Source organism: Zea mays, chromosome 8, assembly GCF_902167145.1.
Source record: "Zea mays cultivar B73 chromosome 8, Zm-B73-REFERENCE-NAM-5.0, whole genome shotgun sequence".
Classification (NCBI taxonomy): Eukaryota; Viridiplantae; Streptophyta; class Magnoliopsida; order Poales; family Poaceae; genus Zea; species Zea mays.
The window spans coordinates 177,925,853-178,209,565 of NC_050103.1; the positions used below are offsets into that span (position 1 = coordinate 177,925,853).

The following is a 283,713-nucleotide window of genomic DNA, read 5'->3' on the forward strand; positions in this document are numbered from 1 at the left end:
TACCAACTAAATACAAAAATATTAAGTAATAATTATAAAAAATTATTACCTTGTGAGCTAGAAGGCCGGAGGGAGAGCGGCAGGCGGAGGAGAGCAGGCGGCGGCCGGAGTCGAGCGAGCTCGGCGGCGAGCTCGGCGGGCTGCGGGCGGGCGGCGCGCTCGCCGGGCGCGCTCGGCGGGCTGCGGGCGGGCGGCGAGCTCGGCGGCGGCGGGCTGGCGGTGAGCTCGGCGGCGGCGGCGGTATGAGCGACGGCGGGCGTAGGAAAATGAAGACGCGAGCGAAACAGAGAAGAAACGAAGAGGAAAGGCGTTTCGGTTAAGTTTCCTAGCTCGGCGCCAAGATCTGTGGCGCCGAGCTAGGTGTGCCACGCGGGCTGCCACGTCACGAAGCTCGGCGCCATAGGCTGTGGCGCCGAGCTGTGTTAGCTCGGCGCCACGGCCTATGGCGCCGAGCAAAGGGTCCAAAACTGCATTTAAAATTTTTTTAGGTCTAAACGTAAATTTACTTCGGTTTAGGTGCTAAAATACAAAAAATTCGGAAAGGACACACGGCGTCGGCGGCGAGTGAGCTATAGCCGTGGCCCCCGTGGGTGCACGGTTACTAGATTGACTTGACGATGCGCCATCACTTGTTACTAAAGATATCAATGGAACCCAATACCCACTAACCCGTGGGAAATTCCCCTATTATGGTACGGGTATGGAGACAAAAATTGTCCTCATGGTTATGGATATATGACAAAATCTCCACCCATTGGGTAAACGGGTATAGATTTGTGAAGCAGTAATCCAAACTTGGTTACCCATGAGTATTTCATATGTGTACACTTATCCTATTTGTATAAATGAGTTGAGGCCGACAAGGCAACACGGCAAGGCAACTAGCAGACTAGCAAAAAAACAAAACCTTAAAATAACCATCCATACGCTACACCCTGTCCAGCCGGTCAACCGCTGGACGCCTAGAAAGTTACGCTGGCGCTCCATTTCTTCTAATGGTCCCGAAGTAACGATTTCTTTTCTCATGGATGGATGAATGGATCATGGTTCATGTATGACTATATACGAGTGTAATAGATCACAATTCAAATATTTCTTTATAATTTGTAAATTAATTTTAGCTAAACATGAGTAAAAATAGAGTCTGATTCTAATCTAATCCGATACTTAAAATTTTATATTGTAAAATTTAGAGCTTATCGTCACCGTCTAGTGTGGAGGACGGGGTTAGTCAGGGACAGGAGAGGGATCACTAATCATTTTTGACGGCTATGTCAGTGGCTGCCGAAAATAATGTTTTATTTTCGACGGTGAAACCATGGTCACGCGAAAATAATCTTGACCGCTCAAAATGGTGTATAGTGCTATTATGGATCGGTGGTTGGGTCCGCTCCGGTTTGATGAGACGGATGCATTATGTGGCCGTGAGGGTGAGGGCCACGAGAGGCGCTCCGAGGGCAAGGGCCCATGCTGCTGTTACGACTCCTACGTCCGTCGTGTGTCGGCCGGCCAATGTGCAGCAACAGTAAGCAAAGCAAGGCAATGTCCCGTTCCCGTCCACGATCCATCCAGCATGGTCTGGACGTGGACCCACTTTCTGGTTCTCCTCACCGGAACTTCAAAGTTGTTACAAAACAATGTAATATGATCAAGTCCCATCCAACCGTCCATTCTACAGTTATTTGATCCAAGGGTCAGATGCCCTTTGTACACATGTATATATAGGAAAATCTCTGCAATAAACAGACAGTCTCAATCATTTGTCTCTCTCTCTGTTCTCTCATTTACCACTGAGCATTGCAATAGATTTCAACACGTTATCAGCACTGCCTCAAGGGAAAATCAGAGAAGAAGAAGAACACGTTGTTCTTGACAAGAACAGCAAGATCGATCTACACATCAACAGCAAGGTATGGAGCATACCGTTTCCATGCGCATACGCCGTATGCGCGAAGTTCTTCACATTGTTGATGATGCGATGTTGGAAGCGTTCACCGTTGGGCAAGCCGCATCGCTTCCACCGGTGCACGCGATCCCTGAACGCCGTGTGCAAGTGCAAAATGTGCACTACTGCGTTCTCCATGGATGGACAGCGGTGGTTCCGCTGCCGGTGGTGGAGTGTGGACTCCCCACTGCATCCCCGTCGCCACCGGCGCCGGTGTTTGACGCAGGATCGTCTGCATCGGCCCCCATGGATGTCGATTTGGCAGCACCACCACCGCCTCCGCCCACTGCAGCGGCAGTTGCTCGTCGTTCGCCATCTCCACCAGTGCCTGTGGTCGTCGGGACCATCGCTGCCCATCGTGGGCAGCCTGCTCGCGCTGTTGATGCCCCGAGAGGCCGCATCATCTTCACCGGCCACCGCCCAAATGGGGTGGCCCTATCTTCCTCCTCCAATAGGAGGGCCTAATGGCCCTCTGTCCGGCCGGTGGCGGTTGCCGCCACGTCGGCCGTTTGGGGGGAGCGGAGTGGAGAGAGGCGCGGCATGGCCGATGGTTCGGACGCAGACACGCGGAAGCCCCTCGACGCTCTGTACGGCAAAGCCGGTGCTCTGCGAGGCGCGCCCCGGTGCGGGCGCGCTCAGCACGGCAAGGTCGGCGCTCGGCGCGGCAAGGCCTGTCCAGGGCGCGACCCTCCAAGGCGGCTCGGCGATGGGAGCCATGGCGCCCCTGGCGCGCCCCCCTGGCCTGCGCATGGCGGCTAGGCGCACGGCGCGGAGGCGCCGTTCGTCACGGCTCTCGACGCGTCGCACGGGCGCAGGAGATGGCTTCGGCGAGGGCGCGCGCCCGGCGCTCAGTGTGGCGCTCGGTGCGGCCTCCCAGAGGGCGCGGCCCACCGGCGGGCTCCCGGCAGCGCTCGGCGTGGCCGGCGGCTGTGCGCAGAGGCCCTGGCGCGAGCGCGCACCAGGCGCGGGCGCAGGGATGCCCTCGGCCAGGGCGGCGCGGGAGCTTCTGTGGCAGCGGCGGCTTCCTGGCCAAGCGCGCGCGCGGCCCCATGGCGAGGCAAGGCGGCGGCTGGGAGCTTTGGGCTCCTGGCGGCGGCTGGGATAGGCCCCTGGTGCTTGACGGCGGCTGGGGGCGGTTAGGGTTGGAAACCCTAGCCGCCCCAATATAAAATAGGCTTCATGGGCCTCTGTTGGGCCGCCTGGGCAGGCCAGCTGGGCTGGGCCGGCGTGCAGGCCTCTGGCCGCTGCCTGGCTCGCCTGGCAGGCCGCCTGGGCTACTTTCAGAGGCCTAATATAGCCTGTTTTACCATTTTAAATTCTGAATTCCTGTATAAGACTATGTTTTATATGCATTTTCAGTTCAAAGTTATCTTAGGCGTCTAAATTCGTGATTTAGACTGCATATATTGTAAAGACATATCTGTTTTATTGTATATATAGCAGATTTTAGTTCGTGAATTATTGTTTGTTTTACATTAATAATTCACATATCTCTACTTGCTATGATTTACGCATTCATTTATGTTTGCATATAAATATAGCATTTATTAAGTCCAGACTTAATAAAACTCATGCAAAAAATGAAATTACATTATTTTAGATTAAGAGCATAGGGAGATAGAGTCCTAAGCATTGGCTGCACTAAATTCTTTATAGAATTTAGTAGCCCAGAGACCGTGCTTGCGGCAGCATTTGGAATGCCTATCTCTATGAGGTCTACATCCCTCGGGATGATTACCTATACGTGCTATCCAAAATAACATGATATGGAGTTATTGAATTTTACTTTGATAATTAGTAGAGCATGGGTAGTGGAGACCTAAGCATTGGTTGCGGTTTGTTCATTTATGAACTTATCTGCCTAGAGACCGTGCTTTTAGGCAGCAAGTTTCTTGCCCACTACTAGATCTACCTCATTAATTTGAGGATTATCTATACTATGCTTACTAAAATTCACAGTATTTATTCAATTGGAAGGTTTGGAACCTTCAGGCAACTCATATCACATGTAAGAGTTAGTGAATTTTACTTTGATAATTAGTAGAGCATGGGTAGTGGAGACCTAAGCATTGGCTGCGGTTTGTTCCTCCGGGAACTTATCAGCCCAGAGACCGTGCTTTTAGGCAGCAAGTTTCTTGCCCACTACTAGATCTACCTCATTAATTTGAGGATTATCTATACTATGCTTACTAAAATTCAAAGTATTTATTCCATGGGAAGGTTTGGAACCTTCAAGAAACTCGTTACATATGTAATTTTTAAGAATTTTTGCATAATGAGCTTACAACATCACCATTGTGACTATTAATTTATGCGTAAATTAATGGATGTCCATGGTAATGACTGTAGGAACATGTCAACCAAAGAGTTCGAGGAACTCGCCCTTGATGGCCATAACTACCCAACTTGGGCTTCAGATATTGAAATAACTTTTGCTTCTCGTGGAATCATTGATGCAATTGCAGCACCCATCACTGGTACTGATCCAGTGAATGAGGTTAAAAAGAACACAGCACTTTTCCTTTTGAGGCTTTACATCCATAAGGACCTTAAGCAAGAGTACCTTATGGAGAGATGCCCTCATAACTTGTGGAAAGCTCTCAAAGAGCGCTATGAACAGCAGAAGGAGCTCATATGGCCGTCAGCCAACCATGAGTGGAACCACCTTCGTCTACAAGATTTTAAATCTGTTGCAGAATATAACCATGCTCTTCATAGCATTTGTTCTAAATTGAAATTTTGCGAGAAAGAGCCCTCTGAAGCAGACAAGATAGAGAAGACTCTATCTACCATGCTTCCAGAGGATAGGATATTGCATCAGCAGTATCGCTCTAGCAATTTCCAGAGATATTCTCAACTCATGCACACATTGACCCAAGCAGAAAAGCATCATGAGCTTCTTCTAAAGAATGCTCAGCAGCGCCCTCCTGGGTCTGCCCCTCTGCCTGAGGTACATTTCAATGTGCATAAGACTGAGAATAAGAAAGGATTCAAGAAAAACTTCAAGAATCCTCCTGGATCTCGCAAATTCAAGAAGAACAAATTCCACAAGAAAGGTAAAGGAAAAGGAAAAGGAAATGACAAGCCTCTACCATCTAAGGGCAACAGAGCTTGCCTTAAATGTGGTACTGAGGGCCATTTTGCTAGGGACTGCACTTGCCCTAAGCACCTTGTTCTTTTGTATCAACAATCCCTAAAGAAGCCAAAGTCTGATAAGCCTGGTTTTGAGGCTCATTTCAATTCTACTGAAGCACCAATTGAGGTTGGAAGTTCTTCACTGGCTTCTGGTGATCTGAAGAACACTCTTGCTAAAGAGCACCTCAATGTGGTTGACAACAAGCCTCCACTTCTGCAAGAAGATGAATCTGATGATATGATCATTGAGTATATGTCAAAGGATCCATTTGGAGATTTGGCATAAATCTCTCACGCTTGGAGATTTGATCATGATCACTGTGGCTTGTGTGGTTGTTCTATACTGTCTTTATAATGTTGTTGTAATAAGTAGAGGTATACAATCTCATGTGTTGAGATGTAACACACTCTACAAGACCAGTGTTGGGTCCTGTGTGTAGTGCGAACTCATTGGTTGAGTCGCCATACCATTATTGTAATATTGTTTCGACATTGTGATATTTAAATATCATGTTATGTATAGTACTAAGTTGCATCATAAAATTCTTATTCAGAATTTTTATTTATGTATAGATGCATAATGATGACAACTCGACGGAAGAGGAATTATGCCTTGTGGACAGTTGTACCACAAACTCTATACTTAGGGAGATCAAATACTTTCAGACTCTTAAGAAAAGAGATGGGAAAGTTTTGACCATCGCCGGACGCGATGCTGTGATAGTTGGCTCTGGTCGAGCAACTATTACCCTCCCCATGGGTACTGAAATTGTGATCGAGGATGCATTATTGTATCCTGATTCTACACTTACCCTCCTAAGTTTTAGAGATATCCGGCAAAATGGATTTCATATTGAAACCCATGATGAAAATCAAGAAGAGTTTCTCTTCTTGACCAAGCCGAATAAATATGGCAAGCGCATATGCGAGAAAATTCCATCACTCACGTCAGGGTTGTACTATACATACATTAAGAGCAATGCACATGTTGCATATAAGGTAATTTTCCAAGATGTTGATGCATTCCAGATTTGGCATGATCGACTTGGTCATCCTGGCGTAGGGATGATGAGGAAAATTACAGGCAATTCAATTGGTCATAATTTGCCTACAAAAAGTTTTCCCAAATCTAAGGATTTTGTTTGCACCGCATGTGCAACTGGGAAACTTATTTTGAGACCATCATATCTCAAAATTAAAGCTGAACCGCTTAAATTCCTTGAAAGGATTCAAGGAGATATTTGTGGGCCAATTATACCAACTTCTGGACCGTTCAGGTATTTCATGGTACTGATTGATGCATCTACTAGATGGTCACATGTGTGTTTACTATCAACACGCAACCATGCATTTGCCAAGATAATGTCTCAAATTATCAAGTTAAAGGCAAATTTTCCTGAACATCGGATTAGTTCAATCCGAATGGACAATGCTGCTGAATTCAAATCTCAGGCATTCAATGATTATTGTATGGCGCTGGGGATTCAAGTACAGCACTCGGTACCGTATGTCCACACCCAGAATGGTTTGGCTGAGTCACTAATCAAGAGGATTAAACTCATCGCAAGGCCATTATTGATGAATTACAAATTGCCTTCGTCGTGTTGGGGTCATGCAGTTCTGCACGCTGCTGACCTTATACAATTACGACCAACTGCATACCATTCAACATCCCCAATACAAATGGTACGTGGAAATCCTCCAAGTATTTCCCATTTGCGCAAATTTGGATGTTGTGTATACATTCCAATCTCACCACCTCAGAGAACAACTATGGGCCCACACAGGAAAGTGGGGATCTATGTGGGATTTCAATCTCCGTCGATCATTAAGTATTTAGAACCCTTAACAGGGGATCTATTTACAGCCCGTTTTGCTGACTCTATTTTTGATGAGGAACATTTCCCGACATTAGGGGGAGAATTTAAGTACCAAAAAGAATGCCAGGAAATAAATTGGAATACTCAATGTGTTCCAGGTTCTGATCCACGTACTTCAGAAACTGAACTGCAAGTTCAGAAAATTATACATTTGCAAAGACTTGCAAACGAACTGCCAGATGCATTCACTAATTACAAAGGTGTCACTAAATCATTCATTCCTGCTAGGAATGCACCAGAAAGAGTGGAAGTACCGAATAAGGCCACTCAACTCCTAGAGAGGAGAAGTATGGTGAATAAGCGTTGTTCTGTTGCTAAGAAGCAAAGAACAATAGTGAATGCAAAAGGACACCAATATGATACAATGTATCATGTGGATTGTGATGATCCACAACCCAGCTCGGATGTGCACATAACTAAGGCTGGGACATCGGAAAATCCTAGACACATCAATTTGGGAAATTCTGATGAGTCTCTAAGGAATGATGAAATTGCCATCAACTATGTTGAGACTGGTGAAACATATGATAGAAAAGCTACTAATGTCGACATATATTTCTCCGAGAAGATTGCTGAGGACCTTCAAAATGATCTAGATCCAAAGACCATGGCAGAGTGCACTAAGCGCTCGGATTGGATCAAATGGAAGGCAGCAATCGAAGCGGAGTTAGCCTCGCTTTACAAAAGAGAAGTTTTCTCTGCTGTAATACCTACACCACGTGATATCTTCCCTGTGGGATATAAGTGGGTTTTCATTCGGAAACGAAATGAAAATGGTGAGGTAGTGAGATACAAAGCAAGGCTAGTAGCACAAGGGTTTACGCAAAAACCCGGCGTTGATTTCAACGAAACTTATTCACCAGTCATGAGTGCAATAACATTCCGATATTTAATATCATTGGCAGTACAAAATCGTCTATCTATGCAGTTAATGGACGTAGTGACCGCATATCTTTATGGGTCACTGGATTCTGATATATACATGAAAGTTCCTGATGGAATAGATATACCAAATCCAAAGGCAACGCGCAACATGTATTGCGTGAAGTTACAGAAGTCATTATATGGCTTAAAACAATCGGGCAGAATGTGGTACAACCGATTGAGTGAATTCCTTTTGCGTAAGGGATACACGAAAAATGATGATTGCCCGTGCGTCTTCATCAAAAGATCCAAAGTGGGATTCTGTATCATATCAGTTTATGTTGATGACTTAAACATCATAGGAAATAAACTTGATATTGATGAAGCACGTCATCATTTATCGACGGAATTTGAGATGAAGGATTTGGGTAAAACCAAATTTTGCTTAGGTCTACAACTTGAGCATTTACCTTCTGGAATCCTTGTACATCAAAGTACATATACCCAAAAGGTATTGGAAAAATTCAATATGCATATGTCTTATCCTTCAAAGACTCCTATGGTGGTCAGATCTTTGGATTTAAAGAAAGATCCATTTAGACCACGGGATGATGAAGAACAGATATTGGGACCAGAGTTCCCATATCTCAGTGCTATTGGTGCATTGATGTATCTTGCTAATAATACCCGGCCGGATATTGCTTTTGTAGTAAATTTGTTAGCAAGGCACAGTTCTGCCCCAACGAAAAGACACTGGGTTGGCATTAAGAATATTTTCCGATACCTAAATGGCACAAAGGATCTAGGACTCTTTTACAAGAGAAGTAATGATCCTAGTTTGATTGGGTATACAGATGCTGGCTATTTATCTGATCCCCACAATGGCCGATCGCAAACAGGATTCGTATTCTTACAAGGTGGAACTGCCATATCGTGGAAATCATCTAAACAGACTTTGGTGACCACGTCCACCAACCATTCTGAAATAATTGCATTATTTGAAGCATCACGTGAATGTGTATGGCTTCGTAGAATGGTGAATCATGTACTCACAACTTGTGGTATTGGTTCTCTTGACTTACCAACAATTATCTATGAAGATAATTCAGCTTGTGTTGTTCAGATGGATACGGGTTATATCAAGAGCAATATCAATAAGCATATTTCTCCTAAACTTTTTTATCCCCATGAACTTCAGGAAAAAGGGGATATAAACATCTTGCAAACTAAGTCTTGTGATAATCTTGCAGATCTATTCACAAAATCTCTACCATACTCTACATTTCAGAAATGTGTTGAGGGGATTGGTATGAGGAGACTTAAGTGCTTGCAAGGTTCAGGGGGAGTAATTCCCCATGATATATAACCCGTATTGAACCATCATATTACACTCTTTTCTTTGTATGAGTTTTGCCTTGCTAAGGTTTTCTCATTCAAAGTTTTTAACGAGGTAATATCAACAAAGCTATATGCTTCATCATTGTTTTTCCCCACAGGGGTTTTTATACATGATGATTACAAGCATATTTTCTTTTGGAGACTATGTGAGATTATTCTCATTATCTAAAGGATATTGTATACTCCTTATTTTTCCCACAGGGTTTTTGAGGAGATAAGACAAATTGCAGATGATCAAACGGTTTTGGGTTGATCAAGGGGGAGTGTTACAAAACAATGTAATATGATCAAGTCCCATCCAACCGTCCATTCTACAGTTATTTGATCCAAGGGTCAGATGCCCTTTGTACACATGTATATATAGGAAAATCTCTGCAATAAACAGACAGTCTCAATCATTTGTCTCTCTCTCTGTTCTCTCATTTACCACTGAGCATTGCAATAGATTTCAACAAAAGTCATACGTATACTACCAAGGTTCGGTTTCGCTGAGGTGACCGGTCCGGATGAGTCATGATTTTGGCGCCGTCTCCACTGTGGAGCGATGGAGATGTGCCTTCCCATACACCAGACCCAGAGAGTGGCGCACGCGTCCACGCGTGGTACAACCCGGTTTCGGTGGCGGGCATCTTGATGAGGCTATTCGTATCGGTTTCTTCTAATTTTTGTCTCTTATATTACTTTTTGCGTCACATTATCAATATTTCACTCTCTATTTTTTCATCTCCCACAGCGGTTCCCTCTAAATACTCCCTCTATACCCTACTACAACTATAAAATATCATTTTCTATATTTATTATTAATTTTTTATCTACTAACAATTACTTGTGGCCCACAGCACAGTACCGTATGAGATGAACAGTAAATCGCTGGATTGAAGGGAAGAGAGAAGAGGGCCAAGGCGTAGAGTGGCGTATAGGACTATAAGGGGAACTACGGGGTTAGAGGAGGAAGCTGCAGGCAGCTTGAGTGGACGACTCCGGCGCAGCGGCGACGGCACAGACTCTTGTGGACATCACGTAGTACGTTCTTGGCTGCATATTTGCAACAACGCCAGCGCGTCGTTGATTTTACACTGCCACTGTAAAGCAGCTGACTGTCTGACTGCCTAAGCCTGAGTGCATGACTGCGATTGTGCAATCATGTTAGGGTCTCACAAACCTTTCTTTAGGAAATACTAAAATACTACTCCCAAGTTTAACTCTCGTTCGAGAGTAAACAAGCTACAGACAGACTTTGATGCCAAAGTGCCTAGGCATCAAGTATAACCACGTCGACGCTATGATTTGATCAGGTGATTAATTAAGTCCGGACAAAGAGGCCAAGAGGTAAGAGCGGATCTAGACAAAACAACCATTGATATCATCTCCATTAAATTATAAAATCATCAACTCATTTAAGTGCTAATAAACATACATTCTAATGGAGATTACTAAAATTTATTGGTGTCACAGGACATCTACTAGTGCACGGTTGTATGCGCCTTTCACCGTAAAAAAAGAACTCCAATGAGGGTTTTTGAAAGACTAAAGTATACTAGTGGTCCACAAACTTTAACACGCTATGCAATTTAGCTCCAAGCTCAAAAAAACTTGAAAAATATATCTTCAAACTTTGTCGGCTCATGCAAAACTATCTAAACCTAGTTTGCAAAATCGGATGTCCACGTCGTATGCCAACTTCATTGATGGCTAGTGCATTTCACCCCTTTAAATCCCAAAGTGTTGCATTGCACCAACTCGAAGCCCGTTTCGGTTCCGAGCCCACTTGCCACGGCCCGGGACAGCGGTCGGCACGGCGTGCCTCCGAACCCAACAAATCTCGACTGGGGCCAGAAAACAAGTCAAAGCACCCTCACTAAACAGAAGCTGCATCAACGCAACTGTCCACGTGGCCAACATCCCCCTCCGTCCGAGTCTGCAATAACCCCTCTGCGCAGACACCCCAAACCTCCCCGTCACCTACCTGCGCCCTCCCAGATCCGCCTCCTTCTGCCTCCCTGCTTTCCTTCCAGATCTCCGGCTCCTTCCCACTCGACAGTCGAGATCCACCGCGTCCGCGCCCCCTCACCGGAGCAGCGCGAGGAAGCGGGGGGCCAGAGGCCAGGCCATGGGCAAGGAAGGGGCCAGCGGCGGCGGCGGCGACGGCGGCATGTCGGCGTCGGTGATCCGCAAGGTCCTGGTCTCGTACATGTACGTGGCGGTGTGGATCTTCCTCTCCTTCTCCGTGATCGTCTACAACAAGTACATCCTGGACCCCAAGATGTACAACTGGCCCTTCCCCATCTCCCTGACCATGGTGCACATGGCCTTCTGCTCGTCCCTCGCCGTGGCGCTCGTCCGCGTCCTCCGCGTCGTGGACCTCCCGTCCTCGCCCGCCATGACGTCGCAGCTCTACCTCTCCTCCGTGGTGCCCATCGGCGCCCTCTACTCGCTCTCGCTCTGGTTCTCCAACTCCGCGTACATCTACCTCTCCGTCTCCTTCATCCAGATGCTCAAGGCGCTCATGCCCGTCGCCGTCTACTCCATCGGGGTGCTCTTCAAGAAGGAGACCTTCAGGTCCTCCGCCATGCTCAACATGCTCTCCATCTCGTTCGGCGTCGCCATCGCCGCGTACGGCGAGGCCCGCTTCGACGCGCGCGGCGTGGCCCTGCAGCTCGCCGCCGTCGCCTTCGAGGCCACGCGCCTCGTCCTCATCCAGATCCTCCTCACCTCCAAGGGCATCTCGCTCAACCCCATCACCTCGCTCTACTACGTCGCGCCCTGCTGCCTCGCCTTCCTCGTCGTGCCCTGGGTCTTCGTCGAGCTGCCCAGGCTGCGCGCCGTCGCCGGCGGCTTCCAGCCGGACCTCTTCGTCTTCGGCACCAACTCCCTCTGCGCCTTCGCGCTCAACCTCGCCGTCTTCCTGCTCGTCGGCAAGACGTCGGCCCTCACCATGAACGTCGCCGGCGTCGTCAAGGACTGGCTGCTCATCGCCTTCTCCTGGTCCGTCATCCGCGACACCGTCACCCCCGTCAACCTCTTCGGCTACGGGATCGCCTTCCTCGGGGTGGGATACTACAACCACGTCAAGCTGCAGGCGCTCAAGGCCAAGGAGGCGCAGAAGAAGGCGGCGCAGGCCGACGAGGAGGCCGGGTCGCTGCTGCAGGAGCGCGACTCGCACGGCGACCGCAAGACTGACGACCAGGCCTAGCGAGTGTGACGGATCTGACCGCCCGATCGGTCTGAACCCTGACAACCCGTACAAGTTCGATGCAACATTTGTTCATTCCTTGTGTCGAACATGTGGGGAAAAAAGGGAAATATATATGAGCCTTTTTTTGTATTTTTTGGCCAGTTGTAGCTGTTACTACCACATAAACAGTAAGCAAAATCGTTCGCATTATTATCTAAAGTTATTAGTGCAATTCGACCGAGCACTGACGAACAGGATCCAGTGTTTAAAGTTATATTGCTATGGTTGGTCCATTCTGCTACTAGCGAGCCCTCGGTTCTGTTGATTTCGTGGCTCCTCGTCACGGGCACGGCCGACGGCGCCTGCAAGGCTGCAATGTCGCCGCGACGGAAAGCGAGAGAACAGCGTGGGCGGTGTCGTGTCATCCTCGTCACGAGTCCCATATGGACATGTTGCCATCGCCAAAAAATCACCGCCAAAGCCGAAGGCGAGCCGCGGACGGGGACGGCTGGATTAAAAAATTCACCTCCCCATTCCACCCGCTCACCATCCGTCTCCGACCCTTAGGCTGTTCTGCAATTCTGCTGCCCGACCCCGAATAATGGCGGCAGAGGCCCAGGCCGAGGGACGCGCGCTGCCCCGAGCGCCTCCTCCGCCCCTGGCGCGCGGGGGCTCTTCCGCTTCCCCGGAGAAGCGCGGGCTCCCGATCCCGGGGTTCGACGGCGTGGCCGAGGAGGAGGAGGAGCGGGTGCCCGAGCCAAAGCGGCGCCGCGCGTGGGTCGCCGCGCTCGACAGTGCGGTGGCGGGCTGCGGCGGGGACGGGGATGGCGGGTCGTTCTCGTTCCAGCACGCGCCGGGCTGCTTCGTGGCGCCGGAGGCCACGCCCAAGTTCGGGTCCTTCAACCCGCCAGGGGACCAAGCCGAGCTAGCGGGCCTAGATCCGAAGCCCGTGGGGCGCGAAGCTGACGCGGAAGACTCGCCGGAGGCGGGCGACGAGGTCTCCGCTGCGTCGGCGCCTGGGGCGGAGGCCAAAGACGAGAGGTTGATGGCATGAACTGTGACCTCGATTTTGACCAGCCACGGAAGCTGCCTGTTAGATTGCTTGTGGTAGCATTACGTTTCTGCTCGGGTTGAGGCTTCCTAGTTTGCCAGTTCGCAATCACTTGTATTTACATTGTTAACAGTTGACAAGTGCAGTCCATTTGATGCTCACGCTGTCAAACCAAGAAACTTCACCTGGAGCTATTCGGCTCTTGTTGACAGAAACAAGTAACCGTCAGTAATGTTACGCAGAAATCATGGTTGCCATGCTTGAGAAAACAATAAGCCTTTCACGGGATCAGATTTTGTAATGAACAAAGCTGGATTTCTGTGAGACGTTTTACTCTTCCTTGATACACTGTAACGGAGGCTGCCGACAAGTAAAATATTAGTACTTTTACATTGTTTCTCTTCGCAAACGGTGGTGGCCTTGGATGAATTTGGCTTTCGCTCCTTCCTAGCAACTCCAGCACACCACTGCTTAAAAAACTCAGTGCAACAAAATATTTACTAGAGCTTTTAAATTTAAGGGGGTCTCAAATCTCTCATTCGGTCCTCGTTACTGGGAGCTCTAGGCCAAACCTAAAATTCTCGACAATGGGAGGTTGCGCGCGCTCGGTCCAGCTATTTGCCTTTGCCCCATCCGCTTCTTTCTCCTTCCAGTCCCAGCATGAGGCCACAGCTCATCAGCATGCATCGTCCATTACCATGCAAATATTTCTTCATAATTTATTTGATCATTTAATTAGAGTCTAAGATTTAAGATTAGGATCCTTAAGTTTTATAATGTAAATTTTATACCTTATTACAACTCTACCTCGCGTGTAAAAGAATCTAGATAGAAAAAAGGATGAGTAACTTATAAAAGTTATCCTAAAAAACTTACAAGAGCAACTAAAGCTAATATATGAATATGTAGAAGCTATAACTTGATCATGAATCTCCTAAAGAAATAAGCACAAAAAATCCCTTGTAAAAAATATTAATGCTTCGTTTGAATGTCAATATTGGAAGGTATGGATTTAGTTGGATTTAATACCAAATCAGCTATGATCTTGAAATGAGATGTAATTCAAATTATATTGTTTGGATGTCACTGAATTGGAGTTTCGAATTGTGTGGTCCAATTCCACGCAATACAAAGTGATGATGCTATGTATTGGAAGAGTGGGTTTTTAGTTATAGTCTAATTCCAGGGAATTGAGTCTGTGATTTTAAATATCAATTCTATATGCAACCAAACAATAGAATTCTGGAAAGCTGATTCTAATTTTTAATTATGTGCTTCAATAAGTACATCCAAACGGGGTATTAGAGCCAACTACAATATTGAATAGCCGCTCAACGATTCCGAGAATCTCTAGAGCGTCTAGGTGACCCATAAATTGCTACTTCATCAATAAGTCAAGTCAAAAGTGGAATCCTAATGCTGAATTAAATCATAATCTGTCTACTAACTTTGTGGCCACTGACCGCATCTTAAAGGGTGATAAGGTAAAGTTACTTGAATGTTGGAGGGAACGTAAGTACAATTTTCCAGTATTGTCTCATTTTGTTAGAGATATTCTTCTTGTTCCTGTTTCCACGGTTTCGTCTGAAGCAACATTCAGTACGGTGGGGAGAATAATTGAAGAAAGAAGGTGTGGGGACGGATATCCCCCGGGTCCACTGAAAGGATGAAAGACCTCACGAAAGGCCCGTGGGCCCAATAATTCGCAAGGTCATTCCTTCGTGGTCCTGAGGGAGAACGTCTAGTGAAGCAGTTTGACACAAGGTCGGATCGGCGCAGGCCCAGACGGTCCGACGAGTTTGAATTGCGATCACAACAGAGACCCGACCTTCCCGCGCAGGGGCCTCATACATCGGAACGGGGCAGGGGAAGGTCGGTTAGATTATAGGAAGATAAACTCAGTCGGTTTACTATTACTTAGGCTCGCATTGTTATCATATCCACATGTAACGCCCCACGGTCAAGTATATAAGGCCTAGGAGGCACCCCCTCGAAGGCATCTCACTACTTAGCCCTCCACCCGTTTCTCTACGTCCATAACACCAGAGAGCCTCCTTGTAACCCACCACCTAAAGTACTCACGCCAGGACGTAGGGTGTTACACATCTCAAAGCGGCCCGAACCTGTACAAAACTGTCTATTGCCTCTCGCGCATCCAGCGCGAACCATTGAGCTACAGTCGGTAACACCGTCCTACTCCAAAAAGCACCTCGAGGGGCAACCCCGGGTGCGCGATCGGACCCAAAACACCGACAGCTGGCGCGCCAGGTAGGGGGTGTGTCGCTGATCCAAGCTAGCTCAATGGCCGTCACTTTCCAGCACAAAGATTATCCTCCGCCCCAGGTCCGTGTTCTGCTTCGGAACCATTTCGTTCGTAGCAGATGAAGAAGGAACTCTACATCGCATCACGGATCCGCCGGAGAGAAAATTTTCCTCAAAAATCTCCGGGAAAGTCGGAACGAAACAGGAAAAAGCACAACCTCCAGGCTCCAGCGCTCTGAGCAAAGACCACCTTCAGCAAGCTAGGAGCCGAGGGCCCGTCTACCCGGAGAACTCTGTTGTCCACCTCTCCGACGGAAGCATGGACATGAATCACAAGGAAAAAGGAAGCGAATGAGGTAAAGGATTGTCAAACCGCTCTTTCAGTACCTCCGTCCTCAAAGGAGAACAGAAAGAGGCTCGTCACAACGATAATTCCATTCTACCCCGACGTCCTCTTCATCGGGGAGTGGAGTCACCCCTCGTCTCCGACGATGAACCAACCGTGCCCGGGGAAGAACCTCCTCAGCGGGAATCCCGCCGACGAAGGAACCGACGCCAAAATATTCAGCGACATCATGAGGCCAGAGAGCGGGACCCGGTGCAGCCCGTATTACGAGATGAGGTCTCAGAGATAGGAGAAACTCCAGAAGAATGGGTCTTCAGGGAAAGGAGAAATTCCCGACGACGTGACCGTCGGCAAGCTCAAGAGCAGGCTGAAGCGAGGCAACGTCGAGAAAATCCATTTTTCGGACGCAACCTGAACCTCGATTTCGCCCGAGCCATGAACACTTCGAGCGAAGTTGGTGGAGTATTGGCTCGGATAGCCGATGGCCTCCCCCGGACTCTAGACGCCGAGGGCTATCAGCGGCTGTTCACTCGAGCGGCCAACCACCTTCTACCTCTCGCTCATCTGCCGAGCGACCTACGACACGCCATCAACAGTCGGCGAGACACACGAAGCTCCATCAACGCCTCGCGCGAACGATGACATGAGAACGAGATCCGACGCCGGGAAGAATATGATCGGGATCATGGCATTCCTGCGCGGAGTCAGGCCACCAGAACTGAGTCGGCAACGGCTTCGACTAGTGGCATAGCCCAGGGACGGTCGAGGCACCACGACAACAACTCTCCTCCCCGGGACAGGCATCATCATCGACGACAGGAGGACACATGTGGAGTATCGGCACTCACTTCGTGCCTTAGGGCCATTCAATGGCCCCCAAACTTCAAAGTCTCCAACGTTGACAAGTACGAGCCTAAGCAGGATCCAGGAACTTGCTGGCCATCTACACCACCGCCGCTCGAGCTGCTGGGGCAACCGAAGACGTGATGACCGCGTACTTGCCTATCGTTCTCGGGCAGGATGCACTGCAATGGCTGTGACACCTACCTTGACACTGCATCGATGACTGGAGCGATTTCAGTCAGCGTTTCACCGCCAACTTCCAATCTCTCTCCGACAAACTGGCGCAGCCATGGGACCTCAAATCCATCAACCGCCGGGGGGATGAGACTCTCCGGTCATATCTCAAAAGATTTCAGACCATGAGGAATCGTATCCCCGAGGTCGTAGAAGCAGCAGTGATCGAAGACTTCTACCGGGGATCTAATGACTCGGCCTTCGTCCACACCATACTGCAGAAAGCGCCGACTACCTCCGAGCAGCTGTTCCGGGAAGCCGACCTCTACATCACCGCCGACGAACGAGCTCAGGACCTCATCGGAGGAACAAAGCCTACGCCGGCGGCACCGCGAGGCGACACGAACCAATAACCCGACAAACGTTGGGAAAAGAGGCCCCGTGAAGAAGTCCACGCCGCCGGACCACCCGCCTCTCGCGCCCGAGGAGGACCTCAAAGAGGCGAACGCACGCTAGACGACATCCTCGACGCTCAGTGCCCGTACCACAAGGACATGCGCCACACCCTCCAGAACTGCACAGACTTCAAGCATTCCGTGGGGAACGACCGACACTTCCAACCTCTGCCTCCTCCCCCACCACGAGGAGGACCTGGAGAACCTCGACAGCCCCAACAGCAGCAGGAGGGGGGAGGTGGAGCCTTCCCTCGTGTCGACAGAGAAGTCAACATCATTTTCGGTGGACATGGGTCGCAAGAAAGCAAAAGGCAACAAAAGCTCAACGACCGTCAGATATTGATAGCAACCACTGGTCCTCCCGCCCCATATCGATGGTCCGAACACCCGATCACCTTCACCCGGGTAGATTAATGGCTCAACTTCGACCACCCGGGCAAGTACCTGCTCCTCGTCGATCCGGTGATCCGAGAGAGCAGGGTAAAGAAGGTATTAGTGGACGGGGGAAGCAGCATCAACGTTACCTTCCCCCGGACGCTTCAAGGCTTGGGGGTTCCCCTCAAAGAGCTCCATGAGTCGGACACTCCTTTCTTCGGCATCGTGCCGACTGAAGAAGAATATCCACTGGGACATATCTACATGCCGGTCACCTTCGGAACTCCAGAAAACTACAGAACTGAGTTCCTGAGGTTCGAGGTGGCAAACTTCGATTGCGGTTACAACGCCATCATCGACAGGCCAGGGTTGGCAAAGTTCATGGCCATTCCACACTATACGTCCATGATATTGAAAATGCCAGAACCACAAGGAATCATAACTGTGCGCGCTGACTTCCAAGGCGCCGCAGAATGTTTCCGAGTGGCCATTCAGGCAGCTCTCACCACCAAACCATCAGCGACTTCTTCTGCGCAGGCGATCTCAAAGCCTGAGGAAGACCTCGCGGTACCCGCGAATGAAGCTCAAGCCGTGACCTCTATACGGCCGACTGAATAAACCAAGAGAATCAACCTCGGGTTCGCCGATGAATGCAAGACAGCCTGAAAGTCGCCTAGAGGGGGGGTGAATAGGGCGAAACTGAAATTCTCACAAATAATCACAACTACAAGCCGGGTTAGCGTTAGAAATATAATTGAGTCCGCGAGAGAGGGTGCAAAAACAAATTGCAAGTGAATAGAGAGGTGAGACAGGTGGATTTGTTTTACCGAGGTTCGGTTCTTTCAAACCTACTCCCCGTTGAGGAGGCCACAAAGGCCGGGTCTCTTTCAACCCTTCCCTCTCTCAAACGGTCCCACGGACCGAGTGAGCTTCTCTTTCTCAAATCACTTGGGAATCAAACTTCCCGCAAGGACCACCACACGATTGGTGTCTCTTGCCTCAATTACAAGTGAGTGTTTGACCACAAGAAAGAATGCCAAAGAAAAGGAAGCGATCCAAGCGCAAGAGCTCAAATGAACACTACAAATCACTCTCTCTAGTCACTAGGGCTTTGTGTGGAGTTGGGAGAGGATTTGATCTCTTTTGATGTGCTTTGCAATGAATGCTAGCTCTTGTATAGTAGTTGGAAGCTGGAAAACTTGGATGCAATGAATGGTGGGGTGGTTGGGGTATTTATAGCCCCAACCACCAAACTTGACCGTTGGTGGAGGCTGTCTGTCGTATGGTGCACCGGACAGTCCGGTGCACACCGGACATGTCCGGTGCGACAGCCACGTCACCAAAGTCGTTGCAATTTGACCGTTGGGGTTCTGTCTTCTGGGCCCGCCTTGATGTCCGGTGCACACCGGACATGTACTGTTCAATGTCCGGTGCGCCTGCTCCCGCGTGCCTGACGACTGCTCGCTTCTGGCGCGCATTAAATGCGCCTGCAGGTGACCGTTGGCGCGAAGTAGCCGTTGCCCCGAGGATGCACCGGACAGTCCGGTGCACACCGGACATGTCCGGTGAATTATAGCCAAGGGGTTGAAGTGAAAACCCGAGGCTGGCGAGTTCCTGAGGCCGCCCTTCCTTGGAGCACCGGACATGTTCGGTGCACACCGGACAGTCCGGTGAATTATAGCGGAGTGGCCTCTGGAAATTCCCGAGAGCGAAGACTTTGAGGTCGGAGTCCTCTGGTGCACCGGACATGTCCGATGGCACACCGGACAGTCCGGTGTGCCAGACCAGAGGAGCCTTCGGTTGACCCTTGCTCTTTTGTTGAACCCAACACTTGATCCTTTTATTGGCTAAGTGTGAACCTTTTGCACCTGTATAACTTATACACTAGAGCAAACTAGTTAGTCTAAAGGTTTGTGTTGGGCAATTCAACCACCAAAATTATTTAGGAACTAGGCGTAGGCCTAATTCCCTTTCAATCTCCCCCTTTTTGGTGATTGATGCCAACACAAACCAAAGCAAATATAAACGTGCATAATAGAACTAGTTTGCATAATGTAAGTGCAAAGGTTGCTTGGAATTGAGCCAATATTAATATTTACATGATGTGCATGGATTGCTTTCTTTGTTTTTGACATATTGGACCATATTTGCACCACATGTTTTGTTTTGCAAATCCTTTTGTAAATTCTTTTCTAAATCCTTTTGCAAATAGTCAAAGGAAAAAGAATAGGATTTTCGAAGCATTTTCAAGTTTTTGACATTTTCTCCCCTTGTTTGAAATGCTTATCCTTTGACTAAACAAAACTCCCCCTCAAATAAATTCTCCTCTTAGTGTTCAAGAGGGTTTTAAGATATCAATTTTGAAAATACTATGCTCCCCCTTTAGAACACAAAGAGATACCAATTTTGAAATTCACAAATTGAAAATCTCATCAAATTTTGATAAGTTTGGTGGTGCGGTCCTTTTGCTTTGGGCTCAGTTTGGTGGTGCGGTCCTTTTGCTTTGGGCTCATATTTTCTCCCCCTTTGGCATGAATTGCCAAAAACGGAATTATTAGAGCCCTTCGAAGTACTTTCTCCTCCTTTGGTCATAAGATAAATGAGTGAGGGTTATACCAACGTTGGAGAGATGCCCGGAGTGACGGCGAAGGATGAGTAGTGGAGTGGAAGCCTTTGTCTTCGCCGAAGACTCCAATTCCCTTTCAATATACTTATGACTTGGTTTGAAATATACTCGAAAACACATTAGTCATAGCATATAAAAGAGACATGATCAAAGGTATACTTGTGTGCTATGTGTGCAAATTAGCAAAAGAAGTTCCTAGAATCAAGAATATTGAGCTCATGCCTAAGTCTGGTAAAAGATTGTTCATCAAGAGGCTTGGTAAAAATATCGGCTAATTGATCTTTAGTGTTGATGTAAGAAATCTCGATATCCCCCTTTTGTTGGTGATCCCGAAGAAAATGATACCGAATGGCTATGTGTTTAGTGCGGCTATGCTCGACGGGATTGTCGGCCATTTTGATTGCACTCTCATTATCACATAGCAAAGGGACTTTGGTTAATTTGTAACCGTAGTCCCGCAGGGTTTGCCTCATCCAAAGCAATTGCGCGCAACAATGGCCTGCGGCAATGTACTCGGCTTCGGCGGTAGAAAGAGCGACCGAATTTTGCTTCTTTGAAGCCCATGACACCAAGGATCTTCCCAAGAACTGGCAAGTCCCCGATGTGCTCTTCCTATTAATCTTACACCCTGCCCAATCGGCATCCGAATAACCAATCAAATCAAATGTGGATCCCCGAGGGTACCAAAGCCCAAACTTAGGAGTATAAGCCAAATATCTCAAGATTCGTTTTACGACCGTAAGGTGTGATTCCTTAGGGTCGGCTTGGAATCTTGCACACATGCAAACGGAAAGCATAATGTCCGGTCGAGATGCACATAAATAAAGCAATGAACCAATCATCGACCGGTATACCTTTTGATCCACGGACTTACCTCCCGTGTCGAGGTCGAGATGCCCATTTGTTCCCATGGGGGTCTTGATGGGCTTGGCATCCTTCATTCCAAACTTGCTTAGAATGTCTTGAGTATAATTCGTTTGGCTAATGAAAGTGCCCTCTTGGAGTTGTTTGACTTGAAATCCTAGAAAATACTTCAACTCCCCCATCATAGACATCTCGAATTTCTGTGTCATGATCCTACTAAATTCTTCACATGTAGATTTGTTAGTAGACCCAAATATAATATCATCAACATAAATTTGGCATACAAACAAATCATTATCAAGTGTTTTGGTGAATAAAGTAGGATCGGCTTTGCCGACTTTGAAGCCATTAGCAATAAGGAAATCTCTAAGGCATTCATACCATGCTCTTGGGGCTTGCTTGAGCCCATAAAGCGCCTTAGAGAGCCTATAAACATGGTTAGGATACTCACTGTCTTCAAAGCCGGGAGGTTGCTCAACATAGACCTCTTCCTTGATTGGTCCATTTAGGAAGGCACTCTTCACGTCCATTTGATAAAGCTTGAAGCCATGGTAAGTAGCATAGGCTAATAATATGCGAATTGACTCAAGCCTAGCTACGGGTGCATAGGTTTCACCGAAATCCAAACCTTCGACTTGTGAATACCCTTTGGCCACGAGTCGAGCTTTGTTCCTTGTCACCACACCATGCTCGTCTTGCTTGTTGCGGAAGACCCACTTGGTTCCTACAACATTTTGGTTAGGACGTGGAACTAAGTGCCATACCTCGTTCCTTGTGAAATTGTTGAGCTCCTCTTGCATCGCCATCACCCAATCCGCATCTTGGAGTGCTTCCTCTACCCTGTGTGGCTCAATAGAGGAAACAAAAGAGTAATGTTCACAAAAATGTGCAACCCGAGATCGAGTAGTTACCCCCTTATGAATGTCGCCGAGGATGGTGTCGACAGGGTGATCTCGTTGGATTGCTTGGTGGACTCTTGGGTGTGGCGGCCTTGGTTCTTGTTCATCCTCCTTTTCTTGATCATTTGCATCTCCCCCTTGATCGTTGTCGTCAATTTGAGGTGGCTCATCTTCTCGATCTTCTTGTTCAACATCTTGAGCCTCATCCTCAATTTGAGTTGGTGGAGATGCTTGCAAGGAGGAGGATGGTTGATCTTGTGCATGTGGAGGCTCTTCGTATTCCTTAGGACACACATCCCCAATGGACATGTTCCTTAGCGCGATGCATGGAGCCTGTTCTTCACCTATCTCATCAAGATCAACTTGCTCTACTTGAGAGCCGTTAGTCTCATCAAACACAACGTCACAAGAAACTTCAACAAGTCCTGAGGACTTGTTAAAGACTCTATATGCCCTTGTGTTTGAGTCATATCCTAGTAAAAAGCCTTCTACAGTTTTAGGAGCAAATTTAGATTTTCTACCTCTTTTAACAAGTATAAAACATTTGCTACCAAAAACTCTAAAATATGAAATATTTGGCTTTTTACCGGTTAGGAGTTCATAGGATGTCTTCTTGAGGATTCGGTGAAGATATAATCGGTTGATGGCGTAGCACGCTGTGTTGACCGCTTCGGCCCAAAACCGATCCGGTGTCTTGTATTCATCAAGCATGGTTCTTGCCATGTCCAATAGAGTTCGATTCTTCCTCTCCACTACACCATTTTGTTGTGGAGTGTAGGGAGAAGAGAACTCATGCTTGATTCCCTCCTCCTTAAGGAAGCCTTCAATTTGAGAGTTCTTGAACTCCGTCCCATTGTCGCTTCTAATTTTCTTGATCCTTAAGCCGAACTCATTTTGAGCCCGTCTCAAGAATCCCTTTAAGGTTTCTTGGGTATGAGATTTGTCCTGCAAAAAGAACACCCAAGTGAAGCGAGAATAATCATCCACAATAACTAGACAGTACTTACTCCCGCCGATGCTTATGTAAGCGATCGAGCCGAATAGATCCATGTGAAGGAGCTCCAGTGGCCTGTCACTTGTCATAATGTTCTTGTGTGGATGATGAGTGCCAACTTGCTTCCCGGCCTGGCATGCACTACAAATCCTGTCTTTCTCAAAATGAACATTGGTTAGTCCTAAAATGTGTTCCCCCTTTAGAAGCTTATGAAGATTCTTCATTCCAACATGGGCTAGTCGGCGATGCCAGAGCCAACCCAAGTTAGTCTTAGCAACTAAGCAAGTGTCGAGTTCAGCTCTATCAAAATCTACCAAGTATAGCTGACCCTCTAACACTCCCTTAAATGCTATTGAATCATCACTTCTTCTAAAGACAGTAACACCTATATCAGTAAATAGACAGTTGTAGCCCATTTGACATAATTGGGATACGGAAAGCAAATTGTAATCTAATGAATCAACAAGAAAAACATTGGAAATAGTATGGTCAGGTGATATAGCAATTTTACCCAGTCCTTTGACCAAACCTTGATTTCCATCCCCGAATGTGATAGCTCGTTGGGGATCTTGGTTTTTCTCATATGAGGAGAACATCCTTTTCTCCCCTGTCATGTGGTTTGTGCACCCGCTGTCGAGTATCCAACTTGAGCCCCCGGATGCATAAACCTACAAAACAATTTTAGTTCTTGACTTTAGGTACCCAAACGGTTTTGGGTCCTTTGGCATTAGAAACAAGAACTTTGGGTACCCAAACACAAGTCTTGGAGCCCTTGTGTTTGCCCCCAACAAACTTGGCAACTACCTTGCCAGATTTGTTAGTAAGCACATATGATGCATCAAAAGTTTTGAATGAAATAGCATGATCATTTGATGCATTAGGAATCTTCTTTCCAGGCAACTTGACACGGGTTGGTTGCCTAGAGCTAGATGTCTCACCCTTATACATAAAAGCATGATTAGGGCCAGAGTGAGACTTCCTAGAATGAATTTTCCTAATCTTGCTCTCAGGATAACCGGCAGGGTATAAAATGTAACCCTCGTTATCTTGAGGCATGGGAGCCTTGCCCTTAACAAAGTTAGACAAGTTCTTAGGGGGGCATTAAGTTTGACATTGTCTCCCCTTTGGAAGCCAATGCCATCCTTGATGCCCGGGCGTCTCCCATTATAGAGCATACTTCTAGCAAATTTAAATTTTTCATTCTCTAAGTTATGCTCGGCAATTTTAGCATCTAATTTTGCTATATGATCATTTTGTTGCTTAATTAAAATCATGTGATCATGAATAGCATTGATATCAACATCTCTACATCTATCACAAATAGGTACATGCTCAATAGTAGATGTAGAGGGTTTGCAAGATTTTAATTCAACAACCTTAGCATGTAACATATCATTCTTAGTTCTAAGGTCGGAATTAATAGAATTGCAAACATCAAAATCTTTAGCCTTAGCAATCAAATTTTCATTTTCTACTCTAAGGCTAGCAAGAGAATCATTCAATTCCTTAATCTTAGCAAGCAAATCATCATCATTATTTCTAAGATTGGGAATTGAGGCATCACAAACATGAGAATCAACCTTAGCAATTAATCTAGCATTTTCATTTCTAAGGTTGTTAATGGTCTCATGGCAAGTGCTTAGCTCACTAGACAATTTTTCACATTTTTCTACCTCTAGAGCATAAGCATTTTTAACCTTAACATGTTTCTTGTTTTCTTTAATTAGAAAATCCTCTTGAGAATCCAAAAGGTCATCCTTTTCATGAATAGCACTAATCAATTCATTTAATTTTTCTTTTTGTTCCATGTTAAGATTTGCAAAAAGGGTAAGCAAGTTATCCTCCTCATCACTAGCATTATCATCACTAGAGGATTCATATTTTGTGGAGGATTTAGATTTAACCTTCTTCTTTTTGCCGTCCTTTGCCATGAGACACTTGTGGCCGACGTTTGGGAAGAGAAGCCCCTTGGTGACGGCGATGTTGGCGGCGTCCTCGTCGGAGGAGGACTCGGTGGAGCTCTCGTCGGAGTCCCACTCGCGGCACACGTGGGCATCGCCGCCCCTCTTCTTGTGGTACCTCTTCTTCTCTCTTCTCTTGCCCTTCTTGTCGTTGTCCCTGTCACTGTCACTTGATAAAGGACATTTAGCTATAAAGTGACCGGGCTTACCACACTTGTAGCAAACCTTCTTGGAACGGGATTTGTAATCCTTCCCCTTCCGTTGCTTGAGGATTTGGCGAAAGCTTTTGATGATTAAATCCATCTCCTCATTGTCGAGCTTGGAGGGGTCAATTGGTTGTCTACTTGGTGTAGACTCCTCCTTCTTCTCCTCCGTCGCCTTAAATGCCACTGGTTGCGCCTCAGATGTGGAGGGTTCGTCAAGCTCGTTGATCTTTCTTGAGCCCTTGATCATACATTCAAAGCTCACAAAATTCCCGATAACTTCCTCGGGGGTCATTTGTGGATATCTGGGATTACCACGAATTAATTGAACTTGAGTGGGGTTAAGGAAAATAAGAGCTCTTAAAATAACCTTAACCACCTCGTGGTCATCCCACTTTTTGCTCCCGAGGTTGCGCACTTGGTTCACCAAGGTTTTGAGCCGGTTGTACATATCTTGTGGCTCCTCCCCTGGGCGAAGACGAAAGCGACCGAGCTCCCCCTCGATCGTTTCCCTTTTGGTGATCTTGGTGAGTTCATCACCCTCATGCGCGGTCTTGAGTAGGTCCCAAATCTCCTTTGCATTCTTCAACCCTTGCACTTTGTTGTATTCCTCCTTGCTTAGAGAGGCGAGGAGAATGGTTGTGGCTTGGGAGTTGAAGTGCTCGATTTGGGCCACTTCATCCGTATCATAATCTTCATCCCCTACGGATGGTACCTGTACACCAAACTCAACAACATCCCATATACTTTTGTGGAGTGAGGTTAGATGAAATCGCATTAAATCACTCCACATAGCATAATCTTCACCATTAAAAGTTGGTGGTTTGCCTAATGGGACGGAAAGTAAGGGTGTATGTTTAGGAATGCGAGGGTAGCGTAGGGGAATCTTACTATATTTCTTACGCTCTTGGCGTTTAGAAGTGACGGACGCCGCGTCGGAGCCGGAGGTGGATGTCGATGAAGAATCGGTCTCGTAGTAGACCACTTTCCTCATCTTCTTCTTCTTGTCCCCGCTCCGATGTGGCTTGTGGGAAGAGGACTTTTCCTTCTTCTCTTTGTGATGTGAAGAAGATTTCTCCTTCCCTTTGGAGGAGTCCTTCTTCTTTTCTTCGTGGTGTGAAGAAGATCTTTTCTCCTTCCCTTTGGAGGAGACCTTCCTCTTCTCCTTCCTCTTGGTGCGGGATTCTTCCGATGAAGTGCTCCCTTGGCTTGTAGTGGGCTTGTCGCCGGTCTCCATCTCCCTCTTGGTGTGATCTCCCGTCATCACTTCGAGCGGTTAGGCTCTAATGAAGCACCGGGCTCTGATACCAATTGAAAGTCGCCTAGAGGGGGGGGGGGTGAATAGGGCGAAACTGAAATTCTCACAAATAATCACAACTACAAGCCGGGTTAGCGTTAGAAATATAATTGAGTCCGCGAGAGAGGGTGCAAAAACAAATTGCAAGCGAATAGAGAGGTGAGACACGTGGATTTGTTTTACCGAGGTTCGGTTCTTTCAAACCTACTCCCCGTTGAGGAGGCCACAAAGGCCGGGTCTCTTTCAACCCTTCCCTCTCTCAAACGGTCCCACGGACCGAGTGAGCTTCTCTTTCTCAAATCACTTGGGAATCAAACTTCCCGCAAGGACCACCACACGATTGGTGTCTCTTGCCTCAATTACAAGTGAGTGTTTGACCACAAGAAAGAATGCCAAAGAAAAGGAAGCGATCCAAGCGCAAGAGCTCAAATGAACACTACAAATCACTCTCTCTAGTCACTAGGGCTTTGTGTGGAGTTGGGAGAGGATTTGATCTCTTTTGATGTGCTTTGCAATGAATGCTAGCTCTTGTATAGTAGTTGGAAGCTAGAAAACTTGGATGCAATGAATGGTGGGGTGGTTGGGGTATTTATAGCCCCAACCACCAAACTTGACCGTTGGTGGAGGCTGTCTGTCGTATGGTGCACCGGACAGTCCGGTGCACACCGGACATGTCCGGTGCGACAGCCACGTCACCAAAGCCGTTGCAATTTGACCGTTGGGGTTCTGTCTTCTGGGCCCGCCTTGATGTCCGGTGCACACCGGACATGTACTGTTCAATGTCCGGTGCGCCTGCTCCCGCGTGCATGACGACTGCTCGCTTCTAGCGCGCATTAAATGCGCCTGCAGGTGACCGTTGGCGCGAAGTAGCCGTTGCCCCGAGGATGCACCGGACAGTCCGGTGCACACCGGACATGTCCGGTGAATTATAACCAAGGGGTTGAAGTGAAAACCCGAGGCTGGCGAGTTCCTGAGGCCGCCCTTCCTTGGAGCACCGGACATGTCCGGTGCACACCGGACAGTCCGGTGAATTATAGCGGAGTGGCCTCTGGAAATTCCCGAGAGCGAAGACTTTGAGGTCGGAGTCCTCTGGTGCACCGGACATGTCCGGTGGCACACCGGACAGTCCGGTGTGCCAGACCAGAGGAGCCTTCGGTTGACCCTTGCTCTTTTGTTGAACCCAACACTTGATCCTTTTATTGGCTAAGTGTGAACCTTTTGCACCTGTATAACTTATACACTAGAGCAAACTAGTTAGTCTAAAGGTTTGTGTTGGGCAATTCAACCACCAAAATTATTTAGGAACTAGGCGTAGGCCTAATTCCCTTTCACAGCCATCATCAGTTCCAACCTGAATGACAAATAGGAAGGCGCGCTCGTCCAGTTCCTGCAAGATAACCGAGACGTATTCGCATGGCAACCTGCGGATATGCCGGGAGTCCCAAGAGAACTGGCCAAGCACAAATTAAAGGTCTACCCCTAGGCGAGGCCGATCCGACAAAAATTACGTCGCTTTACGCCCGACAAGAGAGAAGCCATCCGAGCAGAGTTAGCTCGCTTGGTCGCGGCCGGATTCATTAGAGAAGTGTTACACCTTGAGTGGTTAGCAAATCCTGTTCTTGTACTCAAAAAGAATAAAGTGGATTGGCGCATGTGCGTCGACTATACGGATCTCAACAAGCACTGTCCGAAGGATCCCTTCGAACTTCCTAGAATAGACCAGGTGGTAGACTCGACCGCCGGACGTTCTATGCTGTCTTTCTTGGATTGCTACTCCGGGTATCATCAGATCAGCCTGGCGAAATAAGACGAAGAAAAAACAGCATTCATCACCCCGTTCGGAGCCTTCTTGAGAGCACCTAGAGGGGGGTGAATAGGTGATCCTGTAAAAACTTAAAACTTAATGCCACAAAACTTGATTAGGAGTTAGCACAATAATTCCAAGTGGATAGAGAGGAGTTTTAGCAAAACACAATAACCACAAGAAGATCAACACAGAGATGGCACAGTGGTTTATCCCGTGGTTCGGCCAAGTCCAACACTTGCCTACTCCACGTTGTGGCGTCCCAACGGACGAGAGTTGCAATCAACCCCTCTCAAGCGGTCCAACGACCCACTTGAATACCACGTTGTTTTGCTTTGCTTTACTATATCCCACTTGCGAGGAATCTCCACAACTTGGAGTCTCTCGCCCTTACAAAGATGTTCACAAAGAAGCACGGAAGTAAGGTTGGGATGAGCAACGCACACAAGACACAAAAATCACAGCAAATACGCACACACAAGACCCAGACTTGAGCTCAAAAGAATATCACGAGGTTCTCACTAGAACGGAGCTCAAATCACTAAGAATGTCGAACAAGTGCGCAGGAATGAAGTGTGAGTGATCAACAATGCTCAAAGGATGCTTGGTGTACTCCTCCATGCGCCTAGGGGTCCCTTTTATAGCCCCAAGGCAGCTGGGAGCCGTTGAGAGCATTCCAGGAAGGCAATTCTTGCCTTCTGTCGCCTGGCACACCGGACAGTCCGGTGCACCACCGGACACTGTCTGGTGCGGATTTCTTTCCTTATTTGGCGAAGCCGACTGTTGCAGATTCAGAGCCGTTGGCGCACCGGATACTGTCCGGTGCACACCGGACAGTCCGGTGCCCCCTTGTGACCGTTGGCTCGACCACGCGTCATGCGCGGAATCCTCGGCCGACCGTTGGCCCGGCTGACTATTGGCTCACCAGACAGTCCGGTGCATCACCGGACAGTCTGGTGAATTATAGCCGTACGCCGTTAATCACTTCCCGAGAGCGACGACTTCGCCTGTGAATGGCTCATCGGACAGTCCGGTGCACAACCGGACAGTCCGGTGATTTATAGCCGTACGCCGTTGATCGCTTCCCGAGAGCAGCCAGTTGACAGTCGCCAGCCTGGCGCACCGGACACTGTCCGGTGTACCACCGGACAGTCCGGTGCACCCAGACCGAGCTGTCTTTGGCTGAACAAAGTCATCTCTTTTCCAATTTGATTTCTCCTGTTTCCAGCACTTAGACACAATACATCAGTTCTTAAAATAATGTACCAAGTCTAGAAACATACCTTTAGACTTGATTTGCACTTTGTCCATCACTTTGCATAGATTACCATAAGTCCACTTGTGTTGGCACTCAATCACCAAAATACTTAGAAATGGCCCAAGGGCACATTTCCCTTTCAATCTCCCCCTTTTTGGTGATTTATGCCAACACAACAAAAAGCAACTAAAGGAAGTGCAACATCAATACAATTGAGAACTCAATATTGTTTTGATTCAAATTTGGCATATATGGATCATTCTTTGCCACCACTTGGTTTGTTTTTGCAAATCAAACTCAATTTCCTATCTCTAAGTTAAATTCACTTGTGGAGACATAAAGAGAGGTATTCCAAGAGAAATTGATCAAAGATTCAAAAACTCCCCCTTTTTCCCATAATCAACATTCTCCCCACAAGAGACCAACTTTTGACAAAGAGAGACAATAAGAGAATTTTGACAAAAAAAGCTCTATTCTACTGTTTTCAAAATTCTCAAGTGGACAATAAGAGGATTTTGACAAAACAAAAGCTCTATTCTACTGTTTTCAAAATTCTCAAGTGGTAGCTGATCCATTTCTTGCTTTGGCCTTATTTTCTCCCCCTTTGGTATTAAGCACCAAAACGGGATCAATCTTGGCCCTTAAACCTCATTGCCTCACCAAAATCTTCACATAAGAGTATAAAGGCAATAAGAAGATGGGGATGAACTTGGAGTGAGTTACCCTCTCATCGGAGTGCAGTGGAAGTCTTTCATGGTCCAAGTCCACCTTTCCCTTTCAATCCACCTTTGAGACTAAATCAAGCAAACTCAAGCACACGGTTAGTCTCAAAGGGTCAAGTTGTAGCACAGCTCCCCCTAAATATGTGCATCACTCACACATGGACTTTTGAGGTCCGGGAAGTGTTTGTACAACTTGAGCACCATAAATAAACAATAGAATGCATAAGGAACATGATCAAGGCATAATACACATGTATGCTATAAATCAATCCAAGTTCCGCGAATCTAAGACATTTAGCTCACTACGCAGCCTGCAAAAGGTCTTTTCATCTAAAGGCTTGGTAAAGATATCGGCTAGCTGGTTCTCGGTGCTAATATAGAACACTTCGATATCTCCCTTTTGCTGGTGGTCTCTCAAAAAGTGATGCCGGATGTCAATGTGCTTTGTGCGGCTGTGCTCGACAGGATTGTCCGCTATGCGGATAGCACTCTCATTGTCACATAGGAGTGGGACTTTGCTCAGATTGTAGCCAAAGTCCCGGAGGGTTTGCCTCATCCAAAGTAGTTGCGCGCAACACTGTCCTGCGGCAACATACTCGGCCTCAGCGGTGGATAGGGCAACGGAGGTTTGTTTCTTAGAGCTCCACGACACCAGGGACCTTCCTAAGAATTGGCACGTCCCTGATGTACTCTTCCTATCGACCTTACATCTAGCATAATCGGAGTCTGAATATCCAATTAAGTCAAAGGTAGACCCCTTTGGATACCAGATCCCGAAGCAAGGCGTAGCGACTAAATATCTAAGAATTCGCTTCACGACCACTAAGTGACACTCCCTTGGATCGGATTGAAATCTAGCACACATGCATACACTAAGCATAATATCCGGTCTACTAGCACATAAATAAAGCAAGGAACCTATCATAGACCGGTATGCTTTTTGATCAACGGACTTACCTCCTTTGTTGAGGTCGACGTGTCCGTCAGTTCCCATTGGAGTCTTTGCGGGCTTGGCGTCCTTCATCCCAAACCGCTTTAGCAAGTCTTGCGTGTACTTTGTTTGGGAGATGAAGGTGCCGTCCTTGAGTTTCTTCACTTGGAACCCAAGGAAGTAGTTCAACTCGCCCATCATCGACATCTCAAACTTTTGAGTCATCACCCTGCTAAACTCTTCACAAGACTTTTGGTTAGTAGAACCAAATATTATGTCATCGACATAAATTTGGCACACAAATAAGTCACCATCACAAGTCTTAGTGAATAAAGTTGGATCGGCTTTCCCAACCTTGAAAGCATTAGCAATTAAAAAGTTTCTAAGGCATTCATACCAGGCTCTTGGGGCTTGCTTAAGTCCATAGAGCGCCTTAGAGAGCTTACACACGTGGTCGGGGTACCGTTCATCCTCGAAGCCAGGGGGTTGCTCCACGTACACCTCCTCCTTGATTGGCCCATTGAGGAAAGCGCTCTTCACATCCATTTGGAACAACCTGAAAGAATGGTGAGCGACATATGCTAGCAAAATACGAATGGACTCTAGCCTAGCCACAGGAGCAAAAGTCTCCTCAAAGTCCAAACCTGCGACTTGGGCATAACCTTTTGCCACAAGTCGAGCCTTGTTCCTTGTCACCACCCCGTGCTCGTCTTGTTTGTTGCGGAACACCCACTTGGTTCCCACAACATTTTGCTTGGGACGAGGCACCAGTGTCCAAACTTCATTCCTTTTGAAATTATTGAGCTCCTTCTGCATGGCCAACACCCAGTCCGGATCTAGCAAGGCCTCTTCTACCCTGAAAGGCTCAATAGAAGAGACAAAGGAGTAATGCTCACAAAAATTAACTAATCTAGAACGAGTAGTTACTCCCTTGCTAATGTCACCCAAAATTTGGTCGACGGGATGATTCCTTTGAATCGTCGCTCGAACTTGGGTTGGAGGTGCCAGTTGTGCTTCTTCCTCCATCACATGATCATTTTGTGCTCCCCCTTGATCACACGCCTCTTCTTGATGAACCTGTTCATCGTCTTGAGTTGGGGGATGCACCATTGTTGAGGAGGAAGGTTGATCTTGCTCCTTTTGTTCCTGTGGTCGCACATCTCCAATCGCCATGGTACGAATCGCGTCCGTTGGAACGTCTTCTTCATCTACATCATCAAGATCAACAACTTGCTCTCTTGGAGAGCCATTAGTCTCATCAAATACAACGTCGCTAGAGACTTCAACCAAACCCGATGATTTGTTGAAGACCCTATACGCCTTTGTATTTGAGTCATAACCTAACAAAAACCCTTCTACAGCTTTGGGAGCAAACTTAGAATTTCTACCTTTCTTTACTAGAATATAACATTTGCTCCCAAAGACACGAAAGTAAGACACATTGGGTTTGTTACCGGTTAGAAGCTCATACGAAGTCTTCTTAAGGAGGCGGTGAAGGTAGACCCGGTTGATGGCGTGGCAAGCCGTGTTCATGGCTTCCGACCAAAACCGCTCGGGGGTCTTGAACTCTCCAAGCATCGTCCTCGCCATGTCTATGAGCGTCCTATTCTTCCTCTCTACCACACCATTTTGCTGTGGTGTGTAGGGAGCGGAGAACTCGTGCTTGATCCCTTCCTCCTCAAGGTACTCCTCCACTTGAAGGTTCTTGAACTCGGACCCGTTGTCGCTCCTAATTTTCTTCACCTTGAGCTCGAACTCATTTTGAGCTCTCCTTAGGAAGCGCTTGAGGGTCCCTTGGGTTTCAGATTTATCCTGCAAAAAGAATACCCAAGTGAAGCGGGAAAAATCATCAACTATAACAAGACCATACTTACTTCCTCCTATGCTTAGATAGGCGACGGGTCCGAAGAGGTCCATATGAAGCAGCTCCAAAGGTCTTGACGTGGTCATTACATTTTTGGTATGATGAGAGCTTCCCACCTGTTTACCTGCTTGACACGCTGCACAAGGTCTATCTTTTTCGAAAGTTACATTAGTTAGACCTATCACGTGTTCTCCCTTTAGAAGTTTGTGAAGGTTCTTCATCCCTACATGAGATAAACGGCGATGCCACAGCCAGCCCATGCTAGTCTTAGCAATTAAGCATGCATCTAGACCGGCCTCCTCTTTTGCAAAATCAACTAAATAGAGTTTGTCGTCTAATACACCCTTAAAAGCTAATGAACCATCACTTCTTCTAAAGACAGACATATCTACATTTGTGAATAAGCAGTTATATCCCATATTACAAAGCTGACTCACAGATAACAAGTTATATCCAAGCGACTCAACTAAAAACACATTGGAAATGGAGTGCTCGGATGAAATAGCAATCTTTCCTAACCCTTTCACCTTGCCTTGGTTCCCATCATCGAATATGATTGAATCTTGGGAATCCTTGTTCTTGACGTAGGAGGTGAACATCTTCTTCTCCCCCGTCATGTGGTTTGTGCATCCGCTGTCGATAATCCAGCTTGAACCCCCGGATGCATAAACCTGCAAGGCAAATTTAGGCTTGGGTTTTAGGTACCCAACTCTTGTTGGGTCCTGCAAGGTTAGTCACAATATCCTTAGGGACCCAAATGCAAGTTTTATCTCCCTTGCATTTTGCCCCTAATTTCCTAGCAATCACCTTTCTATCTGTCGGGGACCATAATTAGGGGTACCCTCAAGACTCCTAAATCTCAGCTGGTAACCCCCATCAGCACAAAGCTGCAAAGGCCTGATGGGTGCGATTAAGTCAAGGATCGGTCCATTCGAGGGACACGATCGCGCCTCGCCCGAGCCCAGCCTCGGGCAAGGGCAGCTGACCCCGGAGGATCTACGTCTCGCCCGAGGACCCCCTCCAGCCACGGACACACCTTCGGCTCGCCCGAGGCCCAGTCTTCACCAAGAAGCAACCTTGGCCAAATCGCCACGCCAACCGACCAAATCGCAGGGACATTTAATGCAAAGGTGGCCTGACACCTTTATCCTGACGCACACCCTCCAGTCGACAGAGCCGAAGTGACCGCAGTCACTTCGTCGCTCTACTGACCGGTCTGACAAGAGGACAGCGCCACCTGCGCCGCTCCGACTGCTGAGCCACTCGACAGAGTGAGGCTGACAGCAGCCAAGTCCGGCCTCGGGCGTCATAGGAAACTCCGCCTCGCCCGACCCCAGGGCTCGGACACGGGCTCAGCCCCAGAAGACGACGAACTCCGCTTCGCCCGACCCTAGGGCTCGGACTCGAGCTCAGTCCCGGAAGACGACGAACTCCGCTTCGCCCGACCCCAGGGCTCGGACACGGGCTCAGCCCCAGAAGACGACGAACTTCGCTTCGCCCAACCCCAGGGCTCGGACACGGGCTCAGCCCCGGAAGACGACGAACTCCGCTTCGCCCGACCCTAGGGCTCGGACATGGGCTCAGCCCCGGAAGACGACGAACTCCGCTTCGCCCGACCCCAGGGCTCGGACTCGGACTCAGCCCTGGCCTCAGCCGACGGTCTCCGCCTCGTCCGACCCGGGGACTCGGACTCGACCTCGACCTTGGAAGACAGACTCGACCTCGACCTCAGAGGAGCCTCCACCTCGCCCAACCTAGGGCACGGACCGACCACGTCGACAGGAAGCGCCATCATTACCCTACCCCAAGCTGACTCAGGCTACGAGGAACAAGACTGGCGTCCCATCCGGCTCGCTCCACTATACGAGTAATAATGGCGCCCCACATGCCCTGTGATGACGGCGGCTCTCACCCCCCTTACGGAAGCAAGAGGACGTCAGCAAGGACGCGACAGCCTCGACAGCTGTCCTTTCGCCAGGCTCCAGCGCTCCTCCGACGGCCACGACATCACACCAACTGGGTGCCAAAACCTCTCCGGCTGCCACGATGGCATGTACTTAGGGCGCTAGCTCTCCCCTGCTAGACACGTTAGCACACTGCTACACCCCTATTGTACACCTGGATCCTCTCCTTACGCCTATAAAAGGGAGGTCCAGGGCCCTCTTATAGAGGGTTGGCCGCGCGAGGAAGGACGGGACGGTGCTCGCGCAAGGCCGCTCGCTCCCTCCCGCGGGGACGCTTGTAACCCCCTACTGCAAGCGCACCCGACCTGGGCGCGGGGCTAACACAAAGGCCGCGGGTTCCACACTCCCACGCCTGTCTCCCTCCGCCCGCTTCTCCCCCCTTCGCGTTCCGCCTCTCGCCGACCCATCTGGGCTGGGGCACGCGGCGATGATTTACTTGTCGGTCCAGGAACCCCCCGGGTTTCGAAACACTGACAGTTGGCGTGCCAGGTAGGGGCCTGCTGCGTGTTGACGAACAACTTCCCGTCAAGCTCCAGATGGGCAGTCTCCAGCAACCTCTTCGGCCCGGGATGGTGCTCCGTTTTGGGAGTCTTGAGTTCATGTCCCTCGACGGCAGCTACGACATGATACTCCTTCCCCCGCCGCGCGACAGCGACAATGGCGGTCGACAACCCGCCCGCCGGCGGGGAAATCGACGACACCTTCCCCACGTGGTGGAAGGACGACATTCGGGCTTGTCCCGTCCCCTCCCCCGCCGACGGAGGAGGAGGCGGGGCAACCAAGGCCAAGCAGGAGGCGGCACCTCGTCGGCTGTCGAGCGAGTCGACGGCGTCGGCGCCCCAACGGAGAGCGCGTCGGGCATCGGCCTCACGTCTGAGATGAATACGAGCGTCGTCTCCCCGCAACACACCAACCTCAAGCAAACGGACGACGCCAGCACGCTCGCGAAGGACTTGCTGGGCGTCACCCTCGTACCTGAGACGACGGTGCAGTCAGTCCCCGACGCGACTTCGTCACCGCTCGTCGACCAAAAGGTACCGACCGATTCCCATCTCGCGCCTTTTGGATTCGGCCTCGACCCACCAAGCGACTCCGCTTCGGTGGACACTCTCATAGAGGCGAGTCCAAACCCTCTAGGGTATTGTGTGCGGTCACCCTGGGACCGGCTGACGGCCGTCTCGACCTACGGGCCCTCGGGGTCCAAGGAAGATGGCGAGCCCGACCTCTATTGGGATTTCTCCGGACTTGGTAACCCCAGTGCCGTGCGGGACTTCATGACCGCATGCGACTACTGCCTTTCCGACTGTTCCGACGGTAGCCGCAGCCTCGGCGACGAGGACTGCGGCCCAAGTCGCGAATGTTTCCACGTCGATCTAGGGGGTCCCAGCGAAGGCAACCATCTTGGTATGCCGGAGAACGGTGATCCCCCTAGGCCCGTGCCTCGCGTCGACATCCTTCGGGAGCTAGCTGTGGTCCCCGTCCTGGCGGGGGGTCCTGACCCACAGCTCGAGCAAATCCGCGAGATGCAGGCCAGGCTCGACGAGGGAGCAGGAACGCTTGTGCCGATCCGCTGGGACATCGGGCAGGAATGGGCGGGCCAACCTCCGGCCGGAGAAGCGCGTCATCTCCCCCAGGGCATCCAGCACCGCATCGCCGACGACGTCAGGGTAAGGCCGCCACCGGATTCCAGTGGAGTCGGCCAGAACCTGGCTGCAGCGGCGATGCGTCTCCGCGCGATGCCGGAGCCATCAACCACCGAGGGGCGGCGTATCTAGGGAGAGCTCAAGAATCTCCTGGAGGACGCCGCGGTCCGACGGGCCGAAAGCTCCGCCTCCCGAAGGCAGGGGTACCCCTCGGAACATCGCGCCGCGACTTCCCGATTCATGCGGGAAGCCTCAGTCCACACCGGGCGCACGCGCAACACAGCGCCTGCGGCCCCGGGTCGCCTCGGCAACGAGCACCATCACCACAGCCGTCGGGCCCACCTCGACGAGAGGGTGTGCCGAGGCTACCACCCCAGGCATGGGGGACGCTACGACAGCGGGGAGGATCAGAGTCCTTCGCCCGAACCATCCGATCCGCAGGCTTTCAGCCGCGCCATACGACGGGCACCGTTCCCGACCCGGTTCCGAACCCCGACTACTATCACAAAGTACTCGGGGGAGACGAGACCAGAACTATGGCTCGCGGACTATCGGCTGGCCTGCCAACTGGGTGGAACGGACGATGATAATCTCATCATCCGCAACCTCCCCCTGTTCCTCTCCGACACCGCTCGAGCCTGGCTGGAGCACCTGCCTCCAGGGCAGATCTCCAACTGGGACGACCTGGTCCAAGCCTTCGCCGGCAATTTCCAAGGCACGTACGTGCGCCCTGGAAACTCCTGGGATCTCCGAAGCTGCCGCCAGTAGCCAGGAGAGTCTCTCCGGGACTACATCCGGCGATTCTCGAAGCAGCGCACCGAGCTACCCAACGTCACCGATTCAGATGTCATCGGCGCGTTCCTCGCTGGCACCACCTGCCGCGACCTGGTGAGCAAGCTGGGTCGCAAGACCCCCACCAGGACGAGCGAGCTGATGGACATCGCCACCAAGTTCGCCTCTGGCCAGGAGGCGGTTGAGGCCATCTTCCGGAAGGACAAGCAGCCCCAGGGCCGCCCGCCGGAAGATGTTCCCGAGGCGTCAACTCAGCGCGGCACCAAGAAGAAGGGCAAGAAGAAGTCGCAAGCGAAACGCGACGCCGCCGACGCGGACCTTGTCGCCGCCGCCGAGTACAAGAACCCTCGGAAACCTCCCGGTGGTGCCAACCTTTTCGACAAGATGCTCAAGGAGTCGTGCCCCTATCATCAAGGGCCCGTCAAGCACACCCTTGAGGAGTGTGCCATGCTTCGACGACACTTTCACAAGGCCGGGCCACCCGCGGAGGGTGGCAAGGCTCTCGACGACGCTAAGAAGGAAGATCACAAGGCAGGAGAGTTCCTCGAGGTCCGCAACTGCTTCATGATCTACGGTGGGCAAGTGGCAAACGCCTCGGCTCAGCACCGCAAGCAAGAGCGTCGGGAGGTCTACTCGGTGAAGGTGGCAGTGCCAGTCTACCTAGACTGGTCCGATAAGCCCATCACCTTCGACCAGGCCGACCATCCCGACCATGTGCCGAGCCCGGGGAAATACCCGCTCGTTGTCGACCCCATCATCGGCAACGTCAGGCTCACCAAGGTCCTCATGGACGGAGGCAACAGCCTCAACATCATCTACGCCGAGACCCTCGGGCTCCTGCGGATTGATCTGTCCTCGGTCCGGACGGGCGCTGCGCCTTTCCACGGGATCATCCCCGGGAAGCGCGTCCAACCCCTCGGACAACTCGATCTACCCGTCTGCTTTGGGACGCCCTCCAACTTCCAAAGAGAGACCCTCACGTTCGAAGTGGTCGGGTTTCGAGGAACCTACCACGCAGTGTTGGGGAGGCCATGCTACGTCAAGTTCATGGCCATCCCCAACTACACCTACCTCAAGCTCAAGATGCCGGGCCCCAACGGGGTCATCACCGTCGGGCCCACGTACCGACACGCATACGAATGCGACGTGGAGTGCGTGGAGTACGCCGAGGCCCTCACCGAGTCCGAGGCCGTCATCGCCGACCTGGAGAACCTCTCTAGGGAGGCGCCAGACGTGAAGCGCCACGCCGGCAACTTCGAGCCAGCGGAGACGGTTAAGTCCGTCCCTCTCGACCCCTGCAACGACGCCTCCAAGCAGATCCAGATCGGCTCCGAGCTCGACCCCAAATAGGAAGCAGTGCTCGTCGACTTTCTCCGTGCAAACGCCGACGTTTTCGCGTGGAGTCCCTCGGACATGCCCGGCATACCGAGGGAAGTCGCCGAGCACTCGCTGGATATCCGAGCTGGAGCCCGACCCGTGAAGCAGCCTCTGCGCCGATTCGATGAAGAAAAGCGCAGAGCCATAGGCGAGGAGATCCACAAGCTAATGGCGGCAGGGTTCATCAAAGAGGTATTCCATCCCGAATGGCTTGCCAACCCTGTGCTTGTGAGAAAGAAAGGGGGGAAATGGCGGATGTGTGTAGACTACACTGGTCTAAACAAAGCATGTCCGAAAGTTCCCTACCCTCTGCCTCGCATCGATCAGATCGTGGATTCCACTACTGGGTGCGAAACCCTGTCTTTCCTCGATGCCTACTCTGGGTATCACCAGATTAGGATGAAAGAGTCCGATCAGCTCGCGACTTCTTTCATCACACCCTTCGGCATGTACTGCTACGTTACCATGCCGTTTGGTTTGAGGAATGCCGGTGCAACATACCAGCGATGCATGAACCATGTGTTCGGCGAACACATCGGCCGAACGGTCGAGGCCTACGTCGATGACATCGTAGTCAAGACGAGGAAAGCCTCCGACCTCCTTTCCGACCTTGAAGTGACATTCCGATGTCTCAAGGCGAAAGGCGTGGAGCTTAATCCCGAAAAGTGTGTCTTCGGGGTCCCCCGAGGCATGCTCTTGGGGTTCATCGTCTCCGAGAGAGGCATCGAGGCCAACCCGGAGAAGATCGCAGCCATCACCAGCATGGGGCCCATCAAGGACTTGAAAGGCGTATAGAGGGTCATGGGATGCCTCGCGGCTCTGAGTCGTTTCATCTCGCGCCTCGGCGAAAGAGGCCTGCCTCTGTACCGCCTCTTAAGGAAGGTCGAGTGCTTCGCTTGGACCCCTGAGGCCGAGGAAGCCCTCGGGAACCGGAAGGCGCTCCTCACAAACGCGCCCATCTTGGTGCCCCCCGCTGCCGGAGAAGCCCTCTTGATCTACGTCGCCGCTACCACTCAGGTGGTTAGCGCCGCGATCGTGGTTGAGAGACGAGAAGAGGGGCATGCATTGCCCGTCCAGAGGCCAGTCTACTTCATCAGTGAGGTACTGTCCGAGACCAAGATCCGCTACCCACAAATTCAGAAGCTGCTGTACGCGGTGATCCTAACGCGGCGGAAGTTGTGACACTACTTCGTGTCTCATCCGGTAATTGTGGTGTCATCCTTCCCCCTGGGGGAGATCATCCAGTCCAGAGAGGCCTCGGGTAGAATTGCAAAGTGGGCGGTGGAGATTATGGGCGAGACGATCTCGTTCGCCCCCGGAAGGCCATCAAGTCCCAGGTCTTGGCGGACTTCGTGGCTGAATGGGTCGACACCCAGCTCCCGACGGCTCCGATCCAACCGGAGCTCTGGACCATGTTTTTCGACGGGTCGCTGATGAAGACGGGGGCCGGCGTGGGCCTGCTCTTCATCTCGCCCCTCGGGAAGCACCTACGCTACGTGCTTCGCCTCCACTTCCCGGCGTCCAACAACGTGGCTGAGTACGAGGCTCTGGTAAACGGGTTGTGAATCGCCATCGAGCTAGGGGTCTGACGCCTCGACGCTCGCGGTGACTCGCAGCTCATCATCGACCAAGTCATGAAGAACTCCCACAGCAGCGACCCGAAGATGGAAGCCTACTGCGATGAGGTTCGGCGCCTGGAAGACAAGTTCTACGGGCTCGAGCTCAACCACGTCGCCCGACGCTACAACGAGACTGCGGATGAGCTGGCTAAAATAGCCTCGGGGCGAACAACGATTCCCCCGGACGTATTCTCCCGAGACCTGCATCAACCCTCCGTCAAGACCGACGACACGCCTGAGCCCGAGAAGGCCTCGGCCCAGCCCGAGGCACCCGAGGGTGAGGCACTACGCGTCGAGGGGGAGCAGAGCGAGGTCACGCCTAATCAAAACTGGCAGACCCCGTACCCGCAATATCTCCACCGAGGAGAGCTACCCCTCGACCAAGCCGAAGCTCGGCGGTTGGCGCGGCGTGCCAAGTCGTTCGTCTTGCTGGGAGATGGGAAGGAGCTCTACCACCGCAGCCCCTCGGGCATCCTCCAGCGATGCATTTCCATCGCCGAAGGCCAGGAGCTCTTACAAGAGATACACTCGGGGGCTTGCGACCATCACGCAGCACCTCGAACCCTTGTTGGGAACGCCTTCCGACAAGGTTTCTACTGGCCGACGTGGTGGCCGACGCCACTAGAATTATCTGCACCTGCGAAGGGTGTCAGTTCTACGCAAGGTAGACCCACCTGCCCGCTCAGGCTCTGCAGACCATACCCATCACCTGGCCGTTTGCTGTGTGGGGTCTGGACCTCGTCGGCCCCTTGCAGAAGGCACCCGGGGGCTACACGTACCTGCTGGTCGCCATCGACAAATTCTCCAAGTGGATCGAGGTCCGACCCCTAAACAACATCAGGTCCGAACAGGCGGTGGCCTTCTTCACCAACATCATCCATCGCTTTGGGGTCCCGAACTTCATCATCACCGACAACGGCACCCAGTTCACTGGCAGAAAGTTCCTGGACTTCTGCGAGGATCACCACATCCGGGTGGACTGGGCCGCCGTGGCTCACCCCATGACGAATGGGCAAGTGGAGCGGGCTAACGGCATGATCCTGCAAGGACTCAAGCCTCGGATCTACAACGACCTCAACAAGTTCGGCAAGCGATGGATGAAGGAACTCCCCTTGGTGGTCTGGAGTCTGAGGACAACGCCGAGCCGAGCCACGGGCTTCACACCGTTCTTTCTGGTCTATGGGGCCGAGGCCATCTTGCCCACAGACTTAGAATACGGTTCCCCGAGGACGAGGGCCTATGCCGACCAAAGCAATCGAGCTAATCGAGAAGACTCACTGGACCAGCTGGAAGAGGCTCGGGACATGGCCTTACTACACTCGGCGCGGTACCAGCAGTCCCTGCGACGCTACCACGCCCGAGGGGTTCGGTCCCGAGACCTCCAGGTGGGCAACCTGGTGCTTCGGCTAAGACAAGACGCTCGAGGGCGGCATAAGCTCACGCCTCCCTGGGAAGGGCCGTTCGTCATCGCCAAGGTTCTGAAGCCCGGAACATACAAGCTGGCCAACAGTCAAGGCGAGGTCTACAGCAACGCTTGGAACATCCAACAGCTATGTCGCTTCTACCCTTAAGATGCTTTCAAGTTGTTCGTATACCTCACACACAAAGTCTGGTCGTCAAGGAAGGGTCAGCCTTGCCTCGGCAAAGCTCGACCCTCCCTCGGGGGCTAGAAGGGGGGAACCCCCTCTGCGTCGAAATTTTCCTCGAAAAAAGAAAAAAAATCTTTTCTGCCAGAATGCCTTTCGTGCTTTTCGACTACTTCGAAAGTGGATCCTGAAAACGACGGAGTACACGTAAGCAACCAAGGCTAACCGAGCCGAGGGACTCCTATGCCTCCAGGATACGGATACCTCACTCATCACCTTCTGCGATAAGTAACTCACGCTCGGATAGGTGACTCCGCGGACCGAACAAGTCTTCACGCTCGAAAGCTCCTCTGCCGAAACGATTTTTCGGGCCTTCTCGACTGCGACGGTGGCAAAACCCTATGGGCGAGTAAGAGTACACGTAAGCGGCAAGGCCGACCGAGCCGAGGGATTCCTACGCCTCCGGGATACGGATACCTCACTCATCACCTTCCGTGAAAAGTAACTCTCTCTCGGACAAACAAGTTTGTTACCGGCAAGCAAGTCCAGACACTCGAAACAAGAGGAAAAGGGACGCAGCTTTACAACACGACGACAGTGTGTTTGGGCCTCGGCGGCCACAGAAAACATACACACACTACAAGACAACATGATCCTGCAGGCTCGGACGTCGACAGTTGAAGGGGGGACAGCAACACCCTCGGCATCAACGACACCTTCGGCGGGGTCTGACCTAGCCTCGAACGGCGACGCGGTCGGAGGATCTCCACTCTGAAGGACGACATTAGCACCACACCCTGGCCATCGCCGCCAGGGTCTTCTCCAGGAATCCGGCTCGAGTAGATGGCTCGGCCGGCCACCCCGAGGCCTCAGCCAGCTGTCCCCCGAAGACATCAGCTCGGCTTGTGGCCTCGGCAACTCAACTCCGGCGTCGGTCCCACAAGAGGACGACCCGGCCAGGCTCTGGCCAATCAGGTCTTCTTTTCTAGCCAGCTCTGCCTCTGTCTGTGCTGAAACCGCTACCTCCGACTTCGGCTCATCGAAGAGCGGCCGAGGGGTTCCTTTAACTGAGCGAGAGAAGCCTCGGACAGCAAGGCCGACCGAGCCGAGGGACTCCTACGCCTCCGGGATACGGATACCTCACTCGTCACCTTTGCATGAGGCGACTCACGCTCGGTGAAGCGGTTCAGATATTCGACAGACGAGTCTTAGTGCTCGAAATGAAGGAAAAACACGGCTCCGTGCCGAAAAATACATACATGTTCAGGCCCCGACAACCACAATGAACAAAACACCGGCACCCAAAGTGCCATTACAAACGGAACTCCGGTTCTGCCCCCGCGGGTGCAAACAACCCCCCACACATAGGAAGGCCTGTGGGACGACAAGCTCCGAGCGACACGCTAGCGACTTCTGCGGCAGCAACCATGATCCCAGGACGGACGCGGCCACCGGAAGGCTCTCGTTCGCGTTCCCACTCAAGGGACGCGAACCAGATATTAAAGCCAAAGAGCCGGGGGTCGGTCCGTAGGCAGCGCTGACGGCCTCGACGGTGGGGAAGCTTCCCCCAGCTCCCACCACGTCAGCACAGACGGCGGCGTCCGCCTCTCCACCAACGCCGACAGTTGGCAAGGCGCACCAGCAGGTCCTCACTCCCGTCCTCACCACGAAAGCGAGGAGAAGGATGGAATGTTGCATCCTAGCTGGACAGCAACAGTTCGCCTTCCTCGGCAGGGCTGGAGGACGCCCCCTCCGCAGGGCCAGAGGATGGTTTCCACTGCCAGAAGCTGGAAGAAGAGGTGACCAGCTGGCCCGCACGGTGGGAAGAGCTCCGGCTCAGCCCGGCCCCCGCCCCAGCTAGGATGACGAACATCCTTGAAGCTGAGGGCAGGACCAAGATCACAGCCCGGCTTGCTTCTCCCCACCCAGGGGCTGGTGGTCACCGTCTTGGGTGACCACCGGCGAAAGGATGCGGCCGGGCTGCCTGATGAAAATCCTTGAAGCCGAACGATGGCTGAAAGGTACCAACTTCCTCGAAGTTGCGTTCCTCCGATGACAAGGTGGAAGGATTGCGGGCGTCCCCCATCCGGGGGCTCAGAAGGTGGAAAGACACGGTGGATAAGGGAGCGCGAAGACATGGCCGCCTTTCAAGGGGGTCACCCTCCTTTTAAAGGCGACTCTCCCGACTCACGTCCCCAGCCGTCGCGGGCTGAGCCTTCTCCAACACGCTCCAAGGTCCTCCCCCTTACGGCGCGGGGGCTGGGTCCCATGCGTCATGCAAGCCGGTCCAGGGCAGAAGAAGCCAAACCGCCACGCGCAGGGCATGCAACTGCCCAGCGGTTACAAGCATTCCTCCACTTTCGCCCAGACCAGCGGGTGAAAGGGTGGACAGCCATGCAGTCGACATGCAACTGCGCCAAGTGGACGCGCCCCTTCGACTCCAACGCGCCCAGCATGGAGGCCCAGGCCCACACGTCATGCAACCGGCTCGCCGATTGCTACGTGCGAGCAACTGCACCGCCCCTCGCGCCACTACCGCGCCTCCTCGACTGCGGGACCAGTACCGCGACTCGAGGCAACCCTGCCTGTGACCCAGCAGCGCCAGCCAGGCGCGACGGTCAATGCGGCCACAAATGGGCCGGCAGTAATGGTGGTGGCAGGCGGGCAGGAGCAGCGGTCACGTCGTCAGCCAAGCTTACGTCCCATCCAGGGGCAGCGAGAGAACCCTCTCTCACGGCATGAAGACGACGCGCCCGTGATCCGTTCCTCAAATGGACCGCGCACGCGCAACGACCGCCTTGCGAACCACTCGCCCCGTCGCATTAACTCCGCGGCGGGACAGGCGGCGCCTCAGGCAGGAGAAGCAAGCGACGCTTCGCCTTCGCCATAATGACCGCGTCAAAAAAAGGTACGCCACATCATTCGATTTCATATCCTTTTCCTTTTCCTCTTTCTCTCTCTTACAACAGGGACCGAGAAAGGGGGACACCCCGAAAAGGATCCTTCTCCGTGAAGGAAATAGGCCCCGAGCCTCCCTACTGATCAGAGGTTCAAAGGCTGGCCCCTCGGAGGGGTTCAACGGTCGCCTCAGAGCGCTTGGGTTCTGCGCCCACTACTGGTCAGAGGTTCGATGGCCGGCCCCTCAGAAGGGTTCAACGGCCGCCTCAGGCCACTCGGGCTCCACGCCCACTACTGATCAGGGGTTCATAGGCTGGCCCACGAAGGGTTTACAGTCGCCTCAGACACAGAGTGAGGGATGACCCTGGGTACGTTCGATACATAACCAAGGCTCGGGCTACGCTCCCGAGGTACCCTAGGACATTTCCGAGACCAGCGGGAGTGAAAGTCGCCTAGAGGGGGGGTGAATAGGGCGAAACTGAAATTCTCAAAAATAATCACAACTACAAGCCGGGTTAGCGTTAGAAATATAATCCAGTCCGCGAGAGAGGGCGCAAAACAAATCGTGAGCAAATGCGAAGTGAGACACGATGATTTGTTTTACCGAGGTTCGGTTCTTGCAAACCTACTCCCCGTTGAGGAGGCCACAAAGGCCGGGTCTCTTTCAACCCTTCCCTCTCTCAAACGGTCCCTCGGACCGAGTGAGCTTCTCTTCTCAAATCACTTGGGAATCAAACTTCCCGCAAGGACCACCACACAATTGGTGTCTCTTGCCTCAATTACAAGTGAGTTTGATCGCAATGAAAGAATCAAGAAAGAAGAAAGCAATCCAAGCGCAAGAGCTCGAAAGAACACAAGCAAATCTCTCTCTCTAATCACTAGAGGGTTGTGTGGAATTTGGAGAGGATTTGATCTCTTTGGTGTGTCTAGAATTGAATGCTAGAGCTCTTGTAAATGGTTGGAAGTGTGAAAACTTGGATGCAATGAATGGTGGGTGGTTGGGGGTATTTATAGCCCCGACCACCAAACTAGCCGTTTGGTGAGACTGTCTGTTCGATGGCGCACCGGACAGTCCGGTGCACACCGGACATGTCCGGTGCGACAGTCACGTCACCAAAGCCGTTGGGATTCGACCGTTGGAGCTCTGTCTCTGGGCCCGCCTTGATGTCCGGTGGCGCACCGGACATGAACTGTAGATTGTCCGGTGCGCCTGCTCCCGCGTGCCTGACGACTGCGCGCTTCTGGCGCGCATTAAATGCGTCGCAGGTAGCCGTTGGCGCCGAAATAGCCGTTGCCCCGCTGTTACACCGGACAGTCCGGTGCACACCGGACAGTCCGGTGAATTATAGCGAAGTAGCCGAAGTGAATTCCCGAGGCTGGCGAGTTCCGGAGGCCGCTCTTCCTTGGAGCACCGGACATGTTCGATGTACACCGGACAGTCCGGTGAATTATAGCGGAGTTGCCTCTAGAATTTCCCGAAGGTGACGAGTTTGAGTTTGGAGTCCTCTGGTGCACCGGATAGGCCTGGGCAAAAAGAACCGGAACCGAGGAACCGAACCGAAATAACCGAGAACCGGAACCGAACTAACCGAACCGAAGGAACCGTTATGAAATTCGGTTCTGGTTTTTTGAGAACCGAAATAAATGAGATATTTTCGGTTCTGCACTCCAAAGAACCGAAAGAACCGAAAAACCCAAAAGTATTAGATTCAATTTGTTACATGTGTTTGTAACTTCGGATGTTGTGTTATCGACTTATGTTGAACCTCTAATCATCCATGTATTATCTATGAAATTATAGTCATTGTGCACTTGTCGTTGTTTGTGGGGAGATGTTGCTGAAATTTCTCACAAAAGTTGTCGTTATTCATAATTTAAGAGTAGCTGTTACAGTTCGGTTAGAACCGAGGAACCGAACCGAAGAACCGAGAACCGAACTAGTCGGTTCTGATTTCTTTATCTTGCTATTTCGGTTCTAGTTTTTGAAGAACCGAATTTCTACAAGAACCGAGGAACCGAACCGAACCGAACCGAAGAACCGAATGCCCAGGCCTAGCACCGGACATGTCCGGTGGCACACCGGACAGTCCGGTGCGCCAGACCAGAGGAGCCTTCGGTTGTCCCTTTGCTCTTTTGTCGAACCCAATACTTGGTCTTTTTATTGGCTAAGTGTGAACCTTTGGCACCTGTATAACTTATTCACTAGAGCAAACTAGTTAGTCCAATTATTTGTGTTGGACAATTCAACCACCAAAATTAATTAGGGACTAGGTGTAAGCCTAATTCCCTTTCAATCTCCCCCTTTTTGGTGATTGATGCCAACACAAACCAAAGTAAATATAGAAGTGCATAATTGAACTAGTTTGCGTAATGTAAGTGCAAAGGTTGCTTGGAATTGAGCCAATATAAATACTTACAAGATATGCATGGATTGTTTCTTTATTTTTAACATATTGGACCACATTTGCACCACATGTTTTGTTTTGCAAATTCTTTTGTAAATTCTTTTCAAAGTCCTTTTGCAAGATAGTCAAAGGTAAATGAATAAGATTTTGAGAAGCATTTTCAAGATTTGAAATTTTCTCCTTTTGTTTGAAATGCTTTTCCTTTGAGTAAACAAAACTCCCCCTCAAATAAATTCTCCTCTTAGTGTTCAAGAGGGTTTTAAGACATCAATTTTGAAAATACTACTTGCTCCCCTTTAGAACATAAAGAGATACCAATTTGAAATTTACCAATTGAAAATCATTAATTTGTAAAATTAGGGTGGTGGTGCGGTCCTTTTGCTTTAGGCTCATACTTTCTCCCCCTTTGGCATGAATCGCCAAAAACGGATACTTTGAGTGAGATGTAAGCCCTTTCCTAACTATTTTCTCCCCTTTGGCAAATAAAACATATGAGTGAAGATTATACCAAAGACGGAGAGTGAGGCGGAGCGACGGCGAAGGATGAGTAGTAGAGTGGAGTGGAAGCCTTTGTCTTCGCCGAAGACTCCAATTCCCTTTCAATATACCTATGACTTGGTTTGAAATACACTTGAAAACACATTAGTCATAGCATATATCAAAGAGACATGATCAAAGGTATACTCAAGAGCTATGTGTGCAAGTTAGCAAAAGAAATTCCTAGAATCAAGAATATTGAGCTCATGCCTAAGTTTGGTAAAAGTTTGTTCATCAAGAGGCTTGGTAAAGATATCGGCTAATTGATATTTAGTATTAATGTATGCAATCTCGATATCCCCCTTTTGTTGGTGATCCCTAAGAAAATGATACCGAATGGCTATGTGTTTAGTGCGGCTATGCTCAACGGGATTATCCGCCATGCGGATTGCACTCTCATTATCACATAGAAGAGGAACTTTGGTTAATTTGTAACCATAGTCCCGCAGGGTTTGCCTCATCCAAAGTAATTGCGCGCAACAATGGCCTGCGGCAATGTACTTGGCTTCGACGGTAGAAAGAGTGACCGAATTTTGCTTCTTTGAAGCCCAAGACACCAAGGATCTTCCCAAGAACTGGCAAGTCCCTGATGTGCTCTTTCTATTGATTTTGCACCCCGCCCAATCGGCATCCGAATAACCAATCAAATCAAATGTGGATCCCCGAGGGTACCAAAGCCCAAACTTAGGAGTATAAGCTAAATATCTCAAGATTCGTTTTACGGCCGTAAGGTGTGATTCCTTAGGGTCGGCTTGGAATCTTGCACACATGCAAACGGAAAGCATAACGTCCAGTCGAGATGCACATAAATAGAGTAATGAACCAATCATCGACCGGTATACCTTTTGATCGACGGATTTACCTCCCGTGTCGAGGTCGAGATGCCCATTGGTTCCCATGGGTGTCTTGATGGGCTTGGCATCCTTCATTCCAAACTTGGTTAGAATGTCTTGAGTGTACTTCGTTTGGCAAATGAAGGTGCCCTCTTGGAGTTGCTTGACTTGGAATCCTAGAAAATACTTCAACTCCCCCATCATAGACATCTCGAATTTTTGTGTCATGATCCTACTAAATTCTTCACATGTAGATTCGTTAGTAGACCCAAATATAATATCATCAACATAAATTTGGCATACAAACAAATCATTGTCAAGAGTTTTAGTGAACAAAGTAGGATCGGCCTTGCTGACTTTGAAGCCATTAGCAATAAGGAAATCTCTAAGGCATTCATACCATGCTCTTGGGGCTTGCTTGAGCCCATAAAGCGCCTTAGAGAGCCTATAGACATGGTTAGGGTACTCACTATCTTCAAAGCCGGGAGGTTGCTCAACATAGACCTCCTCCTTGATTGGTCCATTGAGGAATGCACTCTTCACGTCCATTTGATAAAGCTTGAAGCCATGGTAAGTAGCATAGGCCAATAATATGCGAATGGACTCAAGCCTAGCTATGGGTGCATAGGTTTCACCGAAATCCAAACCTTCGACTTGGGAGTATCCCTTGGCCACAAGTCGAGCTTTGTTCCTAGTCACCACACCATGCTCATCTTGCTTGTTGCGGAAGACCCACTTGGTTCCTACAACATTTTGGTTAGGACGTGGAACCAAATGCCATACCTCGTTCCTCGTGAAATTGTTGAGCTCCTCTTGCATCGCCATCACCCAATCCGAATCTTGGAGCGCTTCCTCTACCCTGTGTGGCTCAATAGAGGAAACAAAAGAGTAATGCTTACAAAAATGTGCAACACGAGACCGAGTAGTTACCCCCTTATGAATATCGCCGAGGATGGTGTCGACGGGGTGATCTCGTTGTATTGCTTGGTGGACTCTTGGGTGTGGCAGCCTTGGTTCTTCATCCTCCTTGTCTTGATCATTTGCATCTCCCCCTTGATCATTGCCGTCATCTTGAGGTGGCTCATCTCTTTGATCTTCTCCTTCATCAACTTGAGCCTCGTCCTCATTTTAGGTTGGTGGAGATGCTTGCGTGGAGGAGGATGGTTGATCTTGTGCATTTGGAGGCTCTTCGGATTCCTTAGGACACACATCCCCAATGGACATGTTCCTTAGCGCGATGCACGGAGCCTGTTCTTCACCTATCTCATCAAGATCAACTTGCTCTACTTGAGAGCCGTTAGTCTCATCAAACACAACGTCACAAGAAACTTCAACTAGTCCTGAGGACTTGTTAAAGACTCTATATGCCCTTGTGTTTGAGTCATATCCTAGTAAAAAGCCTTCTACAGTTTTAGGAGCAAATTTAGATTTTCTACCTCTTTTAACAAGAATAAAACATTTGCTACCAAAAACTCTAAAATATGAAATATTGGGCTTTTTACCGGTTAGGAGTTCATATGATGTCTTCTTGAGGATTCGGTGTAGATATAACCGGTTGATGGCGTAGCAGGCGGTGTTGACCGCCTCGGCCCAAAACCGATCCGGTGTCTTGTACTCATCAAGCATGGTTCTTGCCATGTCCAATAGAGTTCGATTCTTCCTCTCCACTACACCATTTTGTTGTGGGGTGTAGGGAGAAGAGAACTCATGCTTGATGCCCTCCTCCTCAAGGAAGCCTTCTATTTGTGAGTTCTTGAACTCCGACCCATTGTCGCTTCTAATTTTCTTGATCCTTAAGCCGAACTCATTTTGAGCCCGTCTCAAGAATCCCTTTAAGGTCTCTTGGGTATGAGATTTTTCCTGCAAAAAGAACACCCAAGTGAAGCGAGAATAATCATCCACAATAACTAGACAGTACTTACTCCCGCCGATGCTTATGTAAGCGATCGGGCCGAATAAATCCATGTGTAGGAGCTCCAGTGGCCTGTCACTTGTCATGATGTTCTTGTGTGGATGATGAGTGCCAACTTGCTTCCCGGCTTGGCATGCGCTACAAATCCTGTCTTTCTCAAAATGAACATTTGTTAGTCCTAAAATATGTTCTCCCTTTAGAAGCTTATGAAGATTCTTCATTCCAACATGGGCTAGTCGGCGGTGCCAGAGCCAACCCAAGTTAGTCTTAGCAACTAAGCAAGTGTCGAGTTCAGCTCTATCAAAATCTACCAAGTATAGCTGACCCTCTAACATTCCCTTAAATGCTATTGAATCATCACTTCTTCTAAAGACAGTGACACCTACATCAGTAAATAGACAGTTGTAGCCCATTTGACATAATTGAGATACGGAAAGCAAATTGTAATCTAAAGAATCTACAAGAAAAACATTGGAAATAATATGGTCGGGTGATATAGCAATTTTACCCAATCCTTTGACCAAACCTTGATTTCCATCCCCGAATGTGATAGCTCGTTGGGGATCTTGGTTTTTCTCATATGAGGAGAACATCTTCTTCTCCCCTGTCATGTGGTTTGTGCACCCGCTGTCGAGTATCCAACTTGAGCCCCCGGATGCATAAACCTACAAAACAATTTTAGTTCTTGACTTTAGGTACCCAAACGGTTTTGGGTCCTTTGGCATTAGAAACAAGAACTTTGGGGTACCCAAACACAAGTCTTGGAGCCCTTGTGTTTGCCCCCAACAAACTTGGCAACTACCTTGCCGGATTTGTTAGTAAGCACATATGATGCATCAAAAGTTTTGAATGAAATAGCATTATTATTTGATGCATTAGGAGTTTTCTTTCTAGGCAACTTGGCATGGGTTGGTTGCCTAGAGCTAGATGTCTCACCCTTATACATAAAAGCATAGTTAGGGCCAGAGTGAGACTTCCTAGAATGAGTTCTCCTAATTTTGCTCTCGAGATAACCGGCAGGGTACAAAATGTAACCCTCGTTATCCTGATGCATGGGAGCCTTGCCCTTTACAAAGTTAGACAAATTTTTAGGAGGGGCATTAAGTTTGACATTGTCTCCCCTTTGGAAGCCAATGCCATCCTTGATGCCAGGGCGTCTCCCATTATAGAGCATACTTCTAGCAAATTTAAACTTTTCATTTTCTAAGTTATGCTCGGCAATTTTAGCATCTAATATTGCTATATGATCATTTTGTTGTTTAATTAAGGCCATGTGATCATGAATAGCATTAATATCAACATCTCTACATCTAGTACAAATAGAAGTGTGCTCAACGGTAGATGTAGATGGTTTGCAAGATTTTAATTCTACAACCTTAGCATGCAACATATCATTCTTAGTTCTAAGGTCGGAAGTAGTAGTATTGCAAACATCAAAATCTTTAGCCTTAGCAATCAAATTTTCATTTTCTCTTCTAAGGCTAGCAAGAGAATCATTCAATTCCTTAATCTTAGCAAGCAAATCATCATTATCATTTCTAAGATTAGGAATTGAAATGCAAACATGAGAATCAACCTTAGCAATTAATTTGGCATTTTCATTTCTAAGGTTGGCAATAGTGTCATGGCATGTGCTTAGCTCACTAGATAATTTCTCACATTTTTCTACCTCTAGAGCATAAGCATTCTTAACCTTAACATGCTTTTTGTTTTCCTTGATTAGGAAGTCCTCTTGGGAGTCCAAGAGATCATCCTTTTCATGGATGACACCTCATTAAGTTTTTCCTTTTGTTGCATGTTTAGGTCGGCAAAAAGGGTACGTAAATTATTTTCCTCATCACTAGCATTATCATCACTAGAGGATTCATACTTAGTGGAGGATTTAGATTTAACCTTCTTCCTTTTGCCGTCTTTTGCCATGAGGCACTTGTGGCCGACGTTGGGGAAGAGGATTCCCTTGGTGACGGCGATGTTGGCGGCGTCCTCGTCGTCGGAGGAGGAGTCGGTGGAGCTCTCGTCGGAGTTCCACTCGCGGCACACGTGGGCATCGCCGCCCTTCTTCTTGTGGTACCTCTTCTTTTCTCTCCTCTTGCCCTTCTTGTCGTTATCCCTATCACTGTCACTTGATAATGGACATTTAGCAATAAAGTGACCGGGCTTACCACACTTGTAGCAAACCTTCTTGGAACGGAATTTGTAATCCTTCCCCTTCCGTTGCTTGAGGATTTGCCGAAAGCTTTTGATGATTAAGGCCATCTCCTCATTGTCGAGCTTGGAGGCGTCAATTGGTTGTCTACTCGGTGTAGACTCCTCCTTCTTCTCCTCCGTCGCCTTAAAGGCCACCGGTTGTGCCTCGGACGTGGAGGGTTCATCAAGCTCGTTGATCTTCTTTGAGCCTTTAATCATACATTCAAAGCTCACAAAATTCCCGATTACTTCCTCGGGAGTCATTAGTGTATATCTAGGATTACCACGAATTAATTGAACTTGAGTAGGGTTAAGGAAAATAAGTGATCTCAAAATAACCTTAACCACCTCGTGGTCGTCCCACTTCTTGCTCCCGAGGTTGCGCACTTGGTTCACCAAGGTTTTGAGCCGGTTGTACATATCTTGTGGCTCCTCCCCTTGGCGAAGACGAAAACGACCGAGCTCCCCCTCGATCGTTTCCCGCTTGGTGATCTTGGTGAGTTCATCACCCTCGTGCGCGATCTTGAGTAGGTCCCAAATTTCCTTTGCATTCTTCAACCCTTGCACTTTGTTGTATTCCTCCTTGCTTAGAGAGGCGAGGAGTATGGTTGTAGCTTGAGAGTTGAAGTGCTCGATTTGGGCCACTTCGTCCGTATCGTAGTCTTCATCCCCTACGGATGGTACCTGTGCTCCAAACTCAACAACATTCCATATACTTTTGTGGAGTGAGGTTAGATGAAATTTCATTAAATCACTCCACCTTGCATAATCTTCGCCATCAAAGGTTGGCGGTTTGCCTAATGGAACAGAAAGTAATGGAGTAGGTCTAGATGTGCGAGGATAGTGTAAGGGGGTCTTACTAAACTTCTTGCGCTCTTGGCGCTTAGAAGTTACGGACGGCGCATCGGAGTCGGAGGTGGATGTTGATGAAGTGTCGGTCTCGTAGTAGACCACCTTCCTCATCCTCTTGTGCTTGTCGCCTTTCCGATGTGACTTGTGGGAAGAAGATTTCTCCTTCTTCTCCTTGTGGTGAGAAGAAGAGGATCTTTTCTCCTTCCGTTTGGAGGAGTCCTTCTTCTTCTCCTTCCTCTTGGTGCGGGACTCTTCCGATGAAGTGCTCCCTTGGCTCGTAGTGGGCTTGTCGCCGGTCTCCATCTCCCTCTTGGTGTGATCTCCCGACATCACTTCGAGCGGTTAGGCTCTAATGAAGCACCAGGCTCTGATACCAATTGAAAGTCGCCTAGAGGGGGGTGAATAGGGCGAAACTGAAATTCTCAAAAATAATCACAACTACAAGCCGGGTTAGCGTTAGAAATATAATCCAGTCCGCGAGAGAGGGCGCAAAACAAATCGTGAGCAAATGCGAAGTGAGACACGATGATTTGTTTTACCGAGGTTCGGTTCTTGCAAACCTACTCCACGTTGACGAGGCCACAAAGGCCGGGTCTCTTTCAACCCTTCCCTCTCTCAAACGGTTCCTCGAACCGAGTCAGCTTCTCTTCTCAAATCACTTGGGAATCAAACTTCCCACAAGGACCACCACACAATTGGTGTCTCTTGCCTCAATTACAAGTGAGTTTGATCGCAATGAAAGAATCAAGAAAGAAGAAAGCAATCCAAGCGCAAGAGCTCGAAAGAACACAAGCAAATCTCTCTCTAATCACTAGGGTGTTGTGTGGAATTTGGAGAGGATTTGATCTCTTTGGTGTGTCTAGAATTGAATGCTAGAGCTCTTGTAAATGGTTGGAAGTGTGAAAACTTGGATGCAATGAATGGTGGGTGGTTGGGGGTATTTATAGCCCCAACCACCAAACTAGCCGTTTGGTGAGGCTGTCTGTTCGATGGCGCACCGGACAGTCCGGTGCACACCGGACATGTCCGGTGCGACAGCCATGTCACCAAAGTTGTTGGGATTCGACCGTTGGAGCTCTGTCTCTAGGCCCGCCTTGATGTCCGGTGGCGCACCGGACATGAACTGTAGATTGTCCGGTGCGCCTGCTCCCGCGTGCCTGACGACTGCGCGCTTCTGGCGCGCATTAAATGCGTCGCAGGTAGCCGTTGGCGCCGAAATAGCCGTTGCCCCGCTGTTACACCGGACAGTCCGGTGCACACCGGACAGTCCGGTGAATTATAGCGAAGCAGCCGAAGTGAATTCCTGAGGCTGGCGAGTTCCGGAGGCCGCTCTTCCTTGGAGCACCGGACATGTCCGGTGTACACCGGACAGTCCGGTGAATTATAGCGGAGTTGCCTCTGGAATTTCCCGAAGGTGATGAGTTTGAGTTTGGAGTCCTCTGGTGCACCGGACATGTCCGGTGGCACACCGGACAGTCCGGTGCGCCAGACCAGAGGAGCCTTTGGTTGTCCCTTTGCTCTTTTATCGAACCCAATACTTGGTCTTTTTATTGGCTAAGTGTGAACCTTTGGCACCTGTATAACTTATTCACTAGAGCAAACTAGTTAGTCCAATTATTTGTGTTGGACAATTCAACCACCAAAATTAATTAGGGACTAGGTGTAAGCCTAATTCCCTTTCAGGGAGCGATCTTGTAACGGAATCCCAACAGAGGGAGGCATCGAGCCCTCGGACCCCGTCAAAAGGGGACCGGGTCCGGCAGATCACCCGCAGGTACTTTTGGAGCGCGCCTCTGGGCCTCTAGCCGACCCCTAACAAATGGGGCACGGGCGTCCACTCGGATTACCCGCCAGCAACTCACCGGAGACACCATGTTCGGCGCCCTCCGAGGGCAACATGGCGCTTTCCCCCTCCTCCTTGCGGAAAGGCGACGCAGGGGCGTATGTAAAAAAGACGAGTCTGTCCTTGACCGTCCTCTCGCCCTGTACAGAGGCTCGGGGGCTGCTCTCGCAAACCCGGCTCCGGCCACACCGTTGACAGCGTCAACATACCAGCCCGAGAACTTGGGACCCGACTGTGCACCCGGGCTACGGCCAGCTCGCATGAGGGAACAACTAGACCAGCCGAAGTGTTGCAAAACGCACTAAGACCTCGAAGGAGTCAAATACTCCTCCGAGGCCTCGGGGGCTACACCCGGCGGGTGCGCTCGCGCGCACCCACCGGAACAAAATGCAAACAAAAAAGGCTGGTCCCCTTGCAAAAAAGTGCGGCAAAAGCCTCCAAGCGAGTATTAACACTCCCTTCGAGGCTCGGGGGCTACTGTCGGGGACCATAATTAGGGGTACCCTCAAGACTCCTAAATCTCAGCTGGTAACCCCCATCAGCACAAAGCTGCAAAGGCCTGATGGGTGCGATTAAGTCAAGGATCGGTCCATTCGAGGGACACGATCGTGCCTCGCCCGAGCCCAGCCTCGGGCAAGGGCAGCCGACCCCGGAGGATCTACGTCTCGCCCGAGGACCCCCTCCAGCCACGGACACACCTTCGGCTCGCCCGAGGCCCAGTCTTCACCAAGAAGCAACCTTGGCCAAATCGCCACGCCAACCGACCAAATCGCAGGGGCATTTAATGCAAAGGTGGCCTGACACCTTTATCCTGACGCACGCCCTCCAGTCGACAGAGCCGAAGTGACCGCAGTCACTTCGCCGCTCTACTGACCGGTCTGACAAGAGGACAGCGCCGCCTGCGCCGCTCCGACTGCTGAGCCACTCGACAGAGTGAGGCTGACAGCAGCCAAGTCCGGCCTCGGGCGTCATAGGAAACTCCGCCTCGCCCGACCCCAGGGCTCGGACTCGGGCTCAGCCCCGGAAGACGACGAACTCCGCCTCGCCCGACCCCAGGGCTCGAACACGGGCTCAGCCCCGGAAGACGACGAACTCCGCTTCGCCCGACCTCAGGGCTTGGACTCGGGCTCAGCCCGGAAGACGACGAACTCCGCTTCGCCCGACCCTAGGGCTCGGACACGGGCTCAGCCCCAAAAGACGACGAACTCCGCTTCGCCCAACCCCAGGGCTCGGACACGGGCTCAGCCCCGAAAGACGACGAACTCCGCTTCGCCCGACCCCAGGGCTCGGACACGGGCTCAGCCCCGGAAGACGACGAACTCCGCTTCGCCCGACCCCAGGGCTCGGACTCGAACTCAGCCCTGGCCTCAGCCAACGGTCTCCGCCTCGTCCGACCCAGGGGCTCGGACTCGACCTCGACCTTGGAAGACAGACTCGACCTCGACCTCGGAGGAGCCTCCACCTCGCCCAACCTAGGGCACGGACCGACCACGTCGACAGGAAGCGCCATCATTACCCTACCCCAAGCTGACTCAGGCTACGTGGAACAAGACCGGCGTCCCATCCGGCTCACTCCACTATACGAGTAATAATGGCGCCCCGCATGCCCTGTGACGACGGCGGCTCTCACCCACCTTACGGAAGCAAGAGGACGTCAGCAAGGACGCGATAGCCCCGACAGCTGTCCTTCTGCCAGGCTCCAGCGCTCCTCCGACGGCCACGACATCACACCAACTGGGTGCCAAAACCTCTCCGGCTGCCACGATGGCATGTACTTAGGGCGCCAGCTCTCCCCCGCTAGACACGTTAGCACACTGCTACACCCCCATTGTACACCTGGATCCTCTCCTTACGCCTATAAAAGGGAGGTCCAGGGCCCTCTTACAGAGGGTTGGCCGCGCGAGGAAGGACGGGATGGCGCTCGCGCAAGGCCGCTCGCTCTGTCCCGCGTGGACGCTTGTAACCCCCTACTGCAAGCGCACCCGACCTGGGCGCGGGGCTAACACGAAGGCCGTGGGTTCCACATTGTAACGCCCTGAATTTGGGGGTAGAATTTTTTCTTCTTTTCTCTCACCAAATTCGGGCGTTACTCTCTTTTCTCTTTCATGTTTCGCTCCTTCCTCCCAATTTCAAACCCGTATAGTGACGGTGTCCGTGTCATGTATAAACCAAAACCTAAGTGTCATGGGTGTTGCATCATGCTGAGGCGCATTTCTTTGTCTGATATCGCGTGTCCATCTCGCTCTGTCTCGGTTTTCGGTTTGCGATTGGAGCCCGTGTCGTGCGTCTCGGTTTGGGTTGTGCGCGTTGTGGGTTTCGATCCGTGAAGTGGCCTGGCCCAACCCAGCCCGGCCCGGTCCGGCCCTGCGCGCCCCTGGCGCACACCCCCCCCCCATGCGCCCCCCTCTCCTCTCTCTCTCATTTGGATCTCCCGCGCAACAACTTCCCTCTCCCTCTTCCACCTCTCTCTCCCCGTGGTGCCCTAGGAATTGGAGACGGCGATCACCGGAATTTGGACCCCGAGGTGAGCTCCCCTCCCCTCCCCTCCTCCTCTCTCTCTCCCTCTCCCTCCTCTTCTTCCTCCCCCGCGCGCGCCCTCCCTTTCCCCTGCTCGCGCGCGCTCCTGCCCTTCCCCGCTCGCCGGCGGCGCGGCCCGCCCTGCCCCTCCCCTGCGCGTGGCGGCGCTCGCTCGCCCCCCTCCTCCCCGTCCGGCGGCGCCCCCCGCCCCCACCCCGGCCCTCGGCGCGGCGGCCCCCGCCCCCCCCCCCCCTGCCCGCGGCGGCGCGCGGCCCCGCGGCGGCGCGCGGCCCCGCCGCTGCCTGCGCGGCGGCACCGCGGCCCCGCCCCCTGCTCGCCCGGCGCGGCTCGCCCGCGGCCTTGGCGCGGCGGCGCGGTTCGCCCGCCCGTGGCCCGGCGCGTGCGCGCGGCCTTCGGCCCCTGCGCGCGGCATCCCGGCCCCGTCGCGGCTCGCGTGGCCTTGTTGGCCCCTAGCGCATTCCCGCGCGCGCAAAACCCACGCGCGCGGTGATTTTTTCGGTTGTAGTTAATTCTCAAACTCCGTTAGTTAACGTGTTGCGTCGCGCGCTTCGTCGCGCGACGAATTTGTCTAATTTCAGATTCTATTAATGTGCTGCGTCGCGCGCTTCGTCGCGCGACGATTCTTTTAGTTTATATTTATTAAAGTGTTGTGTCGCGCGCTTCGTCGCGCGACGATCTATTTTAATTTCAGGTTGTTTAAGGTGCGACGTCGCGCGTCCAGACGCGCGACGTTCCACTTTAAACTCAGCTCTGTTGACGTATGCCGTCGTGCGCTTCATCGCGCGATGCTTAACGTCTCTTCATAATTAATGCAAAGCGTCTCGTTGTACGCTCGGTCACGCGACGAGTCATTGATTTCTTAATTCGATTTAAGGTGCTATGTCGTGCGTCTCGCCGCGCGACAGTCCTTTTAATTATATTCATCTGCTTATAATGATTAAACATGAAACATGACTTTACTTTATGCTGAGCGTAGAGTCCAAATTAATTCTCTTCTATTAAGCGAGTGGTTAATTCATAATGATGTAACGTGATCGTTTCTCGACTGTTTGTTTTTCTTTCCCTCTTAACCGTAATTGCGAGCCCGCGTGGGACGTCTGTTTACTTACTGCATTCTATTGTATGGTGTACTGTTCTTTTGTATTAAATATGTGGATGTATGTATGTTTGCGCTCGCATAGAGAACGATCTGGTCGAAGAGCCCAAGGAACTCGCAGGAGAAGCCCGTGAGCAGCAGTCGGTTGGTGGAGGCAAGTGTCCTTTGACCTATATCTGTCCTATTTATTCTTTAATTCACCTCCCGCATTACACATTTATACCTAAGGATTGACTAGCTTTTGTTATCCATGTCCTTGTTTACCTATTTGGGTTGGATTATTATTGTTTAGCTTTATGCTATTGCTCAACTATAATCAATGAACATGATGAGATTATCTATGATACGCTGTTTTTCTCTCTTCTTATTATGATGTTATACTTGTGGCCTTTAAGGGGGCTCGAGCGGTTTCTCGAGTGCCTCTCCGTAAGGACCTGTTCTATGGATGACCGCCCGGGAAAACAGTGCAACCATGAGGGTGGAGTGGGACGCTCTTAGCTGAGTAATTAGAGGAACCGGGGTGTAGTTCGCTTAGCCGTCGTGCCGTCAATGGGGCTCGGTGTATGCAGCTCGCTCTGCCAAGGTTGATTTGTCCCTTGGGGAGGAGTGCGGTACATTTAGGAAACCTAACGGGCGGCTACAGCCTCGGGGAATCTTTGTAAAGGCTACGTAGTGATGTCCTGCTGGACCACCTAGGTAGTGGTCAATGGGGAGTAGCTCTCTCCGGGCAGAAAGGGAATCACGGCTTGTGGGTAAAGTGCACAACCTCTGCAGAGTGTTTGAAAACTGATATATCAGCCGTGCTCGCGGTTATGAGCGGCCAAGGGAGCTCCAATGATTAGTGGTACTTGATCAGAGACATTTTGGGTTACAGGTGGCAATGAGACTGATGGTTTTGGTTATGTCTATGGTGCTGGTAAGTGGTATTCTTTCCGTTTGGAAAGGGTACATCGGGCTAATAACTTGGGTTAATGCTAAAACCTGGCTTTCTACTAGTAAATAATAATCTGACCAACTAAAAGCAACTGCTTGACTTATCCCCCACATAAAGCTAGTCCACTACAGCCAAACAGGATACTTGCTGAGTATGTTGATGTGTACTCACCCTTGCTCTACACACCAAACCCCCCCCCAGGTTGTTCGCATTGCAACCACTGCTCAGGCGAAGATGAAGCCGTGGAAGGAGACTTCCAGGAGTTCCAAGACTACGACGAGTTCTAGGCGTGGGTTAGCGGCAACCCCCAGTCGGCTGCCTGTGAAGGCCGTAGTTATCTACGTTTCGTTTTCGCACTTTGATTTATTGTAAGGACTATGTGGACGTCTCAGACGTATGATGTAATCGACTATTATTTCCCCTTTTAATACTATTTGAGCATTGTGTGATGATGTCCATGTTATGTAACTGCTGTGTACGTGAATTGCTGATCCTGGCACGTACATGGTTCGCATTCGGTTTGCCTTCTAAAAACCGGGTGTGACACACACTCCCACGCCTGTCTCCCTCCGGCCGCTTCTCCCCCCTTCGCGTTCCGCCTCGCGCCGACCCATCTGGGCTGGGGCACGAGGCGACGATTTACTCGTCGGTCCAGGGACCCCCCGGGTTTCAAAACACCGACACTATCCTTTCTACAAATTGCAAAGGAAGCATTGCCAGCATGATAAATTATAGAAGGTTCATTAATCTTCCTAGGAACATGAGTAACATTTCTCTTAGGCATATGATGAATGACATTTTTCCTAGTCAAATTTCTATCATGCATAATAGAAGAACTAGAAGCAGTCATGGCATGAGAATTAAAAGCATCATAACTTCTATAATTATTCCTAGAATGTCTCCTATCATGGTACATGAAAGCATGGTTCTTTTGAACACTACTAGACATAGGGGCCTTCCCTTTCTCCTTGGCGGAGATGGAAACCTTATGGCTTGTTAAGTTCTTGACTTCCCTCTTGAAGCCAAGACCATCCTTAATTGAGGGGTGTCTACCAATCGTGTAGGAATCCCTTGCAAATTTTATTTTATCAAATTCACTCTTGCTAGTCTTAAGTTGGGCATTAAGACTAGCCACTTCATCATTCAATTTAGAAATTGAAACTAGGTGTTCACTACAAGCATCAACATTAAAATCTTTACACCTATTGCAAATTGCAACATGTTCTACACAAGATGTTGATTTATTTGCTATTTCTAACTTAGCATTCAAATCATCATTTATGCTCTTTAAGCTAGAAATAGAGTCATGGCATGTAGACAATTCACAAGAAAGCATTTCATTTCTTTTAATTTCTAAAGCAAGGGATTTTTGTGCCTCTACAAACTTATCATGTTCTTCATACAAAAGATCCTCTTGCTTTTCTAATAATCTATTCTTATCATTCAAGGCATCAATCAACTCATTAATCTTATCAACCTTAGTTCTATCTAAGCCCTTGAATAAACATGAATAGTCTATTTCATCATCGCTAGATTCTTCATCACTTGAGGAAGCGTAAGTACTAGTATTACGAGTGCTTACCTTCTTTTCCCTTGCCACGAGGCAAGTGTGATGCTCGTTGGGGAAGAGGGATGACTTGTTGAAGGCGGTGGCGGCGAGTCCTTCATTGTCGGAGTCGAACAACAAACAATCCGAGTCCCACTCCTTGCCAAGGTGTGCCTCGCCCTTAGCCTTCTTGTACGCCTTTTTCTTTTCCCTCTTGTTCCCTTGTTCCTGGTCACTATCATTATCGGGACAATTAGCGATAAAATGACCAATCTTACCACATTTGAAGCATGAGTGCTTCCCCTTCGTCTTGTTCTTGTTAGGCTGCCCCTTGCGACCCTTTAGCGCCGCCTTGAAGCGCTTGATGATGAGGGCCATCTCTTCATCATTAAGCACGGCTGCCTCAACTTGCGCCACCTTGCTAGGTAGCGTCTCCTTGCTCCTCGTTGCCTTGAGAGCAATAGTTTGAGGCTCTTGGATTGGGCCATTTAATGCATCGTCGACGTATCTTGCCTCCTTGATCATCATCCGCCCGCTTACAAACTTTCTAAGTATCTCCTCAGGCATCATCTTGGTGTACCTAGGATTCTCACGAATATTGTTCACAAGATGTGGATCAAGGACGGTAAAAGACCTTAGCATTAGGCGGACGACGTCGTGGTCCGTCCATCGCGTGCTTCCATAGCTCCTTATTTTGTTGATGAGGGTCTTGAGCCGGTTGTACGTTTGGGTTGGCTCCTCGCCCCTGATCATTGCGAATCTCCCAAGTTCGCCCTCCACCAACTCCATCTTGGTGAGCATGGTGACGTCGTTCCCCTCATGTGAGATCTTGAGGGTGTCCCTAGAGGGGGGTGAATAGGTGAACCTGTAAAAACTTAAAACTTAATGCCACAAAACTTGATTAGGAGTTAGCACAATAATTCCAAGTGGCTAGAGAGGAGTTTTAGCAAAACACAATAACCACAAGAAGATCAACACAGAGATGGCACAGTGGTTTATCCCGTGGTTCGGCCAAGTCCAACACTTGCCTACTCCACGTTGTGGCGTCCCAACGGACGAGAGTTGCAATCAACCCCTCTCAAGCGGTCCAACGACCCACTTGAATACCACGTTGTTTTGCTTTGCTTTACTATATCCCGCTTGCGAGGAATCTCCACAACTTGGAGTCTCTCGCCCTTACAAAGATGTTCACAAAGAAGCACGGAAGTAAGGTTGGGATGAGCAACGCACACAAGACACAAAAATCACAGCAAATACGCACACACAAGACCCAGACTTGAGCTCAAAAGAATATCACGAGGTTCTCACTAGAACGGAGCTCAAATCACTAAGAATGTCGAACAAGTGCGCAGGAATGAAGTGTGAGTGATCAACAATGCTCAAAGGATGCTTGGTGTACTCCTCCATGCGCCTAGGGGTCCCTTTTATAGCCCCAAGGCAGCTGGGAGCCGTTGAGAGCATTCCAGGAAGGCAATTCTTGCCTTCTGTCGCCTGGCGCACCGGACAGTCCAGTGCACCACCGGACACTGTCCGGTGCGGATTTCTTTCCTTATTTGGCGAAGCCGACCGTTGCAGATTCAGAGCCGTTGGCGCACCGGACACTGTCCGGTGCCCCCATGTGACCGTTGGCTCGGACACGCGTCATGCGCGGAATCCTCGGCCGACCGTTGGCCCGACTGACTGTTGGCTTACCGGACAGCCCGGTGCCTCACCGGACAGTCCGGTGAATTATAGCCGTACGCCGTTAATCACTTCCCGAGAGCGACGACTTCGCCTGTGAATGGCTCACCGGACAGTCCGGTGCACCACTGGACAGTCCGGTGATTTATAGCCGTACGTCGTTGATCGCTTCCCGAGAGCAGCCAGTTGACAGTCGCCAGCCTGGCGCACCGGACACTGTCCGGTGCACCCAGACCGAGTTGTCTTTGGCTGAACAAAGCCATCTCTTTTCCAATTTGATTTCTCCTGTTTCCAGCACTTAGACACAATACATCAGTTCTTAAAATAATGTACCAAGTCTAGAAACATACCTTTAGACTTGATTTGCATTTTGTCCATCACTTTGCATAGATTACCATAAGTCCACTTGTGTTGGCACTCAATCACCAAAATACTTAGAAATGGCCCAAGGGCACATTTCCCTTTCACTTCTGCTATACCTCCATGTCGTTCGGCCTAAAAAACGTTGGAGCGACTTACCAGAGGGCTATCCAGACATGTTTAGCCGACCACTGGGCAAGCGTGTGGAAGCTTATGTGGATGTTGTGGTGATCAAGACAGAAAACTCAGAAAATTTCATTGAAGATTTACAACTGGTCTTCAACAGTCTACGGCGATATCGATGGAAACTTAATCACGAAAAATGCGTCTTCGGAGTACCAGCAGGAAAATTGCTTGGGTTTATTGTCAGCCACCGGGGAATTGAGGCCAACCCAGAAAAGATCGAGGCTATCATGAGAATGGAAGCACCACGATCACAGAAGAAAGTACAAAGACTTACGGGATGCATGGTAGCTCTAAGCAGATCCATATCAAGACTGGGAGAAAAAGGCCTACCGTTCTATAAGTTGCTCAAGAAGGTAGACAAATTCCAGTGGACTTCAGAGGCTCAGGAAGCTCTAGACACACTGAAAAAATTCCTGACAACACCACCAGTGCTAAAACCGCCGCGCCAAGCCACGCCAACTCAACCGGCTGAAGATCTGTTGTTATACATCTCTTGCACGACTCACGTGGTGAGCACCGCGTTAGTAGTCGAGCGAGCGGAAGAGGGACACGCATACCCAGTGCAACATCCTGTCTATATCATCAGTGAAGTCCTGGGTCCCTCAAAGAAGAAATACCCTCAAGTTCAGAAACTATTGTATGCAGTACTTCTAACTGCACGCAAGCTCCGTCACTACTTCGACGATCACAAAGTCATAGTAGTCACCGGATTTCCAATAGGGGATATTCTCCACAATAAAGAAGCCTTCGGAAGAATAGCCAAGTGGGTCTGTGAACTGGGAGCTCACGACATTGAGTTTCGACCTCACACCGCAATTAAGACTCAAGCACTAGTTGACTTTGTATCAGAGTGGACCGAGCAACAAGTGCCTGATAACCCGGAAACCATAGAAGTATGGTGAATGTATTTCGATGGCTCGTTGAAGCTACAGGGGCAGGTGCAGGGATCCTTTTCATTGCACCTGGAGGTGAACAACTCAAATATTCTCTTCAATTGCTATTCCCAATGTCCAACAATGCAGCAGAATACGAAGCTTTAATCCATGGACTGAACATTGCCATATCACTGGGCATCAAGAGACTGATGGTATATGGGGATTCTCTGGTGGTCATAAGTCAGATAAACAAAGAATGGGACTGCTCGAATGATTCCATGGGGAAATACTGCATGGCCGTCCGAAAGCTTGAAGACAAGTTTGAAGGTTTGGAATTTCATCATGTGGAAAGAGACCGCAACACAGCAACTGATGCATTGTCCAAACTAGGATCCAGTCGGACTTAGGTCCCGCCTGGAGTTTTTGTCCAAGAAGTACTGCACCAGAGCATTTCACTAGATCGGGTGGAAGAATGCAATATTCTGAGCCAATCAGAGTCAGATCCTGATGGCTGGAGGGAGCCAATCATCAGGTACATAAAGAATGAGGAAGAGCCAGATGACAGAAATGCAGCAGAGCGCATTGCTAGACAGTCAGCTCATTACACTCTCATTGGGGAAACACTATACAGAAGGGGCGCATCAGGAGTCCTCATGAAATGCATTCTTTCAGCTACAGGGAAGCAACTACTAGATGAGGTCCATGTTGGGCAATGCGGGATACATGCATCATCAAGGACTCTTGTTGGGAAGGTCTTCAGGTCTGGTTTCTATTGGCCGACGACGAAAAATGATGCAGCCGAGTTAGTCCAGAGGTGTGAAGCCTGTCAGTACTTATCAAAACAACAGCATCTACCAGCACAACAACTGCAAACCATACCTGTAACCTAGCCATTCGTGTGCTGGGGACTGGATATGATTGGACCTTTCAAGAAAGCTCAAGGAGGATACACTCATGTACTGGTTGCTATCGACAAATTCACTAAGTGGATAGAGTTCAAGCTCATTGCTTCTCTAACTTCAGCTAAGGCAGTGGAATTCATACAAGACATAATATTCAGGTTCGGGATGCCAAATAGTATCATAACCGACCTGGGATCCAATTTCACAAGTTCAGAGTTCTTCGATTTCTGCGAACGAAAAAGCATTCAGATCAAATATGCCTCGGTGGCACACCCAAGAGCCAACGGGCAAGTAGAAAGAGCCAACGGGATGATATTGGAAGCGCTCAGAAAGAAAGTCTTCGACAAGAATGAGAAGTTCGCAGGAAAGTGGATCAGAGAGTTGCTGTATGTGGTCTGGAGCCTAAGAACTCAATCCAGCCGAGCTTTGCATGGAAACACTCCCTTCTTCATGGTCTATGGTTCGGAGGCAGTGCTACCTGCTGATCTTAAGTTTGGGGCACCAAGATTGATCTTCGAAAACATAGCTGAAGCTGAAGCTACTAGGTTGGAGGATGTTGATATACTAGAAGAGGAACGATTGAATACGATGATTCAGTTAGCCCGGTATCAGCAAACTCTGAGGCGCTATCATGATAAGGCCATACGGCATCGATCCTTCGCAGTGGGAGATCTCGTCCTCCGCCGAATTCTAACGGGGGAGGGGCGGCACAAATTGTCACCACTATGGGAAGGGCCATTCATAATAGCGGAAGTCACTAGGCCTGGCTCATATCGTCTTACTCAAATGGACGGTACGGAAATTGGGAACTCATGGAATATAGAACATCTCAGGAAGTTTTACCCCTAGCTATATTTCAAAAGCTATGGGGACGGCCTTGTATTCTGTAAACTGGGAAGTATATCATCAATAAAAAAGACTTTGTTCTCAAAGGCACTCCAATTGTTTACTGCCAACCTGCATGCTTACTTAACTCAGGGTGACCACTATATCCTACTAACGAAGCAATCGACTTAAGTCGGCGACGACTTAAGGCGGTGTGACATGCTCACGCTTAACTCAGGGTGACCACCATACCGTACTAACGGAGCAATCGACTTAAGTCGGCGACGACTTAAGGCGGTGTGACATGCTCACGCCTACTTAACTCAGGGTGACCACTATACCCTACTAACGGAGCAATCGACTTAAGTCGGCGACGACTTAAGGCGGTGTGACATGCTCACGCCTACTTGACTCAGGGTGACCACTATACCCTACTAACAGAGCAATCGACTTAAGTCGGCGACGACTTAAGGCGGTGTGACATGCTCACGCTTAACTCAGGGTGACCACCATACCCTACTAACAGAGCAATCGACTTAAGTCAGTGACGACTTAAGGCGGTGTGACATGCTCACGTGTAACTCAGGGTGACCACTATACCCTACTAACTGAGCAGTCGGTTTAAGTCGGTAGCAACTTAAATCGGCATGGCATGCTCACGACTACTCGATCCAACACAAGCACGTTTACGATTACTCATCTTAGGGCGATCTCTATGCCTCGCGAAATAAGAAGAAATTTCAAAATCATCGCACTGCATTTACTTCTGCAATTGTAACTACTACTGAATTCTAACAACAGGAAAATAATAAGGGCATCCAGTACTGAAAACACTTTCTAACAGAACATTCGAGCACACTAACCATGAACACAAGGCATTCAGTGTTTCTACTTGGTAATGTTTTTCTCAGGAGCGACCGATGAAGAGGGACGATTTGAAGAATCAGGAGCAGCATTCACGTCTGCAACTATGTCGTTAGGAACAATCACACCGGGTCTCCTCATCAAGATTCGCCCCGTGCGAATGGCTTTGTCCATAGCCCTGTCGCGCTGGGCCCTCAAAATAGCGGAAGCATCTTCAGCAGCCTTAATAGCCAGCCGAGCAGCTTCTAGCTCCTGGACGACTGACCTCTTGGAAGCGCGCAGATCCTTGATGATAGAATCTTTGCTCGATACCAACTGCCTAAGACGAATCATATCATCCAGGGACTCTTGCAGCTTGTAACAATGATTATCCAAGTCCTCCATAGTGAAACGATGGCTCCTCTCCAAGATAGTCAAAGAGTTGCTGGCATCGCGATACAACCTATCAAGGTTGTCGCGAGAAGTTGCAAGGGCACGTTTTTCCTCCTGTAGACAAGAATCAGTTCTCCAACGTCAAGCAAGCATTAAGAACACAGCCGAGAAAGTCACGTAAAGCTTAATTCACTGGCCACCTTTTCAGAGCCAAGCTGAGCATTGAGAGTGGAATTCAGCATGTTGGCATCATTCAGAGAAGCAGAAACCCGAGCCAAGTCCGTCTGACCTTGAGAATATTTCTCTTCAAGATCAGAGTACTGTCGGGCCATATCTAGCAAGAAACGGTCAAACAAGGATATTCAGGCAAAAAACAGATCAATCAAGTAGCCAATGAGGAAACAAAGGGCACTAACCAGCATTCGCCATCTCCAACTCAGATACTCGCTGATGAAGCAGCACTGGATTCCAATGTGTTAGAGACAGAGCTCTTTCTGGGACAGAGACACCCTGCGATCTCAGCTGACCAGCCATCTCGTCAACCAACGCCTGACATTGAAAATAAACGAGTATAAGAACAATATTTCACCCGGAGTATAGTCAGGACAGGAAAAACCAAATTACCTGGAGATTGGAGAAGAACGAATGAACCCCCAAATCATGGGAATTCAGTTGATGACTTGATGAAGGATTACCAACCGAAGCAATCTGCAGAGCATCAGTGGGGACCAATTCAGCATCACCAGCAGAAATCAAAACTCTATCATCAGGTGCGCCGGCCTCTAAGGCGACCTCCTGACCCGAAGCTCGTGCTGCTGCCATGCAACCAGAATGTAGAGGAGAAGACCCGACATGAACATCCATGGAAATGTGAGAAGGAGAACCCGCTCGGACATCCTTGGGGGCTAGGTCATAGCTCGCGCTGCCCACCCGAGCCGGATCATCACCGGCAACACCCTCGGGGGCTGGGTAAACGCAAGCGCCATCCTTGGGGACCGAGTTATCTATATCAGCCACCTCTAAGGCTGAAGGATTTTCAACCACCTCCATGGGAACGGAGCAATCCAGATCAGCCGTTTGGCTCTTAAAACCACGCTCCAAGGTCGATGAGGCACGAGACGCTGCTTGGGATAACTCTAACCCGACAGCAGGCACATCAGCACAAACCTCCATCGTTCCACCATCTGCCGGCTTTGACAGCAGATCTTCAGGGACCATATCTTCGAGAGTCTGATCAAAATTTGCCAGAGACAATTCTTGCAGACCAACGAGAGCAGACAAAGCTAGAGAAGGAATACCACTACTCTCCCCACTGGCTATATAGCGCCGACTGTTCTTCCGAATTAAGGGGATTTCCTCCTCCTCCTCATCTTCATCAATATTACAGATAGTACACCCATTGGGGTCAGGATCATCAAGGTTACACCCATTGGGGTCAACATCATCAAGGTAACTGAAAGTCGCCTAGAGGGGGGTGAATAGGGCGAATCTGAAATTTATATACTCAAGCACAACTACAAGCCGGGTTATCGTTAGAAACATGAACGAGTCCGAGAGACAGGGCGAAAAACAAATCGTGAGCAAATAGGAAGTAAGACACGATGATTTGTTTTACCGAGGTTCGGTTCTTTCAAACCTACTCGCCGTTGAGGTGGTCACAAAGACCGGGTCTCTTTCAACCCTTTCCCTCTCTCAAACGGTCACTTAGACCGAGTGAGCTTCTCTTCTCAATCACACGGGACACAAAGTCCCCGCAAGGACCACCACACAATTGGTGTCTCTTGCCTCGGTTACAATTGAGTTGATCACAAGAAAGAATGAAGAAGAAAAGAAGCAATCCAAGCGCAAGAGCTCAAATGAACACAAGTCACTCTCTCACTAGTCACTATTTGATTGGGAATGATCTTTGGACTTGGGAGAGGATTTGATATCTTTGGTGTGTCTTGTATTGAATGATATAGCTCTTGTAAGGTGTAGGAAGTATGAAAAACTTGGATGCAATGAATGGTGGGTGGTTGGGGGTATTTATAGCCCCAACCACCAAAGTAGCCGTTGGTGGAGGCTGCTGTCGACGGGCGCACCAGACAGTCCGGTGCGCCACCGGACACTGTCCGGCGCGCCAGCCACGTCACCCGACCATTAGGGTTCGACCGTTGGAGCTTCTGTCTTCTGGGTCACCGGACAGTCCGGTGGTGCACCGGACAGTCACTGTGTACTGTCCGGTGAGCCTTTTGGTGCTGCTCTGACTCTATCGCGCACTGTAGCGCATTGAATGCGTTTTGCAGATGACCGTTGGCGCGAAGTAGCCATTGCTCCGCTGGCACACCGGACAGTCCGGTGGTGCATCGGACAGTCTGGTGAATTATAGCGGAGCGGCTTCCAGAATTCCCGAAGGTGAGCAGTTCGGAGTGGAGTTCCCTAGTGCACCGGACACTGTCCGGTGTGCACCGGACAGTCCGGTGCGCCACACCAGGGCACACTTCGGTTGTCTTTGGTTCTCTTTGTTTGAACCCTTTTTTGGTCTTTTTATTGGTCTATTGTGAACCTTTGGCACCTGTAAAACTTATAATCTAGAGCAAACTAGTTAGTCCAATTATTTGTGTTGGGCAATTCAACCACCAAAATCAATTAGGAAAAGGTGTAAGCTTATTTCCCTTTCAATCTCCCCCTTTTTGGTGATTGATGCCAACACAAACCAAAGCAAATATAAAAGTGTAGAATTTAACTAGTTTGCATAATGTAAGTGCAAATGTTGCTTGGATTTGAAACCAATATACTTATCTCAATAGATGTGCATGGATGATTTTCTTCTTACTTAAAATTTTGGACCACATTTGCACCGCGGGTTTTGTTTTTGCAAATTCTTTGTAAATTTCTTTTCAACATTATTTTGCAAATAGTCAAAGGTATAAGAATAAGATTGAAGAAAGCATTTTCAAGATTTGAAATTTTCTCCCCCTGTCTCAAATGCTTTTCCTTTGATTAAAACAAAACTCCCCCTAGATAAAATTCTCCTCTTAGTGTTCAAGAGGGTTTTGCAATTTTTGAAGATACTACTTTCTCCCCCTTTTGAACTCAATAAGATATCAAATTGAAAACTTCATTTTTAAATTTGGTGGTGGTGCGGTCCTTTTGCTTTGGGCTCATACTTTCTCCCCTTTGGCATGAATCGCCAAAAACGGATACTTGTGAGTGAGATATAAACCCTTTCAAACTTTCTCCTCCTTTGGCAAACACAAAGATATGAGTGAAGATTATACCAAGGTGGAGAACGATGCGGAGTACCGGCAAATATAATTGGAGTTGAGTGGAAGCGCCTTTGTTTGCCGAATACTCCATTTCCCTTTCAATATCTATGACTAAGCATAAGATGATACTTGAAAACACATTAGTCATAGACATAAAAAGAGATATGATCAAAGGTATAACAATGAGCTATGTGTGCAAGGAATTAATCAAAGTTCCTAGAATCAAGAATATTTAGCCCATTCCTAAGTTTGGTAAAGGATTGCTCATCTAAAGGCTTGGTAAAGATATCGGCCAATTGATCTTTGGTGTTTATATAGGCTATCTCGATATCCCCCTTTTGTTGGTGATCTCTCAGAAAGTGATACCGAATGGCTATGTGCTTAGTGCGGCTGTGTTCAACGGGATTATTCGCCATGCGGATAGCACTCTCATTGTCACATAGGAGAGGGACTTTGCTAAACTTGTACCCATAGTCCCTAAGGGTTTGCCTCATCTAAAGCAATTGCGTGCAACAATGGCCTGCGGCAATGTACTCGGCTTCGGCGGTAGAAAGAGCCACTGAGTTTTGTTTCTTTGAAGCCCAAGACACCAGGGATCTTCCCAGAAATTGACAAGTCCCTGATGTGCTCTTCCTATTAATCTTACACCCTGCCTAATCAGCATCGGAATATCCTAATAAATCAAATGAGGATCTCTTGGGGTACCAAAGACCAAACTTAGGTGTATGAACTAAATATCTCAAGATTCGCTTCACGGCCCTAAGATGAACTTCCTTAGGGTCGGCTTGGAACCTTGCACACATGCATACGGAAAGCATAATGTCCGGTCGAGATGCACATAAATAGAGTAAAGAACCTATCATCGACCGGTATACCTTTTGATCTACGGATTTACCTCCCGTGTCGAGGTCGAGATGCCCATTGGTTCCCATGGGTGTCTTGATGGGCTTGGCATCCTTCATTCCAAACTTAGTAAGAATATCTTGAATGTACTTCGTTTGGCTAATGAAGGTGCCCTCTTAGAGTTGCTTGACTTGAAATCCTAAGAAATACTTCAACTCCCCCATCATAGACATCTCGAATTTTTGAATCATGATCCTACTAAACTCTTCACAAATAGATTTGTTAGTAGACCCAAATATGATATCATCAACATAAATTTGGCATACAAACAAATCATTCTCAATGGTTTTAGTGAATAAAGTAGGATCGGCTTTTCTGACTTTGAAGCCATTAGTGATAAGAAAATCTCTTAGGCATTCATATCATGCTCTTGGGGCTTGCTTGAGCCCATAAAGCGCCTTAGAGAGTTTGTAAACATTGTTAGGATACTCACTATCTTCAAAGCCGGGAGGTTGCTCAACATAGACCTCTTCCGTAATAGGTCCGTTGAGGAAGGCACTCTTCACGTCCATTTGGTAAAGCTTAAAGTCATGGTGAGTAGCATAGGCAAGTAATATTTGAATTGATTCAAGCCTAGCTACGGGTGCATAGGTTTCACCGAAATCCAAACCCTCGACTTGTGAATACCCTTTGGCCACAAGTCGTGTCTTGTTCCTTGTCACCACACCATGCTCATCTTGTTTGTTGCGGAAGACCCACTTGGTTCCTACAACATTTTGGTTAGGACGTGGAACTAAATGTCATACCTCATTCCTTTTGAAATTGTTGAGCTCCTCTTGCATCGCTAGCACCCAATCCGAATCTTGAAGTGCTTCCTCTACCCTGTGTGGCTCAATAGAGGAAACAAAAGAGTAGTGTTCACAGAAATGAGCAACACGAGATCGAGTAGTTACCCCCTTTTGAATATCTCTTAAGATGGTGTTCACGGGGTGATCTCGTTGAATTGCTTGGTGGACTCTTGGGTGTGGCGGTCTTGGAACTTGCTCATCCTCCTTGTCTTGATCATTTGCATCTCCCCCTTGATCATTGACGTCTTCTTGAGGTGGCTCATCTTCTTGATCTTCTTCTTCATCATCTTGAGCCTCATCATCATCTTGAGTTGGTGGAGATGCTTGCATGGAGGAGGATGGTTGATCTTGTGCTTGAATGGGCTCTTCGGATTCCTTAGGACACACATCCCCAATGGACATGTTCCTTAGCGCGACGCACAGAGCCTCTTCATCATCTAATTCATCAAGATCAACTTGCTCCACTTGGGAGCCATTAGTCTCATCAAACACAATGTCACAAGAAACTTCAACAAGTCCAGTGGACTTGTTAAAGACTCTATATGCCCTTGTGTTTGAATCATATCCTAGTAAAAAGCCTTCTACAGCCTTAGGAGCAAATTTGGATTTTCTACCTCTTTTAACGAGAATAAAGCATTTGCTACCAAAGACTCTAAAATATGAAACATTTGGCTTTTTACCGGTGAGGAGTTCGTATGATGTCTTTTTGAGGATTCGGTGTAGATACAATCGGTTGATGGCGTAGCAAGCGGTGTTAACCGCCTCGGTCCAAAACTGATCCGAAGTCTTGTACTCATCAAGCATGGTCCTTGCCATGTTCAATAGAGTTCTATTCTTCATCTCCACTACACCATTTTGTTGTGGCATGTAGGGAGAAGAGAACTCATGCTTGATGCCCTCCTCCTCAAGGAAGCCTTCTATTTGTGAGTTCTTGAACTCCGTCCCATTGTCGCTTCTTATTTTCTTGATCCTCAAGCCGAACTCATTTTGAGCCCGTCTCAAGAATCCTTTTAAAGTCTCTTGGGTTTGAGCTTTTTCCTGTAAGAAGAATACCCAAGTGAAGCGAGAATAATCATCCACAATAACAAGACAGTACTTACTCCCGCCGATGCTTATGTAAGCTATCGAGCCGAATAAATCCATGTGGAGTAGTTCCAGTGGCCTGTCAGTCGTCATGATATTTTTGTGTGGATGATGAACACCAACCTGTTTCCCTGCTTGGCATGCGTTACAAATCCTGTCTTTCTCAAAATGCACATTTGTTAGTCCTAAAATGTGCTCTCCCTTTAGAAGCTTGTGAAGATTCTTCATTCCAACGTGGGCTAGTCGGCGATGCTAGAGCCAACTCATGTTAGTCTTAGCGATTAAGCAAGTATCGAGTTTAGCTCTATTGAAATCAACTAAGTATAGCTGACCCTCTAATACTCCCTTAAAAGCTACTGAATCATCACTTCTTCTAAAGACAGTAACACCTGTATCCGTAAAAAGACAGTTGTAGCCCATTTTACATAATTGAGAAACCGAAAGCAGGTTGTAATCTAATGAGTCTACAAGAAAAACATTAGAAATGGAATGGTCAGGTGATATAACAATTTTACCCAATCCTTTGACTAAACCTTGATTTCCGTCCCCGAATGTGATAGCTCGTTGGGGATCTTGGTTTTTCTCGTAGGAGGAGAACATCTTTTTCTCCCTAGTCATATGGTTTGTGCACCCGCTGTCGATGATCCAACTTGAGCCCCCGGATGCATAAACCTACAAAACAAATTTAGTTCTTGATTTTAGGTACCCAAACAGTTTTGGGTCCTTTGACATTAGATACAAGAACTTTGGGTAGCCAAACACAAGTCTTTGATCCCTTGTGTTTGCCCCCAACATATTTGGCAACTACCTTGCCAGATTTGTTAGTAAGCACATAAGAAGCATCAAAAGTTTTAAATGAAACATTATGATCATTTGATGCTTTAGGAGTTTTCTTCTTAGGCAATTTAGCATGGGTTGATTGCCTAGAACTAGATGCCTCACTCTTATACATAAAAGCATGATTAGGGCCAGAGTGAGACTTCCTAGAGTTAATTCTCCTAATTTTATGTTCGGGATAACCGGCAGGGTATAAAATGTAACCCTCGTTATCCTGAATCATGGGAGCCTTGCCCTTAACAAAATTAGACAATCTTTTAGGTGGGGCATTAAGCTTGACATTGTCTCCCTTTTGGAATCCAATGTCATCCTTAATACCAGGGCGTCTCCCACTATAGAGCATGCTTCTAGCAAATTTAAATTTCTCATTTTCTAAGTCATGCTCATTGATTTTAGCAGTTAATGTAGCTATGTGATCATTTTGTTGTTTAATTAAAGCAAGGTGATCATGAATAGCATCTACATTAACATCTCTACATCTAGTACAAATAGTAACATGCTCAATGGAAGATGTAGAGGGTTTGCAAGTATTAAATTCAACAATCTTAGCATGCAAAATATCATTCTCATCTCTAAGATTGGAAATAGAAGCATTGCAAACATCTAATTCTCTAGCCTTAACAATTAATTTTTCATTTTCATTCTTAAGGCTAGCAAGAGAAGCATTCAATTTGTCAATCTTAGCAATAAAATTAGCATTATCATTTCTAAGACTAACAATTGAATCATCACAAACATCAAGCTTCCCAACCTTAGCAATTAAATTGGCATTCTCATTTCTAAGGTTGGAAATAATATCATGGCAAGTGCTTAGCTCACTAGTTAATTTTTCACATTTTTCTACTTCTAGAGCATAAGCATTTTTCACTTTAACATGCTTTTTGTTTTCTTTAATTAGGAAGTCCTCTTGGCTATCCCAGAGTTCATCCTTATCATGAATAGCACTAATTAATTCATTTAATTTTTCCTTTTGTTGCATGTTTAAGTTGGCAAAAAGAGTAAACAAGTCATCCTCATTGTCACTAGAATTAGCCTCATCGCTAGATGTTGCATATTTAGTTGAGGATTTTAATTTCACCTTCTTCCTTTTGCCGTCCTTTGCCATGAGGCACTTGTGGCCGACGTTGAGGAAGAGGAGCCCTTTGTTGACGGCGATGTTGACGGTGTCCTCGTCGTCGGAGGAGTCGGTGGAGCTCTCGTTGGAGTCCCACTCCCGGCAAACATGGGCATCGCCGCCCTTCTTCTTGTAATACTTCTTCTTTTCTCTCCTCTTTCCCTTCTTGTCGTTGTCCCTGTCACTATCACTAGAAATTGGACATTTAACAATGAAATGACTGGGCTTACCACATTTGTAGCACACTTTCTTGGAACGGGGCTTGTAATCTTTCCCTTCCTTTGTTTGAGGATTTGACGGAAGCTCTTGATGATGAGCGTCATCTCCTCATTATCGAGCTTGGAGGCGTCGATGGGGATTCTACTTGGAGTAGAATCTTCTTTCTTCTCCTCCGTTGCTTTGAATGCAACGGGTTGTGCTTTGGGTACGGAGGAGGATGCACCTTGCTCGATGATCTTTTTGGAGCCTTTGATCATTAGTTCAAAGCTCACAAATTTACCTATCACTTCCTCGGGAGATATTAGCTTGTATCTAGGATCACCACGAATTAATTGTACTTGAGTAGGATTAAGAAAAACTAGTGATCTTAGAATAACCTTGACCATCTCATGGTCATCCCATTTGGTGCTCCCGAGGTTGCGCACTTGGTTCACCAAGATCTTGAGCCGGTTGTACATTGCTTGTGGCTCCTCCCCTTGGTGAAGCATGAATCGACCGAGCTCCCCCTCGATCGTCTCCCTCTTGGTGATCTTGGTCACGTCATCTCCCTCGTGCGCTGTTTTGAGTACGTCCCAAATCTCTTTGGCACTTTTCAATCCTTGCACCTTGTTATACTCCTCTCGACTTAGAGAGGCGAGGAGTATTGTGGTGGCTTGTGAGTTGAAGTACCGGATTTGGGCAACTTCGTCCGAATCGTAGTCCTCATCCCCTACGGATGGTACCTGTACACCAAACTCAACAACGTTCCAAATACTAGTGTGGAGTGAGGTTAGGTGATGCCTCATTTTGTCACTCCACATGTTATAATCTTCACCGTCAAAAACCGGTGGTTTGCCTAATGGAACAGAAAGTAATGGAGTATGTTTAGAAATGCGAGGGTAGTGTAGGGGAATCTTACTAAACTTCTTGCGCTCATGGCACTTAGAAGTTACGGACGGTGCGTCGGAGTCGGAGGTGGATGGCGATGACGAGTTGGTCTCGTAGTAGACCACCTTCCTCATCTTCTTTTTCTTTTCTCCACTCCGATGTGACTTGTGTGAAGGGGATTCCTTCTCCTTCCCCTTGTTGCGGGACTCTCCCGATGGAGCCTTCCTGTGGCTTGTAGCGGGCTTATTGCCGGTCACCATCTCCTTCTTGGCGTGATCTCCCGACATCACTTCGAGCGGTTAGGCTCTAATGAAGCACTAGGCTCCGATACCAATTGAAAGTCACCTAGAGGGGGTGAATAGGGCAAATCTGAAATTTATAAACTCAAGCACAACTACAAGCCGGGTTAGCGTTAGAAATATGAACGAGTCCGAGAGAGAGGGCGAAAAACAAATCGTGAGCAAATAGGAAGTAAGACATGATGATTTGTTTTACCGAGGTTCGGTTCTTTCAAACCTACTCCCCATTGAGGTGGTCACAAAGACCGGGTCTCTTTCAACCCTTTCCCTCTCTCAAATGGTCACTTAGACCGAGTGAGCTTCTCTTCTCAATCACACGGGACACAGTCCCCGCAAGGACCACCACACAATTGGTGTCTCTTGCCTCGGTTACAATTGAGTTGATCACAAGAAAGAATGAAGAAGAAAAGAAGCAATCCAAGTGCAAGAGCTCAAATGAACACAAGTCACTCTCTCACTAGTCACTATTTGATTGGGAATGATCTTTGGACTTGGGAGAGGATTTGATCTCTTTGGTGTGTCTTGTATTGAATGCTATAGCTCTTGTAAGGTGTAAGAAGTCTGAAAAACTTGGATGCAATGAATGGTGGGTGGTTGGGGTATTTATAGCCCAACCACCAAAGTAGTCGTTGGTGGAGGCTGCTGTCGACGGGCGCACAGGACAGTCCGGTGCGCCACCGGACACTGTCCGGTGCGCCAGCCACGTCACCCGACCGTTAGGGTTCGACCGTTTGAGCTTCTGTCTTCTGGGTCACCGGACAGTCACTGTGCACTGTCCGGTGAGCCTTCTGGCACTGCTCTGACTTTGTCGCGCACTATAGCGCATTGAATGCGTTTTGCAGACGACCGTTGGCGTGAAGTAGCCGTTGCTCCGCTGGCACACCGGACAGTCCGGTGGTGCACCGGACAGTCCAGTGAATTATAGCGGAGCGGCTCCTAGAATTCCCGAAGGTGAGCAGTTCGGAGTGGAGTTCCCTGGTGCACCGGACACTATCCGGTGGCACACCGGACAGTCCGGTGCGCCACACCAGGGCACACTTCGGTTGTCTTTGGTTCTCTTTATTTGAACCCTTTCTTGGTCTTTTTATTGGTCTATTGTGAACCTTTGGCACCTGTAAAACTTATAATCTAGAGCAAACTAGTTAGTCCAATTATTTGTGTTGGGCAATTCAACCACCAAAATCAATTAGGAAAAGGTGTAAGCCTATTTCCCTTTCAGTAACACCCATTGGGGTCAGCATCATTCGGGTCACACCCATTGGGTTCGGCTTTAGTAAAAGTCGGTACTGGCACTTCCTCAGCAGCAGGAGCAGAAGGGTCGGCATCCTGATCCAAGCATGACACTCACCGAAGCCGTCTCTTTTTCTTTTTCTTCCCCTCAGCAGGAGAAGTTGGATGATTGGTTCGGCGAGGACGCTTCGGACGAATACTATCATATCTTTGGATATCCAAAGTTTTTCCAGACTCCGGGATGGATGCTACAGCTAGTGTTTCAGCAGGGACCGAATCAGAGGAATCCTCAGCCAACATGTACAGCATGGCATTTATTTCTGCGTCGCTCGGATTTAAAGGCATCTCAAAATGAACCTGCCTCTCATCATCGGGGATTTCACCAAGAGAAGCAACCAAAGCCTCAACCTCTTCGGGAGAGGGTCGCACTCTAAGGCCCAAACCACTGTCACCAGCAGGAGGATTTGACACAAAACTGATGAAAGCCTTAAAAGGAGGCAGATTCCAGGCTGAATATGCAACAGGAGCATCGATATTCGACACCTTGCCTCTAAGAATCATCTCAAGCCGGCTTACCAGATGCACAGCAGGAATCCTTCTGTTGGTAACCCTGGTTGAGTCAATGATGCCACGATACAGATAAGCTGGGTATGCTCTATCTTTTAGTGGCTGAATGTTCTTAAAAACAAAATCGACGACCACAGCTTCGGCAGTCAGACCCTTCTCCTTCAACAATCCAACCTCGGTAAGCAGAACCCTGGCCTCAGCTATCTCCAAGTCTAAGTAGTATCGTCCAACCTCGGTAAGCAGAACCCTGCAAAATAATCCAAGCCTTCATCCGAAGACTCCTCCGTCCACGAAATCGAACTCCCAGAATCATCAGACTCAAAACACTTAGACACAGAGCCACACGAATTATCATCGGCAGGCACTACGGTTGAGGCCGCCACAAAATTAGTATCGTCAGTAGCAGTTGCGTGCGCAGGCCCAAACGTCGGAACCTGCGCAGCAACCGAGGTTCAGTATCACATAGACAAAATTTACACCTAAACTCCCCAACACCTATTCAGCCACCTGCGAAGGCCCGACCGCGGCCGCGGGGTCTTCGGCATCCTGTTCGACCACCACCTTCGAGGCGTCCTCGCCCGTCGGCGCATGGGCTGGCGCGGGGTCTTCGCCAGCTCCAGTCGACGCGGGGGTCACCGAGGGACCCTTGCCCACATCGGTCGAAGGCGCCAGCTCCACCCCCGGGGCCTCGGGCAGCATGCTGTCTAGGTCGCCAAGGTCTTCAACCTCTTCGTCATGCGCCATCTGCAGCAATAGCACATTCATTCAGCAAAACCACACATACCCACACATATAACCACACAAAATGAGCCCTTACCTGATCCATTGCCCGGCCGGACCTCTCCTGGACCGTCTCTCGGTCGTGCAGACCCCACATCCTGTCGAAGAGCGCCCCCGCCGACCGCTTAAGCACCGGGCCCTCGACATGGAAGATGTCGTGTTCGAAGCCTTCGTCCGACTGGTCGAAGACCTCGAAATGCCCGCACCCCTCGCGGGACAAAGCATTCATGGCCCCCTCGCAGGTGACGAGGGAGGGAAAGGACATGAGGCCCGTAACGATTGTTGGTAGGACCCCCCCAGCTCCTCCTGCAGCCACTCAAGAAAGCGGAGGCCCACTTCTTGGTCGGGCGCTTCGAAGGGGGCGGTCCGCGCACCCAGCTCCCGGTACGCATCCACGAGCTACGCATGCATCCGCTCAACCTCCACGCGCATCGAGGCCTCGGCTTTATCCACACGGTTGCGCAGGCCACCGGGCCACGCTTCTAGTTCCTCGGCGCGTTGGCGGGCGAGACTGGCCTCCGCCCGCGCAAGTTTAGCGTCGGCTTAAGCAGCCTGCACGTCGGCGATGGCCTTGTTCGCGTCCCTCCTCTCCTCCGCCAACTGGCGTCGGAGTTCCTCCTTCTCGGCCTCCGTAGCGACCAACCTCTCTGTCAGCCTGTGGCTTTTGTTTTCCGCGGCCGACTTCTCCCAAACAGCATCCGTATGCTGTGCCCGGAGACGCTCGACTTCGGCAGCAAACTCCGAAGTCAAGGCACCAGCCGCAACATGGTCGGCGAAGGCGGCCGCCTGCCATAAAAACCCATGAGATTCGCAACCACATAAAAACAATGAACTATCGAAGCCTAACACGACTTACATGCTTCAGCTACTGCGACGCAAGCCTTAGCTGCTGGGACACAGAGCCCGCCACATCTTTAGCGACAGCGGCCGACGAAATCTCGCCGCTCGCGCAGAAGGCGGACCACAGGTCCTGCGAAGCACCCTTCGCCCCACCCGCCGCCGTTGGCGAGGTGGCCGCCACCGTAGCCGGGGCGACAGCCAGCTGCCCCGCATCCGACCCTGCACCATGTTCTCATTTCAGACCTCGTCCTCGAAAAAAAACTTACCAACAAGATAATCCGCCACGCATATGTCCGTGTCAAAGTCGGCAACACATGCCACTGCCACCTTAGTGAGCGCCAGCGACGCCGGCCTTTGTTCCTTCGCGGCCTCGGCCGAGGGCTCCTTGCTCGCGCCGGAAGTAGCAGCCCTCGCACCCGCCGAACACTTGCTGGGCCCGGGGGCGGCCGGCTTCGCGGCCGGCGGTGGTTTGCTGTTGCCAGGGGCAGCAGACTTTGTGCCTCCCCGCGCCTTCTTCGCTTCGCGGAAAGGGTCCCCAATCCTAGTGACCGCCCGGCGCTTCTGCGCCGCATCCTGGCGATCCCTCTCCATCACTGTTGATACAACAGCAGCAATATTCCGCCCATAAGGAAAATATTCAACTCACGAGCCATACGAGACGTAAACATGTCTTCGCCGGCCGCACGGGGGGATCGGAACGTTCCTAGGCCATCGACCCCCGGTCACCCTCAGCATTCGCGCCGAAGACTCCCGGAGCTCGGGCGAAGACATCCTTCCTCTGAGGGTCATGCAAGTACCCATTAACTCCACAGCAAAACGATCGGAGACCCTCAACCCTTCAGCTATAGTACCTAATTTTCTCTTCTTCATGGCCGGCGCAGCCTCGCGCGACGAACCCTCCCCAGCCGCGGCCACCGGTTTCTTCCCGCGGCGATCGACGGCCACAGCAGCGTCATCCCCGGGATAGCAGCCGTATGGCAAACGATTCAACTCGAAGACCCTATTCAGGCGAACATTGGCCCCACGAATATCCCAACTCCGCAAAGCCTCCATCCTTGGCACATACCGCCCCACAATCCTCACTGCTCCGTCCTCCACTTCACGCACGAACGCGACTGGGTCCCGGCCACGCAGATCCAACGCGAAGGCCGGACTTCGCACTTGTTGCCCACCCAGGGAGGGCATCTGGCGAGGGCATACTTCGCCCAGCGCCCAACCATGCGCCAAGGGCCACACCCCATAACCGATGAATTCCTCAACCAAATCACGCTCGCTACTCATGCGGGCAGCACACCGAAGGGCCCCTTCGTCCCTATCATCCTCCGCCACCTCAAATGGCGGGAACGCCACATAACAGTGGGAGCACATCACGGCCGCCGGGAGCCCTGGGAGGTCTTCGACTTCGTCCCCGACACATAAAACCAATAATCATACCAATTGCCCCACTTGTTGCGGGCGCAGGGAACCAGCTCCACAACTTCCGCTGAAGTCTTCCCAGTCCTCGGTGTAAAGGTGCACGATCCAAACTGTGCAATCTTGTCTCCAATCTTCCTTTTTTGCCAATGCAGACAATAATTCTTGGCGAAGACCTCTACGGAGGGCTGTCCACCGTACGAAGTCGCTGCCCAGACATACTTCGCCAGGGCCACCACGGCGTTCAGCGTCAGCTGGTGGACCTAGACCTCAAATCTCTGCAGGACCTCCGCCACGAAACGATGCGCAGGTAGGCGAAGGCCGGCGGTGAAGAATGCCTCAAACACGACTAACTCGCCCTCGGGCTCGGGAACCTCTTCCGCCCCTGGGACACGCCCGACGCCGTTCCCAAAATACCCCAACTATTGCATATCCTGCACGCGAATCGAGGAAATTCTCGAGACACCGAACTCCACTGTGTGACCCGGCTGTAACTCCATCGCCGCCAAATCGCTCGAGGTATCTTCGAACAAATCAGCCAACGGCGTGTTTGCAGCAGATGAGGAAAAGGACGACATCGCTACGTACCGGCGGCGTGCGGTTTGCTTGACGCGGGCCAGATCTCCAACGCAGAAAGAACCAGGAGGGCAAGCGAGCGGGCGAACGGTTTCAAAATGTTAGGGTTTTGCGGCACACAAAAAGGTAAGAGAGCCCGAGCCGTGCCGCCCCCCTTTTTATACACAGGGTGTGACGCTTCGGGAAGCCCGCAGTCCAAGAGTACCACGTCCATCAACGGTCACATCAAAAACCCCCGCGGAACCACTTCGAGCGAGGGCAGCGTCTCCACCATCTAGCGACGTCTTCGGCACCAGGTGACTCAGTCGAACTGGTCCCTCGGAGGGCAAATGTTGGGGCGAAGGCGAAGACGCCACCCTTCGCTCCAGGTCTTCGTCACCTCGCTTCACCAATGGAAGCAAGATGACCGGCGCGGCCCTCCCTTCGACCTCCACACTGCAAGACAAAGGACCGACGACGAAGTCTCTCCATCCCACGTCCTCACCCGACCTGGAGGCCCACGTGTGATTCGGCCTACTGTAACAGGCCCCGCACGGAGAAGCGTGTTACGGGCTCGATTTGTAATAGCTTTTCTGTAATGACGGTCTATAACCCTCCCTTATGGGAATATTCTAGGGATAGTCCAGGTGCCCAAGGGCATAAACGTCCTTACATTGGAACGTTGGACACTCGGGCATCTATAAATACCCCCGTACAGTGCCCTTGAGAGGCCGAATTAACAGAGCAATCGCTATCTCGAGTTAAACCTTGCTTGCGTTCTTTGCACTCCCCCGTTGGATCAACTTGCTCAGGAGCGCAAGTTCCAACACTTGTGTCGGCACGGCAAGCCCAAGTTGCAGCACTATCCCGGAGGTTCGGTTGCTAGCCATCAACCTACGTGCTTATTGTGACTAGTCTAAAGCTAGATGATTCACACACTGACTGACATAACAACCAACTCACAAAGACTACCATAAAAAAAATAACAATCACGTTTGATCATGAATCTCCTAAGGAAATAAGCACAGAAAATCCCTCGTAAAAATGATTAATGCTTCGTTCGATGTCGATATTTGAAGGTATGGAATTGAATTGGATTCAATACCAAATCAAACATTTCAATTCTATTGTTTGGATGTCACTGAAATGGAGTTTAGAATTGTGTGGTCCAATTCCACGCAATACAGAGAGATAATGCTCTGTATTGGAATAGTGAGTTTTTAGTTATAGTCAAATTCCAAGGACTCGAGTCTCTAATTTGAAATCTCAATTCTATCTGCAGCCAATCAATAGAATTCTGGAAAGATGATTCCAATTCCTAATTCTATGTTTCAATATCTACATTCAAACAGGGTATTAGAGCCTACTACAATCTTGAATAGCCGCTCAACAATTCCGAGTCTCTAGAGCGTCTAGGTGATCCATAAATTGCTTTTCTACGGTTCATAACAGTCTTTTCAAAAGCCACATTTCAACCAAACACATCCTGGTGTATCTTTCAGTTTCAGTATAGCCGGAACAGAAGACATGCTGTGTTCAGTCTAAAAAGACAACCATGTAATTATAATCATGTTTATCATGACATGATATTCTGGATGCACTCAGTTCACCGATTACTGCACATACAGGATTATGTAGCTTTAGACTTGATATACCGAAAAGGAATATATACGGGCATTACAGCAGAGTTTATTGCGCCCAGTTCTATACACAGCTGATATCTCCACAACGGACATGCGTAGCAAGGGTATGCACTGAACACAATAACCATCCATTTTTTATACGGCAAGCAGCCCTTTGCCTCACCAAAGCTGAGAGCTCAAGGCACGAATTGCAGATATCTTGATTTTAACTCAGGGTTTCAGTCAGTGGTCATAGTGCCACGCAGAATATGCTATCTGGTTTGGATCGTATACTGCAGGTTCATCAACATTTTCTTCATATTGGTAAGAACTCGACGGGCCAAATGGCCAGAGAAAGGAGAAGGGGACGTGACTTTCCTGGCTTTCGCTGCCGTAGTTTCCTGGAGCAGGATCGAAATCTGCTCTGGTGACCGCAGGAGGATCAGTTGCTGTTTCGTTGTAGTATGCTGAAGGCACAGGATCGAAATCTGCCCTGGCGACCGCAGGAGGGCAAGCTGTTTCGTTGTAGTATGCTGAAGGCACACGGGCGCTGCTGGTACTACTGCCTGATCGCTGTGATGGCAGCGGATGACGGCAAACAGGGCAGGAATTGTGCTGAACCAGCCAGGGGATGATGCAGTCAGTATGGTACAAGTGCTTGCACGGCATCTCCCGCGCCTCTGCTCCAACCTCGAATTTGTCTTTGCAAACTGCACACTGTGGATCTTCGTCAAGATGCCTGCGATTTATCTTTACCACAGGCATGGAGTCAATAGCTGACTGTGGAGCAGGTGGTGGGCCTTGACGGTTGTTCTGGAGTAGTAGCTGCTCAAATAGAGCTTCCAGACTGGGACCAACAACTAAGCTACTGAAATTCGGACGGGCAGCGCCAGCTCTGCGGCCTTCCCTGATGACAACATTGATATCACTGCTACCAACTGCAGGAGAAGGGATGCCACCAAATACCAGCGTAGGAATAGCAGTTGACCTCCTTCCATATTCAGTACCTGTCCCTTGTCTACCGTGAATATCAAACAAACTATCCCTTCCTATTTCTGACAGCCGTTGCCGCATGAGGGAAGATATGGCATCCATCATTCCAAATCTTCTGGCCTGGCGCTCTTCAAAGTCCGGTTCAGTTAGCCCATAAGTGTTCAGTACGCCACCCATCTCACTGATTTCTTGGATAAAACCATCACTGCAGTTGGGACATATGATATCCTGCCCGCGAAGACGAATTGGGCGCTGACAGGCATAACACCAATGGGTGGCCCTATTGGACATATTGTTCCTGTGACAAATTAAGCATTCAGCATAGTAGAAAGTTTCCATAAACAAAGCGCTAGGGACAAGAATTATAAAACAAAGTGCTTCTACTACATGGACCCACGAAACCAATCAAATGGTAAGTGTGTTTATAAGAACCATGCATCTAATGAAGTGAAGCCATATTTGCTTCAAATGTTATACCAACTTATGATACATTAATGATATGGGCAGTTTGGGCTGATCATGGAGGTTGTCGCGCCTCCGAATAAGAAGTCCCCAAGTTGTTAGGGTCAGCTGCATGTTAGTAGTAACTATCAATTACGTTAGAGTTAGTTAGAGATACAGATAGAATTGTTATCAGGTTGACAGGTTGTTAGCCTTTTGGGCAATACTACAGTAGCAGCCGCCGGCTGTTCCCCTAAGGGCTTGTTCGGTTTGAGGTGGTTTGAGGGGGATTGGAGGGGATTTAATCCCCTCCTATTCAAATTTGTATCCAATCCTGTATAGGAGGGGATTTAATCTCCTCCAATCTCCCGCAATCCACCCCTAACCGAACAAGCCCTAATGGGACCGGCTGCTTCTTCTTGGGCTGCCTCTGATAGGTCCAGCCCACAAAAGCATATATAACACTTCCTCCCTCCCTATGAAACAGCTTGTCCTCGAAATGAAAAGAGTGATACTCCTCAGCAAAGACTGAAACTCGCCCCCAAGTGGCTTCAGCTGCAGGATGACCCATCCAGTGTACCAGGATATCCCAATCTCCTCGATTCAGTCTGGAACGAAGCACCTTGAGAGGTACTGGCAGAACCCGGCCGTGCTTGATGGGAGGCAAAAGAGGTACTGCTGTTGGAGGATTACCCACAAACTTCTTCAAGAAAAGCACATGGAAGACATTAAGAATCTGAGAACGAGGGGGCAGCTCCAAGCGATAAGAGACCTCTCCAATTTTCTCCAGCATCCGGAACGGCCCATAGAACATAAGGCCAGCTTGCCTGAGGACCTATCAGTAATGGCAGCCACGTGACAGTGATGCAATCTCAACCACACCCAATCACCCATCACAAAGAAGACCTCCCAATGACCCGACATGGCGTGTCTTCATCAGCTCTTGGGCATGACGCAGCCGGTCCCTGATTTCTTACAAAAACACGTCTCTGTCAATCAGCTGTCGATCAACCGCCTGAACCTTAGCACTCCCTGCTGTATAGGTGATTAAGGTTGGAGGGAACCGGACATAAACCACCTGGAATGGTGTGGTCTTGAGGGCAGTTTGATAAGAGGTATTATAACAGTATTCAGCCCAAGGCAACCACCTAAGCCATGTCCTGGGCCCATCTCCAGCAAGACAACGGAGGTAGACACAAATAATGCAATTGGTGACCTGTGATTGGTCGTCTGTTTGTGGATGAAAGGCCGTGCTCATACGCAGTTTGGTTCCTGTCAGACTGAACAATTCAGACCAAAAAGCACTAGTGAAAACCGGATCACGATCACTGACAATGGAACAGGGAACCCCATGCAGCCCCACTATGGTGTCAAAGAAAGCTCTAGCCACCAACACAGCAGTATATGGGTGACTGAGTGCAATAAAGTGGCCATAGTTAGAAACGGTCGACCACGGGGAGAATGACCGATTTGCCTCCTGATTTCGGGAATCCCTCAGCAAAATCCATGGCAATTTCTGCCCAAACAGAGCTGGGAAGCTCAAGTGTCCGCAACATCCCAGAAGGATGGAGATGTTCAGATTTGTGGCGCAGACATGTGCTCTCGCTCATAAGCAGCGAGTTTGGCGTGCTGTGGCGCGACGTGCCTGCTGTAAAAGGTGATGGGGCTGCTGTCCTGGTGAAGAACGGCCACAAAACCAACAGCTGGGCAGGAATGGTGCATATGAAGAGGTGGTGGCTAGGGTGCAGGACTAGTGGACTATTGTTCACGCGTGAACAGTAGTAGATCTGGATTGGATTAGGGGTGGGATTTGTGGCCGGAGGAAACCTGGCTTTGAATACCAAGATGTTGGAACTCAGATTTTATTGACTGGAACCTAGGATGTAAGGCAAGGAAAACCCAGTTCGCCCTCCCTAGGAGGCTCTGAACTATTTTGGTTTAATCCTTGCTGCCCTTTTCATCTAACTCTACCTGGCTTTATATAGAACAGCCAATTACAACACCCTAACCCTACTCAGCCAACGGCTGTTCCCCTAATGGGGCTGCCTGCTACTTCTTGGGCCGCCTCTGATAGGTCCGGCCCACAAAAGCATCTATAACAAGGTAATAGCTCAAACAAATCTGAACCATTGTTTTTTTTTTGAATTTATGGATGAATTATCACTTTTCAAAAAATCCTCAAATCCCATAATCAATCGAGGGTAAAGAAGTAGGCAGACATTCCTTTCTAAGGTTCATGTGCAAAAGGAACAATAGTACAAGATCCTCAGCCGTGCACCGCAAGGGAAGTGGTCGAGTAAGCCTGACAACATCCTTCTCCATGTATAGGCAAGCGCCCTCTTGCGGTGCCACAGAACCAGTAACATGAAAAAGTTTGGCACTAACAGGTTGGCCAATCTGGTTACATGCTTACATGCATGAAAAAGAACACTAACAGGTGCAGGAAAAAACACATACACATATGAAAAGAAATGACAATATGCAAAAAAACTGGCATGTTAATTAAAATACATTGTGTTCAAAAAAAGTTGCAAAACAAAAGGATTTACTACATCTAATCAGATGAGAAAAAAATATCTAAAACTTCCCTTATTTATCCTATTTTCCAAAACAAGTAATTAAACATATATATTTAATCTTGTAACCCCCCAATCTAATTAAATAAACACCTCAGTCATTTGGTATTACCACAGCAAGAGCAGCCATTAGAACAAGCATGAAGAAAATAGCCAGAGCCTCTAGAGGGAGGGCGACTAACTGGTTCTTCTAGCTATCCCAATCAATCTATATCATTACATTTTCTAGCTCTGCATGTACATTATCATGGAGTCTTGGTAGTAATCCATCCCAGAAAAGTGTCTAATATTTGGAACATGTTACAGATAGAGAAGTAGATTGTTTGGCCAAGAAGGTATATTAGCAATAAATGGACCTGTCCATTTAGAACGGTGTAATTTTTACTATATTTTGTGTGCATTTTTCAAATGCCTAAAGCCCTAAACCTCTATTCTTTATTAGGGCCTAAAATAGTATTACCTTCAGCAGTGGTAGATTAACATCAATACATCATGATTGGTTTACAGCAGAGTGATTTTGGAGTAATCTGGCCCTACCATTTTATTTGGATTGAGTCAGTACTCAGCACGTGGTTCCATCCTCTGTAATTAAGGGCATATTTGGAACCTTTGCCTCCCATCTTGCTTAGCCAGCTTCTCCTCATCTTGCTCCGCAAAGGAAGACGAGATTGTTTGCTTTTTTTGGTTCCCTTGCTGGGTTGCTCTCCTCTCCCTCCCCTCTCCCTCCCTTCTCTCCTCTCCCTCCATGGGAGAGCCTGACACCAGTGCCGACAAGCACAATTGGGACAGAGGCCCTCGATACAACAGCAGCAAACTCGATTTGAATCCTACCAAGCCGATTCTGTCTGGCAAGTGGTTGATTCCAGAGGAGACGAGGTTGATTCAAGGCAAGATGGAAGAAGCAACTCAGTTTGCATGTAGAAGATCTTGGGAGAAGAATCAACTTGGGCATCAAGGATCTCTATTGGGCACCACACGAAGCTTGATCTACATCAGGAGGTTTAATTTGAGGACTGGCAGGCGATTTGGGGCAGATTGTCAAGTCGTTGACTTACTGGGAGCTCGATTCAGACCATGCGGCCTCTAATTGGCTGCATCAGAACTTGATTTATCCTATGTACCTTCAATTTTGCTGGTGCTATGACTCTCAGTCTATAGGCTGGCAAGAAGGTTCAGATGGCAGCTCAGAGTGCACGGCGACATAAACACGAGTGAGCAAGACCTTGCTCATGCGGGAGAGCCAAATCAGTTCTCCTACGTGGGCAAGGATTTTTTTTTGCTGAGTCAAGCGAAGTGAGCTTTCTCGACACTACCAAACGCTTAACTTCACCCAGTAAGGTGAACCAAGTGGCGTGTAAAGAAACCAAACAGGCCCCAACACTGCAGCACAATTCATTTTGCCGGACCAACTCACTCCAGGGAGAAGTGCATAACCACATGTACAAAACGGACTTGATCTGCACTCCCATAAATCAAGAACACCATAACATTTCAACAATATTATAGAGGCCCATTTTCTCAGGGGTTAAAAGGAGGTTGCAGTTAGGCACAACACAGATTTCTAACTAAATTTATCACAGTTAAAGTTTACAAAACTTTTGATGCAGTGTGGTGCTCATTACTATTTATTGAGGTGGGTTGTCACCTGGAACTAGACAGTTCCATATAAAAGCCCCAGGGATTGGTAATAAATAATATAATTTTAGGATCTAGTATTTATCATGGTTCATCTATCAGCAATGGATTCCAAGTTTTCATTGTTGGCACTAAACAGAGAATAGTACATGGTGTTCTCCCAGTACATAGAAGTAAACTAAAATACTCAAGGGGTCCAAAGATTCCCTTTGTAAACAGCCGAATAAAAGTGAATACAGTTTTTGGCCAAACTTCAATCAGACTTTAATTATCTCCAAAAGGTTCACTATTGGTTCTTAAAATTCCTACCCAAAATATTTTAGTTCATTCTAAACCACAGTTACCTTCAGCACACAGGTTGGAACGACTTTAATTATCTCCAAAAGGTTGACTATTGGTTCTTAAAATTCCTACCCAAAATATTTTAGTTCATTCTAAACCACAGTTACCTTCAGCACACAGGTTGGAACCAGGACCACCAATGAGGATCTTTCCGATTGATATTGATACTGGCTTTTCAAAGAATCAAGATATCCCCCTATATATGCTACCATGCAATTTGACTCAGACCAGCTAACTCATGCTTGAGAATAGTGTAGTGATCGTAGTGAGGCTCCTATATTAGCACAAAGCAGGAAGTTGATGTACCAGTTAATCGACTGCTGATCCTGCGCCAACCGACTGGATTTTAGTGGAAGTTAAATGGAAACAGTTTTTTTTTGTCGCACTGCGTTAATTTCAACATCCTGCAAATCGCGGCTTTCGGTGTTCTTCTAATAATCGTATATTAAAAGAAAAGGAGGGGAAAGATAAAAGCAGACGGCCACAACACATCCTTGCGGGTTGCGTCCAATCTCAGAAGCAAACATATCTGCTACCGCCTACCGCAATTATAAGACCCCAAACTCAGTGCGAAACACAACTGACACACATTTCTTGAGGGTTTCCCTCCGCTCCAGAAGAGCGGAGAAAACAAATAGTACGAAGATACAGGAACGGCCATGAATGGATCTACCAAACCACATATCCACCCATAACCCAATTCCACAACAATTCAATCCAATCGCTAGCAGTAGGACACGGAAGGGCGATCTATCGATCCAGGGCACGCATCAATCCGCCGAAGAATAACGAAGGGACGGGAGCACCGGGGGTAGGTCATTGAGTACCTTGCTGCCAGAGGCGCCGTCGGGGGGAATGGGATATGGGGTAGCGAGTGAGTGACGACTGACGAGGGGCGTGCACACCACCAGTGCAGTGCACCCAGTCAGGCGCGTGGCGCGGGGAGTGAAACGGTCGCTGGTCTCTCGCTCTCATATTAATCCCGCAGTCTGCGGCAACTGGTGTGCTGCTAAATGCTAATCCGGATTCCGGAGTGGGCAGCTCGCCGCTCGGCCGGCGTGTGCGCGTGCACCGGGCCCAACGATCTTTTAGACCGTTTCTAAAAGAATAAAAACTATGTAAATCAACGTGAATACAGAATTTATCGAGTCATTACTTTACGAAATCTGTTATTTTTAGGTTCTAAATCTTCTAGACACCTTCATCTCCCTTCGTATATAATCTCTACAATACTCAGATTTCCTCACAGCCAGATTATCTTCATAGTCAGATTTTCGAAAAATAGTCAGAAAAAATTGAAGTAAACATGCCCTTATTTAGAACGCGGAAATTTCTCTAGTTTTTACTGTTTTTCTAAAAAAATGAAAAATATATTTTCACATCCAAACAGGCCATAACTGGGCCACCCCGCTCAGACCTCTCTGCCTGATTCGCTGTGCTCAGGCGGCCTCAGCAAACTCGTTTAGACGTCTACCACTAAAACCGTGAAAGAGCTGCCAACAGCCAGCAGAACTCGAGCAAGCGGTAAGCGGAACCCGAAATGTTCGTCGTCCTCAACAGAACCTCCTCCGTGGCCACCTCCCTGCGTCGCAGACCGCCGCTGCCGCCGCCTCCTCTCGGATTTTCTCCCTCTTACGCCTCCTCCCCTCCGCCACTTTTCCCGGGACAACGGAGGTGGGGACAAATGGGGCGCCTCCTCCTTCCTCAGAGGAGGCGGCGAGGGTGGGAGGTGGGGGACGAATGGGGCTCCACCTGGTCCACCGGCCTCACCAAGGACCACTTTGACGGATCCTCTGTCAGCAAACCAGTATCAGCAGAGGTAACTGAAGTGTTGGGCCATGAAGATAAGGCTGAAAGTGTCCATGGGCTGAAAAGGAGTGACAGAATTAGGAGGAAGAACGTGCGGCTGTCTGGGCCAGAGTGGATGGCGTGAGGCAAATGCTGCAGCAGAAGATGGCCGTAATGGTGTCGCTTGAGCTTTAAGCTAGTGGGCTTTGTGCTGGCATGTAATAAGTAGTGGAAAGGAGTTGGAGAAAGGCATCAAAGATTGTAACTGAATTCTGTTTCCTAAGATTCTCTCGGCTGCTGCCGTTCTTCCCCTGTCTCCTGCTCCATTCTTACCTTCCCTGCTTCTCCATCTCAAGAGTTCGCCACCAGCGATCTTCCCAGCCACCACCACGTTAACATCTGGTATCAGAGGTGCAACGATCCTCGGTCCTTCTCCGATCTGGAGTACATACCGCCTCACCCTCATTTCACGTGACATCAGCGACGTCAAGGAGTGATGGATCCTAATACGAAGATGATCCTTGATGAAATGGAGAAGAAGTTTTCGGCTATGGATCTCAAGTGGGAGAAACGTTTCTCGGCGTTCGCTGATGCCAAGGAAGAACGCCTCAGTGCTGTGGAGGTGGCCGCTGAGGATTTGGCGGTGTGGCGTGTCAAGATGGACACCACCATGGAGGACGTCAAGTTGGATTTGAGGAAGCTCAACAAGCACTGGGATCGGGCATCCCTCGAGGCCGCGACAGAACCAGGATTGTTGCAGAAGCCTGTTGCAGCTATCGGTCGAGCACTCGGTGGTCCTGAGGGAGAAGGTTTTGGAGGCATCCGTGAGGAACCCATCCTGCCGGAGCAGGGTTTTGGCTCCGTCACGACCTACGTTCCAACCAGCAACAAGGGTATGCATCACTTCGTACCTCCTCCTGTCCAGTCCAGTGCCTGTTGTCCTGGTCTTGCGTTTGATGTCGGTGGATCTCGTCACAGGAATTTTGAGTCTGGTTTTCATTCGTTGGGTAAATTACCACAACTACCATTTCCAACGTTTGAGGGTGATAATCCCCGTCTCTGGATTTCACGGTGTGAAAATTATTTTGATATGTACTTTGTTGATCCTGATTCCTGGATTCGGGTAGCTTCCATGTATTTGTCGCCTTCTGTGGCTTGTTGGTTCCAAGCTGTTCAGCGTCAACACCCGGATTTGCAATGACCTTTGTTTTGTCAGTCACTGCTTGATCGCTATGGCAAGAACCAGCATCAGGCGTTGCTACGCCAACTGTTCAGGATTCGACAAACGAATTCTGTGTCCGACTATATTGCTCGATTCTCCACTCTCATGGATCAATTGTCTGCCTATGGTGCTGTGTCTGATCCGTTATATTTTACTACCCGATTCTTGGATGGTTTACGGGACGAGGTCCGTGCTGTTGTGATTATGCAGCGACCGGGAGATTTGGACGCAGCATGCTCTTTGGCTCTGTTACAGGAAGAGGTTGCGGACTCGGGGCGACGTCGTGCGTTCCCTCGGTTTGAATCGGGTTCGTGGTCGAAATCAGAGGGCAAGGGGCCTTTTCCCTTACCTTCTCCTCCTTCTGGGGATCGGAATGTGTCATCCAACTCTGATAAACGTCCAGTGTCACCGTCTAAGTCAGTGGATGAGCGACTGGGTGCACTGCGGGCTTTCCGTAGGGCCAAAGGCTTGCGTGACAGATGTGCAGAAAAGTGGCATAAGGGCCATACTTGTGCAGCAACGGTGCAGCTTCAGGCCATGCAGGAGGTATGTGAGTTGTTTACCCCTGAGGAGTTGCCAGAGCAGCCTGAGTCTGAATCTGTACATGAAGACCAACTGTTTTCAGTGGTGTTATCTGAGGCTGTGAGTGGTGGTCCAGCTAAAAAGGCTTTCCAATTGTTGGGTTGGCTGCACCAGCGGGAGGTTTCCATCTTAATTGATTTAGGTAGTACACATTCTTTTGTGAATCAGTGCTTAATTCAACAATTACCTACTGCCCTGTTAGTGGAAGCATAGATCAAGGTTAAGGTGGCTAATGGAGGTATTATGCACTGCACTTCCATTTTACCTCGAGCTGAATGGACGATACAGGGTTACATTTTTCACCAGGATTTGAAGGTCCTTCCCCTGCAGCATTATGACATGATTTTGGGAATGGATTGGTTGGAGGTTCACAGACCTATGCATGTGCATTGGCGTCACAAATGGCTTTCTATTACATATCATGGATCTTTTGTTACATTGTATGGCTCAGACTATGGGGCTAGTGAGAGCTTGCTAATTCAGATATCATCAGTGTATGTACCCGAGCCTGCAAGTGAGAGCTCCAAGTTTTACCCTGAGATTGAGTCCTTACTGTCCCAGTTTTCTTCTGTGACTTCAGCTCCAACTTCGTTGCCTCCAGTAAGAAGTTGTGATCATGCTATACCATTATTGGTGGGAGCCAAACCAGTAAACATCCGCCCTTACAGGTACCCACCTGCACTTAAGGATGAAATCGAAGCACAAGTCACTGTTATGTTACAACAAGGCCTTATTAGGCCCAGTTCCTCTCCCTTCAGCTCCCCTGTTTTATTGGTCAGGAAGAAAGATGGCTCTTATCGTTTTTGTGTGGATTATCGATATTTGAATGCACTAACTGTGAAGGGCAAATTTCCTATACCTGTTTTTGATCAATTGATGGATGAGCTAGCAGGGTCTAGTTGGTTTTCCACCTTGGATTTGGTCTCGGGATATCATCAGGTTCGTCTAAAGTCAGGTGAAGAATTTAAGACTGCTTTTCAGACTCATGGTGGACATTATGAATTTGTGGTCATGCCATTTGAGCTGGCTGGCGCTCCAGGGACGTTCCAAGGAGCTATGAACACCACACTGGCTACATTATTGAGGAAATATGTGTTGGTATTTTTTGATGACATATTGGTTTACAGTAGAACATTTGAGGAGCATCTTAATCATTTGAGAGATGTGTTGTTGCTATTGCAGCAGGATCATTGGCACATTAAATTATCTAAATGCCAGTTTGCCCAACGAACTATCTCATATTTGGGGCATATCATTAGTGAGCAAGGTGTTGCAACTGATTCAGCCAAAGTGGCTGCTGTTCGGGATTGGCCATCTCCTCTCAATGTGAAAGAGTTAAGGAGCTTTTTGGGGCTTGCAGGGTATTATAGGAAGTTCATTCGTCACTTTGCTATCTTGACCAAGCCTTTAACCGAGTTACTTCGCAAGGGTGTCTTGTATGTTTGGACTTCTGATCATGAAATTTCCTTCACTGCTGTCAAACAGGCCCTATGTACTGCACCTGTGTTGGCCCTTCCGGATTTCAACAAAACCTTCTGTATTGAAACTGATGCTTGCAAGTCTGGTGTGGGAGCAGTTTTATTACAAGAGGGGCATCCTTTGACATTTATTAGCAAGGCACTCGGAATTAAAACTCAAGGGCTTTCAACTTATGAAAAAGAATATTTGGCTATTTTAATAGTTGTGGAGCAGTGGCGACCTTACTTGCTTCACGCAGAGTTTATTATCTTTACTGATCAAAATAGTTTGGTCCATCTTAATGATCAGAGATTACATACACCCTGGCAACAACGAGTTTTTACTAAACTACTAGGCTTACAGTACAAAGTAGTTTACAAACAAGGCATCCAGAATAGAGTGACTGATGCTCTTTCTCGGAGGACACATGAAGAGGTAATCTGTCATTCCATTTTTGTGGTTCAGCCCAAATGGTGTCAATCTATCTATGATGGCTATTTGTCAGATGAAGATGCTAAGAATTTGCTTTCCAAGCTCTCCCTCAACAGCGCTCTAATGTGACCATGCAACAGACTGTTTTGAAGGCCATGCATAGTTCTCCAGTCGGAGGACACTCGGGTTTTCCTGTCACATATCATCGAGTGAAACAGTTGTTTTCCTGGCCTGGTATGAAGAAGAGTATCCAGGAGTTTGTGGCCTCATGTGATATCTGCCAGCAAGCTAAACCGGATAGAAGCAAGTATCCGGGGTCACTTCAACCATTGGCTGTTCCAGCTGGTGCCTGGCAGACAATCACTCTTGATTTTGTGGAAGGTCTTCCTCTATCTCGTGGTAAAAACTGTGTTTTGGTGGTGGTGGACAAGTTCTCCAAGTACGGACACTTCATACCTTTGAAGCATCCTTTTACTGCTGCTTCGGTGGCTCATGTGTTCATGCAACAAGTATACCGTTTGCATGGCTTACCATTTGCTATTGTGTCGGATCGAGACCGAATTTTTACAAGTCAATTGTGGAAGAGTTTGTTCTCCTTGGCAGGCGTTGCATTGAATATGAGCAGTGCTTATCACCCACAATCGGATGGACAAACGGAGCGGGTCAATCAATGTCTGGAAACGTTTCTGCGCTGTTTTGTGAATGCCTGTCCTCATAAATGGGTGCAGTGGATTTATTTGGCCGAGTTCTGGTACAATGTGAGTTGGCATTCCGCTCTTCAGCTGTCACCATTTGAAGTATTGTATGGGTACAAACCAAAGCATTTTGGCATTGATCTTTAGGCTGCTTGTCCAGCTCCTCAGTTAGCTGATTGGCTCCAGGAGAAATCTGTCATGTCCGCATTGGTACATCAGCACTTGGCGCGGGCTCAACAGCGCATGAAAATTCAAGCTGACAAGCACCGATCAGAGCGACATTTTGCAGTGGGTGACAGCGTCTACCTCAAGTTACAACCTTATGTGCAGTCCTCGTTGGCACCTCGCTCCAATCAGAAACTTGCTTTCCGTTTCTTTGGACCTTTTTCGGTCATCGCCAAAGTTGGGTCAGTGGCCTACAAATTGACGTTGCCAGCTTCATCACATATTCATCCAGTTTTTCTTGTGTCGCAGTTAAAGAAAGCAGTTCCTTCTTCTGTGACCGTGGATCAGCTGCCGGTGTCGTTGGCAGGTTTCCAGATCCCTGAACTGGTGTTGCAAAGGCGTCTTGATTCCAAAGGCAATACTCAGGCTTTGATCAAGTGGTCGGGCTTACCGCCTTCGTTGGCAACTTGGGAGAACTTGGAGGTTGTGCAGCAGGCTTTTCCTCTGTCCCCTGCTTGGGGTCAAGCAGGACTTCGTCGACCGGGGAATGTCAGCAAACCAGTATCAGCAGAGGTAACTGAAGTGTTGGGCCAGGAAGATAAGACTGAAAGTGTCCATAGGCTGAAAAGGAGCGACAGAATTAGGAGGAAGAACGTGCGGCTGTCTGGGCCAGAGTGGATGGCGTGAGGCAAATGCTGCAGCAGAAGATGGCCGTAATGGTGTCGCTTGAGCTTTAAGCTAGTGGGCTTTGTGCTGGCATGTAATAAGTAGTGGAAAGGAGTTAGAGAAAGACATCAAAGATTGTAACTGAATTCTGTTTCCTAAGATTCTCTCGGCTGCTGTCGTTCTTCCCGTGTCTCCTGCTCCATTCTTACCTTCCCTGCTTCTCCATCTCAAGAGTTCGCCACCAGCGATCTTCCCAGCCACCACCACGTTAACATCCTCGCCCTCCGTCAGCCGCCTCGCCCCTTCCCAGTCCGCGCCCGTCTCCCGTGGGCGGGTGGCCGTTCGCGCCATGGACGAGTGGGACGAGACTACGAGAGGAGCCAGGAACTGTAGCGCGAAAATATCGAGGGGAAGGCGTACGTGGATTCATGGGACGACCGGATGCGAGAGACCTGTGCGCTGCTGAAGCAGGTGCGGGAGCCGGGCTCTCGGGGATCGTAACCTCAAGGACTCGGAGAAGCAGGAGATGTACGGTTGCACAAGGAGGACCCCGCGACTTACATCGTGGAGCGGCTAGCCAAGGACTTCCGCGTCATGCGACAGCGCGTGCACGCCATCCTCTGGCAGTCTGGCTCAAGGAGATGGAGGAGGAAGAGGAGAGGAAGAGGGGTCAGCCACTCGACAACTCCATCGAAATCCAGCTCGACAGTTGCCCAGAGTACGTCAAATAGTTGGTTTTCTGTTTAAATATAAATACTCCAGGTTCTTATAGTTTAGGCTTGTTTAAGTTCAGAAGCAATCGAAAGTGTTAAATAAGCTAGAAATATACATAAACTCATGGGTATCGGTTAATAACATTAATTTGTTAGTTGTTGCACCATGTGAATTTCCCTCGATAGAATTATCAATTGTTCTAAAACATAAACACATTTGCAAGGCTTAGTTTAGAACTTAGAATTATATGATTGAAGGAAAACAAACCTGTATGGCTGTATCTCTTTTGAAATGGATGCTGTAGTTTGGCGCTGTCTCAAATATATGATAGATGTATAGTCAAATAAATGAAGTGATTGACAAATTCTTTTCAGGGTATGAGATGCACTCAGTTAGATATTTGGTATATATAAAAACTTGATGAGTTCATCATATCTTTGTTAATTGCAGTTGTTAATGGATGTATTGGTTTTCTGCAGCGTTTGATTTGTTATGTGATATACATGTTTTTGTCATTAGTGCTTGATAGATATCATCATATCAACACCTCCAGCATATTTTTCCTCGAATGCACAGGAGAGCTGCATATCTTTGTATTAAGAGAGAAAAGAGAGTGGGTCCGGTACAAACTTCACCCAAAACCCCGAACCAAGCAGGCCCGTGCGAGAGGGGGTGCTGCCTGTTCGATGGAACAGGGCCCCCAATTCTGATAGGGCCTCTAAATTTGGGTTACTCCTTAATTCAGTAAGCCAGTTTAAAGCATGTATAGGCACTGCCCTTCTATCTTACCATATAGTACTCAGTATATCTGTATATCATGCCACAGCTTGACGCAGCCACAACAGTGACGGTGCGGGTGCCGCACTAGTGGTTTGGTGCCGCACTGCCGCTGCGGGTGCTGAACTCAGCCACGGCTACCTGTACCCTATACGGTCGTATACATACATCGCTACATCTAATTTTGTGCACTGTGACTAAACAATTGAAGCAAGTAAAATAGTAAACTACGGTACAACACACAAACTGCAAATGATCCCATAGCTGCTGCATGAGTGCACGTCCATGCAAGGTATTTTTTATTTTTAAAATTTATTTATATATTCCTTCGACTTTTATAATTTATATTATGAATTGATAATTTACTTCCTCCAATATCAGCTAAATGCGGAAATGAAGATCGAATACAAATATATTATTAAAAAAATTAATTTTAAGAACCACTAGAAGAATATGTTGTTCAAGTAAAAATTAAGCTTAAATACATATGGTTTCAGATATTTTTTTTACTACTAGATACCTATGTAATAAATGAGAAGTTTTAAATTGCTATGTTTCTCGAACAGGGCCTCGGATTTTTCTGGCACGGCCCTGGAACCAAGTAAGGGGTTGTAGTCTTGTAGACACAATTAGCCCAAAGCCAGAAAATACAAACAGTTGGGTAGGACCTGACCACTATGAACCAACTACTAACCCCATATTTGAGCCGAACCAAGCTGATTAAGGCACTTGGCTCCCGCGAAGCACCAGAGATGACATTCCTCCTCAAAGGAACGAAGGAATACCTTCAGACAGGGCCGGGCACCTTCAAAAACAATGGAATTTCTGTGTTTTCCATAGGCACCATGCTTCTAGGATGATTGCAGAGTTGATGCCCTTTGTAACAGCTCTTGGTAGATGATGGGTAGCTCTTGTCCACCAACCAGTAAAAGGAGGTATCATTTAGCTGAGGCAGGCACTCTTGAGGAAAATCCCATATGGGTAGCACTTTGAACCAAAACTCTCTTGCAATGCAAGCACATAATTAGTGAGCATGTGCTGAATATTTTCCTCCTCCTCATGAGAAGTGAAGATCAATCATTGTGGAAGACAAAACCTATATTTTCTAACCCGTAGTCATTTGAAATATTAATATTATGCAGAGGAGTTGCACGTTATTGATGTGCCACGAGTGTCTCTCCTTGCATTTTTTTTATTCGAAATTATATCAAAATATGCAAATAAGGCATGTTTGGTTGCTGCCGTTCTGTACCCTAGCTATTAGTTGGCTCAACAAATTTAGGCGTCTGAATCAACGACCCAAGAATTGGGCCATGTGTTGGGCGGAAATGGAACTGCATGTTTGTCATGCGATGTTGAGCAAGCCAAAACGTGGCTGGGATCCAAATGCTTATCCTGCCTATGGTCAATGGCCAATTTATGGGCTGGCACGTGAGGGCATCTATCCAAACTTCCCTTAATGTGTACAGTATTGTTTTCTATACTACCTCTCGTACAAATATATGTTTCACTTTGCACGATCTTCAATGCATAACTTTGACCACTAATATCTTTTAGATTGTGTTCTTAAAATCTTCTGAATTTATAAGATTTTTGCAGTCATTGTTGTATGTTGTTTTTTATGGTTTGAGTAAATCTTGTTCTAAACAACATGACTTTTGACCTGAGGAAGTAATATTTCTGAATGTCAACAGTATGCAACATCTAAACCTTCTTTTCTTTTCTCTTGCAGGTTCTTCAATTCTCATGACAGGGAATTTCACGTAGCATCCCTTCCATATAAACCTGACTTCAAAGTGATGTCCGAGGGCTGGGATGGCACAACACGAGATCCTGATGAAGTTCTATATGAAATTTCAATGAAGGAAGATCAAATATTGTACGAGGAATTTGTTCAGCGCTTGGAATTCAACAAGAAGAAGGTACGCACTTCCTTTGATCTTCATCATCTATTGGACTACGTTTATGATGAACACGTTTATGATGAACAATATGATCTTTTACAGTTCAGTGTGAATGTGTGTTAACATTACACTCTTGGATCTTATTATTTATCTGTGTCATTGCCATAAAACCCGTAGCTAAAACTGTCTCGCCGCTGTGAGGATTGCATGTATGGCTGCTGTTAGGAAATAAAATAGACACACAAATTTACGTGGAAAAATCTTCTTCAATATGGAGGAGCAAACAACCACAAGGAAGCAATCCACTATCAACCGCAGAGTACAAGTTACAGAGAGGGCCTATATTTATAGATGTATAAGAAATCATATTCCAAGGCATATTCTAAATATATAAAAGGAATTAGAGGCATATTCCAACAAATCTCCCATTGACTCTAAATCCATAGAACTGTTTCCCAAACACCACTAGGACGCTAAACTCGAATATTAACCAAGTCTAATGAATCATTAGACTTGGAACTGGAGCACGGCTTCGTATCATCAAAATAACCTCTCTTCTAGAACGTAATAGAAACAGCTTCAACATCAACTGTTGAACATTGCAACTAATAGAGATTATTCAAATGGTTGTCCTTCAAGATAATACGATTGCCACGAGAAACCTTAAGAACATCATCAATAGCAGCAAAATTAAATCTCATTGCTTCTAAAGTGCTCAAAGAAATAATATTTATCTTCAATTTTGGAACAAAAAGGACATCGATAAGTTTCTTAATACTGACATCATGAACTTGGATATAAATAGAGCTGATTCCAATAATCTCACATGTAGATCCATCTCCAATAACAACCTCACCAGTATGAGACTGAACATAATCAGAAAATCAATCTCTATGCGAACAAATATGAAAAGTGTAAGCGGAATCGAGAACCCAAGAAGAGCACTTTTCAACAGAGGCAACAAACAGAGCTTCTCCACTATCTAAAGTTTCAACAAAACTGGCTTCAGCAGAAGACTTATCCAATTCTTTTTTCTTTCTCCCCTCTTTATTTCTCACTTTGGGGTACTGAGAAATATGATGAGTATTTTTTCTACAATAACGACAATAAAGGTTGGATTTATGATCTTCAGATCCCCGAACAATTAAACCTTCACCCTTGGGTTCAGAACGAGAATCAACACCAGATTTTTCTTTGGACAACAAATTTGACTTAACATTCTCAAAGGACAGTGAAGTATGATTACCATAAAGTATAATTTCTTTAAAATGCTTAAAAGAAGAGGGCAATGAGACTATCAACAAAATTGCATTATCTTCATCATATATCTTCACATCAAGACTCTCAAGGTCTACAATAATTGAATTAAATTCATTAAGATGTGACTGCATAGATGTACCTTCTGACATATGAATAGTGTAAAGACGCTTATTGAGACGTAGCTTATTTGCAAGACTATTGGTCATATACAGCTCCTCCAATTCCTTCCACAATGTTGATACGGATTTTTCATGCATTACTTCACGTAGAATATCAAAAGATAAACTGGGCTGTATGACGGACAAAGCTCTATCATCAATATATTGCCACTTATCATCAGTCATATCAGCAGGTCGCGTCTGTAACGCCTTTTGAACAACCAACTGGGTAAGAACAAACTTTATCTGAATCTGCCAAATAGCAAAATTAATTTTGCCACCGGAATATCAAATTTAGTCGACATAATACGACAAATAGCAAAACCCGACGATGGCAGCCACAATGTGGATAAAAACAATGTGTCTAACCCTAGCTCTGATACTATTTGTTAGGAAATAAAATAGACACAAAGATTTACGGGGAAAAATCCTCTTCAATATGGAGAAGCAAACAACTACGAGAAAACAGATCCACTATCAACCGCAGAGTACAAGTTACAAGGGACCCTATATTTATAGGCGTATTGGAAATCATATTACAAGGCATACTCCAAATATATAAAATAAATTAGAGACATGTTCTAACAATTTCATAATTAAATTTTGAATGGTAAGATGAGACAAATCATATATTGGACTCCAGGTGGCAAGAGAGGTTAAGGGGTTGTTTGGTGCGTGGCCTAAGCCGTCACGGCTTAGGCGCGCCGCGGCGCCGGACACGTCACACCAAACTCCAAACTGGCTCTAAGTGCCACAAGTACAGTCGGCGCCGACCAGACAATGGATGGAGCAACATGGTCGAAAAGCTCGGTCATCAGGGAAAGCGTGGTGCTGGAGGGGGGCTGGAAGTTCATCAGCTTGCCTGATGGATCAAGCCGTCCGCTAAATGATATGGAGAAGATGTATGTTAAGCGGGAGACTCCAAAACGCCGAAGGAGGATAATTGCACCATACAAGTGACATGGAAACATCAGTTTGTCGAAATGCAAATTTTCTCAAACTGTTTTTTGACATTCTCGAGGGAGGCTGAAGCTGAAATTGTGAAGTAGTTTGGAACCGCCAGAACTGGACCTGTGTTTTCGCAGCACAGTAGATGGTTTGATGTTGATGGATATTGTATTTTGTAACAAAGGATTATTTTTCCCACATTTAGGCAGCTGAATAACCATATTTTGAACTGTTGGTGTTCTTGTCGAGCTACATTTCCAGGCCACGTGCTTCGTTGCCGGAGCCGCAAGGCAAAACAATAGACATTTTTCTCATAAGCTGAAAAACTCGAGATTTTTTCCCTTTGCCCTCAGGGAATAGCTTGATGTATAATATGTTTCGTGTCGTTTCAGCCTCAGGGGCGTACTCTCAGCTTAAAATTAACATGTTTTGTTTGAACGGCGGCTGCTCTTTGTATTAATCATTTAATATAAGGAACTAGCATCTTCAATAGTCTACCAAATTTTACTCTCTAAATTATTATTTAGAGAATCATTTACATGAAACACACTTTCTATATCTTTTAATTTTAACATTTTTTCTATATCTTATTGTGAAAGGGTCTCTGGTCGAGTTGGTTAGGTGGTCTGAGTAGCACTCTTCGGTTCTGAGTTCGAATACCAGTGTGAGTGAATTTCAGGCAGAGGTTAAAAATATCATTCGCTGGTTTCGTTGATTGTGTGCATATGAGATGGACTGGCCTATGAAAGGGCAGATCCTCATCCAGGGCTAGAAGTTCTCAAAACTCTCATGTTGCACGAAGGCCCTTTCTTGGTCGGGGCTTCATTTGAACTTCTTAATACAATACCATAAATATGATCTTTCTCCTACCGCCAGTGTATTTTCATATATCTTATCTCCACTCTAGGGCCATTCACGTTTTAAACAAGCTATTGGAGGGTACTCCATTTTTTTAATAAAAAACTCTATTCATATCAACTAGTAAGAATATAGAGAGTTTCTTAGAGTTGCTCCAACTACATGATTTAGTGAACCAAACTTTAGCTGACTTGGGAAACTGGGAAATCTCCGGTTTAGTGAAATGGGACATCCCGTGTCTCTTGTGACTATTGCAATGGAGTACATCAAGTATAGTCTGAGACTATCTCCAACACTCCTTATCTCATTTACTATTTCAAACTCAACTATATAAATAGTGTAATCTACAGTGTAATTATGCCGCCCCTTCTAAAAAATATCTGAATCATGTCGCGATATTAGACTGTGTCCAACAAGGTACGCTAAATGCTTCTGTACGCTATATTTGGAGGATGAAACGTTCAATATTGTCTCCAGCGAGAGCATGTAAAAGGATCGCTAAATTATAGAGTGCTTTCGGCAAACGCTAAATCTGAAGTTCTCGTGCCGGTTTCGGGTTTGTCGGATCGACGTTTTTTACGCACGGCATTTCGTGGGGTTTTTACGGCGTTTGACGAAATGCCGTACCAGAATGACGTAAAAAACGTACCAGAATGACGTAAAAACCCTTGCAGAAGCTGAGAAGCATCATTTCCTTTGACGTGATGGCCACACCCACACGCCGAACGCGTCCGCGCCAAGCTGGGCAGCTGGCGCCGATGCCTGGGGCCTGGGCCTGGCAGAAGCTCACAAGTCACAAGTCAGAATCTGCCGACGTCATCCGCCATGGTGATCGTGATCCATCAAAGCTTCAAAATCCTCGAACCGGTCTACACTCTACACCACCAACCCCCACCCGTGCCCCGCCCCCTTCTCACCTACCTGCCACAATGCCACATCTCCCCCGTACGTCGCCCAACTCGCTTTCGCACGGCCGCGTCACTGTTCTCTCTGCCTCGTGGGCACTGGGCAGCAGGCGCCAATCTGGCCGAGCTGATCGAGAGCCCGAGGCGACGTGTACTGGCGCACCAACCCAACCGGCAACCGCGACAGGGCCGGCGGGCCGGCAGCAAGCCCCGACTCCCTCGGGCTCTCCGGCCGTCGCGGCCGACGCTTCGCCTCGCTGCGATTCGGCGGCCAAACCCACCCGAATTCGCGTCGATCCGAGCTCGTTTCGGCCAAAAGAAAAGCCGTCCGCTCCTTTCTCTCTCCCCGAGTTAGTTATTATAGCTTTGCTGCCGTCGCTTAATCCAGCCTTCCCCGTCTCTCCTCTTCTGCCGAACGAGACAGACCGGGTTATGTAGCCTGCCTCGTTTTCGGCGAGAGAGGAAGAGGCGGAGGAGATCAGGGCAATGGGCGGGGCGGAGGCGCTGGGCCAGCCGGACGGCCATGCGAACGGGGCCGTGGTGGAGGAGAAGCTGGACTTGCTGCGGCGGCAGCTGGGGAAGGCGGACGGCGACCCGCTCCGGATCGTCGGCGTCGGGGCGGGCGCCTGGGGCAGCGTCTTCTGCGCGCTGCTGCAGGACGCGTACGGCCACCTCCGCGACAAGGCGCAGGTCCGCATCTGGCGCCGCCCGGGCCGCGCCGTCGACCGCGCCACCGCCGAGCACCTCTTCGACGTCATCAACGCGCGCGAGGACGTCCTGCGCCGCCTGATCCGCCGCTGCGCCTACCTCAAGTACGTCGAGGCGCGCCTCGGCGACCGCACGCTCTACGCCGACGAGATACTCAGGGACGGCTTCTGCCTCAACATGATCGACACGCCGCTCTGCCCGCTCAAGGTCGTCACCAACCTGCAGGAGGCCGTCTGGGACGCTGACATTGTCGTCAACGGCCTGCCTTCCACCGACACCAGGGAGGTGTTCGGGGAGATCAGGAGGTACTGGAAGGAGAGGATTACTGCCCCCATCATCATCTCCCTCGCCAAAGGAATTGAGGCCTCGCTGGATCCACTCCCACGGATCATAACTCCCACGCAGATGATTAGCAATGCAAGTGAGGTTCCTCGTCCTTTCGTCTAGCTAACTAACTAATCATTCAATTGTGATATTTCTTAATTGAATTCAAACCGGACTCTGTTTTTATTTGTGGATCTCCTCGGTTACATCGAATTCAGAGCACTGCCCTTATCTTCTTCGGTCTTGTACCTCAATATTCAGTTGCAACTTTAGTTATTCGCTTTAAATTTCATTAAAACCATTTCAGTTTTGTTGTCAAAGACAACTCACACGTTAATGTAATTGTCTTCATTCGGTGCCTACTAGTTGAGAGTTGTAATTTCAACAATGATTCTTGATAACCTCTGCATAGTGCTGTAGAATCATCTTGACATCTACAAACAGCTATATTCATTTTATGGTTAGACTTCACATGATATTCACGATAAGTTTCTTCAACAATTTGAGAAAGAAAAATGATTAAACCAATTGTTTGTCCAGTCGTCCTGCGTTTAGGTCCATTTAAGTTATTTATTACAGTATTACTTGAGCAGTCCTGTGAGCCAACTGATAGTTCTTCACCAGACGCTGCCTTAATCATATTCTAGTTTGCTGTTCTTGCATACAAAAGATTGTAGTGTTTTCGTACATATTTATCCATAATATCAAATCAGATACATATATATGCTCAATGCTTCCTCCTAATCTCCAAGTATTTGTTGTCCCCTCTTTGATTTTGTATGATTTATTATGGACTATTGGTATAATGCAGCTGGAGTTCCATCAGAGAATATTCTTTATCTTGGCGGACCTAATATTGCTTCTGAAATTTACAACAAAGAATATGCAAATGCACGTATTTGTGGAGCTGACAAATGGAGAAAGCCCCTTGCAAAGTTTTTGAGGCAGCCTCATTTTATTGTGTGGGATAACAGTGATCTCATCACTCATGAAGTCATGGGTGGCTTAAAAAATGTCTATGCTATTGGTGCTGGTAATTTCTATTTGTCTTTTTCACTGTTTCCTGTTTTCTTGATTACACTGGAGAGCTACATATATCATTATATTAAGAATAAAAAGATGGGCTAGAAACCCTTGCAACATCACACATGCCACCCCACCATATTTTTACTGTTTCCTCCCAACTTGAATTAATGTTCTTGAGTCAGTGTTTTGTTTCGTTGAATTTTCTGATGCCCTGCTTCCTACGAATGTGTTGTCTTAAGGAAACAAAATAATGTAAGTCAAAGCATCTTAATTACTGATGTCACCTATAAGGGAAGATTCAATAGGCAATAAGTGGTGAGAAATGCATGGTGCAGTGAACTTTATTCTATGCACATAGCTTGGCGCTCAGTGACACCCCCAAGTAGCCTATGATTTCATCAATTTGCTGAACATTCTGATATCTTGCAGGTATGGTAGCTGCACTAACCAACGAGAGTGCAACCAGCAAATCTGTTTACTTTGCACTTTGCACATCTGAGATGATCTACATCACACACCTTCTGGAAGAAGAACCTGAAAAACTTGCTGGACCCTTATTAGCTGACACTTATGTCACATTGTTGAAAGGTCGTAATGCATGGTATGGGCAGAAGTTAGCTAAAGGTGAATTGACATTAGAAATGGGTGACAGTATTAAAGGAAAAGGGACCATTCAGGTATGCCCTTTTAATTTTGGTCGACAACGAAACTTCAAAGAACTGCATGAATATGCCTAAATGAATCATGTGATGAATTATCCTGTTGCCGTTCCATTTCAGGGTGTCTCTGCAGTTGATGCGTTTTATGAGCTTCTTAGTCAGGATAGCTTAAGTGTCATGCATCCAGAAGCCAACAGATCTGTTGCGCCGGTTGAGATGTGCCCGATCCTAAAAGCACTACATAGGATTCTGATCACGAGGTTAGAACCTAAGACCAACGTCACATACTCTACACCAGTTATATTTTCAGCGTATTACCTATATGCCAGTAACCTATATTACTAACCCATACATACCGATAACTTGATTGGCATGGTTCCTTCTGCCCCTGCATGTGTGCCAGCTATTCTACTTTATCTTTCAATAGTTTGGAATAATTCATTGAACTAAGGTTTTCTGATATTTGACTGAGTTGGTCTGTTTACATATGTGCACAGGGACCGTCCTGCTGATTCGATTCTTCAGGCTATAAGAGATGAGACAATGTATGATCCACGCGAAAGAATTGAGATGGCACAAGGCCATTCACTCTACCGACCATCTCTTCTTGGTCAACCAAAAGGAGACGTGAAAACCTAGAAGTCATTTTCTTTCCCTTTCCTTTGTTGGCTAGGACTTGGAGCATCTTCTAAGTTGCTGTATGTTTATGCACGGTGTGCTTGTTGTTGTAACTTGTAACATTAGTGGAATCTGAGAACATATTTATTTAGCTTGTTCAATATTAGTAGTCAGTCTTGTATGATGTAGTGTAGAGCATGATTTTAGGGAAAAAAAAACTAATCCGATCTCTCTCTTTTTGAGTTAAAACAAGATTTCTATGATTTTGCTTAGATAAAATCAGATTTCAGTATTTTCAAGTGTTCATTTTCAGGAAAAATATTTAGACATTTTTTTTAAAAATATTTCTATAATATTTTATAGTCTAGTTAGTCCATGGCTTTTCATAAAATTACTATGTGGGTATCACTGTTTTAAAGGCGCATCTAGGCTACGCGTCCAACGCCTTGTCTCGCTATACCACTTTAAAAACCGTTATAGATATTACTTGCCTAAACCAATACCCATATGCCATACCCATGATGGATATAAATTTTGTTCAAACTCATATCTTGCGTGTTTCGGATATCTAGCAGGTTTCCTATACTCATTAACATCAACATTAAAAATAATCTATAGTTTAAATGACAACCAATATATTAATATTACGTGGAGTTTAAACTATGTTACATGGAGTATAAATGACATCAACATAAAAAATAAGACTCGATAAAAGAAACAAGTGATAATTAATTTTAGTTTAAACTTTGCTACATGAAGTTTATTTTAACTATAACATATTCAATTAATAATATCATGAGACATATTTGCAAGTTATGTTAATTTTAAGGCGGATTTTTAAAACCCATGTGTTTACAGGTATAGGTAGTGGAAGAACAAATTCATACCCATGTACCCGTTAGATTTCCATTTAAACCATTAACAAATCCATAAATAGAGAAATTAGACTAAGGGCTCGTTCGGTACAATGGGTTTCAGTTCCAACCTGAATGATTCCAAGCCAAGGATTCAGTGAATCCGGTCGGTTCACTCAAACCAGTGTTGTGCGCGTCGTTGCCAAGATCCGATCCGGAGGATAGTTGTCCAGGATTCGTACCGGACCATAAAAGATAGGAAAAATTCCAAACCAAGTCACTCCCGTTTTTTATTTGGTCTAAACAAATAGCTCATTATGAAATGGCTAGATTCTGATCCAGGCCGTTTCTTTCAGCTCGGAACGAGCCAGAAACGGGCTGAAACGCCGAAAACGAACGATGCCTAAACCTATATAAATCCACTGGAGTTTTGGGTAACCGTACCCATTGCAATCTCTACTCGTAGGCAGGTTGATGTGATCCTATATGAGCCAAAAGTATTCAGGGACGTGAATCGGATGGTCTTCGAAAGCAGTGAAGTAAAAAATCCTGTTTTTCTATTAAAAAAGATGTGTTTTTTTATTTTGGCAACAGTTTTCGTGGGGGCAAATGAAATAGCATCGGGCCATCTTCGTGGACCATTTTTCTTTTCTTTTCTTTTTTTTTTTATAAAAACGTGACGTTTGTTTGCCAACAGAAGAGCGTATTCTCCTTGATCACACATGTTAATATGTTCCCTGTGTTTGCGAAAATGGCACAACGCGCCGAAAGTTCCCTCCTAGTATTGTTTTCCGTTTCCCAGCTACTACGAGGACACGTTAGTTTTCCTTTCCTTTTGTTTCTTTCTGGTAGACAATGTTCTTTTGTGCAAGACTTGCACACTGACATTCACAGTTTAGTTTCCTTTGATTTTTTTTTCTTTCTTTCTGCAAATAAATGACAACTAACAGATGTGACAGCTATTTCCTTAGTAAGATTCCCACATTTTTCCCTCCACCTCGTCCAAACGACTCTTCCTCCAAAAAAAAACCCTATGACCTAGTTTGGGTACTCTAGTAATGAGTGGAATTGTAGTGGATTGGGATGTATTGAGAGAGTATTTGATCTATTGGGGGATTTACACCCTCTCCAATCCCTCCAAAACACTCTAATCCCAAAGTATCCAAACTAGGCCTATATGTTTTAAATTCATCTATCTTAAACCTGCACTCTTGTCCACTTTTTGTGGGTTTTCCTGATTGCTGTGCTTTAAAAATCGTTCGTTCCAAACGAGGCCTTTCTCTCTCAAAAAAAAAAAACTCAAGATGTTTCCAAGTTCCACGTATGGTGCAAATAAGGCACGCGCACGAAAGGAGGATGGAGATCTTCCTTCATCCAAAACGATTGCGGCGGACCTGCAGTTTCCATTCGTGTCGTGCCGTCGTGGCGAGTCGGCGGTTGCAGGACCCGCCCTTGTTATATATAGCGAGCCCGAGCCGTGCCGGAGGTGGAGGTGGCAGTGGGGAGAAGGCTCAGAAGGAAGCGAGAGATTTTTGCAGGGGGAAAAAAGGCAACTGCTTGTGCTGCTCCTCCTAGCGAGCCTGACGGGAACCGCGACGATGAGGATGGCCGGTTTGTGGATCGCCGCCTTCAGCTTGCTGCTCTGCTCGTCCTTGTCAGGTGATGGCTGCTCCTATCCTAGCTGCTGAATTTGGTTTACGCTCGTTAAGTTCACAGATCATGTATGAGATTAATTTCGTTCGTAATGCTATACATGTCCAACCCCAAGGTGTTCCGACATCGGCTAGTTTAGTACATGCATTGCTTCGTGTTCTTGGTAGGAACATGAGAACAGAACCGGCGTTACATGGGCTGATTCTTCTTCCCCCTCGAGTCACTAATTCTTCCGGATATCAGACACTGTCTCTGTCTGCTTTCTATCACTATATCTTTTTTCTTTCTTTCTGAACAAAAGGGCCGGGCATGCAGGAGTTCCGCCGAGGCACTGAAGTTTACTAGCGTTCGCTTTCTCCCTGTACCTCCTCTCCGTCTCATTCTCACACTTCACGAGAACTCTTCTTCTCCAGATCAGTCCTGAAAGTCTGGGCCGTGCCCAATGGGCCGGCCCGAGCACGACCCGCGAAAAATGAAACAAAGCACGGCCCGACACGGCAGATTTAAAATCGGGCTAGCACGGCACGAATCGCGGGCTGGGCCGTGCTTGAAATGTCAGCCCGTCGTGCTACGAGGCCCGGCACGTCGCTGTGGGCCGGGTTCGTGCCGGCCCGGCACGAAACAGCACGGTGATTCACCGCACACCGCAGATCCAGTTACGCAGGCTCATTCGGTCATTCATCTAACGGCTACCGCACGCGATTAGGGTTTCCTGTTTCCTACCACTCCCCTCCGTCGGCCGCCGCCATCTATTCATCTACAGCACGCCCAGCGGCCTAGCCGCCCAGCTTCCGGCTCCAGCGGCCAGCGGCGGATGAGTTCACGAGCTGCTCAACTCCATGGCTGGCCGGTGATCGTGGATTCCAGCTACTCGTTCCTTTCTCTCGTTGTTTGCTCGGTTGGTGCTGGAGGCCGACGCCTTCTCCGGTTCTCCCTCTGCTGGTGCTGGAGGCTGGCCGCTGGAGACCGCTGGAGCGCCGTCGCAGCCGGCAGCGTCCACGAGCTAGAGCGCAGCCGCAGCGTCCACGTCTTCTCCCTCTGCGGATGAGTTCACGAGCGTGCCGTGCCTGGGCTAGCACGGCCCGATGAAAGCCCACCGTGTTTTAGGGCCGTGCTGGGCCTTATTTTTACTCACCAGGCCCGGTAAGGCACGGCCCGATTCTATTTCGTGCTTGCTAGGCCCGACTAACTGAGGCCCGAAGCACGGCGGGCTCGTGCCGGGCCGGCACGGCCCGGCCCAAGTTGCAGCACTACTCCAGATAGCCTTTTTAAAAGCGTCGATTGTTACCCGTTACTGCCTGTTCTGTTGCTCTTAGCTGTAAATCTCTGTTTTGTTATTCCTGGAGAGAAGTCATTTGCGCAGTAAACAGCAAACTTTGTTTTACTATTTGTTACAAACTCGTGCTGTTGGAGGGTTGTTTTCTCTGTTATGTTCAGTTCTTCACGTTAATGCACGGTCGGGACTCTCTCGTTTAGCCCGCTTGGGAGGTCAAGAATCAAGATGGTCTCCTCCGTGGATCTGGTAGCCATGGTTGCTTTAATCTCTGTACGCTCTGTTGTTGCTTTGTTCGCTCGCCTGTCAATCCGAAGTCATGTGTTTCAATTATGATGATAGTGAAACAAGGCTTGAATAGTTATGGTACCATGTCGAGAGAAAGAAAGGTTAGTAGATTCAACAAGATAAACTAGCGATAACATGCTCCGTCCATGAATTCATTTTCCTTTTTTTTTTTGCAAGGCTAAGTTTTAACATGTACATAGGCCTGCAAATGGGGTGGGTGTAAATGGGTATTTTAAGTGGGTTTAAGAAATGGTTTTGTTTTGGTGGGTTGTGATGGGTTTTAATTATTAACGGGTTGGGTTGGGTGGGTTTATTTTATATTGCGGGTCAAAATGGTGGATACCCATGGGTATAGATGGATTTGTATAGGTATGAGTTTCCATGGGTATTCACCAATCAGACTACCACCTTAGGGCTTGTTCGGTTAGCTCTCAATCCATGTGGATTGAGCGGGATTCGATGGGTTTGAATCCCAAACAAGTCAAACTTCTTCACAATTTTTTCCAATCCCGTCCAATCCATGTGTATTGGGAATAACCGAACAAGCCCTTAATCAGTTCCATTTTATTTCAAGTTTAGAGAAGTCTTTGATTTCTTTAGTCACACATAACACACTATACTATACCATTTTATCAGTACCATTTTATTTAAAAATGTGACCAACTATAAAGTTGCATAACTTTTTGATATCTACAAATTCTATTTTAATAGTTTCTACATCCGAGACCGTTTACAAAATTTGAATTTTAAATTTGAAAACTTCACACGATTTTTCAATGATAAGATGATTTCAAATAAAAAAGTTGACAGTTACAAAGTTTAATAACATTTCAAGACCTACAACTTTTATTTTGGTGGTTTTTCCATCCGAGGTAGTTTTAAAATTTTAAAATTCAAAATTCAAACATAGTTTTGCATGGCAAGATGATTTCAAACCAAAACATTGTCAACTACAAAGTTTCATAACTCTTCAATACCTACAACTTTCATGTTGGTGGTTTTTTCTTTCGAGGTTGTTTTCAAAATTCAAATTTTAAATTTTTTAAATTCAGGCATAGTTTTCGTTTACAATATGACTTCAAATGAAAAAATTGTCAACTACAAACTTCTATAACTTTTCAAGATCTACAAAGTTTATTTTGGTTGTTTGATCATTTGTTCATCTCACATGATAGTTCTAACAATATGCACAAATTCTATACATATCTCTCGTAGTTTCATAAACTACGAAAGAGATATAAGTTTTATGAACAAATTTATTTTTAGTTTATCATATGAAGAAATGTTCAAAATATAAAATGTACATCATGATGAGTTATACAAATTTGTAGTTAAAATTTTTTTCATTTGAATTAATTTACTGCTTTAAAATGTGATTTTTAAAATGTGTATGCAGTTGGCTTGATGTGAGACAATAAGCTAAACCCACGGGTTTTCCATGGGTTTCCACCCAGTTACGGGATGGTTTGGGATCAATAATGTTATTGGATGGGTTGGGTTTAACTTTCCTCTAGTATTTTTGGTTGGGTGTGGGATGAATATCAAAGTAATTAGATTTGGGTATGGGTGGGAGTGGATTGGATTTTTTGCCATTAGCAGGCCTACATGTACAACGAGCCAACGCTCGGGGTTTTCACTGCACACAAGCGTCGCTCAGTAGTCCTTCTGTGCTTACTGTTCGTGTCGTGCAGGAGTTGAAGGCATTGGCGTGAACTACGGCACGATCGCCAGCAACCTGCCATCCCCCGACAAGGTGATCGCGCTGTGCAAGGCCAAGGGCATCACCGACGTCCGGCTCTTCCACCCGGACACCGCCGTCCTGGCGGCGCTCCGAGGCTCGGGCCTGGGCGTCGTGCTCGGCACCCTGAACGAGGACCTGGCCCGCCTGGCCTCCGACCCCTCGTTCGCCGCGTCGTGGGTGCAGGCCTACGTGCGGCCCTTCGCCGGCGCCGTCCGCTTCCGCTACGTGGCCGCGGGCAACGAGGTCGTCCCGGGGGACCTCGCCTCGCACGTCCTTCCGGCCATGCAGAACCTCGAGTCCGCGCTCCGTGCCGCTGGGCTCGGCGGCGTGCGGGTCACCACCGCCGTGTCGACGTCCGTGCTGGGAACCTCGTACCCGCCGTCGCAGGGCGCCTTCTCCGACGCGGCGCTGCCGTCCATGGGGCCCATCGCGTCGTTCCTGGCGCCCAGGTCCACGCCGCTGCTCGTCAACGTGTACCCTTACTTCGCCTACTCGGCCGACCCGGCGTCGGTGTCGCTGGACTACGCGCTGCTGCGGTCCGACTCGGGCGGCGGGGCCGTCGTCGTGGCGGACGGCGGGGCGTCGTACGGCAACATGTTCGACGCCATCGTGGACGCCGTGTACGCGGCGCTGGAGAGGGCCGGCGCGCGGGGCCTGGAGCTGGTGGTCTCGGAGACCGGGTGGCCGTCGGGCGGAGGCGGCGCCGGCGCAAGCGTGGGTAACGCGTCGGCGTACGTCAACAACGTGGTGCGCCACGTCGGGAGCGGCCGCGGCACGCCGCGGCGGCCCGGGAAGCCCGTGGAGGCGTTCATCTTCGCCATGTTCAATGAGAACCAGAAGCCCGAGGGCGTGGAGCAGCACTTCGGCATGTTCCAGCCGGACATGACCGAGGTGTACCACGTCGACTTCACGGCAGCATCTTCCTCGTAGACGAAACAACGTACGTACTGCGCTGCACGGATTAAGGACACACAAGTTGGCATTTTTTTTTGTAAAAAAAAGTTTTTAATGGTCTCGTATCGACGTCGATCTGCATTATTGTGCACGAACTATTAGGATTTGGGAGATTATTACTCGCATCTAGTAACCAGTAGGGTTTATCGAAAGGTTGGGTCGGCGATTGTTGGTGACATTATTTGCACAAATGAGTGCATCTTAAAGCATCAACCAACGTCACGTTACTATACAATGCAATACTGCATATATTATCAATATATATAGTTTTTAAATGCTCTTGTTGCAGAGGTTTTTCTGGATTTTTTTGTTGTTTGTATAACTACATATCCTTACCACAAATTTCGTGACATTTAACGGTTGACGAGTTCGCACATGAAATGCTGTGTGCACGAACGACACCATTTCGCACTTGCCCGTGTAACTGGTCCTTACACTAACGGGCCTAATTAAGCCGAGAGTTTGGCGGCTAATCTGGGCCCACGAACTCACACATTTCATGAGTGTACAGAATCACACTGTACCCCTGTAGGCTGTAGTGGCCGCTCCGAAAAAGGGAAAACACAACCCCTGTAGCCGTGTGGCGGTGTGAGCAAGACTGCAGTTACTTTCTCAAGTAGCCGCAGACGATCTCGTCGCCTCAAACAGAGACGGACGGAATAATTGAATAAACACATGGAGAAAATCCTAGCGCCAAAAAACGTGCTGGCCGCGAGTGAAACCAACGACGCCACCAAAAACCGGCAAACCGCCTCCACCCCTCTCTCCCGCGGACCTTTCGCCGCTCGCCTGACTCGTTGCGTTCCCCGTTCCCACTTCCGACTTTAACCGGGCGCGCCGTTTTCTGGTGCTCGGCAGTCTGCGCGGTGCGCCTTTTGGGTCGCTCTGTGAGTTGCGTCCGCGGGTGCGCTGGAGTGGAGGGGAGGGAGTCTGGGCGCCTTTTCTCTCGTGTTCCGCCTAGGGGTTGGGCCGTGGGAGGACCGGAGGAGAGGAGAGGTCCGCAGCGTCCGTCCATGGCGGAGAGGCGGCCGATCTACAGGGAGCCCGGCAAGCCCCGGCGGCGGCCCCGCTCTCAGGGTACGTTCTTCTATCGCTGCCCGTCCTGCTTACCCAGTCTTAGCATATGCATGGTTTCTGTTTCTGGTTTGGGCTGGGTTAGATTGGTTGCGCCGTTCAAAGGTTTCTGATTTTGCAGAGTGGTGTCCTCTTTTCTTTGATCCTAGTGTCCCTGCCGAAATGCCAATGCTAGCGAGCAGCGACAGTCCGGGTATATTTGGCTCTCGTGTTACGGTGTAGGTTGCCGTTTCTGACGAATGGTGATGCGTTCGTGTGTGGGCCTGTGGGGCAGTTGCGGCTTCCTACTCTCTCTCTCTCTCTATCTCTCCCTCTCGAAAAATGACGTGCGAGGGTACCAACCGTCTTCAGGGAACTCACACCGAAACTCGAAAGCGCCGAGTCACTCCATTTACGTGTGCCACCTGCACCGTATGCTTTTCGCGTACGAATGATATATTTTCCATTTTTCTTAATTTCCTGGTAGTAATCTTGATCAGTTTATGTGCTTGATCATTACATATTTACATCTTCTGTAAAGGAGAAGCTATTCCATTTTAGCAATAATTGCCATTCTTATGGGTTGTTTGGTTTCATGGGACTAAACTTTAGTCCCTCCCTTTTTAGTCTATTTTAGTCCCTAAATTAGTAAATATTGGAAATAAAAGGGAATAAATCAGATCTCCTCCCCTCTCTTTAGTCCTATTTTTGGTAATTTAGGGACTAAAAAGAGGGACTAAAATTTAGTCTCATGGAACCAAACATGCCCTTAAGGGCTGATTTGGTGACCCGGGATCCCGGGAGGATCGAAGGTTTATTTACCCCTCAATCCCTCCCAATCCTCCCGTGATCCCCTTATCACCAAATCAACCCTAAGGGATGTTTGAATGCACTAGAACTAATAGTTAGTTAGCTAAAAATATACTAGTAGAATTAGCTAGTTAACAAATAGTTAGCTAACGAGTAGCTAATTTACTAAAAATAAGTAACGCCTGAATTGGAAATAATTTTAAATATTGAACAATATTTTTTCTTGCCTGACATCGAAATTCAGGAAAGGTGATCAGTTTGATGTGTTATGATTTTTGTACACATCTATAGGAATATGGGACCATGTTAGTTACCATAGAACACACAATGACACAATTCATGCTGAAATTATTGGATATTAACGCTTCTGAGCCAAATTAACTGGTAAAAGTTTCTTAGCTTACTTTGATATCAATGACTGACCTAAGCTGAACCTGTGCCCAGTTTTCCATATAACCCGTATTCCCTACTTGATGCTTTACAAATAAGAACTACATAATTATTGTGTTTTTTCATTGTAAATTTATCTTTTTCAATATTTTGCTAGCATTTAAACAAAGTACCCCTTGAATTTTCCTATTATGCAGACAAATAACTGCTAGCTCTTTCTCTGACAACTAATTTTGTTCTGTTATCTGCTATATTGTAGTGTTTCTTCTTATCAATATTCTTGTTGTAGTGTTTCTTCTGAATTCTGATTGGTACTCATACAGAGCAAACCGCCGGTATTGTGGTGCTATGACTATGAGTCTAGGAGCAAAGAGAGGTTCTTTTTCTCGGCATAGATTAGTTTTATGTGCTCACTAAGTACAGCTTATGTGTTATTTCAGGCAGTGTAAATTTGTCAGTTCCGATGTGGGAAAAGAAATTTTGCACTGATGCTTGTGCTGTCCCCTGGGCTAAACTGTGTGAGGCCAAGAGATTGATGACTCTGTACAAAAGTGTGGTTGATTGGGATGACTCGGCTGCATTAGAAGCCTTCAACGATGCAAAGGCGCGCTTCTGCGCTGTATATCATGGTCAACATTATGATATCCCTTTGCCTGACCCGGACATGTTTATTGATATAATCAACCCAGATGAGTATGTTGATCTTGAATTGGTAGCTGATCTGGAGAAGTCACGTCGTCGCGTTCCCAGAAAAGATGATGGTGTTCCTGATGTATGGGACTCTTTTATTTTATCTGACAAGCCAGTTCCAGTTACAGGATGGGGTGACACGGATACCAGCTTCACTCACGGCCAGCAGCTCTCTGTAAATTGGGACTATCAGCTAAAACACTCAGTTGAAGCAAATCATAAACATATGTCAGCAAATTGGGATTATTCTATCAAGCGACCTGCTCAAATAGTTTGTCAGCAAAACTCAGGGAAACAGCAGGATCAAACCAGCAGCCAGGGGGAGCAGACGAATTCTTGCATTAGCCACTGGATCATGAGGGGTGGCTCCCAGGATGCTTGGAAGCATGATTCCGGCTGGGGTCCTGCAGCTATTCAGACCGATCTATGGGACAACCGTCAAGGTAGCTATGAGGTGCCTGACAGCACGGGTATGCCATATGGACACTGGACTCACTGCAGAAGGCGAAACGATGACTCGGGTAGAAGAAACACCAGGAATAGAGGAGGCCCCATTAGCTCAAAGCCAATGAAATCGAAGTATCAAACGGATGAACACAACGTTGCAATCAATGGGTGGTGGAACTGCCGAATAAGGAATGATGTGTATTATTACCCACATGGGCAGGCTGATTATACCAAGCAGTCACACGCAATGTGAGTAAGAAGCTAGGGGGGTTTCGGCATTGGGAGAAGACGGGAAGTTCCCCTCTCTGCCGTCCGCTACTCCAACAGTTGTAATGGTGGAGGTCTTCAGTTAGTAGATCTTCTGCAGGTTGTGTCCCCCTACCCCTGGCCCCCCCCTTAAGCTGCTGTAGTCTGTAGATAGTGCTAATTATTAGCCTAATGATTGCTTTGTTTAGCAATTGGCAATGTACATCTGTCTCGGTAATAAAGAGCTAAATATTATACATGTGGGCTAAGGGCATGTACAGTGGTGTTTAATGTAGGGGCTCTTAAGGTGTTTTAGGGGGTTATTTGCAAAATAATCTTAGAGCCGTCTCTCCGTGAAGAGACGCCTCTGGCTCGTAAACCAAGTAACAACAGACGCCTCACTTCCCACTATACGAATTTGTCGTCTGTTCTATCGATCTGATGCTATACAAATACATTTAATTATCTATTTATTAATAGACTACGTTTATAGACACTTCATTGTACAATAGAGTCTCTTAGTTGTCTCTTGTGCTTGGAGAACCGTTTTGGTGTCTCTCCACTGTACATGCCCTAATAGGTTGGCTGCAACAATCCTTATAGTCCGCAGTCAGCTATATTATTAGCCATGCTCTTATATCATCTACATGGCTACATTGCTTTTCTGGTAATTGTGGAGTTATAGCTACTCTGTTCAAGTCGCCTCACCTCAATGCCATGTCGGTTAGCGTTAGGGATAAAAGTGGATAACTGAATTGTTAGAACAAATTTAATATTTTAAAAAGATATGTATTAAATTTGATGTTGATCTTTTTTTATATCAAGCACATTATTACAAATAAAAATAATTTTGTATAAATTGTTTTATACATTATTTGCTCCCTACAAAAAAAATCTAAATTTGTATTTGAATTTATTTCTAAATTTTATATATATCATTTGATAAAATATATAATAAATTTGAGATTTATCTTTTATGAATCTTTACAAACTTAATACTAAAAACAAGAATACTAATTTTCATTGTAGATTCTATATTCTATCTATTTATAATCAAACAAAAATGATAAATGATGGAACTTGCCCTCCAAGACAGGATGATCCAACGGGAAATTAGAACGAGAAATTAGAGAGAGTTTGCAAAGCTTAACACGGAATGCCAAAAGCCTTGTTGATCTCTCTGTGCCTGGGCACAGTACAGGGGTATTTATAGATACTCGAGGGACCGCTTGTCCCTGTCAAAGACATTTAGACCCTCGAGTATCTGATTTATCCCCAGAATATTCTCACGAGTGGAGGTTACAGACAGTCATTACGGTAAACTTTATTACAGACACAACCCTAATCGCGCATGCCCACGCGGGGCCCAACTCTGAGGGCCGAACCGCACATGGGCCTCTCTTGGTGGTGAGGGAGTGAGAGGTCCCGTAGACTTCGGCGGAGCCTTCGTCTTGTCTCGTGTGAGCGAAGAGGGTCGAACAGGCCTCCATTCGGTTAGCGCCCTTGGCCTGTCATGGCGGGTTCTGTGGATCCAACCTCCGCATGCGCAAGGCGAGGACGAAGTCGTAGAGCGAAGGGTGACGTGTTCGCCTTCGTCCCAACAATAAACCAAATAAATATCTATTTCCAATCATTTTTACACTTAGCGCCATCCTCTGATTTGTGTCAGTTTCGTATACCTGTGTTAAAAAGGTGCTACTAGACTCTTACAAAGATACTAGGTGTATGCTCGTACGTTGTTACGGAGTAAACATGTTATGATAACACTAGGTATATGCCCGTGCGTTGCTACTGAATCAATATGATAAAAATGCCCTAGCACATGCTGGCCTAACTGAATGGAAAACTTGAGTCCGAAGATCTCCTTCATCCTAATCTAGCAACTCTGAACCTAGCACATTCTTGCCCTCTTCAATCTAGGTTACCAATGCCCTAGCACATGCTGGTCTAACTGAATGGAACCTTGAGTCCGAAGATCTCCTTCATCCTAATCTAGCCATATCTCTAAGGATAAAGACTAAAATATTTACTCTTATCTCAAGTGCTTATCTCATTCACCCCCTTTAGGCATCAACTGGACTACCTAGGCCTTCTCTGTCCTGGACCGACAGCTATAAGTCTTGCCTATGAAGGCATCCAGAACACATTGAGTAATACAAAAAGTTTCAACAATTTAGATATTTTAGCAATGCAACAAAATGAAACCATTATTATTGGCTCATAAAGTAAATAATGAATGATTTTCAATTGGTTAACAATGCATGCGAGACTTCTATCTCCATATTCTCCCTCCAATCCTGAATAGAAAAAATCAAGCATTTTTAAGTATGATAGTAAATTAGGAGCACAACATCAGTACAAACTTAAATCCAAACAACAGAAAAAAGTAAAATAAAAACATGAGTGTTGCTACGGAATCAATATGATAAAAATGCATTAATATGCAAAAACACTAATTGTTATTCTATATTTTTGTTAATATAGAATGCCTGTATATGTTTTGACTATAGAAATTCAGCGTAGTGGTCCTAAGCAATGCCTGTATTCTTACTCGAGCTCGCAGCTGGCTTAGTATGACACGTTCTCACGAAACTGTCATCTGCTCTATATGTTCCTATAGTCAAAACATCAAGGATAGGGAAACTGTCATCTGCTCATTATTATGGGTTCTTCTAAACATTGTGTAAAACATGGACAATTATATGATATCATCTTGATAATAGCAAGGCTATCAGACTTCTACAACCAACTGAACTATAACTCCTATCAGTTTCTGCTAACCGAACGAAACAACTACCACACATTCACACCACATAGGCACCTGCGCACTGGTCAGCACGTCCAACATCAAGGTTCATTGGTTCACAACCCACTTCACTCATCAGAGATTTTGGAATACCCAATACATAGTACACGTTCAGATATCCTATAGTACACATGAGGGTGCTAACAAAAATAATTTGAAACATATATGGTTCAACATAACAGCGACAAGATAGTCACACAGAGCCCTGAGATACCTCACTCGCTAACAGAGAGAGACCCCTGCCTACGAGGAGACCTGCTAACAATGGGGCTTGCACTCCTTGATCTGTTGACAGCTAGGGAACACGACAAAGATCTCTCCCGAGGTCGAGGAGCCGGGGACCTGTCAAGATGGTATGTGAGCCAATCAATTGGATTGGGACACTGCGAGCGCATGGAGTTTTCATCAGCATATAAGAGGATGGCAGCAATTCGTACCTTGAATAGTGCTTTCGCTTAAGTGCTGGCAAGTAGCTTCGGCTTTGGGACCGTGATCTACCCCTAGGAGAATCCTTCAACCCAGGTGACCTTGAGCGCAACCTCCCATCATAAGAACGACCTCTGCCACTACATAAGTAAAAAATTGCACGAGTAAAATAGCTTTTGCCTCTTAAAATGCTATGGCAGAATGATAGTGTACACGGTTATAGAATGGGTATCACAAAGGGAAAACAAATGTTACCTTATTTTTTCTCTGGCCCTCATGTTAGAAGGCTTCTTCATGTTTTCCTCTGCAAAACAACAACAATTTCCCTTCCAAGCAGCATCTTCCCATCCATATGGTACTTTGCATCAGAAGCATCCTCAGGATCAAAGTATTGGATGAACCCAAATCCTCTAGGTTCCCTGAAACAGAAAGCAGATTAGTATTTCACTAAAAGCAACAATGCTTCAGAACCATTAAGGAGAAGACCTCTGCAGAGACAATAAAATCAAGATGTTACGAACTCTTCCTTCCAAGAATGGTGATACAAACAAATCAATTTCAGTCGATACACAAAATCAATCTCAAAGGTAAAGCAGGCACTAAGCTGCTGACCTTGCAGTCATCAGTGTTTAGACATACACTTGAAACTCTTCATAACTTGCACATCTCTTTAAACATCTATTTCTTCCTTTTCTTCAATAGTACTCTTAAGACTTGCGTCTTCAAAAAAGTTACTTTCACTGTTAATCTCAGGGGTGCGTAAAGCAACCTAGTGTAAACCATACGATACAGAGAATAATAATTAAAAATATGTAAAGAACATGCTTATAATATGTTAAAAATAAACAACAACAATCATAATCCTGTTCTGGAGCAAATATACTTTAGTGTACTATAAAGTTCAGGGAGAGATCACCAAGTTGTACATAGGTGTCCATGGGCAAACACCCACTCACAATAATTAAGTCAAGGTACCTTACCGAGTGTAGTAATCCTTTGGCAATATATGTCTTTAACGGGGCCAAATTTTCCAAATGGTCTATGAAGGTCATCAGGCCTACAGTTGTGATAACAACCAAGTTACAGTAGTGAAGTATCAAAGAATAATCAATTCTCATTGCTATATGCAATAGGAAGCACCTCATAAACATGGAAAACAAAAAGGGATTTGCAACAAAAGAACCCAGTAAAATCAAGGGAGGGGTACACTTCGTTAAGGCATAACTTACGAAGCAGAATGCATTACAAATCCCTCTGAATAGCTAGACTTAACTGCGTATTTACAATTTCTATATATGTTTTGAACAGGAGCAACATTACATGGGACCAATTTGAAAAAACAAAGATCAACATGTTTTTTTCATTGCAAGAAAAAATGCTAGAAGTCTTAAGAAAAACTAAGAATTTACCAATTACAAGCCTGCTAATTATATTCCCTCTGACAAGTTCCAATATTATAATGAATTGCCTATTTTACCAATTCAATAAATATTGACAGCAGCACCAAAGAAAATCCATTCTACTACTGATCCAGGAGCAGGGGAAATCTTACCTACAATCCCGAGTAAGTGTAGATTAGAGCCATAAGGACCAGAATGAATTGGCGGGACAACAGGGCTGAGTAGTTAATTTAAAAATTACATTTGTTCTTTCGTAGTAAACATAAAGTTGTTAATGGTTGTGTCATAAGAAAAACAGTATTTCAGTACCGGCAACACAGTTCAGTATCTGCAGCAAAGAATGATACTGAAGGGAAGTAGAGTAGTTCAAGAACCATCCCTTCAGATCAATCTGCATAAGGTGCTGAACCTGAGTCCAGGGTCTTCCATTGCGACACTTAAGAGGACAAATCTTGAACCCTCCACCTGAAATTTTAGAAATTTCAGATAAAAAAATATAAGTTGACAATTTCGTTTAGATGGAGTGTCGAACAATGTACTGATGATTCTTGAACTACGAGGATCATATTGCATGGATCAGGGTTTGGCATCACATGACCATAAAAATCCTGAAGAGCCTTTTCAGCTAATGCATGAGAAAAGAACTCAACAAATCCATACCCCTCTGACTGTCATGTTTGCCTAACCCTGATGAGCCTTTTATTGTAACCACCTACAAAAATATAAGATAGCAAAATATAATAAGATTACAAGTCAAAAAGTTTTGGAAGCACAAACACACATAAACAGAAAGAAGAAATAGTAAGTGATGCTTGATTAGCATTAACCTCATATGTATCCGATAAACATACTTTCAACTATGTTTGAAGAAAGGTTCCTATTAGCTAATACTCCTAGCTAGTAAAAAGGATACATACAAGTCGCTTTGTCCATATATTTTTGTGCCTGCTGCTTCTCTTGATTTATCACCACCTGTACCCCGCTTCTACATAGCAGGGTTAGTGGTGGCTCTGGCGTAGCATGGAAGCTCACTCACAACTCTACCAGTAAACTAAGCATGCTAAACTGTTAATGAAAAACAAACAATATGATATTCGCAGATAACATCAGTAATCAGCAACGGATAAATGGAATGGTACAATGTCAATACCTATTGTAATTGTAGTAAAACAAAGACAAAGAAAGGAGCAAGGATCAATAAAACTTACATGCTAAAATAGCCCTACCACTTGGCATCCTGCACATAGGGACAAAAACGAAAAAAACATGTTAGAGTCAGTCTCCAATCAGGCACATGAACAGACGACTAATATATTAATATTCGTACAAGTTAAGGGATATAACTTTAAAATACAGTGTTGTAACTTCTATTGTTATTCCTGATTCTCTCCCTAGATTCCAATTGAGTATCTCCATAATCATCACGACAATCTGCACACCAATACCGACATCTTTTTCTTGAGGAATGTCCCATTTAAATCTCAGATTTCTTGATGAATTACACTCATCGCAAAAGAATGAGCAGTCACAGAAAACGTACCTAGCTGGAATCTTTCCCAATCCAGAAATGGAAGTAAAAAATATAAACACATCCTTTACATGTCATCTAAAAATGGGACATGTACAGTGCATTAATAAAAAAATATCGTTTGTGTAGGGGAAAAGAGAGAATGTTGGTGCCTCTAGAAAAAAGGAAGGTTAAAATTATTTCAACATACTTGAATGATCATCTAAACAAAGACATTCAACTTAGTTCAATCAAACATGCTAAGATACATAGAAAACTACCAAAATTTAACAAAACTCTATCCAAATGTTGCTCTTGATCCTGACAATCAGATTAGAAGACTCGAGACCAGCATGTGCTAGGGCATTGGTAACCTAGATTGAAGAGGGCAAGAAGAAAACATTACAAAAAGGTACAGTCTAACTGAATGGAAACTTGAGTCCGAAGATCTCTTTCATCCTAATCTAGCCATATCTCTAAGGATAAAGACTAAAATATTTACTCTTATCTCATGTGCTTATCTCATTCACCCCCTTTAGGCATCGATTGGACTACCTAGGCCTTCTCTATCCTGGACCGACAGCTATAGGTCTTGCCTATGAAGGCATCCAGAACACATTGAGTAATACAAAAAGTTTCAACAATTTAGATATTTTAGCAATGCAACAGAATGAAACCATTATTATTGGCTCATAAAGTAAATAATGAATGATTTCCAATTGGTTAACAATGCATGCGAGACTTCTATCTCCATATTCTCCCTCCAAACCTGAATAGAAAAATCAAGCATTTTTAAGTATGATAGTAAATTAGGAGCACAACATCAGTACAAACTTAAATACAAACAACAAGAAAAAGTAAAATAAAAATATAAAGAATCGGAAAAAATAATTGGATGCAGGGTGGCCAGATACATGAACCTAGGATGAGACGACCCTCTTTGAGATTCCTCTCTGATGATCCTTGCGTGAACAGCACATAGAAACCGATTAAATATTTATCAAGGAAAAAGAGATAAGAGAAAAAAGGACGGCCCGGATCAGGCGCGGGAGGTGGAGCCAAACCCCCAAATCTATATATCAAAGGGAGAAGAGACTGTATTATGATTGGACCATATCAAAGGGGATGGGCACCGAGCAGGGTGGGCGGGCGGGCGCGTGCGCAGAGAGGGAGGTGGGGGCGTGGTAGCGCTAGGAGTCTACACTACATGCTTAATAGTAGTAGGGATTTCATCTCAACGACCTCCATTCCCATACCCAGTGTAGCTACAGCAAAAAGAACATTGTCAGTGAACAGGTTGCAATGAAGCAGAACTGAACATGTTGCAATGAAGCAGGACAATAAAAATCTAAGGAACTTCTGCTCATGGTTTGCAATACATGCAGTTGGCTAAAATTTACTGGCAAACTATGCACAAGAAGCGTAAATACAAAGCTAAATTTGAGGGGGCATTTAATGTACATACACAAAACACATCCACACCAACTTTGCTTCCACTACCCAATGTTGAATCAGGCATGAAACCTCTTCTTGAATCCCCCTCTGACATGAATTCTATACAAGCATGACCATATCAATATATCCAAATCTACTTATCTATTTTATCCAAGGAGTGGTTTCACCTAGAATTGACTGCAGCTGCAACGAAAGGTTAGTTTTTGACATTAATTGTAGGGTTTCTGTTTTTTAAAAATTATGACTACGCCATGGAATAATCCCTGAAATCCATATATGACACACGTGTGAATGGGAGGTGGGAGCCTGGAGCAGCTGTCATTTACACATGCAGTGCCATACAACGAACTCAGAGATTGTTCAAAAATCGTACTGAATAAACATTCCATAGGTTAGATCAAATTGATAATGTAGATAAATGTCAAGAGATGCTTGGGCCTACCTAAACCAAGACAGTACCCAGGGACTGTAATGGATACTCAAAGAGGCACTGATAAACTAACAACATAGCTACACACATAAACATTCATAAGATTCAATCCACTACATAAGCAAATGTAGGACATGATAAGTTCTAATAGATGACACCCGTGTTAACATGACTACATCACTGATACAGGGGTAAATGAAGGTTTTCATTCACACAATAAATGTAGTAAAGTAATCCACATCAGATGTGTATATCTGGCCCATTGGCAAAAGATAAGCAAGATCATAACAAATAATTATGGCAAAGAGCTAGCTATACACTGTTAGCTAGGTCAGAAACCAGTAATGACTACTGACCTTATGGAATGCTTGAATTTAAATGGCAGTCCTTCATAAAAGTTAGCTAGAATATCTTCACCACATATCACAATGCGAAATGGACATGTTGGCTTGAAGTCACAGCTTAGAACCCTCTTTGAGTGCCCATCAAATTCACCAACTGTGCTGCTAGAGTTCCATCTACATAATGAAAAGATCTTAAATAAGTATATAAAGAAATGAAAACATAAACAAAAAATCATTATAGCCCACGCCTGTTCCTATAAGGGAAGATTTTCTTCAACTATGCATTACCTAATATTATATGAACTAAATTTCAACTAACCTAATGCCAATTGACGGTGATGCTTAATCCGAAATAATTGCTCTCAGATCAGCATGGTCAAGGAAACATAGTTGCTAGAATAGGCAAACCAAGATTTCATTAACTAAATAAAATACAGTTCAAGTATGGTTCAAAGCAAACATGAGCAAGCAATCAAGTAATTTCATGGGTCTAAGGAGCAAATTAAAAGCAGAAAGAAAATTTTCTCGTTGGGTTGCTGTAAGTTCACACATCCAAAGGTGTAACCAAGTACTATAAGCAACTGGCCAAAAAATGAATGACAATGCACTAATATGAACATAGAGAACCCTGTATCAGATAGCACGCTATATATAAGATATTGAACTTATTCCCCAATGACCAAAATATTATACAAATGCACTGAACATATATCCACAAAACAAACAATAGAAACACTACAAAGTTAAAGTAGCATAGAGACGTTGCAGAGTTACAGGTGTGACCGGTTCTTTTGCTCACAAATCAATCATTTCTTGCCAGGGCAGCTATCGTAGTCGACGACCTTGGTGTTGGTGACAGAGCGGTAGTGCTAGATGATTGAGTGCCTGGCTTCTGCGTGCACATGTTGTATATCGTCTTGCGACAAGGAAGCCAAAACCCTAGATCATCAGGGAATAGCTTTTGGTTGGCAACTGAACTTGTGACAGAAGAAAATTGTCCAACAATAGTTTGAATTCGACAGGCATCACATCGTCGTCGCGTGGGGGTGGGCGCTGCCTCGGCAGGGCATGGGGGGAGGGGGAACACTGCATCGATGGGTATTGCATTGTCGTCACGTGTGGGGGTAGGCGGGCATCGCGCCGGCAGTGCCGCTTCGACAGGCACAAGGAGGGGTGTGTGCTGCATCGTCGTCGCGGGCAGAGGTGGGGTAGGCGAGCATCGCGGTGGTGGGCGGGGGCAGACAGCGGGAGGCGAGGGCGCGCGTATCAGGAGCGGGGGCATGGATCCGCTGGTTTGGATGGGGAGGGGTGTGTGCTGCATCGTCGTTGCGGGCAGAGGTGGGGGTAGGCGAGCATCGCGGCGGTGGACGGGGGCGGGCAGGGGGGAGGCGAGGGCGCGCGTCACGGGAGCGGGGGCATGGATCCGCTGGTGTGGATGGGGAATGGAGACGACCAGCGTGGAGGGCGATGGTGCGGATGGGGAATGGAGGCGGTGGTGCAGACCACGAACGGAGGCGGCGACACAGAGGTGACGAAACCCTACTGGCGTGAGAAACGGGGAATTGGAGGGGTGGATTGGCGACGGCTCGGGAGTGGGCAGAATGGGGGGCGGGTCGACGCACATGAGCCATCGGATGACACGGACGGTACCGATTGACGGGAGGCAGAACATGGTGCACGGGTGGTCTACATTAGAGTCTTATAGAGTAGTAGAGATACATTGAGATGCAGAAGCATTAATTGTCGTTCTATGATCTTGTTAGCATCTTTTAAAGGTTAAGAATATTTACATACCTTAAAAAAGTATACTCCGCCATGAAAAGCAAACTATCACAAAACGTTTTATGGATTTTATCTTCATTGATTAAGATAAAATTATAATTATATAAACATTATTAATCTTGAAAATATGCTAATAAGAGCATAGAACGACAATTAATGGTTCTCTCAATATATTTTATTATAACATGTTTACTCCGTAATAACGCATGGACATACACCTAGTAAAATACAAAGAATTCAAGGTAGTCGCAACGAAAAATTATAACCACATAGAAAAATTCAAAAAGAAGACACAAATGGAAGTCTCGAACAAACTATATAGAATGGCACAAGAAGCTAAACTACAGATATGATATAGAAAGCATTATGCGAGACGGTATTTAAATAAGAAAAATCAAACTACAAGAATTCGAGTTACACTATATATGATGTTTTTGAAGTAATTTATAACTGAATCAGACTTTATAACCGCCATCTCCATCTATCACCAATAAATGCCTACTATTTTGTGATATACAAAAACACAAAGAAAACGTGCAATTTATTTGGCAATCAAAGCAATTAAGCAAATAACCATTGCAATGAAGCCAGTTCATCAAATATGGTGGAACCCAACTAATCAGGACGGTTAGCTACAAAAAACTTCACCATCCCAAAGTTTAGGACACGAGAACTTATGTGAAGACGCATTGGCGAGACATGTAGATCGATAAAGTAGTATAATGCAACATCTACTCGATCAGGTCGTCAGTGTCATCTGGTAATGGTTGAGCACTTGAGCTGCCGTAGTTGCCAGTTCGACTTCATGCCTGAAAAGGCCAAGTAGTATGAAGATTCATTCAGGGTCAACAGATGAGTGAGAAATTATGGTTTCCGAGCACTTACTTTGAGAGGATTTCAGCAGCATTATAATTATAAATCAATAAAATAACACAATATGCAGAGAACAAGTGAGGTATTTGTATGAACAGGAAGGTTCAACCATGGCTGGTCATGGTTATGCATGGTCATGAACTGGTACACACTATGAACTAATTGATAAACATAACTCATGCACAGACATTCTATTTTTTTATAACTTAATTACAGTAAAGGGAGAACTTAATTTACATTTGCATATCTGGGAATGAGAACTGAATTTACATTTGCAGATCGATAAAAGATTGCAGTAAAGGGAGTTTTATTAGTCCAGAACACTAATATGTACAGGGAGAATGCAAGGTATTTTAACTGTATTCATTGGAGGCAATGATTTGCAATCATTTTGAGAGGATTTCTGCAGCATTATAAATAAATAAAAGAACACAATATGCAGAGAACAGGTCAGGTGTTTTTGAATTTTAAAAGATCACAATATGCAGAGATCAGGTCAAGTATTTTTGAATTTTAAAAGATCACAATATGAATACAAAGCATAACTAATAGATAAACATAGCTAGAATTTTCCAGTTAGCATTGTATGATTTCACTTGATCGACCATGGCTGGTTTTGAGAGGATTTCTGAAACATTATATTAGTCTTAAGAAATATGGTCGCTCATGAACTGCCAAAGACAATGAAGACTCACCTCTACGAGGGTGGGCAAAGGATAACTAAAAAACCGTAGGATGCTTAGAGTAGGAATTGAATTGCGACCTTTTTAATCGGCGTGCACGAACAGTTTTGTGTTGGAATCGTTTGGCAAGGCGATTTCCAAATCGGTGTCGCAGACAGTGCGCTTTCCAAATCGGCGACGGAGATCATGCACGAAATTGGCAGACCAAGCACGAAAAAATGTAAGAACGGACCTGTTTTATACACACGGAAGAATAACATGTATAAACAGACCATAGATTATATATCTTGCGCACATAGTTTAAGATAGAAACAATAACATTGTTAAACAGTCAGTACACTTCTTAATGCATCCAAAACACCCGGTTCTCTGCATTGACAAATCTGGCGGCTCGGTCTAGGGGACGCCTGAGCTCCTGTACAGCCGGCCACAGCGCGACTGCACGACCTAGCATGGTTGGTCGGTCGGGCTCCGTCTTGGGCGAGTCGGCTGCATGGATGGCGATGCGGAGGAGACGGCGCGGTGCCCAACCCACATGGCAGGTTTGGTGTGACTGGATTTGCGCGGCACATACCTAGGGATGGTGTGACTGGATCTACGCTGATGTTGGGCTCCGTCTTGGAATGGCAGAATCCCCTCCACCCTGTGTTTCCAAATCGGACGCTGATGGCGGGCGCTGAATGCGGTCGGCGATGGCGTCCGGGTGGAGGGGATTCTGCCGACGATACATGGTGTGCGGCAACGGCGCTGAATACGGGATTCTGGGGCAATGGCGAGGGAAGGTTGTGAGCATGGCCGGGCAGAGGGGATTGTGCTGGCGCTATTGCTGGGTAGGCGAAGCGAGTGTGGACGACAATGATACGGAGGCAGGGGCATGGACGCGCCAAGCGCCCACTCTCCATGCTTAATTAGTAGTAGGGATAATACAAAAAAAGACCTGCATTTTGGTATTTATGGAATGTTCACGGGTTTGCAGTGTCCCTGAGCTACACTATAACTGATTAATTGTTACGCTGAAATAGTTTACCAAGCACACAGTAACGTCCAAGAACAGTTTCGGCTATGCGTGAAATTGCATGGCACAGTTATTTTCTGACGCCATCAGCGGCACAGCACATGATCAGATAGTTTAAAGACCTCAATAGGTTAAGGTCAGTATCATAATTCCATAACCAGGTAATGAGCTTCCCCCGCTGCTCATATTGAGCTGCACAAGTGCAGCACAAGATATGGCCGCATATTTACACTACAAAGGTGCAGCTTTGCTAACAGTAAGTTGTCCACTAATAGTCAAATCTGCTCAGTGCGTTACAAAGCCTTGTTTCACTAATAGTCTGACAAAAGTCGTTGTTCCTGCCAGGGATCTGCACGAACCAGAAACCATCAGGAATAAACATCGCTGTCTGAGAAATATGGCACAGGCTTCAGACTGAATGTTTGGCATAGCCTGTGTGATACAGCCTACAGCTTCAGCACGAGACCAAGGGGACTGTGATCACTGGCAGAGATGTCCGGAAGAATATATGAATCATGCACTTTTTCTGTGATTGATTCGGACACAAGAAAGTAATCCAGGCGCCAACCTTCAATCCAACGAATAAATCAAAACAAGTGAAATGGTGAGAGTGATCTTGACTTATGCTGAAATAACAAATGAGTATACCAATTTTGATCAGTGCTTGTGCATGATTGATGTAAGATTGCTCAGAAACCATGCTAAATTACAGAAGTTTCCATGTATTGTGGCACAAATTGTTAAAATCGTAGGTATGTTTGTAAGGGGCACATAATCTCAAGGATGTGTTTGAAACAGCACATAAGGTCATAAACGCACAATACCAGGTGGCAAAGCCCATATCAATATATCATCCAGTACATACCTTTGTTTGTCTTCCGGGCATTATGCCTGTACCCCCAGTAACTATAGGCAACAACATTAGGATGCTGTTTCCGAAACGTATCAACAAACCCTTTGGACAAAAAATTGGTCCCAAATGATTCTCTTTCCTCGTTTGTGAAGCCTGCACTTCTACGATTTCCCTGGAAAACAGGTATTAAAAATGGGTTAAAGACCATGTAGAAAAGATAGGTGAAGCAGCTAAAGCAAAACTGGTAATGTTTATCACATATTCCAATCTGATGGAGGGCACCGAGCATATACATATAGATATGAGCAACAAGGAGTACAGGTTGCTAAAAGAACAGCACCATGACAATGCAATGTAAGGTTTATCGGTTTCTCGCAACTTTGGGCAACAATTTTCTCCACTCTTCAAGCTTTCTAATAAAACTGGATCAGAAATCTCAGATCTAACATGGGTCCAAAACCACGGCTAAACTTCTGTCATTCTACTCTATTACTGGGATCAAGGTGTTTGTAGCATAAAACAAACAGCCAAATAAGGATACAATTAAGTGAGAGACTAAAAATTTACGATACAGCATAAAAAATTCAAACAGATGGTTACTCACAGCAGGGTCATGTATATCAATCTCCTGATGCGCACAATTAAGATCACCAGTTAGTATGACAGGCTTCGATTTCTCTAATTCCTGCACAATCATAAGAGACGTGTATGGTCATCTCAGAACTTAGCAGCATGAGATACAATGTGTCGTGCTTTGATCACTACTGAAGTCCGTAAATGGAGGTGAAATTGTATTTGAATAAATCATGCATATTTCAGCAGCATGGTACTTTATTTGCACAGTACAACAACCGCAAAGAATGCAAAAGCCAGGTTTAGAACTTTATATGGTCATTACTGTCATAGCCAGGAAAACACAAGATTTCTTTTTAAAAAAACTCAACCTGCACGGGGAAGACAGCCCCCGAACATTGCATTAAGAACAGCTCACACAGGTCTAACTTGAAAATTTGCTCCCATGGGGAGTCGAACTCAGAAGAAGTGCTACTCAAGCCATCTAACCAACTCAACTAGAGACTCTTTCATAAAACACAAGAATTTAGATGGCCATTACAATGAAAAAGTATACATGTTTTTTTTTTGAAAAAAACCCTTTGATTGAAAGGGGTCTTTCAATATGCTAGCTTGATTGGTAAAGGGCGAAGAAAAAAGAGATTGGTGAGGACATGCAGCAGGCGCCGTTGGTTTGTGTGTTACGTCTATGTGTAAGTAGGTTGTCGTGGGTTAGTCGTTAAGGCTATTGTGTTATGGTCTTGTAGGTTTTCTATGTATTAATCGGTGTGTTTGTAAGGTTTTTAGGCCTTGTTTCCCTTATTAAAATATTTAAATTTTAAACTGCTACTCTAAACTAAATTTGGACATATTTATGCATATTTGATGGGCCTGCCTCTAATTAGAACCTTCCTACCAATATTAATTCTTACTAAGGTTTTGATATGTGCAGATTTATATAAGGGAGTCTCATCATTCAAAAGAGGTATTGCACTAGAAATTTTTAGGTAGTCCAATCTGTGCTAAATCCTATGTGTTTGAAATGAAAGTCCACCCCCCCCCCCCCCACACACACACACACACACATCAAAATAGCCTAGAAAAAAGAAGAATAAATGCAGCACAGAATAACATAAACAAAATGCACATTAAATTAGTTCGGTACTTCTGTTTCAGTAAAAATATGCTTTACACTTTGATAGAAGAAAAATAGAAGTAGCAGAATAAAAGACATACTTTCATGTAGTTACCAAGGGATGGATCCCACTCTGTGACCCTGTAAGTCTGCAGAGAAATACATGTTCATGGACTTCAGACTTTAACCTCAGATGGTTCATACAATCATACTAGTAAGAAAAATACTGATTATTTACCAATCTTTTTAGACCATCACCAGAGTTTGGTACATAAGCAGTTAACAGGTAGAAGTCATCAAACTCTACAGTCACAACCCTCCCTTCAGTATCATGGTCTGATATACCAAGCCCATACTTGATCGACAGTGGTTTGACCTACATGCAACACATGATGAATAAAAAGAAAAATATAAAACACAGAAACCTTGCAGGATGCTAGCATATATCATTGATGAAGAAGTTATGCCAAAGGCTATCATGTAATAAATTGGAGAAGAAAGGTTAACAATGATCAGGCCACAAGCCCAGGACACAGGATCACAAAAACAATGAATATATTTGTGTAGTATTGGACTAAATATCAGAAGAAATGGACAGTCAATTAATCAGGTTCCAATATAACCCAAGGGAAGAGGAAACTAACAGCGATTAATCAGATATTTTAAATGTTTCTTTACTTTTTCATTAAAGTAGATCTCACAGTGAAGCTTGCTTTAGATTTCAGAAATGGAAAACACTGAAATCTCAAAAGTGAAGAGACAGGTGTGATTGTTCATAGGTAAGAGAGCATGGCACTTTGCTCCTCCTTTCCATTTGTTTCAGGTTTCTGTGCAGTCACTTCTAAAGAAATAAAACAGAAGAAACCAATAGGTCTTCATAGGTGTTCGGTTTTTACTAGTTATATTACGAGACATTGGGAATGGCAGGCCTGGTGCAGTGGTGAGAGCTGCCTCGCTGAGTCACCAGGTCCCGGGTTTGAAGCGGCCTCTCTATATTTGAAAGGGAAAGCTTGGCTCAGTTTATCCTTTCCCCAGACTCTACTCATGTGGGAGCCTCCGGTACTAGGGCCCTGTTTAAGACTGCTCCAACTCTAGAAAATTTGAAGTTGATGGAGCATATCATTAGGTGCTCCATAAAATCGTGAAGTTAGAGTTGTGAACCTTTAGAAGACATTTAGATAAGTCATTTTGTTTATTATTTAGATTTTAACTATTTTTAAACTATTTAAATTTATATTGTAAACTACAGCTCCACGTTGGAGCTGGAACGTGGAGCAATCCCAAACACGTCTGCCTTTTTTTATATATACGAGGCGTTGGGTAGGTGATGCGTACTCTTGAAATTATTGCAGTGCCAGAATAGCCAAGCTTTGACACACTGCAAGTCCAGAAACTATTTGTGTAGCCATCAAGCAAAGTGTCCTTAATAACTTCAATATCCTTCTCCTGCCCAGAATAAAGCAAATATAGTGAATTTACTATCAGCAAATAATTCAGAGAGGATAGGTGCCATATTAGCAAAATTATCCTGGCATTAACAGTTTTGTAGCATAACACCAAATGAACATAGAAAAAATAACTAAGATCTTGCCTGCATTTTTGTTTCTTGGAGGCAAAGCACATCAAAGTCCTCCCTCTGTGCTAACTGCTGCACAGAGAAGCCTCTTGATTTGAGCAATGCTTTCAATCCATTGACATTCCATGACATAATCTTCAGAGCCCGTGTATCCTTGCTTAGAGGTGGAGGCCTCATAGTCCTAGGGTTGTATGGAATCCAGCTGGCTTGTGGTTTCTTATGCACGAGTATAGTCCAAGGCTCTGAATCATCATCAGGACTTAATCCTGCATTAGGAACAGGACCTTGGACTGTGAGTAACAAACAGTTAGGCAAGGGGGAAGTAATCTTACAACAGGAGTAAAGATAAGTCAACAAATGTGCATACCGGCAACTGTTTCCTTCTGGACAACAGTCTTACTTAGCTTGACATTAGTCACCGAAATTTCCTCACGAGTGGTGTTCTTGCTTGATTTTTGTTTTGTTCTACTTTTCTTGTTAGGTGTTTCAGAAATGATCTCAGAACTTTCTAGTTTTTGTTCAACCACAACAGAAGCACCACCTTTTCTTTTCAAAGGTACTTCCAAGGGGCTAACCAGCTCAACGGATGACTTTCCCCCTTCACCTGCAGAAAGAGAATAAGCTTGTGGCTAATAAGCTTCACTCCAACACTATTTAAACAAGGACATATATGTGTGAGTCTATAAATGATGTCCATGCCCCTGTGTTTTCTGCATCATAAAACCTTGCTATGTTGATAGAGAAGCCATAAGAGCTTGAAAAGAACTCATGCAAGCAACATTTTCAGAGAACCAACATCACTAGCTAACTACGTTGTAAGTTTGGGGCAAATCTGACCGATGTCTTATCTTAGTTACTGCTGCAAAGGGCATAATAACTCAAACTAAAGAGTTCTAACCCACAAAAAACAAGGATTTAGTTCAAAGCTACGACAACAGATCTGAACAAACCCATACCATTTGCTTCCACGGCCATAGAATTCATCAGTGCTGATACTAAATCTTTCTTGGTACCTTTCACAGAAATACCCCTCCTCCTTCAAGATTTTAGTGCACAAAGAGTTAAGGAACAGATTAATTATTGCCAATAGACAAGACCGTAAGAGTGACAAAGTTTAAACCTCGTGAGCTCCCTGAGCTCCTTGACAGTCATTGATTGGAGCTGGCTAGGGCTGCTGCTCCTCCCTCGCTCCACCTCCAAATCAGTTTCAGCAGCATCTTCCTAGGATACAAACAGAATGGTATGAAACAAAACTACAACAGTCCGAGAGTATAAGCACAAGGGGAAACATACTAACCTTCTCTGTGAGTGGCTGCTCATCTTTCTTGACCTCACTGTTCTTAGAGGCAGCTCTACTAACCTTCTCTGTGACTGGCTGCTCATCTTTCTTGACCTCACTGTTCTTAGAGGCAGCTCTACGTGAATATGTGGCCCGCATTCCGTCCCTCATGGCGTTGAGATTCACTAGTACCGTTACTCTTGAACTAAATTTCACACTTGAGAGCCCACTGGTACACCTATTAGAGAAGAAAAACAATGTTTAACACCTACTGATGGTAAATTCCAAGCTAGACAATTCTTGTGACAACGAATCCAGGTATGAGATAACTGTGGACAAACATCCTCTTGCACTGATGGATTTTTTTTCTAGGTTGACATAGGATTTAGGTTTCACATTATGTGCAAATGAGTTTGAGCTGAAGTAACAAGATTCCTCAAAGAAAAAGCCTCAAGTGCACCCGCGTTTGTGACATTATGCTCCCTAGCATATTATTTTTACTAAATTAGATAATCCACATCGACGACTCCGTTGACAGTTGAAAGCGCACAATAAAAGAAGCGGATATTTTAACTCGCCGCCAAACAATCGATGGACTCGTCCCCCTATTGAGGGTGCCCGTTGAATGGCGAAGAATCGAGTCGACGCAGACGAGATGGGCTGAACCGAGTCGAAGGTTAAAAAAATGCACCATATGAGATGAGAGAGCAAGGGAGGGTTTGGGGGGAGATAGGCACCGTACTGGCAGAGGCGGAGGAGGGAGGCGCCGCGCAGCAGCAGCGGCATCGGTCGCCGTGACCCGTGAGGACACCGCAACGTGGAGCTTTAAAAGGAGTGCGCGGTTCGTCGCGTCGTGAGTAAAGCGGGCTGTGGCCAATGGCCTGCCGGTACCTGAGTGGCCGTGCCACGGTGCCAGCGAGGGCAACTTAATATGCGGCGCGTTTTGGTGTGGTAGGCCCGCTATCATGGGCTGGACTCCTATCCAGGCTGGCCTGGCAAGCCGAACACTGTGGGCCGCTTTGTATGAGAAGACTGTGGGCCTCTTTGTATGAGAAGCTCCTAGGCAGGAAAAAAAACATTGTCGCATAGCACATTAGCACCTCACAGTTCTTGAGCAATCATAAAATCTGTGGAGAAGGCTTTATTATTAGCTCATAATACTTTTGATGCATCAATAGGCCTCTCCCACCTCACATTAGTCTCAACATTGACTTCATATTATACAACCCTAAGAAGGTTGATCGGCTGCAACAATTGAAATCTAAAGACTACGTCAAGCGCTTCCCTCTTGCGATATCATCAGTTTGCTGGAACCTTGTAGCCTGCAAAACAATTTATTCCAATTAAAATAAATTCCATTGACACGCAACAAAACAGCGGATAAAAAAAGGTCATAGTAATCTACACTGGACTTATGTAAATGGACACAGAAAACACTCACTTCCGCACTGGAAGCCATGCTCAAATGGCCTCTTACACTGCTCAGCAACATACACAACCTTCTCCATGCACACAACCTTCTCAGTTTCTTTGGTGACCTTGGAGCACAAGCAAGAAACGTTTGCCTTCTTGATGACACCACAGCAAGCATCCGAAGGAGGGACCTTTGGATTAGCTGGGAACATCACGTATGTCTTGCAGTCACTTATCAGGCTTTGGAGGTCATTCTCACAGTCTCCATCAGCATGAGAGCCTATGGCAAACATAGCTGCTACAAAGGAGAGGGCTAAGAACAGGCTCAACAGTTTTGCCATGTTTACTAGTTCTTGGGGGACGCCTATTGAAAGGTTACTAAAAGATATGTGTTGTGTTGTGAGTGATTTAGAGTAGCGCTCGGGTTTTTATAGATGTGGTGAGGGAGGGTCATCCAGCTTTGTATCGAGTTTGTGACATGCGCTCAATATATTTGATATAATGTGTATGGACAAATGTCAATGGTAATGTTGCATGGTATACAAGTGTCAAAAATAATGTTTCATGTAAGGCAGGTGTCGTATTGGCATTATATGCTATACAAGTGTCAATACTAGAGTTGCATGCCAGGCAAGTGGCAAAACTACTAGAGTTGCATGTTAGACAAGTGGCAAAACTACAACTAGTGTGTAGCCAAGTGTAAATAACTAGGCTTCCATATTCATAAATATTAAAGACCAATGATGATATGTTGACAAGTTGTTCGGAGGAAAACAACAATAATACATAAATAAAAAAACATAATGTAAGGGAGACATGTGCGCACGTTCAACAACCACGTATTTTATTAATTAGTTTTGAGTGTGAAATGTTAAACAAAAAATAACAAATGTTGATATAAAATGGAGAAAGTTGCACTTCACCTACATTTTGGAGTCGGAGTATTTATTTGCAAACATCTGAGTTGGGTGTGGAATTTAGAGAAAGGGCTTTTTGGATATACCTCAGACTAGACATATGACTAGAGGTGGTAATGAGCTCTAAATTTTGCATTATAAAATTTAAGGATCGAATCAGATTAGAATCAGACTTTATTCGTATTTATTTTGAACTAAAATTTATTAAGAAGCCTTATTTTTTATGAAGAAACATTTAGATCGCAATTTGTTACCACCCCTAGATATGACCGTGGTGATCTTCTTTCATCAAAAGTTATAAAAATATTTGGTTTGTGAAACATTGATCATTTTTTCTGCCAAAAACTAAAAACTAAGCGAAGCTGGATCCAGTTAACTGGTTATTGCAATACATAATGTACGTCGACCTATATATAGGAGATAATACAATAACATCAATGCATCGGAAACCTCTCAAAAAGAATTGCATCATGCGTAAAAACATAAGGGAAAACAACAAAAAGAACCTTCTAGAAAATCAAGTATCTTTGATATATATATAGATATAAAAAAATCACTGATCACTGTCTTCACCAAACATACCATGATATTTTGGGTTCAATTACTTTTTAAATGAAATTTTTTTAGTTAATTAGTTTTGATAATATTTTTAGCACCCCTAATCGAATGGACAGACATACATATCTAACAACTTAGGTTAATCTAAAATAACGTGGCAAACTTTTGAGTCACCATATATAACATTTTCTCTCTGGTTTAACGAGAGAATTTGTACAAATTTATTCGGCTCTTCATTTGGTAGCGCTCTATATGGAGCAGATTTTTTAGTAAATAATTACTCTAGCTCTGCTCATACAAATTCTAGTAGGTATGGACAAGAATCACTTCTTCGTTCACTTCTTCATTTAATTTGGGGTATTTGGCAGAGCTCCCATAGCTTCGTGCGCTCCCAGCGAGAATCACTCTTGGCGAGCCAAACGATAAAAATCTAAACTGTTTTATGTTGGGAGTGGAGTGAATCTAGTCTTTACTTTGTACTAGAAAGTGGGAACCAAAATAACCTGCTTTCCGTCACTCCCAACCTGCTCCCTATTCTTTAACCCTCAGGAATCACTTCACAACCTATTTGACAAACAATTTTAGTCAAAATAGATTCACTTCCAGTAGAGAATCACTCAGAATCACTCTATTAGAGAATCAGCGCTCTCGGAGCTAGAGAATCATGGAGCAGAGCTCTACCAAATGAGCTAAACCTCACCGGAACAACATTAGACCAATTCAAACCTTCTCTCAGCTCCGCTTCTACACTAAAATTACTTCACTAGAGGATCACATAATTGAGCTCTACCAAACAGGCCTCTAACTCTACTATGAGAGTTCTACCCAAGCACTGCACATATACGCAACAGCTCACAAACTTTCTCATGCGTTGCAATGGGACACAACTTGTTGCCTGATCACTTGTGGAACATGTGGCTAGCTTCGAGGTTTAGGCCATGTTTGGTTTCAATTAGTCCTAGGACTAAACTTTAGTCCTAGGACTAAACTTTAGTCCCTACATGTTTGGTTCTAGGGACTAAACATATTCTAAAGTCATTAAATACATTGTCCAAAGACTCAAATGCCCTTAGAATATACTCATAATTAGTTATCCATACAAAAAGGTAAGGGCAACATGATAATTATGAGCTTTTAGTCTCTTTTAGCACCTATGTGAAGGACTAAAGACTAAATTATTTTAGTCCATTTTTTAGTCCTAGTGTTTGGCAAAAAAGGGACTAAATGGGACTAAAAACTAGAGACTAATCTTTAGTCCCTCTAACCAAACACCCCCTTATTCAATGATCACATCACGTGTTTCAATTTGTGTCAAAATTGACCATGCATGTTCTGTACCTAGTTAGATATGTGTTGCTCTAACTCATATAATTATAGAAGGCTTAGAGATTTATCCATGATGACGCCATGCATGTATTTGAATTCGTTCGAACCGTGTAACATCTAACATATGGTTGTACATCCTACTCTGACTCATTGGGTACGGGAAAGAGTTCCGGAACTAGAAACTCCTCACGTTCTAATTCATTTTAGAATTAAACGTCACATCGTTTTTGGATACGTGAGGCCTCATTCAGTTTTGCCGCAACGACATAGATCACAACCAATTCCACCCGAAATTATTTGATCTGGATTTAAATCAGAACCAACCTAAAATGATTGTTCGGATAGACCTATTCTGTAATGAAACCAAACCATTCCAAAATGAAACCAGACCTTTTTACCCACTCAGAGACTTAGATTAGAATCAGCCTTTATAGGTTTTAGTGAACCATCCAGATCCACTCTATTTGGCTTAGATTAAAAAAATATACCTGTCTTCAAGTTGGAACAAACGAACGTGGCCTTAAGAGAGAGAGAGTATTGGACCCTCCTCATCGGGTAGTTCTAACAATGATGGATCCATAAACCTCCCACGGTCCCACTCTGTTTAATATTATAATTAGATTAGAGAAGATAGGGAGAGCAAAGAAATAGAGTGACAGGATAACTCATATATATCACACTACAAGCAAATGCAACGCATACAAAGTTCACAGATTTATTCTAGCTAGAGACAGTGCCGATCGAGGACCCATGAAGATGTACACACAACACTTGTTCAAGTAGGAACAGAACATCCCAGTGTTCGTCAGAACAATGGATCAACACACGAAGAGCATTAAGCAAGCGCACCAGGAACGTGATAGCCTTCAAAAAAAATGACAAGCACAGTAATGTCAAGTTAAGTCAGATGCGGTATATATTATTACATATATCTAGCTTTTTCACAGTAAGCTACAGCTACTTACTTCCGCACGTGGAGCCAGGCTGGAGGGGCCTCTTGCAGTAGCTAGCGACGTAGACGACCTTGTCCATGCAGATGAGCGCCTCCACCGTCGGGGTGACCTTGGAGCAGAGGCACGGGATGTTCACCCGCTGGACCACGCTGCAGCAGGCCGGCGACGGCGGGATCTTGGGGTCGGCCGGGAAGTGCACGTACTGCTGGCAGCTGGACATCAGGTCCTGCAGGTCCTGGTCGCAGTCGCCCGCCGGCGGGTCGTCGGCCGTCGTTCTCGCCGCCGTTGCAATGCCGAGCAGCAGGACCAGCATGCACGCGAGGAACAGCCTCGCCATGGTTCTGCTGGTTTTGCTACGACGGGCGCTGGCAGCGCTGCTGCTACCGCTAGTGTCAGTTATACTGTGGCCTGCCTGATCGAGCTTGGTGGTGTGATGGATGATCAAGTCGGCTTATGTAGGCGCCATGGTCTGTAAGGGATTGTTCGGTTAACTCTCAATCCATATAAATTAAATGAGATTAGATGAGTTTAAATCTTAAACAAGTCAAACTTCTCTTATTTTTTTCAATCTTCCATATGCCTAACAAGACAAAAGCAGCGTGGGGTTTTACGTCGCATACAGCCGCCCTGTCCTGCCACGGCAAAGCACAGGTCGGCGTCGGCCGGAGGTATAAGAAAATTCGTCGGAGAGCTAGCCGATGATCACGCTTGACTGGTGTCTGGAGAGTCTGGACGCTATACTGCCTTGGTGTATCCCCAGCATATGCATGCTATGCTAGTGTGGTGGAAGTGCCATTGATGCATATGACGATTAATTCCATGGCTCCAGCAGCTATGTAATTAATACCCCGAAACGTAGCTTTCGTTTTACTATCTCAGAAAGATGAAGAGTATTGAGTTTTCCACCATTCACACAAAACTAATTAATACGTCACCAGCTGTCCAAATATTATAAATATTCCAGAAATTTATTATACTAACTTGTCGTTGCAACTCCGAAAGAAGTCCGAACACAAGAAAGAAAAACTGTCGATCTGGCGTCCAGACGATGATGCGAGATGATCTGCTACATTTACAAGGCGTGTGTCGATTCTTTTACTGGATTCAGTTCACTCCACGAGACATAACGTAGCTTTCGTTTTATTTGTTTATCAGCTGGACAAGCGAACCGCGTTGGTGTATGTTATGCAGAGCTTAGATGTTGCCGTAGTGGTTTAGCAAACTTGACGTCGGAACAAAATTTAGTGCCCTACTTTCGATGATTAATAATTGAGTATATTTGTGAACTGAACTGAATAGGAATTAGAATTTACTTAATAGACTAGGTTATTTGGTTTGGAATTTAACGTTCCAACACTTTCCAAAGCAACATTTTACAAAGTTTAGATTTAAGTTTATTATTCCAAATTTATAGGATAAGATGTGAAAATTAATTTTATGTATCGGTACTAGTCTATGTTTCTACTTTACATCTTATAACACGATGTCCGGCTCGCTTTTTTATAGTAAAAATGTAACATACAAATATCTTTAACAATAGTATATAAATGTACTACGTGTAAAATCATATTAGCTTAATTGATACGTGTCTAAATTATAATTATTTGAATGGAATGCAAACGGGTCCTGAGTGTAGCTCAGCTGCTTATTAAGTATACGTTGGAACAATCTTAACCGGTTCAAGTCATTGACTCGGTGGTCGTATTTTTTTTCTTGTGCCCGTCGATGGAGCGATGTCTGTGATAAATGTGCTTGCGTATATGTAAGCTTCTCCTGCTCAGCGTTTGCGTCTGTCCCATGATTTCTGAAAAGAAAATGTTTGAATATATTGTAACTATGGCGATTTTTTTCAAGTGTCTTGTAACTGTAGCATAATGACGAGCAATTCATTAGTTGTTTCCCATACTGTATGCGCGTGTTAACAAGTGCCACCAAACATCACGCTGATTAATGGTTTTAAATAGCCCGCTATAGTTTTGTTATGGCTTTTTATATGGTTTAGTGCTACACTATTACTAATTGTTCCACTATTATCACTAATGATATTTCATCTCTACTAAACACCATTATTTAGTTTAGACGCGATATATTTTTAACACCTAATCCATATTAAGGTATATATTCATCCTCTAGCTAGGTTCTTTGCCTAATAAAGGATGTAATAAATCACTAAATAATTATTGAGTTGTTGAATATTGAATGTTGATCATAACATTATTGAGTATGTTCATCGATATGATGAATGTTAAATACTACACTTGGAAACATATTCTTCTAGATCTTAAGTCCAGGAACCCTGTTTGGAACGCTGGTTTTAATTCCTGTAGTTTCAGAACTGACAAAACTGTAAATTATAACTTAAGTTCAGGAGCCGTTGTTAGGCTGTTAGCTACAACTACAAAATGACACTTGTGGATCAATATACTTCAGAGGGAGAAAGAACTATCATGTGGAAATGTCATAAAGAACCATACACTACACATATAAGTATAGAACCTAGACAACACGCTGAAACACGCTGATGTGTAATTCAACGCCATCTTTTATATATAGCATAACAATAATATAAGGAAGTAGCTCCAGCTCCATCTTTTGCATGCATTGCAGCTACGGTTAAACTGGCTTGTTCCTTAGCCTCCTTGCCGGATCTGGCTTCACAAATCTAAATTGGTCCAAAACCTCCATCGTACTTGAGCTTACAAACTGAAGAAAATAGAGTAACAATTGTTCAGAGGGAGATGCCCAAATGGCGTTCTTTCTGAATTTTCTGGAATTTTCGTTATCCAATGCCACATCAATCTGTAAAGTACTATTTCAAACATGTGAAAAGGGAGAGAATATTGAAAGAAGGAAAGGAAAAGGAAATACAAAAACTGACCTGAACCAGCATATCACCTCTTGTGGCATGCACCCTGGCATACCCGAATTCTGAAACTCTTGATAAGCTCCACTTGTTCAACTGATTATTTGAAAATCAAGGCAAGATTTTGTTAACGAGCATGTACAGTATTGGATATAAATTTAAGGTTATGAATTAAAAGTATATCTCAAATCTGAATGTTCATTGAATAATTATTACAAGAAATCTCATGTATATCATCTTAAAGATCAAGCACTACTTGCTTTGGACTACAAAAGACTTGTTACTATAGTTCTTACCACAATCCTAGGGAACTTGTCCAAGCTAAATCCTCCAGCTCCAACAGTGGCATGAACGGGTGCAGTATATTTGCTGTTGTCATAAGTATCAATTCCACTTTCATCCTTCTTTGGCTTGCCTTTGCATATATTCTTGTATATTGCACAAGTCCTCTCATAGTTGTGTACATGGCCAAAGAAAACCAAATCCACCTACTCAACCAAAAACCAAAACATGCTACTATGGTTAGTGTATTGTGGTCAGCTGGTCATTTCTTTTCATACCAGCCTGAGGTAGTTAAGTTTCAGTTCCAAGCGTGATTTCTTACCTGGTGCTTGAGCAAGAGTGGCTCAACGGAGGCTACAAATGCTAGATCTACATTAACTGGTATTCCGACATGGGATGAGTACATCGGTCTATGCCTGCAATTTTCATTGAAGTATGGTGATTATGTTTCTTGTATCTGAATAGCACATATTACAGGTTTAAGAGAAACAAAGTACAAAATGTAAGGACTCTTGTTGGGTCTGCATGATCTGTCCATAGCCAAGCTACTTCAAAACAAACATACTTACGTAAGAAAACTCACCCAATGAAAATTACCCATGGTGTCCTCGATCTATTGACTGATGACAAATCTTGATTCATCCATTTGTACTATTCAAACAATAAACTTTTCAGAGAAACAATACATATATTTCGAAGTCTGAACAATACATGAAAAGTTCCAATTGATTGTATACCTGCTCCGACATCTCTGACCACTTATGCTCAGTTGACATCACGACAAAGTGAACGCTCCCTTGCTCAATTGAATACCATGGCTTATCCTTACTAACAGCTGGCATGCGGAAATATGACTCATATGCAACTCCACATTCGCCACCTGAATCTGGGGTCACATATACAGAACCAGACTCTGCATAATCCCTGAGCCAAGAACATCGTTAATGATGGTGCATTTCACGATGCAATTCAACTGTTCATATTAAACTGCAAACATAAGATTTTAAAAGTATCAGTTACCTTTCATGGTTACCAATAGCGGTCATGTAGGGAACTCGAGAAGCGAGTGGTGCTATGAGGTTTAGGAAGAAATCCCATTCAACCAGAAAGCCTGTGGCATAGCTTATGTCTCCTATGTGGAAGACTGAATTGACCTTTCCTGTTTGGATTTCTTTAGCCACTGCCTTGACCACAGAAATCGATCCAGGCTGCAGATGCATTCCGTGAGAGTTACTACTTAAATAAATTCACAATTTTGGAATTAATACAATCAGAGCACCTCAGAAGGAAAGTTACAATCTGAATAAAAACCCAGAGTTAAGCGATTCTGTTGCTCGAGGCAACATTTTGGTCTACCTGAATGTAGTGTTCCACTGATGGGTCCAGCGGAGCCTTCCCCATATCACCGTAGATCACAAATGATGTCTCGTCGGAGCCTGCAGCTGGTGGCATTCTGAATGTGTTTGTGTCACTCCAACCCACGGAATCACTGCACAAGCACAAACCCAAAAACTGCGTGAACAGATGAAACATCCATCTCTCCTTTGGTTGCCAGAATGTTACTACAGAACTGGCTGACATTTTAAAGTTAGAAACTTTCCGAACATCCATGGCATTTTCTAATTCTGAAGCATTGCTGATCAGTTGTTTAGTTTGTGAGGATCTTAGTCACAAAAGGACTTTACCTTCCGTAACGGTAGGTGTAGGATTGAGAAGGCTGGAGCCCGGTCATGACGGCCGTGTGGATGTAGCCAGGGTCATGCCACCCGAAATCCTTGGCAGGGCTTGGTAACAAGGGGCTACCTGCATCGAGATAAGTTCGTCGAAGCAATTCCAGAATCAAACACAGTCACGTTTCCCTTAGTAACGTCTGCTCTCTGTGATAAATGGACGAGACCACAACTTACTGCACATATCATTCCGCGTGAACGTTGCCACTTGAGAAGTAGCGGACTTGCCTCCTCCGTACTGAACCTGCTGCGGCCTCCCGTCGCCGCTCACCCAGGTAAGCCTCATCTGGCGACAACCATTGCTTCCAGCGCTCAGATACAGTTTGGCAGAAAATCACCGTAGAATGGACGAAGAAACGGTGGGCCTGCTCACCGATGTGGCCGTGGAGTCGGTGCTGGAGAGGTGGCCGTAGAGCGGGCTGGCGGGGTTGGCGAACCGGAGCGCGCCGGACCGCTTGAGGACGCACGGCGTCCGGAAGCCGCCGGAGAAGAGCACGAACTCGACATCGGTGCGGAAGTTGATGACGTGGAAGGTGACGGTGGCGGCGCAGGTGCGGACACTGCAGGCGCCCGACGCGTCGCGCTTCTGGCATGCCGCGGTCTTGCAGCCCAGGTAGCCAGGGTCGCGCTTCATGTACTGTGCCTGCATGCATAGATGATAGCCCCAAGGCGGAGGACCGCGTCAAATAGCTCAAGTTCAGTTCGGCCCGAAAAACTTGGCGTCGCTGGCGGCCTGTATATAATTTGGCCCATTATTTGGGACGGCCTCGAAGATCATGGGTGTGCGAGAGCATGACTTCACACGGTGCCGACTGCCGACTGCCGACTGCCGACACGGCAACGATGACTCTACTGCTCTAAACTAGAGTACTTTCTAAGGTCCAACTACACAGCTTGCCCATCTGAACCATGCAACGCACGTCATTCATGCGATGACGTTGTAGTACCCAAACGGATGACCAATGTTTGCACGCTAACTTATTAGGCTTGGCTTGCTGCATTCATCATGGATGCCCATTCTTGTGAGACATGTTGCATGGGGTACCGAAAAATGTCACTGTTGATCAAGTACTTAACCATCTAGAGCTTCCTTTTCGTAAACTCAGCAACCTCTTAATGAAGAGAACGACTTGAACATGGCAGAAAGAAACAACTTTTTTATATACCAATCCGTGGTAACTAGTACGTAGGCAAGGATCATGAGCCAGCGAAAACAGAGAGGTGATGCAGTCCGAAACTTGCCTTGACGGGGTAGTGGCACAGAAGCGGGAGATGCGCTAGATCGCCGGTCTGGACGTAGTTAACACCACTCAAAGGGCACCCGGAGACACTGCGCATGCACCAGTTCACGGATCGAGAGGCGACGACGATCCATCCGTCCGTCAACAAAAACAAACGATCGTAACAGCTAGCAGCAGTCAGTCAAAATAAAATTATTAATGTTAAAATTACCTGGAGCTGCATGGCGTGATCATCGCGACCCAGTCGTCGGCGTCGGGTCTGAGGACGCCGGCCACGGTGACCGTGAGGAACGCCTCGTCGGGGAGCGGCGCCCCGCCGCTGCTCACGTTGATCGACAGGTACGGGCTCGGGTTGGAGCACGAGGACAGCCTCCTCCGGTTCACCGTCCTGAACTCCGACTTCCCTGCGAAGCTCTCGTGCAGCATCTCCGGTGGCGGCGGTGCAGGCCAGCACGACACGGTGGCGCAGAGGCCGAGGAACACAATCGACGCGACGGCACCGGAGCCAGAGAGACCCATCGCAACGTACGAGGCTACGAGCGCGTGTGGTTACGGCGGCGCACAAATGTGCCTCAAGCTAAGATTATATATAAGCACCACCTGCCGGAGCTGTCTGATCCAAGATGTGCGAGACGTCTTGGCGAGGGATAGTAACGGACCCGTTCTTATCCATATTCGTACCGGCAAAATAAAATTATACTCATCAAAAAACTTATTATACCCATGCACTCGTGGCTATGAAATTATACACATACCGCATGGATAAAAATACCATCGAGTAACCCACACTTGATTAGATATGCCCACTAAACACATATTAAATAGCATAAATCTTATAAATATATGGCGTATTTAAAACTATAAATTATCAAATGTGAGTAAATAAAAGAAGAAGAAATAATAAATAATGTAGAAACATGCATGTTGATCTCATATAATATATTCTTAATTGAGTAGATTATTTATATATATCTTTACCCAGTAGATTGATTATCCATGGTACATGGATATAGTTAGTATATACACATACTCGCACCCGTCTACTCGATGGGTACAATATTGTGCTCATAAACATACCTACAGTCTACAGATAAAGAATTTATCCCATCCTCGCTCTTATGTCGAGTAAACCCGTCGGGTATACGAGTTTTGGGTACTTATTATTACCATCTCTACTCGGTGTTTAGGAGACTATTAGGTCACGCACCAACATTAAGGTTGTTAATGTTTATAGCAGAACAGCCATATGACTGTGCATAACACTTTTTTGCGCTGTAGACTGCATTGTTTGTTGAGTGAAATTGAAATAGGATATGCGATAGAAAAGGCTGCTGGAGATAGCCTAAAAAGGATGTCTTCCTCATCCGCGTGGACAACTTAGATCACGTCCAGCAGTTTGCTCATATGGTCACCAAAAATATTGTTTTGCAATATGGACTGCACTCTTTACAAAGTGTAATTTGAATATAGGGATGTGATTGGGTAAGTTGCTGAAGCTAGTCTTACACTTCATAGATACATGTGTATCGGCAACATATCCTGTGATGTTAGGAATGTTAACAACTAACACAAGGTAAATTAGACAAACTATCTTTTTCTAAATTATGCCATTTATTTTCCCTAGCCAAAACATATGCAATAAAATTAAGTTTTTATATGCATACAAGGTTTTACCTAAGTGTTGCTATCATTATCACATAGATGTTATCCAACATATATTTCACACCTACCCACTAGTCTATAAGGCCACGAACAATTTTCCCACTTAATATAGGGATCTCTAGGGTGTTGATTGAAAAAAAATACAAGATACAGACTTTTCACGGAGATTCTCCATACATATTGTATTCTAACTGCATTTATGATCCATGGGCTTATGATTATATTATGAAGTCTCCTAGTTGCCTTTTGTAATTGGAAAATGGAACTATGGTCTCAGCGTTGTACATTCCCTAACTAAGCTAGAAAGATAAAGCATGTAAATGCAGAAACTTAAACGCGATATAAACTCCCGTTGACGCACCAGTATTTTATCGAGGTGTTGTGGTTAGCCTTGGACCTTCTCCCCGTAAGTGGTGCTCTAGTTGTGGCATCTTTAAAATTCTCCTCGTCGTCTCCATAATCAAGTTTCCAGATAAAATACCATAGACCTCATTCTCTCCGATACATGGTGTTAACCACACCACAAGCACAATCAATGTGATCTCATAAAATTATAGCCCCTCTGGTACAACCTACAATGACTTGTGCAAGCGTCAAGGAATGCAATGACCAAGAGTTGGGTTTAAGGGTGCCTAACCTCACTTCGAATAGTAGGTAATGTGGAGAGTGTTATAATCAACAATTTAATTAACCTAAGCACCTCATAAAACACCTATATTGATCACTTAGGGGTGTTTGTTTTGAGAAATCAATCCATCCAACATAAGTTGATACATCATGAGTCTATTCCTAAAATTTGGTGGATGACTTCATTCCTCGTATTAGTACTAACTATGAGAATTAAGTGGTGATTGATCAACTTATTCTATTCCACAAACCAAACAAAAAAAGTGAGAAGATGATGGACTAGCTTATTTCTTAAACTAAACACTCTACTAGTGATTTTATTATGCACTTGGGTATATAGAGTTATTGGACTATATTGTTCAACCATATGGTTCACAGAAAGAAGTTTCAAACCAAACAAAGAAATATTGAATTACTTTGAAATAGTAATTGGTATTTTACAACTGAATTTGTCGTCCATATCTTACTGACATTTGAGATTCCTTCGGAGTAAACAACCATTATAAATATTAAATATTATTATCATCACGAGATTAGCGTCGCAACCTCCATTCTAGATCGCACCTCAAGCTCTACTACCAACTTCAAGCCACATGGATACATTGTGTAGGTTAAATGACTGTTTATGATATCATAGTACTTATGACTATGGTCTATGGCTGAAACTTCTTATTTTAAAAGTACAAAATACTCCGAGCGTCCCAAAATATAATTCATTTTAGATTAAACATGCATTCATTAATCAACCCCTAAATGTACTTTGTATATGTATTTATATTCGTTATCATTCATTCGAATGTGGACGAAAAAATAGAAACAGAAAAAACTATATTTTAAGATGAAGTAAGTGTTAATAAAACATATATTAAGCACAAGAGGTTTAAATTAATTGAGGATAATTGATAACTATAAAAAAGTACGCATTTGGTCATAAGCATTTTTTATGTAATAATTATGAGATACGTAATCAGAAAACATATAACAAACGCACGAGTTTTAACTTACTTAAGGATAAAAATATGTAACTTAAAAAATCTACAAAAGTACTATTTAATAAGATTAAAGATAAAACTTGGATGGAGACTCCAAAGTGTTGACTATTGTGTTAGAAACTGAACAAAGAGAAAAAAATATAGGAACTTAATATAAACATATCTTTAGTAGATGGAATTAAACATTAAATAATGCTTATGTCTCCTTCCGCATGAGCTGATGAACTAGTAAGAAAGTATTTTAACAAGGGTCGTTTATTAATGTAAATGTTGTAGATACACAACATCTATACTATACAATAATATGGTATTTACAGTACAAAAATAAATAGTATTCTTCAAAAAAAGGTGAGAAGTAGGTCCAGTTAATCTTCTTTCTGTTGTGAGCGACAGCTATTATTGAATTATCAGGCTCAGTGACTTGTTTGCCGGAGCTCCCTTCACAATCCTAAATTGGTCTCGTACCTCCATCGAACTTGAGTTTACAAACTGAATGAAAGAGGTTAACAATTATTCAGACTTCAATGCAAATGCAGAACCATTTTAAAAACTAAAGTGGTGTTTCTTTTTCAACATTTGCTGAGAATTAGGCGTGTTAACCTGTGGAATTTTATTTATTCAACCACTTCAATATTTGGAGTACTTATAAACATGCTAAAATAGAGGGGCCGGAACACAACACATGGGGAACTCACCTGAACCAGCATATCGGTTCTTGTAGCATGCACCTTGCCATAGCCAAACTCCGAAACCCTTGATAAGCTCCAGGCCTCCCCCTAAATATTTGGATATTGGGAAAAGAATATTAACAAGCATATATCAACATTAGTCAAGATAATCGATTCCTAATTATCCCTCGATTCCTAACATTAACTGAATCATTGTTAACACCCTACAACTTTAAGATTATGCAGTGCCTACGTTGAACATAGTACAATACAAACCTTGTTAACTGTTACCATGACTTACTTTGTTAGGGAAGCTGTCCAAGCTGAACCCTCCTGCTCCAACAATGACATGAACAGGTGCGGTGTAGTTGCTGTTGTCATAAACGTCAATTCCACTTTTGTCCGTCGTTGGCATGCCTTTGCAATTGCCTTGGTATACCGCACAAGTCCTCTCGTAGTTGTGTACATGGCCGAAGAAAACCAGATCCACCTACTCACAGCATAACCCGAACATGTCACTATAGACATTTTGTTATTTTTCTCAGGAATAATGTGGCACGGTTTATTCTAAATTTTTGAACTTTTATTAGTGTGGTTTCTTACCTGGTAGTTGAGCAGGAGTGGCTCAACAGAGGCAACAAAGTTGGAATCCACGTTGGGCAGTATACCACCATGGGAGGAATACATGGGTCTATGTCTGCAATGGCCAGTGAAATGCCAATTGTTATTTCTTGCATCACTTGGAACCGATTACCGAATCCAGAGTTCAACATAAACAATACAAAAAAAGGTCTGGTCTAATGCTGCAGCCTTTCTTTCCCCACCTGACCAGTCTTTAGCCAGGCTATTGTTAGAGAGAAATGACTAATTCACTCACCCAATGAAGATCACCCACGGTGTTCTTGATCTATCAACCGATGACAAATCTTCGTCCATCCAATTGTACTATTCAAACAACAAAGTTTTCAGACAAGTTTTTTGTGTTTCTAAGATTTCAATCAGAAGTAAAAATTTATAGGCAACATCATACCTGCTCTGACTTCTCCGACCACTCATGCTCAGTGGACATCACAATGAAGTGAACGGTCCCTTGCTCAATAGAATACCATGGCTTATCCTTACTAACAGCAGGCATGGGGAAGTATGATTCGTAGGCAACCCCACATTCACCCCCTGAATCAGGAGTCACATACACAGATGCAGAGCTCGCGTAATCCCTGGGGAACCATCATCAGTTCATGATAGCAATTGTGCATTGTATATTTATTTATATCACCCTGTAAATTCACTATTACTGAAAATTGCACTGGAAGTGAAAGATTCTTTTGAATAAAGAAATTCACCTTTCGTGATTACCAATAGCTGTCATGTAGGGAACTTGAGAGGCCAGTGGCGTGATGAGGTGAAGGAAGAAGTCCCACTCGACCAGGAATCCTGTGGCATAGCTGATGTCTCCTATATGGAAAATGGAGTCCACGTTTCCTGTTTGGATCTCTTTAGCCACTGCCTTGGCCACAGAAACCGATCCAGGCTGCAAAGACGTATCATGACCATTAGAATTTAGAACTAGACCGAGTTCATATTTTTCCAAACTTGATACAAACATAGTATGACATACGAGAGTGTACAGTCTTCGCAGAAGAAGTCCAGTCTTAGAGCATTTTTGCATCGACACTGTATTTTGGCCTACCTTATCCCCTTTATTGATTACAATAAACGGACAGCTCCTACCATTTTACTGTCAAAAATATTTCCATATACCTGAATGTAGTGTTCCACAGACGGGTCCAGTGGAGCCTTCCCCATATCACCATAGATCACAAAGGATAGCTCATCTGAACCAGCGGCTGGTGCAGTTCTAAATTTAACTGTGTCACTCCAGCCCACAGAATCACTGCACAAATAAGGAAGCCACTGATTGCAGATCATTTTTCAAGGATCTTAGTCATGTTACGAGAATTCAAGCTCTACCTTCCGTAGCGGTAAGTGTAGGACTGAGATGGCTGAAGCCCAGTCATGACGGCCGAGTGGATATAGCCGGGGTCATGCCAGCCAAAATCCTTGGCAGGGCTCGGCAGCACGGATATACCTGCAATTATGTGTGAGGAAACGCGGGATTAGACACAGCGACATGGCATTTTATCTTACAGTTCCATTCTCCGAGGATAATAAGGTAGTATAACATATGGATTACTCACTGCACATGTCATCCTGCGTGAACGTTGCGACTTCAGAAGTAGATGACTTTCCGTCTCCATACTGCACGCGCTGAGGATTCCCGTCTCCACTCACCCAGGTGAGCCTCATCTGCGACGATAAAACGCCCAGTTAAGGTAAGGGTGTTGTTCAGCTGTTGTAGAGAGCAACAGTGGAATCGAAGGGCGGGGTTCCTAGAATGGCTCTGCTCACCGAGGTGGCCTTGGAGTCGGTGCTGGAGAGGTGGCCGTAGAGCGGGCTGGCGGGGTTGGCGAACCGGCGCGCGCCGGACCGCTTGAGGAGGCACGGCGCCTTGAAGCCGCCGGAGAAGAGCACGAACTCGACATCGGTGCGGAAGTTGACGACGTGGAAGGTGAGCGTGGCGGCGCAGGTCCGGGCCGTGCATGCGCCGGACGCGTCGCGCTTCCCGCACCCGGCGTTCTTGCAGCCCAGGTATCCGGGGTCGCTTGTCAGGTATTGGGCCTGCACTTTCGCGTCAGGAAGATTCGAAGCTGGGTATCATGAAATAATACATTTGTTCTCTCCAAAAAAATTTTGTTGCCTAAGTTCGATTTGAATCCTTTAATTGAAAGAAAAGTTTTTTTTGTCTTCTCCGATTTCTGAAACTATGCAACGTGCTTTCTAAACGGTTTTAACAGCAGTTTAGATCTATCGTTCTACGTGGTGCTACATCAGATGGGGGAGTGACATAAATTAAGATTGTGTTGATAGTTTATAGATTACTAATAAATATACTTGCGCGTTGCAACTGTAGAAAAGAAAAGAAATCAAATAACCATAGAAAGCAACATCATAATGTTAAATGTCTAATTATGTTTTATATTTTTTTTTATAAAATTTTGAAACTATTTTGTCGAATAACCATGTCATCCATGTTATTAATTAATAATATATATATAGAAACAATCTTTATCAAGACAATTACAGACATATTTTTGCAAAAATATTATCCAGATATTTTTTTTATCAAAGGTGTACAATTAAAAATACTGAAACTAAATTAATCATAAAACATATAAAAGGTTTAGTTCTGGGAAAAAAATATCAAACATGTTTTAGATTTTTCCTTTGAAATCATGGTCTACATTAGTTTGAAATCATTTGACTATGATATAATTTCTTATGTCCATCCGATTGTAATATAATTTCTTATGTCCATCCGATTGTAATATAATTTCTTATATCGAACATAAATATAAAATAATATCAAATATATATTGCAAAAGCTAAAACTATTGGCTAAATTATTGATCGATGGTTATAAAGTCTTACTCTTGACTTGTGTAAAAAACAACTATCAACCGGAGTCCGGACGGGATGAACTACATGTATTTATAAAGTTTTTTATCTGGTCTAAACTGCATGTATCTATAAAGTTTATTTTTCTGGTCTAGCTAATTAACGTCTCTGGACTACCAACAACCTAGCTCGTGGAGCAAATTTGAACGTCCGAAAAGTCGTTGGATGGGATAAAATAAACGGCCGTTGGGCAAAAATCGGAGGAGATTCGAGTATTATTCCGGGATCAGAATTGGGCTTAGGAGGCCGATGTATGTACACGAGCCCAACAGATGGGAACGGCCCAAAATATGACGTGCGAGGTATTTTTGGAGTCTGCCCGTGTTTGAATTGAACTGAAGCATGCACGCATACAATGGTAATTATAACAAGAAGACAACATTGTGAGTGCCAAAAATCCAATTATCTCCACGTTAGTACATCTTTGATGACTGACGTACGTCGTTGTCACCGCCTTAACTTCTCGTAAGCTCAGCAACCACTTAAAAGGCCAAATATTTGTCCTCGAACTGACAGTGCGAAGAGGTTCGTATGTGAAGCAATCCTCAACCGCTAGCGCTGGCTGTTATTATTAGTAGCTTAATAATTGTTATGGAGTAGCTAAGGAGCAGGCAAAAACTCTCACCTTGACAGGATAGTGGCAGAGGAGCGGGAGATTCGCCAGGTCGCCGGTCTCCACGTAGTTCACTTCACTCAGAGGACACCCAGCAACGCTGCGCGCGTGCATGCACGCATCAGCAATGCAAGTCGACGCACGGGCCGGGAGAGAAGAGAACGACGACGCGCGCACCGCACGACGGGAGAAAAAAAAAATGCAACGATCGATCATCAAACTGAGTTCGTACGTACCTGGAGTTGGAAGGCGTGATCATGGCGACCCAGTCGGAGGGGTCGGGCCTTTGCACGCCGGAGACGGTGACCTGGAGGAACGCCTCGTCGGGGATCGGGCCTGCGGCGCCGACATCGATGGCCAGGTAGGGGCTCGGGTCGACGCAGGAGCCCAGCGGCTTGCGGTTCACCGTCCTGAACTCCGACTTGCCCGCGTAGCTCTCGCGGTGCAGCAGCGTCGTCGCCGCCGCCGCCGCCGAGCACGAGACGGCGGCGCAGCGCAGCAGGCCGAGGAGCGCGAGCGCGAGGAGCGGCGTGAGTTGGCTGGAGCCTCGCTGGACGACGAAGAAAGCCATCATGGTGAGTAGGCTGGAGCTAGCGGCTGCTGAGAAGCAGGTGGTTGTTATATGCCGGGCGGGCCGCACCGGCGCGGCGGCGGCACCGGCACGTCTCCTCCGTTTGCTGTGGACGGCAATTAGGCGACGGACGCATCGCGCAGCGGGAGCGGAGGTACTGAGACCGATCCGTCCATCCGCGCTTCCTTGCTGCGTCCACGGAAACGGGCGGAGCTGGCGATCCCTCTCCTTGTCCGTGCGTCGCGATCAATCGATCGATCACCAGAGAGCCCGGGCTTTTTATACGACACAAGGAAGGAGATGGGTTTGATGTGGTGCACAGGCAGCGCTAGTTGTGTGGTTTTTTTAGTACACGGTGAGCCGTGTGCATATATGGGGGACCACCATCTGTGTGTGTATCGCTTTAGGACGCGCCACAACGTCTCAACCGAACGCGCAGGCGGAGGCGGGTCGTCGATAGGACGGACACGTGCACGGGGCGGTGCGCGCCAACCCCAGGCGAAACGACCCGGAGAGGACGCATTAAACTTGTCGTCGCGACCGGCGGTAGTTTTCAGTTGTGAACGATTGAAGGCGGATCGAGGGACGAGGCGGGGTACACCGGTTTGGCCGATCCGGCAGAATATGCTTCAATTATTAAAGCCCACCAGGTTTCATCTCTCGGATTAATATTTGAGCCACGGTGATGCTGAAAACAACCTACCGTTATTGGATCCAAATTAAAAACCATGACTTAGCGTCAACGCCATCGTGTAATCATCCAAACGGAGGCGGTGACTGATTACTGATAGATAGGTTTTGTTTTTTGGTATCGGTATGAAGTATGAACATAGAGATCGGAGGGGAAACTGGCCGGCCGTGATCGCATTATTCATTATTAGAGAGCTGCTACTGCACGGCATTCTCTAGCTTGGGCTAGGAAGCCAGATAGCCATATTAGAACGAGTTAAATAAAGAGGATTCAAACAGATTAAATCCATTATTGCTAGTTAAAATTAGATAGAAAAGAGATTCAATCTTCCTCACTACCTTCCAATCCGAATGCAACCAAACAACCCTTTATGGGGCAGTTCAGACAGTCGAACGAGCCTGCCCAAGCTTCAGGTTCGTTGTCGCGAATTTTCAGTTCCTGTTCTGGTCGAATCAAGTTTCCATCAAAGTAAAGTGGCAGTTAACACATTTATCCAAACTCTTATGTGCTAATAACACCAATAATCATGTGCCCAAATAAACTCGTAGTACAGGTTAGACTTCTGAAGCTGTGCGGATACCAGGTTTAATGATATGCATGGATGCACACTAATCACTATCTTATGAGCTAATGATGCTGCTAATCAAGTATTTTTTTTTTTACTCTTTATGTGTTACTTCAGTTATTAAAATGGGCAAAAGGTATTTATAATCTCCAATCGACCAAGTAGTCGCTACAATAGCTCTAGGCAAAATTCATGACTATCAGTCTACTAGATGCTCACTCGTTAGATCATACCTCACGGTTCAATGAGACATGATGGGAATTTTTTTTCCTATTGTATCAGAACTAGACGTTCGAATTGTTGTCGTGAGCATGAGATTTGGCACCCACTATCAGACGAATCCAATGTAAAAACATATCTGATCACTTAACAAATGTTGTTGGACCCACACTCATTGGTCTGACACTATAGAACGGGAAAGCAACCGAAACTCAAATGGTTTTATCGTATGGTTCGACGCATGCTGTTAGACTAGTCTGACACGTCTAGTTGTGTCTACGAGTTTTATCTGGTCTGTTTCCCTATGTCATTGGACTAAACTTATTGGTGTGACGCCCTACTGTTCATAGGGTCTGAAGGTCATGCTCTAGATATACATACGTGGAGACGTTAGACCAATCAACTATGGTCTTATGACCTTAAAACTTAGGGTACAACGCCTCAGAAACGCTTCAAACTTGTCCTGATTGAAAACTTCGAAAATGAGTTCTGGCCTATTCTATTAGGTATCTCCTAAGTCATCTAGAACTAGAGACAACTTGTCTGCACCACACTAAACTTATTAAACTATCTAGATTAAAATACTGGTTCATACCTTGTTTATATTGCAATTAATTGGAAAACAACGTCCTAAACTACTCTAAGTGTTTGTCAACTTCAAATGATACTTAGAACTAGTTCATCCTTAATTTTGGCTTTCGGCTTTTTAAGCCAAAACAAAATCAATAATTAGGGTCAAGAAAATCATAGACTACCCAAACCAATCTTCATAATTGTGATCTAACTTTATTTTTGCTTCTGAAAGTGTATGTTAGTCGCAATAATCTTATATCGTCATTAATCATCAAAACAACTGAGATTCTTTATGCTTACAAGATGGCCTAAATTGCTTAAGTTCTATCGACCGGGTCGGAGAAGCCCACAAAAGTTAGTAATTTTCATCGGATCGACATAAATTACTAACTTTTGCTAGCTCCTCCTAGCCAACAGAAATGAGGTAATTTTGGTCGGTTGTGTTCTAGACAACAACAAAATATCCAATTTCAATGGGCTAAACTAAAGTCTCAAAAAAGTATTCCGAACCACGAAAATTTTCTATTTTTTGATGCGTAGGTATTCTAGCCAAGAGGTAATTATCCTAAACATGTACACTACAAGAGCATCTCTAAGAGACTAACTAAATGACTCGTCAAACCAAATTTTAACTATTTAACAACAAAATTGCTCTCCAACAAACTAGTATCCGACTCGCCAAGCCATTTGGCTCTATAAATTGCCCCCCTCTTGCTAAACTTGACAAGCCACTCCGATTAGCCAAACTAATTTACCAGTTAGAGAGTCCATTGGAAGGTAAATAAAAAGTCAAACAAAGAATAAAAATGTAGAGTCTCTTGGAGATGCTCTAAAAAAGCTATTCAGAACAATAGTTTTTTATTGTATTTTATACGAGTGTCGGTGTTTCAATCCTCGTCCCGATAAGTAAATTTATTGTGCACGTTCCGAGCTCCAGAGGGTGTGCGCGGTGGGCACAAGATTTATATTGGTTCGGGGCACAACATCTTTGCTTCCGGTCATTGGTGGCTTGTTCGACACCTTTAATGCTCAAAACTCGTAGCAGAGTTTATAAGCAGACGAGAGAGGAAGAAGAGGCTTCCAAGTCTCTTATCAAGGTGGAACTAGAGCTAAAGGTCATAGAGTGGAGTCCTAGCTAATTCATGGTTTGACGGCGGAGCTTGGACCTCTGGGTCGTGCGTCCTTCTCCTGTTCGTGGACCCGTCTGGAACGTACACATTGTTGTCGTGAGTCACGGTGTCGATACCGTGATCTAATGCGGATTCTAGGACAGAAATTAAAATACACATGAGTATAAATGGCAATAATTTCTAAAAAACTAACAATAAAACATTTCGACACGCGCGGTAGCGTTGGACCAGACGTGGGCCCGTGGTGGTGTCTTGGCCCAACGTTGGAATTGGGTTTGGACGGTAGGGCCACATCTGAGTCGTCCAGGCGATAAGGCCATAGTGCTGCAGCAGAGAGGCCCGTTTAGTGCTCTTCTGGGTATAATTTATCGGTTCATCTCTAAGGGCAGGCTGATCTCCGAGACGATTCTCAACAAACAAAAAAGGTTCATCTTCGAGCCAGGTAAGAAATACGTGTCCATGTTGCACAAGATTTATGAAATTATAGTTGTGCATTTGAAACTTTTGAAATAGTATAAATACGGTAGGTCATAAAAGCATAAAACAACCTACACATGCCAGGGAGAGAGAAATATCAAATATATATGGTATGCTTGATATCCATATCCACATCAAGGAAACTAACTGCCTTTCCTGATAACTAGATTTTTGAACTCTCCTTGTCCCAGATATTTGAAGATATCTTTTCCCTTTAGGCTTGAGATAGGATTCCCAACAGATCTATAGTTAGTTCCTACCAAGAAAAGATCTAGGTGTGCCTTCCTAGCCTATAAATATGCAACCTGGAATAGTGCCCTTCCTCATACAATTACATCTTGCAAGTGCTAGGGTTTAGTTCTGCTTGGCATCAAGGTGAAGTGCCAGATGCAATTGGCATTGAAGGAGTGAGCATATCAATCCATATACCAAATTCTGCAGTTGAAGAAAGGCCAGAAGAAGAAGAAAAATCTGGTCATACCAAGGCGATTCAAAGCCTTGGACCCTTTTCTTTTATATGATCTACTATCTATACCAACTACAGAAGGGAGGCAACTAGAAAAAAGATCGAGGTTGAACTGCGTTCCACAGGTAAGTATTTTTTGGAGTTTATTTGTCGTTTTAATCTCTCATGTTCCTAGAAAGACTGCATGATTTGGCTGTGTTCCTTCTTTATGTTTGCTTCTCTCTATCTTCCATCATCTAGTTTAATCTATGTTTAGGGCTTCTCCGGTTCTTTTGGATCTCTGTTTTTTCAACCGTTCTTTACGGACGGTTGTTTCTCTGTTTGTTGCCTTGGGTACGGTGAGGCCATCGTGGTTGCGCGGCGCTCCGTGTCGCAGTAGACGCTCTCGCCCAACGACGATATTTTTCAGGCGAATGTTTTTTTTTTGTTTCAACCAATGAATTAACCATGCTAACTGAATGGACATCTGATTGATTTGTCATCTGAGCTAATTTGTAAATTGTGATCTAATTATTGAGGAAAGATGTTCTCTAGAGTAGTAAATAATAATAATAAATTGTCGGACTTTGGGCTTCTTTCATTTCTCGAGCTTCAGCACCCTGCAATTTCCCATCGTGTTAGCACTGAATCTATGTGAAATACGACTTGACTTTTGCTATTGTTTCGGTTTTCAATTTACAACGGCAAATAAAGTAAAAAAGATTGGAGCCTACGCATTGGGTAAGGAGTTGCTGGTGAAAGCTTAACTGGACTCATCGGCTTCCATGAAAATATGATGACACTTTCATTAATATTATCCTAAATATATCTATAAAACTCTCACGAAACATCTATTAAGAATTTAAGATTGGGCTAAGTAACCTGATTAAGATAGTTGTCAAGATGTTATGAATACTAGTTGTTTCCAATGGGCTTTGGCTCTTACTTAAATACTCAATGACGTAGGAATAGTTGTTTCCAATGGGGGTTGGGACTCTCTTTAAATGCTCAATGACGTGTCATTCATTCTCTTTTGAAGAGTTCACCTTTTTTCCTTTTGACCGTCTCTTGACACGTTTTTCCATTAAAAGGAAATATAGAAATTTACAAGCATCAAGACGGTAATCATCGGATAACCAAACACTCAGCAAAGTCTCGCTAGGTCCGCTAGTTTGTGGATAGTTTCGGGGTTCAGCCATCTCGGGTCGCTACTGAAGCTTTCATGATTAGGGATCTAAGACCTTGGTGCTGGCATTTTTGCCATCTAATAGCATATAAGCACTGTAATCGAATGTCCCACTTAAAATTTTATAGATTATATATGTCCTAGCTAATAAATAAATTAAATTATACAAATGTCAGCTTTATCTCTCCTAGTAAGGTGTCAAAAACTAACAATACAAAGTGAATAGACATTAACAATCGTGGCAAAAATAATGGGATAACGAGGGGACCCAAAAAATCGTGAGTCGTGACACCTATGTCACTGATGTTATTGTTAGCTAAAATAACAATAGAATAACTATTTCTATCAGTTAAGGACCTTTACAAATTATCACCTATAACTTTACATGAACTATACCTTTTATGTTACAGTAGCAACATTATACATGTGATTTTGTCTCATAGCTGATAGTATACCAATAGACGGGTAAAAAAAGCAAATAATTTGACAGAATATTACCCTTCGTTTGACATCCGTATCTGTAATTAGTTTTATAATTAAATTATATTTAATGACCGTATTTGACATTCAAATGTTCGAGGTGACACATACTAAATTTTAGTCAAGAAATACAAACACCCCAGTCGAACCGATCAAACCTCCATCAGCTCCACCCTTAGTACACACCATACAAACAGATATTACTCGTACTATATTTGTTTTTATTTTTAATTTTTAGATTCAGATCATATATGAATATTATTGAGTTGTATCGGATAAGATTTGAATGAAAATCAACATCTTAAATACTCAACTTCTATTATACGGATACAAATATAAATCAAATACAAATCGATTACTGAATACCAGGACTCAAATAAATATCGGATTTTAGGCCTTTTAGATGAATCAGATCAAATTCGAATACGTACAGATAATATTCATACCATTTACGTGACGATAGCAATATATCAATAAAAAATAAAACAAGAGAATTAATTGGGATCTTTAAAAGATTAAAAGAAATCAAAGAAGAAAAATCATAAAAAGTTAAGGAAAGAAAGAGAAAATAAAGAAATGAAAGTCTTTATTATTTACGTCGCATACATGATTTAAGGCGGAGAATGACTTAAGGAAGGAAGAAAATAAAGAAAAGGAAGGGAAGAAAGAAGGAAAGGAAGTAAAGAAAATAAATAAGGAAAGAAAGTGTCACGTCTATGCAGTGTTCAGGGTGGGAGCCTGGGGACGAGTGATACGAAGAATATCGTCCATTAGAGATATGAGTGGGTAAGAGAAATGAGAAGTTTAGGTATGGTCTTGTCTCTTTATTTTTTAATGTGTTAATTTTATGGATTTATTTCTCGAGGTGGCTCTAATTTTTTTGGTGAATTATATAGTGATATAGATTTAGATATTTTAGGCCACGTGAAATGAGGCTGCAATTACATCAAAGTTTGATTTTTATGTAACCGAACCATGGCGACAAAAAGAGAGAGAAAAAGTCTATTTTATCCTAGTGCAGTAGTGCTCCTTCCTTGGGCTATTTTTCTCTTTCTCTCGTTTCCCTTTCTCCAACTTCAGTGACAACAGATCGTGTACGCTACATCGGCTAATTTAATGTCCATGAAAATCTGATGACACTTTCATTAAGATTATCCTAAATATATATGTAAAACTCTCTTAAAACATCTATAAAGATTGGGCTGAGGTCATTCAATGAGAGTTTATAGAACTCTCGTTGCTAAATTTTGGCAAAGTTTGGTCAATCAGTTTGGTACACTAGAAAATGTAGGCACCTAGATTTAGGGATAGGGGTTGTTGGATTTATGTGCTTGATTCAATTGAGAAGTTCAATTAAATTATAGAAAAATTAAAAAGCCTATATATGGCAAGTAAGATAGCTATCTGTCCGCGACTTTATCAGATCATGATTGGATCTAATCTCGATTTTATCGGTTCGTGGATGTGACCCTATATATAAGGTGCATATCTGTCTTTGTCAGAGACCATCCCATCCCAACCTAAGTTAGGTTTTTGCCCTTGCTAATAGTTACGTCGTTATCGTAGTTCTCTTCATCCAGGGGCGGACCCAACGGGTGGTCCATATGGTCCACGGCACACCCTAAGATCACATAAGTGTAGTTAGCATAGTGGTGTAAGTGCTATATTTTAAACTTGGTGGTCAAGGTTCGAGTCTTGTTGATCCTTGTTTTTTGTTTGTTTTATTATTTTTTTCTTGGCACACCCTAAACATAGCAGCTGGGTCCGCCACTGTCTTCATCCCGAACGCCGACGTTCATCTGTGATCGGGAGAGCAGGTCCTCGAAAGCTGTCGGCTTCGAGATTCTGCACTTGAAGAGGGCAAATAAGGTTTTTTAAAGCGTCTTCATGTGACTGTCTGCATTTTTCTCGTCGAATAGGGGTATGATCGTCCAGTGTTTTGATTTTGTTTTCCGAATATTTTTTTTTCACGAATGCGAATTTTCCTTGTATGGAGCACTTTTTCCAATACTGAGGGGTTATTGAGAAAAAAAGATTTTCTTCTTCTTTTTTTTCCTGCAACCGCCAGTTCTGCAACCGCACCACATGTGCATGTCCTCACTAATCGCTCCCACGCGGCCACGCCGCTTGTCATTTGAGAACAGCAAGCGTCTCGAGGAAGCGTCGACGGACTACATGGACGCGGAGAGAGACATCAAGCCCTTCGTCTTCCCTACCGTGCCCACCACCATTCAGCGGAACTTCCACGGCCCCGGCGCTCGTCAGCCAACGGCACGGCCATTGGAGCGCTGTGGCACTCGAGTGCTACCGCAAACTCATCGACCTTGCTCTGCGCCACGGCTTAGTAGGAAGTTCTGGGGCGCCGGCGATTATGACGCGGTGGCGGGGAGGTCTGCGCCACAGCCTCCGAGTATGTCACAACGCTGAAGATTTTTCGTGTGGATCCTATTGATTCTTCGTAGCATACCTCTGACGCTCACTTTGCTTCGTCGTAGGTCTACAGAATCGCATGTGCGTCCACCCGGAATTTCTCCACTCCAACGCGACCTCGCATAAATGGCCGTTTGGAGGTACACTTGTGTGTGGTTTCAGGCTTCTTCTTTTTTCAGACTGCAATCTTCACTATTGTTGCAGTATGTCTTACTTTCTTTCCCATTGCTATAGCCGTGGCAGAGTTGTTGGACAATGCGGTGGATGAGGTGATTAAACAGATCCCATTGTTGAGCCATACAATTTGATTATTAGGCAAATGTGTTACTATTTTTTTTTCAATCAAACAGATAGAAACTGGTGGTGCTACAACGATATTGCTGGACAAACTCATCGACAAACGGAATGGATCACCAGCATTACTAATTCAAGGTTCTGATTGCTACATTATATTTAACGCGACAACATTTTTAAGCGATATTTGATTGGACAATAAACTAAAATACAAAGTTATAAACATGACCGTCTTTTTATGGAGTTTGTAGCAACTAGAGAGTTTGCTCATGCTTGCACTTGTAAAGAACTAGGCAAATGTGGATAGACGTGTGAATTTGAAACTGACAGAGTGCATAATTTCTGGTGACCATACAGATGATGGTGGAGGCATGGATCCTGATTCTTTGAGGCGGTGCATGAGCTTTGGATTTTCAGAGAAACAATCAGGGTCTTCGATTGGACAATGTATTGCCAACTTTTGTTTTATAATCTGCAAGCCATTTATTCTCGCCTGAGACCCATCGTCTAACAGTTTGGTATTTATCACTTTGGATAGACGGAAATGGATTCAAGACTAGCACAATGCGGCTCGGGGCAGATGCTATTGTTTTCAGTCGCTGCTGCACCAGGAGCAGGTACCAGTACCATATACCTCACTTAAATTTCTTTCCATTTGTGAACCACCCTTCTTTTTTATCAACTGAAATAATGCCAAGTTATTACTTGTTTTCAGTGGGCCTACACAATCCATTGGTCTCCTCTCTTACACTTTCTTGGTGGAAACAGGACATACAAATGTTGTAGTTCCAATGGTACGCCTTGTGATTTTTATTTTATTTATTTGTTTGGCATAAGGCACAGCATAAGCACCACCTCCTTTATTTCTGGCGATAATATATTTTCTCTTCTTAGGTTGATTATAAATGCAATCTAATGAATGGCCAAACTCAGCGGTTGGAGCGTCATGGTTCGAAACAGTTCTTCTCAAATTTGTCGGCGTTGTTGAAATGGTCCCCTTTTGCAACAGAAGAAGAGCTGATGCAGAATGTATGCTAAACCTGCCACCCGTTTGAAGTGTAGAGATGCAGTACTTTGTTTACTCTAACAAAGCATTACGTTATTAAATCAATTGACTAACTTAGACTTAAGTTATAAACTGGATAAGTTGTTTTCTGTATAAATACATGACACCCACGTAAACACTGGCCATGTTCTCGAAAAACAAATACATGACGCCCATGTATAGAAAAAAACATTTAAAAGTAGTAAAATTCAACAATTTGATGCAGCTACTGTAACCTCGTTTAGTATTTGTTAGTAACATATATTGGTTATCTGAAATGCTAATGGTTGTTCCAATCTATGGTTGATGAACAGTTCTGTGACATTGGTCCACATGGCACCAAGATTATAGTGTTCAATCTGTGGTCCAACGACGATGGTAATTTGGAGCTCGACTTCGACACGAATCCGGAGGTAAACCATCGCTTGAATGATTTAACATAACTATTGTTAAAGTATCATTTTGTTTCTATTGGAATACTGTTGCCGACAATGTAAAACCGATCTTCTAAAATTTCTTGTGTTTTGTTGGTTGCTTTTCAATAAACAGGAATTGGTTTCTTTCTAGTTGTTCATGTTGTACACTGGTCAGAGTGTGTTCTGACAGATCTTGTGGTGTTCCCTGCTGGGTTGCTCATCAAAGTTCCTGTCGTCTGCTTGTATTGCAGGATATTATGATCAGTGGAGCGCCAAACCCAGAACAAATCAGCAACTCTGTTAGGAGGGCTAACGAGAACCATCTGGCAAATCGACTACGCTATTCTCTTAGGGTGAGTATAATACAGTTCGACACTCCTGCGCAGTGCCAGTGAGTTGGTTGCTCACGTAGCATCCTATTCTGCAGGTCTATGCTTCTGTACTGTATCTACAGCTACCAGATTACTTTAGGATCATGCTTCGAGGGCGAGAAGTTGAGCGTCATCACATTGCCTCTGACTTGATATATCCTGAACGCATCAGTTATAGACCACAAAGTTGCGGAATAATAAGAGAGGTTTGACTTGGTTTATCTTTTCTTCCTGGCCTAACCAATGTAACTTGTTGGTTTACTCTTTGCTGTCTGGATTAAGGGTTTCATACTCTTGTTCTTGTTTCTCCTTTTTTTGTGTGTGTGTGTGTGCATGCACTATCTTTGGTTGGCTGGCTCAGGCTGAGGTTCTTACAACAATTGGGTTCTTAAAGGGTGCCCCAACCATTAGCGTGCACGGATTCAACATCTATCACAAAAACCGCCTTATCTTGGTGAGCTTCCTGACCCCTTCCTTGCGTTGATTCACTTTGTTTTAAGGGTGCATTGCATAGTGCATACACATAGAGACAAGATTGACATGGTTATCTCTGTCTAAAATGTACTGCAGCCATTCCATAGAGTGCTGAGTACCGCGAGCAGCAAAGGCAGAAGCGTCTCTGGAGTGTTGGAGGTAGACTTCATCAAGCCCACCCATGACAAACAGGACTTTGAGAAGTCGCAGCTGTTTCAGCGGCTGATGAACCGCCTCAAGGAGATGACTAACGAGTACTGGTAAGTTCCAGGTTCTTGATGATATTATCTATCTAATTCCTCCCGATTTCCCGAACCTAGCACCGATGCTTACTTCGCCTCAAATGTCACCACGCAAATGTCTCGGTCCTTCCACAGGGATCTTTACAGTAACAAGATCGGATACGTGAAAGTGCCACGCGTGAGAGCAGCTCCCACTCCTGCTCCTCCAGTGATGCTGGCAATAGAGAATGGCCCCGCCGAACCATCAGAAAGGAGCGCGCCTGCTCCGACGCAACCCTTGAGATGGCAGCACGGCAACTCCAGCTGCGTGAACGCAGTTCCAATCGCCATGGCGCCCCCTGCTTTTCACCCAGCTCCTGTCAAAACAGAGACTGATGCACCAGGAGCGCCTACGGGCTACGCCTACTCCTACTCCCCGTCCTGGCCAAGCGTGCAAGCCATGCAAATCGAGAAGATAAAGGAGGAACCTTCCATGGCGGCGCCTGGCACCGATTGGGTAGAGACAAGAAAAAGGACGAACGACGATGGCGCCACGACGGTTGCGTTATTCAAAAGGAGGAAGGCTCCGCAGGAGTTGGCTGGCAGTGGCAGCAGATCCGCTACTGATCAGGTTAGTAGTGACAGCCACCTACCTTGTCGTCTCGATTCCTTGGCAATCTGTATGTTGCAACACATTCTCTGGACAATACAGGTATCCCGGTACGTGGGAGAGGGAGAGCTGAATGAATTCTGCTTCCTGAAGATGGAGAACCGGATGCTCCGTGGAGAGTGAGCCTCTCAGTCTTGCCTTGGTGTCACCCTATATACGTATTTGTTTTTCGGAAAGCTTCTAAGTACCTATGTTTTTTTCTTCTTTTGGTTCTGTGTGTATTAGGTGCTCAGAATTTGAGATGGCAGAGAAGGAACTACGAGTCAAGGTAACTTCTCTGCCCGCCCTGTGCAGTCGTGATGATCATTAGAGCACACCTAAGAATGAATGAATCGTGACTCGGCTAATGAGTGAGTCTGACGAACCTGACCTCCCTGTGCCGAACAGGAACAGAATCTACGGCTCGAGATTGAGATGGCGCAGGAGCAGTTCAAGAGACTACTGGGCGAATACGTCTCGTTCTCATCTATGCCGACGCGTAAACCATAGGCACCGCTTCCGAAGCCAACTCATTAGCGCAAAAGGCGTGTGTACCTGTACCTAGCTCTCAGAAACTCGGCTTCGGTTCATTTTCTGTGTGACGAAAAGGTCTATATGGGAAATTGAGCTGAAAATGGGGGGAAAATATTCGCCGTGTTAATTTTCTATAGAGATCGGTTACGATAGACGGGTAGAGAGAGTAGCCCACGGAGCACGATGCGCTCGTGGTTTCCTCCTGCAGTTTTCTTTCTTTCAGATACTTGGCGTTGAAGTCACACAATCGTGGGTTGCGGCCTCGCCGCAGACACTCGTCCACTTGACAGAATTTAGGCCTAATTTGGTAACTCGTTTTTAAGGGATTTTTATTTTTCCAAAGTAAATGAACTAATTGCGCTTGTGAAAATGAATTTTTTAGAAAAAAAATAAGGCTTCCAAAATTAGCCCTTAAAGTGTGTTTGTTCCCGAACTAATTTAGTCTGCATCATATTAAATATTTAAATGTCTACTATAAATATTAAATATAATTTAATTATAAAATTAATTACATAACTGAAGACTAAACAATAAGAAAGTTTATCCATAATTAGCAAATGTTTATTTAGCATCATAGAAACGAATCATGTACTAATTAGGTTTAATAGATTTATTTTATCGTTTAATACTCATATGTTTTATTAGACTTTTAACTAACATCAAAACATCCGATATGACATAAATTAAAATATAGTTAATGCAACTAAATGGCTTTAGGCCTTGTTCGTTTGCGTCAGATTGCACCCGAAATCATTCCGGCTAATTAATGTTTATATAAATTAGAGAAGCAATCCGGCCAGAAATTGTTCCGACCCACCAATCCGACACAAACGAACAAGACATTAGGCTAACTCTAATTGTCCCCCTCCCAAACCCCTTACTTTATGTTTATATTTAAATACCCTCCTTAACTATTCTTCTCTCTATTTTTACCTCCTCTCCAATCATTCACTCATTAGCTCCTTCGTTTACTCTTTAACTGAACTAACTGACATTTTTACATCAGTTTTTGGAGCTTTTAAAAAACACTACAAATTTGTAGTATCATAATACACATTGTTATCAATTAATTGAACATAAAATAGTTAATTTCATAGTTACACGCACTTATTAACGAAAGGGGTATATTAGATTTCCCCTCTTCCATCGTGGGAGTAGGCGGAATCTCCTCGTACGCACACGCTCGGGAGGGGGGAGTGGACGCGGGAGTGGTTCATAGGAGACCACCTTAGAACTGTTCGTTGAGGAGTGGGCTAAAGATGATTAGAGGAGATTAAATATTTTTCTAGTTAAAATTAAATACAACAAGATTAAATCTCATTCAATCTCTATGCAACCGAACAAGGGTCTCAACTCATATCTGAGTTTTAGATTTTATAATCTAAACTCATAATGTAGGTGTTTATTTTATTTACGCTGGATGATATAACGTGGAGACGCACGCCCAGTCCCGATCTGTGGCTCGATCACAGCCGCCCGCCGGCTGGCCGCACACCCCCGACACGGAAAAAACTTCTTTACATATCGGAGATAAAAGATCTCTTTTACAGCCTCTCACATATACTAGGTGTTGGTCCATATAAATAAAGAAAAACAAATTACTAAAGAGTTTTTTATAAATTTTAATCTATGTTTGTGGGCTACCGAGTGATAAATGCGAGGGGCCGTAAAAGATAACGTTTACATACTGTTTTCTTGCCTCGACACGCGGTTCGCCACGGCCATTCCACTTTCCACGGCGGATCCCCACCGAAGGCACCCAACTTCTGTGCGCAACCCCCCGCGTTGCGCTCGCGCGTGACGGCGACACGGCGTGCCCCCACGAACTCCGCCAAATTCCCCCAAACCCACCTAGCAGGTCGGACCCCGCAAATCGCCCCCCAAACCAACCGGGCCGGCCGACACAAGCAGCATCCCGTCGGCGGCGATGGACCTGGCGTCGAGCGACCTCGCGGCGCTGGGCGCGGCGGAGCTGATCCGCGTCTCGGCGTCGATCCCGCGCGCGGCTCCGCGCACCTTCGCGCTGCTCACCGCCTGCCTCGTCTTCCCGCTCTCCTTCGCCGTGCTCGCGCACTCCCTCTTCACCCACCCCATCCTGCTCCGCATCCGGGGCGCCGCCCACTCGGGGTTCGCGCCGTGGCTCGGCCTCTTCGCGTACCAGTTCATCTACCTCATCGTCCTCTTCACCTTCTCCCTCCTCTCCACCGCCGCCGCCGTCTTCACCGTCGCCTCCCTCTACACCGGGAAGCCCGCGTCCGTCTCCTCCTCGCTCAGCGCGCTGCGCCCCATCCTGCCCCGCCTCCTCCGCACCTTCCTCTGGGTCTCCCTCCTCATGCTCGCCTACCACCTCGCCTTCGCGCTCGCCGTCCTCCTGCTCATCGTCGTCTTCGCCCCCAACGCGTCCGAGTCCGCGCCGCCCTCCCTCGCCTTCGTCCTCTTCCTCCTCCTCGTCGTCCTCGTCTTCCTCGGGATCCACGTCTACATCTCCGCGCTGTGGCACCTCGCCAGCGTCGTCTCCGTGCTCGAGCCGCTCTGCGGGCTCGCTGCCATGGCCAAGAGCAGGCAGCTGCTCCAGGGCCGCACCGGCACCGCAGCCACGCTTGTCGTCTCCTACTTCGCGGTCTGTGGCGCGACCTCGTTGCTGTTCCGTGCCGCTGTCGTTAAGGGACGCACCGAGGAGGGGAGCTTCGGCCTGGCCTTGCCTGGCCGGCTGCTTGTCGGCGCCGTGCTGGTGTGCGTTCTTGTCTCTGTCAATCTGCTAGGACTGCTCGTGCAGAGTGTCTTCTACTACGCCTGCAAGGCCTTCCACAGCCAGCAGATTGACCGCACTGCATTGTATGAGCACCTTGGAGGCTACCTTGGGGAGTACGTGCCACTCAAGAGCAATATCCAGATGGAGAACCTTTGAGAGTTGGAGCATAGGACAAGGGTAATCTTCTCACCTCTCGTTGCTACATACTAGCAGTTTTCTATGGATCTTTCTCGAAAGATGACTATGGTTTACTTGGAGCTATATATCTGGTCTTGTTGATTCTAATATCCTGTAGTAGTTTAGTTTAGAATCTGTACAAGTGAAAATGCGCAGTATGGAACCAATCTACGAAATGGAACGTAGATGCATGAACAAGGTTGTCTTTCGTCTCACAAACGGTGTTCTTGTTTATCATTGCTTTCCTGTGTGTCATGTTATTGTTCTTGACTGTGATTCGTCATTTTGAGACTGAGGGTTAACATGCACTGACGCACAATTGGTTTCCCCTCTGCCAATGTGAGATTGAGAGGTTGTTCACATCGGGTGGTGCTCTTGATTATGCTCTGTGGGATGTCTGTCCCTCACTCCCTCTCGCGTTCATATGGTTAGAGCAACTCTGGCAGGAGCCCACAAATCAGAGCAACTCTAGCACGAGCACACAAAAAAGTGATTTGGGTGCTACCCAAGTATCGTTGGCTCCCTATCTTACACGTACTCATAATCATATTCAAGCTATAACCATATTCAAACTTTATTCTACAAACAGGAACGAACCGCTGTAGTAGTATCGTTTGCTCCCTATTTTGCATAATCAAGTTATTTAGGTGCTCGATCCAAGATTTAATAAAGCACTAGGCTAGGCTAATTTTTAATATGACAAAATTACAAAAAATAATTACAAAACATGATGTATCAAATAAAATAAAACAGAGCCTAAAAAGAGGAACAAACGGATCATCGAGTAATATCTTTAGGGCTTGACTAATATCTATAAGGATATCTTTAGGGCTTGACTAATATCTATAAGGGCTGGTTTGGGGACATAAAAATGGAGAAGGGCGGACATGGAAATCGAGAAGGTCAATGAGGATTCCTCTCTTATAGGTCCTCTCTATTTCCTAGTCACCAAATCAAACCTAAGACTTGTGACTTGTTTGGCAGCATGTGGAATAGAGGGAATTAAGGGCTGATTTGGTAGACATGGAAATGAAGTGGATCTATGGAGGCGAGATCGTCTGTTATTTAAAATTGAATAGTAAGGGATCCCTCTTCTATGGATCCTCTCCATTTCCATATTTACCAAACTAGCCCTAGCCCTAAGGAGGCTCGAATCTCTCACTATTTAAATTTTAATAGTAAAGAATTCTAGCATCCTTAATCCCCTCTATTACCCTTACTTCTAAATTAGCCCGTACTCTTTATATATTATAGCTCTAATTCTAGAGGTAGAACTGAGCAAATTCAATAAAAATGCGCAAGAGAAAAGAGCACTAGGTCAGCAATAAAAAGAGGACAGCTCTGATATTTTTGCATTGATGGTTAGGGATGTACAAAACACCGTCGAATATCCACATCGCTAATGCAATATTCAAGGGTGATGTTAAATGGAAATGGGTGACACTTAAAGAAATATTCAACCAAATCTCAAGAAAGAACAAAAGGAGGTTGTACAAAATCTCAAGAAACTACTGGAATGTACCAGTTTGGAGGTGTTTGTTCACTTGACTAAAGTTTAGTTCGTGTCAAATCAGATGTTTGGATACAGGTGGCTAACAGCAGCTGTGTCTGTGATGTTGACAGGAGGCTGACATCTTGCATCTCAAAAGTAAAGAGCAATAATAACAAATGTATAAAAATGTAATAGATCTAAACATAAGCATACGGAAAAACAACAGATCTATTTCTCACTATAAGATCAATCAAGTGCAAAAAATGTACTAGATCATAAAATTGTTGCAAGCAATTTATATCATATTTGATTGTTAATGATTTGGTGAAAATGAAACGTATCGTGTATGATACTTCTGCAAGACCAAGGGCCTACTGGTGTGATGAGAGTTGATGTTGGGTAAATCCGAACTTGTGACACAGCGTGTTGATAACGTTAATGTGTGAGAAGTCAATGTGTGAGAAGACGCAGATATATCGATTTTCTTACTAGATAACAATACAAAAATATGATAAATCCGTAGATAGATCTTTTTACTATAGGTGTATGAAATCTTTTAAGGTTTCCCAATAGGATTACTGCTCAGGAAACGAGAAATCTTTTTAACAGAAAGGATCCCCCATTTCATTAAGAAATAGACAGAAGTACAGAACAAAGTTTAACCTTGAGGCCTTACGAGACTTAAGAGACTAAAGGCATGTTTGGTTTGATACCTAAGTTGCCACATTTTGCCTAACTTTTCTGTCTAAGGTTAGTTATTCAATTCCGAGGATTAACCTTAGGTAAAGTGTGACACATTTAGCCACAAATCAAACAGACCCTAATATGCAGGGAATGGCTATTCTTTACCTAATCAGCTAACAAGACCGAAAAGGAAAATTAAGACGCCAGCACTGCAAACGATCATTCAGCAAAGTCTGAGTTTTACAGCAAAAAACGACTCCAGCAAGTTACAACAACCAACACAATATCGATGACAAAAACACACCAAGCAATCAACAGAAGCGTCCAAGCATGAAGAGGGGAGCATCCACGATGACCAACCGACTTCAGCGTTTTCGGGCTTATTCATTACATTAGTCAGTTGTTCGTGCTTTGCTACGGTTTTTATATATCATATAAATAGGTATTAAGATATATTAAAATATAATTATTGCTTATTTCTAAACACTAAGGTATGTGTAATCTGGTGGCTACTCTCAAATGTTTGGAGCAAGTGGGTGTGGGTTTGAGTGCTCACTTTGCACTATTTTTTGTACGGTGTGGTAGCGCGGAGGGTGAAGCCGTGGTATCACCAGGTGCCCACATTAGGTTCTTAATAGATTTATAATACTAGCCAGTTGTACAGGCTTTGCTACGGTTGTTATATCCCAAAAAAATGTGATTAGTGGATTTTTGCACTCTCCAGGTGAATTTTGCCATGTGACACTCTCCAGGTGAATTTTACCACTTGACACTCAAAGAAGATGTGATTAGTGGATTCAAATTCCCCACACCAAAGACAATCTGTGTTACCCTTCCAGTTTATATTTTTTAAGTTTTCTTTAGATAGAATTCTATCTTTCAGAACCAGCCACAAAAAAATCCTCATTCTCTGAGAAATCCTAACTGTTTTATAAAAAGCAGACCATGTACACCACCGATATATCAGCCCATGGGCTGACCGGCTCCCTACTCCTTCGGCCCGGACATGGGTCAGCCGAGCTTAAGCTGTTGCATAGCCACGCTGCCACAGCCCACAGCCGATGCGTAGTATCTTGGCCCTCGTATGTGCTTCATTGCCAGCTCATTTGCCATCCGTCGTTCGTCACGGCAATAAACCCACCCAGGTTCACACAAGGCCGGTTCATTTCCCCTTATTTATATAGGGTTAGCACATCGGCGGCGCTCCCTGGAGGACCTATCGAGGCCAGCCATGGCGAACCACAGCCTCCGTGCGTTCCTGGTTCTCCTCGTCGCGAAGGTCTGCTTCGTCATGGCGATGGTGGCGACGGCGGTGCAGGGCAGGCCTGGGCCTGGACCCACGGCCCTGGAGTCTGTTCCCGCGTGCTGCTTCTACCACCCCGAGTGCTGCTACGACGCTGCCGGCCCTCCGGCTGATCTAGGGTGACGGTGATTGTTGTTTCGATGCCCGTAATGAGCTAATGCTGTTTCTGGCTCCGTCATTGTACTGATCGCTCGCGTAATAAAATGAGAGTTATGAGTATGGTTCAGGTCAGGTTATGTGCCTACGTTCGATTCTTTCAGCAGCGATTTTGTTTAGATTATGAGTATGGTTCAGGTCAGGCTCCCTGGTACGGCTGGACGGCCTCTTTCGTGCGCTGGTACAGCAGGAGTCGGATAACCGCGTCCTGTCCAGCCTCCACTGCCAGGATGCTTGCCGAGATGCGTAGCACATGAGGCTAGGGCCGACGTCGTCGTCCATGGCGGCGGCGGCGGCGGTGATGTGTGGGAATACATACGAGACGAGCAGGAAGTTGACGGGCCTAATGTACGGGTCGAACGACGGGTTCAGGCGGACGCCCATGTCATCGTCCATGACCATGGCGAAGCAGTGCCTGGGAGGGTGCAGCAGGATTCAATTGAATAGTTGATGCGCTGTGTTGAGCACAAAAAAAAAGGACGATCGGACCGTGGACGTTGTGAGTTTTCGGAATTTGTTAGCTAAAATCACGAATTTAGTTCGGGATACGGACTGTAATGGGTTCAGCCTACCATCTATTAATATATGGATGAATACGGCAGATTAATCATTAACAGTCGAATCAATAATCAATTACATCTCGTTTTTACCTTGTACATTAGGAGTAGCTCTAGTTTATCCTTAGATTAGCCTCCCTCTACCCCAAAATTTTCACCTCTCTTCGACTCTACGGCGATTATAGTTGTCTAGGGTGGCCTCCCGACCCTAGACAATACCTATGATCTCTCATTCCTGACGGGATCCTTCCCAAAAGCGAGATCTAGACGCTGTCGGCAAACTCTGCTGCCCCTGCGCACGCGTGACGCGTGGACCGTTCGGTCCGTCAGACAGTGAACTCGAGCCCTGCGCCAGGTCACGGACCATCCAGCCCCTAGCCGTAGACCGTCCACACCTTCACAGAGAGCACCGCCACCGGTTCTCAACGCAGTGGTTGGCGCTCGGAACAGCGCCGTCGCACTGGAGTTATCCCATGAGGCTCTTTGATGCGTCTGTATGGACCGTGGTGTTTTTTTTTTGGTTTTTTTTCCCGGTTGAGCTAGGTTCTTGATTTAACGTCAACTGTTGCGGGTTCTGATTCGTTGATGTGTGAGGTATATGTATATCTGAACGTTTGACTCGCTATTGGAACAACATTTAACTCCCCATTTAGATTCATTTACTTTACTATTTTATCATGTATTTTGTTGTCACCAACAACTAGCACTCATCAGAAGTTTTGCTATGTTTTCACGCACGCTTAACCAGGTGACTACTCTGCAATTTTCTCAGTAGTCTATGCAGCACTACTTATCTCCTTGTGCTCATACAGTTTCAGCATGTGAGATGTTCAATGTTTTCAGCGTGTAACGGCAGTGCGACTTGCACACTATACAACATAGCCCGTAGCAGTGCTTTGGTTTTGTAGTTCTGAATTTGTTATACAAAGGGATCCGAAAAAAATATTTGCATGATACATTTTGATAGGATACATTTTGACTAGGGCATAGTGTCAAACTAACAACAGGAAATGCAACTTGCCTGTTGTTTTCCATAGCCCCGATGTTCAGAGAATTTCTGTTGTTTAGAGAAACATTTGGATCTCCAGAGACAAAAGTTCTATCAATTCAGAATCAGGATAACATAGAATCGAAGGTATGTCCAAACAGTTTTATTATCGAGCAGTTTTACATTTACCTTGTCAAAGTTAGTTGGTCAACATGCACAAACAATCTTTATGATTTCAATGGACTTGGGTTAGCTTATACAGTGTTAACATTAATGATCATTGCCACATTTTTGCCGAGGAAGAAACACACAAGACTTGAGTTAGGTGGTGGACAGTCAACTTACTTTGTTGTTCAAAATAAAAATCGCGTTGGTTATTTATTTTTGGCTGTACAATATCTGAATCTGCAGATCAGACTGTATCGAGTAATTTTAGTTTTGTTATGAATTTTTTTAGCTCCAATGGAACAATTGCATTCTGAATCAACTATTCAGTCATTTTGAAGCCAATATAAATGTGCCCAAGATGAAGCCTATATAGGAGTTATAATGGGTCACGATTCAAATGTTCTTTACAAATTATTAGGGTCCTTAATTAATCTTAGTTAAAAAAATAAATAGAAATTCAGCATAATCCTAATTTAATTTGATCCTTAAGGGCTGATTTGGTGATCAGGGATCCATGGGAGAAATCTCCTTGTAATTCAATTTTGAATAACAAAAGGATTACTTCCCTATGGATCCCAGACCACCAAATCAGCCCTAAAATTTATAGTGTAAAATTTAGAGTTCATTATCAACCCTAAGCCTATATAAATGTGCCCAGCCGAGAGAAATTCAAGAACATTAAGAAAATCCTCAAATCTCATGTATTTTCAGATTTTCCAAGGTACATGACAATTAGACTTCATATTTGTGAAAAAGGGCGACCCAAACTCTGGTGTTCTTATGTTCGCTGACAGGATGGTAAGAAAGACGAGGGTGCCGGCGTGCCGCTGATGCCACAAAGAAAGGTTATTGTATGATAACAACGAAGACGATGAGGAGGCAAAAAAGATAGACAAAGGCCTATATACATATATTGTATACTATAAGTTCTCGGCTTTCAATAACTAGAGTAAGCCTATGTCAGACGGTACAATCCGATTGAGCCGGACCATGTTCGATATGCTATAAAAACATCCCCACGCCGCCAGAGATTAGGTTTTAGCGGCGGCGGCTCCTGAGGGCCAACGGCGGTGGGCAACCGACGGCGGCGCTCCACCAGGAACGAGTGACAGCGACGCTCCCGAGGCGGGCAATCAATCGATGACGGCGCTCCCAAAGCAAACAGGCGGCGACGACACACCGTAGGCCCGGTGGCAACGACGGTTGCGCGAGGCGTGTTAGGCATCGGCAGCGGCGGCCACGAGGGACGCAGGTCGCTCCGGCGGTCGCGCGAGACGCGGTCGTCTCTAGCGATGTCAGCCACGCGAGGCATGGGTGGCTCTAGCGTCCTTGTCAGTTGCCACCCCAAGGCCAATCAAGCAATAGCAATAGCTAAAGAACGCAATTAATCTAAGCATGCAATACTACCATAATCTACCTATGTATGAATGAAAGTGAAACGGCCAAAAGGTACAATCGTCTCTAAGGATAGAACACGAAAACAAAATTAAGCTCAGGAGCCAGGACCACATCAACTCAGTAACAGAGGTACCAATATAATAAGACAGAAACTACTGCTGCATTTATGTTCCAACCTCAAACAGATCTAAATGATATTCAAATCGAGTAACCAACAGGTGAATGCTTGATAGGTAGGCGGGTGAAGCAAAGCGGCGCATGGGATTACGCCTTCTGATTGTAGACGTAGGTGAGGCCGCACTTGCCGCAGTAGTGGCGGTCGAAGTGGTTGGCCATGAAGACACCCGCACCGCACTCGGTGTTGGGGCACTCCTTGCGGAGGCGGGTCACCTTGCCGGTGGCGTCGTCCACCTTGTAGAACTGCAGCACTGCGAGCTTCACCTTCTTGTGCTTGTGCTTGATCTTCTTGGGCTTGGTGTACGTCTTCTTCTTGCGCTTCTTGGCGCCACCTCGGAGGCGGAGCACCAGGTGGAGGGTGGACTCCTTCTGGATGTTGTAGTCGGCGAGGGTGCGGCCGTCCTCGAGCTGCTTGCCGGCGAAGATGAGCCGCTGCTGGTCCGGCGGGATGCCCTCCTTGTCCTGTATCTTGGCCTTCACGTTGTCGATGGTGTCCGAGGACTCCACCTCCAACGTGATGGTTTTCCCCGTCAGGGTCTTCACGAAGATCTGCATCTTGGCGGCGATGGGGGTCGCCTCCGCGCTGCAGCGGTGGCGACGACGGCTGCTGGAGAGGGTTTGGCTGCGGCGGGTGAGGGGTGGAGGCTAGGGTTTGTGTTCGCGGCTGTGTTTGATTATATTGAGAAGGCAGACGACGTGGACTGTTGGATCTAAAGGTTTCAGGATCTGACGGCTGGATCTTGCAGTAGTTGGTGTTCGATGGGCTGGGCTGATTTGCTTCGTCTCGTGGGCCCATAGGTTACTAAATGGACTGACGCCGGCGTGCATGTGAGCTTGAACACAAAAATGTCAAGATCAGATTCAGGATGAGCTGCTTGCTGCCTTGTGCAGTACTTATTTTCAAGATGTTTTGTAAAAGGCAATTAAAATACTATTTTCAAGATTATTTGTAAAAGGCAATTAAAATACCACCCCCGTTTCAGCCACCACACTACCACTAGATCGACCTGAGAACTCACTCTCCACCGCCCATAGCTAATCTGTAATACGTGAACTCCAGCAATACTGAAATACTCAACGTCGACAGGAAGTAGGGACCTACGCATTATATCAGCCTGAACCTATATAAAGCCTTGTGTGATCTGACGTGCATCCGCACGTACCATCGAGTCGCAATCATAAGCTCGGGGGCTGGGCCATCCTTCACTTCGTCGACTCGCTGCTTCACCGACTCAGGGGCTGGGTCATCGCCCGCCTCGTTGAGTCACTACTTTGACCGCTCGGGGGCTAAACCATCGCCCACTTTGCCGACAAGCTGCTTCACAAGCTCGAGGCTGGACTACTGCCTGCCTTACCTAGTCACTACTTCGACAGCTCGATGGCTGGGCTATTGCCTGCCTCGCCAAATCACTACTTCATCGGCTCGGGGGCTAGGTCGTTGTCCGCCTCGCCGCTCGTTGCTTCTCTAGCTAGGGGGCTGGTTCGTCACCCACCTCGCCGAGTCACTGCTTCGTCACCTTGGGGGCTGCACCGCCGTGTGCCTCGCTGACTCGTTGCTTCACCGTCTCGGGGGATGGGCCATTGCCCGCCTCGCCGACTCGCTGCTTCATCGGCTCGGGGGCTACACCGTCGTGCGTCTCGCAGATTCTTGCTTCGCCGACTCAGAGACTGGGCCATCGCTCGCCTCGTCGGCTTACTGCTTGACCGGCTCAGGGGCTAGGCCATCGCCTGCCTCGCCGACTTGCTGCTTCGTCGACTATGTTAGGTTACACCATCGCCTCGTCAGCTCGGGTGCTGTTGTCCACCTCACCAAGACCACTCGGAGGAATAAGTTGCTTGATCCTCAAAGCATGGAGGATACCATCAGAAAATTTTCGAAGACTACAAGGCCAAGCATTCTGAAAGCAGATTTTGGACCTTCAAGTTGATTGTTTCTCAAATCAACCCGAACCTCGGGGGTTTGTGGGAGATAGATATCCCTCGGGTCCTTATGAGCACATAAACGCAGTTTCGACTCGCTTGAGGCCAACCTCGGACGAGAGATGCAGTTTTGTCTCGCTCGAGTCTAGCTCTAAGCAGGAGACACGATTCCATCTCGTTCGAGGCCAACCTCGGACGGGAGATGCAGTTCCGTGTTACCTGAGGGCAGCTCTGGGCGGGAGACGCGGTTCTGTCTCGCCTAAGGCCATCCTCGAACGGGTGAAACTGTTTCGTCTCTCCCGAGGCGAACTCTGGGTGGGAGGCGTTGTTCCGTCTCGCCTGAGGCCAACCTCGAGCAGAAGATACAGTCACGACTCGTCGGAGGCTAACCTTGGGTGGAAGCGTAGAAACGCTCTATGGGCCTTCCGATGACTTGCCTAGCAAGACATGCCCTCGAGCCGCCACCAAGCTGGATGCATCGGACCGGACGATTGAGTCATGTGCTGATGCCTCGGGCAGGGAGGTTGAGCGTACGAGAAGTGCTAGATACTCAGAGATAACTCGGATGAAGGGCAACTGAATTCCAGATAAGCTGAAAGACGTGCCGCGTGAAAAAAATGATTTTTGTAGAGTTAGACCGTTATCACGACTTGTAAAAAAATAATTATCTAGTCGTCTATATAAGACGGATGGGTGACTCTATGATATCTCATCATATCTCTGCTCATCTGATCAACCATCACATCTCAGCTCGTCACCAGCATAACTAGCTCCCGTGGTGCCAGGAGTGGGAGTGCCCGACATGCCGCGTGGAGCTGACGTAGGCGCACGGCCGCCCGACAAGGCATACCAGAGCTGGCGCTGGCAGCCGCACGACTGCTCGCTGCCCAGGTACATAAGACTGACTACTGTTGACGACACTCCGTTCTCTCACTCCCCCTTGCCGGCGCCGGCGTCTCTTTAAGCACGGTGAACAATGCGTGCGCGGGTAGCAAAAATCCAATGCTCCTGCTCCGGAACCGTGCCCCCGCTTTCGTAGGAACTGAACTTGCAAGAAACCATGAAAAATCTACAGTGTGTTTGGTTTGAGGAATGAAGCGATCTATCTTCTTCCCACTCCTCACTTTTTTATTTGGTTTGTGGAATAGAATGGGTTGATCCATCACCACCTTATTCCTTATAAGCTAATAATTAGTATATACATGAGGAGTGAGTTGATTCCACCAAAATTGTTGTAATGAACTTATGATGCATCACCTCATGGAGTGACTCTACAAACCAAACACACCACTAGCGTGGAGTGCATGGGGTCCGATCCGTCCTCCCACTTTGAGGATTGGAAAAGGTACGCGAGCTGCAGGGTCACATGCGCGGCCGGCAAAGCGGGCCTTTCCTAGCTAGTCCCCCTTTCCTTCCCGCTCTTCTCCCTGCGTTTCCGTCTCTCCCTCTCTGTCTTCGTCGCACATGCGTTTGCCTGCGACACCACACCACATGGCCTGCCTGCCTGCCGTGAGAGTGCTGTTATCGCGCTTTTAATCAGAGCTTGGCCACATGCAGGTAGCCCACACGGCCGGGCTTCTCTCTATAATCATCATCATCATCATCTCCCCATCCATCACATCACTATCTGCGCAGCCTAGCTTGTTGAGAGGAGGAGAGCGCACGCCTGCAGCTAACCGCCTCACGCGAACAATGACTGCACACTGCAGTGTGCAGGCGGAAGTCGCAGCAAGCAAGCTCATTCATTGACTAATTAGGGGTGGGGGCGTAATCAATCTACACAAGCACACTCGATCATCGTACTCGTACGTACACACAATTGCAAACCAGCACTCTCCCTTCCGTATACTACGTACTACTTCTAGTGCTACTAGAGGCTACTACCTTTCTCTTTTTTCTCGGTTGTATTGTACGTGTCCTTATATATAAAGGTCTCTCTTCTTCCTTACGTCTGGCTCTCGATCGGTGGACGGTGGTCAGCAGAATCAGTTAACGGCGGCGGCGGAGCAGGCGCGGTGGCGCGGGCACGAGACGAGGTGGTCGTTGGTGAGGCCGACCGCCTGCATGAAGGAGTGGACGACGGTGGGGCCGACGAAGCGGAACCTGCGCCGGACCATGTCCTTGCTGATGCACTCCGACTTGGACGTCTTCGCCGGGATCTTCCGGCTGTACTTGTAGCTCGGCGACAGCGGCCTGTTGTTCACGAACGCCCACACGTACCTGTCCAGCGAGCCCAAGTCCCTCCGCACCTGAAACACGGAGAACGAACAACGCCATCAGATGATTTTTTTTTATATATATTCTTCTTCTCCATTCATTGACCGCCTCCCTTCGTCTTTCCGTTGCAGGATGGTACTGGAACTACTACTGCTGCTGCTACTAGTATCTTTCAACGACTGGGGTGAAGCTCACGTACGGGTCACGGTACCTCGATAATCCGGCAGGCGTTGTTGACGGTTCCTCTGACGGTGCCCAAATCCAGCCCGTAGTCGGCGCTCAGCGACGCCATCTGCTTCTCGGTGTACTTGGCGACCGCATCCACGTTGAAGCCGGAGAACGCCTCCCTGTTTGTGAGCAGACAAAACATTCAGGCAAATACAGATCAAAAAATTCAGCACAGATGTTGTTTCACGACGTAGCACTTGATCAACATCATCTCTATTACTATCAGCGGCAGCACAGATGTTCCCCCCACCTGTAGACGTGTCTTTTCTTGAGGATGGAAGTCCAGTCGGCCCCGACTTGCACGCCAGACAGTGTGAGCATCTCGAATAGCAACCTGTCGTTTCAGTGCATCTCGAACATGTGAGCACAGCTGTTGCCGTGACTGAGCTAGTATCATCATCAGCTTGCGCTTGCAAGGAGCAAGGAATAATGGCGGCTTGCTTACTCGTCGTCGTGCACGGGCACTCCCCACTCCTCGTCGTGATACGCGACATACAGGGGGTCTGCACGCCGCACGGGCCAAGGACAGAGCTAGCACAATTAGCGCACACAGCTAGCACACTAGTGTCGAAGCATCTTGTGCTTTATTTTGCTTACTTTACTACCTGAGTAGGGCGTGATGAAGCTGCAGCGCTTCTCGTCGTGCCCGGTGGGGGAGGCGGGGACGGCCCGCTCGGCGGCCGCGGCCGCGGCGCCGACTACTCGCCCCTCCACCCGGGAGAAGGACGCGGTGCGGCCGTAGTGCGCGATCCGCAGCTTGCGCTGCGCCTGCGCCTGCGCGGCGTGCTCCCGCTGCGCCGCGGCGATGCTCCCCGCCGGCTCCAACGCCTCCAGCGCCGCGAACGCCACCACCGGCGGCGGCACGGCGCCTGGCCTCCTGGCCGCCTTGGACCTGCCGCTCTTCTCCGCGGGGAAAGCGCCCGCTGCCTTCGTCGCCGCCTTCGCGGGAGGCAGCGGAGACGAATTAGCCGCGGCACGGGTGGTGTTCTCGGCCGGCGCAGGACGGGCGCCCGCGGTGGCGTTGCTGTCGTAGTAGACCGGCATGGAGAGCGACTTCTGGAGGGACTTCTTGAGCGGGCGGGAGGCGTCCGGCTCCGGCGCCGCCACGCGGTTGCCCGCCGGCTGCAGCACCGGGCGGCCGTCGATCTGGGCCACCCCCGCGGACTTGACGTTGGAGTTGCACATCCTGACTGGATGGGCACGTTGCCTTCCTTCTTGGCTTTGGCTCCGCCGGTTGGTTGGTTGGTTAGCTGGCTGGTTCTCAATGTCCTGCAGGTGCTGCGAGCTGTGAGTCCGTTTGATGAATGAGGTGGGAGGCGAGACGGTTATATATAGGCGAGCCGGGCGCGCGACGAGGCCGGCAAAGGAAGAGAGTTTGGGAGTTGATACTTTTTTCCGGATGAGGACTAGTGTACGGGCTCAGTGAAGATCACGGTTAAAAAATCAGGCCGTATCTAACAGGTCCGTGCGCTTGTTTCTCTAAACGGGGCTCGGCAAGCTATGGGAGGGTCAGACTGGTCTGGTAAGTATGGAACAGCGGCGGGCCGGATGGTTTAGGAGCCCGGGGCAAATTTAAAATAAAGAACCATTAAACTATTGTTATATAAAAATGGTATCAATATATAAACTTAAGACACATATAAAAATATTCATATCAAGCAAACAAATAAATAAAAAGATATATATTGTAGTATTATTTTAAAAGTTCTTTTAACATGTTTAAATACGACTGGGTTGTGAACCCTTCATAGCTGCTAATTATTCGATATTTCACTATTAAGCTATTGTGTCTGATAGTCTAATTACTAAATGTATAACTAGGTTTGGGGCCTATATAATTGGGGGTCCGGGGCGGCGGCCCCTCCGCCCCATCCTCAGGGTCGCCACTGGTATGGAACAAGCGTACCAAAAAGCGGGATTAGCGGAACAAAAAGCATAGCACATTTTATTATGATACGGTATAACACAACATCGTGTTGCGTTGTAACATGTAACAATGCACAATGTAGGGGTGTGTTTGGTTCAGCTTCTTAAATCAGATTCACTGTCAAAAATCTAAAATCTCAACTAAATAGCTACAACAACAGAATAGATTCATGAAAATCTATAAATTTTATAGTTAAAGTCAAAATCATCTCTTACCCTAGATTTTGCATATTACTGTCATCCAAGTTATAGGCTATTATGCTCTTATAAAATCTATAGTTGACTGTTGTATCAACCAAACAAATTTTAGTTTTTTTTAACAATTTTAAGGAATATACATCTAAATCAAACAAACCCGTAAGCGCATCTGTGAGAGGGGGCCTAGGTGGGGACAGTTGGCGTCACAAGTTCACAGGTGGGTAGGCGCATCTGCGTGCACTCGTGAGTCGCCCATTGGATGTTCCGACTTCGGAGCCGAGCTCGTCCAGGAGCGAGGCTGTTGATCTTGACCTTTCCCGTTGGATCGATCGGGCGTGGGGTCGCGGTTGGTCGGTAGAGGAGGGACGCTCGGCTGGGCTGTCAAAGCCATGGCGAGGCCTGGACGGGAGAGTAGAGAGGCTTATCGCGAGGAACAGTCGAGATTGCAGCTGGTAAAACGGGACGGCACTAGCTAGGCCGTGCGCAATTTGAAGAAGAAAAAAAAACATGATAGAGGTGCTTTTCGTCCGCAATTCTTGCTCGCCTGACGATGTGGATGTACATGTGCCATACACTAATAGGGTGTTTGGTTTGAGGAATCACTTCATCCAAAATGTAGTGCTGCATCATGGATCTATTCCTCAAATTTGGTGGGATGACCTCATTCCTTATATTAGTACTAACTAAATAACTATAAGGAATAAGGTGATGATGGATCAACTCAATCCATTCCACAAACCAAACAAAAAAGTGAGGAGTGAGAAGACGATGAACTAGATCATTCCTCAAACCAAACAGCTCATAAAGAAACAGCGCGCGAAGAGATGATGATGGGCTGATTCCCGACCGACCAAAGCAACAAACACAGAGATTCAAACTCACCTCGACGGCCTCAGACTGCCTACCGTTCGAAGAGATGGCTCAACCTTTTCTTTTAGGAAAAAAATATAACCTTTTTTTGTTGACTGCACTCTGACAACAAATGCCCTCGACCGGATCGAGTAGTCCGTACGTGGCTCACATGGGCAGCGCGCACGCGTACGGTGTAGCACCACGTCACCACGACATGCCACTGCCAATAGGAGATGTCCTGTCCTGTAGCATTCACGAGCGGGTTGGATCGAGGAAGCATCCGTATCCTACTGGAATGGCTAGCCTACTGGTACTGGCTCCACGCATGTAGCCTCGGACGGGCTCGTCAGCTCTATATACTATACGTATGATTGCGGCGGTGGTCGGCCTGCGCCAGGTAGATCCGACAAGCAGCCAATAGCCGTGGCTGTGTAGAGTGGGGGAGACGAAAAGAAAGGGACGGCGGGCGGAGGCCAGGCCCCCTTGCCCACGTTCTCCCTCCCTCCCACAGCCCCGGCCCTCTTTCGAGCTGGCAAGGAATCTTGTGCTCATCCCGTCCCTTGCTCCTGTAGTGCTGCGCTCCGTCCAATTCCAGTCCCATCTTCGATTCGCTGAAATGGTTTTTGGATATATATACTGGTTGGCCTCGTCTTTTGTCATTATAGTAAAACACAAGCCTCCATCATGCACATTCGTCATGGCAACTCGGCTAAAATCTCCTCTCCCCGTGCCGTTGCCGTTGCCGTTGCCGTTGCAACTGGTGGGGTCTCAATCACAGCAGTTACGATGGGGACAACTCGGTGCGCGACTTGGCGGGGCGACTGGGTGTGGGGGTGGCCGAGTAGTGGGGCTGGGAGAGAGAGACACGACACGGCACGGCAGGCAACCGACGCATCGGCCCGGAATCCGCTTTGCACTAGTACTAGTAGTAGTTTACTTGCGCGCGTGTAGGTTGGGCATGGCAGGCCAGCGATAGATTAGGAGTAGGAGGGGATCGCCGTGCTTGTCATGATACGACGCGCACATGCGTGGGTTCCACTTCCACCGGACAAAGCCACGCGTGTCGCCGTCGTCGGCTACCGCATCGCTCGCTCGTACGCTTAACTGGAGCGATGCGCCAAATCTGGCGGTTGGGACAAGGTCCTTCCGCGAACGCGGGACACGCGCGCGGTGGTGCAGCCAGGAGCATGCGGCTGGGCTCTGGTTCTTTTTTCTTTCGTGCTGTCCGATCTCCGGCTGCCGCGCCGCCATACGCTGAGCTGAGTTCTACCTCTGCCATGCATGCCAAATTTTCGATATGATATATATATATATATATATATATATATATATGTTTGTGTGTGTGTGTGTGTGTGTGTTGTTTACTAGTACTCCGTACTCACTAGTATATATATACTGTAGCAGACCGATTCGGTTCTCTGAATTGGCACCTCCAACGGGGACCGGATAAAGAAGGCCACGTTCTCGGTAGTCAGCCACCACGGGTATCCAAATCCAATAGAACAGGGCGGGCACAATGCATGGCCATGCACCTTATGGAACGGCAGGGTGGCCATGCGCTGCCCTGCCCTACCACGATAAGGCATCGTCTGCTGGAACGGATTCGTTCGTGTATGTATTCATATCCGATCCATCGCAGCGATGGACGGACGGCCGGCCCTAACTCCCCGTACGTGTCTGCTCGTCGGTAGCACGAACCTGGTCCGACCCGAATGTAGGGACCATCGCCCCCCGACGGCGAGGTCCGGACCGACCGCCGACGGATCTGTACAGATCAGACTACGAGACACCCATCCATGCTGCTTGTATTGTATGATTTGGACTTCAAAGCCGACCCAGAGGTTTCCTCGGCCACTTGCCGGGAACATGGAGAGGATCATTCATGTCATGCGTACATCATGGGTGGGAGCCAGTCAAGGTCGAGCCGCATCTCCTCCAGCAACAGTTCTGAAGAATGGCTTGCACTGGTCATCAAGTATGTATTTGTCAGAGTCACCAGGTATGCATGTAAACACAGGCAGCATGCATACTAGTAGTAGGCAACCCGCCGCGCTTGGCAACGGCAGATGTCGTAGCAGCGACAGCGAGCAGGGGACACGGGTCGATTGGCCGTTATATACCGATCATTAATTACGTCAGTACTTAGTCGGTACCACACAAGGATCATCGCTGGCCGCGCTGCAACAAGCCAACAGCGGCAGTGAGCAAGAGCTTTGGCGCCGTGCACGGCTGCTGGGGCTGGGCTCACCCCATCATGCATCGGATCGGAGCAACTTCCATCCATCTCCACTGGACCACCGCCGGGGTCCAGAAGAAACACCGGCACGACCGTTTTCTTTCCGGGACGGCTACACCACGAGGCCGGGGTGGCGCGCGCATAAATCTCCGCAACCAACTCGATTCGCCCGGGGCGATGGAGGTGACCGTATCCGGTGGGAGAGACATGGCATGTGCAGCCGCCCCAGCAGCACCAGTACGTCCATTATTTGTGATGCCAATCTCGCAGGAAAGGAAGGAAAGCACCGGGAGCCCACATACATGTCTGCCGTCGCTGCCGCGTGAAAGAGCCGTGGGGGCCGGCCGGGCCGGGCACATGCCATCCATGAAGCGTCCCGGCCGGGCTGGGGTTGGGCGGGTCGATGGCTTGCGCTGCCGGTTGGATGTTGGGTTGGAGAGGGGGGATGATGCGTTGCGGTGTCAATTTGGGCAGAGGTTGGGACGGATGGTCCGGCCGGCCGGCGTGCCACGCGGGTGGATGGACCGATGGGTGCCCTGCCAGGTTGGTGGATCGCACAGCACCCGGGTGGATGGATGATGCGGTGTCAATTTGTTCAACCAGCATCCTACGTACTGTACCTAGCCTGGTCCATGTCTGCCGCTTCCTATGCATCGTGGAGGTTTATGAAAATGGTTCCGTTCTGCAATTTGGATTCACCGCAGTATGCCACTGCGAAGATTGGACACGCTGAGCAGGTGCAACCATCGTGTTTGGTTGTTTTCATTTCCGCAGAGCCTAGCTGCTCACTGCAGTAGCCCGTATTTGTTTTTGGATGCATCAGCTACAAGTCACCTTCTAACATCACAAGGGTGTTTTTTTGTCCAAAAGAGACCATGTAGCCATATAAGTACGTGACGCATTCAATTAATCAAATCTGGAGCGAGTTCCAGTTTGGAGAAAATGGACAGGACAACCCTGGGCCTGGAATGTACTACGTTTGCACCTGTCTGTCCTGACCAATCCATTCAGGCGAACAGAACGCAGCGCAGTAGAAATCGCAGTATACCGCAATTTTTTTATCCTGTGTGGAAGAAAGATATAGCGGGGTAAATGAGCAATCGCTAAACCTTGTTCAGTTATTGGCATGCTGGGCCAAACGCAGTTTTGCTTTGTGTTGTTCACAGACTTCAGTCAGGTACCACCACACAGCACACTTTCCCCACGAGGTCAATCCAGAAAATTGTACTAGCTAGCCGTGTACCAACCACGAGTGCAAGACATATATCGGGAGTTCAAACCCAAAAAAAAAATGTTCGTTTGAGAAACCGACTGATAAATGCTGCAAAAACACATGGAGACTTCTTCAGTTCATCCTTCAGTTGCAGTATGAGGTAGCAAGGGCCTCCAGTCTCTGAACAACAACCAACCGTTGATGGTTTCGTCATCCCATATCAAACTGTCTCACCACAAACTGTTCTCCGATAGTAGTTACAGATGGGCTATTTCCCTTCCCGCCAACTGGGATTCCCCGCAGTTTTGCACAGCACCTCACGGCCTCACCTTGAGGTTCTTCAGAGATGACAAGACTCCGCTACAGACCGAGGCTAGCTCAGGAAGCTCCCACAGGTGCAGCGACTGCAACCTAGCAAGAGTATCCTCTCCCAAGGTCCGAGATGTCAAACTCACTCTCCAAAGTATCACAAAATCGTACATGCAAAATGTTTCAAAGGTTTGGACAGCAGCCCAAGAGCAGGTGCTTCAGACAACCGAAACCGTTCACGTCTTCCACTCCTTTGCAGAAGGATGACAAACTTGCCATGTTCGAGTCGAGACCCACAAACTGTGCAAGTTGCCCACCGCAAACTACTTTTGCTGACAGAAAACTATCTAGGTGGTGACAATTTTCCACCCAGAGTTCTCGTACCGCCTCCATACTAGTACTAATTTTCAGATCGGAAAACTGGTCGTCGCTAATCTCTTTAATGATATCAACTCAGCACAATGATGTTTTGTCTTTTCAGAACATTTTCTGATCAGCAACAGCACTTCCTTCCATCGGCCCTGTCTACAGTTTGTAACCGTATTCAATTGTCAAGCCTTCTCTTTTTTCTCTGTTTTCAGTTTAAGTCAACTTCAGCTTTGGCTATTCGTATTCTGTCAGTCCAGCTGACTGGAAACAGGAGAGCTGCAATGGAGAAATTTCCTTGGCTTGCTTTGCCTGCCGATGGTTCAGAAATGAGTTCAGTTCGGTTTAGTTCTGCAAGTGTTTTTCTGTACCGCCTGCATCTGCAGTTTGGTTCAGTTTTCAGAAATTGTTCATTCAGTCAATAATGGCATTTTTCCCCAAGACTTTTCAGTTTCTGAATACTGTACTGCTGTTCTGATGGAGCATGCATCAAATTTGTGGAGTGTCGCTTTCGTGCAATAGTAAATACACTATTAAACTAATCACTAGCTTATTTGAAGAATTAGTTTATTCCTTTTGCATGATGAAGCGAACATGAATACGATGGTCTTTGCTGCTGGTTCTTTTGTGATCCAGATTCCAGACGCTTCCTGGCAACATACAAGGACAGCTTTCTGGCAACATGGAATGACTAGGAGATCCGCATGCTTGTGCTCACCAGTCCCGCCCTCCACCAGGTGTCTCTCCTCTTCTCCGCCGTGCTGAGTCTGATTCTATAGCTGGCCTACCTGCTCACTGCTTCGAGCGCACCCACCGCATCCAGGCCTTCTGGGCACCATTCCTCCTCCACCTCGGCGGCCAGGACACCATCACCGCCTGCCTTCTCCGCCGAAGACAACGACGTGCCCTGGAAGCGCCACCTGCTCAGCCTCCTCGCCCAGGTACGCAACGGGCCATGCCACATGCACGCACGCACGCTTCCATTTTGTAATGATCTGCTTCCAATTTTTTTTTCCTGTGCCCTGCTCCGGCCGGCAGACACAAACTAACGAGGCTTCGATCAGTCATTCCGTCTCTTGGCTGGTACGCACGCCAATGACTATCAGCCGTGTATGTCTTTACCAAGTCGCACCCTTTGTCACCATGCTGCATGGGCAATCTGCGGATCAGCATTGTCACGACGCCGGAGCCAGGGCACCTTCCTTCGTCTCACGCCAGAGCAGGCCTACAAGGCCATCGAGATCGAGCTGTCTGTCATGTACGACAGAGAACCTTCACTCCAAGTCCAAGGCGGCAGTGATACGCACCTGGTACGGCCGCCTGTTCAGATGTCAGAGTCCGACGGTCCTCCCGAATTCTACGGCCTGCGTCCTCTTCAACGTGCTTGACAAGGGCAGATGTTTCCGACCGGAAAGCTTGGCGAAGTGGACCAATTTGATGGCCCAACATAATCTCACCAACTTCTGCCTCCTGGAGAAACCAACCATGCTCGCCAAGGTTTTGAGCGTCCTCGGGGCCCAAAGTACACTGGGACAGTTGGCTGTACATCCGGCACAACGACGTGTCGTCGGAGCTCAAGATAGTCTGCAGGGGCCTAGGCCCTAGGGGGGAGCTCAAGAGTAAGACGGTGAGCATCGTGGACGCCGAGAGATACCCCGCAAGTTCAGCAACCAAATGGTACGTGCCAATCGATTTTGTTCAGTCCTGGCGCTTGGCGGAATGGCTCGAGAAATGGCAAGTTGCTTAAAGCAGCAGCATGCACATCTAGATCGAGTCAACGGTCCGAATCCAGGCTAAATGCAATGCAGTTATCTATTAGCACTCAAGATGCCAATTGCCAACTCCCCACGACTAAAACTCGAGTCGGAAAGACATGAAGCACACTATGCCCCCACCCACACGCCGCCCAGCGGCATGGTCCGCCACCACCACCACCACCACGTCCACGATTACCGCATATAGACCCACTTCCTCCGTGCCGGCATTCCTATCTCGGGTCAAAGCGGCAAGCCCTCACTGCCATGTCCGGAGCGGCGCCCGACGCCGAGCCCGGCCGAGAGGGCTTCACCTGCAGCGCGCTGCTCATGTGCCTCTACCTGCCGGGCCTCCTCTCCAAGAAGAAACCGGAGGAGGCGATCAGCACGAGCCCGCCGCCGACAGCACACGCGGCACCGGCACCGGACCAGCCAGCCGAGCATATTCAAGAGACCCCACCGCACGCGCCGAGCCGCCGTGCCGCGTCGCTGGACAAGTCCGAGTGCGCGTCGCTCTGCTCCCGCAGCAACATCGTCTTCGACTTCGTCGCGGAGGAATGGGACCAGGGCCAGGCGTCAGCCCAGGCGATCCTCCACGGGTACTGCCCGTCGCCGTGCTTCGACCTGCCCGTGGAGCTGATAAGGGCCGGCGAACGGTTTGGCGCCGTCGCCGCTGTCAGCGAGCCGACGAAGCCGGTGCCGGTCACGGCGGCGTTCGTGTCCGTCGACGACGGCCAGCGAGGGGCCACTTTGAAGAAGGTGGCGTCGTGCCTGGCGCCCGGGGTCGACGACGGCAGGAGCGAGCCGCGGCCGCCGCGCCTCGCGAGGTTCTTGTCTGCGTCCGGCCGTCGTTCTAGCGTGCCGCGGCCTCTCGTCATGCCTTCCCGAGCTGCGCCGCCGGGTCAGGCAGTTGGCGGGGACTGCGAACTCGGTGGATCGGCGGTGGTGCCAGCGTGCAATGCAATGCAATATAACGAGCGACGGCAGCCTGTCGGGACAGCGTCGTGTGACTGACGGTTGCTTGGCGCTCTACACGCATGATTAGTTCATTTATCCGTGTATTACTGTATGTAATCGACATCGTCAATTTCCTGTTCCGTTCTAAATGCTCGGTGATTTTCACGTTATTATGTAATCTCAGTCATAATTGCATCGTGTCATGGACAAAGGATATTAGGGACAACAGAACGCATGAGATCATGTTCGGTTATTCTCATTATACATGGATCGGATGAAACGGATGAAACTGGAAAAAAATTAGAATAATTTTGATTTTTTGGGATTTTAAACTCATCCAATCTCATTCAATCCACATGGATTGAGAGCTAACCAAACAAGCCCTTGGATGAGTTTGAATCTCAAACAGGTCAAACTTCTTCTTAATTTTTTTCAATCTCATCCAATCCATGTGCATTGGGAATAACCGGACAAGGCCTAAAGTGTTTTATGTGGTTTTTGCAAAATAAAGTCCTCTTAACCAAGGATAATTTGGCAAGAAGGGACTAGAGTGGAGATGTATCTTGTTGTTTCTATAATCAACTTGAATCAGTTGATCACTTGTTTTTCAGATGTTCCATTGCCAGGGTAAATTTGGAGGTTATAGCAAAAAGGTTAAACACATGTGTTATTCCTAGAGATATAAATCAATGTTGGAGGTGGCTTTCTGTCTATGCACCACAGATTCAGAATATTCACATTGTGGCTGTATCGGCCATTTATTGGGCCATCTAGAGATCTAGAAACAAAATGTGTTTTCAGAATGTGTTGATTAAATCTTCAAGTGAAATTGTCTGTTATGGGAGTGCGCTGATGATTTGTTGGGCAGGTTTAAGCAAAAAAGAGCCTTAGAACTTGATTCAAGAAGGGGCTAAACTCCTAGTGAGAGCGGCTAGTATCAAGTTGGACGCACCCGCAGATGATCAGGTGGATGAGGAAGATGATGAAGCTAAGTAGGTCAATCCGTGCTGTGTTCGTCATGAATGGTCGGAGGCTGAAGGAGGATATCTCTACATGATGTTTTGGCTGCTTAGTCGTGTCTGCTTGTTTCTAGTCTTTCTTTGTGCTCCTATTTTGGCTCCTGCCTAGTCTTTCTTTGTGCTCCTATTTTGCCTCCTGCGTGGGCATGATAGTCACAACTTTGGATTTACTTCCTATATTGGTTGGGTTGCGTCTTAGTATACGTTTGGACGTTTGGTTGTGGGACAAATGAGAACATGATAGGATGGTTCTTGGTTTGAGGGATGAAATGATCCTTGGTCAGGCCCGGGCGGGGGCATGTGCGACCGGTGCACAAGAACGGCCCCCTCCAAGGGTCTCTAAAATAATAGTTAGCGATGGTTTAATCAATACAAATTTTAGTAATGATTAGAAGGTCTAGCTAAGTCAGCTCGACAAGAATAAAACATAGTGTTTGTCGTAACAACCGAGTACCAATCTGTCATACAACTCATTTTGGCTATATGGCGAAGTACAGCTAGCACATGCTAGCATAACATCCAAATGTTAAGATCATTCGTTACCATTATTAAGCCATTTCTCATATTAATAATTCAATCACGATTAATAAATGAGATTAATCTATACTATCTATTCTTAACAAAGGAAAAGAAAAGAAAAAAAACGATACAGGGCCTTGAATTATGCTGGCCCGGCCCTGTCCTTGGTATTATTGTGTTGGAGTTGGAGGGATAGAACGACCCTTGTTTTTTCATTGTTGCCTTGGTTAATCGGAGCCAAATCATGTCTCTTGATATTTTTCATTTAGCTAGATCACATAATGTGTTGTATCATATGCAATAAGCTCATTTATTGCACTAGTTGTGCATTTCAACAAGTCTAAGCTATTTTTACCTATGTAGCTTAAGTTGCTCACATTTGTATACTTATGAAGTAATCACATGTGTACCTCACATCAAATACACATTAGTCTATCGGTTACCAAAATCAAGCAGTGGCCTTTCAAAAAGAACGAGCACTTGAACAATTAAAAGCTAGGACTAGGAGCTTTCCATCATTCCTTGTATGTTTCAGAAAAAAACGAAGTAAAAAACTTGAAAATCATGACAGAAGAAAAAAGTTACTTAGAAAAAGTAATAAATAAAACACAATATAAGAATGAAAATAAAAAGAATAAATAAAACAAATGAAGACTACGTCGTTTGGCGCATCTTCGAAGAGCACTTGCCGCAGATATGCACTTGCCGCAGATATGCATCTTCCGCAGATATGCACTTGCCGCAGAAGATTCGCCGAGTGTGAGAGTCGATTCGAGTTGCAAGTTCACCGAGACAATTAGAAATTTCGAATGCGGCCATGGCGCAAATCGAGGAGGACACAGCCTATGATCCTGTGCTCTTGTTGGGCCAATGCCTGGCCCGTTCATCGGATGGATCGTGGGGAAACTTAGGCAGTGTTTGGATGGATGGATGAGAAAGGATGAAAATGGATGGAATGAGGTCATTTTAACTTGACTAATTTTTGGTTTAGAGGTGTAGAGTCAGGATCAAAAAATATTCTTTAAAAATAATTGAATAATGGATGAGACAATCCCTCAAAAAGTAAGAGACGAGGTTGATCCTGTCCCATCACTCGTTGACACCAAACCAAACACATCATTATGGGAGCTGGTAGAGTCGTAGGCTTTGGATTGCAGCAGACGGCTGACGGCGCTGTATTGGAGGCGCCTCTCCCGGATGGCCGTATGGTTAGTTGTTTTGCCACGCGTCATGCATCTAATGTATGGGTCCAGCAAGTTGTATTCCAGCGCTGATGGTTTCACTGCAGGTCCCGGTCAACAGCGGCGCGGAAGCGGATTTTGGTTAGTAGAGTCGGCTTTCTTAATGGGCTTGTGGCTCAAATCGGATTTTCGAGCCCGGTGCCAAGACGACGTCTGTACGGTGGGAGCCCAATGAATCGTTCTCTTGCGAGGAGAGCCCAGTAAAATGCTATCGAGCGAATTTTTTTTTAACTACACACGGTTCTTTTTATCATAGTCCACTTTGGTTTTATTATATGTATCATTGATTTTTTTGTAAAAAAAACTTTAACCACTGATTTTATTAAAAAATAATGAGTTATCATTTATTTATTTTATTTATTTATCATTTAAGGTAGTCTATAGACTTAAAATTTTATATTTTAATAAATATTTTGAATAAGACGAGTAGCCAAAGTTTTCGAATTTTTTTTAATAGTATCATATATTTGTGAACGGATCGGAGGTAGTATAGGGTAACTTCACCTAACTTTGACAATTTATTTGTAAGTGCGCATTTACACCCACAAGTCCAAAAGGCAATGATATTATGTACACCTTGACCAATCAAAATAGTTGTTCATAATTTAGTATATCTACTGACAAAGTGACGACGAGATGTTTTATTATTGTGAGGTGATCTGGCGACCTAAGCGTGATTCGTGGTTGACCTACACAAACTAAACAAATGGTAGCCAGATCTGATCCATATAGTACCCTTTTTCAGTATTTGCACGAGCATCGAGCGATGCGGCCGATGCCATGCATGCATGAAGCCGCGCGACATTATTGTGCTAACTGGGAACTAATCAAATTGCACACGCTACCCATACCTACATGTTCTTTCAGTAAAAATGGTCGCAGCCAAACTGCTGACCGCCCTGCCATGCATGCACACCGAGATAAGTGACGGATCGGAGTGAGGCAAGCAATCGAGTGTCTTGGCATGCACACAGCACACTCGACTATCACTTTGTCTGTCGCGTGCAGAAGGAATGCATGCGTTCCGGTTGTTCTTTCCATCTCCTTTCCTTTTGGAGACGCACAGTGAAAAATATGACGTGGCCAGGGCCGGGGTCGCGGCTGAGAGACTACTTGTGCAGGTCTCCTGCTCTCGTGAATCCAGGGTAACGCTTCCAGTTCTTCGGACACTCCGATTCCCTCGTCATTTCATGGAAAACTTGCCAATATATATAGATATAGGCCCCACCTGACACGTTCATACGATGCACGTATGAAATGTACCACTATCTTGTTACTAGCAACCCTAGGTCGCTAGGTTCGTACCTATAGATGTCCAAATGGGCGGGTCGTGCCGGACCGGCCCGGATTTGCTAGCGGGCCATGTCGTGCCGCCCTACGGGCCCCAAGCGAGGCCCAAACATGGCCCGCTAGATTAATAATCGTGTCGGGTCGGCCCACGGTCCGACGGGCGTAACAGGCTCATACCAATATATGGCGTTTAAATGATAAAAATATACTAAAATATGCATTTTTAGGGTTTAAATCATATTTGTTAGCTCTAAACATTTATTTACACCCATATAACCAACAAAACACATGTTTCTTGTGTTTTATACTATATATTCAAGTATAATATATGTATTTATATGAAAAATAGAAAAAAAATAAAATCAGACCGTGCCGGACCTAGCCCGTCGTGCCACGCCTTCGACCCACGCACGGCCCGCGTTCACTACGTGTCGTGCCGGGTTCGTGCCGGACCAAACCCGTGCCGGGTTTTGGGCCTCCCAGCAAGCCCGATCTGTTTGGACATCTATATCCGTACCCAGTTCGAAACATAAAAAGAAACTGATCTACTAACATGTACGAGATTTTTGGGGAAGTCACAAGTTATGGGATAAACGAGAGCGAGCGCGTGTGATAAGTTTATTGTTTGTAGCAGACTTTATAGACTTTTATGTATCTCATGTAAAGAGTAGTGCGCACCCTCACATATCGGGAGCGAAGCTAGGATGTTACTATAAATGGCTAACCTGATCATATCCAATGAGCCAGCATGCATGGCCACACCCATGACTAGTCCCGAGAATATGGGTCGGATTTTGTGGGCCAGCACGAGCACGACTTAAAATTAGGAGCCCAAATTATTACCCAACGTGAAATAATATGGAGCGGGATAGCACTACCCGAAGGCGACTCTATACCGGGTTCAAATTCCTGCCCTTCGGGTCCTCGGCATGGCCCAATGAGGCCCACATTGTTTAATTTCTTTAATTTAGTAAGTTGTTGACTTTATGTGGTCAAATGATGCTCACGTTGTTTAATATCTTTAATTTAGAAAGTTATGGACTTTATGTGGTCCAGATATATGGGCCGGACTTGGACCGGCACAGCCAAAGGAAGGTACGGCGTGATTTAGTGTCAGCCTAGCACTTTTTATGATGACACGACACGTTTTTGGCTTGAGATTGTTTGGTTCGAAGTATGATGGGTCTAGGACGGCCCAGCCCGGTCCGACCTAATCCCTAGCACTAGCTCTGACTTATATTTAAAGTATTTAGTTCTCTCGACTAAAGTATAGTCCATGTCACATCAAATTTTCAGATTCACGATAATTAACAGACCTTTCTCAAACTGTTATGTCTTCCTCAAACCATTGGATACACCTTTTGAACAAACCTTAGACATGAAATCTCCTTTGCTCTGCAGACGTCCCCACCGTTTTTGTTCCTCCCTCCACCTGATGCCCTCGAAACTCGTCTCTCTCGCTCTTAGGTTAACTTTCTTGTTTTTTCCTCCTTTCTCACCATCACCCGAGAACGAGAAAACAAGCAATTTCGCTCGAATTTCGTAGATTTCAAACGGTTTGCAATGTCAAATTTTGGAAACAACAGATTTCGTTTTTCTCGACGGATTTCGCTGTTTTCTCGACGACGTTCGTCGTTTTCTCGGTGAGAAGTGTTGTTCGGTTTAGGAAAATTCAAAATTTTGACAGGATATATTTGTGAATTGTTCAAATTACGTTGCACAATGACTAATAATATACTCACAAATGTGATGAACAAAATCACATAAAACATACTAATCCACATTGAAAACACAATTCCAGTATATAGAAAGTTACAAACTATAATACAAATATGAAATAACAACTACTTCATACAATACAAGTTTAAACTCCATAGTTCATAATAAAGATTGCTTTGGCTGTGTAAAAATATAAATTTGAACTATCCATGCATTTTCCGTAAACTTATATGTCTGTCACATAAATTACACACTGAATACATGTAGGCCGGTATGAAAATAGAAGTTTAAACTCCAAAAAATCGTATAAAAGTCCATACATGTTCAATATAAAAGTGTACACATTACACATAAGATACGTATAGATCTACATGAAATAGATGCTCAAACACACTCGACAAGTCTATATCTTGTAATTATATTGTTATGTCATGTATGAATTTGGACTTGTATTGTTTAGAGTTTGGATTTATATTCATATGAAGTTATATATATTTGGTGAGTAGTTTATGTGAGGGATATATGTTATATGAAAATTGCATGGACAATCCGTGTTAGTTTATGTATACTTGTGTATGTTGGATCCAGACCAGCACGAGCACGCTTGGGCCGTAGTGCTGATTGTGCCGGAACGACAAATAGCAGCAGTAGTGTCGTCGTGCCTATAAGGCTATACCGAGATTTCCGGTACAGCGGCACCACCATACGTTTGACCATCGATACCTGTTGCTCCTGTGCACGCAGCAGCTGGTACGACAAGAAATTCGAGGTGCAGAACGGAAGCTGGCCTGTAGCTTTTCGCGACAAAAAGCCCATATTATTGGGTGTTGCATATCATTGTACCTCCTCATCATGGCGCCATGGCGGTTGCACCACAGAGTTGCCAGCCAGTCATGATAATGGAAGCAACTCATGCTCTTCTTGCATGCATGCATGCATGTACTCCACCATTTTTTTTGTGCATTACGATCTAGCTAGCAGCTACGACAACTACTGGAATAGGGGGGAAACACGATGAAAATTAAAAAAATACACACACAAATCTAATTAAACATATTATGCGATTAAAACTCCAAACCTGAAACAAAGCTTGGGACGGAGGGCGGTGAGAAACAAAAAGCAGCGTACGCTTGTCGTAGTGTGTGACCCTGAACCGATCGATCATGCATGCTACGGGATCTAGCTAGCTATAGCTACTCCAAGAACGTCTCCATGAGGTCCGAGTAGACGCCGCCCTCGTGCGGCCCTCGATACTCCATCCCTGCTTGCTGCTGCTGCGGCGGCGCCGTGGAGGCCGACACGGACGGGAACGCTGACGTGGACGAGGACGAGCTCATCCGCGCGGGCAACGTGAAGCTCCTCTTGAACTTGTTGGTGCTCTGGGCCGCGGGGCTCTCCACCTTCCTGGCCTTGTTGGAGTGGCTCTCCAGGCTGAGGTACTCCTCCACGTTCTCGGCCCCGCCGTGCGCGTCCGGCGCCGCCTTGTCGTCGTCGTCCGCAGCGCCAGCGCCAGCGCCGGGGCCGCCGAAAAGCAGCTTCGCGTCGTCCGCGCGCCCGGTGAGCGCGGTGAAGAAGGACAGCCCGTTGGGCCAGCGGAGGTCGCCGTCGGGCGCGTCGCCGCCGGCCCCCACCATCGGCTGCTGCTGGTGGTGGTGGTGCTCGTCCATGTGCTGCGGCGGCTGCTTGTTGGTGCCGTGGTGCGCCGCTGGCGGGAGGTGGAACATGTGGCCCTCGTCCTTGCCGCCTGGGAACGGCGGCATTGGGCGCGCGGAGGACGGGTGGAACGCGCCCGGGCCGGGCGGGAAGAGCGGCGACGCTCCCGCGGGCGACGGGAGCTGCTGCGGCTGGTGGTGGCCCGGCCAGCTGAAGAGCTGCGGCGGGGCGCGCGCGGCCGGAGCTGCTGGCGGCTGCTTGAGCGGGAATGGCGGCGTCGGCGTCGGCGAGGCGCCCCGCGAGGACGAGAAGAGCTGGGAGAGGAAGAAGCCCGACTGGTAGCCGAGTGACTCGAACATGTGTCGCATCCGCAGCACGAAGTGCAGGTCCTCGGGTATCTGCGCGCGCACAGTGTCAGTCACACACACACGTCGCTGTTAGTGGTAGCTACGCTTCCGTATGAGACGCTGAGAGACGTCCACGTCGTCGACGACCAAACGAAGAAAACGACAAACGAAAGGTCAAGCGTAGATAGAAACAGGTGGGTAGAGAGAGAGAGAGGGGGGCCTTCAATTGGCACTCACAATCTTGCAGGAGCCCAGCTGCAGGAGGCCATGCCCGGCTTGGATCACAGCTATGGTCTGCACACAACAACAGATCGTATTGATTGATTAGAAAGACTAACGAGAATTGTGCAGATAAAACCAAAACACCAGCTCTTGCCTGGATGCCTGATGCGAACTGGTCGGTCCATTCCGGAGGAAGCTGCAACAGCAAAAGCCGACAGGGGAATTGGGTAAGAGCGGCGCAGGAATAAAGGTTATTACTGCGTTGTTTCGTGGCGTTTGATTCTTGGTGACAGGCGATTGATTGGTACACAGATGTAGCATCCAATTCTTCTCTTCTTTTTCAAGGATATAGATGGGTGCAAAATGCAAGTAAAAACTCCAAAAAAAACCACCACGGTGCTGTCCTGTAAACCTGGCGGGCCATGCCAACACGCACCCGGCAGGGCAGGGCAGGGCAGGGCAGGGCATGGCTGGCAGCACTGTGCCACAAGAGATGCAAGTACATTCGATGAGCAGGGATGGAGGAGCTGCTCGTTCGTTCCGTAGTATCATCTACTCTACTGTGGCGTGCATGGAAGCTTAACCCAAAGCAGCAGGGGTGGCAGAGAGACTGCAGAAAGAGAAAGATGCAGTGCAGAGGGGGCACAGCTGATGATGACGACGAAGATGCATGGGGGTACGTTACGTACTGCGTCGAAAGAGCTCTGCCAGTAGTTGGAGATGTTGGGCTCGCATTCAGAAGGTTCCTTGAAGACCCATTTGTGACATTTATCAGAGGCCACCTTTCCCATCAGCCTGCATGCAGGAAGGAGAAGGGGGTCCAAAACCCAAAATCAGACCCACGGTCTTGAGCACATCATTCATGATTCACATGCGTTTGCATGCCCCAAAAGCTCGCTATCGCTAGTACACGACGGCAAAGCGACTGACCAAGAACGACCGACCGACCGGCGGACTGACTGACTGACAGACAGCTAGTGAGAGTGTGTGTGTGTGTGTGTGACACGCGACTCTGACGACGCCCACCCAGCTCAGCTAGCGTCCTCTCAAATCAAATTAAAAAGGAGCCGTGTAGCCGTACCACAGCCACAGGCACAGCCGTGAATATGTTAATCACGAGTTGATCCGGCGGTTTAACCCACGGATTGTTTTGTTTGTTTAAGCATCACGAGGCACCGCCCCACCCGCAACCAACGTGTCCCTCACGTGACAGCGCCCGTCCTCAGCCGCGACTTGAAAATTGCCCGTCAGGCCGTGTCGAGCTCGCCGCCCGTACACCGCAGCATAATTACCGCCTACTCCCACGCGGGTCAGTACTAATTACTATTAATTTCTAGTAGTACCATTACCAGGCACGCAGGTTAATACTACTACTTACTACTGGAGTATATCAAAAGCTCTGCGCGGTAAGAACGGGACAGAACAAAGTGAAAAGATGAAAGCGCACGCAGCCATCCCATCCCATCCCGCCCCGGGGCATCCTGCTTTCCTCTCTCTCTCTCTCCTCTCTCCTCCGTCCAAACCAAATCAAGCTGCGCACTAATGAAGGAGCTCTCGACTATTAGCGTCAATCGCACTCGACGCACAGGGTTTCCTCTCAGTCCTAATCGGAGAACAGGGAACAGCAGCGCCACGGTCTCGCGCGAAGTTGCCGGGCTGATTAGAGGAGGATGCCGGCGGCTAGTCGGTGCAGTCACTGTCACCTACCAGCCACCACCACAGCGGCTAGCTTAGCACGCTTCTACCTACGGTCGTCGTCGTCGTGGAGCCTAGCTAGCTATAGCTAATACTAGCGCTACAGCAGCCAGAGCCAGCCAAGCTAGCTAATTAAGCCGGGGGATTGGGAAGAGATTGCACACGACTCAACTCGACTCGATCGAACGCGACTGCCTGCCATGCCTGCGTGCGTGCGCCGCCTGCACTGCACCTACCCAGTCGTAGTCCAGTACCCACCCTTCTCCGTAGTTGTAGAGCTGGATGGACATCTTGATGAAGGCCTTGCGCACCGGGTCCTCGCCGTCCATGTCCTCCAGGCACTCCGCCACCCGCGGCCGGCAGAAGCCGTCCTCCCACATCAGCATCCTGTCAGCGCACGGCCGGCCGGCAGACGCGACGACGGGCGGATTAGTAGCTCGATCCATCTGGCTGGCGATGAGCACCGGCAGCAGCATGGCAGCGCGCAGCGGCACAGGCCGGAAACAGACAATCATCAATGCAAGGAATTGAAGGCACACTCACAGGCTGCCGTTGTCGTCGCCGACCTTGCACCCGTTCCCGCCGCGGCACCGCCTGCATGCAGGGAAATAGTACACAGTCATCACTCGCTGTGCCTGTGATGACAAACTGGGGCTTGTGTTGTGGGCTTAGACGGCGGCATAATAACAAGCAGAGAAGAGCAAAGACAATAGCTAGCTATAGTAGGACGGACGAGTTCATTCGTCGGTGTCCGGACGGAATAAGGACAGGGAGAGGCACACATCACATACGGGCGAGGACGGATGGTCCAGAAGACGGAGTACGTCCAGTCCGAGCTGAGGCAGACGTTGCGGAGGGCCTCGTGGAGCGCCATCATCCCCGCGGCCTCTTTGCTCCGCGCGTGATCCGCTCCGCCCCCAGCCGCGCCGGAGCCCACCATTTTGCTGCCCCCACCCCTGCCTGCAGCTGCCGCTCCCTCGCTTCCGCCTGCTCTACCGGCCTTGTTACTTCCACCTCTCTCTCTCTCAGCGCTAGCTATAGCTAGCGTTGCCGTAAAAACGCTTCTACTGCCCTGGGCGGAAGCGGAAGCGGAAGCTAGCTCTCGGAGTCGGACGATCGAGCTCGGCGGCTCTAGCAGCTACCTCTAGGCCGGCCGGTAACCTTTCTTGATCGCCCTCTCCTCCGGTCCGGTCTTTCTCCCCACCACAGCTGAGCTGAGAGGCTAGCTAGCTAGAGAGTAGAGAGTGAGGGTTATTGTTTAGCTAGCGAGCCCTCCCTCTCTCCCGTGTCTCTTCTCCGTTTGCGGCCTGTCTCTCTCTCTCTCTCTCTCTCTCTCTCTGATTGCTGTTTTTAACTTGGGCAAGGGGAGGGTAAACCGAAAGGCGAGGGAGGGCGGAGAAGAGTCACGGCACCCCATGCATGTTTTCTTGGTTTTTTTTTTCTCCTCTCTGTGAATTGGCGGGCGGCCCAGAAGTTGGCAGCGCCAAAAGTAAAAGCGGCCCGCCCGGGTCCCCCATCCCCTTCTACGGCCAGCTTTATTTTTCTCTCTGCCGCTTGCTTACCCATGCCACGCTGCACCGCTCCAGCAGCCGGGCTCGCCGCTCGCGCCTCGCAGTCGCAGCCTGCCTCGGTATTGCGGTGCGACCGTGCGACGACGAAACGCGCGCACCGCGCAGAACGTCTCGCGCAGGCCCGGCTGGGACTGAGAGAGGCAGCGCCAGCGCGGGGATTTTGCAGGAGCTCAGTAAAGGAAAGTGCACTAATTTCTCTCCTACAAAAGCTACTGCAAAATCCCATTAATAACAGAGAGATTTTGCAGGAGCTCATTAATAATTTATTTAAACCCTTCCATTTTTCTAACAGATTATCATTTTCCCTTAGAGAAAATAAACTATTCTCTAGGGAAACTTTTCAGTAGTTTCCTTAGAGACAGTCCGGTGCCCCACATAAGGGAAAGGCGGCCAATCAAGGATCTACTGACCATTGTGTGGAGGCGCACTGGATATTTCGGTGCCCCCGCAGCTAGGGCAACTTTTCAGTAGTTTCTATTTGGAAGGGGCAACGACTAGGGGCTCTCTTGTGAGCTGTAAAGGGGACTTCTAGTCACCCATTCGAAGTACACAAGTGAAGCAAACAAGTCCATACATCAAGTGATTATATTCTTTCTCTCCTTCTCTTTTGTGTCTATCTAGTTTGTGTAGAGGTGCAGTTATAAGCCTTAGAGAGAGAGAAAGTGTTGTTGAGAGCAAGAGAAAGATCTTGAACATTGTTACTTTGTTGGAGTGTTGTCGAAAAGATTGTAAGCAGTCGCGGCGTCGTTGTAACTGATAAGTGACATAGTGGAAGGCTCTATGTGTCGCATTGACATTACTGAGAAAATGGAGGAAGGAGTTGAAAGAGACTCCAAACCAATGTGTGGCTAACTCAAACAAGGACTAGACAAGCATTTTAGTCTTGGTCGAACCTTAGGATAAATCATTGTATCGTGCTCTACTCTTGGTTGTGTGATGTCACTCTATCTTAATTGATTTTATACTTACACCTCAAAACTTAATTGTGGTGTAAGTTGTATTTGAAGTGCAGGGTATTTTGATACATGAACTTCATTTCCGCTGCAGCCTACTCGAAGTGTCTTTCATTCAATTGCAATCTAGTATTCAAGTAGAATAAGAATTTCTAGTTATTAAGTGTTAATTTTTATTCTCCTATTCACCCCCTCTAGGCAACATACATATTATGTTCCTAGACAAAGGGAACTTTCACATGGTTAGATATCAATCACTAATTTATTGAGAACTAAATGTAATGGTACCTATGAAATGTATCGGAGCCATCTGTGATCCACCACAACTAACACCACCAACGTTAACGCCAGCACCGATTTTTTTGCATTTTGGTCCTTCATCGGAAAAAAATTCACGTTTGGACCCTAAAAAATTTTAATGTCATTTTTGGACCCTTTACTCGGCGCCGTAGCCTGTGGCGCCGAGGTAACACAGCTCGGCGCCATAGGCTATGGCGCCGAGGTACGTGCTGCGTTGGCACAAACAGCTGTCGTGGCGCCGACGTGGTACCGAGCTCGGCGCCATAGATCATGGCGCCGAGCTCTATTCTATATAGAAAACTTGTCTAGCTCAGTTGGTAAAATATAAGACTCTTAACCCTAAGGTTGTGGGTTCAAACCCCATGGTTGGCGTTTTTTAATACTTTTTGTATTTGTCACTTATTTATTTTTTTGTTGTCCATATTTTTCGTTTATGTCGCTGATTTATTTGTCCTGATTTATTTCTCATCCAGTTTTATTTTTGTGACTGATTTGTTTATTCGTTCAGATTTTTTTATCCGGCGAGCACAGCAGCTGTGTGCCACAGTGCTCACAAGCCGTCAACTTCTCTCCTTGTTTGCTCAGCTAACCACAATAAAAATCAAATGAGAACACTCTTACTTCAATCGTGATCAAATAAAAATATTATATTTTCATTGAGTTCTTTTGAACATAAATTTTAAATACATAATAACATATTCCCACTAAAAAGAAGCACACATATTCATCTTTTTTCTTCTGCACTAAATAAAAGTATACTCCATTATATACTTGTCTCATAGATGATATATTTTAGAATTTACTGCATATACAGCTGCTGTGCTCGCCGGATAAAAAAAATCTGGACGAATAAACAAATCACTCACAAAAATAAAATTGGATGAGAAATAAATCATGACGGACAAATCAACGACATAAACGAAAAATATGGACAACAAAAAAATAAATAAGTGACAAAGACAAAAAGTATTAAAAAACACCCACCGTGGGGCTCGAACCCACGACCACATGGTTAAGAGCCATGTATTTTACCAACTGAGCTAGACAAGTTTTTTGTACAGAACAGAGCTCGGCGCCATGATCTATGGCGCCGAGCTCGGTACCACGTCGGCGCCATGACGTCCGTTTGTGCCAACGCAGCACGTACCTCGGCGCCATAGCCTATGGCGCCGAGCTGTGTTACCTCGGCGCCACAGGCTACGGCGCCGAGTAAAGGGTCCAAAAATGACATTAAATTTTTTTAGGGTCCAAACGTGAATTTTTTTCCGTTGAAAGACCAAAATGCAAAAAATTCGGACGCCAGCACCACTAACTAATCAGCATCGTTAGCCGATTATCAGCATTATCTCCCTAACCCTAGCTCCTAGTTATTGACCGTCCAATCAGAATTATCATCCGATTAATCGGTTTCACCGCCCGGATAGCCGCTTCTCATGACTGATTAACCACTTGTAACCGGCGGCTCGTCAGCCCAAAACGTAACCGCGTGGTGCTTGCCTAGCCAGATAGTGCACTCAATAAATCGGTAACGTCGACTGATTAATCGGTACAAAGTAGCGGCTTACCGCTCAAACGGACGAGCAGGCACCCCACGCGGTTAACCGGCGTAGCCGGCCGCCGGCCAGTTAGTCGACGACGCATGCCGGCTACGTCTTCTCGGACGACGGACGAGAATGGAGCTTGGGCGGACGCAGTTTGGCGGCAGAGGAGAGAAAGTGGCCTGGGCAAGTGACGATGCAGCTTAGGATATTAAATGTGTGTTCTGGGTCATATGGACCTCGGTCCGGTTAGAAGACTTTTACTTTTTTGTTTTTTCGAATGTTGTTTGATTTTTAGTTTAAATTTGGTTGCGTATTTTTGAATTTGGTTTTAGCCGAAACTCATGAAATAATCCATAGTATTTATGAAAAATTTACATCGTTTTTCTCCAAATTTATAAAGAATCTCAAATTCAAAACTCAAAACGGGTTACAAGAACCAATCAGCCGGGACCGATTTCCGGCTAGCCGACCGGCTCCGCAATCCTTGTACATTGGTCTTGGAGCAAAACTTCCGTAGAATTGTGGAGAAGGCATAGTTAATTTTGACGTATCTCTGTTTATGCGGAAGTTTTGAAAAATGTAGTCGCTACATCCTTAAATAAATAAAATTTAAATTTTTTTGACTAAAATAAACAATATTCTACGTGAAAATGAAACACCATCTTCTAATGCACAAACTATTCATAGACACATGCAATACATCATTATCAAATTCAAGAGATATCCACAGTGAAAGGTAAGAATAGTGCATAGAGGTACATATGTTCTTATCAAAAAATTTAACCTGTCCAGTAATTTTCAGAAACTTGTTTGTTATGAGACCAAGGGAGTATAAATTAAAAGATTTTTAAATAAAAAGGTAAATTGCTATTACACAGTCAGTATAGATATATTGTAATCTTGCATTTAAATGTATATACTTATCTAAATGAGAACATCCATAAATTATTGTTATGTATATTAATATAGTTTTCTTTATTTTTTACATTTTTACAAGTTCTTAAGTGAACATCCATAATGTATTTTAATTACTCATGCACGCAAATATAGTTGAGTTGCATGATAAATCTTGAGAAAAAAAGAAAGACCCTAGAGAGATGAGTGTAATCTATAACACAAAATCTAAATATTAATAATTTTAGCGATAATTTCTTGAATAAATTATTCGTAGAGTATCAAGTTTCAACTTTGCAATGGGAAGGAAATTTGTTAAATTATTAGAGTGGCCGATGGTTGTCATTTCTTTTAATTTTAAAGAGTCATATTCCTTCCTCCACTGCTGTACCTATTCGATGGGAGGTGCAGCATAGAATGCAAGGTGGGGTTTACTTCTTCCTCCCCTCTATTCTCATCTCTTTTTTCTCATCCATCTTCTTCCTTCTTCAACAAAATAGAGGAGCTCAAGGGGAGCTTCATTGTGTGGGAGGTGGGAGAGAGGGCTCCACCTCTGCCCACCTCACCCTTGGATCCACCCCTATAGCCACTAATTAGAGTGTATTGAAAAATATCTTTGATGATGACTTTGGCATAGAACTCTATATGAATAAAAGTAAACTCAAAGTATCTACTTCATCCCTCCTAAAATATACGTAGTTCCAAATTTATCAAAAGTCAAATCATTCTAGGTTTAACTAAATTTACTAAGAGTATTAATATCTATCAAACGAGTAAAATAGTAAATATATTTGATTATGAGCTCAATGATGCTACTTAGTCGAAAGCATATATAAGTATTACTCCCTCTGTTCCAAATGAAAACTTGTTGTAGAATTTTATTTGTTTCATATACTATTTGATGTATGTATTTTATAAGTGTGTCTAGATTTATCATCACTCATTTGAATATAGGCATAAAAAGCAAGACCTAAAAGAAATAATCATTTGGGATGGAGAGAGCATTACCGTTTCTATAGATTTTAATGAAATTTGTGATATTTTGATTTTGGGTAAATTTAAGTCTTTATATATTTAGCACATGTAAAAAGCTATTGTAATAATAGATATTCGGTACTATGACTTCAGTAGTTTCGCTTGGAAGCTGGTAATTATGAAAGTGTGCTTGTAAATTCCAGATTAGGAAGTTGCTTTGGCGACGACTTTAGCTAGGACAGGGGTGCAACGTGCGCACGTGCGTGGCAGCTGAGAGATGCCTCGTCAGTGTCAACCATATACAATGGCTAAGCCGTACTAGTGGTAGGTTTCGTTACTTTGACAATAGCAGTAGTAAGGTATGCTATTGTACACACCCTTCCAAAACACCCGAAGTAAATTGTTAAAAGGACATCGTTCGGTTTGAACTGTACATTTGTTTAGAGTATATCTATATGTTGAACCATAAATTTTTTGTTGATTTTCGAAGTCACAAACATTCTAATTGTATTAGTCCCTTTTTTTTCTTCGAAGTTCTCGTGCAGCTTGACAACATCTTAATTTACTTCGTTTTTGCGAGTGAAATATATATATGCCAATTTGATTTTTATATCGTTTTGCACACCGTTTCACAAAAGAACTAACTTGAGCCTTGAGCTACTTGGGACCCCAAGATGGGCAGCCAATGATGAGACCAAACACCATGAAAAGCATGCAGATTTGTTTAGACCTGGATTTAGCCTAGTTAAGCTACATGATTAGGGTGAAGTAGCCATAATCTGCAAGTTGATAGTTGCAGCCAAGTAAATTAATTATAGAATATTTTTTATAATAACTTTATTTAGAGATGTTGATATTAATACTACTTATATTAAATTTAGATGACCTTGAGCTAGTTTAATTTTTTACCGAGCGTACCACTTCATCCAAGAAAGCTACAATATCAGCCTATTCGCTGCTTAAAGTTAATATTTTAAAATAAATTTACTGTGGAAATGAACCATATACTTTATTAATATTGGAATACGTTGCTAATTGGAATATAAATTGGCGCACGGATCAGAAGGAACCGATGAATTTGCCTCCCTCTGTCCGTGACGTACGCTGCTTAAACTAATAGTCCACCGCCTTCACTTTGACTGCCTGCACCCTGCTACCCTGCAGCCCCTTGACCGAGACAGGATTCTCTGTGGCCAACTCGGCCTCTCAGGTCCACCGCTCTGACAACTATGTGCTTTCTGTTCCTCGACTGATTTCTAGCCTTGGACTAAAACTATATAAAAACTACATATTCTCTATTCGCTCTGACAACTATGCGCTTTCTATATTCTCTACATTTTTTTACCGACTCTACTGATCTAAAACGAGAATTACTGCCGAGCGTACAGCCTACTCACCTCGTCGAAGAAAGCTACAATTATAATTTAAACAAGATTGTTTTAATGTTAATTATCCAATTCTATATGAAGTACGAAATTATTGATGTGAGTGCGTCACTAAATCGAAATCGAATGCTTGCCGGACTGCTCTTTTTTCTCGAATCCAAAAGGAGCTGCTTCTGAAGTTTATTTTCATCCAAAAATTGAGTCTATTTACTTCAGCTTTTTCTGATTTTAGGCACTCAAAGCTCCTGTAGACATACAAACGTCTAGCTTTTCATCCTATTTTTATAAAAGTTGCCTAGCTGAAAATGGTCCAAAATCAATGTAAAAACACAATCGATCGAGTCGCCGCAACAGAAAAATAGGTCACTTTCTAGATCTTAAACTATATGGTCCCATTTATTCCTCTTCACGATACTCAGATTTTCTTCAAGACAGATTCTCAAAAAATATCGTCAGAAAAAGTTGAACCAAACAAGCTTTGTTAACGCGAATTAGACATTTAAATAGAAAATATAACAATATACCCACCAGAGCCCGTTCTCGGAATGAAGCCCGGTTCAGGTTCATCGACAAATTGGCCTATTTAAGAAGCCGGACGACGCAGGGAGGCAGCCCAGCCCAATACTGTGAGCTCTCGTAACCCAACTTAAACTTGGTTTTTTATCGTGGCCCATGTAGATGGTGCGTGCAGTTTGCCCTTGCGAAGTCTTACATGCGTTTTTTTTTTGCCCGGAAAGATTCCGATACCCACGGTCAAGTAAGCGTAAATTTGAACTATGGACCAAATGTCCAAATCTGCCTTGGTTTATGTCCAAACGTTGGTGAGATTTTTATTAAAAAAAAACTAGCTCCCCTTAGAGCATTTACAACAGGAGCCCTAAACGGGGTCCTATTTTCAAATTTATGGTGTTGCTCCCTACTTGTCTGTTCAAAGATGCAGCCTTTAGTTTTGATAGCACCACACGACACTGTTTGTTACTATAACACTTTATAGCAAGAAAAAGGAAAGCTCGGGCTCTAATAGAATCGAACTAAAAAATGATGAGTAGAACGGACTCCATATTTGAGGCTTTCTTCAACTGCACCATGGAGCTGAGAATACTCCTCCAATCATATCATAGGTATGTGTTTGGAAGTAAGAAGAATGGAGAGATTAATCGGGCTAAAATCCCTCAAGTTTCGACCATTTCTCTTATGTCTAAACAAACCTTAATATTAAACAGATCTTGACTCCGAGAGAAACTAGTTATAAAATCTTAAAAAACACGAGATGGCATAAACTGTCGAGCGACCCCAAAATGTCATACTATACGCTTACTATTGGTCAATGTATAAAATGATTTTTTTTTGGGGGGGTGTGGAGTTCTTACATTTTTACATGTAGTCACGTATTTTAAACTTTAGTGGCTACTTTGATTTCTCAGTTCTAGACTATGGCACATTTTATCGTCTTTAGTTATATTTCTTTTATTGTATTTCTAAATATAGCGTTTATCTAGCTACGTATCAAGAGGTTATATACACATAGACCTCAATCATTGCCAATCTCCATCATCCAGCCAAGCACTTAAAACCATTGTCTGCACAAAGAGAGTGGTCACATATATCTTAATAGCTTATTTAGGAGCAAGAGAACTAGAGACGATTGAGAAGGCTAAAAACTTTATTATTTAGAAATTGAATAGAAAGTGATTTTAGCTCACTCAATCCCCTATAATCACTTTGCTTGCTTCCAAAGGAAGCCCTATAAAGACTCACTCGGTTTACTCTTAATCCATATAGATGGAAGAGAATTATGTATTGAAGATAATTATATGGGTATAAATTTATAATAAGTCCATCTCTCTTAATTTATTCTAATCCGATCTAATATTTATATAATTAGAATAACCGAACATTGTAACAAGATATACAAGTGTCTCTGGCCGGCCGCCCGTGCACACACCATCTCGCACGGCTAATTAGCATTGTGAAACATAAAACACGTCACGTCACGTAGCTCACGGCAGCACCATGCCAGGGATCCGTAGACCATGTGCACGACGTTGCACTCCGCTCTGGCAGCGAATTGGTGCATGCGCGGGGGAGGGGTGCTCTGGACGAACAGCAGCGTGGGCCCTAGTCACGCACGACGACCGCACGGGAGCTCATTTTCGCAGCGCGCCGTCGGTGGATCAAGGACCCAGCCGAACCTACCCAAGTACGTACCGCCCGGCTTTTAAACCCGGCGGCTCGTTTTACCACCTGCGGACTGCGGTGAAAGTAAAACAAGCATCCTCTCCACCATTACCGACACAGGACACCAGAAGTGGTAACTCCTTAAACGAAAACAAGCCGCCCAACAAGATAGGCCTAAGCAGCTAAGCTAAGCTTTCCTTAAATATACACTCATATGTACAGTTTACAGCTAGCCTGACCAGTGGTGCACCCCACTACTCTGCTGACCCCCTTGCCCAGCGCCAGGCACCAGCGGCCAGCCCAGCCCTGAGCCCTCACCTGCTCGCCACTGCTGCCTCGTCACAGTCCGATGGAGCATCAGCACGACGGCGCCTCATTGAGGTCGAAGGGGAGACCGCCGCACCTTCGGCCCGTGCCCAGCTCCAGTGCCGTTGACGGTGTCTCGGTTGCCGGGGCCGTCGTCGGTGTCTGGAAGCAGACGAAATGCCACGGAGAAGCGCAGTCGACGCCGACGCCTCCGAACGAGACGTGCTGCGGCGGCGGGTGTTGGCGCCGACGGAGGTGCTGCTGCTGCAGCTGCCCCTGCCCGGCGTGGTCGTCAGGGAAGTTGGTCCTGGCCTTGGCGCCGCGGAGCGTGCGCGCGGCGCGGTCGTACGCGAGGGCGGCCTCCAGGGGGGTGTCGAACGTGCCCAGCCACACCCGCGTCTTCTTCCACGGGTCGCGGATCTCGGACGCGTACCTGCCCCACGGCCGCTTCCTCACGCCCCTGTAGTGCGCGTGGCTTCCTCCTCCTCCTCCTCCCTTCGCCCCGCCACTGCTGCTGTGGCTCAGCACTGCCCGTGGCGTGGGATCCATCTGTGACCGAGAGCTGAGAGGTGTAGGGCTTGTTGGGCTACAGGTACAGCAACGTGCGTGTGGTGTGGTGGTCTTTCCGCAAGGTCAGGGACTGAAGGCTGAAGAAAATGGAGACCACTGTGGGGAGCAGTTACGTCGGGCTTTTGTGATCCGGACACGAGAAAATGGAGCGGGTCGTTCGTAACCGTAGAGAGACAGCATATCGGGTTGGGATTGGGATCCGGAGCGGGTGGCCGAGGGAGGAGACACGGCACATCCGCCGCGACAATTGACGTGTCGCCGGGACCACCCGTAACGCTGTGCTGTGCACGGTGCACACCCCGTCTCCATCCCCCATGTGAGTGAACTCTCGCGTCAATCGTGACGCCAGCTCTGCTGCATAGCGTGCAAGCTAGCGGCGCCGAAAGGAGCAGCAACCTTTCCAGCCGCTTCGCTGGGACCCACGAGCCAGTGAAACCTGCATGCATGCACATCCCTGTCGCCCGCTTTCCTTTCCCTCTGACTGTTTTGTCGTCTACTCGCCTCGAGCAATAAAAGGTGGCGGAGACAGGACCAAAAACGACGTGCACTGCTCAGTGGCCAGTGCCCACACAGACAGACAAATGACCTACGTACGGGGCTCGGACGGAGCACAGCCCAACTATGGGTGTGTTTGGCATGGCTCTGCTACACCCCAGAGCAGCTCTACTCTAAAACTCTGGGTGGAGCAGCTCTGCTCCAGAGTTTAGATTGTTTCTCATAACCAGTGGCAATGGCGGGTAAATAACTCAAAACTCCATGACTAGGTTGCTTTTTTGGAGTTTTCAGAGCAGCAAAAGAGGTACTCCAAAAAATTGTACTGCAGCTCCAAAAACTCCATAGAGTTTACAACTCTGGAGTTAGGGTGTTTGACATGCTCTGGCCAGCTCCTCCTTAGAGTTTTGCTCTGGAGCCATGCCAAACAGGCCCTATGTCCCTCCCCTCCCAGAGTCCCTGTCCCACTCGGCTACTCCCTCGAATAGTCGAATGTCTTATTAGTTCTACAATGTTTAAATTAAATTTTAAAAATGTTAACAATAAATAACTATTTTATTATGTAGTTTTGAAATATAATGTTTATATGCATCAATTTGTCTTAACAAATACTTTTACAAAAATATAAATATATTACAGATTTATTTGAATTTTAAAAATATATCGATCAAAGTTATATTTTGAGACTACGTTACATTCTAAACCATAACCAATAGTACATGCGAGGGACTAGCAGGCTAGCAGCTAGAGGACCAGGAGGAGGACGTGTGAACAGGCACACCGCCGGCACCCGACGTGTCATGGGTCCGTTGGCCGCTGGTTCACGTGGGCGGAAGCGTGTCGTGGAGTGGGGGGGCAGCACGGGTGGGTGGGAGTGGACCGCGCAGCGGCCAGCGGGTTGGTCGTATATCGCCGGCCGCTCATCAATAGAGGTATGGGTGAGGTACGGCGTTTCGCTGAAGTGGGCCGCGTTCCGGAGCAACCGGCCGCTCCACAGTCTTATCAAAAATGACCTGAGATTTATATGCGCACCGGGAGTCCACACTCCACAGTCAATGTCAACGGCTACTGATAGTCCAGCATTACTAGAAAATAATAGTACGAATTAAAGACAAACGAATATGCCAGTAGATTGCAGCTATATCTTAATGACCTAATCATAGATAAAAGTTTAGAGGACACAAAAACATAGGGGTCCTGTTCAGCCGCACAACGTGCACGTGGTTGTGCACGGCCCTGAGGTTAATCATGGTTTTTTTTTGAACAAAGAAAAGGCAAAACAAAAACAAAGATAAGCATATACAGCTCGTTATGGTATCCCTATTGTCATTTCAAGGATACCCATGAAATTTCCAAAAAGAAAGAGAAGATAATAAACTTCCAGCAGTGGTCACCCGACATGAGTACAGGACCCCGCGCGGCCGGGCCGCTGACATAGGGTGACAGGCGCACAGCCAGCCTGACCATGCCCTAGGCGGCTAGGCCGTAGGTCCCAGACCTGGCCCCTGCACCGCGTCACGTGCCCCCACGGTCCGCGCCGTGGCGTGATGTCACCAGACCGGAGAGCCCCCGTGCCCGTGGTACGCTAGCACGCGTGCACATCCACGGTCCACCCGCACCGTTTGAAAAAGTGGCTGTGGCTGGCTCCGCCGTATTCTATGCCGAGCGCCCACGACCCCCAAGCGAGCGGCGCCTGCCATGACCTGTCTCGAATAGTGCGGTCTTTCTTCTGGTCGCCGCCCGCCACTGTCCGCAGACGGAAAGGCGCCGCAGCACGGAGAACGAAAACTGAAGGGCAGCGGCGGAGAGGGCGGGAGCGTCACTGTCTACTACTAGTCCAGCGCCGCAGGCCGCAGCGGCGCCGCGCGGTGGAGTACGAATCGTCGTCCGTGGAGTGCGGTGGCGAGCCCATCCTCTGACCGCGCGCTGTCATTCAAAGCTACAGTATATGGGACGGGTGAGGCAACGTCCACCGTGGGCTGCGTGCGAGTCAGTCGTCCTTGTGGTGGGTCCCTGGCGGCGCAGCCGTGGCAGAGATGCCGTGTCGCGCTCATGGGAGCAGCCCGCCCGGTCCGTGCCGCACGTGGTAGGAAAATCGGGGGCAAACGCGAACGCGACGCCGCCGAAGGTTTTTGACCGTCAGCTTGTTCGCTGCGGCTTGCTGCGGCTGCAATCCGGCTGCGGCTGCGGCTTCTACAGTATTTTTCTCTCTATGGATTGCAGCTGCAGCAGTCCAAACAGCTGCAACAGTGTCGGCTTGTAGCCAGCCGAACACGCCCCGTATTCGTGGTGGAGGTGGCGTCACCGAGTCAAGCTCAGGCAGGCTTGTCGCTTGCTTGCGCCTTGTGGTACCACGTACCAGTACCGCACTAGCACTACGATGCTTGGGACGTCCCATTCGTTTCCGCCTCCATTGGCCCAACAGTAGCCGCTAGGATGGCAACCGCCACGTTATCCACGGGCAGAGACTCGCACCCGCACCGCTACAGTCATATAATTAACGTTAAGTTGGAAGAAAAAAAAGTAAGCTACAGTCTGCTACGTATAACACTTGCATGAGGAAGAAACATTTGTATACGATCGTGCAAAATATTATTTCATACTGTAGAGTGCATTTGTATCGACGAGGTGTTAGTCTTCTAAGGGGTGGATTATAGAATCATGATCCAAGGCTTAAACGGATTGATAGATTACTCATACAACAAGGTGCACCTTTTTAAAAGCCAAACTCAAAAGAACTAATAGGGTAAGAGAAATTTTTAGATAAATGGCAGACTAGAAAATTTTTCCACGGTGAGGACAAAGTGTGAAGGTCTATGATGTTATACGGCGAGGACAGAGTGTAATGTCTATGATGGACTGCCATGTGTAACTGTCACTGATCCATTAGTGACTCCCAAGTTATATGGTATACTTTAACACCGAATGGGAATCAATAACATTCTTGTCAGCACGCATTATCCCTGATGCCACTCTCTCCCACTCTATCGCTCTCTCAATTGTGCAACATCGTCGCACCGACCTCCGTCCTACGATCATTTTGTGCCCCGCCTCATACGCCCGCCCTACCCCCGTCCTTGCCACGTGCACCCCACATCCACTTGTGCAACCTCCACTTGTGCAGGCTTGTCGACACGCCGCCCTGGCCATCCTCGACTCCCAAAGGCCGCATCGCAACGACCGTCGGTGCTTCTAGAAGTGCCTCCCTATCCCTGGCCCTTCTAGTAAGGAGGCACTTCTATACCGTGTCGACCCAACCCTAACACTGGTCGATGCCTCCCACACCCTCGGCCAACACGCATGTGAACAAGTTTGATTACACTTAGTTTAATTGAAGATGTTGATTATTCTCGTCGTTATTAGTATGGTCGACATGAGTTAACTGTTGTTAGAGTTAGTTTATGATTGTGAAGCGATATTAGTGATAGTTTGATTTGGATTAATATAATTTTAAGCATGTTACAATTACTTTATCTCCTTACTTTAATATTGTATTACACTGTTAGCATTTTGAAACCTACGCGTCAGCCATGGTTAGAAAAACTACCAATAACGAATACGCTCACCTCCCTAACCATTGTACCTCCCCGGCTCCCCTTTATAGATCTATGCACGCAATCACCGTTGAAGAGTTTGACTTGCCCATCCACCTCCTACCCTTCATGCGGGGCTTTTAGGGGTACTCACAATATTCCCAATAGTAGTGTCGGGGACCATAATTAGGGGTACCCTCAAGACTCCTAATTCTCAGCTGGTAACCCCCATCAGCATAAAGCTGCAAAGGCCTGATGGGTGCGATTAGTCAGGGATCAGTCCATTCGAGTCACTTGATCATGCCTCGCCCGAGCCTAGCCTCGGACAAGGGCAGCCGACCCCGGAGGATTTCCGTCTCGCCCGAGGCCCCCCTCCAACGGCGGACACATCTCCGGCTCGCCCGAGGCCCTGCCTTCGCTAAGAAGCAACCCTGACTAAATCGCCGCACCGACCGACCAAATCGCAGGAGCATTTAACGCAAAGGTGGCCTGACACCTTTATCCTAACGCACGCCCCCCCGGCAGAACCGAAGTGACCGCCGTCACTTCACCGCTCCACTGACCGGCCTGACAGAAGGACAGCGCCGCCTGCGCCACTCCGACTACAGTGCCATTTGACAGAGTGAGACTGACAGGCAGTCAGGCCCTGCCAAAGGCACCATAGGAAGCTCCGCTCCGCCCGACCCAGGGCTCGGACTCGGGCTAAGTCCCGGAAGACGGCGAACTCCGCTCCGCCCGACCCAGGGCTCGGACTCGGGCTAAGTCCCGGAAGACGGCGAACTCCGCTCCGCCCGACCCAGGGCTCGGACTCGGGCTAAGACCCGGAAGACGGCGAACTCCGCTCCGCCCGACCCAGGGCTCGGACTCGGGCTGAGACCCGGAAGACGGCGAACTCCGCTCCGCCCGACCCAGGGCTCGGACTCGGGCTCAGCCCCGGAAGACGGCGAACTCCTCTCCGCCCGACCCAGGGCTCGGACTCGGGCTGAGACCCGGAAGACGGCGAACTCCGCTCCGCCCGACCCAGGGCTCGGACTCGGGCTCAGCCCCGGAAGACGGCGAACTCCGCTCCGCCCGACCCAGGGCTCGGACTCGGGCTCAGCCCCAGAAGACGACGAACTCCGCTTCGCCCGACCCCAGGGCTCGGACTCCGCCCTGGCCTCTGCCGAACGACCTCCGCCTCGCCCGACCCAGGGGCTCGGACTCGGCCTCAGCCATGGAAGACAGACTCGACCTCGGCTTCGGAGGAGCCTCCACATCGACCAACCTAGGGCGCAGGCCAGCCACGTCAACAGGAAGCGCCATCATCACTCTACCCGGAGCTGACTCGGGACGCAGAGAACAAGACCGGTGTCCCATCTGGCTAGCTCCGCCAGATAGGCAATGATGGCGCCCCGCATGCACTGTGACGACGGCGGCTCTCAGCTGTGACGACCGGGAAGCAGGAGGACGTCAGCAAGGACCCAACCGCTCCGACAGCTGTCCCTCCGCCAGGCTTCGTCGCTCCTCCGACGGCCACGACATCACACCAGCTGGGTGCCAAATTCTCTCCGGCTGCCACATCGGCATGTACTTAGGGCGCTAGCTCTCCCCCGCTAGACACGTAGCACTCTGCTGCACCCCCATTGTACACCTGGATCCTCTCCTTACGTCTATAAAAGGAAGGACCAGGGCCCTCTTAGAGAGGGTTGGCCGCGCGGGGACGAGGACGGGGGCAGGCGCTCTCTTGGGGCCGCTCGCTTCCCTCTCCCGCGTGGACGCTTGTAACCCCCTACTGCAAGCGCACCCGACCTGGGCGCGGGACGAACACGAAGGCCACGGGATTCCCACCTCTCTCACGCTGGTCTCCGGCCGCCTCGCTCCTTTCCCCCCTTCGCGCTCGCCCACGCGCTCGACCCATCTGGGCTGGGGCACGCGACACTCACTCGTCGGCCCGAGGGACCCCCGGTCTCGAAACGCCGACAAGATGGTCTAAAAAATTCCATAGAAAAATAAATATTTTATTTTTTTTAATTTTTGTGACCTTCTGTCTCTAGGACCACTCTCACGCCAGACTCAGTTTGTGTTTTATTTGCATTTAAGAAAATGTTATGTAAGGGTTTTGATAATGTGGTAATATTTTCAATATGAAATATGAAATAAATAGAATTTTCATGGTATTATAACAACTCTCTGCCTCTCTCTCTAAGTTATAAAATGAAATGTCTATAAGACTCTATAATAATTTTTTTTTATTAATAATAGATGTGTCATCCAAATTTTATTTTATTTTTGTATGATACGATAGTTTCAAAAATAAGACAACAAAATTTCGAAATAATAATGAGTAAATACAGCAGGAGTGAAGCCATAGTGAATTCTCGCATGAACCACCACCAATCGAAGCATTTACGAGTAATTCCTTCCGTGGCCGACCGAGTACCCTTGCAACAAGCTGTCTTCAGATTGAGAGCCCGGCAACAAGGAATCGCAGCGTGCCATGTCGGTAGCGGCCGCTTGCGGTGTGCGTACGCGCTATGACAAACCGTCGCCGAAGCCGCCCGCGCCCCACCAATTTACCAGGCCCCGCGCGTAGAGGCTGGTCAGCAGCTCCATCCGCGCCTGTTTGGCAGGTTCCTTCCTAGCCCGTAGTCAGACATGAGAACCGTAGGCACTCGATTTTTGAACGCCCGAGCTGAGATTGCGGCTGGCGCCAGGCACGTTTGCTTGGGTAATGGGTAGAAACCAAATTACTTTATGGCGCCGCGCAGCGCCAAACGTGGAGGACTGAGCGAGGACGCGCCCGCCAGTGTCCCCACTTTCACAACGACGCACGCCCACGCCCACCGCGAACGCCTGTCCGGGCCCGCGCTTTTCTCTGCGCGCGCCTTTCCCGTAGCTCCCGGTGCGGTTTCCCGCCGTTGCTTGGATCCAAGAGCTACTGGGCCACGCGGCGGAAAAAAGCCGCCGCACACGGCGCCACAGCGAGCAAGGGAGCAGAAGCGGAGCGCGCGGCCATTTCCGTGCCCCCGCGGCCGCGCTGCTCTCCGCCACGCCCAACTGGCAGTGAGTACAGTACGAGAGCATGCATGCGCAGGTCCCGGCATGCCATCAGCGCCGATCGGTGCCCCCTCCGTGCACGCACGTCTCAGTCAATGCCCCCACGCTCCCCACCGCGCCTCCCCCGCTCCCTCACACGTCCACGTCCCGCGTTACGTGCGCCCATTGCTTTCCTCCAGTCCCCGCGCCCGGCCTCGTCGCTGATTGATTCCTACCCTTGCCCTCGGGCGTGGGTTCCCTGCCGTCCAGGCCAGGTCCAGCAAGGAAAAATGGTACAGAGTGCACAGCCACACTCTCAAAAAGGTCCAAACAGTACTAGCCGCACCGTGAATTTGAGATCTTTTCCAATCCTGTTACTTCTAGATTCTAAATACGAAAACGAATATTACTGGTTTACATGTAAACAGCCGTGCAGAGAAATTTTTAATATTTTATTAAAATGTTTTTTTTAAAAAAAAAAACCCAAAGGAGTAGGCCCAGTCGCATAGCCGCAGCCGTATGAAGTCATGCACCGCAGAGTAGTCGTACATAATTATTAGGCGCACCAAGAAAGCCAACGCATGTAGTAAAGCGGCAGTGATCCGGAGGCGAGGCGCGGCGCGGCGCGCGGGCCCCACGGCGAGGAGAAGCTGCCGGCTGCCGCCGCGCGAATCACTGCCCCCTGATGCCGCTCCTCCAGCTGCGCCAGGCCCACAGCTGTCGGCCGAGAGAGACCACGCCCGGCCCGGTCCTCGCGCCGCATCCGGAGTACGCGGCCGCCCCGAACACGGAACACGCCCGCGGTCCCAGCGAGGCGCCCAGCCACAGCGGGGCGCGCGCAGGGGATCCCTCCGCAGCCGGCAACGACGACGACGGGGCCTGCCTTGGCTGCGGGCACACGTGTCGCGCGGGACCCCCCCTGCCCACACGCACACGTTATTATTATTCTCAAGGTCACGAGTAGCACACCGCAGCCGCGATTCCGTCGTACTCGTACGAACCGATCGTCGCCGGCGCGGAAAGGTGCAGGTGCAGCCACCCCACCGCTCGAGGAGTCGTCCTCGTCCCGTCCACACCTGCCTCCTGCCCAAGGCCCACGACTCCCCGCTCGGCTCAACCTCGCATCGCATCTGCCTTTTTTTTCTTCTTTCTCACGGATCTGTACTGTACGCGGCCGCCCTGCCGTCTACTTGACGCTGCCATACCACCATGGAATTCAAAATTATTTCGTCGCCGCTTGGGCCGTGGTGCGGTGAGAACGATGATTACTGTCGTTATATGGCGTAGCGTGGAAAGCAGCAGCGCAAACAAGTGGCTCCTTCCTCTGCAGTTCTGCTTCAAATCAGAAGTAAACTTGTCAGCTGATGAGCACGTCGTTTGGCTCCAAATCAGCCTCGTCAAGGAGGAAACAACGGCCATGCAGAATGAGACGCGTCCCTGACCAAACCAGAAGTAAACTTGTCGTGTCACCGTGACGGCAACAAAATAGTCTTCAATGGAAGATCGACAGGAAACGTCTGAAGCTTCACCGGAGACATTTCTTTGGATCGTTTTTTTTTCGTCAACAATCATATCCTCAGTATACATAGAAATTAATCAACATGCTCCATGGTTTAAAGCCCATATCAACGCCGGTTTGATCTGTCCAGACACACGAACAGATCTACTCCGTCTCGGCGGAAAAAAAAAACACTACAGTACTATGTACAAGGCTCCACCATATCATAGTCTACACTCTACATGCAAGAAAAAAAAAAGACCAAACACCCAGAGCTACACTACAATTCCTGATGAAGGCCAAAAGGGAAAAAGGAAACTGCAAAGTCGTCAGCTGAAAACTCCGGTGCGACTAGTTCTCTGCCGGCGGCGGCCAGTTCAGATCCAGTTCGAAGCTGACCTCCTTCTTTGCCGTCACCGCGGGAGGCGAACAGGTGCGATCAACCACAGACGAGGAGTCGGAGTCGCTCTGCGCGACGGCGGCTACGGTGACTGGAGCTGAGGCGACCTTGAACATCCTGTACCCGGCTGCCGCGGCCGCCGCGGCCTGGTTGTAGAGGAAGTACTGATGTGGGGTCGGGCGCACGACGGGGAAGGCCTTGAACGGAAAGGGCATGCCGCCGGTGGTGACCGCGCTGACGGCGGCCGCCCGGTGGAAGAGATCGAGGTCGAGGGCCGGGGTCAGCGGCATGGCCGCCTGCACAGGCGCTTCGACGCCACACCCGCTGCCGCCACAGCTCGATTCCAAGGTGGTGCTGTCGCTGCTGGGGCTACCAGCACCGCCGGCGACGGCGACGGCGAGGGGGAACGGGAAGTTAGTCTTGGCCTTGGCGCCACGGAACTCGCGGGCGGCGACGTCGTAGGCCTTGGCGGCCTCCTCGGCCGTGTCGTACGTGCCCAGCCACACGCGACTCTTCTTGGCTGGGTCGCGGATCTCCGCGGCGTAGCGTCCCCACGGCCGCTTCCTCACGCCTCGGTAGTGTGGACCCAAGCCCATGCCTCCGACTCCTCCGCCAACGCCAAGCTTCAGGCCGGTGGCCAGCGGCAATGGCGACTTGTCCGCCACCCGGGGCGCCATGGTGCACAAGTGGCGTGTGTGCGCGGGTCTTCCGGTTCAGCGAGGTCGTGTGGAGAAGCGATGTGTGTGTGTGTGTGGCGTCTAGGATAAGGCAAGGGGGATTGGGCAGCATTTATAGGCAGACGAGTGGGCTAAAAAAGGACAATAGCTCTATTCACCCGCCTCCTCCTATCTTATATTTTATCAAGTATTTTAAACTTCACTTTGTAATTAATATAGCTTACCGTTTGTACCTAACAAAAGATACATCTTATTCAGATACTGTTTGAGATAGCTTAACTTCAAAAATTTCAACTCAATTCTAACTTTTTTCTACATAAACAGATACAACTCCACGAGCTCTAGCTTTTTTAGAAAAATCGAAACTAGAGACCAGTTCATATAATTCATGAAGCTCCTTAGAGGCTACTTTTAGAAACACTGTTTCTATATATTCTCATGAAGCTGTACGAAAATATCCACCATGCCACTGTTATACAACATACAACTTCTGAAAAATCAATTGTACTATATAAATTGGGACTTGAGGCCCGACAGATCTGATGCTAAATTTACCCGGTTCTTGTTCTCCAAACGGTAATGTCAGGGCCTGATCATCTACTACTCTCTATCATGGGTTAGTTTTTGACTTTTTGTCGACACTGGATTTCTCAGACGACTTGAGCAAGAACCTCCCGATGCGGCAATCCCAATGTGACGGATGAGCTCCACCCGGTGCGGCAAGCCCAGCCTCGATCTTGTCTCGTCTCGTCTCGTGAGGTCTGGCCATGGTCATCCAATCCAGGAGGAGGGAAACGACGAAGACGAGCAGAGGGAGGCGAAGTCAGGCCATAACTGGACAGGCGAGTCGCGCGCGGCAGATCAAAATCACATGAGCCGAGTCGCGCGCTAACGGCGAGATCAGGATCAGCGCGCGGCGCAGAAAGGACCGCGCCGCGGGCGGGCGGGCACCCACCACCAAAATGTCGGCATCAGCTGGTCCTCGGACGTGGGCGTGTTGCTTGGATCGCTAGGCCCGGAGGGTGGGGGGCACCCACCGAGGCGAGCCGCCCACCAGCCGCAGGCGGCACGGCAGGCCCTCCTTTTATTTTTAGAGCCGCTGGCCGCCTGGCCGCCCTAGACCGACAGGCGGTACAGCCACGCACACCCATCCGACAGGGAACCGGCACGCGCCGGTGGGCCGTGGATCGCGTGATGCCGCGCCGCTGCTCACACACCTGCTGCGGGAAAAAAAAAAGAATTGATTCGGGTAGCAGGCGTAGAAAACGACGGGATGAGAGAGAGAGGGAGAGAGAGCCGAAAAGGAGGACAAGAGGGACGAGGGGCTCTGGTCCTGGTGCTGCGGCGCCTTCTACGTGCCGCCTCTCCAAATCACGAGGTGGGTGCGGCGCCAAGTGGAGATACGGACGGATCGCGGGCGCGGGAGCGGGATTGCCCGGCGACGCCGGCGCCCGCTTTTTTTGTTTGTGTTGTTTGGGCGAGTGATGGCCTGATGGTGACAGGCGGTGGGACGGACGGACGGGCGCCGCGGGTGGCGTGGAGTGGGGGGGCCGTTCGGGCGGACGGGACGGGACACGTCTCTGCTCTGCCTGCCGTGCCGCCGCGCTAGCTGCGTCCCACTTGACGACGTAGTACGTAGGCTGCTGCTGGCGTAGGAGGACGCGCTTTGGCTGGCGTAAGTAACCATCTCGGCATCGCGCCGTATCTCTCTCGTCGCTCCCGGATTTTGACGTTGGCGGGTGGGTTTACTTGTTCCTACGTGCAGCGGCTGACATACGCACAACTGCGCTGCTGTACTCTCTCTTTTATTCGGCGAGAGCTGACGGAATTCCAAAGGCAGCAAACGGGCCTGGTTTAGCTGGAAGCCCAAGAGCAAAAGAGGAAGGCGCGAGGAGAGAAACGGGATCGACACGATGACCAAAAAAAAAAACCCCGAAGTGGGCTGACAAGAAAATTAAAGAAATATAAAAAAGGAGGAGGAGATTTGTGGGTTGGATTGGATTTTAGCCCAAACAGCTTTTAAAGAGCTTTTATTTATTTATTTATTTATTTTGCATACCATATTCAAAGCTATTATTTCTCTACTAACTACTCTGCTACTAAAAAGAACCAAATGTTATCAGTGAATCATTGACTTGAGTTTGATTAGTTCATAATATATATATATATATATATATATATATATATATATATATATATATATATATATATATATATATATATATATATATATATATATATATATATATATATATATATATTGCTACCACCAAAATTCCGAGCTATCCACGTTACTGTACTTGGTAATGTCTTTTGCAATGTTCTGATAGATGCACTGCGGTAATTTTCAGCCAAAATATTCCTTAGCAGGCTCTCTTGTTTCAGTGACGAATGATGCGTATAAAGCCTGTTACTAAAGAGCTGCTACGGAAAAGATCCTTTTTTTTTCTTCAGTAAGTAACATCCACTGGAAGCCGACTCATTTGAAAGATGCAGTGTGCTAAAAAAATTTCAGTTAGGTATGCCTTTGGTTGGTTTCAGATATATGGCCTTTTGTAACCGCAAGCAGTAGCAAAAATAAGAGATCAAAAAAAAAATCTACAGTGATTATGCTTGCTCATTGTTGCCCCTCTGATGCACTGTGATCGTCTAGTCGTCTTTAACGCAGGAGTCGCGATATGCTTTGCAAAGTCCAGACTAGAATCAGTTTTGATCCTCGGCTATTCATTTTTGAAGTCACTGCCCATACGTACGATGCGGTGATGCAAATGGGATCTGCATCTAGTGAACGGATTTATGTAGAAAGAATAATCAATGTGAAAAAATGGCCCGGCTGTTTTTTCTTTCTGAGGAGTAATTTACCAACTTTGTAAATCTATAACGAGCAGGATTGCGTATGTCCGTGTAGTAGGTTATAACTGTCTACTGGCTAACTACAAAGGAAATGAATGGAAAGAATAGGAATAGCTGTTTGGTAATTTCTTTCTTAGTTCTCTCTAACTCCGGTTCGCAGTATTTAAGCTGCCATTTACATGACGGCTGACTCAGCGTGTCCAGCGAGACGACAGGTATCGTGTATTGGGCCTGCGAACACGATGGCCCAGTCTGACAATTCCAGCTTCGGCATCATCTTGGTCCATCTCCGCATCTTATCCATCTTCCATCGGAACTCTATCCGGCTGCTGATCCTCCTCAACATGTTGGCTCACGTGTTGTCTGCTGACATTCCCCCTATCTTGAGTGGACGCTTGCCCCCAAGCGACCGCACATGGAAAGCGACGACGGACATCACATTCATCTTCCCAAGAATCCATAGCAGCATCAAACCCCGACCACCTGATCAAAACCTGATCGATAGAAGCACCTCCGCGGGAAACCACTCGACGCTGCAGCACTTGGACAGTAACACGAAGAGCGTGAGGCACTGAGGAAAGAGATGCACTCACCAACGTGTGCTGTTTGACAGAAGGTTTCAACTGGGACACATGTAACACCGGATGCACATGAGAATAATCCGGTAGCTTCAATTTATATGCAACCGCGCCCACACGTTGCAGCACTTCATAAGGTCCAAAATACTTGTATGAAAGCTTATGATTTGCCCGAACAGCCACTGAGGATTGAATATACGGTTGCAACTTCAAATATACCATATCACCAACTTGGAACTCCCTCTCAGACCTGGATTTATCCGCCTGATTCTTCATGCGCTGTTGAGCTCGGAGCAGATTGTGCTGAACCACACGCATCATAAGCTCACGTTGCAACAACCAAGCACTCAAATCCGAATGAGAGACTGAATCATCAATAGTCAAACCAAAATGTCGAGGTTGCCTTCCATACAACACTTCAAAAGGAGATTTACCCAATGAAGAATGGAAACAACAATAAATACCAATATTCAGCAACTGACAACCATGAATTCCATTTAGAAGGGCAAGCCTGAACAAAGCTGCGCAAATACGTCTCAAGACATTGGTTGACGCGCTCTGTCTGTCCGTCCATCTGAGGGTGGTATGCGGAACCCATCTGCAACTGGGTGCCTGATAGCTGAAATAATTCTTTCCATAAGGTACTAGTGAAAGTTCTATCGCGATCCGACACAATCGATTCTGGCATACCATGAAGTCGATACACAGCTACCATGAATACCTGAGCGACCTTAAGTGCAGTAAACGGATGACGCAACGGCACAAAATGAGCATACTTGGTCAAGCGATCAACTACCACCAAGATAGTATTGTAAGACCCAGACTGTGGCAGCCCCTCAATAAAATCCAGCGAAATTGCTTGCCATGCTTGGGAAGGAACCAACAATGGCTGAAGTAATCCAGGATATCGAGACCTGTCAGGTTTAGCCTGATGACACACTTGACAAGCTGCGACAGATTCCCGCACAGAAGTCTTCATGCGTGGCCAATAAAAGAGTTGCTTCACTCGAGCATAAGTAACAGGAAATCCTGAGTGACCACCAATAGCACTGCTATAGTGCTATGTAATGTACCAATCACAGTAGTCTGGAGGCTAGTATTCTATCCCAACCAAACTCTATTTTTGTACCGAATAATACCATCCTGGAGAGTATAAGGAGGTTGAGCTGACACTGCCAAAACAGTGAGGAGCTTTAAGGCCTCAGGATCCTATTGGTAACCGGCAATCACCTCCTGTAACCATGTCGGAGTGGACGCAGAAATAGCAACACATTCACCATCCTCATGTGGCCGGCGAGACAACGCATCAGCAGCTGAATTATATACCCCTTTCTTGTAAACAATTCGATAATGAAGACCCAACAACTTGGTGAATACTTTTTGTTGCCATTGAGTATGGAGTCTCTACTCGTTGAGATGAGACAAACTGCGATGATTAGTGTAAATAACAAATTCAGCATGCTGTAAATATGAACGCCACTGGTCGACTGCCAACAGAATTGCCAAATATTCTTTCTCATAGGCAGATAATCCCATATTTGTCATTCCGAGGGCCTTGCTCACAAATACCAACGGATGACCCTCCTGCTGCAGAACAGCCCCCACTCCAGTACCAGAGGCATCAGTTTCTATGGCAAATGGTTTATGAAAGTCAGGCAACGCTAATACAGGAGTTGAAGATAACGCTTGCTTAAGAGACTGAAAGGCCAATTCCTGAACATCAGTCCACACAAAGACAACATGCTTCTTAAGCAATGAAGTTAATGGTTTAGTAATAATTCCAAAATTCTTTACAAACTTCCTGTAGTAGCCTGCTAGACCCAAAAATCCCCTTAATTCCTTGCAAGTCATAGGTACTGGCCATGACACAACAGTAGACACCTTGGACAGATCAGTAGATACCCCAGCTTGGCTGATAACATGTCCCAAATAAGCAATTTCCTGTCAACCAAAGGTGCATTTGGACAACTTGACCTACCAATAATCCTTGAGCAACAACTGTAACACTTGCTCAATATGTTGGAGATGAACCTCCCAAGTAGGGCTATAAACCAAGATATCATCAAAAAATACCAAGGCACATTTGCGAAGCAAAGGCTGCATGGTCTTATTCATGGCCCCTTGAAACGTCACAGGTGCCCCCGTAAGCCCAAACGACATTACTCAAAACTCATAATGTCCATGATGAGTTTGGAAGGCTATCTTATGCTGGTCTTGAGGAGCCATTCGAATTTGGTGAAACCCAGCTCGTAAATCCAGAGTTGAAAACCAAGCAGACCCATGCAACTCATCAAGGAACTCATCACTGACTAGAACAGGAAATCTGGTTTTGACTGTGAGGGCGTTAAGGTGACGATAATCCACACAAAACATGTAAGTGTTGTCCTTCTTCTTGACTAGAATCACTAAAGAAGAGAACTCACTTTGGCTTGGCTGAATAATACTAGCACCCAACATCTCTGTCACTTGCTTTTCGATCTCAGACTTCAATGCAGGAGCATACCTATAAGGTGGCATATGAAAAGGTTGTGCACCTAGCAACAATGCAATATGGTGATCACAATCCCTGGTGGGCGGAAAACCAGTTGGCACCGCAAATACAGACTGATAGCGCGGAAGCTGTGACTATAGATCACTAGACAACTCAGAAAGGATAGTCTGGTCCTTCTCATTTAACTCAGTCAAATGGCACACCTCAATCAGAGAACAATGGCCTTTAGAAGATTGTAATACAAACAATTTAACTTTAGTACCCTTGTAAGGAATGACCACCCACTTCTCAGTCCAATGCACCTCCATAGGACTAAACTACTCCAGCCAGTCTGTCGGAGAGTAAATCCCCGGTCGGGTGGGGGAGTGCACCCGCCCTAAATCCTGAGATGAGGAGGGGCTTAGGCGTTTTGCTTGATCGTTGGAATGAACGGGAAGAACTCAAGAACACACAAGGATTTAGAGTGGTTCGGGCCGCCGGAGCGTAATACCCTACTCCACTGTGAGGTGTATTGCTTGTGAGCTTGTATGAGTTTGCGAGTCTAAGGTGTGACCTAAGATTGCATGTGTGTGTAACGTCGCATGTCTCCCCTTTTATAGTTGAAGGGGGCATGCACAAAGGGACTGGGCCCCGACATGTGGGCCCAGAGACATAAGGAATATAGTGCTTGGAGCCTACTAATGCCTGTTGCCGAGACGATCTTCTTGTGCCCTGACACCGGAGATCTGCGTATCCTCGGCGTGTAGGGGAAGCTTCTTGTAGAAGGGAGGATGAGTATAGCCAGGTTTGTCAGCAGACACAGCAGGCGCGCCGCCTGCTGGATGACCTTGACGCTGCCTGCCAGCGGATGGGACGGGACGCATTAAATGCTGAGAGGGCACGTCACCCGTCAGCGCAGTGACAGGCGGCACGTCCTTTCCTCAATAAATGCAGTGGCTGCACGACTTCACGTTAGGTTTGTCCCGATAGCTTATGTCACGGGCCACAAGCAGCGGGTCTCCGCATGAGGAGGACGTGAAGGGCAAGGCCGAGACACGTGTCAGCACCGGACCCCTGCTCACACCAGGGTCCTTCTCGTTCCCGGACCCTGCTGAGGTTCGGACCTACCTGAAGGCTCCGGACTTATATGTATAGGGTCTAGTGTCCTTCTGTGGGGGTCTGGACTTACCGGGATGTGTTGTCTTTTCTTGCCACGTGGTGCCCTTTGGCCTGCCCATGCGGTGGGGCCGGGCGCCGTCCCCCGTGTGGCTAGGAGACGTCGCATGGGTGCGACATCTTCATGTTGTAGAAGAGGGTACCCCTAATTTAGGGTACCGACAGTGGCCCCCAGTCCCGCCTTAGGGGAGGATGCGAGCCTACAGGTGGGACCAGAGTCTGATTGGCGGTTGGACCGCTGCTCCTGCGCGTCTATTGCTGCAATTAGTGTCGGCCCGCCTATGGCCATGCCAACTGCCGCGCCTATTCCCACGGCTGACTGGCCCATGACCATCGTACTTAATGGCATTGTTGGGCCATGCGCGGGACTGCCTCGAGTCGCTGCACTGGTTCTAAAAAATTTACTTTTTCAGACTCCCGTGACAGCCCCGAGAAGACGTGGCATTGGCGCAAGCAGCGGTGCGGTTTCTTCGCACACGGTAACCGGCACACCGGTTACATGACATGTGGGCCTAGGCCCTTGAGTTGGACCGCCAGTTGCGGCGGAGCTGAGGGGGCGCACAGCCGTGGGACGGTTGTACGCTTCTTGCGTGGCGGTTCGCCTCTTTGACCGCTGGATACGACGAAGATGAAGCGGGCCTTAACCGCGGGGCAGTTGCATGCCCCTTGCGCGGTGGTTCGCCTTTCTGACCGCTAGTTGCCCCGAAAATGAAGGGGCACGTAACCGCAGGGCAGTTGCACGCTCCTTCTTAGGGTTGGTCTGTATGACATGTGGGGCCTGACCCCCGTGTCATAAGGTGGCATCCTTGGTGCATGCCGGGGGAGACTTCACCTGTGACGCTTCAGGGGCGCGAGTGGGGGGATCTGCCTTTTAAGAAAGGGGTCGATCTCCCGGGTAGTAGACATGCCTCGCTCCTCTCGCGACCAACGCGCCCTTTCGCCTTCTGGGCCTCCAGATGGGGTGCGCCAGTGTTCTCTAGAGGGATCCGCGTCAAGGTCGTCTCTTGCGGCGACTTCACCGTCAAAGAGCACGCACTCGTGGTGGTGTCGCCGATCTTGTCTTCTTGCTGTTGTTGGAGGGGTGCAACCCCATGGGAGTTGGCATCCTTCCACCATCATTCGGCTTCAAGGATTTTCATCACGCAGCCCGGTCGCAACCTCCGGCCGGTCGTCATCCACAAGGATGACTACCAGCCTTGTGGTGGAGAGAAGCGAGCCGGGCTGCAGCCTCCTCCCTGCCCTCAGCTTCAAGGATGTTCATCATCCGCGCTAGGGAGGAGGGCGAGCCGAGTGGGAGCTTCGCCTTCCACGTGGGCTGGCGGTCCGCTTCTTCCTCCAGCATTCGGGGGAGAAGGGCGTTCGCCGGCCTTGCGGAGGAGGCGAACTCCGGGTACGAGGGGCCGGCCGTCTATGGCGCTGTTAGCTGCCGCGTGTCTGGCTCCCTAGCCTGGGTGGCTCTAGTGCCGCCTTCGGCGCTGCCTCCTGTCGCTGGGACGGAGCGTGGTTGCCCATCCACCGCACGAGCAATGGTCGCGCCGCGTGCGGGTTGGCCACATCCACGACTTCTCCCGCGCCACCGATCACACCGGGGGGTCGTACAAGACGTCGTACGCCGCGGGGGTGGCGGCGGCGTTCTTGGATGGTCTTGTCCCTACTCCCGCAGTGAGACGGGAGCGAAGACCTCTTCGTGCGTGCTGGTGCAGCCGCTGCCCATCGGTGCAGAGGTGGTTGCTGCCACCAGCGGGGCTGATGTGGTTGCCTCCGCTGGTGAGGCTGCCCACTGCAGAGGTGGTTGCCTCTGCTGGCGAGACCGTCAGTGCCACCTGCCGCCGGACCTTCGACCCTTTGGCTTTAATGGCCTCGTTGTCACCCCCGTAGGAGGACATGGGCGAGGACCTATTCACAGTAGCGCTCACCCTAAGGTGATCGCCGTTACTGGCGAGCCGCTCGGAGCAGAGGTCGTTGTCCCTGCTGGTGCAGAGGTGGTCGCCGTCGCTAGTGGGGCTGTCCGGAGCCAGCTTCCAACGCGACTCTTACTGGTGCAGCGTAGTTCATTCCTGCAGAAATGGAGCTGGGGTCCCGCTTGTAAGGGAATGTAATGACATTTGCTTGCGAGCAAAATGTAATAACATATATACGCAGTATTTTAGCCTGGGAAGCCAAGTTGTGTGTCCGAACCCCCTAGATGGTGGCTTCAAGTACTACGACACCTGCCGCAGGGCGGTGGAGTATGCAGGTTCACGGTACGGGACCAGGCTGAGCGGCTACATGGTTTCCGGACCCCCCAGGAGACAAGTGCCTGTTCTTCAGAGCCGGACCTCCAGGTTGTTGGACGCACAAGACTTTAGTTTTAAATACTAGGACTCCTGCCACAGAGTGGTGGAGTGTGCAGGATTTTGGGTACGGAACCAGGCTAACCGGCCACACAGGATCCGGACCACCCTATGGAACGGGCATCCGTTCTTTAGAACCGGCCCCCAGGCCTTCCCCAGTTTTTGTAAACAAATAAATATTGTCTTCTAAGCAGCATTTAACACTTATCTGTGTAACGCCTGTTCCTGTTGTGTGCGATGTTGTTGACTCCTTAGTACCTGGCCCCCCGCCTGGGATGCAGGCTTGACATGTTGAGGTTGGATACCAGCGTTTCTGAAAAGGTTGTCAACAATCCTCGAGAGGCAACTCGCCGGGATCTGGATCTGTACACAACTTTTAGCTAGGGAGCATTAGTAGTACACCTCATAGGGTTCTCCGTCTAACATTAGTCGCCCTTTGATACATGCTCGGGACCTGCAGGTTTTAGTCCGTGTGGCCAAGTTGCGTGTCCGGACCCCCTTGGGTCACGGTTCTAGATACTAGGACACTTGTCGCAGGGCGGTGGAGCGTGCAGGCCCACGGTACGGGACCAGGCTGAGCGGCTGCACGGGCTCCGGACCACCCCAGGAGACTAATGTCCATTCTCTAGCTCCGGTCCCGAGGTTGTCGGACCTGCAGGACTTATAACTCTAGATACTAAGTTCCCATCACTGGGTGGTGGAGCATGTAGGCCCGTGGTACAGGACCTGGCTGAACGGCTACATGGGCTCCGGACCACCCTATGGAACAGGGTCCCGTTCTCTAGAGCCGGCCCCCAGGCTGTCGGACCTCCCTACTTTCGTATCAGGGGCCCTAAACTGTAAGCCTACCAGTTCAATTCGGATGTCGCCATGTCAGACAGATGGAAACCGTATGGGTGGGTTAGCTAAAAAGTATTATCTGAAAGACTGCAAGGTAGGGCCATGGAGCAGCAAGATGGAACTATCATAAGAGCACAACTGACGGGGGTAGTTTCTCTTCATAACTTGTCATCCATGTGTGCAGACCAATAGTCCGGGTTTATGGGGGCAGACCCCACCGGGTTGTCGTACACGTATGCGTCATCTAGTTACAAAAAAGGTGAAATAGACTCGACCCCTTAGTCCTGCTCTATGGATAGAACTTACAGAGATGTTTGGCACTAGGGCTTAGTACTCCTGGGTCGATGCACTCCTGTTACTTCGAAGGGTCCTTCCCAGCTGGGGAAGAGTTGCAGAGCCCTTCTTGGTATGGAACTTGCCGTGAGGCTAAGCCCCAACCCAGGGTTCCTGTCTGCATTTGACACGGGAGCCCTCGTCTCTGGCTGTGCCCACTTTTGCATGTACATGTCTGCAACCCGAATCCGTGGGCGATCCGAAAGGGCCTCCGGAGGAAGGCGTGCTTCGGCTCCATAGACCGGGGAACACGGGGTCCCTTTGGGGTCCGTCTAGTTGTCTTCACCAGAGTAGGAGCCTCCGGCGAAGTAGGGGTGGGCATTCGGGTTACCCGAAAATTTCGGGTCGGGTAATTCGGGTTTTTAAAATTTCGGGTTTTGAGAATCAATACCCGAAATTACAACGGGTTTTGCAATACCCAAAAATTCGGGTACCCGAAATTTCGGGTTCGGGTTCGGGTATTCCCGAACTACCCGAACTATTATGTCGGCTTCATAAAAACACATACACCCCATCAAATTAGTATAAAAATATAGTTTGAATAATGATATATATGGACATATAAAACACAAGCAATCTACAATCACAAGTTATACACACATACACATAATTATAAATATATAAATTAATAATTAAGCATGACATGAGCACATGACATATGAAAGTTCGGGTAATTCGGGTATTTCGGGTACCCGATTGTGATACCCGAATTGCCCGAACTAAATTCGGGTTTTGCAAGTTACTACCCGAAATTCCCGAACAAAATTCGGGTTTCGGGTATTTCGGGTTCGGGTTCGGGTATTCCGGGTTCGGGTTACGGGTTACGGGTTTTTTGCCCAGCCCTACGGCGAAGATATCCTTAAGGTCCCCCTCGGGTGACTGGTACCCGAGGTCCCGCTCAGCCGCGGCCACCTCGCCGCCGTCCACCTTTTCCTTGTCGGGGCGGCGGCGAGGCGGGGAGCCATCTTTGGAAGACTGCTCGCGCTGCTCGCTGACGCGTTTTGCAAGGTCAATGATCTCGTGGCACTCCGCGATGCTGTGGCGACCGTTCGGGTGCACAGGGCATGAACCGCTGCCACCTCTCTGCGGCCGCTGGCGTTTGTTGCGGTCGCCCTGGCCTCCGGTCGCTGCTGCGACCGCCAGAGTGGTGGACTGTGGCTTCTGGTAGTCGCGGTCCTTCTTCTTTTTCTTCTTTTCGTCTCGGAGGACGGCCCCCGAGCCACCTGACTGGGCAGCTCCAGTTTGTGGCGCTGAGTGCCATGCACGGCCCTCGGCGGCTCTGGCGCACTTGTCGGCCAGAGCGAAGAGCGTGGGGACAGTTTCCACGTCATGTGTGGCCAACTTCTCCAAAATTTTTCATCACGTACTCCCTGTCGGAAGGCCGTGATGATAGAAGCATCAGAAATACGAGGTATCGTACCTCGCACCTTGGTGAAGCGGGAGATTAACTTCCGGAGGGTCTCCCCTGGCTCCTGCCTCACTGCATGGAAGTGGGCCTCCACACCGTGCTATTGGTAAGCACTAACGAAGTTCGCCACGAATCGCGCACACAGTTCTTCCCAGGAGTAGACTGATCCCGGGGTGAGGTTCATGAGCCAGGTCTGGGTAGGTCCAGACAAGGCCACATGAAAATACGTTGTCATCACGTCGGAGGGGAAAATCTCTCTGGCCGGGTGGCGGATTGCACCCACCCTAAATCCTAAGATGAGAAGGGGCCTAAGCGTTTTGCCTGTTATGCGAGATGGATGGACGAACATAAGAACACGCAAGGGTTTAGAGTGGTTTGGGCCGCCGGAGCGTAATACCCTACTCCACTGTGTGATGTATTGCTTTGGAAGCTTGTGAGTGTCTGCCTAAGGTTGGGTGTGAGTGAACCTGAGTCTGTGTTGTAACGTAGTGTGCCCTCCCTTTTATAGTTCAAGGGGGGCACATACAAGGATACTGAGCCCCGACATGTGGGCCCAGGGTCAAAACGGGTGTAGTACTTGGAGCCATTCATCCGGTGCGATCTCCTTGTGCCCTGATATCTGTGATCTTCGTAGCATTGGCTTGCAGCAGAAGTTTCCCTGGCAACGTATAAGTCATGATGACCACGGCGCGTGCGCGGTGGTATGGGCGTATGCCCGCTGTCTGATTGGACAGGCACGCCGCCTGTAGGGTGGCCTAGTCGTCGTCTGCTAGAGGAGCAGAGAGAGGATGCAGTAAATGCCGAGCCGTCACCTCTCCTACCAGCGGAGTGGACAATGCGCATTGAATGTTGTGATGGCACATCACCTGTCAGGCGGCAGGCATCCTCTGCATTAAATACTGAGATAGCGTAGCGTGCGATGCACGGCGCGGCCCGTGGCCCGTAGTCCTTATGTCAGGCTCCGCCCACTGGCTTACGTCACGGGCAGAAGGCCACGTGGCAGCATCGGGTCTCCTCCTAGGCGGGGAGCAGTAGCGTTATGCAGACAGGTCCGCACTAGGCTGGGCCTGGACATATGTCGGCACCGGACCCTGTCTGAGTAAGGCCTGGGTATTCTTTGCCCCAGAGTCCTGGGACCTGGCTGTGGGTAGTCCGGACCCCACGTAGAGGGTTCCGGGACCCGTCCCGAAGGTCCGGGTCGCACTCGCGGGGGTCCTGGACCTTGCCCCGGAGGTCCAGTCTACATGTACAGGGGTCCGACACTTTCCCATGGGGGCCCGGACCCACTATTGGCATCCTGGAGTGTATCGTCTTCTCTGCCCACATGGCGACCCTGGAGCCATCCACGTGGTGGAGTCGGGTGCTGTTTACCACGTGGCTAGAGATAGTCGCGTGGGCACCACGTCTTCATGCTATAGAAAGGGGTACCCCTATTTCAGGGTACCGACAGTGGCCCTCGGGCCCACCTCAGGGGAGGATGCGAGCCTGCAGGTGGGGCCAAAACTTATACCTTGCGTCAGCTTGACATGACTGGTGATTGGGGCGCCACCTCTGCGCGCAGTGCATTAACTCGGCGCGCTCGCGCTGTCAGCCTGCCACCGGTCATATCAACTGTCGTTTCTATCATCGCTGCCGACTTGACCCATGGCCCCCAGGAGGTAGCTTCGACTGGACCTGTACACAGCTTCGACTAGGGAGCGTTAGTAGCACACCCATAGGACCCATCGTCTGGCATTAGCCATCCTTTGACACATGCACGGGTCCTGCAGGATCTAGTCTGGGAAGCCAAGTTGTGCGTCTGGACCCCCCTGGACCGCGGTTCTAAATACTAGGACACCCGTCGCAGAGTGGTGGAGCGTGCAGGCTCACGGTACGGGACCAGGCTGAGCGGCTACGCGGCTCCGGACCACCCTAGGAGACAAGTGTCCATTCTCTAGAGCCGGACCCTAGGTTGTCGGACCCACAGGACTGTAGCTCCAAATACTAGGGTGCCCGTCACAGAGTGGTGGAGTGTGCAGGCTTTGGGTATGGAACCAGCTAAGCGGCCACACAGCTCTGGACCACCCCATGGAACAGGCTCCCATTCTTTAAAACCGACCCCCAGGCTGTCAAACCCTCCTGCTTTCACAGAGGGGTCCTAAACTGCAAGCCTGGCTATTCAATTCGGATGTCATCATGTCAGACGGAATGGGAACTGTATGAGTGGGTTAGATAAAAATTAAAATCTGGAAATTGCAGGGTAAGACCATGGAGCAGGAGGATAAAATTATCATAGAAACGCATCTGAGGGGGTAGATCTTCTCTTTATAACTTTACATGCATGGGTGCAGACCAACAGGACGGGCTTATGAGGGCGGACCTCACTGGGCTGGCATACTGAAAGGGAAATAGGCTTTAAACCTTTTCCTAAATGATTTTGGTGGTTGAATGTCCAACACAAACAATTGGACTAATTAGTTTGCTCTAGATTATATGTTTTACAGGTGCCAAGATTCAACATAAAACCAATAAAAAGAACAAGACAAGAGTCAAAAGAAAGGAGCAAAAAGAAACCGAAGTGCTCCCTGGTCGGGCGCACCGGACTGTCCGGTGTGCCACCGGACAGTGTCCGGTGCACCAGGGAAGATTGCCTTCAAACTCTTCACCTTCGGGTTTCTCAGGCGCAGCCCACTATAATTCACCGGACTGTCCGGTGCACCACCAGACAGTGTCCGGTGCTCCAGAGTGAAGCGGCTCTGAACTGGCCAGCTTCGGGAAAGTGGGAGGTCGCTCCGCTAAAATTCACCGGACCGTCCGGTGTACACCGAACTGTCCGGTGTGCCAGCAGAGCAACGGTCATCTGCGCGCAACGGTCGACTCTGCAAAGTGTACAGTTGAATTCAGAGTGTCAGAGCAGAAGTCGGAGGGGCACCAGACTGTCCGGTGTGCACCGGACTGTCCGGTGCCACATGAGGACAAAGCCTCCAACGGTCGACCAGCTCCAATCTCAACGGATAGGATGACGTGGCTGGCGCACCGGACATGTCCGGTGTGCACCGGACTGTCCGGTGCGCCCATCGCCAGCAGCTTCTCCAACGGCTACAAAATTGGATGGTGGCTATAAATACCACCCCAACCGGTCACTTCAAGGTGTGGGAGTCCAAGCAACATTCCAAGTCATCTAGTTGACATACTCAAGCCCTCCCAACCACCTATATTCATTGATCCATCCTATACACAAGATTTAGTCCACTACAACCAACACAAGTGCCTCAAAAGAGAGAGCAAGCAATTGAGAGCTACTCAATTGAGTTTAGCCCTAGCACCTTGTGAGATTCATTGAGAGATAGTGTGTGCTACATCTTTGTGTTCATTTGCGCGTGGAGTTTTGTCTCCCATTCGAACTTCCTCCAAAGTGTTGGAGACTTGTAAAAGCTAGCAAGAGACACCAAAGAGTGTGGTGGTCCTTGTGGGATCGAGAGTGATCCTTGAGAAGAAGAAGAGCTCGCCGATCCTTGTGTGATCGGGGGAGAGAGGGAAAGGGTTGAAAAAGACCCGTCCTTAAGTGGACTCCTCAACGGGGACTAGGCCTTCGAGGGCCGAACCTCGGTAAAACAAATCACCCGTGTTCATTGTGCTTTTGCTTGTGATTTGTTTGCTTTCCCTTACTCTAAGTTCTCTTGCTCTATTCTTTGCTCATATCATTTGGTGTTGCTTCAAGTTAAACTCTCATTTAAGTGAAGCAACACTCCGCAAGAAAGAACTTGAGTTAGTGCTCTTTTCATCATAGACTTATTAGTTGTATTGATTTATCACTTTCACATTATTTGAAAGCTATACTCTTTACTAGCAAGAACTTAGTTTTTATACTCCGATAATTGTTCATCTTGTTCTAACTACTAATCAAGGGATCTAGTTGGGGGATAAAGTTTTAATTTTCAGGTTTCGCCTATCCACCCCCCCTCTAGGCGACTTTCAATTGGTATCAGAGCTAGGCACTTCATCTTGAGTCTAACAACTCGAAGTGATGGCTCGTAGAAGATCCCAAAAGGACAAGAAGACTCCTCCATCGAACACAACTCAAAAGGAGGTAACTCTTGAAATATTATTTGATGATTGTTCTAATTATGACTCATGGTCCTCTAGTGTGATAAATGCTTTTAGAACCATAGATCCACGATTAGAACAAATTATAGACAAGAGTATTTTTTCCCTCTAATTTCAATGGAAAAATTAATTCCGAGAAGGATCAAAGATGTTATCGCTTAAACTATCTAGCTTTTGACATCTTAACTAATTCTCTTAGTAAAGAAGATTATCGTGCCTTCATATCAAATTATGACGAATCAATCCATGATGCGCATGATATTTGGACTAGAATTAGAAGCAAATTTGATGAGTCCTATTATGATAGTTCATTTTGTGCTTCTACTTCCTTTGGTATTTGTGATACTAACCCTTGCAAGGAAGAAGAAGAAAATGAACGGTGGAGACCAAACGATGAATCCACCTCTCCAAAAGGTGTGTCTTCCCATTTCGATTCCCACATGTGTTGTGTGGCTAATGAAAATGATAGCGGAAGCACAAATGAGGATGAGGAGGAAGAAAGAAGCTTCATGCAACTCTACGCTCGCCTAAGCCAAGAAGATAAGGCGGTCATGCTCAAACTTCTAGAAAGAGCGAGAGAGCAAGGCGAAGCTCGTCAAAGGCTAGAAAGTATTCTCTCCATGAAGATGCAATGCTTTGACGAGTTGACTAAAGAACATGAGGAGCTAAAGTGCTCTCATGTTAATTTGGTCCATAGGTATGAAACTATTTCAATTGAGCAAGATAACGCTTCACATTGTATAGCTCAATTAGTAAATAAGAATACCTTGCTTAAGGACCAAGTAGAAAAGCTAAAAATTGAAAATCTAGCTTTTCAAGAAAAATATGATATGCTTTTATGTTCTCATGAAAATCTTATGGATGATCATATCATATTGAATTTGACTCATGAGGTTGTGATAGAAAACTTAAAATCCCAACAACCTCACTCGTGCACATGTATTCAAATTGATACTATATTACCATGTGCTAATGCTTGTTGTTTGTCGACAAGCAAATCTTTCTTTGAGCTAGAATTTGTAGGAACAAATGATGATTCATATCAAAAGCTCAAAGAAGAAAATGAGAGGCTAAAGAAGAGCTTGACACAACTAAAAGGGAAATGTATTGCCCAACCTTCTCAAGATAACCGTGATCACATGGTGAAGAAGCTTGAGACGGGAACAACCGTGACATACACTACATCCCTTGAAGAAAATGTCAAGGATTTGAGGATTGCCAAGAGGAGGAAACAAAAGATGAAATTCAACACCTCCTCCAAAAGCCTCAACCACGCCTCCACAAAAGGTAACATCCAAGGTAATGATCAAGCCACACTTCACATTAAGAGGTGTAGTGAATGCTTTGAAGAGGGGCACTTGATTAGGTCTTGTCCCTACATTAAAAATGGCTTGATTATTAACAAAGATGATAGACTTTGTTTTAAATGCTCCAAGAAGGGACACTTGCTTAGATCTTGTCCCCATTTAAAACAAAAAGGCATAGGGTTAGAAAAGGAAGTTTTTACTAACCATGTAGCAAGCAACAAACAAGGAAAGAAGAAAACTTCAAAACTTGAAAAACGCCTATGCTACACATGCCGAAAGAAGGGACATCAATGCAAGGATTGTCCCATTGGTAACAATTTCACTCCTAGCTTGTCAATTAATTCTCATGTAACTAGGCAACCCAAAATTGCAACTTGTGCTAGAAAGGTAATGAGTTTACCTAGTGCTAACACAAAGGACTTTTGGGTTCCTAGATCTTTGTTGACTTACCGTGATGGACCCATCAAGCGATGGGTACCAAAATATGCTTGACAAGCTTTGTAGGAGAAGGAGATGATATGAAACCTTTGGGGTGCTTGAGAGAGTTCATTCAATTCTTATCAACTCAAGCTATCAATCTTCAAATGATCTACGTATTCAAGATTGACCCAAGGTTACTTAAATTTATTGTATTCTAAACTCATATCATCTCGGAAAGATATTAATGTTGTAGGAAATAAAGAATCATCATGTGCGGAATATCAAAGCCTACAACATGGAGGAAAGTCAAAGGATGGTAACATTTATATTCTTAAGTGCAATTATCTTAAATTGTCGTGTGTCTTGTGTAGTCACATAGAAACAGAAAGCACTTAAGCATGTTTTAAAACTATGTCATCATTCTTTGAAGAAATTCCTCTCATATGGTAGATTGTGTATTTATCAATTCTATATTATGACAATCTACATGCTCTAAATTGTTGCAAATTCTCATGGCATGTTTTTACATTAATTATTATTGCCATGTTCTAGATATAGAGAGATATTTCATGATCTTAAAAGAATAAGGTGTCATGTAAGGAATTCAAATACTTAGGACACTTATAAAAGGAAAAATTCTCTCTATAGCTAGAAAAGTGAGACTAATGTTTCTATCTAAATAATTTAAGTAGTCTCACTTGTAGAGATAATTTTTCTCTATGGAAATGCGTAATCCATCATGACAAGGAAAATCAATCCAATAATTTATGTTGTATGTTTTATTGCTTAAATTGGATATGATTCTTCTACATTTATCGCTCTCCATGTTATGAATTAGATTTATTCTCTTAAGTCTCAAGAATTTAACCATGCTTGTTTTATGAGTTAAAACTAGGCATACTTCATAGAATAATCTAGTTCATGTTATAAAGTTTCCATGCTTTAGTAATTCACCTTTTTATTCTTTATCAAAAATGATTACAAAAAGGGAAACTAGTGCTTGTGTTGTTCTTAACATCTCTCTTGAGCTTACTTATGAAAATCTACAAGAAAGTAAGTGCAAGTTTAATGCCACAAGCCTCATGGGTTGCTCTTCACCCAAAGGAAGAGAGGTAAAAGCAAAGGTATGGGAACTCATCTTCTTGGTTAAATTTAGTTCCCATCTCAATAACTATTTAATCTAAATTATCATATTCTACCCATGTGAGAAATAGATTCTTTATTGGACTCATTTCAACTAAATGTGCATTCAATCTCATTCTTCTAAAAGCTCTTGTCCATTAGAATCTATTTAATGCCTTTGCGATATTTATATATATGTTATCACATTGAATTGCCTCCAAGTAATGATTAACTAACTTCAATATGATAAAGTAAAATCTCCAATGATTATTAAAATGCTTAAAAGGTGCTCACTCATTTTTCTCAAATGAAATGCACTAATGATAAGGATTTTACTTCATGTCTGTGTGACTTGTGGATGATGAATTATGTATGCTAATTATCTAATGTAATCATCCTTCACCATATACTCCCTTGCGCTATTAACATGCTTCTTGAGTATTTTCAATAAGTTTGAAAGGAAAAAGAAGCCACTGCAAAGGGAGGACTCTCAAATGGAAGAGAAGAACATCAAGAACAACACCACCTACTTCTACGAAACAATCAATGGTGTGGTTGTGAGTATTCTAAACCCTTTCATATTGAGAATACTAGGCTCAAGTTGTTTATTACAAATTTAATGAGCCTTGATCAAGATGTATAATGCTTCTCTCTATTTGTCTTTAAAGTAAATGCATCCATTCAATTCATTCAAATACTTGATGCATATCTTTAGGGAGAGCCTTTTATCTTGATTATGTTGAGACTATTGCTTTATCTCGGTGATTTCATATAGTCTCTTGCATGAGAATAGTGTTTCTCATGAAGTATGCTACTACTCATCAATCCATCTTGTTAAAATAATGTTGCTTTTATCAAGGATTGTTGCTCTCATTTCTAAAGTAGCATGCTTATTGGATTCTCCTATTTTAAGCTTAATTCCTATTCCAATATGTTACTCTCTTGATCGCATCCATTGTTTGTTTGATCATAGAATAACATCAAATGACACTTAGTGCCTCATATTCTTTCCAATCGATACCTCTCTTGATATGCACTAAGTTAAAAGGAGAATTCATGATTCATTTATACAATTTGTGATCCACTTAATATATGTTAACCATGACTTCGAAAAAGATCACTAGTTGTAAGAACTCTCTCTTGTGCAAAATATTTTCACACATTGTCATTGAGCATAGGCCTTAAGCAAACAAGGCCAAGGACAAAAGCACAATGAAGAGAGCGTCTACAAGTGAAGGTACAAAAGGGCAAAACCACTTCCTTTCATTCAAACTTGTACCTAAATCTTCCTTTTTCTATACTTTCTTTACATATCTTGTATAAAAGGAAGAGAAAGCATGTCCATGCATATCCCTGCTTCATATCTAGTTTAACTTCTCAAAAATTCATTCATGCTTTAATGCATCTTTGTTGAAACTAGATGAAGCAATTTAATTGTCAAAGAGCTTAAAGCTTGACCTTGTAACGAGGATAAGCTGCCTTTGTCTCAAAGGTGGATGGTCCTTAAGTCTCTTTGTAATCTTTAAAGGAAAATGCTTAAAATGTTTGCAACATGCTTTCATAAGTGCATAAACTGTCTTGAGCATCACACATATACTATGACACAATGCACTTCACTTTCTCTATGATATAGACTTGTTCTCATTAACCTAATTATGTGCACTTGGCATTTAAGGCCAAAATATGTATTCCTCTCAAGGCACATATTTAGGGGGAGAAATCTATATTATATAGAACTATGATCATGCTTAATTGACATATCTCTTGATCATATCTCTTTCATTTTGGTACAAATGCATATATCCTATTATTCCCGTACCATGACTACGACTAATATGTTTCCAAGTATATTACTATGCTAAGTCGTAGATTGAAAGGGAAATGGAGTCTTCGGCGAAGACAAAGCTTCCACTCAACTCTATTGGTATTATCTACCCTTCGCCATCACTCCATACTACCTCTCCACATCGGTATAATCTTTCACTCATATATTATTTACCAAAGGGGGAGATAACTTATAAAATGGGCTCTAATGATTCCGTTTTTGGCGATTCATGCCAAAGGGGGAGAAAGTATGAGCCCAAAGCAAAAGGACCGCACCACCACCTTGTTCAAAACTTAGTCTTTCAAAGAGAAATAGAAATTTTCAATTGGTATCCTATTATGTTCAAGAAAGGGGAGAAAGTAGTATTTCAAAATGATATATCAAAACCCTCTTGAACACTAAGAGGTGGATCTCATTTAGGGGGAGTTTTGTTAAGTCAAAGGAAAAGCATTTGAAACAGGGGGAGAAAATTTCAAATCTTGAAAATGCTTTGTAAACTCTTATTTATTTACCTTTGACTATTTGCAAAAAGAACTTTGAAAAGATTTACAAAAGATTTTGCAAAAACAAAACATGTGGTGCAAGCATAGTCCAAAATGTTAAAAACAAAGAAAAGCATCCATGCATATTTTATGAAATGAATATTGGTTTAATTCCAAGCAATCTTTGCACCTATTCTATGCAAACTAGTTCAATTATTCTCTCATATTTTTGCTTTGGTTTGTGTTGGCATCAATCACCAAAAAGGGGGAGATTGAAAGGGAAATAGGCTTTAAACCTTTTCCTAAATGATTTTGGTGGTTGAATGTCCAACACAAACAATTGGACTAATTAGTTTGCTCTAGATTATATGTTTTACAGGTGCCAAGATTCAACATAAAACCAATAAAAAGAACAAGACAAGAGTCAAAAGAAAGGAGCAAAAAGAAACCGAAGTGCTCCCTGGTCGGGCGCACCGGACTGTCCGGTGTGCCACCGGACAGTGTCCGGTGCACCAGGGAAGATTGCCTTCAAACTCTTCACCTTCGGGTTTCTCAGGCGCAGCCCACTATAATTCACCGGACTGTCCGGTGCACCACCGGACAGTGTCCGGTGCTCCAGAGTGAAGCGGCTCTGAACTGGCCAGCTTCGGGAAAGTGGGAGGTCGCTCCGCTAAAATTCACCGGACCGTCCGGTGTACACCGGACTGTCCGGTGTGCCAGCAGAGCAACGGTCATCTGCGCGCAACGGTCGACTCTGCAAAGTGTACAGTTGAATTCAGAGTGTCAGAGCAGAAGTCAGAGGGGCACCGGACTGTCCGGTGTGCACCGGACTGTCCGGTGCCACATGAGGACAAAGCCTCCAACGGTCGACCAGCTCCAATCTCAACGGATAGGATGACGTGGCTGGCGCACAGGACATGTCCGGTGTGCACCGGACTGTCCGGTGCGCCCATCGCCAGCAGCTTCTCCAACGGCTACAAAATTGGATGGTGGCTATAAATACCACCCCAACCGGTCACTTCAAGGTGTGGGAGTCCAAGCAACATTCCAAGTCATCTAGTTGACATACTCAAGCCCTCCCAACCACCTATATTCATTGATCCATCCTATACACAAGATTTAGTCCACTACAACCAACACAAGTGCCTCAAAAGAGAGAGCAAGCAATTGAGAGCTACTCAATTGAGTTTAGCCCTAGCACCTTGTGAGATTCATTGAGAGATAGTGTGTGCTACATCTTTGTGTTCATTTGCGCGTGGAGTTTTGTCTCCCATTCGAACTTCCTCCAAAGTGTTGGAGACTTGTAAAAGCTAGCAAGAGACACCAAAGAGTGTGGCGGTCCTTGTGGGATCGAGAGTGATCCTTGAGAAGAAGAAGAGCTCGCCGATCCTTGTGTGATCGGGGGAGAGAGGGAAAGGGTTGAAAAAGACCCGTCCTTAAGTGGACTCCTCAACGGGGACTAGGCCTTCGAGGGCCGAACCTCGGTAAAACAAATCACCCGTGTTCATTGTGCTTTTGCTTGTGATTTGTTTGCTTTCCCTTACTCTAAGTTCTCTTGCTCTATTCTTTGCTCATATCATTTGGTGTTGCTTCAAGTTAAACTCTCATTTAAGTGAAGCAACACTCCGCAAGAAAGAACTTGAGTTAGTGCTCTTTTCATCATAGACTTATTAGTTGTATTGATTTATCACTTTCACATTATTTGAAAGCTATACTCTTTACTAGCAAGAACTTAGTTTTTATACTCCGATAATTGTTCATCTTGTTCTAACTACTAATCAAGGGATCTAGTTGGGGGATAAAGTTTTAATTTTCAGGTTTCGCCTATCCACCCCCCCTCTAGGCGACTTTCACATACACGTATGCATTACCTAGTTACAAAAGGGAGAAAAACTTGACCCCTCAGACTTGCTCCTATGGATAGAACTTACGGAGATGCTCCAGGGGTTAGGAAGAGGTACTCCTTCAGTTGTAGCGAGGCTAACACACCCGGGTCGGCATATTTCCGTCACCTTGAAGGGTCCTTCCCAGTTGGGGGGAGAGTTTGTGGAGCCCTTCTCGGTTCAGTACTCGCCTTAGGACCAGGTCTCTGACCCGGAGCTCCCTACTATGCATGAACCGCTGGTGGTAGCGCCTGAGCACCTGGTTGTACCGTGCATTTCAGATCACCGCTTGCCATCTGCGCTCGTCGATGAAGTCCACGTCCTCACGTCGTAGCTGTTCCTGCATAGACTCATCGAAAGCTTGGACCCATGGGGAGCCCATAATGATTTTCGGGGGAAGGCAGGCTTTAGCCCCGTAGACCAGGAAGAACAGGGTCTCCCCGGTGGCTCGGCTGGGTGTAGTCCGGTTCCCCTATAGCACGGACGGAAGCTCACTGACCCAATTTGCACCATGCTTTTTCAAGCAGTCGTAGGTGCGTGTCTTGAGTCCCCTAAGGATCTCTGCGTTTGCCCTCTCCACCAGGCCGTTGCTCCTGGAATGAGCCATGGACGCAAAGCAGAGCTGGGTGTCGATGCCCTCGCAATACTCCTGGAAAAGCCGACTTGTAAACTGGGTCCTATTATCTGTAATGATGCGGCTTGGAACCCCAAATCTATAGACAATCGACCTGAGGAAAGCGACAGCAGCACCCTGGGTGATGTTGACCACAGGGGTGGCCTCTGGCCACTTGGTGAACTTGTCGATGGCGACGAAGAGGTACCGGTACCCGCCGACAGCCCTGGGGAACGGTCCCAGGATGTCCACCCCCCATACGGCGAATGGCCAGAAGGGAGGAATCATCTGTAGAGCCTGAGCTGGTGTGTGTATCTGCTTTGCATGGAATTGACACGCCTTGCAGGACTTTACCATCTCAGCTGCATCCTAGAGGGCGGTTGGCCAATAAAAGCCATGCCGGAAGGCCTTACCGACCAGCGTGCGGGATGAGGAATGACTTCCGCACTCTCCTCCATGGATATCCGTGAGCAACTCATGACCCTCCTCCTGGGTAATGCACCGCATGAGAATGTCGTTGGCGCCACGGCGGTAGAGATCCCACTCCACCACCGTGTGTCGTTTAGCCAACCGCACTATGCGCTCTGCGAACACATGATCTTCAGGAAGGATGTTTTCCTTCAGGTAGTCCCGAATCTCGGAGATCCATGCATCGAGACCACTCTAAGATACTGGCTGTGGCGCTAAGGGATAGGTAGGCCCCCCTATAGCACACAGTCTTTGGTGGGTTCTGTAGAGGTAACGCCACTGGGACCGCTAGCTTCGAGGTGCTAGACTCGCCCCCTTCGCCCAGTTCGGTAGGCTGGGCGGTGGGTCTCAGCAGCCGTCTTTCGAAGATGCCCTCGGGCACGGGTGCCCAAGTTGATGCCCTCACGAAGAGGTCATCCGCCGCCGAGTTGTTAGCCCGAGGAACATGTTGCAGTTACAGGGCCGTGAAGTCCTTCTCCAGCTTCCTTACACGGTTGAGTTCCGCCCGCAGGTCCTCGGTCGGGGCAGCCCTTACCGAGGGCGAGCGCACCGAGGTTGACGCCTCGTACTGGCGCCGGGATGATCGAGGTCTGGGCCTGACCGAGCCGGAGTGCGCTACGCCAAGGAGGTGATCCATGTCGTCACGCCACTGCCTCATGGCCCCTGGCGAGGTCGTCAAGCTTGGTGGGTGGCGCAACAACTCCCTGGCCACAGAGAGTGCTCCGGCGGGAGCAACCCCTGATGAAGTCCAGGACACGCTTGCGCTGGCGTGTGTCGTTGCACGAGGCGCACAGCTGCGGCACCAGGCGTCGGGCGGCCAGAACTCTGTAGCGTAGAAGATGCTGCCTCCTCCTCCATGGGGAAATCTTCAGAAGTCTCGTCGCGATGCTCGGCGATATGAACCATGGTGTTGAACAAGAAAACAAGCAAAAACTTCAAGCCTAGCCCCCTACCTGGCGCGCCAAATGTCGGAAGGGAAAATCTCTCCGGCCGGGTGGCGGATTGCACCCGCCCTAAATCCTAAGATGAGGAGGGGCCTAAGCGTTTTGCCTGTTATGCGAGATGGATGGACGAACACAAGAACACGCAAGGGTTTAGAGTGGTTCGGGCCGCCGGAGCGTAATACCCTACTCCATGTGTGATGTATTGCTTTGGAAGCTTGTGAGTGTCTGCCTAAGGTTGGGTGTGAGTGAACCTGAGTCCATGTTGTAACATAGTGTGCCCTCCTTTTTATAGTTCAAGGGGGCACATACAAGGATACTGAGCCCAGACATGTGGGCCCAGGGTCAAAACGGGTATAGTACTTGGAGCCATTCATCCGGTGCGATCTCCTCGTGCCCTGATATCTGCGATCTCCGTAGCATTGGCTTGCAGCAGAAGTTTCCCTGGCAACGTATAAGTCATGATGACCACGGCGCGTGCGCGGTGGTATGGGCGTATGCCCGCTGTCTGATTGGACAGGCACGCCGCCTGTTGGGTGGCCTGGTCGTCGTCTGCTAGAGGAGCGGAGAGAGGATGCAGTAAATGCCGAGCCGTCACCTCGCCTGCCAGCGGAGTGGACGGGGCGCATTGAATGCTGTGATGGCACATCGCCTGTCAGGCGGCGGGCATCCTCCTTATTAAATACTGAGATAGCGTAGCGTGCGATGCACGGCGCGACCCGCGGCACGTAGTCCTTACGTCAGGCTCCGCCCACTAGCTTACGTCACGGGCAGAAGGCCATGTGGCAGCATCGGGTCTCCGCCTGGGCGGGGAGCAGTAGCGTTATGCGGACAGGTCCGCACCAGGCTGGGCCTGGACATATGTCGGCACCAGACCCCTGCCTAAGTAAGGCCTGGGTATTCTTTGCCCCAGAGTCCCGGGACCCGGCTGTGGGTAGTCCGAACCCCATGAAGAGGGGTCCGGGACCCGTCCCGAAGGTTCGGGTCGCACTCGCGGGGGTCTTGAACCTTGCCCTGGAGATCCAGTCTACATGTACAGGGGTCTGGCACTTTCCCATGGGGGCCCGGACCCACTGTTGGCATCCTGGAGTGTATCGTCTTCTCTGGCCACATGGCGACCCTGGAGCCATCCACGTGGTGGAGTCGGGTGCTGTTCACCACGTGGCTAGAGATAGTCGCGTGGGCACCGCGTCTTCATGCTATAGAAAAGGGTACCCCTATTTCAGGGTACCGACAACAGCGGTGTTTCCACCTAATGCCGTGATGGCGGTAACGTACACCTGCAAGAATTCCGACGGGTTTGTCATTCCGTCGTATTTTTCCGCCAGGTCCGGCGGGAACTTGGGTGGCTAGGACGCCGCGCGGAGATGATCCGCAAGAGCGGCGCAGCCCACACCAGCCAAGGGGACACCCGTTTGGGACTGGGTGCCCATTGGTGTCTGCGGCGCAACCGCAGTGAAGTCTTGGTCGAGGTCGCGACCATCGATGTTTTGGCGGCGCTCGTGCGCCCTTTCCAAAGATACTCGGGCGTCCTCTCTCGCACGCCTGCGGTTGAGCTCTGCCCGGAGGTCGTTGGTCTATGCGCCCCTCACTGAGGGGGAGCGCACATATACTGATGCCTCGTGTTGGCGCCAGGATGACCGCGTCTTCGACCTGGTTGAGGTAGAATGCGCCATACCGAGCAGTCGGTCGACGTCGTCCCACCATTGCTTCATGGCTCCTGGTGAAGCCGTGGAGCTTGGAGGGTGTCGCAACAACTCCCTGGCTGCTAACAACGCCCCCGGAGACGCCCTTGATGGAGTCCGGGACGTTTGCACTACCGTGTGTTGCCGTGCGGCGCGCACAACGGGAGTGACTGGTCCTAGGCGATTGGGAACCTGCGGTGTGGAGGAAGTAGCTTCTCCCTCCACTGCAAGGTCAACCGAAGTCTCGGCGCGGTGCTCAATGATCTGCACCATCATGCTTGGGCAAGGGATCAAGCGAAAACCTAATGCCTAGGTCCCTACCTGGCGCGCCAAATGTCGGAGAGTAAATCCTCGGCCGGGTGGCGGAGTGCACCCACCCTAAATCCTGAGATGAGGAGGGGCTTAGGCGTTTTGCTTGATCGTTGGAATGAACGGGAAGAACTCAAGAACACATAAGGATTTAGAGTGGTTCAGGCCGCCGGAGCGTAATATCCTACTCCACTGTGAGGTGTATTGCTTGTGAGCTTGTATGAGTTTGCGAGTCTAAGGTGTGACCTAAGATTGCGTGTGTGTGTAACGTCGCATGCCTCCCCTTTTATAGTTGAAGGGGGGCATGCACAAAGGTACTAAGCCCCGACATGTGGGCCCAGGGACATAAGGAATATAGTGCTTGGAGCCTACTAATGCCTGTTGCCGAGACGATCTTCTTGTGCCCTGACACCCGAGATCTGCGTATCCTCGGCGTGTAGGGGAAGCTTCTTGTAGAAGGGAGGATGAGTATAGCGCGCCGCTCGGCACGGACGCACTATTTGCCAGCAGACCCAGCAGGCGCGCCGCCTGCTGGATGACCTTGACGCTGCCTGCCAGCGGATGGGATGGGACACATTAAATGCTGAGAGGGCACGTCACCCGTCAGCATAGTGGCAGGCGGCGCGTCCTTTCCTCAATAAATACAGAGGCTGCACGACTTCACGTCAGGTTTGGCCCGATAGCTTATGTCACGGGCCACAAGCAGCGGGTCTCCGCCTGAGGAGGACGTGAAGGGCAAGGCCGAGACACGTGTCAGCACCGGACCCCTGCTCACACCAGGGTCCTTCTCGTTCCCGGACCCTGCTGAGGTTCGGACCTACCCGGAGGCTCCGGACTTATATGTATAGGGGTCCAGTGTCCTTCTGTGGGGGTCCGGACTTACCGAGATGTGTTGTCTTTTCTTGCCACGTGGCGCCCTTTGGCCTGCCCATGCGGTGGGGCCGGGCACCGTCCCCCGTGTGGCTAGGAGACGTCGCATGGGTGCGACGTCTTCATGTTGTAGAAGAGGGTACCCCTTATTTAGGGTACCGACACAGTCCGTACCAACAATAAGATCATAAGTCAAGAGTGGTAACACATGTAAAGTGGACTGGAACTCTCACTGCCCCAACGACCAAACAACCCCTACCAACTATTGAGTACACTGCATCTAACACCCATTGGCCACCTGAACAGACAATTCCTTGGTCATAGGGGTCAATCCTGTAAGGTGCCGGGCCACCCGTGAACTAAGAAATGAATGAGAACTGCCCGAATCCAACAATACCAGCAGATCAATTCCTTGAATACCACCCACAAACTTTACTGTTTTAGGTGCTGAGATATCAGTCACAGCAGCTTGAGACAGACACAACTGGAGTTCTGCAGATGCTTCAGATATATCATCTTCCTGTTGGTCAGATAGATCCAGCAACTGCCACATTTCATCCACCACATGTAATTAGACTGTGTCAGCACAACGATGTCCCTTGGCATATTGCAAACCGCATTTATAGCAAAGGCCTTTAGCTTTCCTATATGCAAACAACGAAGCCAGCTTATCTTGAGTGGTCTTTTCAGCAGTAGCAGGAGAGTCAGCAACCTTGGCATTCGGCAACTGACGAGAAGGCAAAGGACCTTTGGAGAAGGACTGAGAATAAGATGACATCTCCATCCTACGACCGTCTTTCTTCTTGTCACTGACTTCTTCCTGCAATTGCGCCAAAACGACAACAGTTTCTAAATCTCTATGTCGTTGCACAATTACTACTGATTTAATATCATCACGAAGACCACCAATGAAGCGAGTGGTATAATAAAGAGGATCATCATGAGGATTATATGCATGCAATTGATCTATCAGCTGAAAAAATCACTCAACGTACTCAGTGACAGTAGAATTTTGTCTAATGTGAAATAGCTGCCTAATAAGAAGTTCATGCTGATTTTTACCAAAACGATCTCCAATCACGTGACAAAAATCAGGCCATGTGAGATATGGCAACTGATGCTCAATGGATTGAAGCCATCGTGATGCTGGCCCAGTAAAATGCATCTTAGACACCTTGATCCACACACTAGGGTGTACCGAATACATAGCAAAGTAATCCTCACAATGTGACTGCCACAATTTAGGATTTTCGCCATCAAACCCAAGAAATGGCATCTTAGGAAGATTGCAAGAGACCCTGAGTACGAATCCAAAGCAGTTCCCCCAAAAACATCATGTGTACTGGACTAAAAATTCTGAGGGAAAAAACTAGGACCAGTGTTCATACCATTGTGCGGGAGTAAGCCGTGAGTATAGGGATACCCAGGGCCTTCCTCCCGGCGGTGGTAAGCATGACGATGTCCGCGTGGCGCGTCGACGTTCATCCGAGGAGCAGTCGGATGCGCCATCGGCGGAATGTATGGAACCGATGCATCCGGTCGACGCGGAGGAGATGCGTAGTGCGGACGCCCCCAGGGTTCGGACATACGCGCGACCTCCGCACGAAGAGACTCCACGTTGGCTTGGGCGACGCCCACAGAGTGGTCGACGTATGGCCTCCAAGACTCTAGAACCGCCTTAGCCGATTCAAGGTTGGCCACACGCCCGGATAAGGCCTCATCGACGTCATCAATGCGCTCCCACGTCAGAGATTGGAATTCCCCCACATGAGTCTCCACCTGATGCGACAACGACCGAGCCATGTCTGCGCGAACAGCAGGGACCTCCACCTCCTGCGGCTTGGTCGCCAAGGTGCCGATAGAAGCGATGTTGCCCGCCACTGTCTTCTCAAGCGTCTCCCAATGGCGGTCTTGCGCGTCGAGGCGGTCACAGATCTGCTTCAGCAGCCGAGCTTGGGCAGCCATGGTCTGCGCCTGCGCTTCAAGCGCACCAGCGATACCCGCATCCCCCGAACTCGCCATCGGTGAGGGAAGGAAACAACTGTGCCCAGGACGAACGAAGCCGATACCACTTGTAACCGTCTACTGGCTAACTACAAAGGAAATGAATGGAAAGAACAGGAATAGTTGTTGGTAATTTCTTTCTTAGTTCTCTCTAACTCCGGTTCGCAGTATTTAAGCTGCCATTTACATGATGGCTGACTCAGCGCGTCCAGCGAGACGACGGGTATCATGTATTGGGCCTGCGAACACGATGGCCCAGTCTGATAATTTCAGCTTCGGCATCATCTTGGCCCATCTCCGCATCCTGTCCATCTTCCATTGGAACTCTATCCGGCTGCTGATCCTCCTCAACATGTTGGCTCACGTGTAGTCTGCTGAACAAGATTTCTTCTATTTACTGTTCATCTATTCGAGTCGGTGATATACGGGGAGTTACAAGCTGGTTACAGTAATATACTAATATAAAACCAACTCATTCTTTCCTTACTCAGTTGCCTCAGTCTACTGCAATCTTCATCTTCTATCTACTTCATTTCAACACGAACCGTCCGTGCCCAGTGCCCAGTGGCCCCTTGTGGCGAAATAAGAATGGGCAAGTTTTCGTGTCCTCTTTTGTCGCCCCGCTTGATATTCAGCGGCATAGTAGTATTGTTGTACACAATTTTGTTTACGAGTTCGATCAATAAACGTGAACAATAAATTAGCCTAGCAGCAGCCGCCATGAATGTATAAACATTAAGCCAAAGATGCAAAAAAAAAAAAAAAAGATTCGGTTGCTCAAGAGGACAGGATCATCGGCTGTTGTATCAGCGAAGTTGGTTCTACCGTTCTAGGGAGAGGAAGAAGAGGGGCGCTCCAGAATGCCGGCGTGAATGAGCAGGGTCCACAAATGGGTCATGAACTCCCCGCCGGCCGCGAGCTTCTCTGCGTGGATGTCGGCGTTGCTTGACGGCGCGAGGAAGAGGACGAGCTCCGCCCAGAAGTCTGCAAGCACCTTCCACCGCCGCGACCTGTCGTGAACTCTGTACCTGAGCTCACTCCCAAGCTTTGCTCCCATCCCCAATATAGTCAGCTCATTGCACTGCAGCTCTAGAAGCTTGACGCACCTGTCTCTCATGGTGTCACACCCGGCGAGGTAGTCCCGAGCCTCCATGACCACGGCGTTGAAGATACGCCTCGTGTCGTAGGCGTGCCCCGGCAGCATGTCCGGAACGAACGCCACCAGGTAGGCGCAGTACTCCGACGTGCACTTGGCCACGAGGCGGTCGCCGGTCTGCTGCCGCGGCGTCGTCGTGTCGCAGATGGTCGTCGCGATGTGCCACACGAGGACCGTGTGGACACTCGTGGGCAACTCGCACGCCCAGGTGAGCCGGCTCGCGTCGTTCCCGGCGACGGCGAGAGCTGCGCGCCCATCTGCTAGGCGGCCGTCGTTCGCCTTGAACCGCGACAGGACGTGCATCACGACTTCCTCGGGCAGCTCGACCTTCTTGGAAGCCTTCTGCCCGTCCCTGGTTGGCTCGATCAGGCCGAGTGACAGAATGGAGGCTACATTCCTCGGGTGGTAGTCGAAGCTGTGGAGCAGTGAGTACTGCCCCAGCTTCCTGTCCCAGTTCCTGCCCGTCAGCTTCCGGTGCTTCCTCTTCTTGATCCCTTTCGTCGCCTGCTTCCTGCTGCCGTCGTCGAACGGAACGGCTTCTCCCTTCCAGGTGATCTTGCTCGCGCCAGTCAATGTATGCAGATCGTCGACCACCCTCCACTTCTGGTCGTTGATGCGCGATTCCACGACCAGCACGACGACAACGACCACCATCAACACGATGGTAATGCAGTGAATGACGTCTGTCCCGTTGACGGTCTGCTCCAGGCTGGTACGGTGGTAGTGTCTGCTGAAGGCTCCAGAGATGGCGTTCCAAACAATCACGGGGAGCACGAACACCACCGTCATTCCTACGTACTGGGTGTGCGATTGGTGCCTCGTGTAGAAGAAATCGTACAGGAACGTGAGCTCCATCTCGATCACCCGGAAGGCGCGGCTGTAGCCAGCCTCTTCCCGGAGGAGCCCAGACACGATGAGCGTCCGCGTCTTGGGACGGCCGGCCTCCCCGTGATCGTACTTCCCGAACCTCCGCTTGAGCAGCTTGAACAGAGTGAAGGACAGAGCGATGTCCTTGAGGATGCCGCCGTGCTCCCTGCTGAAGACGCTCACGCTCTGGCTGTCGATCCACTGCCAGACGGTGTCGACCGTGGTGAACGCGCACGCGGCGAGGGCCGTCCTGTAGTCCGGCTTGGACAGGTAAGGGAGGGTGAGGTCTTCCCCGTGGAATATGTACCTGTATCCTTGCATGTTGGTGGCGTCGAAGACGTGGCCCGACTCGTGCTCCGTCATCATGTAGTCGGCGACCACCTTGGTGTGCTTCATGAGGCCGTCCGTCCTGCTCGCCTCCCTCAGCGCCTGGAACTTGGCGTGGGCCTTGGCGATGCTCAGGATCCAGAAGATCCAGATCGTGGCGCTGTAGCACCTGTTCCGGCCCTCGCAGCGGCCGGACCATCAGCCACAGCAGCAGCCCGATCTGCAGCCCCTGCTGCAGCAGCGTCCGCTTCCACTGCTCGACGTCGCGCAGGTTGTAGGCGGAGAGGGAGTCGGCGCCCGCCTGAACCAGGAGGGCGGCGCCCCACAGGACGAAGGTCTGGTCGTGGAACGGGCCGGCCTCCAGCAAACCAAAAACCAATGGTGTAGGGGACGAGGACGGTGGAGAGCGTGTAGATCGCCCACATGAGGAAGCGGAAGGACTTGTCGCCACGCCGGTGACGGTAGGGGCTCAGCACAACGAGGAGGGCTAGGAGAAGGTTGCTGAGGAGGACGAGTACCTCCACGCGCACCAGCTGCCCTTCCACAGTCCTCAGGCTCTCGACGATGGTCGCCGTCGTGTTCCTCAACCCCATCGGCAGCTGCCCCCCGCTTCAGTGCTCTTCCGTACCCGTCTTCTTCGTGTAGCTGCAATGGTCGCTCGTTGACGGAGATATAATACACGCATGCCAGACCGTTTGTCACGTGAAAATGTTGAACTAAGGGCCGAGCACGCGCGCGTGTGGCTTGCAACTCAGAGTTAGATTTCGAAGTTATGCTACAACTAGGTGGATGCCCGTGCGTTGCAACGGGAAGATAAAATATCACAATAACTCATGTACAAATGTGTTATAATATTATAGAAAAAGGTTACAAATGTGTTATAATGTTTAGGAAAGAAAACAAAGCCACTGCCTGTGCATTCACTGGAACCTGAAAACATTAGGTGGACTAACCTCTCCACAGGACGAAAAGGCAATATAGTTGCAATTGCAAGCACACAAAAAAGTGGTCTGCACAAGAAAGTGTATATCATGGCAGATGTTCTTCGGACTTCAAAAATAATACACGAGAAAAAGAAGACATGGAAAATATGTAGTTCTACACGCATATTGTTGATGCATCATCGGTATTGCACGAATCAACTTGTCTTACAATTTCTAATAATAGTCAAATATGTCGACAACCGTACATTAATCTAATCTTTGCTAACAAGGATCTAATGAATTATGAGTTTAATAGATTCTCTTTAGCAGAAAGACGTATATTCCTTGCTCATTATCAGACAATCACTTATTCCCAAACCTCGTGTGGGGCTAATCGTTTTCATTTACCATCTCATGGAAAACCCTTTTCGTTCCGCTGGAGGGATAGCATATCGGCATGAATTCTCCTCGTAACTTAATAGATCAATTACAAAGTTCCTTCGAAGAATCTTTGTATCCTACACACAAAGACATAAGAGAACAATACGTCAAATTTATATTATGTAACTGAAATGTATGTTTGAACATGAACCAAACGTACTCCACTCACCCTATTAAATTCCATTCGTCTACCACTCCCCCACATGACCATAGCTTGTAGAACGAAGTAGCTTGTATTAACCCTACAGAATAATGTTTGGCCAACTATATTATATACAATGGTTATCATAGAAAAAATTTGAACTGTTGAGAACATGGTATTAAGAAAATACCCTTTTAAGTCCAATGGAAGACCAGACCGAATTGTATGTTCCCACTTAAAAATATCATGTGCCCATCCAGAACGTTTCTTATTGTAGGCAATCTTATATTTCTTAGAGGCCATGATAATTGCTTCTGCAAACCTCTTGTATGGCATGTGTTTACACCAATCTTCAGTGGGTGTAAAGTCCATAAAAGTTACGTGCTTTTTACCATGATCGATTATGAAAAGTGCGTAGCATCCGTTGAATTTCCATGGCATAAGAACCTACAAAATACCAGTCATTAGGATTGCAACGAAGTGCCTTTTATAAATACATTCGAAATGAACACATACGTACATATTTACAACCAGTGATATAATAGTTCAATGAAGGCCAACAGTCGAGTGTTTTGGCTAACTCTTCTGCTGTAGGATCCTGATGGTACTTTGCAAGTTTACCAAAACCAACCATTCTCTAGATAAATATATATACATGTCCACATTAGGATTATATGTATAGATACAATATATTACTACATTATTGATTGGAAACAAACTTACCCAGAAGCGCATGTCCATATAATGTTTTTTATCCTTTATCATTTCATCTTTCGACATATGTGACTCTTTAATGGCCAACAATCGAACAGCCATGTCAAAACATTTTAGAGTCATATCTAGATTTACCCTTAATACGTTTTGCAGGTCTTTGACAGATATTTCTATCTTAAAAGGGTTAAAACTTCGCACCCATGTCATCCTGTAATGCAACATGACAAAAGTATATATCAAAACTTTACGTAGTTGGTACATATAAAATAGATAAAACAATGAGCACTTACTCTAATGTCGTATCATCTTGGATTGTCATGATGTAATCACATAGAACATCTATTAAATCGGCTTTGGTCACTGGCATGTCCTTTGTGGAAAGGCCACTCAGTAAAAACTCATTAGTGCACTCATCGGTCGGGATTTTTATAGGAGTTCTTTTATCCCAATCATGAACAAACCACCTTTCTAAGTCTGCTTGAGTGATGGGGCCATCACCATCTTCCATCAATACTTCGTTTTCTTCAGATACACAAGGTAGTTTCCTCTTCTTAGGATTTGTGGGACTATCTAATATCTGAACATCAGAGGAGCATCCAGCATCGACTTCTTTGTCATACTTGTATAACGGACACCCCTTTCTCTTGTTTATATCTGAGGATAGTAATATAGCAGCCAATTTTTTCCTAAAGTGTGACATGTCGTCCTGCAAATAAGAAACAATTTATTTAGCAATTATATGTATCAATTGGATTGACATAATAATAATAGAAGACAGCAAACAGATATTCATGTTATAGCCACATGTAATGTCATAGTAGTAATAATATACCTGGGTAAAATTATCAGATAGTTCATCCCCTGTCCAGTACTCGATATAGTTTAGTAGAAAGAGGCCACACGAGGAGCTACATCAACCAGATGATAAAATGTCAAGATTAACAGCAATGAATATTAATAGCAACACATAAGAATATATGGTGTACCTATCTGTTTGCTTTGCATATTCCATTTCTATTTCTTTAAGTGGCCAAGAAGCAACTCGAAGGTCTGGCCACCTATGATCTTTTAACTCCTTACGCTGAGATACCATATCAATTTGTCTTTGGAGTCCTTTTATCTTTATTATTATTATAAAAACATAGAATTAAAAGTTGAGAGTTTAAGTTAATAAGGGATTCGTAATTGTTGAGTTTGTATAAACTCACAGTGTCAATGAGGTCATTGCGACCGGATGATGTACCAAGTGAGTCGAGCACTTGTATCTCCATATTTCTTGCATTGATCACAGCAAGATACCAGTGCATTTCTCGGATATTTATTGGAATAAACACCTACAAGTCAATTATAAATATTGCATAATAATACATGTAAACACTAACCGTGTAGATTGCAATCTCGTATTTACCATGTCATGGTCTAGATAAAGTAAAACTCTTCTTTCAGCGCTAGATATTTGTGCCATGTCTTTACTTGGATATAACTCATCTGTTTTAGTTTCAACATCACCGTCTCGCTTTAGAAAGTTGAACTGAAAAGCATTTTCTATGTGTACACGACCTCCAGATCGGCATTTTAGATGCTCTTGAGCTTTTATTAAATTTATGTAACAGTCTATCACCTGCAAGTATGTAAGTTATGATTTAAAATACCAGGGTGAGTATCTTGGAAGTGTGGTGCTCCTAGCTAGTTGAATTATCATGAATTACCTCATCACCTAGATATGCGTCCGGTTGAAATAGGCATTCCATCCACTTCCTTTCCACAAAAGCATCATCAATAAGCACGACTTCTACCCTTGGTTCACAAGGGATTTCTTTAATCCAATCGATGAGTGCAAGATCACCCTGCGTGCAAATATAATCTACGAACCAAACAGTCATGAGATCAAACATGAATCACTTACAATAAAAACAATCCAAATTGATGCAGACGATAGTATGGAAGTTATCATACCTTTCGGAACTATTGTAGTAGTCACCGATTTTTTTGGCTTGTTATGAGACAAGGACATTAGTAGAGATTCATCTATAGATAATGTATTATCTCTTTGGATGATTGTAAGTGCAACATTTTCCTCTTTAGATTCCATCCACAGGAGACAAAAACCTATAATCATTGTTACTATGTATTATTTGATACACGATTTAAATGTTTCTACTATAACCAGCTAAACAATTTTACATGCATTAGTGATAACATAATAATGAAAAATTAATATTGCAAATAAAATGATATAAACATATGATGTTCTATATGGCAAGAGGGTACCAAAAGGCCAAGTTTTATATGATGTGCTTAAGGGCTTAGAATAGGTGTATGGGAATGGTATGGGACGGTGAGAGGGGAAGGAAATCGACAGAAACACATGGAGTTTAGTTTGGTGCCATAACTCACCAATGTAAATAGTTTAGAGAGCTGGAGCTGTTGAGGTCTTTAATAGGGTTTAACAGAAGTCCAACTACACTAACATGTCTCCCAATCCTTGTGCATGAGCACCACGTATGGGGAAAGCACATGGAAGACAAAAGATGTGGCCAATTCCTTTTTCTGCATGTGGGACAACAAATAGGCATCCAAGCAGCTGAATCATCACAGGGATGATTTTTACATCTCCATGTTTATTCCAGGCAAGGTGGAGTTGTAGCAAGTGACCCCCCTTCTAGGAAACGAGTTCCTTTAGTTAGCACACACCAGAAACACCTAGAGTAGTTAGTGGATGGAGATATGTTCAGGGATTTGGACTGTTCTGAACTTCTTCAGTTCACTACAGAGCCAAGTTCCTCCCCTATTTTCTCCCATTTCCATATAATAACAGGCCTATCTTACTTAAGCAACTTGGTGCACCAACTATAGGTCTTCAACTTTACTATAGTCTTGCAGGGCTAATTACACAAGAATCAAAAGTTAGAATGCCCCAAAGTCGACCTCGATTCACTGAAACTAAATTCAATTAGCTGAAACTGAATATGTGTTACTCAGTATGACAGGGTACCTCTGAGGGCATTTTACTCTCTAATTTGTTTAGCACCAAACCTCACATACCACAAGAAGTTTGTTCCCCTTCCTATGGTCTACCAACTTGGCATAAAAACTATGAGTTCGAGCTACTGTAGTCTCCCCCGTTGACCTTCTTTTTTAGATAGAATCCTCAATGAGTGGAAAGGACTCCCAGACTTGCTCCGCAGTACGAGCCCCATACAGAGCCGCGCCCTTGTGATATGATAAGAAGAAAAGGGGCCAGGCCACCCTCTTTTCTTTTCCGCACCAAGCCGTGCCTTTTATATGATGTGCTTAAGGGCTTAGAATAGGTGTATGGGAATGGTATGGCACGGTGAGAGGGGAAGGAAATCGACAGAAACACATGGAGTTTAGTTTGGTGCCATAACTCACCAATGTAAATAGTTTAGAGAGCTGGAGCTGTTGAGGTCTTTAATAGGGTTTAACAGAAGTCCAACTACACTAACATGTCTCCCAATCCTTGTGCATGAGCACCACGTATGGGGAAAGCACATGGAAGACAAAAGATGTGGCCAATTCCTTTTTCTGCATGTGGGACATCAAATAGGCATCCAAGCAGCTGAATCATCACAGGGATGATTTTTACATCTCCATGTTTATTCCAGGCAAGGTGGAGTTGTAGCAAGTGACCCCCCTTCTAGGAAACGAGTTCCTTTAGTTAGCACACACCAGAAACACCTAGAGTAGTTAGTGGATGGAGATATGTTCAGGGATTTGGACTGTTCTGAACTTCTTCAGTTCACTACAGAGCCAAGTTCCTCCCCTCTTTTCTCCCATTTCCATATAATAACAGGCCTATCTTACTTAAGCAACTTGGTGCACCAACTATAGGTCTTCAACTTTACTATAGTCTTGCAGGGCTAATTACACAAGAATCAAAAGTTAGAATGCCCCAAAGTCGACCTCGATTCACTGAAACTAAATTCAATTAGCTGAAACTGAATATGTGTTACTCAGTATGACAGGGTACCTCTGAGGGCATTTTACTCTCTAATTTGTTTAGCACCAAACCTCACATACCACAAGAAGTTTGTTCCCCTTCCTATGGTCTACCAACTTGGCATAAAAACTATGGCTCAAAATCTCATGGATCAAGCACAACAGGGCTCAAAATTTCACAAAAACACACTGTCAGGGTTACCTTAGTCTGACCTTATATGATGCGCTATTCGTTGGAAACTCAGAATGATGTGCTTGTTTCTCCTTGTTTTATTGTCCTCTGCTGCTAGTACTTCTTTAGTAGATTTCCAGTATAGCCCGGAACAACAAGAATGTATAGGCACACCAGGCCTTGGCTCTCAGAAAAGCCAGTAGCAGAGGTCGGGCAGTCAGATCTTAGCCTGTCACTGAAATGTGGCGAGCTGGGTATGCAAAGTTGCTGCTTTGCTAAAGGTTCCAGCCCCCTTGTTTCTCAGATGAGTCTCGATCGGTACTGGGTGATCGAAGACTAACTGCAGAACTGACTACATTCGGGGCTTGAAGTTCAAATGTGACTTACCAGTAACTTATTTTGGTTTAGCTTGTAATGATACAAGTATACAAGGAAAAAAATCACATCTGTAGTACATGGGTGAGCAGATGCACTGGTTAGGACACATTCAACATCAAATGAGAAGCTAGAAGAGTCACAGCTGCAAACTGCTATGGGGGCAAGCAAAATCAAAGTATCCCAAGGATGCATAGATCTCCTGCAGGTACATATTTGGAAGCTTCAGGGCTTTTGAATAAACATCTGTTTTCTCATGTTGTTAAGCAACACGATGTTACATGCAATCAAATTTCATAACTTTATCATGCTCTGTTTTAATGTTCTAATTCTGGCCATGCTGATTCCAGGAATTTCATCATCTGATAGATGGCAATATAGAGTTTCTTGTAAAGTTGAGAGATTTGGTCATTGATGGGTACAAGAAGGTTTTCAAGATTTTTTCCAGAAACTTGATGGGCATTTTCATGTGCTTTCTGGGAGAAGCAAAAAATTCCCAGGAGTCAACTGTTACAGAGGTATGTTGTGTCACTGCCAATCACTTGTCCACTGTCCAATGTGAAACTTCATAATGAAACAATTATGGCTTTTGTCACCTCTTTTAGGAGCTAGCTTCTTTTTTCTGAGGTGGTGCTCGTAGCTACGAATATGGACCACCTTTTGTACCTGGAGAGATATGTCGGCTATATCGTTCATCAGGAGAGAAATGCTTGCACCATGTAGGAAGTATTCTTTATCTTCTGTTTTTTTTCATTCTGTTTTTTTCATTGTTACTGGCCTTTATGTAGAGGTTATATCTCACTGGCCTTTATGAATAAGAGGAGCTGTGTGTTTATGTAACCTTCTTGGGGAACGGTATATTAGATATCTTGAAAAGGAAAGGAGTTTGAAAAGGAGAAGATTGTTTCCCCAGATTTCAAACAGAAGTCAAGAAAACAGTTTGGATTCGGTTGAGGTTAAGACAGAGGCAAAGTCCACAAGCAAAGTTTCTGGACAACAAGAGCTTGGTCCATCCATAACACCATTAGGGCTTCGGTTGGAGGTTAAATCAATATACTTCTTGTTTTTATGATAACTGTGTTCTGATTTTCTTGAATTCTAGCTGTTCCCTACAAAATCATAACCTTGTTTTGGTGCAGTATATGATATGTGAAGCATCAAAGAAGTCATCTCAGCTTGTTGATTTCCTTGTGCATAATAGTGGGAAGAAAATAATGGTGTAAATACATGATGACCTAAAATTTATGTTTGGCTACTTATTCTTAGTTCTATGTAGCATTGTGCTAACTTTTGAATCTTCATATCGTGATAAATTGCAGATATTTTGCAACATGTGCTTGTGTAGATTATTGGGCTGTTGTTCTTCCACTAATTAACTCGCATAAAGGTTCTCCAATAATTGCTTCCCATGGGAAGATGAAACAGGTTGGTAGAGCAAAGCACTGTTTTCACGCCACACGTGCTCTGCCTCGTCGTTGACGTCACCCTCCATGTGAGCTCGTGCGGCGTGCGCGCGGGGGGGGGGGGGGGGGTCTGCGAGCGCAATGTACTCGAGCTATTGGCTGACAAGAGAAACCTGTCTTGTTCCGTATAGGCGGACGACAGACGAGGTGTACACGCAGGGTATCGCTGCTGCCCGAGGACGAGGAAGCGGAGAAGCGGGCGCAGGCGCGGGTCCGGGAGGACGAGGACGCGGATCAATGGCCATGAGGCCGCTCGCACGAACGCGCACATGTTCTACAAGATGCTCACGACATCCGATACCAGCACACACATCTTTAGAAATATAGTGTTCACATACAGTGTTGGCCGAGTTCACAGACATTATACCAACAGAAATAAATTCACAGTACAGCTATGGCGTAAGGACCTCCTTATAGACAATATTCTTTGTGTATGTTACGCCATTTATTGTTGACTTCTTTTCCACCCCCTTCTTCATTTTGTCATCAGTGACTGGAATTACAAGTACCTTCACATTCAATCGAGTTGTGGCCCTTGAGAGAGCAACATATAGCTGGCCATGAGAGAATACTGGTTCGGGCAAGTACACAGCAACATTAGGAATCGTCTGTCCCTGGGACTTGTTAACAGTCATGGCGAAACTTAGTCTTACCGGAAACTGCTTCCTTTTAAAATGGAAAGGGAACATCTCGTCATCAGAAGGGCACAGGGGTATACGAGGCAAGAAAACCCGCATTCCAGCATGCTGACCAAGGACAATTTCAGCATCGATACTATTTTTTTGGAAACCACGTACCACCAGCCGTGTACCGTTGCAAAGTCCGTTAGCAGGGTCTATATTCCTAAGCAACATGACTGGGCACCCAATTTTGAGCTTCAGAACGTGCGGGGGTAGTCCATTAGGAGTCAGCGTGTTTAGGAATTCCGATGGATAATAGTTATTAGGATCGTCCATCGCGGTGTCAAAGCTATGGTACATCATCTGCTCCCGTTGGAAACGATCGATCATCCTCATATTTATCATATCAACCCAATCGTTCCGAGTAGTCAATATTGCTCTTGAAGTGATGTAGCTTGTATTAGACATGTTTTCGTTTAGACTGGGGTAAATGTCATCTATCAATCTGTCAAGGTCGCGGTCATCACCGGTATATGGCACACATACCTCATCTGGAAGATGAATATCACCATCGTTGTTCACTTCCTCAGTTCCACCACCGACACGCAACAAATATTCTGCAAACCATGGGTCGCTCTTTGCTCTCATGTTGCGGACAAGCTTTAGGTGGCACATTGATTCCCATAGGTAAGAACTCCGTAGAGAGGCAGCAACTATCTGAGCCCTTGACCCTTTACGTACAACAGGGAGTACTTGTCTGAAATCTCCCCCAAACACAATAGTCTTCCCACCAAAGGGCAGATCAGGGCGTCCCATGATATCACGCATGCTGTTGTCCAACGCTTCAATTGATTGTCTCTTAGCCATTGATGCCTCGTCCCAAATAATGAGTGACGCTTTCTGTAGCAACTTTGATGTCCCACTTTGTTTCGTGAAGGTACATATAGCACCATCATCAATAGTAAGTGGTATCTTGAAGCGTGAATGGGCAGTTCTCCCACCAGGCATTATGGAAGCCGCAACCCCAGATGTAGCTGTTGCAACTGCAATCTTGTCCTGACTACGTAGCACCGCAAGCAATGCCTTATACAGATAAGTCTTTCCAGTACCACCAGGCCCATCCACAAAGAACACACCGCCATTACTGGTGTCAACAACAGATAAGATCTTTTCATAGGCAGACTTCTGCTCCTCATTTAGGGTTGCTTGCAAAGCAACATCTTCTGCCGTCGCCTCGATAATTTCCTCCTCGTAAATCTCTCTATCAATACCTTGTGAATCGTCATATCTATCGATGATAGCAGGTAGAGGGAATGTCTTTATGTCTTTACCCATTGACTGCAACATGTTTCTAATGTCAATCAAGACCATCTGCTGCAAATGGCTTTTGCTCTGAGTAATACGATGATAATCCTCGGACATTGTGTCAAGGTGTCTCTGCCACAATTCGGCCACATCATTCGGCTCGCAGAAAACCAGTATCGTTGCAAACAACCTCCGTAGCGCTGATGGCATTTGGTAAAGAGCAGCTTCATTGAGACACTCATCTATTGTGTTGTCTGCTTCAAGTAATCCCCTTCTTTGTGCTGCCTCACGAAATGATGGTAGTGTGTCACCGTCTACTGTCCTTAGATCCACATAGGAGGTAGCACCAGTCACATGGTTTAGGAGGAGCCGAAGATAGAAGCGCTCCCCTTCAGATGGTAGAGCAGAGACGATTCTACCGACTTGTCCACCCGTATTTTGTTTCCTCCTTTGCCACACTTTGCCCTGCTTCCAAGTGTACCACTCAGGGAAGTCACGATACAGGATGCCCCGAGCCTCCTCGTACAGCTTATTCGCCTCAAAATATGCTGTAATCATTGACCTATCAGCACCTGGACGGTTGACGACTCGCTCGACCATTTGTCGCTCGTGAAACGTCACCATGTGCATGTTTGGAAGATGGAGTTGCAGCGGCATCATAGATGGAGAGTTTTGACTAAGCTCAAATCCATATATCCTCCATAAGGCTTCCAGAGGAGTCACCCACCTTGCATCTCTATACTGTTGTATCTCATCTACATCACCATTTTCCTTACTCGCATCTCTCATAACAACAGACGCACGATCATGGCCTTTGTATATGTACTTGAACAGGTACTTAACAGCCTTGATGCTCCCACACGCCTCAACATTGATGTGACAGTTGAAGAGCCGAAGGAGGTAAGGGTTGTAAGGGACAACCCATCTATTGTCCAATTCACATCCTCGAACCTTTTCCTTACGTCCATCGTCACGACGTCTGTAATTAGGATATGAATCCTTCCCTTGCATGGTTGCCTCACGGAAATGCCGGGGGTATTGATTCTTGCACGATGCACGACCCTTAGTGCATGGGCAGTTAGGGTTTAGCGACCCGCACGGGCCATGCATCATATGCTTGATAACCATCTTTCGCAGTTCAGGGTACTTGTTGGATGGGATCTCAGTTGAGATCAAAAGGTCATACTGTTCAGGGCACGTGAGCTTGTACTTCCTTTGCATGATGAGTAGAAAATGGGCATGTGGCAAACCTCGTTTCTGAAATTCCACGACGTAGACGTAGGCTCGGACTTTACCGAGAATATCCTGTTTAGTCAACCGATACTTTAGCTCCTGTAGTTTCGCATGAAAGACACACACTACAAGATCCGGACGATCTTGCGGTGTCTGTCCAGGTAGAAGCTCTCTCCTTATCTCATCCCAGTTAGGGTTACATGTCATGGTAAGAAAGATGTCTGGTTTACCAAACTTCCGCACCAGAGCCATAGCATCCATATATCGACGTCTCATGTCACGAGGACCGCCAATAAACGACGGTGACAACACAGTTCGCTTTCCAACCTTCTCTCCTCTAACATCTCCATCTAACATGCTATCCACCAAGCCCTGGTATAGATCTGCCCTTAACCGATCCTGGTTCTTACGTATGAAATCTAAACGGGAGCTCTCAATCTTAATGTATGTGTCGACCGCGAACTGCTGGAAAAGCCGTTTACCATGAAGTATTGGATTGAATACCCCTGGACGTATCTGGAATTTGTAGCAGTAGTAATCACGCACGGACACACATAGATGGGTAGGAGGTTCTGCATACGCAAGAATCGATTATTTAGTGATGTCGAAAACATATTTATTAATGTGAACAACTTAGAAATTACAAAGAAACAACTAACCCGCATCTTCATCATTTGCATTATTTCTCCTATGCGTCGCCCGGTATGCATCCACTTCGTCCATGGATACACCAACCTTTGGGATATTTGCATGCCATCCAAGTTCACCTCTAGGGAAGAACAGTGGATATGATAGCGCATCGTAGCATCCATGGTATGAGCGGATGCCATGACTTGACCTATCCTTCCCATGTAGCATAACACTCTTGCTGAACTGGCCTCGCCGTTCGCTCCCCTCGATCCAGACAGCGGCCACCTCCGAAGTGAGAGGTGTGTTATAAGTCTTCTGGTTCAACGTTTGGTCAAGGTTCAATGCGATGTGATAGTCAGCAAGGTTCTCAACATGACCCATGCTCCTAAGGTGCTCAGAGTACGGATTTCCACGAAGTATGCCAACTATCTGTTTAATAACCTCTTGGTCTTTCTGAATCTGATCTTCACGACACTTACGGAATCGATGCTCGAGACTGGGATCATCATCGTAAAAGTAAAGCTCTAGGTGTTTATGCTCTGCCCCACATTCACTACCGAATGACTTGATATTATGGTACATCATGCCTTGTGCACGGAATGTGTATATACCAGAATCCCGCATATTAGTTGTCATACTGTCGAGGCAACAGTACAGGGAAGTGAAAGAAAAATGGCCATTAAAAAACCTGATGTTATCACGAAAGTGCCTAGCATCAGAGTCTGCACTATCCCACAACCTCCTGAGCTGGGGAGGAGTCTCTAGTGGGGCTAGCTCAACCTTCCCACCTCGACAGCAAAACCCAGGTGGCTCATACTCAAACTTCTTCGCGGTGCAATAACCACAGTCGGGAACGTGCTTCAACATATGTGTTTCTTCAGGGATGTTGCTGTAGACCTTGTCGTACGGGTCAGGCACATCAGTGACAACAGATTGATCTTGAGTACCATCTTTCTCGAAGTCCTCGTTAGTGTCCTCATCTGATATTGTTTTGGAAAAGAACGATTAAGACATTTGAAATTAGATACGCATTCGTATTGTAATATAAATTGACATAAGTACATTTACCAACGAATATATATCCCTCGTTCTCATCATTATCCTCTCCGAATATGACACCCTCATCATCGTCATCAACTGGATCGTGAAAATACAATCCAAGTAAAAGACATGGCATTCAGGGTTGAGAAAATATATAACCTCAATAAAGATTTGTAACAATTACCATTGGAAATGAACCTTGGGACCGACTGGCTTTGCTCCAACCCACTTCTTTGTTCGACCATGTTTGCACTCCCATTTGTTGCCACGATCGCACTTTGGCGTGTATTCCTATATTGTACTGATGGAAACACACGTTTAGTCGGACTACATTTTATCATCGCCGTGCAAGATCCAATCAAAACTGGTTAGTATAATTACCAGTGTTGTTGATCTCTATAGTTGAACCGGGTTGTGTCGAATCATCCATTTGTCCGACGTCACTGATAGTATCCTCAGTCAAAGTAGCCACGTTACGTGCAATGTTTGTTTCAAATTTCTTGTTTTGACGGGCTAAGATAGCTTGTCTTGCACCACGCAGAACATGATGTTTACGTCTTAGTGGCTCAGTAGACATATCGAGTGAACCGACATCCTTAGTTTGTGTTGAAGCTGGCATGAAAGGTGTACTGGTGTATTCAGGGATAACCCAGTCGCATGCGTTATCAGAGGATGAATCAGGTTCCGATACATATGCTGTAGGGTGGACAACCTCAGAGGTATATGTTGGGACCTCCATGGCAATGGACCCCTGATTCAAAGTGCTAGCTTGCAGTGCTCTACGTTTTCTTATGTACTCTAACTTTCCCTCTTTCCGCCTTGGTGTCTGATTATACAACCTAAGCTGTTCATTTTGGTCACCTATAAAATATGAACACAATTATTTTCCAATTGTAGGTTTATGCGCAGATTTAGTAATTAAAATGGACGTTTATCATCACCTCCTGACACATTGGGCATCACATTGTGTCCCTTGTTTCGTTGACGTGCTTCACGACGCTTCCTATTCTTCTCGTTTTTTTGTTCAATGGACATCGCTGCATATCTTTCCCTATCCCTTTTCCTCTTACGCTCCTTAGCATCGACCATTGGTCCGAGCAATTCATTTTGATCACCTATAATGTAAGTTTGTGTATTAGTGTTCCCTACTTATTACGTTTCGACGATGTATGGTCAGTTTTTGTATTGACCTTTACCTCTAATGATAATGTTAGAGATGTCTGTGAATGGTTTGCGACCGGCATTATGTCCCATCTGATCTATAACAAGAACAGTACCCGAGAAAACATGAGCATAAAAATAATACTGCAAGAACCAAGGGTGAAATGATATGACTTGAATAAACCAAGCGAATAGAAGATCAAAAAAGATGCCCTTGGTAATAGAGGTTATAGAAACATGCATCATAACCGAGAGTAAAGAGATAAGACCTAGAGAGAGGTGATAGGAGAACGATTTTGGTGTCCGTATAAGATATTTTATTATATTCCAAGTTTGAATTGCATAGATGGATATGGGTGACGCGCTAAGTAATTGTTTTCATAAATCTGGTGATGTGGAATATCTTCCTAGAGCACGCCTAGCTCCTATACATGGGCTTCGGTATACCGAATGTACATTAAATTTGTTCCGAATTGGATCTGTATATTTGACGTAATTTCACGCGCAAAGTTACGATTTTGATGTGAAACATGACACAACATTAAACCAATATAGTGTTCTAAATGGAAAACGTACGGGCTAAACGATTTGATGTTCCACTTATTCATTGATATGTCCCAGGAGAACAAAATGTTTTACAAATTGTGACACATGTAAGTTGCATCAATAACAGTACATGTATTCCATCATAAAATTTAGATTTGCAACAGTTACAGACTCTATCTACGCCTTTGGTCGTCAAGATATCTAACGGCAAACTGACGATCGTTCCGCGCCACCAAAGCCTTTTGAATTGCTGCAATGAGTGCAACATTTAATCACATGTATACTCAGTTCACAATATAATGAAAACAAGTACATAATTTTAATGTAGGTAATCTTAAAAAATACTTACGTTCAAAATAATGGGTGTTGTGATGAAACGGTTTGAAGTGTATTGTTGTATGGTCAGTTGATTCGAGACACTCTAGAATAGCATATTTAAATATTCAATATGAATCATTATAAAAGAAAAATTAGTGAATAATGTGTTTGCAAGGCGTAAACATATGTTGTACCTTGTTTTCTGAACCGCCGAAACATGGTCCCAATTATGATGCTATAATTCTCATTAGCCAACGCCCAGCGGAGTGCATTTTTGTTTAGTAAATCACCCCAAACTTTAATGGTATGTAAAGACCACCTTGTGACATTGATTTTGTGAAGAATAGATTAGTACTAATAGATTTAACATCATATCGGTAATACATTAATGGAATGTACCTAGCATCCATTATAACAATCTTCATGAATGTACCCCATATTGTGCGATGGATTGTATCCAAGTGGACTACAATAGCCATAATGTCTACAAAAAGCACAATTAAATATGGATTAATACTCTATTTTGTGTAAAAGGAATTTTTATTAGGGTTAGTAGATCGATATATTCTTACCAACTAAAGTCCTGTTTGGCAGCTCGGCAATATCATCAAGGTTCAAGAATATATGTTTTGGAAATGGCGGCATTTGAACTGGGACAGTGTATGGCTCTACGACAGTTTGTTGGGTGAAATACAACTCCATGGTACCATTTAGATGTCGAAAATTAAATGCACCCGGATTAAGACCAAACCATACGTTGTGCATCTTGTAGACATGCTTTTCATGGAGCAAACTGTTGAAGTATTTGACTATCTCATACCGAGTAGCAATGGCCTCGATCTTGGCTCCCTAATTTGATTTCAAGACAAAATAGATTGTGGTACGAACATTATATATAGTTATGTAAATGAAACCTAAAGAGGGGATGTCTTACATTGATGTCAGACAAAATGTAATGTTGCCTGTCATGATAACGTGGTTCAATCGGGAATTTAACTTCAACTCGAGCGACAATACTATACTTCCGTTGTGCCCCATAAAAATCGTCATCGCTATAGTCGTCGAACAACCTGAAGCTATATTAAACATGCGACTAAATAACATTCATAAATTTGATAGCGAAATCTTGTGTTAACTATTGTTTATAATATAACTTACACAGGCATCCTGGTTTTCTTGTCCAATGCAACTCTTTCACGGTTCAATACGGCTGGCTCCATCAAAACCTATTATCATTTGACAATAATTTAAACTAAATTGTGATTCTTGTTGCGGTAGCAGATCGAGGCTCCACCAGTTCGCAATACTATGTTTCAGGTGTTTTCTATTGCTTTTTCGTTTTTGTCATTCCAACGGGGAGGCCTCATTATCCTAGCACTACATTTTAGTCTCAGTTTATGAACAAACATTTTGGACAAACCACAGTATATATGCAGCTGGAAGTATGACAGAAAGAAAAAAAGGAACATCAGCTACTTGCAGGATCAGTGCCAAGAAACGCAGCGAAAAAGCCCGCAATCTCCGGCACGCACAGAACGAAGCTTCCTATTATCATATCCACTTAGTTTTGTTCATGCAGGTAGTTAATTTCAAAACCATTGTGCAGATCGACTTTAGTTAATACAATGTTGGTGATAAAGACTATTGTGGTTATGACTATAGCCTTGTAAGGCAGCTTTCTGAAGTGTATGAGTAAGCTTGAAGAAATCCGACAAGGTATGGAACTACCGTGTAGTTGTTTCTGAGTCGTGTTATTGCTGTTCTCATTTTGACTAACACACCTAACTGATTGCTCGTTTGGAAAGAAATTATTGTTTACATGTATGCCATGCGTTGTAATTACCAAAACAAGAGGCAGCTGCAGCTGTTATTACAGGGACTGCTGTTGCTACTACTGCCACTACAACCGTGATCTGGTGAAAAGGCAGAGGGGGTCCGAAGAAGTATGTTTTGCATCTAGATAAGTTTCAGTGCAGCAGTGTTTTTATTAGTGTAACACACCAACCCGACTCTTGTTTCAGGGCCAAGGTACCCACGGAGCAGCCAGTGCCACTGCCACTGCAACCTATTGACTTAGAATAGCCTGTGGATCCTAACGAACCGACATACTACCTCTGCAACCACCTATTTGCTTTGGCTTGTGTTATCAGCAATGGTCAGGGTATATTTTGTATCCATTGCACTATTCCTATAGTAATTAGGGCGTAACCAAACACTAAGTGTTGAGTCTTTTTCATGAGTTCAGGTTCAAGTGTTTACACATTGGACCACTTCATTAGATGCTTACAATGTTTAGCATTTGTGTTGCAAAACTAAATTCTATTTACCTGTTAATCACCATTTATCTATTTTGTCTTGCAGGAGGAAACCAAATTTAAGCAGGCTTTAAAAATAAGGAATCCAAAGAATAGATTGAAGAGGATATATGATACTTGAAAGAGCAAAAAAGTATATGAAGGTGGCGATGAGCTTGATGTTCAGGAACATGATACTGATGAGCCTATTAATAAAAGAGGTGGTTGTGGTGCTCAGACGCTAAATATTACAGTCGATGGCATGAAGATGGTTGCTGAGTTTAAAGCTCCAAAGAAGAAAACTGATGATCAGGATCAACTCCCTGAGCCGGTGGAACGCAAGCAAATTCTCTCAGATGAGAGGGTATTTCCATAATCTCTAATCAGTTCAGCAAGGTATGTTATTTCTTGTATTTGGTTTATTACATGGCTTGTTTGACCAGGGCTTTATAATGTTCTTAAGCGTATAAGTGATGAGGACTGTCTTCTGTTGGGCCTGAATCCCAAATATGTCCGTCCTCATTGGATGATACTTCAAGTTCTTCCTGATCCGCCACCCCATGTTAGACCATCTGTTATGATGGACACCTTTTCCAGAAGTGAGGTAAGCCTAATACCAATATACTTCCTATGTCCGAAAATAAATATCTTTCTAGAATTTTCAGACAGATAAGAACGTTTTTCACAATGAGAAGTACAAGAAGTACCCATGATCCTTTTTGGCTACTGCTATTTTTCTTATTTCTCGCTCTGCTCATGTCTGCTCACAGATAATGAGACAAAGGTGACTGAGCAGCTCTTACGTGCCAGGCGCCCAGGCCCAAATGTGCCGACCTCCTGTCGGTGACCCAGTGGCTTGCTTTCTTGTTGGTGGGTCCCTGGTGGCCTTCTATTGGGGTGGCACTGCCTGCACAAGTGCCCAGCAGGTAGTGTGGCCTGCAGAGCAAGTCACACTGCCTCTGTCGCCCTCCTCCCTCCCTGTCATGCAGCAGGTCCTATGGTCCACAGAGCAATTGTCTGATTGGTTTGTCGGTGACGATGGCTACAAGCTCTTGCAGTATGTATACTGCTCAATCGGGCATGAGGCAGAGAGGTGTTGATAACAAGCAATGCCTTGTTGGAATTAGCCTTGTGGTATTTGCATCATGGATAACTGCAGTCGATGGAAAAAGCTAGGTGTGCTAGAAATCTAAACATTGGAAACTGTTGGGTGCTATTAAAGTGTACCAAAACCTTTTGGTGCTATATTGCTGAAGCCAGGAACTTTGGGTAATATAGAACATGTATATCAAGCTGCTTACAAGTTATATTTCAGTTTCTTGTTATAAGGTTCTGGTAGTTGTGGAGCAAGGGGAGACGTTTGTGAGGGCTCTAGAAGAAGCTGTACCTGAAGATGTGCGTGGAAAACTTACAGCTTATGTAACTGAAATCTTACATTCCAAACGAGAAACTTTCAGTGTAGGTGCAGTGAATCGAGTTGGCTGTAACAATGTAAGACCAACCACTACCAAGACATTGTCCCAGGAAAAGCTCAAAGATTCAGATCATGAAAGCGGGCTTAAGGATGCCAAAATGGTTGATCATAACAGGATTTCTGCAACTGCTTTGGAGGGGGATCTGAAAGACATTAATATGACAAATGATGATAAACCTGGAGAAAGCATCGAATCAGCACAGGGAAAGCCTTCTCAAACTTCTGAACCTGTTGGAACTGCGACATAAATTGGAACTGAGCAGCCTTATAAATCAGATAAAGCTAACTATGGAACCAATGATAGCAGTGAAGGGCAGCATCTAACAGAACGGGACAATGAAATGACTCCAAAGCAAGTTTCTGATGATGAGTCAGTGGTCAGCTCTAATGGGCCTTATAAAGAAAGGGAGCAATCAACAGATGCTACAACAGACCAGAATCTACAATCTAAAACAACAGAAAAGGAAGGTGACACAAGTCGCATAGGGGAAGATAAGACAGCTCATAATGTGAATGATCAAAGCACGCAAGTCTCGAAAATAGAAGAATCAAAACCATCCCCCATTACTGTGACCAGGCATTAGATGCATTAACTGGGTTTGATGACTCGACTAAAATGGCTGTCAAGGATGTTTTTGGAGTTCTTGAAAAGATGATTGATCAAGTTCAGAAACAACAGGATCAACATTGTATTTAATGGCAGATCCAAAAAACAAGGAAGAGAAGCATGTGAGAAAGAGAATTGTGAACGGATGTAACTCACCATACACAAATCATACTCTTAGATAAATAGCATCAACCTCTATATACAGGAAGTATGCATATAAACTTTAGACTACCCCAATAAATACCCAAAATACACACAAGTGTTTACACAGGAGTAGATAATAACGTAAATAACAAAAATCTTGTTAAGAAAATCTAGGAACACAGGGAGTAGACATTTAGGAACACAAGGAGTAGATAATAACGTAAATAACAAAAATCACCTCCCATGGTGCAGGATAGATACAGTAGTTTTACATGTTATAGTAGTAAGAAAAATATTTTTAAGACAAATGGAATCCAAATTAAAATTAACAATAGCATAATATTGTGTGAACTGCGAGCACCTTAATGCTTAACACATGTCTAAAGTAGTGAATAGTGAACAGATCAATGTAATACGTATTCCTATTAATGAAACACTAAAAACGCAATCAGTAATAAAATTAAATAAAGCCAAACAGTAGACAGCTTGATACCTTCACCACAAGAGGACCTTAGTAGGTATCCTGACAGACACACCTTAACCCGCAAATGCTTGTCCTTGTCTCCCTTTACAAAATCCGCACAATCTGAAATGTACCAGAAATCGCAGAAATTTGTAACTTGAATAATTCATTGAAAATAACTTTGCAACGACAGTCCAATTTCAGATGGTATTAATTTCTGCTGCAAACATCAAGAAGCAGAAGAGTGGGCCAGATGAAGGTTTTAAAAAACGAAGTCAAAGAAGATGAAAGTTTTGAATGCCCATAAGAAGCTGTACAGTACTTCTCAAAATTTGACTGTCCCAAAGAATAAGACAAATTTTTTCTATAATGGTCTTGATGGTATTTGACCCGCTCACTGCAGCAGTACCCAAATACCATTTATTCCTCTCTAATGTTCTTGATTGTCTTCCATGTCACATTTATTGGTGCTGCATATTTCAAATAACAGGACTGTTTGAAGCGACAAATCTATTGATCGTTTTCAAATAATGGTATTTGTTACCTGTGTGTTACCTTATTTCCATGTATTGTCCTATTTCAAATAACAGGACTGTTTGAAGCGACAAATCTATTGATCGTAGAACTGCTAGCGGGATTGTATTATCAGTTTGGACAAGGAATGATGACAACACACTGATTTCAAGGCTATGGCTCCTACTGGGTATGGTCCAGTTAGAATTGATAGTGGTTACCCTCTATCACATTGGACTGTTTGCAAGGTTTAGGTTATCAGTTTGGACAAGGAATGATGACAACACACTGATTTCAAGGCTATTGCTCCTACTGGGTATGGTCCAGTTAGAATTGATAGTGGTTACCCTCTATCACATTGGACTGTTTGCAAGGTTTAGGTTCTCACATTTTAAAGCTGTCTAGATAAAATGACACCAACAAAGAAACTTAGGGAAAATTTCATGTACAGCGGTTACCATAGTTATAAAGTTGTCTAGATAAACTGACACCAACAAATAAACTTAGGGAACAATTAGATCCTATCAGTTACCATAGTTCCCTCTAATAGGATTTTCTTTGAATTGTTATTGTTTTGCTTAATTGCTCCCCATCCATACTGAGATGAAGAGTGATGATTCCAACGAAATAAGAATATGGTAAATGGAGTATCATATAAACCACAAGAGATAAACTGACACCAACAAATAAACTTAGGGAACAATTAGAAGACATCAGTTACCATAGTTCCCTCTAATAGGATTTTCTTTGAATTGTTATTGTTTTGCTTAATTGATCCCCATCCATACTGAGATGAAGGAGTGATGATTCCAACGAAATAAGAATATGGTAAATGGAGTATCATATAAACCACAAGAGCTGGCTAATATTCAGAGTGCAGAACTGAGACATGTGAAATGCTAAGGTAACAGGAAAGACAGGTTTAAGGCAATATAATATACATAGGTAACCGAGTCAACCGTTCAATTAGTTCAAGCGAGACAATGTGAATCAATGATTGAACAATGTATATATGCTTGTATCCGGTAAAAGGCAATTGAGACCATATCAAGTACTGCATACATTTCCCGCACACTAAACCAGACATGCTCAATCATGTTGCTCGTTAAACGTGAACTAATCTCAAGTAGTAAAACAGCGCAAGGCTGACCAATATCAAGTACTGCATACATTATCTTTAAAAGATGGCTTCTGTTGTTTGCTTCAGCAGGCGACATCACATAAGAAAATTACCATGTAGTAGGAGAGAAATGTATTACCCGCACAGCCGTCGTTTGCTTTCCCGCCGCGAATGAGGAATGACTGGTTGGTCGAGGCCTGCGCGGTTGAGCAGTAGCAAACGTCGTTCGTATCCGGTGTTGGGGCAACTCCAGCGGCACACTGACGTTGGAATGAAGGTGGCGAGGCGGGGAATCTTAGAGGGCAGGGCGGTGGAATGCAGTGGTGCGGGATTGAGCAGGGGATTGAGAAGGGGTTTGAGCAGGGGAACTAATTGATGAAGGATCCGTGGCGTTGGTTGGCGGATAGGTCGGGGCCGAGCTCGACGGGCGTGCGCGTAGGGAGCGGCACCCGCGTGCGTAGGGAGCGGCATTTGAGGGGAATCCCGGCGGGCGGCCTGGCGGGCGCGACGTGCGCGACGTGCGCGTGGCTACCGCGCGCGTTGGGCGGGCAATCGTGGCTACCGCGCGTTGGGCGGGCGGGCGAGCGTGAGATCTTCGTCGGAGTTTGGTTCGCGGGCGCGGGGACGAGCTGATGGCGTCCGCGAATCGCGGCGGTTGTGCGCGCGGTAGCCACGCGAGCGGGCGGCGGTTGTTTGTGCGCGCGGGAGCCACGGCGGTTGCGCGCGCGGGAGCAGCGAGCGGGGGCAGCGCGAGATCTTCGTCGGAGTTTGGTTCGCGGGCGCGGGGATGAGCTGATGGCGTCCGCGAATAGCGGCGGTTGTGCGCGCGGTAGCCACGCGAGCGGGCGGCGGTTGTTTGTGCGCGCGGGAGCCACGGCGGTTGCGCGCGCGGGAGCCAGCGAGCGGGGGCAGTCTACAAGTGAGCCTTAATAGTTGTAGAGATATAATCGAGAGAACTAGGTCAACTCTCAAGAAAAACGAAACACGTGGGGAGATGAGGTAGCTCATTTACTATTTCAAACTGTGTCCTTGTGCTGGTTTCTTTTAGAGATAGCAATAGGGACCCGATCTCTGATTTCCCGCGGGGAATTCCCCTATTAGGGCTTATTCGGTTCTACCCCAATCCGTATGGATTGAGGGGGATTGAAGGGGTTTCAATCCCTAGTAAGTCAAAATCTCTACCAATCTGTATCAATCCCCTCCAATCCATATGGATTGAAAATAACCGAACAAGCCCTTAGGGGACGGGTATATAACTAATTTAGTCCCTGCGGGGATCTAAATGGAGGAAATTTAATCCCCGTCGATTTCGCGGGGACGAGGGATGGGAGAAAAAGCTCCGTGTACCTGCTCCACGAAACTTTTTTATTTAAGTTAGTCAATTTATTTGTTAGAATTATAGTAAAAACTCAATGTATGACATGTTATAAAATAGCAAACTAAACTCTAAAGTAGATATCTCTTATAACTTTCAATCTTATTTGTTAAATTTGTATTAATTTGATATAATTAATTTAAATTTATCTTTAAATATTGTACTTCTAGTGGGGACAGATTCCTCGCGGGGTTTCCCGTGGGGATAAATTCCTCGACGGGGATGGGAGAAAAAGCTCCCCCGTGAGCCTTCGCGGGGACGGGGATGGGGAGCCATTCCCCGACGAAGAAATACCCGTTGCCATCCCTAGTCTCTCCCCTACTCCCTTCATCCCAAAATATAGTGTTTCTAGTCATATTTTTTTCTGTCCACATTCGATTGAATAATAATGAATATAGATATACATATAAACTACATTCATAAATTGATTAATGAATATATGTTTAGCCTAAAACAAATTATATTTTAGAATGGAAAGAGTACATTTGTTTCTTCACGGTAATGTGGTGCAATTGTGATGTTTATGGCCTTATCTACCGATGACAATTTAACCGGCAAATCCGAAACCTGATGAGTGCGGGTATGGGTGAAGATTTTGATCCACGGGTGTAACCCACACCCGGTCCGAAGTTTCGCGGGTGTGGGTGTGAGTTCCTATTTAAACCCCCGGGTGGCCCACACTCAAACCAAAATTTTGTCCATTCTTTAGTTTGCGCAAAAATATTTAAGATACAATAATAATTATTTTGAATAAGTAATTTGGCTAATTATCCATAAAATCTTTTGTTAGTGCTCAACGTGAGAAAGCTTAAGATTTCTACATATAACTCAATTATTATTGGTACTAAATTATTTATAACTGACTTATTATTTAAAATTATACGTAAAATAAAAACTTGTGGGTGACCCAAAACCTGACGGGTTTATGTGCGAGTTATGTGCGAGTTTGGAATTACACCAGTAGGTGTGAGGGCAAGTTTAGATAGACTGATAGACTTCAACCAGTCCTGTTGTCATCCGGTCATCCCTAGCCTTGTCCTTGCCAAACAACAGGCCATATTTGGATTATCTAAAGTTTTCATAAAATTTGGTCCAAATGAGAAGCATCCTAGATGGACTCACCATCTACGTTGCACCTTTTCACAATAGAAACTCATTGGTTTCCTTTACCGGTTCAGAGAGTGAGATCTGTCTGTTTGTAGTTTACAGAGGATTACAATACAAAAGAAGTATAGCTTTTCTGTTTCTCCCACCCTCTCGAGCAGAACGCAAACTGCGGAAATGTTTCATGACTTCCACTTATCAGATTAAAAACACTGAACCATCTTTTCTACATAGAGCAGCAAACCCTGCCATTACGAATCTACACGACCTGAAGCGTCCGACTGAGTACCTCTGAACTAGGCTGTGCTCCCTTTTTCTCTGACGTGCAATTGCAACACGCACCTGGTTTTATTCGCCCAACAGTTTGCTCTCACGCCTACAGAGACGACTTCGGCCTGACGGACGAAGGCCTGTGCCCATACGAATACACGCCTACTCCACGCTTCTTCCCAAGCCGGCCAGCATCGACGTACTGAACGAGGAGAGGGCAGGGGCTGTACTTGCTATCTCCCAGGCCGCTGTGGAGTACCCGAAGTACTGAGAGGCAGACGTCCAGGCCGATGAAGTCGGCGAGCTGCAGAGGGCCCATCGGGTGGTTCGTGCCCAGCTTCATCCCTGCGTCGATGTCCTCTTTGGTTGCCACTCCGGTGTACAGAGCCCAGAAGGCCTCGTTGATCATCGGCATGAGGATGCGGTTCACGATGAATCCTGGGTAATCTTGCGAGCATATAACGGACTTCCCGAGTCTGCCAAAAAAAAAACATCAGACAATCTAGCAAGTCTGATAACATCCATATTATAGAATAGACAGATATGCGATTTCAGACTAGCATAAGCTGTTGTCAACATCCAAGACAGGCAAGCCGGTACGGATTAAAACCAAACGAGCATGTTGATAGCAGCTTTGACCTGCTAAATACGCAATGAGATCATCTGCAGTCACTGCTGCCCCCACAAACTTTCCCAGGACTTTAAAATGAAGCAAACTTATCATTTGGACTAATTCACTAGACACTAGTTTTGCTCTGCTAGCTATGAACACACTGGTTCAGGTGAAAGGGCACAGCACAAGTTTTTAGTTACCTTTCGGAGAAAGATCTGACCGCAGCAAACACCTCATCTGACGTATCGGCTCCTCGGATAATCTCGATCAGTTTCATTACCGGAGGAGGGTTGAAGAAGTGCATGCCTATCACCTGCAGTCCTGCACCATGTAAGTCACTTCACAAATCCTGAAAGAGCGAATTAAAATTCTTCGCATGTACAGATAGTAGATGCCAGGTTGCTCGTCACCTGAGAGGGGCGTTTGGTAGCTGAAGCCAGGCGGGTTATGGAGATGGAGCTCGTGTTGGAGGCGAGGATGGCCGAGGGCTTCGTGACCTTATCCAGCTCCACGAATAGCTTCTTCTTGACAGCTTCGTTCTCCACGACGGCCTCGATCACAAGATCCGCGTCCCTGAGATCCTGCACGGCGGAGACGCACCTTATCCGCTTTATTGAGTCCTCGCACGCGGCCTGGAGTCGAAGCAAGCCCAGAACTTGTCAGGGAGAAGGCTGGAAAACCGCGCACCAGTTCGGGAAGGGTGCTTTGGGAGGTCGACAGAACGCTCTTACTTACCTGGGAGAGCTGGCCCTTGGCGGCGAGGCGCCGTAGGGAGGCGGAGATGGAGATGACGGCACGGGAGAGGGCAGTGGGGTCGGCGTCGAGGAGAAGTACGGCACAGCCTCCGGCGGCGGCGAGCTGGGCGATGCCCGAGCCCATCTGCCCCGCGCCTATTACGCCCACCGCCGCGATCTCACTCGCTGTCGCCATTGTTTTGTTTTGTTTCGTTTGCAAGGAAGCGGGCGGTCGGGCTTGTCGCTCTGGTTGGTAATGGTAGTGGGGTCTGGGTGGGAATGGGGAAACCGGAAAAGGGCGTGTCTAGAAAACTTATCCACCTTGGACTTGGGAGCCCTCCTCTGCCTCTACAGTCCGCAGGCTGCCGCTAGCTTCATCGGTGGCTATTTTTCATGGTCTATTGTTTATAGGTCCTGTTTGGCACAGCTTATTTTCAGCTTCTTCACAAATTTAAGCTGAAGTTCTGCCAAACAGACAGCTTCTGCAGCAGCTTATCAGTTCAGCTGCTTCTTAAAATGAACTAAAAGCAGCCAACAAGCAAAAGCTGCTTTTTACCAGCTTATCAGATAAGCTACTTTTTCAACAAGCAGCAGCTGTACCAAACAGGGCCATAATTTGTAGATTGTCGTGCTGTATTTTCTCCCTCCGGTCTCGCAATAGAGTTCGTTTTATTATTTACCTTTTATCTACATTTAAATAAATAGTAATAAATCTACATATATATAAAACACATATTAATAACTATATAAACCCAATAAAAAGCTAAAACAAATTCAATTTCGAATTTACGTATGAAATTGATGATTGTGTTATATATATGTGCATGTGCCCAACGGATTAAACTGGTGATTCATAAACTGTGTATTAAATTGGTTTGTGCATGTTAAATTAGTTTGTGCGCGTGTGACTATAGATTAAATTGATGAACATTTGTGTTATGTACTTGTGTTTAGGGATGGAAATTTGGCTCGGGCTCGGTGAGGCTCGGCTCGAACCGGCTCTCGAGCCAAAACAAGCTCGAGCCGAGCCTGATTTTATAGCTCGTCAGAACTACGAGCCGAGCTAACAACATCAAATACTATTATACCATATTATTATGTTTTTAACTATTTTATTGAATTTTTTGAACTTGATACATGATACACTTATATTGTAGTCTAAAAATATATTATATATATTTTTAATCTTATATATAATAAAAATATATAATTTATATTTTAAACGTGATTTAGTGTGAGGCTAGCCTGCTCGCGAGCTGTTATCGAGCCGAGTCGAGCCGAGCCTCTCGGTCAGGCTCGCAACATGACCGCGTCGAGCCGACGGTCCGGCTCGTTTCCAGCCCTACTTGTGTTAGATGAACTAATAAGTGGTGAACTGTGTTAATTTGGTGTTGAATTTATATTTTCTACAGAATCGTGAGATTTTAAAAAAACATTTTTAAATTAACTAGCAGTTAATATTTTTTTCTCTAGTGGCTCATGAGATAAACGAGCTAGCTCGAACTCACAAACGAGAAGAGCTGAGCCAGCTCGATCCTACAGTCTCCCCGTATTAGCTCGCTGCTTGTTGGAGCGAGGCACGTTATAAAAAACAGAGGCGAGAGAACATCTTAAAAATATAGTATTTTAAATCAGCCTTTCTTTATCTTCCTGAATATTTTTAATAATGTCCTCTTACCTCCATTCTTGTTTTGGTTTACACTAATAGATTAGTTTGCATTTGATATGTATATAAAATGTTATAATTTATCACCTATAAAATATTAGAATATTATAATTTATCGCTTAATCTACAAATGTTATGTAGGCTACATGGTGTCTTTGCATGCATTACCATCCCTGTAATATCGTCCAACATACATTCAATGTGTTGTATCTTAGACTTACCATGTGGGTTATTTCTCCGTTGTGATCCTTTTGACTTCCGTAAGGGTTGGGCCCATATGTTGGTTCCTTATGACTCCTAGCGCCCCCTCATCGGTATGACCATTGGTGCGCCCTTCATGCCTTCTAACTTTGCGCGAGAGGTCTGGGCCCTTACATGCCATGTGTCCTAAGGCGTCAAGGGCGATGGAGGCTTCATTTTCTAGGTGTTCTATGGCGCGAGGGGTCCGAGGGCCCTATCTGTCATGTGCCCTAGGGTACGAGGGGTCCCGAAGGCTTCATTTGCTAGATGTCTCGAAGAAAAAGGTCTTATTGGGGGCCTTCTTCTACCTTATGTCCTCAAAACACTAATTCAATAAGTGTTTTCTACCTTGTTCTATATGTTGCAGGGTTAATGCCGAAGGTAAGTTTCGCCCAAAATTACCGATGCACATGATTCTAAGGAAGAAGCTTTAGGCAAACACTGTACGCATACTTGATAAAGTTGAATAAAATCACAAGAAGCTTTCGAAGCTCAAGAGTTCAAGATGTGAGAAGGATAAGGACAACATTGTCCTCGATAATGTATGACAATTTAAATGTATATGTTCTAGGACATGATTGTAAATTCGCTAAACCTATACTGCACGCCTATAAATAGATGAACAGTGTCATGCATTAGAGACATGATTTTCCTTACCTCGATAAGAACCAGACATATTTCTCTTCATAAAAAGTTGTACCTTTCTCTCTCTATATTGTAATCTTACGAAGCATAAGGCACTTGTGCAGACCTTTGATTGATATGAGAAAGAGGAAATTTTGCATAGCAATGTTTTCTATATTTGAATCATGTGAACGTTGATTGAATCTTTGTCCAATATCAATTCTGTTTTGTCC

At 46.8% G+C, this 283,713-nt stretch overlaps 21 protein-coding genes, 1 long non-coding RNA gene and 1 pseudogene across 35 annotated transcripts; 10 read left to right on the forward strand and 13 right to left on the reverse strand.

The window, feature by feature from the left end:
* Window positions 1-11,078: 11,078 nt before the first annotated feature.
* LOC100192498 (uncharacterized) lies at window positions 11,079-12,606 on the forward strand. Its single transcript, NM_001137718.2, has one exon. The coding sequence runs from the start codon at window positions 11,333-11,335 to the stop codon at window positions 12,413-12,415; it is 1,083 nt and encodes a 360-aa protein (NP_001131190.1). The 5' UTR covers window positions 11,079-11,332; the 3' UTR covers window positions 12,416-12,606.
* Window positions 12,607-12,907: 301 nt separating this feature from the next.
* LOC100277941 (uncharacterized) lies at window positions 12,908-13,731 on the forward strand. Its single transcript, NM_001151381.2, has one exon. The coding sequence runs from the start codon at window positions 12,999-13,001 to the stop codon at window positions 13,449-13,451; it is 453 nt and encodes a 150-aa protein (NP_001144853.2). The 5' UTR covers window positions 12,908-12,998; the 3' UTR covers window positions 13,452-13,731.
* Window positions 13,732-84,232: 70,501 nt separating this feature from the next.
* On the reverse strand, window positions 84,233-91,240 carry LOC100282497 (uncharacterized). The gene is made up of 2 exons (NM_001155406.2): window positions 91,132-91,240; window positions 84,233-85,608 (listed from the first exon to the last, which is right to left on the reverse strand). Exon 2 carries the CDS (start codon window positions 85,599-85,601, stop codon window positions 84,561-84,563), a length of 1,041 nt encoding a protein of 346 aa, NP_001148878.2. The 5' UTR covers window positions 85,602-85,608; window positions 91,132-91,240; the 3' UTR covers window positions 84,233-84,560.
* Window positions 91,241-97,477: 6,237 nt separating this feature from the next.
* LOC100217301 (uncharacterized) lies at window positions 97,478-103,300 on the forward strand. Its single transcript, NM_001143649.1, has 3 exons — window positions 97,478-98,030; window positions 100,536-100,725; window positions 102,769-103,300. Exons 1-3 carry the CDS (start codon window positions 97,741-97,743, stop codon window positions 102,871-102,873), a joined length of 585 nt encoding a protein of 194 aa, NP_001137121.1. The 5' UTR covers window positions 97,478-97,740; the 3' UTR covers window positions 102,874-103,300.
* A 1,516-nt stretch (window positions 103,301-104,816) lies between these two features.
* LOC100273065 (glycerol-3-phosphate dehydrogenase) lies at window positions 104,817-108,344 on the forward strand. Of its 2 annotated transcripts, XM_008656335.4 has the most exons (6): window positions 104,817-105,162; window positions 105,261-105,965; window positions 106,680-106,901; window positions 107,324-107,571; window positions 107,674-107,813; window positions 108,051-108,344. In XM_008656335.4, exons 2-6 carry the CDS (start codon window positions 105,323-105,325, stop codon window positions 108,190-108,192), a joined length of 1,395 nt encoding a protein of 464 aa, XP_008654557.1. In that variant the 5' UTR covers window positions 104,817-105,162; window positions 105,261-105,322; the 3' UTR covers window positions 108,193-108,344. The 2 variants fall into 2 exon arrangements, with proteins under 2 accessions (XP_008654557.1, NP_001140986.1); NM_001147514.1 differs by having other exon boundaries at window positions 105,073-105,965; window positions 108,051-108,330.
* Window positions 108,345-111,492: 3,148 nt separating this feature from the next.
* LOC103636570 (putative glucan endo-1,3-beta-glucosidase GVI) lies at window positions 111,493-115,201 on the forward strand. The gene is made up of 2 exons (XM_023300903.2): window positions 111,493-111,705; window positions 113,900-115,201. The coding sequence occupies exons 1-2, from the start codon at window positions 111,493-111,495 to the stop codon at window positions 114,908-114,910; spliced, it is 1,224 nt and encodes a 407-aa protein (XP_023156671.1). The 3' UTR covers window positions 114,911-115,201.
* A 629-nt stretch (window positions 115,202-115,830) lies between these two features.
* LOC100193010 (uncharacterized) lies at window positions 115,831-118,826 on the forward strand. Its single transcript, NM_001138178.1, has 2 exons — window positions 115,831-116,011; window positions 117,628-118,826. The coding sequence occupies exons 1-2, from the start codon at window positions 115,948-115,950 to the stop codon at window positions 118,575-118,577; spliced, it is 1,014 nt and encodes a 337-aa protein (NP_001131650.1). The 5' UTR covers window positions 115,831-115,947; the 3' UTR covers window positions 118,578-118,826.
* Window positions 118,827-121,463: 2,637 nt separating this feature from the next.
* Window positions 121,464-128,158, reverse strand: LOC103636571 (serine/arginine-rich SC35-like splicing factor SCL30A; annotated as a pseudogene).
* A 976-nt stretch (window positions 128,159-129,134) lies between these two features.
* On the reverse strand, window positions 129,135-131,221 carry LOC111589923 (uncharacterized). Its single transcript, XM_023300808.2, has 3 exons — window positions 130,851-131,221; window positions 130,357-130,508; window positions 129,135-129,529 (listed from the first exon to the last, which is right to left on the reverse strand). Exons 1-3 carry the CDS (start codon window positions 131,176-131,178, stop codon window positions 129,524-129,526), a joined length of 486 nt encoding a protein of 161 aa, XP_023156576.1. The 5' UTR covers window positions 131,179-131,221; the 3' UTR covers window positions 129,135-129,523.
* A 98-nt stretch (window positions 131,222-131,319) lies between these two features.
* Window positions 131,320-138,501, reverse strand: LOC100280514 (uncharacterized). 10 transcript variants are annotated; one of them, XM_035961432.1, is made up of 13 exons: window positions 138,128-138,501; window positions 137,429-138,008; window positions 136,768-136,924; window positions 136,528-136,628; window positions 136,364-136,443; window positions 135,775-136,011; window positions 135,423-135,673; window positions 135,167-135,277; window positions 134,070-134,207; window positions 133,933-133,980; window positions 132,749-132,829; window positions 132,157-132,316; window positions 131,320-131,859 (listed from the first exon to the last, which is right to left on the reverse strand). In XM_035961432.1, the coding sequence occupies exons 2-13, from the start codon at window positions 137,470-137,472 to the stop codon at window positions 131,738-131,740; spliced, it is 1,530 nt and encodes a 509-aa protein (XP_035817325.1). In that variant the 5' UTR covers window positions 137,473-138,008; window positions 138,128-138,501; the 3' UTR covers window positions 131,320-131,737. The 10 variants fall into 10 exon arrangements, with proteins under 10 accessions (XP_035817325.1, XP_008654880.1, XP_035817324.1 ...); XM_008656658.4 differs by having other exon boundaries at window positions 135,423-135,697; XM_035961431.1 differs by having other exon boundaries at window positions 136,705-136,924.
* A 5,679-nt stretch (window positions 138,502-144,180) lies between these two features.
* On the reverse strand, window positions 144,181-148,505 carry LOC100191994 (uncharacterized). Of its 3 annotated transcripts, XM_008656044.4 has the most exons (13): window positions 148,181-148,505; window positions 147,971-148,058; window positions 147,102-147,371; window positions 146,906-147,014; window positions 146,684-146,801; window positions 146,355-146,487; window positions 146,019-146,206; window positions 145,736-145,922; window positions 145,582-145,649; window positions 145,321-145,414; window positions 145,013-145,204; window positions 144,732-144,812; window positions 144,181-144,556 (listed from the first exon to the last, which is right to left on the reverse strand). In XM_008656044.4, the coding sequence occupies exons 1-13, from the start codon at window positions 148,486-148,488 to the stop codon at window positions 144,467-144,469; spliced, it is 1,926 nt and encodes a 641-aa protein (XP_008654266.1). In that variant the 5' UTR covers window positions 148,489-148,505; the 3' UTR covers window positions 144,181-144,466. The 3 variants fall into 3 exon arrangements, with proteins under 3 accessions (XP_008654266.1, XP_035817160.1, NP_001130890.2); XM_035961267.1 differs by lacking the exons at window positions 147,971-148,058; window positions 148,181-148,505 and having other exon boundaries at window positions 144,181-144,652; window positions 147,102-147,364; NM_001137418.2 differs by lacking the exons at window positions 147,971-148,058; window positions 148,181-148,505 and having other exon boundaries at window positions 144,382-144,812; window positions 147,102-147,319.
* A 2,982-nt stretch (window positions 148,506-151,487) lies between these two features.
* Window positions 151,488-156,850, reverse strand: LOC100281400 (uncharacterized). Its single transcript, NM_001372505.1, has 13 exons — window positions 156,284-156,850; window positions 156,060-156,147; window positions 154,328-154,597; window positions 154,117-154,225; window positions 153,890-154,007; window positions 153,680-153,812; window positions 153,262-153,449; window positions 152,949-153,135; window positions 152,796-152,863; window positions 152,522-152,615; window positions 152,220-152,408; window positions 151,946-152,026; window positions 151,488-151,739 (listed from the first exon to the last, which is right to left on the reverse strand). Exons 1-13 carry the CDS (start codon window positions 156,619-156,621, stop codon window positions 151,647-151,649), a joined length of 1,956 nt encoding a protein of 651 aa, NP_001359434.1. The 5' UTR covers window positions 156,622-156,850; the 3' UTR covers window positions 151,488-151,646.
* Window positions 156,851-164,485: 7,635 nt separating this feature from the next.
* On the forward strand, window positions 164,486-168,970 carry LOC103636574 (protein MICRORCHIDIA 6). Its single transcript, XM_008658925.2, has 17 exons — window positions 164,486-164,794; window positions 164,880-164,954; window positions 165,049-165,083; window positions 165,165-165,246; window positions 165,466-165,555; window positions 165,647-165,725; window positions 165,824-165,902; window positions 166,003-166,137; window positions 166,468-166,566; window positions 166,821-166,922; window positions 166,997-167,146; window positions 167,302-167,394; window positions 167,511-167,674; window positions 167,792-168,266; window positions 168,348-168,424; window positions 168,531-168,573; window positions 168,693-168,970. The coding sequence occupies exons 1-17, from the start codon at window positions 164,560-164,562 to the stop codon at window positions 168,792-168,794; spliced, it is 2,115 nt and encodes a 704-aa protein (XP_008657147.2). The 5' UTR covers window positions 164,486-164,559; the 3' UTR covers window positions 168,795-168,970.
* Window positions 168,971-170,520: 1,550 nt separating this feature from the next.
* On the forward strand, window positions 170,521-172,033 carry LOC100277579 (uncharacterized). The gene has a single exon (XM_020542713.3). It carries the CDS (start codon window positions 170,746-170,748, stop codon window positions 171,724-171,726), a length of 981 nt encoding a protein of 326 aa, XP_020398302.1. The 5' UTR covers window positions 170,521-170,745; the 3' UTR covers window positions 171,727-172,033.
* A 6,602-nt stretch (window positions 172,034-178,635) lies between these two features.
* Window positions 178,636-179,304, reverse strand: LOC100192952 (Ubiquitin-40S ribosomal protein S27a-like). The gene has a single exon (NM_001138130.1). It carries the CDS (start codon window positions 179,223-179,225, stop codon window positions 178,758-178,760), a length of 468 nt encoding a protein of 155 aa, NP_001131602.1. The 5' UTR covers window positions 179,226-179,304; the 3' UTR covers window positions 178,636-178,757.
* Window positions 179,305-182,266: 2,962 nt separating this feature from the next.
* Window positions 182,267-184,341, reverse strand: LOC100284031 (DNA-3-methyladenine glycosylase I). Its single transcript, NM_001156929.2, has 5 exons — window positions 183,641-184,341; window positions 183,481-183,538; window positions 183,286-183,369; window positions 183,019-183,154; window positions 182,267-182,839 (listed from the first exon to the last, which is right to left on the reverse strand). The coding sequence occupies exons 1-5, from the start codon at window positions 184,218-184,220 to the stop codon at window positions 182,576-182,578; spliced, it is 1,122 nt and encodes a 373-aa protein (NP_001150401.2). The 5' UTR covers window positions 184,221-184,341; the 3' UTR covers window positions 182,267-182,575.
* A 6,522-nt stretch (window positions 184,342-190,863) lies between these two features.
* On the forward strand, window positions 190,864-193,256 carry LOC100501629 (uncharacterized). The gene has a single exon (NM_001357716.1). The coding sequence runs from the start codon at window positions 192,157-192,159 to the stop codon at window positions 192,901-192,903; it is 747 nt and encodes a 248-aa protein (NP_001344645.1). The 5' UTR covers window positions 190,864-192,156; the 3' UTR covers window positions 192,904-193,256.
* A 6,276-nt stretch (window positions 193,257-199,532) lies between these two features.
* On the reverse strand, window positions 199,533-203,938 carry LOC100279551 (uncharacterized). Of its 2 annotated transcripts, NM_001152548.1 has the most exon segments (7): window positions 199,533-200,685; window positions 200,872-200,928; window positions 201,011-201,052; window positions 201,546-201,651; window positions 202,810-202,938; window positions 203,095-203,145; window positions 203,343-203,539. In NM_001152548.1, coding segments are annotated over 7 exon segments (1,392 nt in total). In that variant the 5' UTR covers window positions 203,492-203,539; the 3' UTR covers window positions 199,533-199,827.
* Window positions 203,939-212,463: 8,525 nt separating this feature from the next.
* LOC118473188 (ethylene-responsive transcription factor 3-like) lies at window positions 212,464-213,417 on the reverse strand. Its single transcript, XM_035961950.1, has one exon. The coding sequence runs from the start codon at window positions 213,201-213,203 to the stop codon at window positions 212,706-212,708; it is 498 nt and encodes a 165-aa protein (XP_035817843.1). The 5' UTR covers window positions 213,204-213,417; the 3' UTR covers window positions 212,464-212,705.
* Window positions 213,418-221,856: 8,439 nt separating this feature from the next.
* Window positions 221,857-222,924, reverse strand: LOC100282305 (uncharacterized). Its single transcript, NM_001155217.2, has one exon. It carries the CDS (start codon window positions 222,837-222,839, stop codon window positions 222,114-222,116), a length of 726 nt encoding a protein of 241 aa, NP_001148689.2. The 5' UTR covers window positions 222,840-222,924; the 3' UTR covers window positions 221,857-222,113.
* A 35,345-nt stretch (window positions 222,925-258,269) lies between these two features.
* On the reverse strand, window positions 258,270-259,652 carry LOC109941633 (uncharacterized). Its single transcript, XM_035962000.1, has 5 exons — window positions 259,372-259,652; window positions 259,125-259,279; window positions 258,824-259,036; window positions 258,624-258,749; window positions 258,270-258,323 (listed from the first exon to the last, which is right to left on the reverse strand). Exons 1-5 carry the CDS (start codon window positions 259,532-259,534, stop codon window positions 258,270-258,272), a joined length of 711 nt encoding a protein of 236 aa, XP_035817893.1. The 5' UTR covers window positions 259,535-259,652.
* A 19,718-nt stretch (window positions 259,653-279,370) lies between these two features.
* LOC100191282 (3-hydroxybutyryl-CoA dehydrogenase) lies at window positions 279,371-281,215 on the reverse strand. Its single transcript, NM_001136716.1, has 4 exons — window positions 280,952-281,215; window positions 280,627-280,848; window positions 280,417-280,529; window positions 279,371-280,079 (listed from the first exon to the last, which is right to left on the reverse strand). The coding sequence occupies exons 1-4, from the start codon at window positions 281,144-281,146 to the stop codon at window positions 279,710-279,712; spliced, it is 900 nt and encodes a 299-aa protein (NP_001130188.1). The 5' UTR covers window positions 281,147-281,215; the 3' UTR covers window positions 279,371-279,709.
* On the forward strand, window positions 280,182-283,586 carry LOC109941545 (uncharacterized). The gene is made up of 2 exons (XR_002264196.2): window positions 280,182-280,546; window positions 283,224-283,586. It is a non-coding gene; the product is annotated as an uncharacterized lncRNA (long non-coding RNA).
* The last annotated feature ends 127 nt before the right edge of the window (window positions 283,587-283,713 follow it).

Bases quoted from the DNA above. Each gene is read 5' to 3' on its own strand.
- LOC100277941 (NM_001151381.2), top strand. From the start codon at position 12,999: ATGGCGGCAGAGGCCCAGGCCGAGGGACGCGCGCTGCCCCGAGCGCCT.
- LOC100193010 (NM_001138178.1), top strand. From the start codon at position 115,948: ATGGCGGAGAGGCGGCCGATCTACAGGGAGCCCGGCAAGCCCCGGCGG. The intron at 116,012-117,627 runs GTACGTTCTTCT...GTGTTATTTCAG, and splicing joins GCGGCGGCCCCGCTCTCAGG to GCAGTGTAAATTTGTCAGTT.
- LOC100277579 (XM_020542713.3), top strand. From the start codon at position 170,746: ATGGACCTGGCGTCGAGCGACCTCGCGGCGCTGGGCGCGGCGGAGCTG.
- LOC100281400 (NM_001372505.1), bottom strand. From the start codon at position 156,621: ATGATGGCTTTCTTCGTCGTCCAGCGAGGCTCCAGCCAACTCACGCCG. The intron at 153,136-153,261 runs GTGAATTTCTTT...ATGGTTCCCCAG, and splicing joins GCTATTGGTAATCACGAAAG to GGATTACGCGAGCTCTGCAT. The intron at 151,740-151,945 runs GTGAGTTCCCCA...TCTTTCATTCAG, and splicing joins GAACCGATATGCTGGTTCAG to TTTGTAAACTCAAGTTCGAT.
- LOC100273065 (XM_008656335.4), top strand. From the start codon at position 105,323: ATGGGCGGGGCGGAGGCGCTGGGCCAGCCGGACGGCCATGCGAACGGG. The intron at 105,966-106,679 runs GTGAGGTTCCTC...GGTATAATGCAG, and splicing joins GCAGATGATTAGCAATGCAA to CTGGAGTTCCATCAGAGAAT. The intron at 106,902-107,323 runs GTAATTTCTATT...GATATCTTGCAG, and splicing joins TGTCTATGCTATTGGTGCTG to GTATGGTAGCTGCACTAACC.
- LOC100191282 (NM_001136716.1), bottom strand. From the start codon at position 281,146: ATGGCGACAGCGAGTGAGATCGCGGCGGTGGGCGTAATAGGCGCGGGG. The intron at 280,530-280,626 runs GTGACGAGCAAC...GCAGGACTGCAG, and splicing joins CTACCAAACGCCCCTCTCAG to GTGATAGGCATGCACTTCTT. The intron at 280,080-280,416 runs GTAACTAAAAAC...TTTTTTTGGCAG, and splicing joins GTCAGATCTTTCTCCGAAAG to ACTCGGGAAGTCCGTTATAT.
- LOC111589923 (XM_023300808.2), bottom strand. From the start codon at position 131,178: ATGGAGAGTGGGCGCTTGGCGCGTCCATGCCCCTGCCTCCGTATCATT. The intron at 130,509-130,850 runs GTATGTGCCGCG...TGTATAAAACAG, and splicing joins TCCAGTCACACCATCCCTAG to GTCCGTTCTTACATTTTTTC.
- LOC100284031 (NM_001156929.2), bottom strand. From the start codon at position 184,220: ATGTGCAACTCCAACGTCAAGTCCGCGGGGGTGGCCCAGATCGACGGC. The intron at 183,539-183,640 runs GTAGTAAAGTAA...TGCGGCGTGCAG, and splicing joins CTTCATCACGCCCTACTCAG to ACCCCCTGTATGTCGCGTAT. The intron at 183,370-183,480 runs GTAAGCAAGCCG...CTGAAACGACAG, and splicing joins GTGCCCGTGCACGACGACGA to GTTGCTATTCGAGATGCTCA.
- LOC100501629 (NM_001357716.1), top strand. From the start codon at position 192,157: ATGTCCGGAGCGGCGCCCGACGCCGAGCCCGGCCGAGAGGGCTTCACC.
- LOC100191994 (XM_008656044.4), bottom strand. From the start codon at position 148,488: ATGGGTCTCTCTGGCTCCGGTGCCGTCGCGTCGATTGTGTTCCTCGGC. The intron at 146,802-146,905 runs GTAAGTTGTGGT...ATCTCGATGCAG, and splicing joins CACGCGGAATGATATGTGCA to GTAGCCCCTTGTTACCAAGC. The intron at 145,205-145,320 runs GTAAGAAATCAC...TTGGTTGAGTAG, and splicing joins CACTCTTGCTCAAGCACCAG to GTGGATTTGGTTTTCTTTGG.
- LOC103636574 (XM_008658925.2), top strand. From the start codon at position 164,560: ATGGACGCGGAGAGAGACATCAAGCCCTTCGTCTTCCCTACCGTGCCC. The intron at 167,395-167,510 runs GTGAGCTTCCTG...AATGTACTGCAG, and splicing joins ACAAAAACCGCCTTATCTTG to CCATTCCATAGAGTGCTGAG. The intron at 168,574-168,692 runs GTAACTTCTCTG...TGTGCCGAACAG, and splicing joins AGAAGGAACTACGAGTCAAG to GAACAGAATCTACGGCTCGA.
- LOC100282497 (NM_001155406.2), bottom strand. From the start codon at position 85,601: ATGTCCAATAGGGCCACCCATTGGTGTTATGCCTGTCAGCGCCCAATT.
- LOC100192952 (NM_001138130.1), bottom strand. From the start codon at position 179,225: ATGCAGATCTTCGTGAAGACCCTGACGGGGAAAACCATCACGTTGGAG.
- LOC118473188 (XM_035961950.1), bottom strand. From the start codon at position 213,203: ATGGATCCCACGCCACGGGCAGTGCTGAGCCACAGCAGCAGTGGCGGG.
- LOC109941633 (XM_035962000.1), bottom strand. From the start codon at position 259,534: ATGATTATAGGTTTTTGTCTCCTGTGGATGGAATCTAAAGAGGAAAAT. The intron at 259,280-259,371 runs GTATGATAACTT...TTTGGTTCGTAG, and splicing joins TACTACAATAGTTCCGAAAG to ATTATATTTGCACGCAGGGT. The intron at 258,324-258,623 runs GTGAGTTTATAC...TGGTTGATGTAG, and splicing joins GCAATGACCTCATTGACACT to CTCCTCGTGTGGCCTCTTTC.
- LOC100280514 (XM_008656650.3), bottom strand. From the start codon at position 137,653: ATGATAGCGGGCCTACCACACCAAAACGCGCCGCATATTAAGTTGCCC. The intron at 136,012-136,363 runs GTATGGGTTTGT...CTCTTTCTGCAG, and splicing joins TATGGCCGTGGAAGCAAATG to GTGAAGGGGGAAAGTCATCC. The intron at 135,698-135,774 runs GTATGCACATTT...TGTTACTCACAG, and splicing joins CCAGAAGGAAACAGTTGCCG to TCCAAGGTCCTGTTCCTAAT.
- LOC100217301 (NM_001143649.1), top strand. From the start codon at position 97,741: ATGGGACGACCGGATGCGAGAGACCTGTGCGCTGCTGAAGCAGGTGCG. The intron at 98,031-100,535 runs GTACGTCAAATA...TTTCTCTTGCAG, and splicing joins CAGCTCGACAGTTGCCCAGA to GTTCTTCAATTCTCATGACA. The intron at 100,726-102,768 runs GTACGCACTTCC...ATTGGACTCCAG, and splicing joins TGGAATTCAACAAGAAGAAG to GTGGCAAGAGAGGTTAAGGG.
- LOC100192498 (NM_001137718.2), top strand. From the start codon at position 11,333: ATGGGCAAGGAAGGGGCCAGCGGCGGCGGCGGCGACGGCGGCATGTCG.
- LOC103636570 (XM_023300903.2), top strand. From the start codon at position 111,493: ATGAGTTCACGAGCTGCTCAACTCCATGGCTGGCCGGTGATCGTGGAT. The intron at 111,706-113,899 runs GTCTTCTCCCTC...GTCGCTCAGTAG, and splicing joins AGCGCAGCCGCAGCGTCCAC to TCCTTCTGTGCTTACTGTTC.
- LOC100282305 (NM_001155217.2), bottom strand. From the start codon at position 222,839: ATGGCGCCCCGGGTGGCGGACAAGTCGCCATTGCCGCTGGCCACCGGC.
- LOC100279551 (XM_020542072.2), bottom strand. From the start codon at position 203,491: ATGGTGGGCTCCGGCGCGGCTGGGGGCGGAGCGGATCACGCGCGGAGC. The intron at 203,146-203,342 runs GTATGTGATGTG...CCCTGCATGCAG, and splicing joins TGGACCATCCGTCCTCGCCC to GCGGTGCCGCGGCGGGAACG. The intron at 200,686-200,871 runs GTGAGTGCCAAT...GTGCGCGCGCAG, and splicing joins AGCTGGGCTCCTGCAAGATT to ATACCCGAGGACCTGCACTT.